This window comes from Schistocerca gregaria, chromosome 3, assembly GCF_023897955.1.
Source record: "Schistocerca gregaria isolate iqSchGreg1 chromosome 3, iqSchGreg1.2, whole genome shotgun sequence".
Classification (NCBI taxonomy): domain Eukaryota; kingdom Metazoa; phylum Arthropoda; class Insecta; order Orthoptera; family Acrididae; genus Schistocerca; species Schistocerca gregaria.
Genome location: NC_064922.1, coordinates 450701163 through 450989520, shown reverse-complemented (window position 1 = coordinate 450989520; position 288358 = coordinate 450701163). Strand labels below are relative to the sequence as shown.

The window sequence follows — 288358 nt, the reverse complement described above, 5'->3', positions numbered from 1 at the left end:
CCTGAGCGACGCATGTCATCGACAGTTCCTGTCTCTGTATCTCCTCCATGTCCGAACAACATCGCTTTGGTTCAATCCGAGACGCCTGGACGCTTCCCTTGTTGAGAGCCCTTCTTGGCACAAAGTAACAATGCGGATGCGATCGAACCATGGTATTGACCAACTAGGCATGGCTGAACTACAGACAACACGAGCCGTGTACCTCCTTCCTGGTGGAATGACTGGAAATGATCGGCTGACGGACTCCCTCTGTCTCATAGGCGCTGCTCTTGCATGGTTATTTACATCTTTGGGCGGGTTTAGTGACATCACTGAACTGTCAATGGGACATACAATATCCACAGTCAGCGTCTATCTTCAGGATTTCTGGGAAATGGAGTGATGCAAAACTTTTTTGATGTGTGTATCTTATCTTACGTTGCGGCAGTCGTTTGGGGCGCTCTGAAGGCTATATTATTCTTGAAGAATTAAGTTTTCCAAGGTTGCTAATAATTGTTCTTAATACTATTACCGGTTTCGACAGATATATGCTGTCATCATCGAATAATGTAATTAAGTATCAAAAATTGATTTATGTAGTGTAACACGTCTGCCTGCCATTATGTATTTACTGTTCGGTCTGTCTGACCTAAACGTCAAGCACCACCTCGTTTATGTATAGAAATTTCACTCCTGTATTAAGATGTTATTAAGTAAAAGATATCGGCATCTCGTTTCTGGCTGTACTTTGTGCCTATTTACACCAAAAACTAGAACACATAAACCATGATCACTTCAGCATACGTAAGCTTTGAATTCCACAATAGACGTGAACTTTTTCGTGATGGGTGCATGTTCTCTCATTCAGATCTCGGGAACAGTACCACCAGTTTCACAATATTTTGCAATGGCCTGAAATGAGGTTACACAGGCAATTTAACCCATAATTCTTTAACGAACGCGCTGTACGTAGCCCATTTGCGCATATGACTCACAAGGAGACGGCACGAGCGTGGGGTCGGGGATTTGTCTGAAATTTTGTGTGGTGAAAGAGGACCCCTAACATCTCACGTGGTTAAAATATTAGGATGCACTACCCTGAAATTCTCGGGAAAAATCGATCCTACGTTTCTTAGGTGCTTTATGAGTATAATATATTAGTTCATTGCCGAGCCGCTGTCTGGCCTAGATATTTAGGGCTCGGACTCTTACGCCAGAGGCCGGCCTCGTTGGTCTCGCGGTTCTAGGCGCGCAGTCCGGAACCGTGCGACTGCTACGGTCGCAGGTTCGAATCCTGCCTCGGGCACGGATGTGTGTGATGTCCTTAGGTTAGTTAGGTTTAAGTAGTTCTAAGTTCTAGGGGACTAATGACCACAGCAGTTTAGTCTCATAGTGCTCAGAGCCATCTTACGCCAGAGGTCTCTGCTTCTATTCCTTCTCTGGCATTTTTTTTTCCTTCTGTTTTATTTCCTTTTGTTATTCCACCAATTATTCAGAAAGTTTCCCAAAGCTACATTATCTTTGACAAATTATTACATTATTGAATAAAAATTATTTTCTTTTTGTCCAACAACACAATTCATGGCAGTGGGTTTTCCATTTCTCATTGTACAGTATATAAGGAGAATCATTGTGTTTTTAATTAGAATAACAAATTCGATTGGGAAACATTCAATTCTTATACATATAATAATTATAAACAAGAACCGCAGTGGTAATTATCGTATAAACAAACAAAGCAATAATTTTTGCGACATCGTGCGCAACATATAAAAGTGGATGTTTTACAATCTGTTCAAAAATTTGCCCCATTATCATTTACGGAAATGTTTTGACTTTCTGATAATTTTGAGGCAAACCAGACATATTGAATCATGTCTCGGAATATTGGTGACGATAACTGGTGGTGAATTATAGAATGAATTTTTATACAGTCTTCACGGGAATTAATTTCACGATTCTCCTGTAACAGTGCGCTGCAATTTTGCAAGCAACAGAGGAGGAATCGAACCCGAGACGTCTGGCGTAAGGGTCCGACCGCTAACCATGTAGGCTAGACGGCGGCTCGGCAATGGACTAACATTTTACACTCATAAGGCACCTAAGAAAATTTGGATCGATTTTTCTCGGGATTTTCCGAGTAGTGCGTCCTAATATTTTAACCACGTGAGGTGTTAGGGGTCCTCTTTCACCACACAAAATTTCGGACAAGACCCAGACCCCACGGTCGCGCCATCTCCTTGTCAGTGCAATTCACTTCATGCGGTCTGAAGAATACAATTATGTTAACCTAATAGGACTTCCTGAAGTATTTTATATGGTCCACATTTGTCTTACATATAATTACCGAGATGGTTTCTTTCTGTCAAGACTTTTGATATGGCTCTGTGTTCATGAATAATCTGTGTAACGTTTATTGCAAACTAATTTTTAAAAAAGACATTGAATTTTAGTTATTATCAGTTTACGTGTGAACGAAGACAAAATATGTTTCATGGTAAATGTTCCGTCTTTTAAAAGATGCCAATATGTATTTTAAAGACATAATGTTATTTTAAATCCACGAGTTATAATGTTATGTAAATTGCCTTAAAAATAATTTTAATGCAGTTAGAAAGAAGACATAACAGTGTGGCACATGTATAGAAATTTATCGATCATCGGACACTACTACGCAGACAATTGTATACATACTTACCCGTGAAGATATTACACTACGTAAGTCGCCATTGTGGTGTCAAGTGAATAGTGTGTGCTGGGACATCAGCACAACAAATTATATGTTTTAATTATTTGTATTTTATTTGTCTCCTGCTGGTGGTCGCTGCCACTTTTTGTTACAATTTGACTCAACATCTCTGTATGACATTTAGTGTTGTAAAACGCATATACATATAATAATGTTAGAAGGTATGTTCTAATATTTCAGTGGTGTACACATTGGGTATAAGAAACCGTATAGGCCTACGTTTGAGCCACCTTCATTTTGGATGATTGTTTTAGTGACTTTCAGATCCGATGATGACAGTACAGTTCTGTCAAAATCGGTAACAGCAACAATCAGAATTACTAGCGAACGTGGCAAACTTCATTCTTCAGTAACAATAGCCAACATCTGACATAAGCTATATTTTCTAAAGTTGCTTGTCTCAAGTGTAGACTTAGACGGGAGTGAAACGAGGGCGACAACAATACATACGACAAGAGAGTAGATGATTTTTTAATGCAGTGCTACAGACGTATGCTGAAATTATGTGAGCTGATCGATCAGGTACTAAATGAATCGGAGAGGAAATATACACATCATACAAGTCGCGTAATAGTGAGGGGGCAGTTGATAGGATATGCTCTGTGGCATCAAAGAATAATTAATTTGGCAATGGAGAGAAGTGTGGAGGTTGAGCAGTGTAGAGGGCTTACGTAGCGCTCTACACGTTCCAACTGCCACACTTCTTAAGCGCAACAGACAGTATTTGTGCAGACATGAAGAGGCTTGCACAAGATAGTTGCATCAAAGGTGTCTTTGGACTGAAGACCTCCACCATCACCATCACCACCGCCACCGCCACCACCACCACCACCACAACAACAATAACAACAGTACCAAGGTTGTACGTGCGCAAAAATGGCCTCTATTTCTTACTACTTGACAATGCGAACTGTAGACCCGGTCGTAATGGAAACTAACTTTGTGACGTGAGTGGATATAAACACGTCTCAGTTGTTACCTCGCAGTGCACACACGAAAAGTCATCACAGAAAATGCTTTACCGGGTTGCCGCGGCTGCATACCGTTAAAGTCACTGAATTTATGGTGGTAGGAAGAAAAAAGTAGTGACACTGCTGACGGATGTGACGAAACGCGCAGGTACAATGTTACAGTTTAGTAATACAGTAGTGTGCAAATTATATCTGGAGGAACACGACACCGAAAGGAGAGATCTCCAAGTATATTCTCTCACAAGAAGAAGAAGGAGGAGGAGGAGGAGAAGGAGAAGAGAGGGGCATGCAATCAACATCTCAGTGACGATATAAATAAATGTTTTCAGATGGAAAATTCCGCGATATTATGAATAATACAACGCAATAGCAACTCTGCGGGAATTTAACGAACTATCGCACAGAATAACGCTATCAAAGAAACTGAAAATTGTTCTAAAGAATTATGTTTAAAAATGTCCCAGAATCAATGAGTCACGTAATATGACAACACAGTTTCAAAAAAGGCATATTACGTTCCATTGTTAGAGAATGAGGCCACATATGTGGGAGATTAGTTGTCTATTCAGAAGATACATCGAGCACATTGTAGTGATTTTGTTACACGCAGGATCGATACGTAGTTAGAGTAACAGTATTTTTTTTTTTTTGTGCTGATGAAATGTCTTCATGGAAGAACGCAGAACCACAATGAGTTCTTGAATAGTGTGATATGTCATCGCCTCTCAAAACAGTGGTCGTTGGAATTAACAGACTGCATTTTGGATTGTATGATGCTTCGACAACCTTCTATCGTGGGAATATTACGAAATACTAAGTCCTTGAAAAGTTGGATTTCCGAGTTGGTTCCTTCACAGTAAGTGCCATGTTGAGTTCAGATCCACACAGACTAAAGCACGCAGACAACATAATCAAGACATTAATGAAGAAAGCAAGGCAAGTGCAAAGGGATGCTAAAAGAAGGCTTTTTTGACGATTATGAAGTCTGTGAAGAGGGTATTAACTCTGAATAAACAATTCTTTAATCTTCTTTCCCTCCTTCCCGTAAGTTTCCTTTTTGCTTCTTCTAATAACATTAGCCCAGCTACTGTTGAACGCATAAATCTGAAATTTTTGTGATGTAGTCACTTGGGTTTCTTGTAAATACTGAAACAACAATTTTTGAATTACTTGACTCAAAAAAGATTTGTAGGTGATAAGGCAGAGAAAAGTAATGGGATAAAATACTATAAGGTAATTATAAAGTGCGTTTGTATTTAATTTCTTTGATAAAAACTACTTTTTCGTTATTGTTGCAACATGTCAATGCACATAAAGTAAGACCTTTATCTCTGTAGCTCCAGAAAATGTTTCCTACAGTAGGCATGGTTTAACACTACGGGGGTAGGCGATTCCGTATCCCGTTAAAAAGCAAGTCTGGTATACATTATTCTATGCAATTGGATTTTATCTTTGCTTATAATGTTTAGTTACCTAAGAACTAGGGTCCCTTGCAGAAGCTAGTCAGTTGTTTCGTCAAGATGGCTCAATAGACCAGAAACTAGTTAGACATGAACAAAGATTAGTAGAATAAAATAGCGTACTTGTTATTCAATCTTAAATAATGAAAAAATTTAGAAACTAACGAAAAAAACACGGATTAAAGCTACGTTGTGTACTACGTTGTATAGTTCACTGAAGCTTCACACTGCAACAGAAGCAATTTCATCTGCTATATTGCACTAAAATGAGCTATAGAAATAGAAAATCATATTCAAAGAACGTGTAATCATTACTGTGGCCGGCATGATTACAGTCGGCGTTACATTGTGACGCTCTTCGTACAGATAGTGATCGCCAGTTGAGGAAATCTAGATAGCAGACGCTGTTTAGAGCATGCCATTTACACTGAATTAGCTGTTTTGGACGCCGGGACGTTGAATTCCGCTGCGTGCTGATGACGACAGATCCGCACCCCTTGTTGCGCTCCGTCTGCGGCAAGTTGGCGGGCGCGGGCCAAGTTGGCCGTGCCCCTGCAGGTGCGCTGCCCCGCATAACAAGCCGCCCTCGACACGGACAGACGCTGTCGATAGCTAATTACCCCAACCGCCACCCCCGAACCACCCCTGGCCTTTCGTACCGACCGCTGCCGGCGCTCCACCGACCGGGTCGGCAGCGCCGCGAAAGTGAGCCGGAAAAGGCTGATGCGCTGCATCGACGACAGAAAATGCGTCATCGCAATTACCGAGTTTCCAAATCACAAACCTCGAAACCATTCTCATCATGCTTAATAACATTAATTTCCTGTATTAACCAACGACGACGTCCTTCATTATCTCTCACCTTAACGACGGACTGATTCTATCGCGTCAAAAAAATTGAAGCTGTATTTCCGCTCTTCTAACGAGGGACCGATAATTCCATCTTCCTGCCGTGTATCGAGAATAAATTCAGCCAGTAATGTGCGCTGTCAGGTGGAGAGTTTAATCGGAGTTAGAAAACTGTGTATTATGAAATACAAGGCGCGTCTGAAAGTTCGTTGAATATTCTCAGAAAATAAAGGAAACAAGAGTTATGATCGAAATACCTGTCAGCAAGCATTTACTGTGGAATGGCTCGTAGGACCGTGGTCATTCCTTCTAGGATATTCGAATCACTAAAGGAAATGAGACCTGATCCTTCCTACGTGATCCGGAGATCAAGCTGCAGTCAGTGCTGTGGTTTTCATCGTCTGCGCCCATATCCCTCGGCTGTCCAAAGGGACAATCAACATCGTCTTTCCGGCCGATGTGACCGAGCGGTTCTAGGCCCTTCACTCTGGAACTTCGGAACCACTACGGTCGCAGGTTCGAATCCTGCCTCGGGCATGGATGTGTGTGACGTCCTTAGCTTGGTTAGGTTTAAGTAGTTCTAAGTTCTAGGGGGCTGATGACCTCAGAAATTAAGTCCCATAGTGCACAGAGCCATTTTGAACAACGTCTTACTCTTAGATTTCGGCAGCCAATTTTTTTTTTTTTTTTTAATATGGAAGAGACGAACAGACAGCGTAATTGACAGTAACCATGCGGATATCCTAGAATGCGTGACATGGTGTTTCGAGCTATTCCACCAGAATTTCTGATTAACTTTTCCCCTTTATTAAATGTAATATATCGTAGAGCCTGGAACAGAAACTTTTTCCAGTAGTTGCTGAAAAGTACAGATCACACATACCTACAAGAAAGACAGCAGAAGTAATCAAGAAATGTGCAGCCCAATATTACTGACGTCCGCTTTTTATACAACATAGAATATATTCTGATGTCAAACAAATATCTCGAACATAATTAACTCCTCCATTCCAGCCAGTGTGAATTCCGCGCGATGTTTTATCATGAGACATCATGGAATTAATGCATGAAGTCAGGTAGATTTAATACATCTCCACTGCCGGAAAAGATTTCAGTCAGTACCAAACTAATGCTCATCAACGAAAATATGACGATACGTGACAACAAACGAAACTTGTGACGGGACTGAGAATCTTTGATGCAGCGGGTCAGGGTTTTGTGAACTAGATATTGAGCGTGAGTGACAGATGAGAGCAAAGGCCGTTCTGTCAGAGGTGGCGGCAGGGATAGCTACACTTTGTGGATGGTGGAATGTTTTCTTTCTTCGGATTAGTGGGTAGGTGTGCGTGAAACATTGGTGGTTCCACTATCAGTCATTTATTGACACATTAGACCCTTTAAACAAACAGAGTAATACACTGTGTTTTAACTCGCTCAATTCCTCGCGACAGCGGTGAGGCGTGGAGTCGTGGCGTAAGATTCCAGTGACCACTGATGCGGCGACGGCTCGTGTTGCAGCGGAGCGTCAGGCTGCGTGTTCTTCCATTCAGTGCCGTACCCTTGGCTCACTGCGGCCGCGGAGCGGTCTTGTTTTTGTAAATTCGCTCGTTTCATTATTAAAAAGCGGCTACAGCGAAGCGCAGAGTGCTCGACCCCGGAATCGAACGAGCGACCCTCAGGTTTGGCGCTTCTGGCGGAGATCATCAACCTCTACGTTCACAGCTGACCCATATGGTGAGTCTGCAATTCCTTCGTCCTTACCAGCCACTTGGATGAGTACCACACGAACTTCTTCCTGGTAACATCTGGGATGGCATCTTCTGTATTGACATATTGCCGCGGCACTGACATCTTCTGTCGAGCAGCATAGCGGCTAAGTCGTTGCAGCGAATTATGAGGTTCGGCGGTCTTCCATTTCCTCAATCCAGCACACTTCAGAACATTATTTGCTACCGTTGGTGGCATTACAGCTGTTACTCCCTTAAAATTTTTCAACCAGCTAGCGTGAACAGTAGTTGTTTTTGTGGGTAACTGTAGCTTGACGTTAACTGGTGATGCGATTTCGACAGCTTGGTCTTAAGGACCCTGCTAATTTGTCACAAATTTTTTCGTCTTTGCTTGACCAACACAGGGAGTGGATGAAAACTCCATTGTCTAATTTTGAAATCAGGATAGGAAGAACGCGTCAAGTTATCTTGAATAGATAGACATCTGCAGATCAAGAAGTAACTACGGGTGTATCCCTTGTTCATGACCTGATAAATATTTTAATGGTAAACTCAGACTTGTGGCAGATGTATAGTGGAGTACAACCTGAAGAAACCTACACAAACATTCTTTAGATGCTCAGAAAATAAAAAAAATTATGCACTTCACAAAAGTATAAAAAGTAGTATCCCATACTGCAGTATTAATTATTCACAGTTGGATAATTGGCAGGAGAGCAGGAAAACGCTATCAATCTACAAGGTGATTACAAAACACTCATGTGACATACCCTTGAAAAGAGACTTACCAAGTAAGACAAACAACACATGTTGAACACGTGTAGAGGTGTTCAACATAACTGGTCACATCTTTGTTTGATTCATGGAAGAGTGTTACGGAGACACTGAAAAATCGTACCAGCAGACACTTAGACGCCAACTATCCCGTGGAAGCCTACTAAAAAGTTTGGAAAACCTGTGTTAGTAAGGAAGCTGCCACAACCGCTATCGCTTTACGCAGCCTGCAACGTTGTACGTGGCCTTCCAAAACCACAGGCGAGATATTCATACCCTCTCGTTCTCTACCCGCAGACTATTACTTTTACAAAAAAGAAAACAGGACCGTTTTTATACGAAACGTAATGTAGTTAGCGTTTGTACCGGTATACGTTTTCACTGTAGACTACAGTTCTCGAGTTATTCAAGAAAGACGTTCAAAATTTATCTTAAAACGCACCTTCTCCACCACCAGTCAGAATTTCTAGTATGTTGTTGGCGGCGTACCTCCTACCGCTGAACAAAAATTTCCGCCTGCGTGAACTAGTCACCAGTTAGGTTTTCTAGTGCGTTGTTCGTGGCACTCAGTCCTACCAATGTACAGAAGTTTCCGACTTCAAGGGCTATCCGACATATTCGACTTTTTTCGTCTTCTGACGTTTGTGTAAAACTTAGCTTGCAGTCCTGTGAATTTTAACAGCATAAAATAAACAATTACATTTTTGTATTCGTCGAGCCTTCTGACCACAAAACTGCGGTGCTTCTAAGAGTTAAGTCTGGATCGAATTGTCCATTTAATTAGTTTTAGCGTAACATTTATAAAAGTCGCTTTTCTTTCATTACCTTCTTGGGAACGTTTAAATTAATAATGTTAACGAAGTAGCCAGCTGTGCTGGTGGCGTCATAGTCCAATAAACTTAGAACGAAAAAGGATCGAATACTACTTTAAATTTCCTACCAGAAAAGGCCCCGTTCAGTTTTTCTGTAGGACTAACAGTAAGCGCGTAGCGAGCGAAAGGACATGAAAATCCCGCCCGTAGTTATTGAAAGCGCGATTTAACATTGCAATTGGGACAGTTGAATCAACCTGTATAAAAGGGTAGCTGGAAAGTCTTAAGTTTCAACTGACAAAAATCGAGTTACATAATTAATTTTTTGTTTGTCATCGGTACATATCTGTACATCTAGTAAACACTGAAAGGTATACGTCTCATAGCCATAGCACGTGGCTAGAGAACTCCTCAACCAAAAGTTAACGGTGCAGTGGAGTATCGTGTGGTAATTCGTCTTCTGCATTTGAAGACGAAAAACGCTGCAGCAGTCTGTGTTGCGTTGGTGGCAGAGTAAAACAACAATGCAGCATCGTATAACACAATGGTTAGGTGGCGTAGAAACTCCAAGTGTGGTCAGCCAAATCTGAATGATGATGAACAGAGTCCCAGCCCATCTCACTGTGTAGAACAGGAAATCTCATGAGATATGCGGCCTCTGGTGCTGGAAGACCGGCGTGTTGCAATAGAGCCCATTGCGGAAAAAGCGAATATCAGTAATGGATCTTTTTTCAAACTCACGCACGACATATTGAACGTGACATTTGTTGCTTCACGCTGGGTTCCGCAACTAGTCACGGCCACCTAAAAATTTCCCCGCTTCCACGGAAAAAGTCTGTGCGAAGCCATCAAAAGTTGCAAAAACGTTGGGGGATGTTGGCTCATATCGATTGCGATCTTGGATTGTATCTCTGGTTCGTTTTCCCTCTGGTTACGTGGTGGCACTCTTACGCCGCGTCTTCCGGTTTGAAATATTCGTGAGGCGGACGAGTGATGGAATGGACAGTCATCGGGGATCGAGGAGGACAGAAGTCGATTGGAGGAAACGTGTTTTTCTTGCGCCGACGGTCAGTGTCTTGACCGATTCGCTCTGACAGAACCATTGCAACGACAACGACTTTGATTATCATTAGCTGCTTCCGGTGCTCTGAAAGAGCACCTCTTTTTGTTGTTGTCGGGCTGTGTTGTGTGATCTAGCTTGGTGATGTTAGCGAGCTCTGTTGTTACTGCCATGCCCTATGTGATTCTTCCCTGAGTTGTGAATTTTTGCTTTCCAGAAGGTTTGGATTCGCCGTAGTGTGCTCTGTATCGATTACACAAACTATTTGAGCCCGCCCATCTCTGTATTGGTTGAGCGCTCTGTGTTGCATTCCTGAAAAGTAACTTAGTTGTGATTCCTGGATGCGGGGACAGTATTTTATTGTCTGGTTTTGATAAAGTCTCCCCTTGCCGAATAATGCCTAACATTATTGTGTCACCGTCTTTGCAAGCGGTTGGAATGCGACAGCGGTCGCAGTTGTTACTGGTGCTGTCATGAGCATTTATGATTAATGTAGTCTTTTAATACTATTATGTTTTAGATTCTGACCTGCCCAGATCTATTAGCATACCGGGTGCACCGCAGGAAAGCTGTAAGATTTTCTGTGTTGGTTCAACGACATGCCTTACCTGACTCTTGGAGTCTGATTGTGCTGTGTCCTGTCTTGTACTCGTATCTGACCTTGTATTATTAATAGATCCAGTATTTCGACCCAGGAGGGAAGTTCAGGTAGTTTTTTAAAATCTACTTAAACTATGTTTGTAGGTTGGTTAAGTTGATAGGCTTATTCTTGGTTCTTGTCAGTATTTAAATTGTACTATTCTTGAAATTCTTAGTTTACTCTGTTAATCGGCGTTTGTTGGGGCTGTTGTACGTTATTCTGGATTGCTGCCTTAGCCATCTATTTGCTGAAAATGTGTTATCGTAGTAATCGATCTGTTGGTGTTCCTAGGCATCATCTCGTCACATAACGCTTATATTACGAGCGCCCTGTTGTTGCCTGATTGGTCAGTTAGTGTTTCTGCAATCTATGCGGGCAATTGGTCTGACGAGGGTGTGCGCACCGGTTGCACGGTATTACTGGACGGCATTTGGGTTCGCCGTTGTCGTTACCCTGAGTGAAGCATCTCTTCGGTACGATGACTGCTGTTTAATTTTTTTCTTCTGTGGTTCGCGTGGTGCTCAAATCTTTTCAGACTTCTTTTGGCTTGGATCCCTTTGGTCTCATGACCTTTCGGTATGAAATTTATTTCAGTCGACCTGGTCGTTTGCTGGCCCTTGTGTCGCTTAAATTTGTCAGCCCTCTCAAAATACTGTGATAAATTTTTGTTTGCAATTTAAAACTATTCTGTCAACTTAGACTCGTAAATTTGTTTGATGTTTTTAGCTGTACTAGTGCTTGCTACATTTGACCTTGAAAAATTGTGTTTTGAATTTGTCAGGGCCGCTTTAAATCTTGGGTCTGTATCTTAAAACCATTATTTCAGCCTGGCATCATTTTGCTATTTCTAAAAGATATTTTAATAGTGTTTTACTATTACTGCTCTTTTAAAAGAAAATTATTTAATAAATGTGAACCACTTGTCAAATAATGAATGACGTCATAAACTGGGGCCTAGCCTTTCCCTGAATTCCTGTTAACTGGCTCGCTGGAGCAGAAACTTGTCACATGGGAGGGTCAACAGCTATAGCAGAACTACATACGTGCACTCAACCCGATGCAATCGCGGTGACGAACTGTAACTCCACCCTTCCGGGATTCTTCTTTTTACGGATACGTTACGGATGTGATGTAATAATAGGTATGTTTAATATTCGTTTACCAAATTTCATGTCATAGTCGAAGATTTGAAACACGTCTGTGGCTTTGGAATAGTTAATCAATTAATAAAATTCTATACTCAGCCTTTCACAACTCCTATTACAGGCTTCCAGTTGTTGTAGAGTTGACGTGGAGGAAGCTTTAATACGAAACCAATATTCGGAAATGTACGACTTGGATGCAAAGTAAGAACCGCGAAACGGAGGGTTTCAAAGTGATGCCACCTTCACACTTATTTCATATTCTCCCTTCTCAAAACTGTAATTCCCGTCTAAGACCCCTGTAATAGAAATACATAGACAGCAAGCTACCTAAGTTCAGGGTGGGGCAAAAAAAGAATTTTTCTACTGTGGTTTAATTATATGCCGTAAGTGATTCTCTTTGAGGTATTATTTTATTGTAGTTCTGAAAATCCTACAGCTCACTCATCAGTGTATCAGCTTATATTAATTTTGTGAATGGAAGCACTTATATCGGAAGAGCGTTTGTTGATCCTAAACACATTTTACGTAAATTCTGGGCGTATCGTTCTGGTGAGACAGACATTCAACAGTGCATTCGGTTCACGAACAGTACGATCTAGAATGACCCTTTCTCGGTGAGATTACAGTATAGTAAAATTTGGATGAAAGAATTTGAGCATCCACTGACACAATCTTGTGTACTGTTTTCCATGTTTTTTTTCTTTCTTTTAACAGATTGATTAAGTGTTTTGAAATGACCGGCTCCCTATATGATTCCAGGGAGGGCCAGCCAGGACGGCCAGGGTCAGTCTTAGCCCTGGAGAATATGAAACGATTTGCGAACCTTATTCAGTGGTGAGCCCACTACATCAACAAGACATGCAGCACAGCAACTCATGGACTCACGATGGTCTCTCCAGATAACAAAGAAAGAGAAACTTAATCGATTCCTCTCAAAAAATTCAGCGGTGCCTACCCCTGAAGGAGCTGATCTTGGAGAGGCGGTATTCTTTTGGAAATAAGATTGTTAAAGCCTCTGAAAATGGAACAGTCGATACGGACTAGATATGGTTTAGTAATGAATGAAACTCTGCATCAATGTGTCAACAAACAGAAATGGCACCACTGAGCTACTGAGAATCCGCTCTCTGAAGCTGCTGCTCTATCTCACCAAAAAGAGGTCACTGTTTGGAATGTAATCGGTACACAGTGCGCTATTGGGACCATTCTTTTTGACAAACCAGTCATAGCAAACAAGTGCAGACAGGTACTGGGTTCATTAATTTGTAACGGTTGCACTCCGCGGCCGAATGTTCCAAAGCTACTGTTTTAATTAGAGTGGATCTAGTCCACTCCATACCACGGATGTCTTTGATTTCATTCAGGAGACGTCCAGAGATCATATCGTCGCCCTGGACACTTCATCATTCACTGGACATGGCCCCCTTGTAATCCCGATCTCAACCCATGTGATTATTCCCATTGGAGTTATTTGAAGGACACACTCAAAGATGCAACAGTAACACTCCAGGGTGTAGGTACTGCAGTTTACAAAGCGATTCGTGCAGTCTAATATGATGTTCTCGAGAAAGCCGTCACGGAATTCAGTCCAAGTCTCTACAAAGTCGTCATCGTTGCAGAGGGAAACCACTTGGAAAACATACTGTACTAAATTTTAGGTAGCCTGCTACAGCACAAAAACGATAACAAGAATCAGACACCCCTTGTTACGATGTAGTAGAAAAAAGCTTTCTAACACCTACATTGCGCCACCCTGTACAAGGCTTTTGCAGTCAAAATGCGTCAAAGGATAAGTGTTTGCAGTGTTTAGCTCTACCAACAATGTCATTACACTTAAAATGGGCAGAAATCAGTTTTTACTTCGAGCTTATATAGTGTCTAAATTACACAGTTCCCGAATGCCTGGAAATAAGGCACTAAAGGTGTAACAGTAAAATTCAGGTAATATCATGAAAAGGATAGTAGTTGCTACTCACGATACAGCGGAGATGCTAAGTCGCAGAAGGGCACGGCGAAAAGACTGCCAAACAAAACTTGCGGCCGAACAAGACTTCAACAGATCTAGACTACACACTCAGACATGCGTTGTTTATCACAGAGTGGTATTTCTGCCGCGTAAGTACTCTCCATACTGTATTTTTTGAAGTGTGCCCTCTACTTGCAAGTTTACGCTTGCTTGTTGATGAATCTTCTCCAATATGATCCAACACCATGGTGCTCCAATTACATTGTGGCAAAAATTCTTGAATTTCTCTCAAGTACGTTTCCTCGGGGGTAAATTCATTCATGTTTGGAAGAAACCCGCTGGGAAAGGTTTTCTAGTTATTCGGCGTTCCCTGCATTAGATCCTACTCTGCCATACTATAATTGACTGTCTGCAAATTTTTATAAATTATAATTCCCCAGGTTTGACAACATAGCATGGACTGCAAACTGTTGTTGTGTATAGCGTTGTGAATCTTGTTTCTTAACGAAGTGTCTCCAGCGCCAATTCGGCAGGCAGATTTTGTCGTGAAAAACAATCTTTTTACAAAAACTGATCTCACATACAATTTGCACTCATGATCTCGATCAACCTGAAATACGATACACCCTCAAGCCAGAACTCAGCATGATCTTGCTAATTTTGAAACTGAAGGTATGCGATACCCTTAGTCAGAAATTACTTCTGTTTAGAAATTTGTCAATCGAGTAGATAATGCCAATACTATTAATGTACAGGGGTGGAGTGAGGCTGGTCACGATAGTCAAAGTGTAGACAGAGTGTGTTACGTAATAAGATGTATATTGTCGTGAACACATGGGTCGGTTGGTTGGTTTCCTCGATACTAGCGGCAGGACTGCGAAACGGAGAAATGATACTTTAGAAAATAAAGTTTTTGATTTTGGGATTGGAGAGCACTACGGAGCAAGGAATCAAGCTCTGGCTATCCAGTAGCCGATGCCAGAGAGAGAGAGAGAGAGAGAGAGAGAGAGAGAGAGAGAGAGATAGAGAGAGAGACGGAGAGACAGAGAGAGAGGAGGGGAGGGAAGGGGGGGGGGGGGGTGAGACTGCGGCTTGGAGGACGCTCGTCGGCGGCGGCCACCAGTCAACACGTGATTCCTCTCTCACGATCCCTAATGGCTGCACACCGTGGCTGCTCTGTGGGCGGTTTGCCAGCAGTTCATCTTCCACAGGAGCAGGCAGTCTATGCTGAGGCGACGTACGTACTTGACACGTAAGGCGCAATGAACACCGATTGAAAGTTATAAGAAAATATATTAAAGAAAAAATACAAAATATATATCGGACTGGCTAGACAACCTGTATAATAAATCCTTCACATCTTTTGTCAAATTGTGCGGTACTGTTGGTCAACTTTCCACGGTTGTTGGCATGTTGTTTAGAAGGTGTTACCCTCGAATAAGAGTAAGTTGCTTAAGTCTACATGCTGATTGTTATTGTTCCTAGTACTCAGGAGAGAAGGGGTACAATTCCCGTCATGGAGTACAGATTTAAGGTATCCGCGGTTTCCTCTGATCGACAAGGCCAGTCCCTGTAGGATTCCATTGAAAAGGAAGCAGCCACTAATCCTTAATTTCCCTTCCTTCCTGTAACTGATTTTGTAACTGAGCTTTTGGGATTAAAGAATTTTATGGAAACTACTGGATCAATGCCGTGGAGCGTGCGCTGGTTTGACACTATTAGCAGCTTAAAAGTGTGGGCCGGAATGGGACTCGATCTCGGATTCTTCGCCATTCGCCAGTAAATAATCTACTGAGCTAACCACACAGGACACGCGCATTGCTGTCGCAGCAGTACAGGTGTACTGGCGGAAATAGATCTTTGGAGGTGGGGCACGAGTCGTGCCGGCACAACTCACTAATTACAGTATTTCCCCGCAGAAGTTCGTGCCCCAGTCCGGCACACAGTTTTAATCTAACAAGTAATTGGGATACTTGATTCGCAGATTGTTTAGTACGTTTTTAAAATAACATTACGAGTAATTCGTATTATATCGTTTCAGTATTTTAAAAGGTTAAGTACGTTCGATGACACACAAGAAAGGAAGGAAGATTAGTCCCAATCGATGCTCAGATTATTAGAAGCGGAGAACATACTCTACACTGTCCTACAAAACTTAGGAACGAGACTGGTAAAGTGCCACAAAATATTAATTACTCGTTGTAAATTAATTAAAATGTTAGCTCTCCCAGTCGTGCACAGAAAGATGGACATCACATGGCGTGAGGCTAGCGCGAGTATCGTGGTAAATGAGGCTGGTCCCGCAACGCGATTAAGTTGAACCAACGGGAGAAGACAGTGCGTTTCAGTCAGTTATGCTGCACTGCAGTGGGGCTTTTCATTACGACATGACCACAACACAACATACGGGGCACTTTACACGGAGACGAATCATTGTGAAACGGCAAGAAGGACGAAGTGAGACGAGTGTAGCCCAGGAGTTCGTTATTGCTCGCAGCAATGTTTCACATGCCGGAGGAGCGTTCTGAAGCATAGGCTCTTCGGCCCGGAAGAGAGGAGATGGTTGACCACGGTCAACGACAGGTGACCGCTAAATTGAGCAACAGACAAGAAGGGATTCATGTCAAACAGCAAGTGCAACTGCAGCCACATTCAACACTACTGCGAAAGCACTCAATTTCACGCTGGTCGTTGTCAGGGTGACCCCATGTGCGTCGTCTCTTTTCCAGACGACAAGTACGTTATGTTCCACTGACACCAGCACACTGGCGCCACAGTTTGCAATGGGGCCAAGAGCATAGGGACTGGACCAAGGAGAAGTGGTGTCGTGTGCAATTCTCGGATGAAAGCAGCTTGTCTGAGTTGTGGTTTCTGGTTCAAAAATGGTTCAAATGGCTCTGAGCACTATGGGACTTAACTTCTGAGGTCATCAGTCGCCTAGAAATTAGAACTACTTAAACTTAACTAACCTAAGGTAATCACACACTTCCATTCCCAACGCAGGATTCGAACCTGCGACGTAGCGGTCGCGCGGTTCCAGACTGTAGCGCCTAGAACCGCTCGTCCACTCCGGCCGGCAGTGGTTCTGGACGTACCCTCATATGGTGAGGGATGAGAACACGTAATGCACCCAGAAACATTGTCGATCATGATTCAGGTGTTATGGTATAGGGAAGAATGTTAATGCGTGGGCGTACTGACCTTCAAATCTTTGGACACGATACATTCACCGCCAGACGTTCTGTGACTCTGTACTTTTTTTCCCATGACTGTCTTTTCAAGGCTGCATTCGGACCGGATCTCATTTTTATGGATGGCATTGCGTGATCGCAACGAAAAGCGCTAGCGCAGGAGCTCTTGGAGCGATAGGACATTTAGTGAATGGGCTGCCCTGCCCTTTCCCCAGGCTTAAAAACCGTCTAGTTGGTGTGGGAAGCTCTGGGGAAACATATTGTAGTACGTCCAAATGCACTAACAATCATCCAGTAGCTATCAATCTCGTTATTAGAGGAATGTATCGCACTAAAACACAAACTCCTAACCAACCTTGTGGCCAGCATGGGAACACGTTGCAGTACACGCATTTCCATCCAAGGAGGTCACACACCTAACTAAGAACTGTGGCCCGGCTTTTTGTAACGGCCAAGGGAACATCATAAATAGCGGTGATTCCCTTTAATTACTGTCTTTGAATAAAAGTCTCATTTTTGTTCGTCTATCGCATATTTCTTTAGGTTACCTTCTGTGCTATACTGTAGAGGTTCGTTCTAAGTATAGTTCAATTTTTATCGAGTTACTTTACTTGGGAGTGCACATCATACAGACATGATTTTAATCCTTAAATTTTGCACATGATCAGACTATACTTCAGCTAGTAACAGCGCATACTCTGTTCAAGAACCACAAGACGAAGTTGTATGCTTGGGAAAGGCCTGGAGATACAGGACGATTTCTCCGCGTGGAGTGGCCGCGTGGTTCGGGGCGCCATGTCACGGCCTGCACGTCCCCTCCCGCCGGAGGTTCGATTCCTCCCTCGGGCATGGGTGTGTGTGTTGTTCTCAGCATTAGTTTGTTTGAGTTAATTTAAGTATTGTGTGAGTCTAGGGACCGATGACCTCAGCAGTTTGGTCCCTCAGGAATTCACGCACATTTGAACTGGAAGATTTCAGTTAGATTATGTCATTGTCAGCAGAGTCCTCCTGCTTAGCTTTATTGTAACGTGCTTGCTTCCAATGCAAGCGGACCCGGGTCCGATTCCCGGCCGGGTTGGGGATTTTCTCCGCTCGTGGACTGGTTGTTGTGTAGTCCTCATCATCATTTCATCCTCATCACCGGCGCCCAAGTCGCCCAAAGTGGTGTCAAATGAAATAAGACTTGCACTTGGCTGCCGAACTTCCCCGCTGGGGTCTCCCGGCCAACGATGCCATAAGCTCATTTCCATTGTTAGCAGAGGTTTCGAAATCAGATATTTGATTGTAAGGCATTCCCAGGGGAATATACAGACTCGTATCACAATTTGGTAATGATGAAGACTAACCTGAGACCAGTCACGGAGAATCAATGAGCAAAGAAGTGGGATATGGAAGTACTAAGGAATGAAAAGATATACTAGAAGTTCTCTGAGGCTATTGATACTGTGATAATGAATAGCTCAGCAGGCATTTCATTTCAAGAGTAATAGCAATCACAGAACTTCGAAAAAACCATAGGTACAAAGATGAAAACTGCGAAGAAATTATGGTAACACAAGTAATACTGCAGCTGATCGATGAAAGAAGGATGTACAAAAATTTTCTGGGATATTCAGGAATATATAAATACAATTCCTTAGAAATTAAATAAACAGGAAGTGCAGGGGAGATCGAGTGAAATGGCTACATGAAAAATGTGAAGAAATCTAAAAGTAAACGATAGTCGGAAGGACTAACACAGCATATAGGAAAGTCAAAACAACCTTATCAATTAAAAGCTAGGGCAGTAAGATTCAGAGTGCAATTGGAATCCCTCTGTTAAATGCAGAAGAGGGAGCGGAGAGGTGCAAGGAGTTCACTGAGGACTTTTTTGAGGTGGAGGAAGTTCCTGATGACGTGATAGAAGAAGAAAAATGAGTCTATACGGAAGAGATAGGGGATCTGGTATTAGACGTTAAACAAGCAAGGTACCACAGACGCAGTTCTCACGTTGCAGTTGATAATGGAAACAAGACTAAAGAAAAATCTAGACACTTTGTCAGGTTTTGCAAATCTGTAAAAAGCGTTCTACAATGTAAAATGGTGCATGATGTTCGAAATTCCGAGAAAAATAGGGGTAAGTGTAGAGAATGATGAGTAATATACACTCCTGGAAATGGAAAAAAGAACATATTGACACCGGTGTGTCAGACCCACCATACTTGCTCCGGACACTGCGAGAGGGCTGTACAAGCAATGATCACACGCACGGCAAAGCGGACACACCAGGAACCGCGGTGTTGGCCGTCGAATAGCGCTAGCTGCGCAGCATTTGTACACCGCCGCCGTCAGTGTCAGCCAGTTTGCCATGGCATACGGAGCTCCATCGCAGTCTTTAACACTGGCAGCATGCCGCGACAGTGTGGACGTGAACCGTATGTGCAGTTGACGGACTTTGAGCGAGGCCTATAGTGGGCATGCGGGAGGCCGGGTGGACGTACCGCCCAATTGCTCAACACGTGGGGCGTGAGGTCTCCACAGTACATCGATGTTGTCGCCAGTGGTCGGCGGAAGGTGCACGTGCCCGTCGACCTGGGACCGGACCGCAGCGACGCACGGATGCACGCCAAGACCGTAGGATCCGACTCAGTGCCGTAGGGGACCGCACCGCCACTTCCCAGCAAATTAGGGACACTGTTGCTCCTGGGGTATCGGCGAGGACCATTCGCAACCGTCTCCATGAAGCTGGGCTACGGTCCCGCACACCGTTAGGCCGTCTTCCGCTCACGCCCCAACATCGTGCAGCCCGCCTCCAGTGGTGTCGCGACAGGCGTGAATAGAGGGACGAATGGAGACGTGTCGTCTTCAGCGATGAGAGTCGCTTCTGCCTTGGTGCCAGTGATGGTCGTATGCGTGTTTGGCGCCGTGCAGGTGAGCGCCACAATCAGGACTGCATACGACCGATGCACACAGGGCCAACACCAGGCATCATGGTGTGGGGAGCGATCTCCTACACTGGCCGTACACCTCTGGTGATCGTCGAGGGGACACTGAATAGTGCACGGTACATCCAAACCGTCATCGAACCCATCGTTCTACCATTCCTAGACCGGCAAGGGAACTTGCTGTTCCAACAGGACAATGCACGTTCGCATGTATCCCGTGCCACCCAACGTGCTCTAGAAGGTGTAAGTCAACTACCCTGGCCAGCAAGATCTCCGGATCTGTCCCCCATTGAGCATGTTTGGGACTGGATGAAGCGTCGTCTCACGCGGTCTGCACGTCCAGCACGAACGCTGGTCCATCTGAGGCCCAGGTGGAAATGGCATGGCAAGCCGTTCCACAGGACTACATCCAGCATCTCTACGATCGTCTCCATGGGAGAATAGCAGCCTGCATTGCTGCGAAAGGTGGACATACACTGTGCTAGTGCCGACATTGTGCATGCTCTGTTGCCTGTGTCTATGTGCCTGTGGTTCTGTCAGTGTGATCATGTGATGTACCTGACCCCAGGAATGTGTCAATAAAGTTTCCCCTTCCTGGGACAATGAATTCACGGTGTTCTTATTTCAATTTCCAGGAGTGTACAATATACACAAGAGCGAAGAAGAAGCAATACGACTGGAAGACAAAGATCCAAGTGCTCGGATTAAAACGGATGTAAGGCAGTGACGTAACCTTTCGCCCTAACTGTTCAAACTCTACATCGAAGAAGCTATGATAGGAATGAAAGAATGTTTCAACGGTGGTATTACGATTCAAGGTCAATGCTATCCTCGGGGAAAGTGAAGAAGAATTACAGGATGTGTTGAATGGAATGAACAGTCTAACGAGAACAGGCTATGGATTCACAGCAAGCGGATGAAATGAGAAAGTAATGAGGAAACGTAGAAACGGGAATAGCCAGAAACTTAAGATCGTAATTTAGGATCACGTCGTAGACGAAGTTAAGGAATTTTGCTACTTAGGCAGCAAAATAACACGTCATGGACGGAGCAATGGGAACATGAAAAATAGACTAGAACTGGCAAAAAGGGTATTTCTGGCCAGTAAAAGACTACAAGTCTTAATTTGAGGAAGAAATTTCCGAGAATGTACGTTTGGAGCACAACAATGTATGCCAGTGAGACATGGACTGTGGGAAAACTGGAACAGAAGAGAGCAGAAGCATTGAGATGTGGTGCTACAGAATAATGCTGAAAATTAGATGGACTGATGAGGAATGAGTAGGCTCTTCTCCACACAATCGGTAGGAAAGGTATACATAGAAAACACTGAAAATAAGAAGGGATAGGATTATACGACATGTGTTAAGACATCAGGGAATGACTTCCATGGTACTAGAGGGAGCTGTAGATGATAAAAACTGTAAAGGAAAAAAGAGTTTGGAATACATCCAGCAATTAACTGTGGACATGAGTTACAAGTGTTATTCTCAGATGAAAATGTTGGCACAGGAGAGAGATTCGTAGCCGATCGAACTACGTGTTGAGTTGTATCTGCAAGGAAGTCTCGAATCCAGTCGCAAATCTGCTCCGATACTCGGTAAGCTCGTATTTTCTTCACTGAACGGCAGTGCGGGACGGTGTCAAATGTCTTCCTTAAGCCAAGGAACACAGCGACAACCTGAGCGCTTCGTCTACAGCGTTGTTAATCTAATGGAGGAACAGAGCGTGGTGATTTTGGGTCTTCAAAAAGTCGATGTTCTTGAGGATAAAATATGTTCCTTAATTCCATAAATATATTGATCACTCTCAAGATAGGTATGTTCGCGTGTGCCTATTAGTCCACAGTAGCACAACGGTGTCCTAACGTGTTAACTGCACATAAAATTTTTATAATTCCTTAACCGTTCCTTTGCGAGTCCGCTTCATTCTATCCTTATTCGGCTTCTTACATGTTATAATAAAACGCGATGGTAGTGTTGTAGATTCATATAGAGTGTTAAAAAGAAACTCATATTTTTGTTAAGGAGGTTTGTTCCACACAGCAGATTTAGGGCCATCTCTACGTTCGTAATAAGAGGTGAGAAGCTTTATACGTGGAGGTCGTAGCGGCCGGTCTTAAACTACGAAATATTGGACAGGGTGGGTGGCCCCTGGGGACGGTAACTGCTGTCGTAGCTTCTCCTGCAGAGTTTCTAAACCGCTGCCGGTCGATGCCGCGCTACGGCCTGCCCGGAGTCACCAGCCCGGTTGCTACGAGGTGGGAACTGATGTCTGCCGCGGTGTGCGTGCCGGAGAGGCGTTATTGCACAGATTAGCTTCTCAGAACGGTCGATAACGTGTGATGTTAGTTCCTAACTGGGCATCGTTTGCTGACAACTTACTTCAACGTGGTTGGCAAAGGCTTACCGCTCGTACTAGGTCGAATCTTTACTGAAGGTTCCCAGACTCAGAATCGCGTAATTACTGTTGGCAGGCAAACGACAACGGTGTTACTCCAACTGTGGATTCTCTGTAGTTTTTTCTTACATTTATTCCACAGAGTGGTGTTTCAAAAACATAGTCCAAATTACACAGAACGTGGTTTCATAATTATCTTACTCCTTCTCAGAATTTCATTTCTTATGCTTTCTTCTCACTTGCAATGCCTTTCGCTCCTCTGATACTTAAGGCTGTTAAATGATTGCTACATGTGTCTAAGACGCTGCAACTTTATTTTGCAATACATTGAACATATATTTATTTTATCTGATGTAGATTGATAATCTTAACAAATGACTTCATAACCTGTATTTCTGACATCCTCCATTCTGAGTCTGGTTCTAACTAGGTTTATTATGCTTCATAAAAGTATACGACTTCTTCAGATTCTTAAGATGTAAAAAAATTAACAAAGTGAAGAGGTATACTTCATAAGAGTGTGCGAGAGACTCAACAAAACGCTAGTAGCCTCATCATAGAATAAACTGTATTAAACCTATTCATTAATTTTATAGACGCTGATAGAATTTAAAATGTAAAGTTTTATAAGAAAAACAGTATTGAAATCAACAAAGGAGAGGTGAAATAGTCACTATGAGGTGACAACGATCCGTTGTATGATATTTTGTAAATACCATAATGCTACATCAGTGAATAATTTTTTGTCATTTTAGAATTATGTAATTTACTGGCGTTTTTGTGGTTTGAGGAGTTGTCCAGATCACCTGCATTCCTTTACTAGTTCTTCGTTGCTCACGTAATATATGTGCAGTAATTTTGGGTTTTCTTGTGGGAGAAGTAGGGTTCCTTCGTACACTTAGCAGTGTGTTCAACCATACGTCACTCAAAGTATATCTGAATTTAATTATTTGCTAATCATTGGATAGATCTAAATTCTCAGAATAGAATGCAAATCTACATGGACAGAATTTTTTTTATTTATTATACATTGTAGAATTTAACGTATATTTTGTGGTTTGGTACTTGTTCAGGATTGAGTTAGGCATTTTCTGTAGAGTATGTAGGAGGTTTTTCAGTTGGAATCGGTAGTGGTAAGCTATTTTCATCATTATTTCCTGCTGCAGGAAAGTGTGTGAGATTACGAGGTTTCTGTCCAAAATTATCTGTAATTTCACGAACATACCTCAACTATCCCTTATTACTATTCAGCTTTGGTATGGCCATGAAGTATAGGCCATACCGATGTACGTAACACATTGATGATTGTGTTTTCGTTTTGTATATTTGGTCCGTATCTAACTTGATTGATCAATAAATCATGTAAATCACTCCTACTAAATATTTTCAACGGAACTCCAGGTTATAAATTATAAACCTTGATGTATACATAAAGTATTAGGGTAAAATTTCTGCAAGTAAAATTGGGTGTGGTACTCTGACCCTTTAATTCAATGACTTAAATGAAACTGCCCATTGTCTTTATAAGTGAGTTACGTTGAAGAGCAGAAGAAACTGGTTCACCTGCCTAATATCGTGTAGGCCCACGCGAGGACGCTGAAATGCCCTAGCAAGACGTACCATGGCCTCCACTAATGTCTGAACTAGTGGTGCAGGGAACTGACATCATGAATCCTTCAGGGCTATCTATAACTCCGTAAGAGTACGAGGGGATGGAGATCTCTTCTGCACAGCACATTGCAAGGCATCCGAGATATGCTCTTCCCTGCCTCGTGATGACTGGGTGTTGTGTGATGTCCTTAGGTTAGTTAGCTTTAAGTAGTTGTAAGTTCTAGGGGACTGATGACCATATATGTTAAGTCCCATAGTGCTCAGAGCCATTTGAACTTTTGAACCAGATATGCTCAATAATGTTCATGCCTGGGGACTTTGGTGGCCAGCGGAAGCGTTTAAACTAATGAGAGTGCTCCTGAAGCCACTCTGTAGCAATTCTGGACGTTTGAGGTGTCTCTTTGCCCTGCTGGAATTGCTTAAGTGTGTTGGTATGCACAATGGACATAAACGAATGCAGGTGACCAGACAGGATGCTTACGTACGTGTCACCTGTCAGCGTCGTATCTAGACATATCAAGTGTCCCATATCACTCCAACGGCACACGTCCCACACCATTACAGAGCCTCCACCGTCTTGAACAGTCCCCTGCTAACATGCAGGGTTCGTGGATTCATGAGGTTGTCTCCATACCCGTAGACGTCTATCCGCTCGATACAATTTGAAACGACACTCATCCGACCAGTCAACATGTTTCTAGTCTGTCAAATGTTGGTGCTGATGGTCCCAGGCGAGGCCTAAAGCTTTGTGTCTTGCAGTCATCAAGGGTACACGAATGGGCCTTCGTCTCCGAAAGCCAGTATCGACGATGTTTCGTTGAATGGTTCGCACGCCGACACTTGTTGATGGCCCAGCATTGAAATCTGCAGAATTTGCGTACGGGTTGCACTTCTGTCACGCTGAACGATTCTCTTCAGTCGTCATTGGTCCCTTTCTCGCAGGATCTTCTTCCGGGCGCAGCGATGTGGGACATTTGATGTTTTACCCGATTCCTTATATTCACGGTACACTCGTAAAATGGTCGTATGGGAAAATCCCCATTTCATCGCTCCATCGGAGATGCTGTTTCCCATCGCTCGTTCGCCGACTATAACACTACGTTAAGACTCACTTAAATCTTGATGACCTGCCATTACAGGAGTAATAACAGATCTAACAACTACGCCAGCCACTTGTGTTATAGAGGCGTTGCCGGCCGCAGCGCCGCCTTCTGCCCATTTACATATCTCTGTGTTTCAACACGCATGCCTATACCAATTATTTTCGCGATCCAGCGTCTGAGCTTCAGATCTGATATGGGCCAGTGAATCAAATAAGTAATTAAAAAAAGAGTTAATGAAATTAAAATGATCATTTGTTATTTGACGAGGTTGCAAAGCAGTCGTGTATCGTACCGCAACTCCGGAATCTATTGACTATATACGTTCAAAAGTGCACAATTATACATTTCTGAACAGTTTAAGCGAGTTTCCAGTCCGTTGGGAATATTACCAAGAGTTGACTGAACATATATGCAGTCTGAAAAAGACAATAATTCGTACAGATAACTGTATCATCTTCAAAGCGTCTGCGCCGGCTGTTGTGACCGAGCAGTTCTAGGCGCTTCAGTCCGGAACCGTGCTGCTGCTATGGTTGCTGGTTCGAATCCTGCTTCGGGCATGGATGTGTGTGATGTCCTTAGGTTAGTTAGGTCTAAGTAGTTCTAAGTCTAGGGGACTCATGACCTCAGATGTTAAGTCCTTTAGTGCTTAGAGCCACTCAAAGCATCTGCTCTGTCGTTACTATACGACATGAACGATAATATCTCCACAAAAGTTACCCGAGGCACGTCTGAAGTTATTTATAGTACTATTAATGACTCTCTGACAAATATAACGTGTTCCACCTTCCTTACCGATAAATGGTTCAAATGGCTCTGACCACTATGGGACTTAACATCTGAGGTCATCAGTCCCCTAGAACTTAGAACTACTTAAACCTAACTAACCTGAGGACATCACACACATCCATGCCCGAAGCAGGATTCGAACCTGCGACCGTAGCGGTCGCGCGGTTCCAGACTGTAGCGCCTAGAACCGCTCGGCCACTTCGGCCGGCTACCGATAAATCCTCAGTCCAGTGATAAATTACGTTTCATAAGCGATATGATAGTACTATTACGAAAAAGTGTTCGTGTGCCGATAGCTGAGTAAAATACTTTTCGGAAGATCAGTAATCCGGCACCCACGCCATGTCCTCGATCTATGGCTTTCAGAAATTTGAGGAAAGTGTTTTTGGTTTTTAATGACCCATGTTTTTGGAATCCACAGCACAGAACTAAATTAAACAATCCTTTCTGTTGATAGTGCGAAAAAGGAGACATGCTGCAGAAAGAACTTACGCTGCGTAATAATCCATACATCCTATATGTCTGGCTGATGATTAAGAACTCAAGCTCCCAACACAGAACTATCAGTCACGACGCCTTTCTCTGTGGTCTGTGTGGGCTCGGAGCTTGATAACGCTGTAGGATTTCGGCCCAGACGGCGGCGTCAGTTACCGGTAACATGCTCAGTGCTTAGGGTGACATCAACAAGAGCCCCCATCCGTGTTTATTCCGGCAAGCTGCTGCCCCAGACCCACCACCTGCTTCGCAGACTAGTAGGACATGCTGAATACACTGCTGAAAAAATGCTTTTTATGTCGAATGCTTATATAACATCTACTCCACACCTTCCATACACAACACTGTAAATTTTATAGGACGACTCCAAAAGATTAAACAAATGTCTTTGAGTTTTCTATGACTGACCATAGAAACGTGAGGAGAATTTTAATGAATTATTTGTATTTCCTGGTACAGTCACTTTTATTTGTTTTTATAGTGAATTTAACACACAACACCGAGTTTAGAGCATGTTATGCTCATCTTCAGGTATTTATACATACGGAAAATTATTATTTGAAAATTAAAAAAACTTAATTAACATAGGACTTTTTGCACATTGTTCACTGCTGGTGTGGTTGTTTGGGACCTCGGGATGCCTAGTGATGCCTTCTGCTGGTGTGGATCTGTGTCCCGTTGTTTATTATGAGTGACACGACAACCTGTGTAAGATGCACACAGTTTCATGTCAATGTCATTTGCAATGGTACGAAAATCATATGACACACTTTTTTTATTTTATAATTGTTCAGTTACAGTTTTGGCGTCCCAAAGCTTCGTTCGCATCATCGGTACACTGGCGGTGGTATTGCGAGACAATGCATTATTGCGCCACTTATTGTGGCACTGTTTTCCGTACATCACCGCATAAATTTTTCTGAATACTTATTGCAATATGGCGGCATTGCATCTTGTGAATGAATATAGACTATTGCATTTTACATCCATATTCGCGATACTGCCAGTGTGGTATTTTTTGTTTCACATTGGTACATCTTAAATCTGTTGCTGCAAAACTGACAGCATGACATCTTATTGAACCATTAGGTAACAGAATATTTGTTGTAAAGTTTAGTGCATAGCAGCTACTTTTGCTCATTATTTAATTATCAGAAAGCACGTTGGTGCAAGGCTACTGGCCGTGACATTCAAAGTTACAAGGGAAACTGAACTGGTTTTATGTAAAAGAATTTAATGTTTATTATGTAATTGATATTATTGCTACTTTATTTAGAACGTGAAAGTGGTCAAGCTTGGTTATTTAAATACGTTAAAAGGTAAAATAATGTAGAACATGCTGTAGCCAGTCAGATGCTTCAGGAAAGGGAACTGCCCTAGTCAGTTCAGCGATATTGGGCGCGCGAGAAACGCGGCCGGGTACGGGCATAGGGAGTGCTGGTGCAGACGAGAAAAGTGGACAGTTCGGCTGGAGACAGCAAAGAGCACACTACGGGTGGAGACGCGAAAGCGGACGATCGGTGTTCAGGCAGCTAGGAAATGAAACGACTAAGAAAATTTCGCGTCGTGTGGTATCGCGGGACTTAGTCTCTGAGCGGTCAGCAGCGGCCCGCCTTCCCATCTTCGGGGTCACAACACCACCACACAAAGGGCTGGTTTTGTAGTGTCCCGTCATCAGAAAGCATGGCTGTGCTGATAAACACCGTCGAATTGATCTCAACGATGAATCACCATTCTGCGCTACCTCGGATGACCATCGTCTCTGAGTATGGCAGCAACCTTGGGTGAGGTCCCATTGTTCCAATGTCCTGCAGAGGCATTGGTATGACTTCAGGGCTGACAGTGATCGAGGGAACTATGATGACACAACAGTACCTCATGGTCATCTTGTGTCCTCACGTATTACCTCTCATGCGAACCTACCGAGGTATCTTTCCTCTACAGAACAAAGATCCACCATAAATGGCACGTGTCTCTAAGAACAGTGATGCTGAAGTACTCCCATGGCCAACAAGAACACCAGATGCATTGTCGACAGAACATGTGTGGGAGCACCTCATCCTTGTGCTAGTGTCCAGGATATCAAGGAGCTGTCCATCCAATCCTGAGGGAATTTGTCTCAGGAGACGGTATGACACTTTTCCTAGCCGAATCAGCGCAAACCTCAAGACCAGAGCGGGTGCAACGTCGTGCTGACAAGTACATTCATATTGTCAATTTATTTGTGAATCTGACTTGGTTTTGTTGCCACAGAAATAAAATCACGTACATTCTCAACCAGTGATGTTCCATTTCACATCCTCTTCCCCTTCTGGGTGCTTCACAGCTTTTTCCAGGCAATGTGTATTAAATATGCTACACACTGCCGGCCGCGATGGTCTCGCGGTTCTAGGCGCGCAGCCCGGAACCGTGCCACTGCTACGGTCGCAGGTTCGAATCCTGCCTCGGGCATGGATGTGTGTGATGTCCTTAGGTTAGTTAGGTTTAAGTAGTTCTAAGTTCTAGGGGACTAATGACCACAGCAGTTGAGTCCCATAGTGCTCAGAGCCATTTGAACCATTTTGTTACACACAACGCCGATGCAACTGCATTTGAAAATTTCCTCTTGTCTCAACTGCACTACAAGGTAATGTAATACTTGATGCAAGAAAGGTTATCTGGCTTAAAGAATTTCACAACCTGCGACGAATATTTAAAATTGTATTATCAACCAGATATTACTTCGAGTTAATATACGATAGCGTTCAGTGATGTGACTACGTTACTCATGCTCAGAGCATTCTGACCGACACAACATCATAAAATTTGTCCGATTGCACAAGAGTACAGCTTCTACGTGACTGAAGAAAGGAATTTACGCATATGACTATCGACCTTTTATTTTCGAAACAACTATCCAATTTCATAAGAGTATATCGTTTACACGAATACATCGAATGCATACATAACCTTGGTGCACTTTTCACAATCACCTTTGGGATCGCAACAAACAGGACTAATTCCGTTATACGACAGTCCATGAAAATAGTGCCTTAACGTTTCACGCGTTTTGCAACGTTTCCAGACAAAAACAAAAAGAGATACTGAAATTACGTCCCTGGATATTTTGGAGACCTGTTTTTTCTACAACTGTTAGAATACGCTGAAAATTTCTTTCGGGCTGAGCTCCACCATACCTGCTTGCGAGAACAGCTTTAACAATGAGCTACCTCCTGGATAGATCGGCCGTAAGCGATGTATTTATCTGTTCCCTCGTTGGTCTCTAGTGATTTCAGACTCACGGTATTGTTTTTTGTTTCTGTGGGGTTGGATGAACTGGAACTCCGCATAATACCGGCAATGAATACTTACTCGCAAAAATAATGGGACCAGTTTGGCTTTTCGCGCGTCCAATCGAAAGCACATTGATCATTTGTTAAACGTAAATCAAAATTGCGATCCCAAAGGTGATTGTGAAAAGTGCACCAAGGTTATGTATGCATTCGATGCATTCGTGTAAACGATATACTCTTATGAAATTGGATAGTTGTTTCGAAAATAAAAGGTCGATAGTCTAATGAGTAAATTCCTTTCTTCAGTCACGTAGAAGCTGTACTCTTGTGAAATCGGACAAATTTTTTGAAACGCACCGTATAACATCAACATTAGTTGGAGAGCGCCGGTACTTTTTCTGCGATAGAATAAAGGGAATAGAGAGCTGTCAGTCGTGAGTCCTTCAGTGTAATAACTTAGTACGGCCTGGTTCATTTAGTCTAGTTTCATAAATCTCTTGATGCATCATGTTACTTAGTTTTTTCATTAACTAACATCGACAGAAGTGTGCTGCATGGGAAGCATTACCACTACTTGTAAGGAACAAACTGAGTTATAACTTACACATCACCCGGCAAACACAATGTCAGCTTTTCATCATTGTTCAACGCATTGAGGGTGGGACTATACCCTAAAACTCCCTTTTTTCAAACAATTTTAGTAGCTGTTTCACACTTTGGTTTTTTCACTCTTAGACACGAGAACGATTTGGCTGTATTCGAATTACACGTACTAGGTGAAGTACTATGACCTCACAGAGATATTATTTACTCTCGTCTTAGTACGGATGTTGTGCTCAAGGTAGTATCTATCAGTGACTCGCACCTGCTACACTACTGGCAAGATGCAATGCTGGCAAGAGACAAAATTCAAATAAAACTTTTCGCAATGTCGTTTGCTCCACGTGACCGTCAGAATTTTTTGTGTCTAAAGAGAGCAAACTTTTGCGTCTTTCTCAGTTCAGAATGGGATTATTGAAGACAGATGAGAGGGTGAGTCCCAGCATTCCTTTATCATCCTCCCAGAAGAAGATGTGCTTATCTAGAGATCAGTGAAGCAGTCCACAAGATAAGGAAAAATTCAACGAAGTTACAAGATGAAGCCTTACAAGAACAGGAAGTGAGAACCTATGATGCTAGTGAATTTTAATGCGTGTGTGTATTGAACAAACATCCATTTCTTTGTAAAAATTTTAAATCAGTTTTCCTGTAAGTTTGTTTTTCTAACTTCAGTGGCAGCTTTTTTAACCTAATCATCAACCAATCTCAATGAAATTTTTGCAGGTAGTAGTCTTGATGTATTTTCATACTGCTTTGTATTAATATTATCGAAAATGTAGTTCGTCTATTTTTAATCACATTTATGTGCCGATAATTATAGAAAATTAAGGTTTAAATTTAGAAACATTCTGAAAGTAAATTAATAATATTTATCATAAAATGAATGCACAGAACTATTGAACTATGTCATGAATGCATCTAAAAATCTGGAATGAGGAAACAGAGGTGATGCCAATAGCTGGTTTTCAAGAATACAATTACAAATCATATTAACAATCTAAACTCAAAAGCTAATGGACTTCTGGACTTCAAAACCTGGGTGCTGCTACATTTTTACATAACAGATACTATTTTATAATTTGTTTCAAATCGGCAAGGTAGTAGAAAAGTCAGGATTTTGGGTGGAGTGTCCCCTTTATTTATCAGATCACATTGGTGCACCCTGTTCTCCATTCATCATCCTGACAATTTAGTTATTGAATGCAACAAATTAACGTACACTAAAACAGAAACTGTGTGCCGATCGGGATTCGTCACTTGTTGAACCACAGGTGTGGGCCAGAATACCGATCCGGTCACTCTTTCAACCTCCCATGATTTTTCGTGATAGCGCACAACCAGTTGCAGAGTGAATGATAATTCATCTGGCAAGGTTGGCTGGGAGTCCCTCAAGAGGGATGTTGAGTCGACTGTTTGACAAGTTCCTTCAACTAGACTCCTCTTGGACGACAGTTAACCTATGCCATTAATCCCACCGGGGAAAGGGACCTGCAGTTCAACGTGAAATCCGAACCACGTGATGATCCGGGCACCTCTTCACATCACTGTGAAGTGAAGGCTTGCGCAAAGACAGACTGAAAAATTCCGGTGTCTGACCGACATTCGATTCCACAATAGAGTGATTCGCACTGATGACGGATATTGATGTCGTTGTTATCGAACAAGATTATATTAATTAATAGATAGATACTAAAGCTTCAGCTACGAACACAGATTATTTCAGAAAGGATTCCTTTAACCTCTTCATTCCCTTAATTCGCTGACGTGGAACTTCGTTAATTACTTTTCTCCTTGTAAATAGGCGTACATTTCCGCTTGTAGACCGATGATCCGCGATTGTGGACGTTCTACACCTTTATCACACTCCGCATGCTACCTAATGGTGTGTGGCGGAGGGTACTTTCGGTACCACTATCAGATCCCTCTAACCCTGCGTGGTAAGAATGATTTTGAGTATGCCTCTCTATTGGCATTAATTTCTCGAATTTTCTCCCTTTGGTCAATACGCAAGATGTATGTGGGAGGAAGTAATATGTTGTCTGACTACCCCTGAAAAGTGCTGAAATTTCAATATTAAATCTTTCCGTGATGCATAAAGCCTCTCTTGTAACTTGTGCCAGTGGAGTTTGTTTAGCATCTCCATAATGCTCTCTCGCCAGCTAAACGATCTCGTGACTAAACGCACCGCTCTTCATCGGATTTTTCTATCTCCTCTATCGGTCCTACCTGACAGGTATATCAGGCAGATGAACAACAATCAAGAATAGGGCGAACAAGCGCCTTATAAGCCACTTCTTTCGTGGATGACTTCCATTTCCTTAAGATTCTTCCGATGGAGCTGAGTCTGATGCGTTATGTGGTCATTCCACGTAAGGTCGCTCTGGATAGTTAGCCCTAATATTTTACGCCAGACACTGTCTCCAGCTGTTTGTCATCAACAGTGCAGCTATACAGCAGTGCATTTCTTACACTATGTACGCGCAATATGTTACATTGCTTTATGTTCAGTGTCAATTGCCAGAGTCTGCACAATTCATGAATTCTCTGCAGGTTGTTCTGCTACTTTGGTATAGACGACTGCCCCATCTGCGAGTAGCTTCAAAGAGAGTCCGACGCTTTCTACTAGATCATTTAAAAATATTGTAAGCAGAAACGGTCCTACCACACATCCCTGTGGTAATCCGGATATTACCTTTACATCTGCCGGTAGTTCCGTTAAGAGCGACGTGTTGAGTTCTTTCTGGTAGAAAGTCTTGAATCCAGTCGCAGATCTGCTCCGATACTCATTAAGCTCGTACTTTTTTCAGTAAACGGCAGTGCGAGACGGTGTCAAATGCCTTACGAACACGGCTTCAACCTGCGCGCCGTTGCCCACTAGTTCTTAGTTTCAAAACCAGGCTGCGGCCCCTTACAACCTTGATTTACAGTTGGTCGTATAATAGAAACGGTTACTTCTACAAATCGAAATAGTATACAAATAATTGTTGTTGTTGTTGTTGTTGTTGTCTTCAGTCCTGAGACTGGTTTGATGCAGCTCTCCATCCTACTCTATCCTGTGCAAGCTTCTTCATCTCCCAGTACCTACTGCAACCAATATCTTTCTGAATCTGCTTAGTGTATTCATCTCTTGGTCTCCCTCTACAATTTTTACCCTCCACGCTGCCCTCCAATGCTAAATTTGTGATCCCTTGATGCCTCAAAACATGTCCTACTAACCGATCCCTTCTTCTAGTCAAGTTGTGCCACAAACTTCTCTTCTCCCAAATCCTATTGAATACCTCCTGATTAGTTACGTGATCTATCCACCTTATCTTCAGCATTCTTCTGTAGCACCACGTTTCGAAAGCTTCTATTCTCTTCTTGTCCAAACTAGTTATCGTCCATTCTTCACTTCCATACATGGCTACACTCCAAACAAATACTTTCAGAAACGACTTCCTGATACATAAATCTATATTCGATGTTAACAAATTTCTCTTCTTCAGAAACGCTTTCCTTCCCATTGCCAGTCTACATTTTATATCCTTTCTACTTCGACCATCATCAGTTATTTTACTTCCTAAATAGCAAAACTCCTTTACTACTTTAAGTGTCTCATTTCCTAATCTAATTCCCTCAGCATCACCCGATTTAATTTGACTACATTCCATTATCCTCGTTTTGCTTTTGTTGATGTTCATCTCATATCCTCCTTTCAAGACAGTATCCATTCCGTTTAACTGCTCTTCCAAGTCCTTTGCCGTCTGTGACAGAATTACAATGTCATCGGCGAACCTCAAAGTGTTTACTTCTTCTCCATGAATTTTAATACTTACTCCTAATTTTTCTTTTGTTTCCTTTACTGCTTGCTCAATATACAGATTGAATAACATCGAGGGGAGACTACAATCCTGTCTCACTCCTTTCCCAACCACTGCTTCTCTTTCATGCCCCTCGACTCTTATTACTGCCATCTGGTTTCTGTGCAAATTGTAAATAGCCTTTCGCTCCCTATATTTTACCCCTGCCACTTTCAGAATTTGAAAGAGAGTATTCCAGTCAACATTGTCAAAAGCTTTCTCCAAGTCTACAAATGCTAGAAACGTAGGTTTCCCTTTTCTTAATCTTTCTTCTAAGTTAAGTCGTAAGGTCGGTATTGCCTCACATGTTCCAACATTTCTACGGAATCCAAACTGATCCTCCCCGAGGTCCGCATCTACCAGTTTTCCATTCGTCTGTAAATAATTTGCGTTAGTATTTTGCAGCTGTGACTTATTAAACTGATAGTTCGGTAATTTTCACATCTGTAAGCACCTGCTTTCTTTGGGATTGGAATTATTATATTGAAGTCTGAGGATATTTCGACTGTTTCATACATCTTGCTCACCAGCTGGTAGAGTTTTGTCATGACTGGCTCTCCCAAGGCCGTCAGTAGTTCTAATGGAATGTTGTCTACTCCGGGCGCCTTGTTCCGACTCAGGTCTTTCAGTGCTCTGTCAAACTCTTCATGCAGTATTTTATCTCCCATTTCGTCTTCATCTACATCCTCTTCTATTTCCATAATATTGTCCTCAAGTACATCTACATCTACATCTACATCTACATGACTACTCTGCAATTCACATTTAAGTGCTTGGCAGAGGGTTCATCGAACCACAATCATACTATCTCTCTACTATTCCACTCCCGAACAGCGAGCGGGAAAAACGAACACCTAAACCTTTCTGTTCGAGCTCTGATTTCTCTTATTTTATTTTGATGATCATTCCTACCTATGTAGGTTGGGCTCAACAAAATATTTTCGCATTCGGAAGAGAAAGTTGGTGACTGAAATTTCGTAAAAAGGTCTCGCCGCGACGAAAAACGTCTATGCTGTAATGACTTCCATCCCAACTCGTGTATCATATCTGCCACACTCTCTCCCCTATAACGCGATAATACAAAACGAGCTGCCCTTCTTTGCACCCTCTCGATGTCCTCCGTCAATCCCACCTGGTAAGGATCCCACACCGCGCAGCAATATTCTAACAGAGGACGAACGAGTGTAGTGTAAGCTGTCTCTTTAGTGGACTTTTTGCATCTTCTAAGTGTCCTGCCAATGAAACGCAACCTTTGGCTCGCCTTCCCGACAATATTATCTATGTGGTCCTTCCAACTGAAGTTGTTTGTAATTTTAACACCCAGGTACTTAGTTGAATTGACAGCCTTGAGAATTGTACTATTTATCGAGTAATCGAATTCCAACGGATTTCTTTTGGAACTCATGTGGATCATCTCACACTTTTCGTTATTTAGCGTCAACTGCCACCTGACACACCATACAGCAATCTTTTCTAAATCGCTTTGCAGCTGATACTGGTCTTCGGATGACCTTACTAGACGGTAAATTACAGCATCATCTGCGAACAACCTAAGAGAACTGCTCAGATTGTCACCCAGGTCATTTATATAGATCAGGAACAGTAGAGGTCCCAGGACGCTTCCCTGGGGAACACCTGATATCACTTCAGTTTTACTCGATGATTTGCCGTCTATTACTACGAACTGCGACCTTCCTGACAGGAAATCACGAATCCAGTCGCACAACTGAGACGATACCCCATAGCTCCGCAGCTTGATTAGAAGTCGCTTGTGAGGAACGGTGTCAAAAGCTTTCCGGAAATCTAGAAATACGGAATCAACTTGAGATCCCCTGTCGATAGCGGCCATTACTTCGTGCGAATAAAGAGCTAGCTGCGTTGCACAAGAGCTATGTTTTCTGAAGCCATGCTGATTACGTGTCAATAGATCGTACAAACCTTCTATATACTCCTTACACCTTTCTGCTTTCCCTTCTTTGCTTAAAACTGGGTTGCCATCTGAGCTCTTGATATTCATACGCGTGGTTCTCCTTTCTCCAAAGGTCTCTTTAATTTTCCTGTAGGCAGTATCTATTTTACCCCTAGTGAGATAAGCTTCTACATCCTTACATTTGTCCTCTAGCCATCCCTGCTTAGCCATTTTGCACTTCCTGTCGATCTCATTTTTGAGACTTTTGTATTCCTTTTTGCCTGCTTCATTTACTGCATTTTTATATTTTCTCCTTTCATCAATTAAATTCAATATTTCTTCTGTTACCCAAGGATTTCTAGAAGCCCTCGTTTTTTTTACCTACTTTATCCTCTGCTGCCTTCACTACTTCATCCCTCAGAGCTACCCATTCTTCTTCTACTGTGTTTCTTTCCCCCATTCCTGTCAATTGTTCCCTTATGCTCTCCTTGAAACTCTGTACAACCTCTGGTTCTTTCAGCTTATCCAGATATCATGTCCTTAAATTCCCACCTTTTTGCAGTTTCTTCAGTTTTAACCTACAGGTCATAACCAATAGATTGTGGTCAGAGTCCACATCTGCCCCTGGAAATGTCCTACAATTTAAAACCTGATGCCTAAATCTCTGTCTTACCATTATATATCTATCTGATACCTTTTAGTATCTCCAGGATTCTTCCATGTATACAACCTTCTTTTATGATTCTTGAACCAAGTGTTAGCTATGATTAAGTTATGCTCTGTGCAAAATTCTACCAGACGGCTTCCTCTTTCATTTCTTAGAGCCAATCCATAATCACCTACTATGTTTGCTTCTCTCCCTTTTCCTACTGACGAATTCCAGTCACCCATTACTATTAAATTTTCGTCTCCCTTTACTACCTGAATAATTTCTTTTATCTCATCATACATTTCATCAATTTCTTCATCATCTGCAGAGCTAGTTGTCATAAAAACTTGTACTACTGTAGTAGGCATGGGCTTTGTGTCTGTCTTGGCCACAATAATGGGTTCACTATGCTGTTTGTAGTAGCTTACCCGCACTCCTATTTTTTTATTCTTTATTAAACCTACTCCTGCATTACCCCTATTTGATTTTGTATTTATAACCCTGTATTCACCTGACCAAAAGTCTTGTTCCTCCTGCCATCGAACTTCACTAATTCCCACTATATCTAACTTTAACCTATCCATTTCCCTTTTTAAATTTTCTAACCTACCTGCCGGATTAAGGGATCTGACATTCCACGCTGCGATCCGTAGAACGCCAGTTTTCTATCTCCTGATAACGACGTCCTCCTGAGTAGTCCCCGCCCGGAGATCCGAATGGGGGACTATTTTACCTCCGGAATATATTACCCAAGAGAACGCCATCATCATTTAATCATACAGTAAAGCTTCATGTCCTCGGGAAAAATTACGGCTGTAGTTTCCCCTTGCTTTCAGCCGTTCGCAGTACCAGCACAGCAAGACCGTTTTGGTTAATGTTGCAAGGCCAGATCAGTCAATCGACTGTTGCCCCTGCAACTACTGAAAAGGCTGCTGCCCCTCTTCAGGAACCACATGTTTGTCTGGCCTCTCAACAGATACCCCTCCGTTGTGGTTGCACCTACGTTACGGCCATCTGTATCGCTGAGGCACGCAAGCCTCCCCACCAACGGCAAGGTCCATGGTTCATGGGGGGTACAAATAATTACTACGCCTAAATATTAGACTGAGAATCTATGTTTTTTTTCTTAAAGTTTGCTAACTATTCTAGATTTGTATAAATTTTCTGATGGTCCTCGTACGTAGACTTCCAGTATTTGGTAGTTTAAACTTGGTCTTCCATAATGGAATACTGAAACAAATGTTTATCTATACTTCACAACAGTGCATGAAATATTAACTGATGAGCATCTAAAAGCTATTTTTAACGACTGCGATACGTAATTATTTGATTGGGAAGGTGACGGATTCTCGTTTCTTACTGGAGATGTCCTGCCGAACTTGATGAAACTGACTGGCAAACAATAAGAACGTTAAGCTGTTGCGCCAGGAGATAGGAGAAGAGGACATCCATGCACAGTGAATTCCTCTGACAGCGAAGACCTGCATGATGCAGAAAACGTGAGCGAAAGTCCAGAAAGAGCTGTGTTGCAACAAATTATGGAAGTTATATTTTACAGTGTTGACCAACTGCCGAAATTTGTTGATGCAAGGAATGCCTCAGAATACAGGAAATCTGGCTGAAATTCCAAGTGTGGATTGTATTTATGTATTAAAGAAAATAACTCTTTTGAAGTTTGTTATTAAACATAACGTAAAGATTTCTATATGGCGCTAGCAAATTATAACTCACCAGATATTATTATATAATTATCAAATTCGTCCATTTATGAATTTTAGAGCGTCAACAAAGACCTATATTCGGAATAATACATTTCAAAAAGATTAACATTAAGACTCCTGTTTTCTGTGTGCATTATCTTATATCGTTTACTGTTCCATATATTTCTGATTAACACGTTTTTCCTTCAACAAAGGGGAAAGCAAATGCAATGAAAAGCCTAATAAGTTTTGACGGTAAGTCAGACTTGAGATCCACTGATGTGGAACTCCCTTTATGCCTTATTGAATCACCCAAAAAATATTACATATGCATTTGTGTCAACCTTGTTTATTAGTTAGCTGTAAAATACGGAAAAAAATCTCCTGAGACTTTCTTTGTCATCAGTGAAGAGGTTAAGAATAACGTTCGTGTGAATGTGAATATTTTTACGGAAAAACTATATCTGTCTTTATACAGTGGCGGTTTTAGTGCAGTGAGAATGTTTACGAAAATCGACTCTTGAAATATGTAATAAATACTCGGAGCAACGCCAGCGAAAACTATTACATTAGAGATAAGATTAAGGGTGATAAATAAGGAGCAGCTATCTCAAATGACGGGTGGCCGCGAAGCATTCTCAGAGGCAATAAACATGTGATTTCGTCGGTCTTCCCAACAGTATTGCAAAAGAAAACTGAATACCGCGACTGAAAATGCATTCCTGTTAGTTCCTTCAGGGGTGAGAATATCAGTGGTCTGCAACTAACTGCAAGAAAGATTTTGAAAATTTTCAGAGTTGATGTTTCAACTGCAAGAACTTCACTTGTGATACAACCTCCTCATAACCCATGAAATTTGGTGTGACAGTCTAATAGTACTGTAGCAGTCACCCACTCTCCGTCTGGAAATCTCTACTCTTTGACAGGATGAAGGCCAAGGATCCAGGATTAAACATAACTTGATTTATTTCTCTGAATACGTTTTGTCGCTATGTCTTTGGAGGTGGCTGGTGGCTTAGGAAGCCTTCGCGTGATTCGCTGAAAGTGGATGGCTAAGGGTGGCGTATCTCGCTGCATCAACCCTGTGCTCAAGTTGGTAACTTCTAGTAACAAGGTTGCCCCCATGGTATGGAATTCGTGTCCTATCTGAAGCTCTGCTCACAGATGGGAATGACTACAGTATGTGTGTCTGTGTGTGTGTGTGTGTGTGTGTGTGTGTGTGTGTGTGTGTGTGTGTGTGCGTGCGTTTGTGTTGTGACACACGCGCTTTACTGAGAGTATTGTCCCTCTTAGGTCAGATGAAGCACAATGTAGGATGCCATGAGGTCGTGTTGAAAGTTGATCCTTGCTTGCCGATTCGATAGCCCATCTAACACATGTAATACTGTAGTTTAAAGGAGTTTTTCCCCAGGCTACAACGATGTTGACAGTCCTCTGCTTTTTGACGTTATTCGTCATAACAGGCCGGCGGTCTTCCGTTCCGCCAGGTTTGGTTAAACAATTTGCTTCACTGTTTTAACTGCTTTTTCAAACCCTTAATGAGTGTTGTCGCGTCTTCCTAACTACTTCTCATGTAACGTTAGGGGAGTAACGCAGGCAGGTTGGTCTGCACTCGTCTAGCCCTTTTACACTGAGGTCTCTCGCACCCACACACATAATTGTTGATGTCGCAATATTGCTGACTGACTAACCTTGCTGTAATGTTTACTCTCGTGATGATACTTCCGTACAGTATAGCGATGCTGTTCTGTCAGATTTGAAGAAAATTTCACACTCCCGTTCCCTTACTTCCTTAATGCGTAACAGTACATAGTCGAATCCTGGTGCTGGATCGTTGTCCGCACTCTTAACTACCTCGAGCCCACAGGTACATATCGCTTTGAAGACACGTCGCTGGGACACGGCAAGATGAACTGGGGAGCGTACTCCTACGCCACGCTCGATAAATGCCCTGCCTGCAGCCTGGCGGCTGGCGCCCGCTGCAGTTGCTCTAATTAGCAGCGAACGCGGCTCTCGGCGCCCAGGTGTGAATGCGTTGCGGTTGGCGTGCTACGTTCACGGCCCAGCAGTTTCCCGCATCTGACTGCGTTGCTTTACGCTATCCACGGATGAGCAGGCGCATCACACGGTATAAGAGATATTTTAGTAACCCCGCTTACCACTGTTGCATAAGAACTGCTAACTTTTCGTACTGAATGGATCAAAACACAGTATAACTTTTCTTTTTTTTTTTTTCAAATAAAAAGTTACGGCATATTGTACTCTCCAGTGAGCTCCATGTGTTTATTCAGTGAGACCTTTTCTTTATTTTCCCAAGAAAGAAAATTGTTTAGCTATGTACTCGTTTACAAAACACATAAATTTTCTGTTCCTTAAAAACATGGTTCAAATGGCTCTGAGCACTATGGGACTTAACATCTATGGTCATCAGTCCCCTAGAACTTAGAACCACTTAAACCTAACTATCCTAAGCACATCACACAACACCCAGCAACCACGAGGCAGAGAAAATCCCTGACGCCGCCGGGAATCGAACCCGGGAACCCGGGCGTGGGAAGCGAGAACGCTACCGCACGACCACAACATGCGGGCTCTGTGCCTTAAATTCGTAGCTACATTTCATTTTATTTTAACAGATATCTGGTTCCGGCTTTACAGCTATCATCAGGAATCTAAATAGGAAAACAATTTGTGAAAGACGAACATCAAAATATTATTGATAACTGGAAGAATAACTAAGTTTTTAAGTGTATAAGACGACGACACAGAGGACGCACAGTCTTTAACTTTACATAATACTAAAAGAATGGATAACAGTGACAGATGTTGATACAAGGGGCGCTATTAGTAGTGACAGTTTTTAAAAAAGCATTTAATCAGAAAGCGTCGTCAAAAATGCCGTTCCTAAAAATCTCCTTTATAAATTTTTCAGTAAAACTGTATAAGAAAATATAGCGTAAGGATTAACTTCCGAACATATAACGAGAATTATACTATGCATTTATAAAAATCATTGTATGTACTGATGAACGTATGAAAGCATCTACGTTCACCAGTTACTCTTAAGCTACTCGATCGATGTCAATTACTTACTATCTGCAAGGAATCACCTACCTCCTGTAATGGCGGGGGTGGATTGAAAAAAAGGGTGATATAGAAGCACAACCCACGAAGATCTGAAGCAAATTCATCCAAAATTTATATATATATGATTCATTATTTTTAATATTTCTATAATGATTCACATAAAAATCTTGGTGGTGGTGGTGGTGGTGGCGGCGGTGGTGGCGGTGGGGGTGGTGGTGGCGGTCTCCGTCGTAGTGACACATAAAAATGTTGGATTATGACCAATATCAGTATCGACTGTACAAGGTGGTCAGAAACAGACTGAAACGCTTGTAAGGATGTAGCAGACCAGCTTGTGCTGACAAAAAACTGTTAGGAACAAAATTCAATTCATTGTCCCGTTTCCGAGTTACAGACACCCAGTCAGGCCGTTGCACGCGCAAACTCATGCGCCCTGTCGGATATCGTACATGATAGCAGACGTGACTGCTCAGTTCTGGGCTCAGGTTCGGTCCTTACTACCATCCCATCCATCATTTTTGTATCGCTCGCTTGTTTGGGTTTAGCAAATCAAACGAAGCACACGTTTTGCGGCACGTTTTCAATTGGTGAGATATTTGGAGAATGTGCTCGCCAGGGCAGCAGTCGAACATTTTCTGTAGCCAGAAAGGCCCGTACTGGATCTGAAACAAGAAATCGTGCATTATCCTGCTGAAATGTAGGGTTTCGCAGGGATCGAATGAAGGATAGCGCCACGTGTCGTAACAAGTCTTAAATGCAACGTCCACTGTTCAAAGTGCCGTCAATGCAATCAAGAAGTGACCGAGGCGTGTAACCAATGGCACCCCATACCATGATGCCGACTGATACACCAGTATGGCGATGACGAATACACGCTTCCAATGTGCTTTCACCGCGGTGTCTCCAAACACGCATCGGACCATCATGTTGCTGTAAACAGAATCTGGATTCTTCCGAAAAAATGACGTTTTGCCATTCGTGCATCAAGGTTCGTCGTTGACTACACCATCGCAGGCGCTCCTGTCTGTTCAAAATGGCTCTGAGCACTATGGGATTTAACATCTCAGGTCATCAGTCTCCTAGAACTTAGAACTACTTAAACCTAACTAACCTAAGGACATCACAAACATGCATGCCCGAAGCAGGATTCGAACCTGCGACCGTAGCGGTCGCGAGGTTCCAGACTGTAGCGCCCAGAACCACTCCTGTCTGTGATGCAGCGTCAAGGGTAACCGCAGCCATGGTCTCCGAGCTGATAGTCTATGCTGCAGCAAACATCGTCTAATTGTTCGTGCAGATGTTTGTTGTCTTGCAAACGTGTCCATCTGTTGACTCAGGGATCGAGACGTGGCTGCACGATCCGTTGTAGCCATGCGGATAAGATGCCTGTCATCTCTACTGCTAGTGATAAGAGGCCGTTGGGATCCAGCACGGTGTTCCGTATTACCCTCCTGAACCCACGGATTCCATATATTGCTAACACTCATTGGATCTCGACCAACACGAGCAGCAATGTCGCGATACGGTAAACCGCAATCGTGATAGGCTACAATCCGACGTTTATCAAAGTTGGAAACGTCATGAAACGCATTTCTCCTCCTTACACGAGGCATCACAACAACGTTTCACCAGGCAACGCCGGTCAACTGCTGTCTGTTAAATTTCGCGTCTGTAGAACGTCATCTTCGTGGTGTAGCAATTTTTATGACCAGTAGTGTACTTACTGTATCACTATTTTTAATACTGTTTGTTCCACCTTCATACCTAAAAAATTGAATTATTCTACACGACTTTTTGCATATTTCTTACAGCCAATCGGTGTGGCCGAGTGGTTCTAGGCACTACAGTCTTGAATCGCGCGACCGCTACGGTCGCAGATTCGTATCCTGCATTGGACATGGATGTGTGTGATGTCCTTAGGTTAGTTAGGTTTAAGTAGTTCTAAGTTCTATGGGACAGATGACCTCAGATGTTAAGTCCCATAGTACTCAGAGCCATTTGAACTATCCTACAGCCAGACTTAAAGTTTTCTCTGATTCAGTTGAAATTGCAGAGTGAATTCCGCTATAGATGTAGATGAAATATGTGCTCAAACACTCTGAAATAAAATACTATCCATAGTTTTCCTTCACTGTACTGACGCATACGCATTAACAGGAATATCTGTTTATTACGCTAAATAAACCTAATGGGGTACTGTACAAGCTCAATGATGCGACTTAAAGAAATTAATAATTGTTGGTACGCTGTCTCCTTGTTCTCCCTCACTACCCGAAAAGTTAAGTCTCGAGACATACCGTCAGACTTCAAAAATTGTAATCCACATAAACCTGAAGGTAACAAGAGCAGATAACTGCGGAAACTAGCACACAATCAGCATCCAAGTTGCCAGCAATATATGCAGAAGAATGGAAGAAAGTTGAGAGTCTGCTAAAAATATTCCGGAAAATACAGAGGTGTCCAGAAAAATGTAGACACTTGAGTGTTAGTGGAACAAAACGAAATAAAGCTACTACTCTTGCACGGGGGAAGGTTATTTTATGTGTTGAAAGTGAGCCCCATTAGAAGCCAAACAACGTTGATGCCGGTAACTGTTAACTGAACTACGGCTGACAGTGTTGTCGATGTGATAACTGCACAGGACCCTTAGATGGTTTTTCATACCTCGTTCAGTGTAATGGCTCTGTTGATAAAATTCATTTTCCACATTTTCCACGGTCCCCCATAGGTAGAAGTCAAGAGGCGTAAATTCCGGAGACCGTCCAGGTAGATTTTGATCCAAGTAGGCTGTGATACATTTGTGACAGTGAAGTGTATCGCTATCCTGTTGTAGGTAAAGTCGTTCATTTCCAAATACCTCTCGAATGGCAGGTAAAATCGATGTTTGCAGTATATGAAGATACACTTCACCAGTAGGTGTAACTTCAAAGAAGAATGAACCAACAATACCGCACAATCACAGACTACACCGCACATTAACACCTGATGGATTAACACATTTGTCCACGTGAACGTGAGGATTTTCAGGAGCCCAGTGCACGCAATTGTGGCTGCTAACAGAATCGTTCAGTTTTAATTGCACGTCATGAGACCAGATAACCATCCTTGTAAACCGTTCATCCTCCCAAAGCATGCCTTCAAATCACTCCCATTACTCCATCCTTCGATCCAGGTCGTCCTTGTTCAGAGCGCTCAGCGATCTAGGAATGTAACTTTCCACTTCGCAGCCTTCAGAATTCATCGTACGCTTGATTGGCTTACCTTCTTTCAGGTGCACCTTGCTTCACAGATTTTTGAACTGACCAAGTGAAACGTTACAACACAGCAGCGCTGGAAGCTGGACTTGTTTTTGATGGGCCAAAGTTTTCGTCATGCACATCCTGAACAGTATCGTCGGGTTTAAATTTATCGCAAACACGATAAATTTTTAAGCGTTGTTGGTGTCTTAGTTCTGTACACATTACACGATTGCCGATGGACATCAATCATTTTCTCATACTTCCAGTACCATTTCAGTACGACCTTGCGTTGCTGAAACGACAATATATACTTCATTCATCCGCTGGAAAGCGCACGCCTAGATTTGTTGAGAAAACAATGGACTGCGCTCACACGCAAAATTGCAACGCTATGTCATTTTTTCCAAAGACATTAACTATTAAAAAGTGTCCATATTTTTCTGGTACGCTTTGTATCTACGATCTATAGGAAAAGAGGGATGATACTTAATATGAACAAGACCGAAGAGGGAACAATAAGAACGGATGGCCAAGAAAGAAGCGTTCTGCTGAAAAAGGATGTAAGACAGGATCGCAGGATTTCACTCTCAAATTTAAACATCGAAGAGGCGATGACGGAAATAAAAAAAGTTGAAGTACGGAATGAAAATTGAAGATAAAGGGACTCGCTGATGGAGTGGAGAGAACTGGAAAAGAAGAGAATCGAAGCGTTGAAAATTAGGTAGGCTAACCAAAATAAGGAGGTTATTCACAGAATCGGGTAGAAGGATAACACATGAAAAACATTGACAAGAAGACAGAACCGTGTTTGTAATAAATATCAAAAAATACTTCATCTCCAATTGATTTTATATTCTACTGGTGTCTGCGATGCAATGCGCCATCATCAGACCCTCTATTCTAGAAAGCGGCTGAATTTTTCACTGACCAAATCTAGATACCTCAGATACGAAAAATAACCAATCTTCGCACTAACGTACGTACTCACTATTTTAGCACACGACAGCTAGAACGCAACTTACGCGAAGACTAGTTATTTTTCGTCTATGACGTACGTGCATTTGTCATTGAAATATTCAGCCAATATCTATAATACAGGCCCTGATGATTGCATACTACATCGCCGAAACCGGTAGCCTATAAAATAAATCGGAGATACAACTGACGGCTTTTTTCTTATTTATTGCTTACTTATGGGCTGCTGTCCCGATATCCAACATAGCAAGAATGGATGCACCTAAGCTATCTGAAAACTTTTTTGCCAAGCTTCATTCCTCAACTGACGCGCTCATTTATAGATTATTCAGGTGTAATCTCCTTGTTCAGCACGAACATGAACATCAAAAACAGGAAACATTACCGTGTCCGTAATCTAAACTGAGGCTTATATCCGGCATTGTGTGTTCTAAAATTAAGAGAAATGACAGTAAACTAAGACACCAAAGAAAAATTTCCATGGCTCTTAAGTAAGGTCTTGAGCGCGAAAACAGTGGAGCAACTCCAAACTGGAATATATTAAAAAAATATCTGAGGACAGTGGGTGCAGTAAGTATTCAGAGAAAAACAGATCGCCCAAGAGAGAAATTCGTGATGGGCCGAATCAGATCAGCCTGAATACCGATGGCCCAATTAAAGAAAAAAAAATGGAAAGCTTTACTGTAGATGGTAGGTATTTGACCCCTTCATCTGTACCCAATTGCCACTTCTTCCACCAACAGGAGGGCAGGCTTTCTTGATCGATGTGACGCCAACACCGCTTGATTGACCACGTTCGAAAGTGAGCCGTCCGTTCCCGGATGGTTACTTGATTATCACTTTCAGCCACTTGGCTCTACTGTGGCCAGTTGGCCTAAAAAGCGTCCGTTTCGGTGGGATTTCTTCGGCAGCTCCTCGAGCAGATGTGCTGAGATAGGGAAGTGGTCACTCGACAGAAATTGTCGATCACGACCACCGCGCAGTGTCAGCGAGAACAGTGAAGTTAGCCGAGATCGATAGTGGTGAACCACCTCGTAGCAGCGCTCTCCTTCATGATATGTCACAAACTGAGAAAAGATAGATCGTCTGATAACAACAGCCAATTGTCAGCCCGACACCTAAGGTAGAAGGTAACAGAGCTTCCTAAGACTTGACGTACTTTAAGACCCCGCGAAGAAGCAATAAGCAGCGGAGCTATACGTTGAGACTTGAAATGCCTCATGGTCTTGAGTGTCATTAGTAGGTAGGAAAAGGCTGCTCGTCCTCACCTTACACTTCATGTATTGTTTAGTGGAAGTTACTAAATAGTTGGTAGTGAGAGGCAGGGGTGAGGAAGGTTACACATTTTTCATGACGAGGGTCACTCCACTTTTATCCCTCACTCCAGCGATGCTGTCCTTCATCCGGAGCTGTAAGCGCTTAGCACAAGGACGTCATTCTCATTAAAATGAGTTTTTTTGCAGATACTGGAGTCTGCAAACAGTGTAAAAATAGTCTCATTTCGTGAACAAACGTTTTTTAGTTTTCTTCTCGCCTAAGATTTAGTTGTATCCTCAAGCTTTCAGCAACTTCCTCTGCCATCATAATCAGGAATTCTCTGTCGTACTAATTGTCCGTGAGGTTCTTTCGTAAGTACGTAACTGAATGGCATCATGGAAACATCACAAAGTCCAGAACTCGCATACGCTACCATGACTGCGTCGGTGGTTGAACATTAGTAGCGATGCCGATTATAAATAAAGCTTATTTCCCTGTAGCATTTCAGCGTGGCGCGCCCGTTTCCAAACACCAATAACAGTTTAGCCCTCTCCCTGTTTAGTCGCTGCAGATTCTGATCGCAATTGCTTCTTTGTTAGATGCTTCAGATAAGATGTTCGTTTCATCGAACATAATCGTATATTTGTGTATAGGGCTGTGACCTACCACAGCAGATTCGTCTAATCTGGGTATTTAATGAGATGTCACTGCTCTGTACAGTGAACTGAAATTTCAAGAATACTGATACTAAGGCTGGCTGTTGCTGGACACCGCATATGTAACAACTTTAATTAGGGTAGCTTCTATATCATCAGTGATACATGGAAACGGGTCACGATGCTGAAAAATAAGTTACCTACCGGGAGCGCAGTCCACTGTTTTCTCAAAAAATCTAGGCGTTCGCTTTCCAGCAGATGACAGTGTAGCAATGAATGAAGTAATATTGCCGTTTGAGCAGTGCAAAGCCGCAATGAAGTGTTACTGGAAGTATGAGAACATGAATGAGCACAAAAGCAAGCACTCCATCTTCAGGCCACAAGTGGCCCATCGAGAGCTTCCGATCGCCGTGTCATCCTCCGCTGAGGATACGAATAGAAGGGGCGTGCGATAATCACACCGCTCTCCCGGTCGTTATGATGGTTTTCTTTTTTTCTTTGACCGGAGCCCCTACTATTCAGTCGAGTAGCTCCTCAATTGGCATCAAGAGGCTGAGTGTGCCATGAAAAAGGGCAACAGTGCAAAGCAGCCCGGATGGTCACCCATCCAAGTGCCGGTCACGCCCGACAACGCTTAACTTCAGTGATCTGATGGCAACCGGTGTATCCACTGCGGCAAGGCCGTTGCCTAACATGAATGAGCGTCACCACAAAAATTTCACCACCATACCCATCATCATATTCTCCGGTGTCATACGAAAGTTCCATAATCTCGTGACATCTCCCTACCTTAATCCGACCACCGAAATGCAAAATATCACATGCCTATTAGTAAGACAGCTGGTTCCTGATGATGACTGTAGAGCAATTCGTTAAAACCGTGAGTATAAAAACAGAACGAGTGATCTTTTAAACATACGTATTTCTGTAGTTATACGGCCTAGGTCTCGTAAACAATGATACAGTAGATGAATAATGACTTTTCGAGCACAAAGTATTCATGACGCATTTCTGAATCACTTCCTTCTTGAGAAATACAAGCGCAAAGGTAGCAGAAGGACAAGAGCATGAGTTCACAAACTATGTGACTTTATTTCATACCTTTACCAGGAAACGTTTTTCCTAAAATGTCACCGCGTAAAACTACGTTCTCAGTCTCCTTTCCTCTAAGACCTTGGTGCGCCTGTAACAAACGCCCTGTATTATGGGAGCAAATTTGTCGTTGCTGCTGTTGTATTTCTACCACTTTACTCCACCCCATAATCCCCAAATTTATCTCACTTAATTTGAGACCATATGACAGTTAGGTGCGAACTAAACGATTTACTCGTGCATTCATATAATTCCCAATTCCATGACATCCGTAGATGTATCATCGTTACAACCGTCTAGGGGGTCTATTATTTTATGTCTATCCTCGATCACTCCGATGTTAGATTTGACGTTCCTCTCGGTGGTTACGTCGGCAAAGTGCTTTGTGTACCACTTGTTGTCTTCCTTAAAGATTCGTCGCTGTATTGGTAATTGTCTATTTCATTGTAATGCTTTGAGAGGTGCAACCTTGCAAATCTACGTACAAGTATACAGCACGCGACGGCATTACTTATCTTTGTCGCAGTGGAATTTTCTTCAGATGTTCGAATAAATTTCGGGCTTGTAGATGGTCGTCGTTTAATTCATGCCTCGATATCTCGACTGATCTCCTCCCAGCCATCTTCAGGTGCTACACTATTGACCCGAGTGATGTCATGTGTGCAGATGGATGTAGAACTTTGTACGCTTTCTTCTTCTGACCCTAGTGATACGTTTGGTTACCTTCAGCTATTGTATTTTTTTATCCAGTAAACCTTATAGAATGTCTACGAATGCACACGGCGAGGTTGTCCTACAGATTAACCAAACACAGCGGTAATTTCCAATCCCCGATCCATGATCGGCCCGCCAACGTCTTCCACATGTTGCCAGGCCTTTGCTCGAGAGCGCATTGAGACCAACACGTTGCCACTTACAGCACCGCATAGTATATGGAAAACATAGTCGAACTTTTAAGGCGAAATGGAGTCGTGTTCAGACATGTCCTGGGATTACAAGAAATCGAATGCTGTTATAAAGCTTGCCAATTTATTCACCTCATCATTCACCTTCGGTCTTATGTAATATATTTCCTGGACTGGATTTCATTGACTTGATATACACCAGAACATTATATTCTTGTTAGTGACTGACGTAACCGCTCCCTCCCCGCCCCCCCCCCCCCAACCCCCCCGCCCACCGACGAACGCGCCACACGAGGTCACAAAACAGGGCGAAATATTCATAATCGGAATTTGTTCAAACTCCGTCGTATGGTTCTAGATGATCCCTAGTGGTTCCAACCTGTACACCAAAGCAAAAATTGGGGTCTCGTCGCAGTCCAAAGAGGACCTTCCTGTCGTGCGATGCGTCCAGTGCAGCGCTGGGAAGAGTTCTGGGGAAGTTTGGTGCCAGTGTGACATTATTAATTCACTTTACACGACACACCGATTTCTGAGGTCTGGCTCTTTTTTTCGCACCTTGCTGTTCGAAGAGTCGGCGATCTCGAGCTGACGTCGCATGTTGCCTCACTTTTGCAGTTACAGAGAAAGGTTTTAGGCACCTCGGGCCAAATCTCAAACTTCTCCGTTGCAATGGGGACAGTTAAGAGGTTTCGAAAAAGTGGCCCTTTAACTGTGCTGCGCAGCGTACAAGAGGTGCAGAGACGAATGCGGAATCAGTGTAGCATTGGTGCGGGCCGCGGCAGTTGAAGAACCGTGAAACGATGAGTAGGCGGAAAGGTGTGCACTTCCACATCTCTTCGCAGATTGTGGAGGACGGACGGTTAGCTGCTCTGAAAAGCAGTATAGGAAGCGTTCGGAGGCCGATCTGACAACTAGCATTTAATTGTACTGCACAGTGTGTAAGCGGTGCAGAGACGAATGAAGTGGTCCTTCAGCTACCACGCCCCTTACCAATGCTACACTGATTTCTCACTGTTGCTAGTTATAACACGCTACTTGTATAACGACTACCCATTGCTTTGATATCTGAAAGAACTTTTGCCATTCTTCTGAAGAAATTGTCACTACAAGGCACGTTCTCTTTACTAAAAATAGAAATATTTACGTATCTGATTGTTCCATGATGACAAAGACCACTTCACCTGTATGATTCATGTTTATTTATGATCTAACTAGTTTCTCAGTTGAAAATTTTTGTCACAATTAGGCAGAGACCGTTCTGTCCTCTATTGGTCAACGTTTTAGGTAAATTATGAAATAAATGTGAATACATAATTCTGCTATGTAGTTTTGTGTGTAGTTTACTTACATGTTAACCGAAAAATTGTTTTCATACATTTCTCTCTTGTTGCTACATAGATGAAAGAATGAATGTGGAATACTATAAGTATTTACCATACAGCTAAAGCAATCTTTTTCATCGTAGTACATTTCTGCAGCTGTGGATACCGACAATACAAAATTTTCTATTAGCCCTGATTGTCTTGAAGTTGGTCTTATTGCCTTCCTGTCCCAGGATACTATGCACACGGTTTCTGATAGTGCGAAGAATATCTGCTCATTCCAGTATTATGATTGTTCATTGTTCGAATGAATCACTTTCTCCTAAATGAAATAAGATATCCGTACGGCTAAATTTTGCATTTTACATTCTACAAAATTCAGATTGACAATTTTTAATATTTCTTCACTCCATTGAGCCACTTGTTCCGACTAAATATGCCTGTTTTCTACAGCACGACAAACAGGACTTGACTCCACTAAACAGCAACTTCCTGCCAACCGCTAACAAGAACAAATACAAAGATTACTTTTGAAGCAAAGAGGTTTCAAGAACTTACATCGTTGTCATAGATATTGTTTCGATCTGCTACTAAATAATTTAATAAGACGTCTTCTTCTTCTTAACTGTCGCTTGGGCCTTGGAACCATACGCGTTCGCTACATTCCTCTTCCAATGTTCTCTGTTCCTGGCTTGTGTAGACCATTCTCTTTTACTCAGGCCGATTGCCACCGTGCCGTCGTTGATGTCAGCCTTCCATCTGGTTCGTAGCCTTCCTCGGTTCCTTCTGTCCCTATGGATTCAGAGAATGCTACTTTAGGTAGCCGTTCGTTCTTTCTTCTAATTAGATGTCCGGCTCACGTCAGTCTCCTCCTCTTCAGCCTTTGATGAAGCCTGTTGATATAGCTCCTTCAGTTCATGGTTTTTAAGTATTCTCCACTCCTGTGTTTCTGGGTCGCTCTTGGGTCCAAAAATTTTTCTTAATATCTTCCTTTCAAAAACTAATAATTTTTGATAATCTGCTTTTCTAAATGTGAAGCTTTCTGATCCATATAGAGCTACTGGCAGAATTACACTCTGATATAGTGTAAGTTTGAAGCTTCTGGAAACAGCTCTACTGGTTAACACATCTCGTAGGCCAAAATAACCTTTATTCGCTGCTGTTACCCTCGCTTTAATTTCAATGTCCATTTTATTCTGTTCATTGATGATGCTTCCCAAATATTTGAAGGTTCCGACTCTTTTAAAAGTGAGATCATCAGCTGTCAGTGGACTACCACCATTGGGTGCCTGTTTTCTTCTCATTAATTTCTAATCCTGATTTCCTTGCATTATTTCTGTAGGAATTTGTCATGAGTGTTGTAGTTCTTCTTTGTTATTAAGACAATATCTTCCGCATAATCAAGATGTATTTTATTCCTACTCTTCTTTACTCGAACTGGGTTTACTTTTTAGTGCTCTGTATCTATATTTTTTAAAACCAGATTGAAAAGTATTGAATATAAAGCATCTCTTTGTCTTAGGCCTGTTCTGACTTCGAACTCCTTTGACATTCCTGTGTTGGTCTTCACTTTGCAATAGGTTCTCTCCAAGCACATCTGTACTAGGGATATTAACTTCCCAGGAAATTGAAACTCTTTAAGAACCCTGGTTATTGTGCTCCTGTGTATCCTGTGGTAAACTTTCTTGAAGTCAACAAATACCATGTGGATATCAACGTTATGTTCCCATGCTTTCTCGGTTATCTGTCGCAGTGTAAAGAGGTTATCACTAGTTGACTTGTCCCTCCTACAACCACACTGATAGTCTCCTATCGTTTCTTTAGGTAGTGGTATCACTCTCTTGAGTAGACACTGTGATAGGATTTTGTCGGTTATATTAAGGATTGAAATTCCTCTATTATTATCACAATCCTTTTTAAAATGGGGCAGATTTTGGCCGTTTTCCAGTCGTCAAGCATTTTCTCATATTCCCACAATTTCCGTATCAATTTCGCAATTCTTTTTACCAATTCTGGCCCTCCATTCTTTATTAGTTCATCCACAATTTTATCTTCACCTGACCCTCTATTTTTTTTAAAATTTTTTAATTATTCCCTGTATTTCTTCTTCACCCGGTTGCTCTACTTTAATGTCTGCTGTATCTGGCGCGTCACGTACAACAGGTTCAGTGGTGCTTCGCAGTTTAGTAAATTAGCGAAGTAGTCTGCCCAACGCTGTTCTACTTCAGCATCACTTGTGAGGATTTTTCCTTGGGTGTCTTTAATAAATGTTTCTCTGTTTTTATATTTTTTGTTGCTTTTTTTACTTTATGGTACATCTGTCTTGTCCTGTGATGAATACAATCCTCTTCTGCCTCTTTTATTAGTTCCTTGTAATACTTGTTTCTCCTGCCTTAGTATACCATAGTTAAGTAAAACGTAGCAACAATAATTCATAGATTTTCATCTTAATGCTTCAAAAATATTATAATTACATAAAATATAAATAGTTACGAATGGTATAACGCATTGTAGTTAAATATAATTTTGTACTAACCTATTTACTTATAAATGAAATTATCAGTATCCACTGGTTTCGATGCCTTCAGAACTTGTCAGGCTGAATTATGTAACATAGAGACACAAGTTTTTCAGAGTTCACCGTTCAACACACACTGTTGGACAAGGGGCTCAGCAACAGCCGACCCATGTAGACCCGACGACATCGTCAATTACGACTGCAGTGAGAACGTTATCGTAAATATTGATTCGTGGATTAATGGAAGTGTGTCGCCTCGTCGGATTAATCACATTTGTTGTTACACCAGGCCAGTGGTCGTGTCCGGATACGACACCCTCCAGGTGCTCAAAATAAGCACAGCGTCACGGACACAGGCGGGTGGATGCAATATTATACTATCGAAGATGTTCACCTGAGAGTTCGTTTTTCTTAAATCATCAGTCTTCCGACCGGTTTGATGCGGTCGGCCACGAATTCGTCTTCTGTGCCAACCCCTTCATCTCAGAGTAGCACTTGGAACCTACGTCCTCAATTACTTGCTGGACGTATTCCAATATCTGTCTTCCTCTACAGTTTTTACCACCTAGAGCTCCCTCTAGTACCATGGAAGTCATTAGATGATGTCTTAACACATATCCTGTCATCCTGTCCTTCTTCTTCTCAGTGGGTTCCATACATTCCTTTCCTTCCCGATTCTACGGACAACCTCCACATTCCTTACCTTATCTGTTCACTTAATTTTCAACATTCTTCTGTAGCACCACAATTGACATGCTTCGATTTTCTTCTTTTCCGGTTTTCCCACAGTCCATGTTTCACTACCTTATAACACTGTGCTCCAAATGGATATTAACAGAAATTTCTTCCTCGAATTAAAGCTCATCTTAGATACTACTAGACTTCAATTGGCCAGGAATGCCCCTTTTTCCAGTGCTAGTCTATGTACTTCTCGTTCAGTCCGTCATGTGCTATTTTGCTGTATAGGTAGCATAATTCCTTAATTTTGCCCACTTCCTGATCACCAACCGTAATGTTAAGTTTCTCGCTGTTCTAATTTCTGCAACTAATCTCTACTTTCATCTTTCTTATATATTCAACACATCCTGCAGTCCTTCTTCATTTTCACTGAGGGTAGCAATATCATCAGCGAATCGTATCATTAATATCCTTTCACTTTGAGTTTTAATTCCACTGCCGAGTGGAATTCTCAATGAGCTGTTAATGTCACCACCCTTTCTTTTAATTTCAACGAAGTCTGTTTTGACTTTTTTATGTGCTGACTCAGTCAATCCGACCATCATATTTTTTCAATTTCATTCACATTTCTCATGCAGCCATTTCGTCTTAACTTCCCTGCTCGTTCTATTTATTTCATTCCTCAGCAACTTGTATTTCAGTATTCCTAAATTTCACCTGAACATTTTTGCACTTCTTACTTTTATCGATCAGCTGAAGTATTTCTTCTGTATTTCTCGGCACTTACCTTCTTTGTACCTATATTTTTCTTTCCAACTTCTGTGACTGCCCTTTTTAGACATGTCCATTCCTCTTCAACTGAACAGGCTACTGAGCAAATTCCTTATCGTAGTAACTATAGCCTTAGAGAATTTCAAGCCTGTCTCTTTCCGTATCCCACTTCTTTAAGCATGGATTCGTCCTTACTAGACTCTTAGAATTCACCCTACCCTTCATCACTACTAAATTGTGATCTGAATCCATATCTGCTCCTGGGAACGCTTTACAGTCCAGTATCTGACTTTGAATCTCTGTCTGACCATGATGTAATCTAACAGAAATCCTCCCTTACCTTCCGGCCTTTTCCAAGTATACTTCCTCTTTTTGTGAGTCTTGAACAGTGTATGCACTATTAATAGCTCAAATTTATTTCAGAACTCAGTTAATGTTTCCCCTCTCTCAGTTTTACTACCAAGCCTATATTCTGCTACGGTCGCAGGTTCGAATACTGCCTCGGGCATGGATGTGCGTGACGACCTTAGGTTAGTTAGGTTTTATTAGTTGTAAGTTCTAGGCGACTGATGACCTCAGAAGTTAAGTCGCTTAGTGCTCAGAGCCATTTGAGCCTATATTCTGCAATAATCCTGTCTTCTATTTCTTTTTCTGCAGCCGCATACCAACCCCTACTACCATACATTCATCTCCCATTAATAAATGAAAAACAGCGGAATACTTTTTCCTTTATTATAATGTTGTTCTACCAAGAACTGACAAAAGATTCTGTTAACATCTCTCTTTACATACTGAATTATCGTTTCAGTGTCCTCATGTGCTTTCTCGATCTCCTCGACTTCGGGTTGTGACATCGGGATGCATAACTGGAATGGACTACGTGGACATCAGCCTCATGTCTTTCACGAAGATTATGGTATCTTCCTACAGGATTACTGTCCTTGCCTCCGGGCCAGAATCGTGAAAGATTATTGTGAGGTACATGATAGTGAACAGTCGTTGACAACTCAGACACCAAATCCTTACGGTCTGAATCTGACGGAAGACATCCGATACGCTATCGGGCGTCAAATCCGCGCCCACAAAAAAAAGGGCTCGTAATTTACTTTCACTGTATAAACTATGGGTGGACATCTGGTGCCATGTATCACCGAAAAACTACAAAGGAGTCGTCGAGTTCATTGCACACAGAATGGCTGCTGTACTGCGTTCCACAAGTGGCCCAACATGCTATTAAGCAAGTGGCCATTATGTTTCCGCTCATCGGTGTAAGAAATCTCAACTCCGCTGTTAGTTTCATCATGACGCAAACGTACTACTTTTCTTTACGATACCCATAACGCTGCATGATCCGAAGAAGAAATTTTCACACATTTCTCGTAATTCAAACTGAATAGCACGATGCTGCTGTTCTTGCATTCTGTTGAGTGATTACTTCTTTACACTTGGAGAAAACTAGCAAAAATTGATTTTCTTATTATCACATAGTCACAGCGTTTGAACTCTACTTACAGCCAACGAGGTAAGAAAGAAACTAACTATCGTCGAGTTACCTTCCATTCAGAAAGCCGTTGCACTCAGCGACTGTTATATTGACTTGTAAATTATAGATTGCTGCGATCAGTCGCCATTTCTAAATTTTATTTTGTAGATCTAGATTTCGGCTAGAAGCAAGGCATTCTCAATGCACTATTATTTTGGCTCAATGCATGTAATGCGTGTCGGTCGGACTTCATCCGCAGTTCATTGAATTCAATGAACTGTGAATGAAGCCCGACAAACGGGCATTACATGCACTGAGCGAAAATAATAGTGGATTATTATGTGATGGAAACCAAGGAGAAGTTTAGAAGGAGTATTGAACTTCAGGGAGAAGATATAATTTTTGAAGTTTACTGCTGACACTAGAATTCCAGAATAGATGGCAAACGACTTGGAAGAGGAGCTGAATGGATTGGATACTGTCTTCAAAAGAGATTATAAAATGAACGTCAAAAAAATTGAAACAAGCGTGATGGAGTGCAATGAAATTAATTCAGGCGATGCCGAGGGAATTTGATTAGGAAATGACAAACTAAAAGTAGTAGATTTTTTTTTTCTACTTGTACAGTAAAATAACTGACTATGGGCAATGTACAATGGCTATTGTGGTGTTTGCGGGTCTGTGCCCTTGTATATTCTTCTAGCGCACTCACGGATATCCCAGGTACGATCCCTGTCTCACGTTGGAGATTGTTTGTCGACAGAAGTGTGGCTGAGCTGTTTACTGCCAAGCTGCCTGCAGGCACCTCAGCGTCTGGGTGACGCAGGCCGCGCCGGTAAATGTCGCGCACGTCGTGATACACACAGCTGCAGTTGCAGACGTCTACGTGTGTTGGCCGTCACGTGTGCACGTGACACTAGTCCTTAGTCTCCAGCGGAGCCCCTCGAGGTCCAGTCACGCTCTGTCTCCACAGCGACCACAAGAGATGGAAAAAACCGACCGGTACTATTCGGTATCTGTTTCGTCGCACTTATAACAGATGTTTATTTTTTACTAATAACCGAGTAAATAAATGCAAATATCAGCTATAGCAGCAGTGTTAAAACCTTCAGTTCTTAAATTTTTTTTAAAAAAAAAGGAGTAATTTTTATTCGTAAACTTTTCGTCGCTTTGAAGTATTGCGTTGTTATAGAATCAGTGCTGTATTAATAACATTGCAACAGAGAAAAAACAACAAACACACAGCATAAGAATTGGTACAGCATGGCTGTGACAATAATGTCCCCGATGCTGTGTGTCGTGGCTTCAGGGACACGTGTACATGCACTGTGCAAGACTCATCACCGCCTGGTCTATACGATAGTTTTTCGCTGTCGTCGCGGGACATCCGTTGTATTACAGGAAGGCACGAATGCTAGTCTAGAAATATTTTATGAAGTGATGTAACAATGAAAGACTACAGACATGTGTGCCACTGCTATGAAGTAACAAGCGAAAGTAAATTATGGTAATAACGATACATTATAAAATTAACCACAATTCACTAGTAATATACAATAAAAGTAGAAGTAGCTGATCTCCTGCCTGTGTCTACATAATATGCGTTTATCTTCTTGTAGCCCTTGAAAACTGACAAATTAACACGAAAAATACTGACTGTTCGTAATGCCCAAATAGTAGTATGATACCCGATTACAACAAGATTTTTGAGCAGTGCTTCAGAAAATTAGAATCAACAGGAAAATACTGGTGACTTTTGGTAGTCAAAAATTTATCACTTTTCGAGAAAAGCAGCGAACGGTGAACAGTCTAAGTTTTCTTTTATTTGTGTATTCATATTTCGATTCTTTGCATCTTGCAACTACGAGAGTCAAATTTTTTTTTCATTTTTCGTTCAATTTCTACGTTTATTACAGGAAATAATAAGAAAAAAGCTAAAACCAGTTATTTCATACACCGATTAATTTGAGTTGTCTTAACAGTTACGTTAAACTGGAACAGAAAAAAACGGATGGAATCGAACCGGTTGTTTCAGAGACAACCACCATCCCTACCATGCTGACCACCGCCCGCTCTCGAGTGTACAACGCCTGCCGCTACAGCAGCCCGCTGGACAGTGGCGTCTAGCCTTCCCTGTGAGCCGTTCTCAGAGGCCCCCCTCTTAGCTGGACCTAGGGGCCCTCCCACTTAGCTGCAGCTACTTCTCCAACAATACAGTACCAATAGCCGTTATTTTTAGGCTACCATTATCTACTTTGCATTAAGTCATCTTCAGGCATGCTTAAATCGAGTAACTTTCGGATTAGAAAACACAGCAGCACTGTAACTGGTTTCGTGAAGATTACTTTGCAAAGGCATGCGTGCTTCTTGGACAGCTGTCCTGAGTTGCTGGCAGCTGTCCAAGGAGGACGCATGCCCGTGCGAAATAGCCTTCACGTGACTAGTTACAGTGCTGCTGTGTTTTGTAACCCGAAAGTTACTCGATTTAAGTAGGACTGAAGATGACTTAATGTAAAGTCGAAACTGGTGGCCTAAAAATAAAACATAAATAACGGCTACTGGTATTGTATTATTGAAAATTGACCAGCCTTAGTCCCACACTCCAGACAGAGAATGGAGTTAAATTTATTGGACCTACTTCTCCTGCACAAAACGTCCTGCCACGTGGGTCCTTATCTTACTAAGGCACCTGGCTGTTCGATGGTTGATTAGCCACGAGCCCACAGTGACATTCACGGACATTTTCATACTGAACACCACTTAGAAATCGTCAAGGACTGACATTTCAGGTTTGAGAACGAAAATACGGTCCACATAGGCTGGATTATTTTATTACTCAGTTTGAACTGTGGTTTATTTTCAGGCATATATCTTAAGCTTCCAGCTTCGTTTCACATTCTAATGCATCCCTGGTACATGTGAATAGGTATGCATCGTATTTCTGTGCGTACGTGGCACAAAAACAGTGCAATAGTGTACACGAGTAGCTAGCACAAACATAATTTTTTTCGTGTCATTGAAAATTATTCAATGTTGAAATTGGCCAACTGCCGGAGAACAGCCTACTTTGACCATGTTTTCATTCTCGAAACACGTTGAGGCTGTGGACCACTACAAAAGTGAAATTTTAAAATTTCTGTTTCATGGAAGTTGTGTGGACATTCCTCCTTGAAACCTGTACTGAGTTAGTTCTTGGTTAATAAGCAAACAGTTGCCATTGCATAATGCATATTTCAATATTTTAAACATCTTGACAAAGGATAGAACAGATATGAAATGCAGACGCAATAGCAGGAAAAATATGCTTGATATTTATGCGGATTGAAGCCTTGAAAGGCAGTGAAACTTGTACAATAAGCAGTTCAGACAAGAAGCGAATAGAAGGTGTTTAAACGTAGTGCTATAGAACGACAATAAAGATCAAGCGAGTAGATCGAGTAACAAATGAGGTGGTAGAGAACCGATTTGTGTTGAAAAAGATATTTATGTCACAGCTTGCTAAGAGAGTTGATATATTGGTAGGACACATCCTGAGGCATCATAGAATCGATTTGGTAATAGATGCAAGTGTTTGGTGGTAGATTTGTGAGGGAGACAATGGCTTGTTGTAATGGTAGTAAGTTCCTTTGGGACCAAACTGCTGAGGTCATCGGTCGCTAGGCTTACACATTACTTAATCTAACTTAAACTGACTTACGCTAAGGACAAAACACAAACACACATGCGTGCTCGAGGGAGTATTCGAACTCAGACGTGCGAGGGGGGAGGGGGGGTGGTAGGGGGCGACAAAGGCTTGAATACTAGAATTTATTTATCAGGTTCACATGGATGTAGGTTCCGGTAGTTCTCCAGACATAGGGATTGCACAGGATAGACTATCGTGGGATAGACTGCACGAAACCAATCTTCAGACTAAAGGCCACAACAACAAACACGTTTTATTAAGAGGAATAGTTATCACTCGAGATTAACATTGATGGTAGTCAGCAGTTCTCTCACACACCACAGGCAACGCCCACTTCTCGAAGAAAGTGGACGACTGTCAGGACATGGAGGAGGTAGGGGAGAGGGAGAGACCGGGGGGAGAAGCGCAACAGGGACGGGGCGTGTCGAGCGCGACCTCCACCCTGTGGCTGCCACCATTACCACTTAATGGTCCTTCCCGGCCACCAGCGCGATTCATCTCACTTGGGAACAGTACCCGGACACAAACGAGGAGCATCCTCGCTGTTGCCTGCAACCTTTCACTTGACTATCTTTCTTTTCCGCAATTGTTATCACAACTACCTGCTAGAAAACGTTGCAGAAAAATAATGGTTCAAATGGCTCTGAGCACTATGGGACTTAACATCTGTGGTCATCAGTACCCTAAAACTTAGAACTACTTAAACCTAACTAACCTAAGGACATCACACACATCCATGCCCGAGGCAGGATTCGAACCTGCGACCGTAGCAGTCGCGCGGTTCCGGACTGAGAGCATAGAACAGCTAGACCACTTTGCAGAAACATCAGTTGATTGTGCCAAGGGCCAATACTAATTCTTGCTGAACAGTGCGAAAATGATGTCATGATATCTGTGGACACCATGACTCAATATATTGAAGAAGGAAATGGTTTGGATCACTTTTTACATTTATTCGGATTATTGGTTTCGACGTTTGTTAAAGGCCATCTTCAGGTCCATATCTAATTACTGTGAATCGCAACTCGTAATCACTGAAACTGCTGTGTCCTAACACAGGATAGAGTAAAGACAGAAGGTGTAGGTACTTTGCATTTTCCGATCGGCTAGGAGCAAATGGAGAAAGACAAACTTCCACTGAAGGCGGCTTGATTGTATGGATAAGCGCCAAACACTGTCACAAGGCACCTACGAGAGACATGAATTTTAAGAATCAAAGGGATGCACACAGCAGGAGACTCAACGATAGTCAGAGGTCTGATAGACTAATTATAACACTATAAAAAGCAATGGAGGCAACTGGCTGCAAACCAGAAGTCAGTGTTGGAATCCCTGGAGGTGACTGCTAACACAAGTAGCGAACACTAGCAGCATTTTAAGTAAAAACTTCGAAAACTGCACTCAAGTGAGAAAAAAAGAACTGTCTGAGTTTACCGAGGACGGCAACGAGGGATACAGAGTTTGAGCCTCAACAATCTCACTGAGAACTCTGTCTGAAATAATAAAAAAAAGTTAAGGGATTGTTGTGTCGCTCTTTTTCCTCTCTTCCTACAGTCGTCCCACCAATCCATCGGCGCTTTACGGGATGCGGCTAATCAGACAAGTTGCTCTGCACCTTCAGGGCGCCTCTGACAAACCACATTCGGATTCCTCCCCTTCTCCTGCCCGGTACACATGGACGTTTGTGAGCTTTACAGTAACAGACAAGTTTGGTAGCAGCAACGTTCAGATGAAAACTGAACTTCACTCCCCTTCCTCTTATAGCCATCAACAACAGTGTTTTACGTCACTTGACCCCGTTCAGAGGCCTCTCGTGGCTGAGACCACTGTTGTAGCCCTCTAGCCTCTGTAAACCCACTGACGTTGCGGTTCTCAGGAGCACTTATTCAGCTTCCTGCCCTGCTATGACTTGACGTTTTGTGGCCATCTTCTACTGCGATGCCCTACAACAGCGCCCAGATGGTGGATGGAACCACCAGTTAAATTCAACAAAGTCTAACTTCTCCCCTGGTGCAACTGCCCAGATTGTTTGCAATTCAAAACGTTCTAGTGTTACTGTTGACCTCCAGTAACTTAAATGCTACCACTCTGCCCCGTGTCTTTGATTTTCTCTCTTGGAGTACCCTTGAAGGCTTCTAACAGCCTTAAGCTTAACAATTTACAAGTCACTACATCGCCATATTATGACGAAATTGAATAGAGTCTTTGCCCTGCTGCAATTACATAAGGCTCTGGAGATGATCAGTAATAAAGATGGAAACAGAAAAGTTATTTTGTATTGTAAGTCTCAGTTGCAATTAATCATACTTTTTAACGAGTTGCGAACATACTTAATGATCATCGCCAGCAGCAAAAACAATGCACTTGTCAATTTTCATAAGATGTCTCACGTGTCAATATTAGGTGCGTTATTCAAATTGGTTCTTAATTTTGAATTAATTGCGTTACATCTTTTATACAATATCTGTGTTACATTTTAATATCGCATATTATTAGTGCATTTCATCTTCTCCTCCCATCTTCTTCCCTCCCCTACCCATCATCCATGACGCATGGTTTGGATAATGCAAAGTGTTTTTAGCAAACTGCTGGATAGCACTTAATATGGTCACAAATGTACTTCAAAGCTGTTCCTATTAATTTACAGCTTATGACTGTTATTTTGTAAGAAATTTGACTTCTCACATGATTAATCAGGTATAATTTCAGGAATTATAAGTTTTAAGTATTGACACTCTATGTTATCAAGCTATTTAAACACAATTTTCATAAGTAAAATTTAAAATTTTTCCAATCTGTGTTATCTACTTAACTTGTAACTTACTATTCTTTTCATTTATTTATTTTACTTCTAGATCTTAATATGAATATTAAATGTAATTGAGAGTATAACAATAAGTATTTTGAATAATTTATATAGTTGAGTCGTCTCTCATAACAAAATTTCATGCATTATTCACAAATAAAAATGTCCCAGATAGTTTCTGTTCTTATGTACTGGGATGCAATGATCGGGAAAAGGCAGCTTCTGGGATGGCTTCGATGCCAGGGAAATGGAAGAACATAAGAAGGCGTTGTGACCTTGAAACTTGCCATAGGTGACATCCTGAAGAAAATTAAACATTTATACGATTTGTAGAGTTTGGAAACGTTTTCAAAATGTTGACCGCAATGCACCCTTCGAAATTCTGTATGTAGTACAAATGAAAAACAGGTAGCCAATGGTTACCTACAACTATTACGGAAACCAGAGTGCAAGCCGACAGACATGAAAACGAAGTTAGGTTGGGTTGGGTTGGGTCGGATTAGGTTGGGATAGGTTCCTGAGAAGGGAATTAGATGGGGTTGTAGCCTCTCCAATGTATCAGACCTAGAAGAAATTAGAAAACAAGTTATATTTCAGGGAACACAAATAAAATCACGAGGTTTCCCATGAGGAGCTCTGTAACAGATACGAAAGACTTGGAAGATTAAATCTCTTCAAAATACGATGGCCTTCTGTAAGTCAATGCCTCCAAATAGCTTATGTGAATATTCTTAAGACTTTTTAAATGAAACAAACGTTATTTACAGTCTACATGGCCGGTCGATGTGGCCATGGGGTTCTAGGCGCTACAGTCTGGAACAGCGCAACCGCAACGGTCGCAGGTTCGAATCCTGCCTCGGGCATGTATGTGTGTGATGTCCCTAGGTTAGTTAGGTTTAAGTAGTTCTAAGTTCTAGGGCACTGATAATCTCAGATGTTAAGTCCCATAGTGCTAAGAGAGATTTGAAACATTTTTGAACAGTTTACATCTTTATTCTTCATGCCTACAAATTTATTTCTCGACATAGTCGGCGAAGAACACATTTCTCCCAACGAGAGGCAAGTATGTTGATACCGTTGCTGTAGAATAACTTTGTTGAAGAAACCAAAACCTCACCTCTACTTACATCGCGTCATCACGACCAAAGCGAAGCCCTCGAACTTGTTCTTTCACTTGTGGGAACAGATGAAAATTGTGTAGGAGCAAGTTGAAATTGTATGAAGGATAATCGATGACAGGGACCTGAAAATGGCTGATTGTTCCTGATGTCGCAGCGCTCGTGTGTGGTCTAGCATTGTCGTGTAGATGGAGAGGGTGCTCTATGTGTAGACGAACTCCTCGAATTTTAAACTCGATTAGAGCACCCTGCTTCTCGCACACAGACATAATTACGTTGCACATTGCCATGTTACACGCTACAATTATTACTGTTAGAAAGCTGCGAATATGCAGAAATGAAGCGTTTTTTTTATTTAAAAGGCTTTGTCATCCATAAAAAATGCATGACATCCACGAATGGCTGAAAGTGGTCTCCAAGTAGCCGAACATCCAGAGTGCCCAGTCCGTGCCATGTAAGCAGCTAGCTAGCACTAGCGCGCACAGTACTTGTTGACAACATCGGCCCATGGCTTCGTGGGATATACGCCACATTCGCAGCCTACCATCAGCTCTTACCAACTGAAATCGGGACTTATCTGACCAGGCTACGGTTTTCCAGTCGTCTTCGATCCAACCGATATGATCACGAGCCCAGTACAGGCGCTGCAGGCGATGTCGTGCTGTTAGCATAGGCACTAGCGTCGGCCGTCTGCTGCTAAAGACCATTAACGCCAAATTTCCTCCCACTATCCTCACGGATGTGTTCGTCGTACATCCCACATTCACTACTGTCATCATTTGACGCATCGTTGCCTGTCTGTTAGCACTGACAAATCTATGCAACCGCTGCCATTCTCGGTCGATTATTGAAGGCCGTCGGCCACCGCGTTGTCCGTGGTGAGAGGTGATGCCTGAATTGTGGAATTCTCGTCACACTCTTGGCACTGTAGATCTCGGAATATTGAATTCCCTAACGATTTCCCACGCGTCTAGCTTCAACTACCATTCCGCATTCGATATCTGTTAATGCCCTTCGTGAAGCCGTAATCAGTCTGAAATCTTTTCACATGAATCACCTGAGTAGAAATGACAGCTCCGACAATGCACTGACCTTTAATACCTTGTGTACGCGATACTCCTGCTATGTGCATATGCTAGCACTACTTCCAGTAGCCCTAGTACTGTAAGGTTCGCAGGAGAACTTCTGTGAGGTTTGGAAGGTAGGAGATGAGGTACTGTAGGAACTAAAATTGTGAGGACTGGTCGTGAGTTGTGCGTGGGTAGGTCAGTTAGTAGAGCACTGGCCCGCGAAAGGCAAAGGTCAAGAGTTCGAGTCTCGGTCCGGCATACACTTTTAATCGGCCAGGAAGTTTCAAAACAGCGCACACTCCACTGCAGTGCAAAAATTTCATTCTGGAATTTTAAACATCGCTATTCCTCAGCATCTGTATAAAAGTTTCAACTTACGAACCACACAGCTGTCCGGTTGCAGACAACTGTTTGGTACAGTGACCAACGTTTCGACACCTCTAAGGACTGCTTCATCAGAATGAAATGTTGAGAAACCGTAAAACTACATTGCAAGAAGACAGCGGTCAGAAGTTGGAGCAGATATGTCCAAGCCAAGAAGTAAAATAAAACGCGTTTGACATGAGCATATCTGCTCTAATTTCTGACCATTGCCTTCTCGCAATGTAGTTTTAAGCTTTCTCGACATGTCATTCTGACGAAGGAATCCTTAGAGGTGTCGAAACCTTGGTCAATGTGCCAAACAGTTGTTTGAAACAGGTTGGCTGTGTCATTCCTATGTTGTTATTTATGAGAATTTATTGAAATTTTTCTGTGTGGTTTCTCAAAACAACCAAGTTGTAAATGTGAATGTATGCTTTCCCGACTTATACAGCTGGCGAAGAGCTCTCCGTCCTCCAGCCGGGTGGCGGTGTCTTCCAACTGCGACGTTTCGACGAGTGGCATACTCATCTTCTGGCCAGAAGATGACTAGTATGTCACTCGTCGAAACGTCGCAGTTGTAAGACACCGCCGTCAGGCTGGAAGCCCGAGAACTGTTCGCCAACCACGTTGTACCTTTGCATTGTTTACAGCCAGTGGTCTTCAATTGCACCATGAATCACAATTCCCATTCAACAAATTTTCTTGATTTTTGTGTAGAGGTTTTATCGGCGTTACCCATCGACCATCGTAAAGACTACAGCTATAAAAGAGGGTGCGGCTTTACACTGAAAGGAGACAGAGGATATGACCTCTCCTTGTCGTTCCCTGCACGCGTTCCCTCTCGAGCCACGAGGACAGTCTGAACTTGTCCCGGCTCCTGTCAATCTCTCGTAGCTAATGCAACGTCAGGCCAAACAAACAGCGTCTCGAGCAAGAACTTGTGTCGGGCCGACATCAGGGTGGGCGCCGTGCCCCGTGTTTGTTGGGGGATTTGTCGTCGGGGCCAAGTTGGTAAGCCGGTGCCGCCGCCGCGCACCTAATAGCCGCAGCCGCTGCCGGTCCGGGCAGCGGAGGCGCAGCAGGAGCGGAGCGGCGTGGCTCTGCTCTGGCCGGCTTATATCGATTGAGCGGCGGCTTACTGGCCGGGGGGCGGCGGCGGCGCCGGAGGCGGAGGTCCGTGCCTGCCGGCCGCGCCGACGAATTATTCAGCCGCGAGCCGCCGGACCGGGCGCGCGGCACGGACGCGCCACGGGCCAACTTGCGTGGCCGGACGGCGCGGGCCCTGACCTTCCGGGGAGGTCGCTTCCGACCTTCCGTCTGAGCAAACTCCCGTCCAACTCAACAGCTGCACGCATTCCAACAAGATTTCAAGCTATACCCTGAGCATGATAAGAGTACTCCAGATACAAAAGCCGCTAAATAGATTATTTGTCGAATTTGAGCTGAGTACCCTGCCGTATAGATTTTTTCAGTGCCTACACGATAACGAGGATTAAGGAATGTAGTCGAATTAAGTCGGGTGATGCTGAGGGAATTACATTAGGAAATGAGACACGTAAAGTAGTAAAAGAGTTTTGCTATTTGGGGAGCAAAATAACTGATGATGGTCGAAGTAGAGAGGATATAAAATGTAGACTGGCAGTGGCAAGGAAAGCGTTTCTGCAGAAGAGAAATTTGTTAACATCGAATATAGGTTTAAGTGTCAGGAAGTCATTTCTGAAAGTATTTGTATGGAGTGTGGCCATGTATGGGAATGAAACATGGACGATAAATAGTTTGGACAAGAAGAGAATAGAAGCTTTCGAAATGTGGTGGTACAGAAGAATGCTGAAGATTAGATGAGTAGATCACATAACTAATGAGGAGGTACTGAATAGGATTGGAGAGAAGAGAAGTTTGTGGCACAACTTGATTAGAAGATGGGATCGGTTGGTAGGACATGATCTGAGGCATATAGGATCACCAATTTAGTATTGGAGGGCAGCGTGGAGGGTAAAAATCGTAGAGGGAGACCAAAAGATGAATACACTAAGCAGATTTAGAAGGTTGTAGGTTGCAATAGGTACTGGGAGATGAAGAATCTTACACAGGATAGAGTAGCATGGAGAGCTGCATCAAACCAGTCTCAGGACTGAAGACCACAACAACAACAGGATGGACTAGGTTTCGGGATGCAAGACCCGCTATAAACTGTTGAAATCGCCTGTACGAAGTCCTGTGTGGATGCAAAAGGCGCTAACTGCACTTGGTTTCGGCAACAAAGCCTGCTAAACGTCCAGTGCTTAAATTGAAGTCTCCCAGCTACGCAAAACACCGTTTTTCTCAGTACCCAAACATGTTTCGGCACCACTGTGTCATCATGAGTAGGTTTCCGTTTTTATTTATACTCTATATTTGGTGAGCATGATTTTTCTGGACTACTTTTGTGTTAGTTATTACACGTAGCTTGTCATGATTTCGTGTGGAAACCACTTCCATTCTCCACATCATGCTCAGATGGTGTAATGCATACGTAGCTATAACAAGTATTTTCCACAAATAACATAATAAAACGCTTTTCATTACACCATCTCAGCATGATGGCACAGTGGTGCCGAAACAAGTTTGGGTACTGAGAAAAACGGTATTTTGCGTAACTGGGAGGTCTCAAATCCCAAAAATTTTAACTGCAAACACGGCCAATACAAGGAGCTGCAAATCTAATGATGGATAGTCCAATGTTTGCAAAACCAACCAACTTCAACAGGCATGGCGGTCGCATGATACGAAGCACGCCAATTGACATCAGACTTACCAATCAAAACATCTAAACTTAAATTTCAGTTTGTTAAGATTGGAAGGGCCAATGGCCTTGCCGGAGTGCCAACACTGGTTCACGTCAGATCACCAAAGTTCAGCGCTATCGAGCTGGGCTAGCACTTGGGTGGTCTGCTTAGCACCGTTGGCCAGCGGGGTGCACTTAGCCCTTGTGAGGCAAACTGAGGAGCTACTTGACAGAGAAGTAGCAGCTCCGGTTTCCTAAATTGACATACAGCCGGAAGAGGGGGGTGCTGACCACATGAACCTCCATATCCCCATCCTGTAACGAATATGGGCTGAGGATGACACGGCGGCCGGTCGGTACCTTTGGGCCTTCATGCCCTGTTCGGGAGGCGTTTAGTTTAGGATTGGAAGGGGTATTTTTATTATTCAGAATTAGGTAGCATACACTTAGGTAACAGTGAAGCTCTCGCTGCCGATGTATTATGAAAATATCGCAGCTCTGCTGATCAGCAGGGTGTGTGTTGACATATTTGTTTGAATTTTTTTGAAGTAAATGAGTGATTTTGTGGACAGTTAAAATGCAGAAGAAATGAAGTGGGAGTAATTCAAATAGTAAGAATTCTGCGATAATACGAACCCGTAGTAGTTGAAAACGACCAGAAAGGGACCAAGGGCAACTGTCCCTCCAGGAAAAGGAAGCGACATCCTGGTCAGGGGAAAAGAAATGTTTCCAAACCAGAAAGATATTAACACGAAAAGCAATGTTAAGCAATGAAATCTGTGTTGACACTAATTGTAATGACATATACGGAAGGCTTAGTGAAAGTAACTGGTAAGTGGAATTTCCGGATATAAAAAACCAAAAGCATCGTTTCCACGAAAAGTAAAATCGAGAATATTTGCCTAGTTCGTGGAGAGCTCTTCTGCAGTTTTGAAGCTCGATAGTGGATAGCATCCTGAAGAGCGGGAAAAGATTTCAGTGAAGGAAACGGTCCAATACCGAACACTGCGTTGTAGAACTTTCAGGAGCTAAACTGTGACACGTCAAAGAGTTTTTGGAGCTCCACTCTCGTGAAGACCGGGTGACGAGCGACAAACTCAAATTGTATACCGAAGTGTCACACGAGCAGGAAGGCATCCCTTGAGTAGCTCCTGCCGCAGCCAAGCCTCAGAGCGAGGAAGAAGAAAGTGATTTTGAGTTGATGGACAGTGTTGAGGTCCATGTCACTTAAAAGCAGTTTTCAGCCAGTTTCATTTTTATAATTCTGTCGCTGTTTCAACTAAAATGCAATCATCTATCAATTTTATCATTTTCTAAAATTTTATCCATGTTTTACTAAGATGCAATTTGGAACTTATTTCGTATCCTACAGAACCTTGTGATATTGAAAACACGATGGTGTATTTTTTTAAAAAGAAACTAATGTTCAGCATTCATTTCTGTTCTCTTTTTGACTTTAAGTAAGTCAATTTTTCCTGGTAAAATAATGTCACCTTCGTATTTTCATATGCCAGTTTCGTAGAATTTTCAGATTTCTGTTTGAAATAAAACGTATCCTATTAATATTCGCAATAATTAAATTCCATCCTTCTGTCATTCCTAACATATCACCGAATAGCGGGATTTGCAAACGAATGTTTCTTTCGTAATTGGATCTATACGTTAGCAACACCTGCTAACTGCGTAAACCGGGTGCAAAAACCGCTAGTCAATATTCCACTTACGATTTCAACGTATAAAACTTACTCGTTGATTTTAGCCATTAACACCGAGCAATTAATAATTTTTCACTTATTTTTAAAAAAGAAATGCGGTCTTGAACTTTAATAGTTTGTTTGAGACGAGTTTTTTGCTATTACTGTATTTCAGTTTAGCTTGTCATGCAGTTGGCGGCTTTTGCATCGAGGCTACTCACAAGAATAAACCTGATGTAAACATTACACCACACATTCTTCCGCGTTTGCTTGAATCTCATTGGATTTCGTTTCACGTGGAAGCCAAGCAGTGTCCAGTACAGTCAAGTACCATCCTAAGGATACATTTTACGCTGAGTGACACGCACATAATGCGGGACAACAGTTATGGAGGCGCATTTAACTTGGACGACCCTGGCCAACCAGTTGATCCAACTAACCTGCAATGATGTGAGCAGTTGCAGTTCAGACGTAAGAAGAGACGAGCAAAGAAACAATATAGGTTCGATTGTCATTTAGTTTTCAAAAATAATGAAATAATATTCGGCAAAACTTTAGCACTACAATAATTTTCTTAGGTGACAAGACGGAAAGCATGCAACGCTCTCATTCTCACCTAAAATAGTATTCTAATTACAAACAAGAAGGATGAAAACTCCTAACTTAAAAACAGGGTAATTTTTCTGAGCGAGCTATGTGTGACGCGAAAGCATACTGCAGGGACTTCACCGTATTGTTGAATACAGAAGCCACTAAAGGTATTAATTACAGTCAGTAGTTTGGTAATCTCATATCTTCTTCCTTATCCGAATCGGAGGAATACATTTCAGTTCTGGGACTGTGATCTATTACGTTGATAACGAGTCAATCAACAACAGGACCTAAGAAACCATCCATATGCCACCTTTCCTCCTCTTCTTTTCTGACGTGCCTTCCTAAATCCCACCAGTGCTCGACAGCGCCATGTGAAAAAGCTCCGTGCATTGAGTCCAGTACTTCAGGTACCTTAACAGTCTCGTTATTTCTCGCCACAAGTCCCTTAACTTGGCTCCATATCAGTTCTGTTGGGTTCTTATTTAACGGCACAGTGGCAAATATAAAAATGCAGGATTTGATGCTGCGCTAGATGCTGTGAAAATGATTGTTTTCCATGTGTTTACGACATTTACCACTCCGGTTCGTATGAGGCTACATCTGTGGTATAAAACAATGGACATAGTTCAAATAAAGAGTATCTAATTTTTTTTTCATTTACGTCGTAAAAAATTAAATTATTATGTTTTCTTAATTTAAACAATCTTTAGTAACAATCTTTCATAAAATTTATACTTGAAATAAAAACAGTTCAGTATGTAATTAGAAACAAGAAGGCGTGCGTCATTCATAAAAAACCACTGATTTTCCCTCTTTGTCAGCAGAGGTTGATGCCAAAACAGTTCGTTTCACATATGCACTTAGCACTGGCTGGCATTCTGAACTTTTTCTTACGGTGCATTTGCGTTGTTTGAACTTCACCTCACTTTTGGATATAGAACTGAAGTGTGTTCTCACTTAGCACAGTATTAGACTGTTAATGTCTCTTCGTTCCTTTCTACGTAATTTTTAAGCATGGAGAATAAGAAAAAGTGTAGCAAGGCAAAAACTGCCAAGTGAATATTTGAAACAAAGTTTGTCGATATCAGGCACTGACAACAAAGAGGAAAGAAGCAGTAGTTTGCAAAATACGTAACCAAGAGGAAGAAACACCGTAAGTATAGTGCACGCGTCATGTATAAACAAACATGCTGTTCTTTATCTAAAACAACAGGCAAACATACGTATCCTATTTGCAGAAACAGATAAGAGTCTTTACAAATAAAATCTGAACGTGGCTGATGTGACACTTTCTTCAATTAAACTGCGGGACGCTTAAGACGGAAAAACGGGTAAGAAACAATTTCAGATACATGTAATACGGTTTTGTCTTGGGAAGAGCGACAGTTCAATCGCGTTGAAGACGTACAGTGCCGACCGGTGTGGCCGAGCGGTTCTAGGCCGCTACGTTCGCAGGTCCGAACCCTGCCTCGGGCATTGATGTGTGTAATGTCCTTAGGTTGGTGAGGTTTAAGTAGTTCTAAGTTCTAGGGGACTGATGATCTCAGATGTTAAGCCCCATAGTGCTCAGAGCCATTTGAACCATTTGAATATACGGTGATCGGTTGTTTTCAAAATAATTTATTGTCCCGCACATTCTTTCTAATCTGAGACAAAATGGTAGCTTTCGGCCGGCATTGGCCATCTTCAGTTGTTCGACCGCGGGAACGCGGAACACACATTGTCACCGTGTGGTTTCCGCAGCGACAGGACTAATCCGCGGCATGGTCTCTTCTTATAATTTAAGGATGACTGACGCCGGTCGATACCACCCATTTCTTTCTTGCTGGACAATACATTATTTTCACCAGCTCGTCAGTTTACACGATATTGCAGTGCCTGTGTTGTTCAGAAGTACGACGAAAAGTTCTGGAACAGTCACTGCGGCCACTGAAGCCAGTATAAAATTTATAAAATGTACTCGCAGTTTCGAATCTGGACAACCATCAGCTGCATAATGGAACGGCGATAACAAAAATTTGTGCCAGCCAGACCTGTATCTGGGTTTCCAGTTTACTGCGAGAGGTCGCCCTAGTGTTATGCTATCCGAGCATGCTACGCGGTCAGACACAAACATCCATATGTCGTCAGTCATGTGTGTGCAACATGCTCTCGTATATTTATTAGCATATTCCCGTACAGGAGAGACATTGTAATTGAAAGTCACTTGGCCGGTGTCGGCGGAAAAATACAGCATCCCACTGTCAGTGTTGTTCAGAAATACGATGCAGTGCTCCTCTGGAAATGCTTGAAGCGTGCTTGGTTATCCTCATGGTAAGGCGACTCCTCGCGATAAGCGGTAAATCTGAGTTCGACTCCCATTCCGGCACAAATATTCATCGTTCCACCATACTGCTGACTGTTGTCCATATTCGCAACTGCGAACACATTTCTCATATTCATCTATTTATACTGCAAGGGCTTATGAAAATAATGTCTCCGAATTTTTTACATGTGAAGTTCTTTACGCTTTCTGAATAAAACAAACATTAACATTCTACATCTTTATTCATCATGTCTACATACAATGTGTGTGGGGTATAAGTGCACATACTTTTATATGTGGTATCTTAACATGTACATACATTAGTTTGTTGGTTGTTTTTTGTCTAGGTCAAACAGCCTTGCTACAAACATGTAACATAATTTCGTATCTGATTTTTTCTGCACGGTCATAACTGCACCACGAAGTGAACTGTGCGTGTCACTACAGACTGTACGTGGAAGTATCAACCAGCTTAAAAATATATATTATTAGTATGCAAATGACCTAAAAGCATTTTTCAGTACACCGCCCTCAGTCACCAATACTAATATCCGTACTTATACCCAATACATCCTGTATCGGCAGCCATCTGCCATTAGAGAGCTCCGAATTGTAGCGTGTAATATGGTTGAGAGTAACGTAACTACACTACTGGTAATTAAAATTGCTACACAAAGAAGAAATGCAGATCATAAACGGGTATTCATTGGACAAATATATTATACTAGAACTGACATGTGATTACATTTTCACGTAGTTTGGGTGCATAGATCCTGAGAAATCAGTACCCGAAATACCACCGCTGGCCGTAATAACGGCCTTGATACACCTGGTCACCTGGTCATTGAGTCAAACAGAGCTTGGATGGCGTGTACAGCTACAGCTGTCCATGCAGCTTCAACACGATACCACAGTTCATCAAGAGTAGTGACTGACGTCTTGTGACGAACCAGTTGCTCGGCCACCATTGACCAGATGTTTTCAATTGGTGAGAGATCTGGAGAATGTTCTGGCCAGGGCAGCAGTCGAACCTTTTCTGTATCCAGAAAAGTCCGTACAGGACCTGCAAAAGGCGGTTGTGCATTATCCAACTGAAATGTAGGGTTTCACAGGGATCGAATGAAGGGTAGAGCCACAGGTCGTAACACATCTGAAATGTAACGTCCACTGTTCAAAGTGCCGTCAATGCGAAGAAGAGGTGACGGAGACGTGCAACCAATGGCACCCCATACCATCACGCCAGCTGATACGTCAGTATGGCTATGACGAATACCCGCTTCCAATGTGCGTTCACCGCGATGTCGCCAAACACGGATGCGACCATCATGATGCTGTAAATAGAACCTGGATTCATCCGAAAAAATGACATTTTGCCATTCGTGCGCCCAGGTTCGTCGTTGAGTACTCCATCGCAGGCGCTCCTGTCTGTGATGCAGCGTCAAGGGTAACCGCACCCATGGTCTCTGAGCTGATAGTCCATACTGCTGCAAACGTCATCGAACTGTTCGTGCAGATGGTCGTTGTCTTGCAAACGTCCCCATCTGTTGACTCAGGGATAGAGACGTGGCTGCACGATCCGTTACAGCCATGCGGATAATATGCCTGTCATCTCGCCAGTTAGTTATACTAGCCCGTTTGTATACTGCAGGGCGTTCCGTATTACCCTCCTGAACCCACCGATTCCATATTCGGCTAACAGTCATTGGATCTCGACCAAGGAGAGCAGCAATGTCCGATACGATAAACTGCAATCGCGATAGGTTACAATCCGACCTTTATCAAAGTCGGAAACGTGATGGTACGCATTTATCCTCCTTACAAGAGGCATCACAACAACGTTTCACCAGGCAACGCCGGGCAACTGCTGTTTGTGTGTGAGAAATCGGTTGGGATCTTTCCTCATGTCAGCACGTTGTAGGTGCTAATCATTTGCATATCACAGCATCTTCTTCCTATCGGTTAAACTTAGCGTCTGTAGCACGTCATCTTCATGGGGTAGCAGTTTTAATGGTCAGTAGTGTACAACTAGGTCCTTACTCACACGAACGTTTGAGTGTTATCGACAAAAGATTTGAAATTGATTCCTATCTTATGAATTTACAGAATCCTTTTGATGCCTTACCCCACAAGCGGTTTGTAATCAAATTACATGGTTATGGAATACCGTCTCAGTTATGTACTGGATTCATGATTTCCTCTCAGATCACAGTTCGTAGTAATTGACGGAAAGTCATCGAATAAAACAGAAGTGATTTATGGCGTTACCCAAGGTAGTGTTGTGCACCATTTGCTGTTACTTACCTATATATGCCTTACAGAAGATATCGTCGCCGTTCTAAACAAACAGTTTACAAGACCATGGAGAACATCGAATTCGCTACAACAGCTGGTGATAAGAAGAACCGTATTCCAGTTAAGTCCGTCGCTGCGCAAGCCCTGCTGGATGGTCCTGCTGTTTTCGTCAGTTGCAGACTTAATTTTAGTTTAGATATTGATGATTCATTTGGTCATGGTAACGGATGGTTTACCGTAGCCATTGTTCGTGGTGGTACAGGAGACAGATACATTATTGCCTTTAGCACTTATCATATTTCTGAATTGGCTAATAAGGATTTTGGGAAATCAGCATATGTTTCTCCTTCTTCTTTGTCATTAATTTTATTGTAAACGTCCTTCGTTAATTTATAAGCTTTTCCTATTTGCTGTGTTCTGCTTTTGTTTGCTTCTTCGTATAGATCGTGTGGCCGTATTATTTCCCCTGCGAGGGTTGGAACTTAAATAGTGGCAACTATTTATTCACAACCGATACAAAAGAGTTACATATTTGCTCCTGTAACTGTCCTGCAAAGTAGTCACAAGCGTCGTGTAGAACCCATTGCCAGTGATGTGGAAGGCGTAGTATACCGTTAGCAGAGCCTCATCTGTTGCTGGTGAAAATATAGCGGCCTAAAATTATGGTGAATCTCGCGTACGACTGTGATGGTGTTATTCTATGACGCATTGCGTTCCTCCACGGCAGACCGTCAATGCACAGTATTACTGTTCGTTTTGGGAGCATACCCTGGGACCAGCTTTGCGAAAGACGCGGCGACACTTTCTGCGCAACCCACTCATCGTTTTGCACGACAATGCGCGGGCGAATACAGTGCAAGCTGTGGCCGCTCTGTTCGGTCTATTGTACTTAAGTTCTTGTGACTTTGATTTAATTCCGAAGATGAAGCAACCACTTCGTGGCATTCGCTTCCGAACTGTTCCAGAGATTCGACAGGCAGTTGACCGCTCCATTCGTACCATCAACAGAACAGGTTCTGCTAATGGTATACTACGCCCACCACATCGCAGGCAATGGGTTCTACACAATGCTGGTGACTTCTTTGAAGGGAATTAACAGGTACAAACATGTACCTCTTTTTTATCGGTTGTGAATAAGTAATTGCCACTATTTAAGTTCCAACCCTCGCACATAATTAAATTTATTTACTCTGTTAATTCTGTTGTGGCTTGTGCTTAGGAATTGAGGAGCATTTTTTAATGTTCCCAATGAATTTTGTCATCTCTAAAAAAATTTGTAATCCAGCTTTGTCTTTCAACAGGCTGTTTGCTCATTTGCTGTATCGACGTTTTCGGAGGATGTTGCTAAATCGTCTTCAAAGCCTAAACATTTGGGTTAGCCTTTCGACTTTTTTGCATCCCAATCTAATTTTTTCGATTTCTTTTTCTTGAAGTCTAAGAATCCATTCACTTACTAGTTTTTCTAACAGCTTTCGGGAGAGGATATAACCTTGCCTTACACCAATTTTGATTTCAAATGGTTCCGAAATTTCTCCACAGAATCTTGTATTAGACTTTGTTTCTTTAACTATTGGCAAAGTGTTTTCGTTTATGCCGAATTCCTTTGGTATTCTGAAGAGAGTTACTCTGTCCAGGAAGTCGTAGGCTTTCTTGAAGTGCACAAAGGATACGACAAGATTTTTGATTCTTAAACAATAATTCCTGAAGATAACTTTGACATTCATAATCTATTCCACGAAGGCCACCCCTTTCTAAAATCTCATTTGATGTTCACTAAACTGATGATCTAATCACTCTTCCGAAAAAGTGATTATTTATACTTGTCAATATCTGCCTCACTTTCTCCTTTGTGTAAAGGCTGCGCGAGAACATATTACCGGAGAAAAGGTTTTACTGACTCTCTTCTTGGACGATAAAGCCCGTCCACTTCTTGCTTCTCTGATGAATGAATTTCTCGTAGATGAAGGTACCCCCTGTGCGGCATGGACAGCGACACCTCCATATCCGAGTACTACAGGGTACACGTGAAATGCGTTGGGAAGCATAAAAGAAGACTATCTCCAGACACCAGGTACTCTTACATATCTACACATTGCCTTTGCACGCGAAGGGATTCGGATATTTTCGTCGATGAGGAGGATGTCAGGTCCAAATGGATTTTTGAAAACCATGTCATGCAGTAATACAGCTCTAACATTGCAAGATCAAATAGCTCACAAAGTACAGAGACAAAAAAACTTTCTGAGCATTTTCAAAATGAGATAAAATGTTTGAAACTTGGCGGAGTAAATTTTAAATTTAGCCTAAAAATATTTCTCCCGCTGTTCTCAGTAACTCGACACATTTCACTCCATCTATCCAACTTACGTTTTCCGTCACCCGTCTCGTTAATTCTCCGAAAGCCTCCAGCTTTCTTCCATGTTGACCACGTTTCAGTACCATACCTGAGGACAATATACAGTGTTTTAATGAAATCTTTGTCTATAATGCTGTAAAAACGTATCCTTGTCTTACACAATTTCTCTTTCACCGTTGCTTTCCTGTTTTTCTGTGCAGCACTTCCGGTCGCTTTTTAGTCTGCTTCCTTGTTATTTAAACCTTTGGATACATCCTAATGTTATTCCATAGCATCTTTAAGTTTTAATTGCATCCTAAAGCCATTAGATTTGTTTTATTTGTTCTGATGTTCATAGAATAGCTGATTCCTTTACCTTCAATAAAATCCACTATTTCCTACAATTCATTTTTCATCCGTTGCTAGAAGGAGAATGTTATCAGTAGACCTAAACCAATGTTTCTTCTTCTTCCAGTTTCACTCCCGTTACATGTAGTAGGCAGTGCTCAATCATATTCTCTAAGTACAAATTGAAAAGAGCAGAAAACAGATGGCGGCCATGTCTCATTACTTTTACCAGTTCAGTCCAGTTGATCCCTCCTCACTTTCATTGCCTCTTTTTCACTTAAATATAATGATATGCAGAACATAAAACTAAATATCACATTACTGCGCTTCTGCATGCAAACTATTTTCTTATGACCGTAAACGAAGGTACTATGTGCCGTCTGGAGCTGCGTCCGTTTGATTAATACAGCTGTTTCAGTTGGTAAAGGGCTCAACGATAGAGATTGTGGTATAGAATACAAAACTTCGAACCGTACTTTTAAGTATCAATGAAAATCGTGTTGTTACAATTTAAATACATAGTTAGCAAGTCTTCAATACCATGCACTAACCAAACGTTCAGTTTCAAAGACTACTTTCTTTGCGTTTCTGCTAATTGAAAATAAAAGATTGTGGCAAAATGTTTGAGTGATCAGAAACAGTAAGTATCAGTGTTTCTTCATAAGATGACCAGTAATTTGACGGATTTGAAGAACCATCTGCTACTGCTCCCAACCGAGGATATAATGCTGTGATTAAAGTACACGGAGAAAGGAAGCAGTCATCTAGACTGTATCCGGGTAAAGTCAGTTATTTAGAAGACAAAGATTATGTTTTTGTTTTGTTTTGAAAAAACAAGGCAGATGAAATACATTTATTTTAAGATCTGAGAGCCATTTTTAGCCAAAGACACATTAATCGAAGTCTCTTCGTTATTTCTGGATGTACGAGTTGTAGATTCAAAGACATTATTTTTAAATATGATGCAGTGACTCAATGTATTAACAAACAAACCAAATTCATCAGTTTAATATCACAATAAAGTAATAAGAGATATGACAACTTTTATTTGGAAATCACAATAGATAATCACTATTCGTGCAATATGTTTAGTTTTTAGTGTGAATAAAACTGTTCTGAACCAGATAACTATTTTTCATTTTTCTCTCAGTTCAAAAAAAACTTTTTGACATGCACCTATTCATCCCAAAATCCAATAAAGAAATAAATAGTATTAACACTGCTATTTCTGCTCACGCCTCTCTGCGGAGTAAATGGAAGAACCAAGTTTTGTTTTCTGAAGTTATAACAACATGAGTCGGGCCATTAAAATTGCTACACCATGAAGATGACGTGCTACAGACGCGAAATTTAACCGACAGGAAGAGGATGCTGCGATATGCAAATGATTAGGATTGCAGAGCATTCACGCAATGTTGGTGCCGCTGGCGACACTTACAACGTGCTGACATGAGCAAAGATTCCAACCGATTTCTCATACACAAACAGCAATTGACCGGCGTTGTCTGGTGAAACGTTGTTGTAATCCCTCGTTTAAGGAGGAGAAATGCGTACCATCACATTTCCGACTTTGACAAAAGTCGGATTGTAACCTATCACGATTGCGGTTTATCGTACCGCGACATTGCTGCTCGCGTTGGTTGAGATCCGATGACTGTTAGCAGAATATGGAATCGGTGGGTTCAGGAGGGTAACACGCAACGCCGTGCTGGATCGCAACGGCCTTGTATCACTAGCGGTCGAGATGACAGGCATCTTATCCGCATGGCAGCAACGGATCGCCGGCCGAAGTGGCCGAGCGATTCTAGACGCTACAGTCTGGAACCGCGCGACCGCTACGGTCGCAGGTTCGAATCCTACCTCGGGCATGGATGTGTGTGATGTCCTTAGTTTAGTTAGGTTTAAGTAGTTCTAAGGGACTGATGACCTCAGAAGTTAAGTCCCATAGTGCTCAGAGCCATTTTGTAACGGATCGTGCAGCCGCGTCTCGATCCCTGAGTCAAAAGATGGGGACGTATGCAAGACAACAACCACCTGCACAAACAGTTCGACGACGTTTGCAGCAGCATGGACTATCAGCTGAGAGACCATGGCCGCGGTTACCCTTGACGCTGGATCACAGACAGGAGCGCCTGCGATGGTGTACTCAACGACGAACCTGGGTGCACGAATGGCCAAACGTCATTTTTCCGGTGAATCCAGGTTTTGTTTACACCATCATGATGGTCGCATCCGTGTTTGGCGACATCGCGGTGAACGCACATTGGAAGCGTGTATTCGTCGTCTCCATACTGGCGTATCACCCGGCGTGATGGTATGGGGTGCCACTGGTTACACGTCTCCGTCACCTCTTGTTCGCATTGACGGCACTTTGAACAGTGGACGTTACATTTCAGATGTATTACGACCCGTGGTTCTACCCTTCATTCGATCCCTGCGAAGCCCTATATTTCAGCAGGATAATGCACGACCGTAAGTTTCAGGTCCTGTACGGGCCCTTTTGGATACAGAAAATGTTCGATTTCAGCCCTGGCCAGCACATTCTCCACATCTCTCATCAATTGAAAACGTCTGGTCAATGGTGGCCGAGCATCTGGCTCGTCACAATACGCCAGACACTACTCTTGATGAACTGTGGTATCGTGTTGAAGCTGCATGGACAGCTGTAGCTGTTCACGCCATCCAAGCTCTGTTTGACTCAATGCCCAGGAGTATCAAGGCCGTTATTACGGCCAGAGGTTGTTGTTCTGGGTACTGATTTCTTAGGATCTATGCACCCAATTACGTGAAAATGTAATCACATAGTTCTAGTATAATATAATTGTCCAATGAATACCCGTTTATCTTCTGCACTTCTTGGTGTAGCAATTTTAATGGCCAGTAGTGTAGTCCTATTTTCATTCCTCTTTTCAAAATTATTATTTTTCTGCTTTCGAAGTCGAAAATTGTCTGGTTTCATTTCACTTTATGGTAAATCTTCCACTAACGAGAGTCTTTTTCTACCTGGAACTCTCGGAGCGAAATAAGAATATACCACCAGCCCGTTCTTGTCTGTCTCAGTGCTATGTCCTGCGATTCGGTTTGGTGTAACAGTTCCCGCGTTTCGCTGTTAAACAGTGGTCGGACACAAGCCGTCGCCTGTTTCCGGCTGCAGCGTAAAGGACCCACTTGGCGGGTCGCGTATCTAATTATTTTGAAAAGCGTATGCACGGCGCCCGCGGAGGGGCGGAGGAAGTGGAAAGAGAACGAAATAAACAGAACGAATGTCGGGGCACAAGCAGCGGCGCACGTTAATAAAACGGAGCGGATACCGGTCCCTCGGTCTGGCCGTCTGCTTTTCCGGCTGCCGGCGGCCACCAGATGAAAGGCAGTCGCTGACCTGGGGAGAGGGGAGCGGGTTGGTGAGTGGAGGTAGGGGTGGGGGTAAGAGTAGGGGTGGGGGACGTCTGCCAGCGCCGGCCAGCGCACAGTGTTTGCCGACCGCGGGTGCGGCCTCATTACTGCACGGACAGCCGCGGAGGCTTAATTAAGTTTGCCTGCTGCATCACACCCACCGAAAAACGCCACAAGAGGCTAATAAATACGTAATTGAAAAGTTTCTAATCGCCAGGTTGCGAAAGCCTCTTTGCTAAAGCCGCAGCACAGCAAGGAAATTTGCATCCTTGATGTGGGCCTGGTGGGATCTAAAACCGGGTTAGTTTTCAAGGACCTCAGACTAGATAACGCACACAATATCATCACGTCTTACCCGCCAATTCACTAATTTCTGAAGGCATTTTGGCCCCAGGTAATTGATGTACTCTCTGTTGTGGCCTTCAGAAGACACTGAACACGATTATATGGTTCAAATGGCTCTGAGCACTATGGGACTTAACATCTCAGGTCATCAGTCCCCTAGAACTTAGAACTACTTAAACCAAACTAACCTAAGGACATCACACACATCCATGCCCGAGGCAGGATTTGAACCTGCGGCCGTAGCAGTAACACAGTGCCGGACTGAAGAGCCTAGAACCGCTCTGCCACCACTGCCGGCAACACAGTTATAGTCTGATGAGCCAAAACATTACGACCACTTGCGTAATACACTCCTGGAAATGGAAAAAAGAACACATTGACACCGGTGTGTCAGACCCACCATACTTGCTCCGGACACTGCGAGAGGGCTGTACAAGCAATGATCACACGCACGGCACAGCCGACACACCAGGAACCGCGGTGTTGGCCGTCGAATGGCGCTAGCTGCGCAGCATTTGTGCACCGCCGCGTCAGTGTCAGCCAGTTTGCCGTGGCATACGGAGCTCCATCGCAGTCTTTAACACTGGTAGCATGCCGCGACAGCGTGGACGTGAACCGTATGTGCAGTTGACGGACTTTGAGCGAGGGCGTATAGTGGGCATGCGGGAGGCCGGGTGGACGTACCGCCGAATTGCTCAACACGTGGGGCGTGAGGTCTCCACAGTACATCGATGTTGTCGCCAGTGGTCGGCGGAAGGTGCACGTGCACGTCGACCTGGGACCGGACCACAGCGACGCACGGATGCACGCCAAGACCGTACGATCCTACGCAGTGCCGTAGGGGACCGCACCGTCACTTCCCAGCAAATTAGGGACACTGTTGCTCCTGGGGTATCGGCGAGGACCATTCGCAACCGTCTCCATGAAGCTGGGCTACGGTCCCGCACACCGTTAGGCCGTCTTCCGCTCACGCGACAACATCGTGCAGCCCGCCTCCAGTGGTGTCACGACAGGCGTGAATGGAGGGACGAATGGAGACGTGTCGTCTTCAGCGATGTGAGTCGCTTCTGCCTTGGTGCCAATGATGGTCGTGTGCGTGTTTGGCGCCGTGCAGGTGAGCGCCACAATCAGGACTGCAGATGACCGAGGCACACAGGGCCAACACCCGGCATCATGGTGTGGGGAGCGATCTCCTACACTGGCCGTCCACCTCTGGTGATCGTCGAGGGGACACTGAATAGTGCACCGTACATCCAAACCGTCATCGAACCCATCGTTCTACCATTCCTAGACCGGCAAGGGAACTTGTTGTTCCAACAGGACAATGCTCGTCCGCATGTATCCCTTGCCACCCAACGTGCTCTAGAAGGTGTAAGTCAACTACCCTGGCCAGCAAGATCTCCGGATCTGTCCCCCATTGAGCATGTTTGTGACTGGATGAAGCGTCGTCTCACGCGGTCTGCACGTCCAGCACGAACGCTGGTCCAACTGAGGCGCCAGGTGGATATGGCATGGCAAGCCGTTCCACAGGACTACATCCAGCATCTGTACGATCGTCTCCATGGGAGAATAGCAGCCTGCATTGCTGCGAAAGGTGGATATACACTGTACTAGTGCCGACATTGTGCATGCTCTGTTGCCTGTGTCTATGTGCCTGTGGTTCTGTCAGTGTGATCATGTGATGTATCTGACCCCAGGAATGTGTCAATAAAGTTTCCCCTTCCTGGGACAATGAATGCACGGTGTTCTTATTTCAATTTCCAGGAGTGTAGATTAAGAAATACATTGCTGATTCTGTGTACCAGGGACCCGAAAGTTTGTTGGTAGGTTGTGGAGGTATGTCGCGCTGTATGTCTACACACAGGTCATGTAACTCGAGTAAATAGCCACGCGTAGTGGCCGCGTGGTTAGAGGCGCCATGCCACGGATTGCGCGGCCCCTCCCACCGGATGTTCGAATCGTCCCCCGGGCATGGGGCCTTGTGTGTTATTCTTAGCATAAGTTAGTTTGAGTAGTGTGTAAGCCTAGGGACCGATGACCTCAGCAGTTTGGCCCCTTAGCAATTCTCGCATTTGAACATTTTCAACTCGTGTTAACAACTGGCTGCTGATTTGCGTCCGCCGTGATGGCAGCCGATAACGACCCAGATGGGTTGCATAGGCCTTATATTAGGTGAATTTGACGCCCGAGAGAGAAATGTGAGTTCACTATAATGCTACTCAAACAACTGCAGTACGGTTCTGGCCCAAAGACACGGACAATTGTAATGCTGAAAGATAACCTCGCCGTTGGGGAAGATATCAAGCAAGAAGGGATGCAGGTGATTCGCATCTGTCAGTTAATCTTCTATTACTACCACAGGTCCCATGCAAGATAAGGGAATGTCTCTCGTAGGACAATAGTGAACCACCAGCCTATGTCCGTGGCGCGCTGCACGTTTCTAGCCGCCGTTCACCTCGATGACGATGGAGACGACCAACAACCAAGTGTAGCAGAAATGTTATTCACTCTAAGGAGCGACACATTACCATTGATCTGCGGCCCACAGCAGTTATAATTGACATGTGAACACGTAGACGTGGTCTGCTGCAGAGCTCCAAGTTCAACAACGTATGATCAACGGTGTGCTCCGAAAGACGTGTGCGTGCACCATCATTCTGCCCTTTCGGCGGAGGTGACACAAATCACCATCTGTTCTCCTTTAGAGAGTAGACAAGCCTCTGAACCCCACGTACTTTGAGGAATCGTGGACTTGCAACCATTTATCATCTAGTGGTAGCATGTGAACATGAGACCAGCTTTGCCGTTTCGAGATTCTCGTTCACACGTTTTGCATAATAATAATGATAATTATTATTATTATTATTATTATTATCGCTTATCTCAGTGGATTTCCCCATTTTCAGCCCAACCTTCGTTAATATGATCCCCCATTCGTATCTGCGCCGCCTACATACTTTTGTTACCACGTCACCTACCCACAACATGGCGATCGACAGTAGTCATAATGTTTTTGGCTGATCAGTGACATTGAACAGCGTCGAGCTGCCTAGTGCTCCGGTGAAACTGACGAGGAGAACACGGCAAGTGCAATAACCTGACTTCCTAGAAATATCTCTCAATGAGCGAGGAGTCAAAATAAATCTCATCTTATCCGTAGATACTCGACAGTTTCTGATAAAACAAAAGTCAACATTTTCGAGGTACTTTGTATGCCATTTAGCGGTAAATAGTTCAACCGAAGCGCCGGTACAGTGTCTAGCAAAATGGTTCAAATGGCTCTGAGCACTATGGGACTTAACATCTGAGGTCATCAGTCCCCTAGAACTTAGAACTACTTAAACCTAACTAACCTAACCTTATCACACACATCCATGCCCGAGGCAGGATTCGAACCTGAGACCGTAGCGGTCGCGCGGTTCCAGACTGAAGCGCCTAGAACCGCTCGGCCACCCCGGCCGGCTGTGCCTAGCATCGCGGCTTCGCACTTTTGCCCCCCGTGTTCGAAACCCGATTATTATTTCTGTTTTAGTTTTTCGTTTAACTACTCACGTCCGTAGATTAGTACACGATTGTTTTCCGATGTGTAACAGAACGACTATACTCTTCTTCGTCAGCTAATTGTATATCATTTTAAAAAAATTAAATGAACGAGAAAGTCATTCGAAATTGTTTTCAGTGAAATCCCTGTAGTGTACCTTGATTCCTAATCAGTTACGGGCGCCAGTTTTCGTTAAGTGATCCGTTATGTGTGATACGCCGCGATATTAATGCCATCAGTAACGTTAACAACGTTTGTTTCCCAAGTGTGATTCACACGAAGACATGTCAGTGTGGGAAACCTGCCTTCGCACGATACTCTTAGTTTTTGGAATTTCCATATTTCGGAAGCTTCTAAGATCGGTGTGCTCCAGGGGAATGCATCAAACATTCCTGAAGAATGAACATAAGAACAGATATAAGAATGAAATGTAAGGATATGAGAATTTAAAAACATGGCACCCCCTGCAAATACCATACACACATATATTATAAATAAATGTATGACACTTAGTAGGAAGGCCAGTTGTAATTTTACAGTGAATATAACATCCTTTTATTTCCTAACTTGATAATATTCATTCATGACTTAATCTTCTGCGGATATGGGTAGATAAATGGAAATAAAAAATAAAAATAATAACCAGGTTTCGGAAACAGGGCGCAAAAGTGAGATGGCTATCTGCTGTGCTATTTTTTCGGTTGCGCTTAAGGGTATATAAAATACGTCGAAAAACTGAAGCGTCGTTTTCTGATAAACAGACGAGTACCTACAGGTAAACAGACACACTTTCGCCTGTTTTGACCCCTCTTCCATTACGCGAAATTTCTGGGAAATCGGGTAATGGCACTTGCCGTTTTCTGCTCGTAAGCTACGTTCAGCCTCTAGGAGCTGGCGCAGCATGGTGATTGCTTACTTTTTGCATCCGCCATAAGACATTCGAATTGTAAATTTTTATATTCTGCGTTGCTACTATTCTGCTGCAGGTGTTGCCTAACCATACCTGGTTCCGTGATAAGGCTGTTTAGTTGCTGCATGAAGGCTAGCACTCTCGTAACATCAAATACTGTCGCTTTAAAGGGCTTCTCTTCCTGTCATCTCATTGTCTTTAACGCCAGGCGTTACTGGTAAAGGCAACACTTAACAAAAGTTGCCTTGCAACATCAAGAAACTGACACTTATTGCCCCCGAAAAAGCGTTCGGCATTGTAAAGTTGTTTAATATATTTAAACGTCTGCGAAAATTAGAAATAAGTTGTAGCCAAAAACGGGCAATATACAGTGGATACAAGAACTAAGAAGGAACACTAAGAATGTAATACCTAGAGATAGCTGCTCGGATTAATAAGCGTGTAAGACAAGGATGCAGTCTCTCCCCTGTTGCTCAACCTGTAATCCTAGTCAGATGATTTTTGAACCGCCTACTACAGTGGTGACTATAATGAACTCAAATTACCAAAAATGTGTACTGCAGACTAAGTGCAATATCACTTTTATGCAATATTAAAGACAGGACGTAGAAAATAAGCAAATGCTGTTAATCAAGATTCGGGCAACATTGTCTAGGGGCTACAATGGTGCAAAATAGCTTTTAACAATCAGTTATGGAATGTACAGTACTGACTGAAACTCCATTTCCTTATTACCCTTTAAATTTTATTTCTACGATATGCCTTCGTAACCACATTAACAAATCCCATTTTACAGTCACAGGGCAAAAATTCATACACTGTTGTAAATGTGATCATAAAAAGTTACATAAACGTAGCTCCTAATAGCCTAAATGTAAATGGCAGTAAATACAATAAATAAAAACAAATAATTAGTTTTATGTCTTATTTGGAAACAAACTCGTTCGATCCACTTACTACACTTGATGTTAACAACAGCAATGCCCACTATACTCCCAGCCCGAAGCTTGCATTCAGTACTGCAAGGTTCTGTACCGGCCAGGGTGGCCATGCGGTTCTAGGCGCTACAGTCTGGAACCGCACGACTGCTACGGTCTGAGGTTCGAATCCTGCATTGGGCATGGAAGTGTGTTATATCCTTAGTTTAGTTAGGTTTAAGTAGTTGTAAGTCCCATAGTGCTCAGAGCGATTTGAACCATTTTGCAAGGTTCTGTTTCACGTTTGTTTTTCCGTTTGTGTTACTTGTAATTTAACAATGGCGTACGATATTATGGGTACGATTATTAATGACAAATCCGTCGACGTGCACCTCATGTTCACTGAACGCAATGGAATACTACCACAAAGACGGTATTGAGAGCAGTTTCCACAGCGACAGCAACCACTTGACAGCGGTTTTGCCTCTCTACATAGGCCCCATTATGCTGTCACAAGTGTTACACGTTTCGGTGATTGCATAGTATAGGTTTTTCACAGTTGTGAAGGTATTTTGACAGAAACAAAGGTACTTGGGGTAATAATGTGAATAAAGCATGAGTACATTATTTGTAATGAGCCATCCCAGATTATAAATACCTTGCCCCAAAATAACTTGTAAAATATCCCTGAAAAACATCCAGAATTTTTTCGGTGAAGGCCGGAGTGTACCTCTGTTCACAGTACATCACAGGACACAGAGATATACAAAGGTGTTAGAACATCGACATTGAAAGCTCGAAGCACGAAAACATATCACTTACAACAGCCCTCTATTCTACACTTGTGTCTGTCTATATCTGTGCTCTGCAAGCCATATCCTGTGTGGCGGTGAGCAGTTACGGTAGCGCGTTCTCACACCCCTTCTTTTCCCTGTTCTGTTCCTCTCAGGAATGGCTTATCTACAAACTCCCGGGTTCGATTTTCGGCCGGATTGGGGATTTTCTCCGCTAGGAGACTAGGTGTTTGTGTTGTCCTCAGCATTCCATCATCATTCATGCAAGTGGCGACTATATTCAGCTTGGGAACGTGTACGGGCGCTGATGAACGCGCAGTTAAGCGCCCCACAAACCAAACATCATCATCATCTTCTTCTTCAAACGTCCATATGAGATCCAGTGTCTCAAACTTTGTCGTTTTTGTTATTTCATATATGTAGCAGGAAGCAAATGAGCCAAAACATCATGACCACCGCCTACGATGAGAAAATGCCGACTGGTGCAATTGCAGACACATGACACGATAAGGAAACAACATAAGCGGAGCAAAAACGAATGGGAAATCTTTACATCAGGATCGGGAGCTGCCTACTAAACCTCACGCGAGCACGATGTGCAGGGCGCCTTTGGGCTGAGGCTCGCTCTCTTTCGGCTTTGCTCGGAGCACCTCGGCAATACTCGGTACAGCTCGACATTTCATTTACTATTGTGGTGTGATTCTCTTCGTTACAAGCCTTTAAAACTGAGTGGGAATGATAGAACAGGGGAATGATAAGTCTCACCATCCATTACGCAGTCACATAATCGACAGATCCTACAAATTTGCTGTGAAACATTACAATACCAAGGAGAAAGAATTTAAAGATTTAGTTAACAGTGAAAGAGCAAAAAATTACAAGGGATAGGTTTCATTGTTTTGTATATCAAGACGTGCTTTGCGTTAAACTCGCAGCATGGATCACGTGAAGAAATTGGTGGTGCGAACAGCAAAATTTCTGAAGTGTCTGGAACGACTTTTCGATTTAAAATCCCTAATTTGGAACTAATGAAGGAATAAGGAGTGCATGAACGAAACTTTAGAACATCCGGAATGGACTGAAAACATTACATTTTAAGTGGACTTGACTGTACACAGCCAACATTAAGATATTGCAAGGATGGAAACAACTTATTTCTCATTTGATAGTGATGCAATTAAAAAGAAAATCGCATTGTAGAAGTAAATTCTCGCAAAAGGCGCGCTCCACTTCCCTAAGCTCACTGCGTTAAAGAAAAAACAAGGTTTGAAGAATTTATTATGCCGTTAAACGTTTTGAGGACCCTGCCAGTCTTACAACTGTTTTCGTGCTGTTTTCGAAATCTTTTCAGTTGAACGTGCCCGTCCACCTGTACAGACGTATCTCAGTCCGTTTACATTAAAACTGTCCAGGACAACTGCATTGTTTTCCTCAGGCAGAGTTTCCACGTTTTCATAATGAGGTTGCAGAAGAGCCTATGTAAGTAATTCCACCAACATACGTGTATGAAATATCTTTTCTCGATTATGAAACTAAATAAGTCAGAATTAAGTGGCAACCTGAGTGCAAAAATCCGTGATATTGTTTATATCTGTCCGTATACCGACGTGGTAGGTAAGAATTATGTATTCAGAGCGCCAAAAATAATTAAATATGATTGAAAACGTGTTCTTTTTTGTGTTTGTTCAGGAATTTGAAGTATAAAACCAAGTCTCATTCACTATTCAGTCCGACTCCATTGCCATTTAAATGCACCGCACTCCCTTTCTTCCTTGTCCTCACACTGTGGCAGATTGGCGCCTGGGGGGGGGGGGGGGGGCGGGGGGGAGAATGTGGAATGGTGAAATACTGCAGCCAGGATGTGAGCTGTGACATTCATGCCGGGGCACGGCTCATGAGCTGCATTCCTGGTCGCTCCTGCTTTATGCCTACGACGTAGACTGCGCATGAGGAAATCCGTTCCCATAAGCGACTCTGAGGAAGAACGGACTGAGATGTAGCTTCACCTGCAATGATCTTCTCAGAAACGGCGAGGCAGGACAGCTGCTTGCCTGCTGTTATTATATGCGAGTGTGGAAAGCAGTTCGAGAATAGTGAAGCCGGCTGGTCCCGGTGGAGGTTCGAGTCCTCCCTCGGGCATGGGTGTGTATGTTTGTCCTTAGGATAATTTAGGTTAAGTAGTGTGTAAGCTTAGGGACTGATGACCTTAGCAGTTAAGTCCCATAAGATTTCACACACATTTGAACATTTGAATAGTGAAGCCACAAGTAGGCGAAAACCTGAAGAGGTCCACGAATCATCAAGGAACATGATAGGTAACGATCCATGGCAGATCTGGCGACGGAATACAATGTTTCACAGCACACCATGAGCGTTTTTTGTTGAGCATATCGCTCCACACCAGACGACCCTTCAGTGTTCCTGTGCTGTCCCGACGGTATCGTCAATTAGACTGCAATTGGCGCAGGATCATCAACATTGGACAGTGTGTCAATGGAGACATGTCGCGTGGTCGGATGAATCATGAATATAGTTGAACTAGGTCGATGGTTGTTTCCAGATACGTCATCGACCAGGTTAACAGCTGCTCAAAACATGCGCCACGCCACGGACGCAGAGCTTTGGAGGCAGTCGTGAGACATGCAGAGGCTTTCACCTGGGCTTCTGTGGGATGTGTGGTAGTAGTCAAATGTACTATGACAATTGAGCACTTACTGTGTACCTACATGTATAATTTGACTTTGATACTTACATCAGAATATTTTATGAAGCGAAGATGGTAGAATCCGAAACCGCTATTTTATTTAATTTTTTTCTCATCAGCCTTCTGACTCGTTTGATGTGGCGCACCACGATTTCCTCTCCTGTGCCACCCTCCTCATCTCAGGGCAGCCACTTGCAACCTACGTCCTCAACTGTTTGCTGGATGTATTCCAATCTCTGTCTCCCTCCACAGCTTTTGCCCTCTACAGTTCCATCTAATGCCCTGGAGTCACCCTTGATTTCTTAACAGATGTCATATCGTCCTATACCTTCTTCTTGTTAGTGTTTTCCACACATTCCTTTCCTCTCAGATTCTGCGGAGAACCTCCTCATTCCTTACCTTATCCACCTAATTTTCAACGTTTGTCTGTAGCACCACATCTCAAATGGTTCGATTCTCTTCCGTTCTGGTTTTCCCACAGTCCATGTTTCACTAGAACACGATGCTGTACTCCAGAAGTACATTCTCAGAAATTTCTTATTCAAATTAAAGTCTGTGTTTGATATTAGTAGACTTCTCTTGCTGGAATTCCCTTTTTGCCAGTGTTAGTCTGCTTTTGATATCCTTTTTGCTCCATCCGTCATTGGTTATTTTGTTGCCTAGGTAGCAGAATTCCTTAACTCTATCTACTTTGTGATCATCAATCCTGATGTTAAGTTCTCATTTCTGCCACTTCCGATTACTTTCGTCTTTCTTTCTTTCTTTCTACAATTTATTCTCAATCCATGTTCTGTTTTTCCGAAAGTGAGATGGTGCGTCGCCAGACTCATATATTTTACACACCAATGTGAATAGTCGTTTTGTTGCCACTTCCCACAATGATTTTAGAAATTCTTATGGAATAGTATCTATCCCTTCTGCCTTATTTGATCTTAAGTCCTCCAAAGCTCTCTCAAATTCTTATTGTAATACTTAGTCCTCTATCTCTTAGACTCCTGTCAATAGTGAAGCGTAAAAGTTAGTGCGATCAAGTGGCACAATATGCTCAGACTCGTTTTCAGACTTTGTCTTCAATTGATAAAGTATGACAGTTGTAGACTGCATGAACACTATTGTGAATCATGTGCATCCCTTCAAGCTGATATCTACGCCTGGTGTGATACTATCTTCGTAGCAAGGACTTGTCGAAAGTATGGCACATAGAATTACTGCCCTATTGCGATTTTAAAGATCAACACGCTCTTACAATGCCTTGTTGTGTCTTGAATCAAATCAAAAATGTGATACGTTACTTGGTAAACTCGTAATTTTTCAGTGAAGGAGAATGTGGAATTGTATCGATTGCACTCTTTCACTCAAGAACGTCTTGGTTCAAATGGCTCTGAGCACTATGGGACTTAACATCTATGGTCATCAGTCCCCTATAACTTAGAACTACTTAAACCTAACTGACCTAAGGACATCACACAACACCCAGTCACCACGAGGCAGAGAAAATCCCTAACCCCGCCGGGAACCGAACCCGGGAACCCGGGCGCAGGAAGCGAGAACGCTACCGCACGACCACGAGATGCGGATAAGAACGTCTTGAGCGCACCTGGTAGATGTGTTACAGTTCACCGTTTTCGACTACAATATTGTACTTCATAAACGTAATTTAAAACATAGAAAACAAGGTAAAATTTCTGTTAAATGCAAACAGATATAAGAAATATAAATTAAAAGCTGGAAAAAAGTAAAAATATACTTACTATTTTGTTATTACCGAAGAAAAATGGCAGGACAAGCTGAACACGCATTGTGGTCATTTAAAAATAACTGCCAGAATGAAGCTGCATCCACACAATCCGCTCACACATTTGATAACACGCAAACTGGCTTGTAGTAACATACAATGAAAAGGAAAAATAACTGTCAGTGAACATAGCCACCGCTGATGTCCCACGTATCATCTCTTCGTATTAGCTACAGATGAAACTCGATAATTATAGGTTACAGTCCCGAAAAAGATATATGACATGAGTGCGCAAAACGTGCCCAATCAAAGATGATTCAAAACCTCAATGCGTATATAGTCTGTACATAGGAACAGCATTGTAAATGAAGTCCAAATGCAGACCGGTAACGTGCAGGGGCAACGATCCAAACCTCGTAAAATGTAATACATGGAGACTATGACAAGACAAGGCTCATATAACATGTAGTAGACACCAATTGGCGAAAAGAAAATGAAAGATTAAAAAGTATTGAGCAGAAAACATAGGTGTGTTGTGAAATACAAGAACCATACAGCAAACAGTTAAAACTAAATTAAGAGAACTGCAGCCGGCAAGTCATGTAAAACTCACTTTATAAATGCCTCATGACCGCTAGCTGGGGAGAATATGACATTGGCAAGTAATAATATTCTACTTCCAAGATTCCAGCTGTCTACTTACTGGTCGTTCCTAATCCTGGAACATAGTCCATTAATACTGGAAAAAGGGTAGGATATTCAGCAATTGTTACAGTTCAGCTGTAGTTCTTGTCGTTTCGGTTCTTGTCGTCTTCTTTACTACATCACGGGGCGTGAGTTAATGGCACTCTGCTGGTGCTGTACTGACTGGAGGGGAGGTGTGAGCACCAGAGGGGCGATTAGCAGCAACCCCCTCCCTCCCCTCCCCCTAGGACGCCGGAAGCGCTCCGTCTGCCGACACCTGAAAGCACTCGGGGCCCGTCACGCTTGCCACCTAGCCGTACACTGCCATCAGCGCTTTACTTGCGCTGCGTCTTAAAACTTGGCGAGCACTTCGTGCGAGATAGCCGGCAGTAAGCATAAGTGACGAAACCTAACTCCAGATGCTCTTTCCACCACAGCTGGTGCGTATAACTTCTGCACAGTTCTTCAGCTCTATACGTATACCCCGCAAATGGCGGTGGATGCAAACGAAACCAGCTGTGTATCTTCCCTTTGTATTTCCTATACGGTCAAAAGTATCCGTACACTTACTAGTGTAAGGTATGCTCTCCCTTTGCCTTTATGGTGGCTTCAGCTCTACTGAAGACCCTTTCAATAAGGTACCTCAATGGTGTGGAGGAATGGCAGCTCATTCATTGCCATTAATCTTCAGAGACAGAACCAGAGATCATAGTGATGTTCAACGCTAGGGTCTGGAACGAAGCCGTCGTTGTAACTTATCACAAAGTTGTTGATGTGTCGTCCGAACAGGACACAGTCAGGGCAAAAACAATACAGCCGCAAAGTGCGAACTGGTGCCAGTGCCATATAGACTCGCCACTTGCGTGAGTTCCACCAGAGCCACGGGTGGCGCTGAGGATGAAGATATCGACTTCCCCTCGGCCAACTGCCGGCCGAATACTATCCACCAATGACCAGACGAAAACGGACAGAAGCCTACTCGGAAGATATAAGAGCAGATTTCCTACAACTGGTCAAAGACCGTCGCCCAGGGCTGACTTAGACAGAGAACGTTATTTAGTGAACTGTTAGAGGTGAACAGACGGCTGTAAATTGAAATTGCTTGTACAATGAAGTTTACCTACGGCTATTTTCACTTAGCCATTGAGGATCTTTTATGTGTTATATTACAAGCAGTCATACAGACTTCAGGGACCGATGACCATAGCAGTCTGGTCCCTTTAATACCTCAAACCAACCAACCAATCTTACAGACTTCATTAATCAACTAGTCACAAAGATAAATAAACCTGTTTAGTTCATTTGTGTGACTTTGTTACTAATTTGTTGGAGTATGGTAGAACCTTCGTTCTACTATCTTGTTACCTGACAGTGGGGCATAGCTGTGTAATGGAAGCAGGGAAGAATTGTCTTAGCGATGTACTACATCAGAAGCCGTTTCACGAACTCAGAAACAGCAGTGGCAACTCTGACTTCACAGCAGTAGCAACGAAACCGTTACCAACTATCGACGAGGGTTTACAAAATACGTTCCACTGGATTCAGTTCGGTACTATGGGAAGAACAGTCAATTTGAGAAATATTATTGTTCACAAACATCAGACACAGCAGTGGCAACTCGGACTCCTCAGCAGTAGCAACAAAACCTTTACAAACTGGCAACGAGGGAAGATGTTCCATTTGATTCAGTTCGGGACTATGGGAAGAACAGTCAATTTGGGAAATATTGTTGCTCACAAACCTCAAAGATGCTGCTTTATGACAGAGTGATGCAATCATCGGCTCTGAAATGATCCTCTAGTTCCTGCATTTAGCGTTTTCTTAATCATGACGAGGGGAGCACACCATAAACACCCCCCCCCCCCCCCGCCTACCATAGCACCATTTCCTCCGTATTTCACTATTGACGCTATTGATGGCAGGTAACGTCTTGTAGGAATTCACCAAACTCAAACCCTTCCACCGGATTGTCGCAGGGTACAGCACAAGTCTGCTCAAGATTTGATCACCAGCTCTACTCAGCGCTCCAGCTTCTTCCACCACTGCGCCATTCCGAGCAGCTGTGTGAATGAGACGGCTATATGCCAAAGGCTGCACATGTGTGTAACTTAGGCAGTTGCGTTTGCAACACAGTGCAACTACTTCTGAGGGGCGACAATCGCAAAATATTGTTATAAGCAGGATTTTATCACGTGTGTTTATTTTTAACAATTTTTTAACAAAGCAATACTTCTATTATTTCAGTAAAAGAGCCCATTAGCTAGTACAAAACCTTAAGGCTTTTGTGTCAATTTGTTGACAAACTGATTGTTGACTTCTGTCTCAGGTATTTCGGCCGACGTTTGTTTGATGGTTTTTATGACGGTTCGCCAGCGCGAGTGGCTGGCTTTGTCAAAGCTTCATGCTGGATTGCTGGTGGTGGACTGGAGTCGAACTTGCGGCCACAGGTTATGTGTACCTGCCGCCGCATGTCCAAGGAGTTTTCCGTGGTCTTTTTCGGTGTGGTTCTCCCCTTGCTACTTGTAACGATCGTTCGCTGTAGCACGGGAATCCAGGATATGTTCACCTTGAGGCTTTCTTCTTTTTTGTTGAAGCTGTTCCCATGATTACGTATTTCTACAGCTTCTCTGCACAAGCGAGTGTTATAGTTCTTCTCTACAACCAGAACTTCTGTGTCGGCGAATTTTAAAGCGTGGTCGGTATCGCACGGCGCGTGCTCTGTCACTGCCGATTTCTCCACCTGCCCCAACCTTCAATGCTGCTTATGTTCTGTGATCCTGATGTTGATTCATCGTCCAGTCATTCCAATATAAACTTTTTCGCATGTACATGGTATGCGGTATATTGCCGACATTGTAAGTGGGCCCCTTTTCTTCTTTGCAGACCTCAGATCAGATCTGCGGCAGTAAGTTTCATTCCAATTCATCACCAGCAATCAAGGGTGAAGCATTGACAACACCAGCCACTCGTTCTGGCGAAACGTCACAAAAATCATCAAACAAATGTCGGCCGAAGAGTCCGAGATAGATGCCAACAGGCATTTGGACGTTAGATAGTCCTAATACGGGGAGCAGAGCTACAAAAAAAAATTACTTACAGGCATTTAACATGAATTTGTGATGTTTTTACATTTATACACATTTCTATTTTAGAATGTGTTAAACTCGAAAGTTGCTGTGATTTCTACATCTACATCTACATTTCTACTCCGCAAGCCACCCAACGGTGTGTGGCGGAGGGCACTTTACGTGCCACTGTCATTACCTCCCTTTTCTGTTCCAGTCGCGTATGGTTCGCGGGAAGAACGACTGTCTGAAAGCCTCCGTGCGCGCTCTAATCTCTCTAATTTTACATTCGTGATCTCTTCGGGAGGTATAAGTAGGGGGAAGCAATATATTCTATACCTTTGTCAGTTCCACAACAGTAAAAATTACTGAATAACTTTACTGGCTTGTGTACCTAGTCGAGAATATTGCTCTTGCAGAGCGAGTGGAGTAGGAGTCAGGCTTCGAGCATGTGCGGGTATGGACTCAATTTTAGTAACAATTTTCTAACATTCAGTACACCAACATACAAAATTGATATCACTGTGGAAAACACTAAACTTGTTTGTAGCCTGAATAAACATCAATATGACTCGAATAATAATACAATAATCCTCTTTACAACAACAATATTGACTATTGGATACAGCAGTCAGGCCCTACAACGATCAACCAATTATAGAATAACATGTAACAGCATGTGGCACTCGTACCTCAGCAGCAAGTCCTTAGGCTACCAAATAACTTAATTAGGACAGAAGCTAAGTGATATGGACACTAACTACTCTTTGCTCTTTGTCCTTTTAGCGCTAACTGCGCCCATCAACAAGACATCAATTATTACCCAACGTACATCGGGAAAACGGATTAGAGGCACCAGGAGGGGGACTGTTCATTGCAGTTGACAAAAATATTTTCTCTAGTGAGGTCGAGGCTGAGTGTGACAGAGAAGTTATCTGGTCGCAACAGGTCTAGGAGAAACCAAGTAAACCGTTGGATACATTCACCTGCCTTCCGATTCTGCAATGACATTTCTAGAGTCTTTCAAAGATAGTTCAGGATCAATTGCGCTTGAATACTCAGATCATGCATTACTAGTTGGAGGCGACTTTGACCTACCGAGTATACAGGTTGGTCCATTGATAATGACCGGGCCAAATATCTCACGAAATAAGCATCAAACGAAAAAACTACAAAGTTGTAGTTTTTTCGTTTGACGCTTATTTCGTGAGATATTTGGCCCGGTCACGATCAATGGACCACAACGTAAACTAGGAAGTCTATGGATTTACATCAGGGGGTACAGGCAGACAGTCGTTAGAAGTCTTTTTGAACACATTTTCTGAAAACTGTCTTGAGCAGCTAGTTCAGCATCCCACACGCAATGGAAATAGACCTTGTAGCTACAAATACGCCGAACATTACGGACAACGTCAGTATAGAAAAGGCTATTAGAGATCATGATTTCATTATAGCAATTATGGCTAAAAAGTTAACAAATCGTCAAGAAGGCTAGGAGAATATTCCTGCTAGAAAGTGGTCATAAGCGTTGTTAGCATCTCACGTAGACAGTGAACTGACATCACTTAGATCCAGTAAGATAGACATGGAGGAATTACCGGAAAAGTTTAAAGTGATTGTAATGTCCGCAGTAAGTCTATTAAGGACGGGAAAGACCCAAAACGATTTAATTACGAGATTCGGAAACTGCTGAGGAGGCTGAGGCTGCTGCACTCTTGGTTCCAACGAGAACGCACAAATGACGACAACCAGAAGTTAGTGCGTCTGTGAAAAGATCTATGCCCGAAGCATACAACTGCTATCACCATTACACTTAGCAAATGATCTGGCAGATAACGTGAGAAAATTCGGGTCCTTTGTAAAATCGCTAACGAGGTCTAAGGCTTCCATTGAGTCACGTTTTAACTGAGTTCGAGTCTCGGTCCGGCACCCGGTTTTAATCTGCCAGGAAGTTTCATATCAGCACACACTCCGCTGCAGAGTGAAAATGTCATTCTGGAAACATCCCCCAGGCTGTGGCTAAGCCATGCCTCTGCAGTGCAGTGCAGTGCCAGTTCTGCAAGGTTCGCAGGAGAGTTTCTGTGAAGTTTGGAAAGTAGGAGACGAGGTATTGGCGGAAGTAAAGCTGTGAGGACGCGGCGACAGTCGTGCTTGGATAGTTCAGTTGGTAGAGAACTTTCCCACGAAAGGCATAGGTACCGACTTCGAGTCTCGGTCCGGCACACAGTTTTAATCTGCCAGGAAGTTTCATATCAGCACACACTCCGCTGCAGAGTGAAAATCTCACTCATTCACACTTTTTAATCCTTCTGGTGTGGTAGTAGAAAATAGCAAAACGAAAGCTGAAGTTTTGATTTTCACGTTCAAGAAATCTTTAGGAGAATCGTGTAAACATAACGTCGTTTGACCATTGAACAGACTTCCGTATGAACGATACAGTGATAAGCATCCATGGCGTAGAGAAACCACTGAAGGAGATGAAAGTAAATAAGTCACCAGGTCCAAATGGAATTCCAGTGAGGTTTTTCAAAGAGAACTCTGAGGCCCCTTACTTAGCTTCCATTTATAGTAAATTCTCGAACAGTGCAAAGTCCCAAGCGACTGGAAAAAAGCGCAGGTGACTCCCTTGTGTAAGAAGGGCAAAAGAACGTACGCTCAAAATTACGGACAAATATACATAACATAGGTTTGCTGCAGAATCGTTGAACATATTCTCAGTTCAAATGTAATAAATTTTCTTGAGACCGAAAAGCTTATGTCCACGAATCAGCTTGGTTTTAGAAAGCGTAGCTCGTGCGAAACTCAGCTTGCCGTTTTCTCAAACTACACTCCTGGAAATGGAAAAAAGAGGACATTGACACCGGTGTGTCAGACCCACCATACTTGCTCCGGACACTGCGAGAGGGCTGTACAAGCAATGATCACACGCACGGCACAGCGGACACACCAGGAACCGCGGTGTTGGCCGTCGAATGGCGCTAGCTGCGCAGCATTTGTGCACCGCCGCCGTCAGTGTCAGCCGGTTTGCCGTGGCATACGAAGCTCCATCGCAGTATTTAACACTCGTAGCATGCCGCGACAGCGTGGACGTGAACCGTATGTGCAGTTGACGGACTTTGAGCGAGGGCGTATAGTGGACACGCGGGAGGCCGGGTGGACGTACCGCCGAATTGCTCAACACGTGGGGCGTGAGGTCTCCACAGTACATCGATGTTGTCGCCAGTGGTCGGCGGAAGGTGCACGTGCCCGTCGACCTGGGACCGGACCGCAGAGACGCACGGATGCACGCCAAGACCGTAGGATCCTACGCAGTGCCGTAGGGGACCGCACCGCCACTTCCCAGCAAATTAGGGACACTGTTGCTCCTGGGGTATCGGCGAGGACCATTCGTAACCGTGTCCATGAAGCTGGGCTACGGTCCCGCACACCGTTAGGCCGTCTTCCGCTCACGCCCCAACATCGTGCAGCCCGACTCCAGTGGTGTCGCGACAGGCGTGAATGGAGGGACGAATGGAGACGTGTCGTCTTCAGCGATGAGAGTCGGTTCTGCCTTGGTGCCAATGATGGTTGCATGCGTGTTTGGCGCCGTGCAGGTGAGCGCCACAATCAGGACTGCATAAGACCGAGGCACACAGGGCCAACACCCGGCATCATGGTGTGGGGAGCGATCTCCTACACTGGCCGTACACCTGTGGTGATCGTCGAGGGGACACTGAATAGTGCACGGTACATCCAAACCGTCATCGACCCCATCGTTCTACCATTCCTAGACCGGCAAGGGAACTTGCTGTTCTAACAGGACAATGCACGTCCGCATGTATCCCGTGCCACCCAGCGTGCTCTAGAAGGTGTACGTCAACTACCCTGGCCAGCAAGATCTCCGGATCTGTCCCCCATTGAGCATGTTTGGGACTGGATGAAGCGTCGTCTCACGAGGTCTGCACGTCCAGCACGAACGCTGGTCCAACTGAGGCGCCAGGTGGAAATGGCATGGCAAGCCGTTCCACAGGACTACATCCAGCATCTCTACGATCGTCTCCATGGGAGAATAGCAGCCTGCATTGCTGCGAAAGGTGGATATACACTGTACTAGTGCCGACATTGTGCATGCTCTGTCGCCTGTGTCTATGTGCCTGTGGTTCTGTCAGTGTGATCATGTGATGAATCTGACCCCAGGAATGTGTCAATAAAGTTTCCCCTTCCTGGGACAATGAATTCACGGTGTTCTTATTTCAATTTCCAGGAGTGTATAAACGGCGAACTATGGATGAAGCGAAACAGGTGGATTCCATACTTCTAAATATCAGGAAAGTGGTTAACACGGTGCCTATAGTAGGCTGTTAAAGAAGGTACAAGCATACAGAATAGGTTCAGAGATATGTGAGTGGCTCGAAGACTCCTTAAGTTATAGGATTCAGTATGTTGTACTTGACAGGGAATATTCATCAGAGACAAGAGTATCGTCAGGAGTGTCCCAGGGAATTGTGACAGGACCTCTCTTATTCTCTAAACACAAAAATTATCTCGTGGGCAGAGTGGTTAGCAATCTGCAGTTGTTTGCTCATGATGTTGTGGTTGACGGTAAGGTGTCGTTGTTGAATAACTGTAGGAGGATGTAAGATGACTTAGACAAAATTACTAGCTCGTGTGATGAATGGCAGCTATCTATAAACGTAGAGGAGTCTAAGTTAACGCGGAAAAACAAACCTGTAATGTTTCGATACAGCGTTAGTAGCGTCCTGTTGACATGGTTAGGTCGTTTAAATCTCTTTCCAAGCATTTATCCCAACTGGCGGGGTCTGCTGTTATGGGTATCCGGATGTGGCGCGTTAATTTTAAGGGGTGACTGGATGCCCTTCCTGTCACCACCCCCTGGACGGTGTGTGTATCCCAACTGTCTGCATCAGTGTAATCCATAGAATAGTGTGAACGTGTTTCAAATGTCTGCGAGTCGTGTAACTGAGGTGGAACGTGGGGACCATCCCAGTATTCACCTAGCGGGATGTGGAAAACCACCTAAAAACCACATCCAGGCTGGCCAGCAGACCTGCCCCCATCGTTAGTCCGGTGGAGCGGATTCGATTCGGGGCCGGCGTGCCTACCCGAGTCCAGGAAGCAGCGCGTTAGCACCCTCGGCTACCCTGGTGGGTACTGCCAGGTTGTTTAAATATCTGGACATAACGGTGCAGAGCAATACATAGTGGAACGAGCATGTGCGGATTGTGCGAATGGTTAATGGTCAACTTCTGTTTACTGAGAGAATTCTAGGAAAGTTTTGTTCATCTTCAAAGGAGACTGCATATAGGACGCTAGTGCTATCTGTTCTTGAGTACTGTTTAAGTGTTTATGATCCGTACTAGATCGGATTAAAGGAATGCATAGAAGTAATTTAGAGGTGGGCTGCAAGATTTTGTAATTGGCAGGTTCGAACAAGTCGTAAGTGTTGCGGAGATGCTTCGGGAACTCAGATGGGAATCCCTGGGAGGAAGGCGACATTGTTTTCGAGGAACACTACTGAGAAAATTTAGAGAACTGGCATTTGAAACTGACTGCAGAACGATCCTAATGGCACCAACATACAATTCGCGTAGGGAATATGGTTCATACGGAGGCATATGTGCCAGTGGAACAGGAAAGGAACAACTATTTGTGATACAGGATACCCACGCATCGTACGGTGGCTTGTGGGGTATGTTTGTAGATGTAGAACAGTCCACATTCGAACTCACTCTGCCCTCCTGAGAGACCTATTCCTCTGGTACTGCTCCTGCACTCACAACGCAGTGCTCCACGCCACCTTTATACTGGCAGGTCCGCCTCTTATGGCATCTGTTGGGCAATTCATCGATACATAGGGCTGTCCGGGTACTTTTCATCTGTTAGGATGTGTGGGTGGGAAATTCTACCTGTCACTCATTTCCACCTTCTTTCACTCGCTAATTGTGAGTGAGGCAAACGAATTTCGTTATTCGTCTTTATAAGCTCTAATGTCCCATATTTTCTCTCCATTTTCACTTTGCAAGATTTATACGAGAGAAGGATGTAATACTCGATGATATTTCACATCGTGTCATCGATTTCTGCCACTCGGGGTATTACATTCGGGCACGAACCACACATCTTCAGACAAGCCATTGAAGACTGACATCGTCGTCAATTCATAAGAGCTCTGTAACTGCAAGACTGGCCAACTAACAGCATTCAGCGCCATAAAGAGCGGAAATGCGAAACAGATATCCATCGGGTCGCCGATAGCCGTGGAACTCGACGAACTCGTGGAGACAATTGGATTCCACGTGTTACCCAATTGAAACCCGCTGTTCTAGTTAATGGGGTTTTCTACCGTGCGTATCTCTACGGACTCTTAAATAATGTAACCCCTAAACGAATTAACAGTAGCCATTATTGTCATTTTGTAGTACTGCAGGGTACGCCCGGTGAAAACACGATGTTCCTCAGACGTAAAAAGGAATACGGTGAACTCTTGGATCTACATCTACATCTACATCTACATCCATACTCCGCGAGCCACCCGACGGTGTGTGGCGGAGGGTACCCTGAGTACCTCTATCGGTTCTCCCTTCTATTCCAGTCTCGTATTGTACGTGGAAAGAAGGACTGTCGGTATGCTTCTGTGTGGGCTCTAATCTCTCTGATTTTATCCTCATGGTCTCTTCGCGAGATATACGTAGGAGGGAGCAATATACTGCTTGACTCTTCGGTGAAGGTATGTTCTCGAAACTTTAACAAAAGCCCGTACCGAGCTACTGAGCGTCTCTCCTGCAGAGTCTTCCACTGGAGTTTATCTATCATCTCCGTAACGCTTTCGCAATTACTAAATGATCCTGTAACGAAGCGCGCTGCTCTCCGTTGGATCTTCTCTATCTCTTCTATCAACCCTACCTGGTGCGGATCCCACACTGCTGAGCAGTATTCAAGCATTGGGCGAACAAGCGTACTGTAACCTACTTCCTTTGTTGTCGGATTGCATTTCCTTAAGATTCTTCCAATGAATCTCAGTCTGGCATCTGCTTTACCGACGATCAACTTTATATGATCATTCCATTTTAAATCACTCCTCATGAGTACTCCCAGATAATTTATGGAATTAACTACTTCCAGTTGCTGACCTGCTATTTTGTAGCTAAATGATAAGGGACCTATCTTTCTATGTATTCGCATCACATTACACTTGTCTACATTGAGATTCAATTGCCATTCCGTGCACCATGCGTCAATTCGCTGCAGATCCTCCTGCATTTCAGTACAATTTTCCATTGTTGCAACCTCTCGATACACCACAGCATCATCTGCAAAAAGCCTCAGTGAACTTCCGATGTCATCCACCAGGTCATTTATGTATATTGTGAATAGCAACGGTCCTATGACACTCCCCTGCGGCACACCTGAAATCACTCTTACTTCGGAAGACTTCTCTCCATTGAGAATGACATGCTGCGTTCTGTTATCTAGGAACTCCTCAATCCAATCACACAATTGATCTGATAGTCCGTATGCTCTTACTTTGTTCATTAAACGACTGTGGGGAACTGTGTCAAACGCCTTGCGGAAGTCAAGAAACACGGCATCTACCTGTGAACCCGTGTCTAAGGCCCTCTGAGTCTCGTGGACGAATAGCGAGAGCTGGGTTTCACACGACCGTCTTTTTCGAAACCCATGCTGATTCCTACAGAGTAGATTTCTAGTCTCCAGAAAAGACATTATACTCGAACATAATACGTGTTCCAAAATTCTACAACTGATCGACGTTAGAGATATAGGTCTATAGTTCTGCACATCTGTTTGACGTCCCTTCTTGAAAACGGGGATGACCTGTGCCCTTTTCCAATCCTTTGGAACGCTTCGCTCTTCTAGAGACCTACGGTACACCGCTGCAAGAAGGGGGGCAAGTTCCTTCGCGTACTCTGTGTAAAATCGAACTGGTATTCCATCAGGACCAGCGGCCTTTCCTCTTTTGAGCGATTTTAATTGTTTCTCTATCCCTCTGTCGTCTATTTCGATATCTACCATTTTGTCAACTGTGCGACAATCTAGAGAAGGAACTACAGTGCAGTCTTCCTCTGTGAAACAGCTTTGGAAGAAGACATTTAGTAATTCGGCCTTTAGTCTGTCATCCTCTGTTTCAGTACCATTTTGGTCACAGAGTGTCTGGACATTTTGTTTTGATCCACCTACCGCTTTGACATAGGACCAAAATTTCTTAGGATTTTCTGCCAAGTCAGTACATAGAACTTTACTTTCGAATTCACTGAAAGCCTCTCGCATAGCCCTCCTCACACTACATTTCGCTTCGCGTAATTTTTGTTTGTCTGCAAGGCTTTGGCTACGTTTATGTTTGCTGTGAAGTTCCCTTTGCTTCCGCAGCAGTTTTCTAACTCGGTTGTTGTACCACGGTGGCTCTTTCCCATCTCTTACGATCCTGCTTGGCACATACTCATCTAACGCATATTGTACCATGGTTTTGAACTTTGTCCACTGATCCTCAACACTGTCTGTACTTGAGACAAAACTTTTGTGTTGAGCCACCAAGTACTCTGAAATCTGCTTTTTGTCACTTTTGCTAAACAGAAAAATCTTCCTACCTTTTTTAATATTTCTATTTACGGCTGAAATCATCGATGCAGTAACCGCTTTATGATCGCTGATTCCCTGTTCTGCATTAACTGATTCAAATAGTTCGGGTCTGTTTGTCACCAGAAGGTCTAATATGTTATCGCCACGAGTCGGTTTTCTGTTTAACTGCTCAAGGTAGTTTTCAGATAAAGCACTTAAAAATATTTCACTAGATTCTTTGTCCCTGCCACCCGTTATGAACGTCTGAGTCTCCCAGTCTATATCCGGCAAATTAAAATCTCCACCCAGAACTATAACATGGTGGGGAAATCTACTCGAAATATTATCGTCTCTACCTGCTGTATTAATCCTATCAAATGAGAGCCCGATACTGATAAGCAGTACTCAATGATCGTTTGGACGTATGTTTTGTACGCCACTTCTTTCGTGGACGAATCAGTTTCGTTTAATATTGTTAATACGCTTTTTCTATTATAAGGTATACTAGTACACCTGCCACGTGACTTGAAGTGGCTCCAAACGGTTACTCTCAGGTAATTTAAAAGTGCTACATGTTTCCAGAAAGTGATTGTCAACAGTGTAATCGACCAGTAGTGGTTTACACCAATTATATTTAATCGCAGCGTTACCAATCGTCGATGTTCTGCAGGGCCCCCTGCATTTTGTTACAGTCTTCTGCCTTTGCAATGTGGAGCGGAAATCTGTCCTAATTGGCAAAAGAAGTGCACTGCAAACCCCAAACTCACTAAAAATTTCCGGTGATTAAATTTAAAAAAGAAAATGTTGTTTACCCAGTGCCTCTAACTAACCTAGTACGCAATGCCTATTTACTCATGTTTCATATCACACGATGTTTCAAGATGAAATCGTTTTTTTAATTCTCAGAGTAACCAGAAATGCTGCACACAGTAAATCCACACATACAACACATGCAAAATCTATGACAGATGCTGGATTGGACCCGGTGAATCACACTTTATAACAACCCTGTACTGATTCCACTCAGGCCATGGAACCCTGCAGGTTCTGCCCTATGCGCATCGGTACATCTCATATACTACTTGCGATTAAAATTGGTACACTAAGAAGAAATGCAGATGATAGACGGGTATTCATTGTACAAATATATTATACTAGAACTGGCATGTGATTACATTTACACGCAATTTGGGTGCATAGATCCTGAGAAATCAGTTTCGCAGTGCCATTTCTCAACACGACAGTGCTCGTCCACGTGTGGCACGTATCTCTATGAACTGTGTGCATGACGCTGAGGTACTCCAGTGACTGGAAAGGTCCCCAAATCATTCTCCGATAGAAAGTTTGAGGATCAGTTCGGACATGAACTACATCCAAGTGCCAGTTTGTCAGTTTATAGGATATCAGGGGCTAGCTACAATAGTTGTGGGCCACCTTTCGTCAAGAGCGGACTCAATGTCTTTAAGGCATACTTCCCAAGCGAATCAGCACATGTATCGAGGCTACAGGGAGAATAACATCGTAGTGATAAGTGGGCTCAAGTTCTTAATAAATTTGATTCGAACTTGTAGTCACTATCATAAAATCACGTACCCTACCAATCTGTGAATTCTCATTTCGTTTCTTCCTCCACTTCTGCGTGCTTCACTTTTTTTTGTTAAACAGTATATACACTAATGACCATTAAAATTTCAACACCAAGAAGAAATGCAGATGATAAACGGGTATTCATTGGACAAATATATTACTGACATGTGATTATATTTTCACGCAGTTTGAATGCATAGATCCTGAGAAATCAGTACCCAGAACAACCACCTCTGGCCGTAATAACGGCCTCGATCGCCTGGGCATTGAGTCAAACAGAGCTTGGATGGCGTGTACAGGTACAGCTGCCCATGCAGCTTCAACACGATACCACACTTCATTAAAACTAGTGACTGGTGTATTGTGACGAGCCAGTTGCTCGGCCACCATTGACCAGACGTTTCCAATTGGTGAGAGATCTGGAGAATGTGGTGGCCAGGGCAGCAGTCGAAAATTTCCTGTATCTATAAAGGCCCGTACAGGTCCTGCAATATGCGGTCGTGCATTATCCTGCTGAAATGTAGGGTTTCGCAGCGATCAAATGAAGGGTAGAGCCACGGGTCGTAACACATCTGAAATGTAACGTCCACTGTTCAAAGTGCCGTCAATGCGAACAAGAAGTGACGGAGACGTGTAACCAATGGCACCCCATAGCATCACGCCGGGTGATACGCCAGTATGGCGATGACGAATACACGCTTCCAATGTGCGTTCACCGCGATGTCGCCAAACACGGATGCGATCATCACGATGCTGTAAACAGAACCTGGATTCATCCGAAAAATTGACATTTTGCCATTCGTGCACCCAGGTTCGTCGTTGAGTACACCATCGTAGGCGCTCCTGTCTGTGATGCAGCTACAAGGGTAACCGCAGCCATGGTCTCCGAGCTGATAGTCCATGCTGCTACATACGTCGTCGAACTGTTCACGCAGATGTTTGTTGTCTTGCGAACGTCCCCATCTGTTGACTGAGGGATCGAGACGTGGCTGCACTATCCGTTACAGCCATGCGGATAAGATGCCTGTCATCTGGACTGCTAGTGATACGAGGCCGTTGGGATCCAGAAAGGCGTTCCCGTATTACCCCCCTAAACCCTCCGATTCCATATTCTCCTAACAGTCATTGTATCTCGACCATTGCGAGCAGCAATGTCGCGATACGCTACAATCCGACCTTTATCAAAGTCGGAAACGTGATGGTACGCATTTCTCCTCCTTACACGAGGCAACACAACAACGTTTCACCAGGCAACGCCGGTCAACTGCTGTTTGTGTATGAGAAATCGTTTGGAAACTTTCTTCATGTCAGCACGTTGTGGGTGTCGATACCGGCGCCAACCTTGTGTGAATGCTCTGGAAACCTAATCATTTGCATATCATTGCATCTTCTTCCTGTAGGTTAAATTTCGTGTCTGTAGCACGTCATCGTCGTGGTGTAGCAATTTTAATGCCCCGTAGTGTATTAGCATCGTAGTCTGATCTTGCAACGCTTTAAATTAAAGAAAGAAATAAAATTAACCTTCATTTGTATTTGTTCCACATCACTTTTTTCTTCAAGTACTGTAAATTTCCAACTATGAAGCCCCCGTTTGGAATTGATTTCGTGTCACTTCAAATAATGGAGCTTTTCCCGGAGTCCATGTTCCCCGAAAAACGTAAGAACCCACACAGTAGCAGTTAAAAAAGCAGTGCACTAGGGTATGCTTTTTGCTACAGTCCAACCAATGGGAGAGACGCAAACCTGAACAGAGTGAGAATGTCTACAGCTATTATGGGTACTTAATACGTGAAACACTGCATTGTTTATTTCATAATCATTCTTCAGCAATATGGTCTGCCTCCATAGCTGAGTGACAGTCTACCTTCGGCAGGGCAACAGAGCGGACGCATACGTGTTGACTTTGTGCGGCGCGCGAGCTCGCCTTGTTTACATTCTGACCGCCGTTGCTTAAGTGCCCGCTTACCTTGTACGATCCGTGGCGAACCGTTACCGTAAATCAACACTCCGATTTTCTTTCTGCAACGATTATACTCGACCCAAAGCACTCAAGGGGGAACATTTTCTGCGAGAGGCTGTGAAGATCCCGGCGACCGATATTATCGGCATACATTTGTCCATCGTGAGCAGCACGGTCTATGTGAAAATGATTAACGACGCGGCATGCGAATGTATACTACGTGAGACCAAACAGGGGCTCCGCTTCTGTCACGCTGATGGCAATGTGGAGGAGGTAACCGTCGACACGCATGCTTAGGTATGCGAACGATACGCATTTTCGAATTGCCATTCGAATCTTCCTGCTGAGGAAGTCGTCACGGCACTCCGCCCATACGGCACAGTCCATGGCCACAGTGCGGAGAAGTGGACACAGTTTCGGACGTATCCTGTCCTAAACGGGGTCCGGCAGGTCACCATTGATCTTCAAAGCCACGTCCCGTTCTACTTTCAGATCGGCGGATGCCGTGCAATAATTATATACGACGGCCAGCCTCGGACCTGTTCCGGGTGCGGCAAAGAAGGCCACCTTAGATCCGAGTACCTACAACGGCGTATTTCCAGCTGCCGAGGAACCACCCACGTCGCAACCTACGGTGCTACCGGTGATCTATGCCGCTGCTCTAGCTTCTCCTACCGCTTTGCAACGTCGCCCGGTCACCACAAACGACGCCACCAACGAGCCCGACCGGACACCGACGGAGAGCGCCTCGGACGACCCGCCACCTCAGCCGGCCATCGACGCCGCTCCGAAGATGCCGGCGCAACCAGACGCTGCCCCTGACCTCGGAAACACGGTGGAGGTCGACTCGCTCATCGTTCCTACAGCGGCCTTTCCACCAGAACGACGCGACTACCTTCCGTCGTCGGACACGGAGGGTCGCACAAGGAAACAACGTTCTCCGAAACGTCGCAAGCGAAGACGTCGCACCGTTTCCGGCCAAGAGGAGACGTTACAAGTCGAGGAGGACGTAACCGTCGACCAGCACGAGGCCTCAGAACCCGCCACTGCTGACGGAGACGTTACGAGCGCGGAGACATCTGTCGGTGTGCCTACGCCCCGTGCTGACGCAGAACTAATCATGACCGTATCACAGGCGACACTACACCGCGCACGATTACAACATCTTCTGCAGACAAAATGGACGATACACCAGTGGCCGCTTCCGCGGCGTGGCACGAGGAGGAGGTCGAGGAGCAGGACCCGTTACGGGGCGCTGCGCCGTCACGGCCGCACCACTAATCATGCTCTCCCCAGACTCCCCTGCGGACCAGCGGGATAACGTTCCGCTGCGACGCCCACACCCTTGCGCAGACGGCGGAGTGGACCAGCCTCCAGCAATCCGACACCAGGCCTACCGGATAGCAACCATCAACACCAACAACATCCGTTCCAGGGTGAAAATCCGCCTTATGCAGGAGATGTTCTGGGCTTCTGATATTGATTTCACCCTTCTGCAGGAAGTTCACTTGGCTAGTCTCCTGGATATCAATGGCTATACCTCCCACGCCTCCGCGAGTGATCCTGTGGGCTGCGGAGTGGCCATCCACGTCCGCCACGGGATTTCTGTGACCGATGTCGCCTTCCTTCCATCAGCTCAGGGCATGGCACTCACTGCCATGGGGACACGCATCATTAATGTCTACGCTCCCTCAGGCACCGACCGACGACATGAAAGAGCCCAGTTTCATTCCGAGGAAATCGCTCCCCTGCTTTTAGGGAGTTATGACCATTGCCTACTAGGAGGTGATTGTAACTGCGTTCTGCATCCTAAAGATCAGATTCCCCACTATACTACATGCCAGGAGCTACGTATAGTGGTGCGAGACCTCCTGCGTCACGATACCTGGCAAGTTCAACGCGGCGACCTTTCTGGCCATACCTTTCTTACAAGTCATTCCGCAAGCCGACTAGACAGGGTATATGTCTCACAAACTCTTAGATCTGCGATACGGGGCGCCGAACGCTGGCCGCTGGCCTTTTCCGACCACTGCGCTTACATCTGTACGGTCCTCCTTCCGCCGCAATCAGTACGGCGCAGCCGTGCGCCATGGAAACTCAATACCTCACACTTGCATGACCTGGCGTGTCGCCAACAAGTCACTGAAACGTGGACAGCCTGCGAACGACGCCTTCCCAGCTACCACTCGACATTGGCATGGTGGTTGGACTGCGCCAAGCCGGCGATCCGGAGGACACTGATGAGATACGGGAAGGACATGGCCGACTGGCATCGCACCACTGTTGACTTCTATTATGCGATTCTCCGAGATCTGGATGCTCACCCGCCAACCCCGGACAACCAGTTGGAACGGCAAAGAACTAAGGCGAAGATAACTGCGCTGGCTCGCCGGAAACTGCAAGGGGTCCTGATACGGACGCGGCGCCATGATCACGCGGATTTAGAAATTCCATCCAAGCATGATATAATGTCCGACAAACGAAGGCGTCATCGGCAGATCATCAGCACTCTGGTCACGCCTCATGGAACGCAGATGACCACTCAGAATGACATCGTCCACGCATTCGTCGAGCACTACCGTCGTACTTATAGTGATGAAGACGCTGAAACTGCAGGGAACGACTCCTTTTTGTATTGCGTCACGCGCACCCTCCCCCAGACGGAGGCGGATGCTTTGACATTGGCGGTCACGCTAGACAAAGTCAACAACACAATCGTCAAGGGTGCAGTCAACAGATCGCCCGGCATTGACGGCTTACCGATTGAGTTTTACCGTACCTTTCGGTACCTCATGGCACCACGGTGGACGACTATGTCTCAAGAACTGATGACATCTGACCAAGCTATCCCGCCCGCCTTTGCTGAGGACATCATTATACCAGTCCACAAACCAGCCCGTGGTTCAATGGTCACGATTTACAGACCGCTCACCCTACTCAATGCCGATTACAAGATTTTCGCGCGCTTACTGGCAATGCGGTTCCGAACTACACTCCCTCATATCCTCTCGTCAGAGCAAAAGACGCCTGGCGGACAGGTTAACATACAGACTGCCACAGGGGAATGCCGCGACTTAATTGCGATAGCGGCGGCCTGCAGACTCCGGGCAGCGGTCGTCGCTATAGACTTCGACAGCGCCTTCGATAAAGTGCGTCATCGTTTCCTGTTTTCGGTGGCAGCCCGAATGGGTATCCCCCCTCCGTTTATCGACGTCATCCGGCATCTTTACGACAGTGCCAGTTCACGTGTCCAAGTCAATGGACGACTAGCAGGGCCGGTACCTATCTGCCGTTCGATACGGCAGGGGTGCCCCCTCTCTACCCTCCTGTATGCCATAGCCCTTGAGCCCCTTATTGGTGGCTTGACTACCAAGCTCTCTGACCTCAGCCTACGCCAACACACTTTTCGCTGTCGGGCATATGCTGATCACCTCCTCCTCCTCATTCGCTCCGGCTCTGAGATTCGGGAAGTCCTCGAATTTACTACCCGTTATGGGACTGCCGCTAGCAGTGCCGTGAATGTCGCCAAATCTTCTGCAATGCACATTGGACGAGGCCTCCAGGAGGGTGAAGTGGCACCCCTGCCGCTTGTGCGGACTTTCCGGTACCTGGGCCCACCAGCTCTTCCTCCCTACGAATGTGCGGGCACTGTGGAATCACATAGTCTACAGGAAATTAGCCACGAAGCAGCGCCTGCACAACATTGGCTTGTCAGAATCCCCTCTTTGTTTCCTTTGCCAGCAACTGGACACTAATGAACACCGTCTGACATGCGCCTCATCGCACGATGAATGGCGCTTCGTGCAGCAAATCATTGCCTGCTATCTCCGGGTGCCGCCAGACACAATCGAACCTCGATTGTTTCTATACCCGGAGGACCGACATTTTCCCGCCGCCAAATGTCATGCTATTACGTGGGTCAAAGAGTGGGCGGTCGCTTATCTCTTTCATGAGGGACCTAAATCCCGCCTCGACTTCTGGACCTATTTACGAACAGCCCATGCAGCTCTCGAAAACACGCCACGTTACTGAACATTATTTGCTATCTTCGAGCGGTCTTAGACCTCCACTGAGTTGGGGGGTGCCTGGCTCAATGGGCACCCACCCCTCCTCCCCCGGCGGTGTCTGAGTTTCAACCGCCTACGATCTATTCTACTTCTTACCTCCGCGGATGGGAGAGTGCGTCGCACATTGCGCGGATTTTATTTCTTTTTGCTTTTCCTTTTTCCCTTCTTTTTCTTTAACCAGAATTTATATTTCTTTTCTCTTTCGCCAATGTGTTCCTATAATTTCATGATATTAGTGAATCTTACAAAACACATGCAAATAAATAAATTACAACGCCTTCCACTACTGTTGATTCCTGTGTCTCCCATTTCCCTAAGCACCACAGGCTCGGTGGTGGTGAGGAGGACACTGTGGCCAGGCCTCGGGTTTCGACCCCTGCCCACCTCGCCCCCCGAGCCCCCACCGGTGCACTACATTAAAAAAAAAGGGCTCGGACTCTTACACCAGAGGTCTCGGGTTCAATTCCTCCTCTGGCCCTATTTTTTCTACTGTTTCATTTTCTTTAAAAAAATGTGATCAGCATGGTGGACTGCCATGCGGAGGACCGGGGTTCGATTCCCGGTACTACTAAGGATTTTTTTTTTTTTTTTGGATGAGATTTGCACTCATCCTCGAGAGGCCAACTGGGGAACAGCATAACTAAGTGACACCGGGTCCACATCACAAAAATTGACAACGGTCGGGAGAGCGGTGTGCTGACACCACGTTCCTCCATACCGCATCCAATGACGGCATTGGCACAGGTGACATGGCTACTGTCTCGAAAATATTGCTTAAAATAAGGCAGACGAATATAATGGCTGCAGATTTACACCAAAAAGTGGTAAAGTATTGGCTGGGTGATCACCATTTAACGATTTTAACAACTTACATCGAATTTTGATGAGTGCCAAACGATATTACAGAATATAAACTGTGCACCCGTTGAATCAAATTCAAATTGATAAAATTAATTTGGGCTGGACTTGGCTCTAGGCATATAATATTCTCACTTTGAACAAATTACGGAAATGACAGCATCTTATTTCTTATTCACATTGATAGATGATTCATTATTAGTACTGAAATATTTTGTGATTCAGCTAAGGCTTTTCGTTACATGAACTGCAATATACTCCTAAAAAGGCGTATCGTTTTGGAACATTCGTAGAGAAATTTAATTGTTTTTATTTCCTTGTGCATATAAATCATCCTCGAGCTATACTGACACAAGAAGAAAACTAATTCTTTTTGCAAATTTTACGGCTGAAGAAATAAGTAAACTCAGTTCTTGTTCTCTTACTGCAAACCACATAGAGTGACGCAAATGAGAACATCAGCAGATGGTTGATGGTGAATATATAGTCGTTACACACTCTGCTTATGCCAATTTCGTTTGCTATGCCATGTGACTATATTTCTGAAATTAAGGGTTTGTGTGGTACTGAGGCTCTATTAATGACATTATCGGGAACCTTTTCACAACAGTTTTAATCCCCAACATTAGTTTATGCACAGCTTGGATTGCTACACAACAAATGGTTGAAATGGCTCTGAGCACTATGGGACTTAACTTCTCACGTCATCAATCCCCGAGAACTTAGAACTACTTAAACCTAACTAACCTAAGGACATCACACACATTCATGCCCGAGGCAGGATTCGAACCTGCGACCGTAACGGTCGCGCGGTTCCAGACTGTAGCGCCTAGAACCGCTAGGCCACCCCGGCAATTACCATACATTTCAGCCCATTAGGTATATTATGACTGATTTACAGAATTAGAATAGGATGATACGACTTCACTATGTGATCAAAAGTATCCGGACTCCTGGCTGAAAATGACGTACAAGTTCGTGGCGCCCTCTAGCGGTAATGCTGGCTTTCGATATGGTGTTCGCAGGTGTTCTATAGGATTCAGGTCAGGACTCTGTGCAGGCCAGTTCATAAGAGGCTTCTTATTGTCGGTAACCACTCCGCCACAGACCGCGCGCTATGAACAGGCGCTCGAACATGTTAAAAAGATACAATCCCCGAATTGCTCTTCAACAGTGGAAAGCATGGAGATGCTTAAAACATTAATTTAGGCCTGTGCTGAGATAGTGCCACGCAAAACAACAAGGGGTGCAAGCCCCCTCCATGAAAAATACACGAACACAGCATAACATCACCGCCTCCGAATTTTACTGTTGGCATTACGCACGCTGGCAGATGACGTTCACTGGGCATTCGCGATACCCACACCCTGCCATCGGATCGGCACATTCTGAACCGTGATTCGTCACTCCACGCAGCGTTTTCCCACTGTTCAGTCGTTCAATGTTTACGCTCCTTAAACCAAACGAGGCGTCGTTTGGCATTTACCGGCGTGATGTGTGGCTTATGAGCAGCCGCTAGACCATGAAATCCAAGTTTTCTCTCCTCCCGCCTAACTGCCATAGTACTTGAAGTGGAATCTGATGCAGTTTGGAATTATAGATGCTATTACACATTAGGACCCTCTTCAACTGTCAGTGGTCTCTGTCAATCAACAGACGAGGTCGGCATGTACGCTTTTGTGCTGTACGTGTCCCTTAACGTTTCCACTACACTAACACACCGGAAATAGTGGACCTAGGGATGTTAAGGAGTGTGGAAATCTCAGGTACAGACGTATGACACAAGTGTCACCCAATCACCTGACCACGTTCGAAGTCCATGAATTCCGCGGAGTGTGCCATGCTGCTCTCTCACGATGTGTAATGGCTACTGAGGTTTCTGATATGGAATAGCCGGCCGCTGTGGCCGAGCGGTTCTAATTGCTTCAGTCTGGAACCGTACTGCTGCTACGGTCGCAGGTTCGAATCCTGCTTCGGGCATGGATGTGTGTAATGTCCTTAGGTTACATAGGTTTAAGTAATTCTAAGTCTAGGGGACTGATGACCTCAAATATTAAGTCCCATAGTGCTTAGAGCCATTGTGATATGCAATACCTGGTAGTAGGTGGCAGCACAGTACACCTAGTATGAAGAACGTATGTTTTTTTTGGGGTGTCCGTATACTTTTGATCACGTAGTGTACTTTTAAGACCAAAGCTTTGGTATTTAAATTTGTTTTTCGTTTTGTGTGTGTTGTTATATGTGACGGTACGTCTCACTGCTTTTGAAAGCCCATAATGAAAGAAAACAGATCATAGTTCTTTCCAATCTGCAGCTGTAGACCATCGAGGCAATTGTGTCAAGCAAAATTCTGCATGTGCTTTCGTAATTCCGTATATCTCCATTTCACATTAGAACAAACAATCTGGCAAAGACCCTTCTTTCAGAGGAACAATTCTAACTGTTTATAGCGGTTATCAGTTACGCATTCAATTATTTACAGAAACTGATTGCGACGGTGGTGATACTTTTAAGACGGCAGCTTCAGTATCTTAATTTGTTTCTTAGTTTTGTCTGTGTTGCTACGTGTAACATAATGACGAAGAACAATTTCGTTTTTCGTAGCTCAGAAAGAAAGAGCACATATCATACGGAGACAGTTAACAATGTGTTGGCCATGCGCCCGGCAGTTGGTAGTTGACTCCGAAGTATTACGCACGTGCAGCGCACGTATTTCAAGCGCAGCTGCAACTTCTCCGTGAAGAGGAAGACGTATAACGAGCGAAACACACACGTGCAGCAGCTGGCCGTCAGCGTGCATCCCAGGCAGCGCTCGCGAAGAGCGTCGCAGGGCGAGAAATACGGATCCCAGCCTTCTTCGGCCTGCCCCCAGCCGAGCCCGAGTGGTGTGTAAGTGCGCCTGACGCGCAGGCAACCCTCACAGCGCGCCAGCTCCGCGCTACGTGCGGCTCGCGCAGACCTTTTAGCGGAATGGGCCCTGCATAAAACAGCATACCGCACCAGGCACCAGCGTCACCGATGTGAAAGAGACACACCATCTCCCTCTAGCCATTCACAGCACCCCAAGTTGCGGAGTGACGCGTACCACTTGCTTTCTCCAGCAGCTGATCCGTCGCAACCCACAAATTTCAAAAAGGAAGGAACGGCTTTTCAGTCATGCTGGGGACTACAGTGACGGATTCTTTTGAAAATATTTTATCGTCCGACATTTCAAGAAAAATAACCGGTGACTGTTTTTAAATGTGTTTTAAATATGTATTCTTATTTTAATGATTACCTTTAAGTTTTCTGATTTTCATTTAGAGAACAAAGCAAACAGTTCAATGTTTTTTACATAGTATAGGAAACTAATTTTAGGTATTTTATATACATTTGTAACTCTCTGAACCTGTAATCGTATTTGTTTCGCCTTGATAGCTATTGACTGAAGTGCACAATGTTGTACTGCTGGCAGTGCACTCTCCGCCCATATAGAACCGGAGAATGAAATGAAAGTAAAGAAAAGACAGTTCGGTATCACCCCTGTTACCTTGTTTCCTGGCTATGGTATATGATTTTGGAATTCTAATTGTTATTGTTCTCGATGATTCTGGTTTTTCTCGTCGGTACAGATCAAAGCTCAAGTTACTTGTAGTCGCAAAGTTCACATTCGACAGTGTTTTCAGCCATCGGCTTAGTGTCGACCTTAGACCCCAAACGGTGCCATTTGGTTAACAGTTGAGTTATTAGTTATGAAATGTAGCATAGTCGAAAAGAAAACTGGGATATTTGAACTTCAGAAATGCCCGAGGACAAGGGTCGACTTAATTGTTATGCCGCTTTCTTGTAGTAAATCTTCAACAAGTTCAGCATTTCTACGGAAAATACAGTTTACCATCCACGAGACCAGAACCGCGGTCACTAGCATACGCAATATGATTACGAAGTGTGCGCGCAGTAGCAGGCTCCGATGCTGACGTCACAACCAATACCATTGCTCGATAGCAGCCACAACAAATGGTCTTGTCATTGCGGTTATGAGTGAATAGAAGGATTCTTTACTTGAGTGTGTGCCAGCCGTTGTGTTCTCCGCAAAGCCCAAAATCATTATAAGTAATCTTGAATGAACTGTCTCAGGAGCCCGAACAACAGGGAACTGACGTTCTAAGACACGTATTAAAACTCTGAAATACTGCATTGACAATGGCAAGTTTCTAGCCCAAATCTAGATTTGTTTTAATAAAGCCTGAAAGGAAAGGACGATTGATTGCTGTGCTCCATTATCTGAAAGTCATATCACAGTCGTTGAGTGCGTTCCACATTCCTAATGGATGGTATCTTGATCGAACAATTTAGTTGTAACTGGGTCCACAGCCGTGACAAATATCTTGAAAGAAATTCGTTTAGGACCGTCATTTATATCCATTTTATTTTTTCGCATATAAGACATTTCAGCTGTCTGGCCGTTCTCAAAAAAATGTTGGCCCTTAACTGCGTATGTTTTGGATTACAGTCACTTTCATTAGCAATCTGTGGTTGGCCGGGCCTGAAATGGATTAACTGCCTGCTTCTGGTTGTACTGTACAGGATATCATGTCTAAACCTTTCAATCCCGGTCAACCATCTGAAAGTTTAGTGTAAAACTTCTAAAATCGTATTTGTATGTGTTGAAATTCGTGTTTGTAAGCTTCTGGTTGGTATCTGAGAAATGTTTAAAACTTATTTTGGTATCAAAATGTGTAAATTGCAGTGCAAGGCAATGGAACTATGTTAAAATTAAATTTTGAACGTAAGCATGTGAAGCTCACGCTACACTCTGCGAAATCCAGACTATCCAGTACATAAAACAATTCGCCTGCGAGAAAGCAATCTGTTTTTTAATTAAATTAACATATGAGATCTACTGGTATTAAGCCTCTGAACTGATTCGATAATTTCTAGGATACATTCCGACACTCACTGTACCTTACAGTGGACTTGAACGTCGATGATAACTAAATTTGTTGGGCTACCCGTGTGCACGGAACGCTCGTCAGTTCAGAAATCTGTTGAAATTCAGAAAAAGATGAAACTGTCAAAAATAAAATTTCTATTACTGTACTTGGGATGAGCAATGAAAGGTGGTAGCTTATCACTTTTCATAAAATGCTTCTGCAGCACACAACTCGAGATGTGCACTGCGAGTATACTAACACAATCATAAAGGTGAAGAGTGAAAAATGTGGAACTAAATTTACTACTAACAAATGAGAAAAGACTCCACGTGTAACCATGTTTTCATTAAGCCACAACAACAGCACATCCTTTCACAGAGTTCTAACAACTAGACAACTTAGCGAAATATTTCTTAATACCTTACCTGTGTACAATTACTTTACTTGACACTTGCTTCAATTACAAGACAAATACATGTGCTTCACTACAAAATTTCTATAAGAAACCTCAACCATACAGTGTTCTAACAATAATAAACTACACAATTACGATCATAAAATGACTGGATTACCTTTAAAAAAAATCCATTTTGTCATTCTTGCATTTATATCTTCTCATTTCCACAAAAATTTCCCTCACAATATATTATTACAAAATTATGTTTAAATAAAGGCTGCCTCCACTACACGGCAGGTCAGCTTCCATCCATTTCAAACCAAGTACACAGAAAGACTGTGTAACACACACTGCCTGCCACTCTCTTCAAAACAAGCAATCTCTCTGACCAACACCTGTGGTCTCAAGAAGAGACTTACACAGAATATGGTTATATCGATACTGCGGAGTAGAAGTACATTTATCAAATTCATAACTTAATTCGCATTTGTGACCAAACCTTCGTGAAAATCTAAATGGCTAACAGGACAGTCCTCTTTCACATGGACTACTGATAGAAATGACTGTAACGCAAAATATTTGTAGTTAAGTAATTAGGTATTTTACTTGAGACTGATTACAGAGTCTAAATGGCGTGGTATGCAAAATAATAAAATGTAAATAGAAAACAGCCGCTGCATACGTGCATACATGCATCCTTCAGCATGATCATGCTTCCGTAAAATTAACATAAGCTGCTGCCAACTGTTATGTATATCAAATGATAGTTTTCATTTAGAATTAGTTTACTTTGATACCTTTGTAAGATAATCACCTTTTATAGTTGGAATTTATTTCGTTATGTAATTTAATTTTTTCTTTTGTTCTGATTTACACTGGATGCCTCAGGAGGAATTGTCAGCATTTAGGGATATGACAAGAACCCTCGTCTGAAAAAAAGAAACTTCATAGGGAAATGTGCTCTATTCCTAATGGATACGGAGATACAACACGTTCAATTTACATATGCTTATTGGCTAGTGGCGCTCACTGCTATCATTAGGGATAGTGCAGGGACACTCAGACAAGCAACACACTCTTGAGGAAGCAGACCTTCACGGCCTATATCAGCGATACTGATGATAGTTGGTTCAAATGGTTCTGAGCACTATGGGACTCAACTGCTGTGGTCATTAGTCCCCTAGAATTTAGACCTACTTAAACCTAACTAACCTAAGGACATCACACACATCTATGCCCGAGACAGGATTCGAACCTGCGACCGTAGCAGTCGCACGGTTCCGGACTGCCCGCCTAGAACCGCGAGACCACCACGGCCGGCGATGATAGTTGATTTACGTGTACAGGGTCGTGTTCCAAGGCATTATTCCCTGCCTAACCTTTCATCTTCCACTGGTAAGAGCTTCATCAGTGGCTTTAACTACTCAAACAAGCTCAGCAAGCCGATTTGTTTATATGTATCGACTCAACTGTCGGTTCGTGACGTCACAAGAGCAATGCCAAAGATCGGAAGTCAGGCCACGTATGTGTAGTGGGGAGGAGTTGGGGCTCTGTTTTATTTAGCATTATGGCCCATAATCTGCCTAATTTCCGATCTTCTTCCTTTCTGTTGAAATTGTTTTTGCTTTTGAATTTCTATGGCCTGTCTGAATATCCCAGCGTAGTAATTATTAGAGCTTAATAAAACCACAGTGTCAGAGAAACGAATTGGGTGGTCCTCTGACCACAGTGCGTGATTTGCTACCTCTGATTTGCCAGTCTTGCACAGAGGACAACTGCTCTTGTGTCGTTCGAAGCGGGATTTAATGGTTCTTTTTGTAATTCGTATGCACACTTGCCCGTAAGTGGATGGGATTTTATAACTCCTGCTGAGGCAAGAGGCGGGCGTAGGACTAGGAATCCACAAATTTGTTGCTCTGATACTGTGGTCTTAGCTAGGGCGTACAGAGAGGCCATACAAATTCAAAAACACAAATACAATTTCAACAGAAAAGAGAAAGACTGGAATGAGTCAGATGTGGGCGTTGGCGTTAAATCAACAGCGCCAACCCTTCCGCACGACAAGCTTCTTAAAGCATACGTCTGTACGACTCTGCGATTTTCGGCAGCGTTGCGCTCATAAAGAAAGAGACTTATCAGCTTGCTGAATTTTATTGGGTCTGTAACAGCATTCTGAATCATTAAAGCCTCTAATGATCTCTCCAGAAGTGGAATACGAAACTTTAGGCAGATAATTATACTTTGGATCTCGGCCGAATACCCGTTAATCAGATAGCAGCAATATCACAACATGTTCTCCCAAGAGTTCAGCCGGCCGCTGTGGTCGAGTGATTCTAGGCGCTTCAGTCTGGAACCGCGCGAGCGCTACGGTCGCAGCTTCGAATCTTGCCTCGGGCACGGATGTGTATGATGTCCTTAGGCTAGTTAGGTTTAAGTAGTTGTAAGTTCTAGGGGACTGATGACCTCAGATGTTAAGTCCCATACCGCTCAGAGCCAAGAGTTCACAATTACATTGACGTCGACCGTGGGATATTTATATATTTATTGTGAACTCTACAACAGCAGTAATGGACATGGATAATAATGCTTAGAGGTGAATGTGTTGTTAAAAACGCGTTTTTCAACAGACACTTTGTAAAAAAAAACCTATTGTAATTTTTAGTAACTGTTGTACATGTGTAAACATGACACTTTATTAAATAATTTTAAAAAATAGTAGTGCTTTCTTTCTCGAAATCCATTCGGATAAGGCCTTATGTCCGTAGGTAATTTTTCGGTTCAAATAATAGTTCCTGAAATATCTTTAAATACTGACTCTTTCTCCTACGACACCCTATATTATACGGTGCTCAAAATAAATTTTGCATATTCCTTAGTGTTGACGCTGCGCATAGCACAAAACAATACTGATTTTGTCCTGTCAAGTGCAGTCATAAGCAAACAAAAATAAAGAAGATAAACACATTTCCATTTGCCGGCCGCTGTGGCTGTATGGTTCTAGGCGCTACGGTCGCAGGTTCGAATCCTGCCTCGGGCATGGATGGGTGTGATGTCCTTAGGTTAGTTAGTTTTAATTAGTTCTAAGTTCTAGGCGACTGATGACCTCAGAAGTTAAGTCGCATAGTGCTCAGAACCATTTGAACCATTTCCATTTGATAAACACAAACAAAAAGAGAACGTTACAAAAGATTCAACTGAAAACACTGCCGTTCCTTCTCTGTCACCTTGCATAACAAATTACTTACCAACGAAAAGGCACTTTCCTGTGCGGTTAATCATACTCCTTAGCAGACTGTTCATAGAAGCTTGGGCAATATTACCCATTCCTGCACAGTGGCGGGTATACTACCCTGTAATGTCTCTGGTGGAACAGGGTGACTGCAAACCGCTCGTATTAACATGGCCCATAGATTCTCAGTACACTTGATAACCGAAGAATGTGGAAGCCATTCCATTCGACTAAATCTGGCTCGCAGGATTGTGTCGACGGCGGCGTGCATTGTCGTCCATGAGTGAGAATCCCAATCCAGTATGCTCACTAAATGGAGCCACAGTGCGTGAAAGATGTTGATTCTTCACTCGAGCCATCCTCCCATATGATGTCGCAAGAGGTGTCCTGCAAACGTACATGATTCCATCTCAAAGCGTGACCGACTCGTCTTGGTAAGGATGGCGATCTACGGCACATCTAAGATGTAAAGGTTGTCCTCGTTGCCTCCACAACCGAAAATCAGTATCGTCGGGATGTAGACTGATAACGAGTCGCTTCAGGAAAGGCAGTTGTGTCGCACTGCTGCTTAGCCCATAAAAAGTGTATTCGCAACCTCTCCGTACATGATTTAGAGCAGGATCCTTGAGACGTCTCCGAGCTCATGGAGCCTATTTCGTATCGTTTGTGTTAAAACCCGCACTCCCGTAGCTTTTCGGGACAACTACCATAGACGTGCAGCAGTCTGCTGACTGCTTCTGTCTGCTGTTATACCCAGATATGCACTTTTTTTTGTTTTCTTTCGCGGCTATTTTATTCACATCCTCACCTGCTCCTGTCTCTAGAAACCTTTTCCAAATACTAAAGACATCACTCATGGTGAAATTGGCTGCGACGTTCACCTGTCTTTTCCCCTGCTCCGTTTGTAGCGCTGATACGATCGTACGTTATTGTTGTCCGAACGATCCAGTAGCAACACAACTCTGTTAATGACAGACGGCACCCGTAGTACAATGTTTACAGGTGACACAGTTGTCATAGACTGCACCCCTCACGCTATAAAAATGGACTGTTTCCGCTAGAATTACCTTAAAAACAAAGCAACGTACTGATATCGTAACGTACTTCTGAACCATAACGTCCAATGTTAAAGTTTCGGTGATAAGCAACTTTAATTTTGACCACTGTAGTAGTAGCAGTAGTGTAGTTTGCTTTCGTTTCTAGGCAGCAAACTAGAGAACTGACAACAAATGAATAAATAATGCCTGACTGAGATTTTGACTCTGCAGCGGAGTGTGCGCTGATATGAAACTTCCTGGCAGATTAAAACTCTGTGCCGGACCGAGACTCGAACTCGGGACCTTTGCGTTTTCGAGTTCCAGTCTCGGTCCGGCACACGGTTTTAATCTATCAGGGAGTTTCATATCAGCGCACACTCCGCTGCAGAGTGAAAATCTCATTCTGGAAACATCCCCCAGGCTGTGGCTAAGCCACGTCTCCGCAATATCCTTTCTTTCAGGAGTGCTAGTTCTGCATGGTTCGCAGGAGAGCTTCTGTAAAGTTTGGAAGGTAGGAGACGAGGTACTAGCAGAAGTAATGCTGTGAGGACGGGGCGTGAGTCGTGCTTGGGTAGCTCAGTTGGTAGAGCACTTGCCCGCGGAAGGCAAAGGTCCCGAGTTCGAGTCTCGGTCCGGCACACAGTTTTAATCTGCCGGGAAGTTTCAAATAAATGATGGATCTGCTCAATAGCGTGGTGTGCGCTGACCGCGAGCGCTCGCGCGTGTGCCCGCAGGCAACGTGTTCGTGATCGCGGCGATCCTGCTGGAGCGGCACCTGCAGAACGTGGCCAACTACCTGATCCTGTCGCTGGCCGTGGCCGACCTGCTGGTGGCCTGCCTCGTGATGCCGCTGGGCGCCGTCTACGAGGTGAGCAGCCAGTGGACGCTGGGCCCCGAGCTCTGCGACATGTGGACCGCCTCCGACGTGCTCTGCTGCACCGCCTCCATCCTGCACCTGGTCGCCATCGCGCTCGACAGGTACGTCACAGCCGCGCCGACACCACTGGGCAGCAGTGCAGGCTCCCGGCAGTCTATCCAGACAGGGGCAGGGTCCTTAACTGAGCATTTTTTTGTGCTGCATGTTTGAAAGAGTGTCTGCTATATTTTTGCAGGAAACGGTAGTGTTCAAAACAAGAAAAATAAAACTCCTATAAACATAGGTTTGGAAAAAACACTTGAGATACAGGCCGTTTCACTTGTGCAGAAAACAGCCAGTACTCAATAGTGCAGGGTGATTTCCTGTCCGTGTTTATTGCTCATTTCTTAATCTTTTCATTTTTTCTTTTTGTTTCTATGCCCATATTGGGATATTACGAATTCTGTAACTTTTCTGTGTTTAAACTTGTGAACTGAAACTAGAGTAATTTGGACTGCTATTCTTAGAACTCGTGTATATGTGTTGTCGTCCTGAACAACGCCAGTCGTGTGAATACAAAATTAAACGCCCAGAATTGCGCTGTCTTTGTTTGCTGTTGGGGTCTTCAGTCCGAAGACTGGTTTGATACAATCTCCCACGCTGCCCTATCCTGTGCAAGCCCCTTCATCTCCGAGCAACAGCTACATCCTACATACTCCTGAATGTGCTGAGTGTATTCATCTCTTGGTCTCCCTCTACGATTTTTACTCCCACACTTCCCTCCAGTACTAAACTGGCGATCCCTTGATGTCTCAGAACGTGTCCTATCAACTGATCCCTTCTTCCAGTAAGGCTGTGCCACAAATTTCTGTTCTCCCCAAACTTGCTCAGTACCTCCTCATTAGTTATGTAATCTACTCAGCTAACCAACACATTTCAAAATCTCTTACTCTCTCTCCTGGTCTTAACTGTTTATTGTCCATGTTTCAATTCTATACATGGACAAGCCGCTCATTGTGGCCGATCAGCTCTCGGCGCTTCAGTCCGGAACCGCACTCGTGCTACGATCACAGGTTCGAATCTTGCCTCGGGCATGAATGTATGTACTATCCTTAGGTTAGTTAGGTTTAAGTAGTTCTAAGTCTAGGGGACTGATGACCTCAGATGTTAAGTCCCATAGTACTCAGAGCCATTTGGATCCACAGACACACTCCATATAAATACTTTCAGAAAAGATTTCCTGGTAGATCTATATTAAATGTTAACAAATTTCTTTTCTTCAGAAACGCTTTTCTTATCATTGCCAGTCTACATTTTGTATCTTGTCTTCTTCGGCCATCATCAGTCGTTTTGCTGCCCAAATAGCAAACGTTTTCTGCTACTTTAGTATTCTAATCTGATTCCCTCAGAATCACCTGATTTAATTCGACTACACTCCACTATCCTTGTTTTGCTTTTGTTGATATTCATCTTATAGCCGCCTTTCAAGACACTACCCATTCCGTTCACTGCCCTTCCAAGTGATCGAATTACAACGTTATCGGCGGACTTTAAAGTTTTAATTTCTTCTATCTGGACGTTAATTGCTACTCCAAAATTTTCCTCGATTTCTTTTACTGCTTGTTCACTGTACAGATTCAGTAATATTGTGGACAGTCGACGACTCTGTCTCAGCCCCTTCTCAACCACTTCTTCCCTTTCATGTCCCCAACTCTTATAACTGCCTTCTGGTTTCTGTACGAACTGTAAATAGCCTATCACTCACTGTATTTTACCCCTCCTACTTTCAGAATTCCAACGACAGTGATCCTCTCAACATTGTCAAAAGCTTTCTCTGAGTCTACAAATCCAATAAACGGAGGTTTGCCTCTCCTTCACTTATCGTCTAAGAGACGTCGCAGGATTATTATTGTCTCGCGTGTTCCTACATTTCTCCAAAATTAAAACTGATCGTCCTCGAGGTCAGCTTCTACCAGTTTTTCCATTCTTCTGTAAAGATTTCTTGCTAGTATTTTGCAGCCATGACTTATCAAACTGATCGTTAGGTAATATTCACACCTGTTCGCACCTGCTTTCTTTGGAATTGGAATTATTAAATTGTGGGACTATATTGTTAATTAACTTTGCCAAAATGATAATAAAACAGAATTTCACATGAATTAAGCTGTTATGTGAAATTCTACTGTGCAATACACTGGAGTGCTACAAAGTGTGACGTCACAATACGTGACTTGCAATTCCAGTTGACAAAGTTAACAGAATAAAAATGCTAGATAAAATTAATAATCAAATTTTGAATGAATAAATCACCAAGATGATTCTGTAAGAGTCCCATGTGAATTTACGTACACAGTCTGACTGAATAAAACTACAAACACACAATGATACACACAGAGGAGTATGAGAATACAGGTTTTCTCGGCGAATCTTGATAATAAAATCTTGTCGGGTTGACAGCCTACTCAATTATTTTAACATCAACTTCAGGAATGTTAGACAGATAGGTTGAGTCGATGATCAAACTAAACGGGAATTAATACAGGCTATTCTGCTTATCAAGAAGTTAGTTGGTGGCAACTGATCGAGACTTATTTTTTAATTTTAAGATAGACCATAACAAGAGCACAAGAGGAACATTACGGTTTGATTTAAAGTAATGATTACGAAAGTCATAATTCAGACTGGCCCACTTTTAAAAGACGTATAAAAATCCTTTCCAAAATCAGCGTAAAATTTCTCTCACTCGTCTTTATAGGATGGATTAAAACAGAAAAAAATTTATCTTGAAGTACCTCTAAAAGTTAATTTAAAAACAATTTCTCAGTCTTATGTAACTTTCTGGGGATTCTTACGACCTTAAATAAATGTATACAATTCAAAATAGTGCGCCTGTCAAAGCAGTCCTTAAAGGGAGATAACAGTTTTTCAGACCTTAAAAAAATAGTAAGCTGACCCACGCTAAACAGTGAGCAATTTATTATGTAGACCCCCACCCCTCAGTTCGGGGACAGTAGTTACAGAATTACAATACCAACAACCAATTAACAAGTTGGAAGTTTCGTAGAACGTGAGGTGCTGGAGGAGACTAAGAAGGAGGACACAACAAAGTCAAATCAAATAACAACTACGTCGGCGTGGTGTATTAACACAGTCCACTCCGGGTAGCGAGGTTTAACAGTAACCACTAATGGTGAAACTCGCATAACAGCTTCCGAACAGTAACATTCGAATAAAGCGGCTCACCGAGAAGGGTAGTGGCCGGCAGGGTGCCTCGCACAGACTCAATGCTGCAAGCAATTCCGTAAGACGACACACTTTGCCCCGTCGAAACCCAGTTCCGCCCTACGGCGCGCTGCTCCCGTGAAGCGCTGCAATAGCCGCTAGCCGCTCCGAAGTCACCACTGCCGTCCGGCCACACCCTTACCCGGGACGCTCCCCCTAATGGTACTTCACACACGCGGCCGCTCCACCGGCGGCCCGCGCTACCCTTTCTGTGCCGCTCGCGAACAATCTGTCCACAAGTTCCACCCGCAGATTCTCTTCACGACTCCCCGATGGCTTCCACTTAAGACGCTGTCCAAAGCGAAAAGGCCGCTGCCAGATATATATCTTGCGAAGTAAACCTCCAGGAGAACAATACGGGCTTTACGAACTCGGAACGCAAGTATCACTACATGGTTTTAAAGCTATTTATGTAAAGTGTGGAAATTAATTCTATATCGTCGGTCGTGCACCATACTGCACCTCGAAACGGAAGAATGTCTTCTCATGAGACATTTGATATTTGTAAAAGAACTGAGTTTTTTAATGTCTTACAAATTTTACCTGTCTTTAAAATGGTGATTTCCATTAGTTTTCAATAGCCACTTTTTCAAATTGTATTTAATTTATATTTGTGTCTTTTACAATACTTCTGCTTGATTTAAATTCAAATACTGTTAATTGTTATGTAGTAGAATAATAACAACACAGATAGACTATTAAATATAGTAGTGACCATAATTTTCTCATTTGCAACAGTTTTAAATTTCAATTGGAGATCTGTGTCCAGGTTCATGACCATTTTGAACATTTGAGCTTTTTTTCGCGTTTGGGGAAACCTGAATTTTCCGTATTAATTTTTGTAGCTTCAGTAAGGAAACTGCAGTACACACAAACTGAGTGCTATTACCTAAAAATCCGGTTGAGTGCAAGTAGGCCTGGTGCACTGAAGGTTCTGTACACACTTAGTTATTTATATAGATAGTTCATCCACACCAGTAATCAAGCATATAGAAGATTTTGCCTGTTATCGATGTAGATAGCGGAAAGATATCAAAATATGTGACCTAAATGACTGTAGCTTTTGATAGCATTGACACAGAAGTTTAAATTTTTGTATGGTCAAGAAAAGTAGACTTTAGTACGTGACATAGATTTCAATTTGATGTGTCTAACCATTTCTCAGAAAAAGGGGTCATAACAGACTGAGAGACAGGCAGGCTGTGACAAAATAAATTTTTTCCTGTGATATAATTACAAATTAACTGTTTTCAGATTTATTTCTGTACTTGTACCGTGTAACCTTGTTTCTGACAAAATTTAATTGTTCTATTTCAACGGTAAGTACCCTATAGCTTTTGACGATTGAGTTTGGGAGTATCAAAATATGTGACATAAATGGCAGTATATTTCAATTTCAGTTACTTAGACGCTTCAATTTTTTACCCCGCTAAGGGAAATAGATCTGACTACTTGAAATAACTTTCAATTTAACACTTTTAACCATTTCTGAGAAAAAAAGGTTTTTAACAGTCAGACAGACAGACGGATGGAAAACAAAGTGATATTATAAGAGTTCTGTTTTTGCCGATTCAAGTGCTGAACCCTGAAAGTGGGTAGCAAAGTATATCGCATTTGTATCACAAACCAACTTACAGGCGAAAGTAGGAAAAGCAGATTCTGCCTTCACGGAAGTGATGGTCGCGTGTGCGTGCGACGTAGACCTGGTGAGTGGTTGCCTTATGGTGTCGGGTACGATAAGCTACTACTCCCGTTCACCTTTGCTGTTTCTGGAAGAGATGTTAACTAGCTTTCGGTACGTGCAGAATATTGTTACATCTGTTCTTTTGCCGTTCTTAAACAGTAAGGTGACGCGTTGTTCCAGCAGGCTAATGCTCGTCCATACACTGGCCGTGAAACTCAATGTGCTCTACAAAATTGTTAGAAACTTCCTTAACCAACACGATCTCCAGACTTGTATCCAATTGAGTACGTGTGCGGTATGGTGGAGATGGGAATTGAATCGTGCGACTCGCCAACCAACAACTCCTACTGCACTACGTTAACAAGCAGAACAGGCTTGGCATAAGGTACCCTGCAGGACAACTTTCGACAACTGTACGATCGACTGAATGCCTGGGTCAGCAACTGAATAGCCGTTCGTGGAGGGTACACTACCCACTATTATGGGTGCTTCAGCTTGGGTCGATACCTGTACCTCAGAACCGCATGCGCTATTGAGCTGTAAATGTAATCATTTCATGTACTCCACATGCGATGTTGTAATAATAAATCTTGACTGAACTGGAAACCTCCAAAGGGGTGTACTAATTTTCTTTTTTTTTTTCTGGCAGCGTATGTTTCGCAGTTCACAATCGTGTGTGGTGTCATTCTGAGGACTAACGAGTAAGAGTAAAGTCATCTCTTCTCAGAAATAGTATCATGGAATGTATGGGCTACTGATTTGAACAGTGCTATTTCATAAAATTGAAATTCAACCCACCTCTCCTACTGAAATTAGGAAAATAATAAATTCACTCAAAAGTAAAAGCTCACATGGAATTGACAGCATTTCCAACAGACTACTAAAAGCTTGTTCCAAAAAATAAGTGGGGTTCTCAGCCACATATGTAGTAGCTCACTGAAACAGGGCATTTTTCCAGATAGCCTGAATTACGCTATTATTAAACCATTGCACAAAAAAGGGGATAGATCTGACGCTAACAATTACAGCCCAATCTCACTTCTGATAGCTAATCCAAGATTCTTGAAAAAGTAATGTATTCAAGAGTAGCATCACATATTTGTAAAAATGAAGTACTAATAAAACGTCAGTTTGGTTTTCAAAAGGGTTTTCAGCAGAAAATGCTACATATGCTTTCACTGATCAAATATCAAATGCATTGAATAACCGAACATCGCTCATTGGAATATTCTGTGATTTCTCAAAGGCTTTTGATTGTGTGAATCATGAAATTCTTCTACATAAGCTTAAGTACTGTGTGAGTGGGACAATGCACAAATGGTTGAAATTAACAGTACACATAGTCTGGAAAAACCAGCAGGGTCCTCTAACTGGGGAGGTGTTAAGAATGGAGTGTCACAGGGGATCAGTCTTGGGTTCACTATTGTTTTCAATATATATTAACGACTTGCCACTCTATATTCATGAAGATGCAAAGCTAGTGCTTTTTGCTGACGATACAAGTTAAGTAATCACACCCAACAAACAAGAATCAGCTGAGCAAATTGCAAATAATCTCTTTCAGAAAATTATTAATTGGTTCTCTGCAAATGGAGTCTCACTAAATTTCTAGAAAACACAGTTTACACAATTCCGCACAGTAATGGCGTAACACCATTGATAAATATAGACTATGAACAGAAATCTATTGCTAAGGCAGAATACTCAAAATTTTCCGGTGTGTGCATTGATGAGAAATTGAATTGGAAGAAACACATCGATTATCTGCTGAAACCTTCAGGTTTACTTATGCTGTTAGGGCTATTGCTAATTTTGGTGATAAACATATCAGTAAATTAGCTTACTATGCCAATTTTCATTCACTGCTTTCATATGGCATAATAACTTGGGACAATTCGTCATTAAGAGAGAAAGTATTCATTGTACAAAAGCGTGTAATCAGAATAATACCTGCAGCCCATCCAAGATCACCTTGTAGGCAATTACTTAAGCAACTCTGAATATTGGAATACATATATTCACTTATGAAATTTGTCATTAATAACCCACTCCAATTAAAAAATAACAGCGAAGTGCATAGCAACAACACTAGAAGAAAGGAGGATCTTCACTATTATTGATTAAATCTCATTTTGGCACAGAAAGGAATGAATTATGCAATCACAAAAATCTTTGGTCATTTGCCAAATAGTATTAAAAGTCTGACAGATAGCCAACCAACATTTAACAGGAAATTAAAATAATTTCTGAATGACAACTCCTACTCAATAGATGAATTCTTAGATGTGAAGTAGTAACTAAAAAAATTAATTATATTCTGTAAAGAAAACTTATTTTAAAGTGACACATTCCACATCATTACGAAATGTCTTACTCATGATCTATGGAACAAGGATAATGTATGTATGTACAGTGACATTGTGTATCAACTGTTTGAGGGATTCACCAAGTCATCAGAAGTAACAAACCTTCGAAAGTTGCAATGAATGTGTAATGGTAATATCGAATAATGCTGCATTTTCTTGATGTAGCAGCAGTCAGTGACAACAATAGCAAATGACGTGGGTATATGAAATGAACCTGCTTGTATGTCTTATAAATAAACATGCAGATCTGCAGTGGACAGCACAGTGAGACATCCCCATCAAACCACATGGGCATGCTAGATATGTGTCGTTTGGAACCTGCAAGATTAATAATAGAAACTGTTTTGCAAGAAGAAAGGTGAACATTCCCGGGTTCACGAGTGGTTTCGCTGTGAAACCACATATAATAAAAACATTATGAAACACTTTCTCGTAATGTATTTGTACGTATCTTAATTTGACATATTCTTTATTTTTCCTATGTTGAGGTCTTCAGTCCTAATAAAATCATGTATAAGAATCAGTGGTAATCACCCTTGTGGTGTTCCCACACATACAGGGACTCCTGACCTCGCTATTTTGTCCCCTCCCCCAAACTAACCAATGACAGATATAGCTATCTTAGCACATAACGATCCATATTTCGCTTTTTCCAGACATATTTATAGGACTCGTATCGTATTACTAATTAGTATTTTTCTCTGTATAAACGATAGACTGAAGTTTTGTGCAGAAATAACAAAATTTTCCAGAAAATACCTTCAACTTACAACATCCAAAATATTTGGTGTTATATTCTTTATAGACACATAACACCTAAGATATATATAAACAGAATGAGATTTTCACTCTGCAGCGGAGTGTGCGCTGATATGAAACTTCCTGGCAGATTAAAACTGTGTGCCCGACCGAGACTTGAACTCGGGACCTTTGCCTTTCGCGGGCAAGTGCTCTACCATCTGAGCTACCGAAGCACGACTAACGCCCCGTACTCACAGCTTTACTTCTGCCAGTATCCGTCTCCTACCTTCCAAACTTTACAGAAGCTCTCCTGCGAAACATGCAGAACTAGCACTCCTGAAAGAAAGGATATTGCGGAGACATGGCTTAGCCACAGCCTTGCCCGCGAAAGGCAAAGGTCCCGAGTTCGAGTCTCGGTCGGGCACACAGTTTTAATCTGCCAGGAAGTTTTATATATAAACAGTTTGCACTATGCACATCTTTCATTAATTAAATGATTATCTTAATGATCTGAAATTTTGTTGTCATATAACTGTATCCACCAAAAATATCTATGAGGTTACCAACGAGACAAAAATATCAGAACAGTTAAACTAAACCTGATACATATAAATAAAAATATCGCAATGTGCCACTCAAGAGTGGAGAACCAGGAAGTAAACTAGAACATTTTGACGCCTTACAAAGTGTTTTAGAAACTTCTGGGGCATATCCCTCACAAAAAATCAAGAGAAGCGCTTTTGACAAACAAACATCAATAAAGTAATTTATTTTAGAGCTGTAATGGAGGTTTAAAATCATTGTTTTCTAGGTAAAATTTAACAACTTCTGATAAGCGGAAACATAAGACCCTCTAAAACACCCATAAAGGACTAAATGGAAGGAATAGATCTTTGGGGAGGGATAACATCCTTAATTAATTTTAGAGCTGTAATGGAGGTTTAAAATCATTGTTTTCTAGGTAAAATTCAACAACTTCTGATAAGCGCATACATAAGAGCCTTCTAAAACACCCATAAAGGATTAAATGGAAGGAATAGATCTTTGGGGAGGGAGAACATCCTTCACATTTCATTGCACACAAACTTTTATTTATGTAAACATTGATTCAAATAACATTTATAATGAAAAATTTTGCTAAATGGGTGGTTACCAGGTATCTAAACAGGCACGAGTTTGCCCTTGAGACAAAAGTCCTGATGCAGACACAAACAATAAAAGCAACAAACTAGGATTAAATAATTCTCTGAACAACTTGTTATAGTAATTACTAGTTACACGACAGCAGCCGATTTACACTAATGCAAAGGTCATGTTATTATAGAACCATATTTAAGAGTAGAATGACAGGAATCAATTGTTAAAGACCAAACGAAAGCAGCCAATTTACGTTAATGCAAATTTCATGGGATTATAGTAATGTGGTTACATTAAAATGCTTTCAGTGTTAAGTATCTCGAGGACTAGACTGTAGACAAACTGAACAGTGACAAAATTGACTGACAGATAGTAAATGACCTGGTTGGCAAATGCATTCGTAACTGAATAAATAGACCAAGAAATTTTAAACATGTAAGTCATTCATCTAAAACACAACTTAGCTAACGCCTGAAAAGGACAAGTAATAATTACATACACAGAAATTCATTTTAAGTTTGTGTATCAAGACCAGTAAAAGACACGGCCAGTGTCGGTTGGTCACAGTCAGTGTGCTCCCTGCCGCCGTTGGATAAGCAGCTGCAGCAGCAAGTCGTATAACCCTAGCTTACTTATTTGTTACATAGTTTAATTAATTTCTTTGCGTGTTTTTGGGTACTTGCATTGTTTAATTCATATATTTCGGGCGTATTATAGTATTTGACAGTTGTAGCATCGCGCTTTAGTGTTTACTTCGTAGATTCTTATTCAAATTGCGTGTGAGTTTCGTATAGGAGGTGCAATTTCGAGTTTTAGTTACTGTAATCGTAAATTCAGCAGATTGTAGCGCAGTCGTTAGGCATTTGTACAGGTTAGTTGATACATTCTTTGCGTGTTCCGCTTGCGTTATCTAGGCACCGACTCGTGTTTCAGTAACTGTTGTTAAACATCGATTAGAATGGACAGGGACTGCGATTGCTGTGTTCGGATGAGGGCTGACTTGGCATCCCTTCGCTCACAGCTGCAATCGGCGCTGACTTCGGTCGCGCAGCTTGAGGCTGTTGCCAATGGGCACCACTGTGGGGAGCCGGACTCGGGTATCACGGGGATGTCAACCTCATCCCGTCTGTCCCCAGATCGGTCTGCCGCTGTGGTTGCCCCGGTTGCTGCCCGCAGTGGGGCTGAGCCCTCGCCTGTGGTTGATTGGGAGGTCGTTCCAAGGCGTGGCAGGCAGCGAAAGGCGTCCCCGGAAGCTGACCAGAAAGCCTCCCCGGTGCGTCTGACAAACCGGTTTCAGGCACTGTCTCTGGCTGAGCCAGATGCAGCTGCCTGCCCTGTTTCACAGGATCATTCTCAGCCTTCAAGGTCCGGGCAATCGCAGAGGTTGGGCTTACTGGTAGTTGGGAGCTCCAATGTTAGGCGCGTAATGGGGCCCCTTAGGGATATGGCGGCTAAGGAGGGGAAGAAATCCAGTGTGCACTCCGTGTGCATTCCGGGAGGAGTCATTCCTGATGTCGAAAGGGTCCTTCCGGATGCCATGAAGAGCACAGGGTGCAGCCAGCTGCAGGTGGTGGCACATGTCGGCACTAATGACGTGTGTCGCTTTGGATCTGAGGAAATTCTCTCTGGATTCCAGCGGCTATCTGATTTGGTGAAGGCTGCCGGTCTTGCTTACGAGATGAAGGCAGAGCTCACCATCTGCAGCATCGTTGACAGAACCGACTGCGGACCTTTGGTGCAGAGCCGGGTGGAGGGTCTGAATCAGAGGCTCAGACGGTTTTGCGACCGTATTGGCTGCAGATTCCTTGACTTGCGCCATAGGGTGGTGGGGTTTCGGGTTCCGCTGAATAGGTCAGGAGTTCACTACACTCAGCTGGCGGCTACACGGGTAGCGGAGGCTGTGTGGCGTGGACTGGGCGGTTTTTTAGGTTAGAAGGCCTCGGGAAAGTGCGGGATGGGCTGCAATGTCAAAGGGTGCTTGGCAATTACAGGACGTGCTTGGATCAAGGAACAGTCGGAATTATAGTTGTAAATTGTTGTAGTTGCGCTGGAAAAGTCCCTGAGCTTCAAGCGCTAATAGAAAGCACAGAAGCTGATATCGTTATAGGTACAGAAAGCTGGCTAAAGCCTGAAATAAGTTCTGCAGAAATTTTTACGAAGTCTCAGACGGTGTTCAGGAAAGATAGATTAGGCAGAATCGGTGGTGGAGTGTTGGTGTCTGTCAGTAGTGGTTTATCTTGTAGTGAAGTCGAAGTAGATACTCTGTGCGAATTGGTGTGGGTGGAGGTTATACTTAACAGCCGAATTAAGTTAATAATTGGCTCCTTCTACCGACCCCCAGACTCCGATGATACAGTTGCGGAACAGTTCAGAGAAAGTTTGAGTCTCGTAACAAATAAATACCCCACTCATACGGTTATAGTTGGTGGGGACTTCAACCTACCCTCGGTATGTTGGCAAAAATACTTGTTCAAAACCGGTGGTAGGCACAAAACGTCTTCAGAGATTGTCCTAAATGCATTCTCCGAAAATTATTTAGAGCAGTTAGTCCACGAACCCACGCGAATTGTAAATGGTTGCGAAAACACACTTGACCTCTTGGCCACAAACAATCCAGAGCTGATAGAGAGCATCATGACTGATACAGGGATTAGTGATCACAAGGTCATTGTAGCTAGGCTCAATACCATTTCTTCCAAATCCATCAGAAACAAACGCAAAATAATTTTATTTAAAAAAGCGGATAAAGTACCACTAGAAGCCTTCCTAAAAGACAATTTCCATTCCTTCCGAACTGACTATGCGAATGTAGACGAGATGTGGCTCAAATTCAAAGATATAGTAGCAACAGCAATTGAGATATTCATACCTCATAAATTGGTAAGAGATGGAACGGATCCCCCGTGGTACACAAAAAAGGTCCGAACGCTGTTGCAGAGGCAACGGAAAAAGCATGCGAAGTTCAGAAGAACGCGAAATCCTGAAGATGGGCTAAAATTTACAGACGCGCGAAATTTGGCACGTACTTCGATGCGAGATGCCTTTAATAGGTTCCACAACGAAACATTGTCTCGAAATTTGGTAGAAAATCCGAAGAAATTCTGGTCGTATGTAAAGTACACAAGCGGCAAGACGCAGTCAATACCTTCGCTGCGCAGTGCCGATGGTACTGTTATCGACGACTGCGCCGCTAAAGCGGAGTTATTGAACGCAGTTTTCCGAAATTCCTTCACCAGGGAAGACGAATGGAATATTCCAGAATTTGAAACACGAACATCGGCTAGCATGAGTTTCTTGGAAGTAGATACCTTAGGGGTTGCGAAGCAACTCAAATCGCTTGATACGGGCAAGTCTTCAGGTCCAGATTGTATACCGATTAGGTTCCTTTCAGATTACGCTGATACTATAGCTCCCTACTTAGCACTCATATACAACCGCTCGCTCACCGATAGATCTGTACCTACAGATTGGAAAATTGCGCAGGTCGCACCAGTGTTCAAGAAGGGTAGTAGGAGTAATCCATTTAACTACAGACCTATATCATTGACATCGGTTTGCAGTAGGGTTTTGGAGCATATACTGTATTCAAACATTATGAATCACCTCGAAGGGAACGATCTGTTGACACATAATCAGCATGGCTTCAGAAAACATCGCTCTTGTGCAACGCAGCTAGCTCTTTATTCGCACGAAGTAATGGCTGCTATCGACAGGGGATCTCAAGTTGATTCCGTATTTCTAGATTTCCGGAAAGCTTTTGACACCGTTCCTCACAAGCGACTTCTAATCAAGCTGCGGAGCTATGGGGTATCGTCTCAGTTGTGCGACTGGATTCGTGATTTCCTGTCAGGAAGGTCGCAGTTCGTAGTAATAGACGGCAAATCATCGAGTAAAACTGAAGTGATATCAGGTGTTCCCCAGGGAAGCGTCCTGGGACCTCTACTGTTCCTGATCTATATAAATGACCTGGGTGACAATCTGAGCAGTTCTCTTAGGTTGTTCGCAGATGATGCTGTAATTTACCGTCTAGTAAGGTCATCCGAAGACCAGTATCAGCTGCAAAGCGATTTAGAAAAGATTGCTGTATGGTGTGTCAGGTGGCAGTTGACGCTAAATAACGAAAAGTGTGAGATGATCCACATGAGTTCCAAAAGAAATCCGTTGGAATTCGATTACTCGATAAATAGTACAATTCTCAAGGCTGTCAATTCAACTAAGTACCTGGGTGTTAAAATTACAAACAACTTCAGTTGGAAGGACCACATAGATAATATTGTCGGGAAGGCGAGCCAAAGGTTGCGTTTCATTGGCAGGACACTTAGAAGATGCAACAAGTCCACTAAAGAGACAGCTTACACTACACTCGTTCGTCCTCTGTTAGAATATTGCTGCGCGGTGTGGGATCCTTACCAGGTGGGATTGACGGAGGACATCGAGAGGGTGCAAAGAAGGGCAGCTCGTTTTGTATTTTCGCGTTATAGGGGAGAGAGTGTGGCAGATATGATACACGAGTTGGGATGGAAGTCATTACAGCATAGACGTTTTTCGTCGCGGCGAGACCTTTTTACGAAATTTCAGTCACCAACTTTCTCTTCCGAATGCGAAAATATTTTGTTGAGCCCAACCTACATAGGTAGGAATGATCATCAAAATAAAATAAGAGAAATCAGAGCTCGAACAGAAAGGTTTAGGTGTTCGTTTTTCCCGCTCGCTGTTCGGGAGTGGAATAGTAGAGAGATAGTATGATTGTGGTTCGATGAACCCTCTGCCAAGCACTTAAATGTGAATTGCAGAGTAGTCATGTAGATGTAGATGTAGATGCATACATGAGCTCCAGGCGCCAATCACTTACAGACAGCGTGGACGACGGCCGGTTGTCACGCTCGGCCACCAATTGTCATCCTGAAAAACAGCCCGAGAAGTCTCATACCGACATTCTTCAAAATATACTCGCTCAAACAGTATTAACTTCAAAACAGGGCACTGTTATTGGGTGTGCCTGGAGGATAAACGGAATGTTAGGATCTACTAAATAAGAATGGCACGAAAGGGACTGAAGGTGTAGGTCAGAGTCACAACTCGGATTCAGGGATACAACAAATATTAAATTAGGATCCTATAAATCGCGAGCCCCAATGCGATAACCAATCGCGCTACAACTTAAGCTACTTTAATAAATAATCGTATCCTAATAAACACAAGACAGTGCACTTAGAACAATATTAGATAAAACAACTTCAAATTAATATCAAAACACGTTAAACAAATTGTCACTGCTTCCAAGCAGTAACGAAATCACACTCAAACCCCAGATATTTTAAACACGCAATTCAAATCACATTAACATAAGATCACCTCAAGAAAAGGTACAAATGAGAAATTAGTCTTACAATAACTACACGTCCTTGGTGAATCCAAACATTCAAGACTTCGCAGAAGGTTCTAGTGAAGCTACCATACATAGGTGGATCGGTCTGTTCAATGATACACAGTGCTTTCTGAAACAGACTAAACACTATAATTAAAAAATAATACAGAGTAAGCACCAAGGTTTAAATAGTAAACCAGAATATCGATGCAGACAGACGCCAACACAAATTACTAAAGTCCGAATGGCACAACAAATTTCGTAGCGGCGAACTACAAAGTAAATTGTGCACAGAGTTTCGTGGTTGATAATCAACCAGTAATCTGTCTCAGGTTGATCACGCTTGCAACACGGAGGGCAGAAAATGTGTCTCCAATGAATGACGTAAATACAGTGGTATTACTTTATTACACCAGCTGAAGTGAATATACCTACAAGTTACAAGGTTAAAACTCCTTAAAATTACTTGAAAATTAACAAGGTGAGATATCAGCACCTGCAAATCCAATTACTTGGGAGTACTCATCTACCGAAAGTGCCTTGCCTTCAACATAGCCTATGTTGCACTTTCAATTTCATCAATTCAGTTTACAACAGATAATGCTCGTCCACTTTTACGGGATACGGCCTGGTACAATAAATTATTATCATTTACACTGTTGACCACCCACACAATTACTCGGAGGTGCATTTATATAAAGATCTAATTCCACATTAACACAGACGTGACCTTAAGATAACAAAAACCAACACTTAACTCCACTCAGGTGTGAAGGAGCCGTGACTACCAGGATTCCAAACAGGGCTGTTATTGCCTCCATTCCATACAGGTGATCTTCCACGTGCCGTAAAATTAAAGCTTCCTCAGTTAGTACGGAACTTGCTGGCAAGATTGCACGCGGCATCAGCTGCTCTTCCTGCAATTCACCACTATCAATTCTTAATGCAGCTAGCAAAGCTCTCCTCCGACCGATTTAACCACTCAAGGTTTCTCAAGGCCCGTAACAGACGGCAGGAATCCCCCAAAACCAGCAACCTGTTAGCCATGTGCCCACCATATAATTGTCAATACCAGGGCGCACCAAAAACCAACATCACACCCCTTGACCTAAGACCCTAGGCCGCGACATGTAATCGGGATCTATATGGGCAACCCAAGTAGTTAGTGTCGCCAGCCGAGTGTCATGCCCACCAAAATTAAAGCCGCTACGGCTCAGAGGCTGCTGATCCTAAAGGGAAAAATCAAGATTAAATAAAACACAAGGCCCAAAGACCACTTCTTGTAGGGATTGGTCTGAGTAGAAAATGATAAAGATAACACATGAAACTGGTACAATACCGTATCTACTTAATCGGATCTATTCTAACGTAAGATATACTCAACTAAACTTACATATTTCAACATTAACGGACTTTACATAGGAGTCGAATTTTTTGGGTTTTGTTAAAAATAATTGAAGGTAATATTCTCCTGGCCATTTAAGAGCTCATGGATTGACATCTTCGCAGCCAAAGATGTTTCAAAGAACATCTTGTGAGCTTCTTCCCTGTTATCCTGTGGCTGAGTATTATTCCGATCCTGGTCCTGAAGTGTGAATTCACGAACTTTAATGTCAGGGTCCTGTGCGGCAAGGTGGAGGGAAGGTCTGTAATGGCCGTAGGTTAACACTAACACAGAAGATACTTTTATTAACGTTTCCACAAAACATTCATAAAGACAGATTAAAACTGTGTGTCCGACCGAGACTCGAACTCGGGACCTTTGCCTTTCGCGGGCAAGTGCTCTATCAACTGAGCTACCGAAGCACGACTCACGACCGGTACTCACAGCTTTACTTCTGGCAGTATCCGTCTCCTACCTTCCAAACATTACAGAAGCTCTTCTGCGAAACATGCAGAACTAGCATGAGACTCGAACTCAGGACCTTTGCCTTTCGCGGGCAAAGGTCCCGAGTTCGAGTCTCGGTCGGGCACACAGTTTTAATCTGCCAGGAAGTTTCATATCAGCCCACACTCCGCTGCAGAGTGAAAATCTCATTCTGGAAACATCCCCCAGGCTGTGGCTAAGCCATGTCTCCGCAATATCCTTTCTTTCAGGAGTGCTAGTTCTGCATGTTTCGCAGAAGAGCTTCTGTAAAGTTTGGAAGGTAGGAGACGGATACTGCCAGAAGTAAAGCTGTGAGTACCGGTCGTGAGTCGTGCTTCGGTAGCTTAGTTGGTAGAGCACTTGCCCGCGAAAGGCAAAGGTCCCGAGTTCGAGTCTCGGTCGGGCATACAGTTTTAATCTCCCAGGAAGTTTCATATCAGCGCTCACTCCGCTGCAGAGTGAAAATCTCATTCTTGATTCATAAAGACAGTTATTAATTTCTTTAATAGCCACGTATTTTTGCCGTACGTAGAGACGTACCGTTTTTTTTTTTTTTTAGGAAACCGTACTACAGCAAGCTGTATTTTAAGTTGTACACCACTGAACTAAACTTACGCCACTAAGCCCTCATAAAAAGAGTGACGTGGTAGGTATAACCAAAGTAAAGGCAGACCTACTTGCATCTAGACAGAAAGAAAAGAATTTACTGGCTCAAGGCACATCTGTTAGTTTTTATAGAGAGCTGCAGTTTACACCTTACTTTGAACAAGAAGGTGACTTGATATTTTCCGACGTACTTGTGTTAATGCATGAATTTGGAACAGAGTATGAAAACGAAGCTTGGAGGCTACTGTTTGCTCTGAAATAAGCTTAAAAGATTTTCCTTTACGTTATGGGGACAATATGCACTAGTGCCAATTGATTATTCAGTGCACTTAAAAGAAACGTATGAAAGCATACAACTGATCCTTACCCAAGTAAAATACTCAGCTCATAAGTGAAGACTTCAAGGATACATGCATGGTACTTGGCCAGCAGGCAGTATTTAAGAAGCACCCATGTCCTCTATGTGAGTGGGACAGCAGAGACATAGATCAACACACTATCAGAGACAAATGGGCAGTTCACCACAATCTCGTTCCTGGAAATAAAAATGTTCTGCGATTGAGGCTTGTTGATCGGAAAAAAATATTGCTCTCCCTTCTCCACATTAAGCTAAGTATGATAAAGTAATTTTTGAAAGCACTCCCTAGAACTGGGAGATGTTTCAAATATTGGTGAGAATGGTTTCCTAATTTGTCAGAGGCCAGACCCAAAGACGGTGTTTTTGTTGGACGTCCGCAAATTGATGTGTGATCGCGTATGACGAAAAGGAGGTGTCGATTGTACTCAGAGATTGTACTCAGAGATTTTTGTGGAATGCAAAGTATGCAAATTACGTGAACATTGTCCAAAACATGCTTCAGTCGTTTGAAAAACTTCGGTTATCTGATGAGTTTAAAACTTCACTTTCTCAACTCACATTTGGATTTCTTTCCCGAAATCAGTGACCAGCAGGGGGAACGATTTGATCAGGAGATTAGTGTGATAGAGAGATCGGGGACGTTGGGATCTTTCTATGGTTGGTGACTATTTCTGCTTACTGCACCGAGAAAACACATAGTCAAAAGAGGAAGGGCAACGTACAAAGTTTTACAAGGAAGAGAAGGAGAACTCATCAATATGGGAATGATGATGATGCTAAATAAATTATAGAGAGCTTGTGTGTAACTTACATTAGACAAGGTGATTCAGCTGCCCTACCATGGGTATTACGCAACCTGACACATCTTTAAATACCGCCATCAAGGTTTTTGTATTTTGTTCCTCACTATTTGAAAATTATTAGTCCTACAGAAAAAAGAAAGTTATCTATATGTAGGATACTTAATGTAGTTAAATTTTGTTGTGCCTTACGTTCCCGATAGTGGCTGTATAATTTTCGACCTATTAGAGATAAATGTTCAAAAGTAACCTTGAAATGCGTTTTTCTTGAGTAACTGAAAAACGATGGCCTCCAGCTAAAATATATTTCAGTACAAAATTTAATTACATTCAATATCCTGCAGATGTTTCCTGTTCATTTTTTTCTGTAGAACTAATAGTTTAGACATGGCGAGCGAGACAATATGAAAATTACACACAAAGGTTTTGAAGGCGTTGCAGGTTGCGTAAAAGCTACCGATAGGGGCCGCTGAAACACTCACGTATATAAAATTATAATTATAGCAGGAAAATTTACGTAAAGAGTCTTTTTCTAAGTATTTAGTAAGAGATTACAAAGTAATTGTATGATAGAGAATAAAGTTGGAGGCCACCAAAACAAAAACGTACACGATAGAGAAAAATGCAGAACATCTTTGGATTCAGAGCACTCAATAATATAAAGAGAAGCTAAATTCCCAAAAACGTTTTTCGAAACTGAAATTTGGTGGGCCTCTGATAATTGCCATTGTGCTAGGAGGAGCTTTATAGTGCCAAAACTGTAGTGGAAGACAGAGATTGGAGTGTATCCAACCAACAATTTAGGCCATGTGGTGCAAAACTACTCTGAGATGAAGAGGTTGACAAATGAGAGGAAGTAGTGACAAGTTGAATCAAGATGTCAAAAAAGTCTGACGACAAAAAAGAGAGGACTTGTCATCTGCTGCCACGGCATTCTACGTTTATTTGCCCTGTCTCTGGCGCACCGCAGCCGAATGAAGAGCCCACGCTTGGGCCATACCTTTGCAGGCCCCTTTAAGACGCAGAATCTCCTTTAAAGGCGGAGCGCTTCCTGCCGGTAGCACCGCGGTCGAGTCCGGCTTCAGATGCTAGGAAAACAGCACGGGCCACGAGAAGAATAGCGAGAGCAGATTCTTGAGAGGAGGGGCGAGAGGCCAGGGGGCGGCGGCGTCTTGTATCGACTCACCGGCAGCGGCGCTGCGTGTCTGCTATCGGCAGGGTAGAGCCGGGCCCCGCCGCCGCCGCCTCTGCCGGATGGAGTGGAAATGAAACGCCGGGCATCTCGCCGGCTGTATCGCCGTCCCCCGTGACGAACGCCGACGAGGCCCCAGGCCGCCGCGTAATTGGCTGGCTTATCTGCCGCTCCTCGCAGACTGCAAGTGGCGCGCTGTTCTTCCGCCAGCCAGCTATCGAGTTATCCACGAATTTTCCCTTCTCCGACCGTCTCCGGGTCTCTACACCTCTAGTAAAACAGCCACAAGCCACAGATCTCTTGCCTCTACATACACTCTAAGAGAAAATAAACGACGCACCACGAAGGAATTATCCGAAAGGGACAGAAATGGGCTAGTGTGATATACACGATTACAATTTGAGTAAAAGTGGGTGATTTATTGAAGAGAACGAGCTGTACGAATTGAGCAAGTCAATAATGTATTGATCCCACTCCTTACCCATGCAATTATTGAGCCCGGCGTTGATTGTTGGTTGTCTTCCTGACGGATATCGTGCCAAATTCTGTCCAACTAGCATATTAGATCGTCCTCGGCGTGGTTGGAGGCCCTGCTTATAACGCTCCAAACGTTCTCATTTGAGGGAGGTCAGGCGTTCCGGCTGGCCAAGTTAGGGTTTGGCAAGCCATTTGCGGGCAGGGGTTATCTTACTTAAACGTAAGCTCGCGGTGGCTTGCTATGAAACACAACAAAGCGGGGCATAGAATATCGTCGACTTACCGCTGTGCTGTACGGGTGAATATGAAAAGGTTCCTGCAATAAAATGAAATGCCACCCCACACCACCAGTACTGACTGTCAGCCGTATGGCTGGCGACAGTCAGGTTGGTATCCCACTGCTGTCCAAAGTGTCTCCAAACAAGTGTGCGGTCTGGAATCTCATTGCCTGCAGTCAAAATGTCTTCAGTGATGAGTCGCACTTTGAATTGAGCTCATATGACCAGTGATGACGTGTCTGGAGACGGCCCCGACTGCCATGAAATATCAAACTGACTGTGACTACCCATGTTGTGTAAGTAGGCTGTTTAGGTTTTTATGTTGGTAACGCCACGTAGAGCTCTGTATCAAAATCAACGACTGTGCTGAGTGCAGTCTGTGGCTGGTTTGCATTGCTAATTATAGTGTTATAGTGTTGGGCAGATGGAGGTGAGCCGCCAGCAGTGGTGGATGTGGAGAGAGAGATGGCGGAGTTTTGAGAGCGGATGATCTGGACGTATGTCCATCAGAAAGAGTAAATTTGTAAGACTGGATGTCATGAACTGATATATACATTATGACTTTTGAATACTATTAAGGTAAATACATTGTTTGTTCTCTATCAAAATGTTTCATTTGCTAAGTACGCCTATCACTAGTTAGTGCCCTCAGTAGTTAGAATCTTTTATTTAGCTGCCAGTGTTGGCGCTCACTGTATTGCAGTAGTTCGAGTAACGAAGATTTTCGTGAGGTAAGTGATTCAGGATTGGTATAGATTATTGTTAGTCAGGGCCATTCTTTTGTACGGATTATTGAAAGTCCGACTGCGTTGCGCTAAAAATATTGTGTGTCAGTTTAGTGATGATCAAAACAAGTAAAGAGATAAGTGTCTGAGTACGTTCAGTTTTGCTCAGCTGTTTGAAAATCAAATAACGTAAGAGGTTTACCAGCACAGTAATTCATAATTTTCCAAAGGGGACTTTTCACCTGTACTTATTGTACTTACATTCGTCTATCTACCTTCTGCTAAAGTTTTCAAGTTGGAATGCATGCGACCCTTAGATCCTTTTAGGTACTTAAATTGAAGTCTTCACTGCAATTTACACTACCATTCCCTTATGCCATTCACAAATTAAGCGCTCCTGAGAAAAATTAGTGAGACCGTCACGCTAATACCGTAAACACTGCTGCTAGCGGCGATAATGTCCACAATTCGGCGAAGCGGGAAGTGCGCAAGTTTCGTCAGGTAATCCATACCCAGCCAATCATTGATGCTTAGATTCTCTGGAGCAGGGATGCAAGGACCACGGCCTGTGGGTTACCATTAAAGTGATAGCTGGCTGCCCCTCCCCATTCATTCATGTAAAATTATTTTGCTCATCTTTTACTTCCTCACGGAAAACACAGAGCGGATTCTAGTAGAACTGTTTTTTCTTTTTAAACACACCAGTCTAGCTGGGGTTTTGGCAAGAGGGTCCCAATACCCTCATGCGACAATAAGAGCTGCACGTGGCCCTACAGGGAACGATGTCTTTGGGTCGTCAGTGGTTCGTGAATTACACTGTAGATACCTTGCATCAGTGAGTTTCATCTGCCTACTCATTAGTAAGATTAATTTTTGGGGCAAAGATAATGAACAGTTTTATGCGTTTAGTGAACCTGTAAGCAATTACTTCCCGATCATCGGCCAATATAGGTATAACTAAGTAACTATATGTAGAGCTTGTCCCAGAAATGTAGCGATAAACTTCGAGCGGCTGAAGAACTGATGGAGGACAGGAACCCATGTTTGGAAACGTCATCGAACGATGCTACAGAGAGTCGAAACCTGGCGAATCCTAGGTGGAACGTCTCACAATTCTGCCTGTTACTCAGTGATCGCGGCTGATTGCCATGATCGCCATTGGCGAATATAGAGCTAGCTCCAACGTGAAAAGGCCTTGCTTCCTTGAATGTGATACACTGTTGCCTCGGTTGATGACGGTTTTGGACATGGATTTCTATCCACAATTCGTTTTTCTTCTGGAACCTTCTAAAATCTCCAATATTTTTCGGTATGCAGGAGAAAAATAAATGGCAGATGGAAATCCCGGTCTGAAACCATCATCCGCTACAGAGCACCACATTCATAGGAAACAAGACCTGTCTGCGCAGCAGCTACGCTCCAACTTCTCCACTAGCGATCGTGTTGTCCTATGATCTATCAGCATACATAGTGACATTTGCTTCCAAATGGGTGGCGTCCATAACTTCGACACTGTGTAGTGTCGTTGAACGATACGTCCAGACACGATTTCCCATCCTCAGGGGACACCATATATAGGATATAAGTGCAGATATTTCTCTTGGTGACTGAGGACGGTGTATTGAAAAACTTTACACAAGTATTTACTTCATTTGCGGATTAGAAATTTTTGCTATCATGCGTTGTATGTTTTAAAGATGGTTAGTACCTCCCATTACACGTAGCAATAGCAAGCTATTAATGCTAATTTTCCCCTGGGAAGTAGGTCAGATTCTGAAGTGAGCATACATGGGCACAAAGCGATTGTTCTATATTGACAGGCATAGTCCAATTACTTGTGCAGCTACTACTGTGCAGAAAACATCAGATAGTAAATTATGAGACACATCTGTGCAAAGACTGTTCGATGCAGAGTAAAGACAATCTGCAGACTGATATACGTACACATTAAGGTACCACAAACAAAAGCATCTTTATGCACCCTGTATGATTAGAAGAATAGTTAGGGTAATGAAGGAAACAGTTATGGGTTAATCACGTCATATGTTGGTATCATACATGCTTTTTAAGTTTTAATAAGGTCCAAACTGTGTTTTATAATGTGTTACTCCTTTCCGCTACGTACAAAAAAAATTTTCAGATGTGTGTAAATTTCTAAGGAACCAAACAGCTGAGGTTATCGTTCCCTAGACTTACACACAAATTAAACTAACTAACGCTAAGAAGACACTCACCCATGCCCTAAGGAGGACTCTAACCTCCGGCGGGAGTGACCGCGCAGTCCGTGACATGCCGCCTCAAACCGCGCGGTCCACTACGTTGAGAAAAAAAAAAAAAAAAAGAATACCTGAAGCCTACTAAAGAGGTCAATAAGGGTGTCAAACTGGGAGTGGGAAGTCTATCTAATATAAACATTGATTCGCATCATAAACACGACTTGCGACAATAACTGCTGTTGTTAGCTGACAAAAACGTCAGCGTAATTGGCTTACTACAATGGAGAGCCAAAGAAACTTCTAGACATGCCTAATATTGTGTAGGGCCCCCGTGATTACGCAGAAGTGCCGCAATACGATGTGCCATGGACTCGACTAATGTCTGAACTAGTGGTGGAAGGAATGGACATCATGAATCCTTCAGGGATATCTATAACTCCCTAAGACTACGAGGGGATGGAGATCTCTTCTGAACAGTACGTTGCAAGGGATCCCAGGTATGCTCAATAATGTTCATGTCTGGGGAGTTTGGTGGCCAGCGGAAGTGTTTAAACTCAAAAGAGTGTTCCTCGAACCAACTGCACACGCCGCATACCATTACAGAGAATTCACTGGCTTGAAAAATCCTCTGCTGCCATGCAAGGCCCATGGGTTCTTGAGGCTATCTTCATCCCGTACCCGTCCATCCGCTCGATACAATTTAAAACGAGACTCGTCCGAGCAGGCAACAGGTTTCCGTGTCATCAACAGTCCAATGTCGGTGTTGACGGGCCAGGCCAGGCATAAAGCTTTGTCTCATGCAGTCATCAAGGATACGGGAGTGCTCCTTTGGCTCCGAAAGCCCATAGCGATGATGTTTTGTTGAATGGTTCTCACGCTGACGCTTATTGATGGCCCAGCACTGAAATCTGCAGCAATATGGATGGAGATCACTTCTAAACAGTACGTTGCAAGGGATCCCAGATATGCTCAATAATGTTCATGTCTGGGGAGTTTGGTGGCCAGCGTAAGTGTTTAAACTCAAAAGAGTGTTCCTCGAACCAACTGCACACGCCGCATACCATTACAGAGAATTCACTGGCTTGAAAAATCCTCTGCTGCCATGCAAGGCCCATGGGTTCTTGAGGCTATCTTCATCCCGTACCCGTCCATCCGCTCGATACAATTTAAAACGAGACTCGTCCGAGCAGGCAACAGGTTTCCGTGTCATCAACAGTCCAATGTCGGTGTTGACGGGCCAGGCCAGGCATAAAGCTTTGTCTCATGCAGTCATCAAGGATACGGGAGTGCTCCTTTGGCTCCGAAAGCCCATAGCGATGATGTTTTGTTGAATGGTTCTCACGCTGACGCTTATTGATGGCCCAGCACTGAAATCTGCAGCAATATGGATGGAGATCACTTCTAAACAGTACGTTGCAAGGGATCCCAGATATGCTCAATAATGTTCATGTCTGGGGAGTTTGGTGGCCAGCGTAAGTGTTTAAACTCAAAAGTGTTTCAGCCGTAAATAAAAATATTAAAAAAGGTAGGAGGATTTTTCTGTTTAGCAAAAGTGACAAAAAGCAGATTACAGAGTACCTGACGGCTCAACACAAAAGTTTTGTCTCAAGTGCAGATAGTGTTGAGGATCAGTGGACAAAGTTCAAAACCATGGTACAATAGGCGTTAGATGAGTATGTGCCAAGCAAGATCGTAAGAGATGGGAAAGAGCCACCGTGGTACAACAACCGAGTTAGAAAACTGCTGCGGAAGCAAAGGGGACTTCACAGCAAACATAAACATAGCCAAAGCCTTGCAGACAAACAAAAATTACGCGAAGCGAAATGTAGTGTGAGGAGGGCTATGCGAGAGGCTTTCAATGAATTCGAAAGAAAAGTTCTATGTACTGACTTGGCAGAAAATCCTAAGAAATTTTGGTCCTATGTCAAAGCGGTAGGTGGATCAAAACAAAATGTCCAGACACTCTGAGACCAAAATGGTACTGAAACAGAGGATGACAGACTAAAGGCCGAAATACTAAATGTCTTCTTCCAAAGCTGTTTCACAGAGGAAGACTACACTGTGCTTCCTTCTCTAGATTGTCGCACAGTTGACAAAATGGTAGATATCGAAGTAGACGACAGAGGGATAGAGAAACAATTAAAATCGCTCAAAAGAGGAAAGGCCGCTGGTCCTGATGGGATACCAGTTCGATTTTACACAGAGTACGCGAAGGAACTTGCCCCCCTTCTTGCAGCGGTGTACCGTAGGTCTCTAGAAGAGCGAAGCGTTCCAAAGGATTGGAAAAGGGCACAGGTCATCCCCGTTTTCAAGAAGGGACGTCGAGCAGATGTGCATAACTATAGACCTATATCTCTAACGTCGATCAGTTGTAGAATTTTGGAACACGTATTATGTTCGAGTATAATGTATTTTCTGGAGACTAGAAATATACTCTGTAGGAATCAGCATGGGTTTCGAAAAAGACGGTCTCGTGAAACCCAGCTCGCGCTATTCGTCCACGAGACTCAGAGGGCCTTAGACACGGGTTCACAGGTAGATGCCGTGCTTCTTGACTTCCGCAAGGCGTATGACACAGTTCCCCACAGTCGTTTAATGAGCAAAGTAAGAGCATACGGACTATCAGATCAATTGTGTGATTGGATTGAGGAGTTCCTAGATAACAGAACGCAGCATGTCATTCTCAATGGAGAGAAGTCTTCCGAAGTAAGAGTGATTTCAGGTGTGCCGCAGGGGAATGTCATAGGACCGTTGCTATTCACAATATACATAAATGACCTGGTGGATGACATCGGAAGTTCACTGAGGCTTTTTGCAGATGATGCTGTGGTGTATCGAGAGGTTGCAACAATGGAAAATTGTACTGAAATGCAGGAGGATCTACAGCGAATTGACGCATGGTGCACGGAATGGCAATTGAATCTCAATGTAGAGAAGTGTAATGTGATGCGAATACATAGAAAGATACGTCCCTTATCATTCAGCTACAAAATAGCAGGTCAGCAACTGGAAGCAGTTAATTCCATAAATTATCTGGGAGTACGCATTAGGAGTGATTTAAAATGGAATGATCATATAAAGTTGATCGTCGATAAAGCAGATGCCAGACTGAGATTCATTGGAAGAATCCTAAGGAAATGCAATCCGACAACAAAGGAAGTAGGTTACAGTACGCTTGTTCGCCCAATGCTTGAATACTGCTCAGCAGTGTGGGATCCGCACCAGGTAGGGTTGATAGAAGAGATAGAGAAGATCCAACGGAGAGCAGCGCGCTTCGTTACAGGATCATTTAGTAATTGCGAAAGCGTTACGGAGATGATAGATAAACTCCAGTGGAAGACTCTGCAGGAGAGACGCTCAGTAGCTCGGTACGGGCTTTTGTTAAAGTTTCGAGAACATACCTTCACCGAAGAGTCAAGCAGTATATTGCTCCCTCCTACGTATATCTCGCGAAGAGACCATGAGGATAAAATCAGAGAGATTAGAGCCCACACAGAAGCATACCGACAATCCTTCTTTCCACGTACAATACGAGACTGGAATAGAAGGGAGAACCGATAGAGGTACTCAGGGTACCCTCCGCCACACAGCGTCAGGTGGCTTGCGGAGTATGGATGTAGATGTTGATGTAGATGTAGAATATCGGGAAGGGTTGCATTTCTGTCACGTTAAACGATTTCTTCAGTCGTCGTTGGTCCCTTTCTTGCAGGATATTTTTCTGGACGCAGCGATGTCGAAGATTTGATGTTCTAGCGGTTTCTTGATATTCACGGTACACTCGTGAAATGGTCGTATGGAAAGATCTCCAACGCTACCTCGGAGATGCTGTGTCTCATCGCTCGTGCACCGATTATAACACCACGAACAAACTCACTTAAATTTCGATATGGGCTTTCCGAGCCGAATGCTCACTCGTCTACTTTTTATGACTGCACGACGTAAAGCTTTACGACTCAGTTTTTCTGGCTCCTCAGTGTGTAACTTAGCTATTGTGGATAAAATATGAGCAGCTGTTTGGAGTATATTTTCCAAGGAAGTCATTATCCGAGACGTGTGGCAATTGTCGAAATAGACAAATAGTTGTATGAGGCATATTTGCGTAGTAACAGTGATCATTTAAACTGACTGGAAAGCAGAAAATTGTTGTACCCAATATTACACCAACTTATTGGGTAAATATAACTCATCACAGCTGTGTCAATGCGTTGTGAGTGTACCTTTTCCAAAGCAAGGCAATTTTGCCCCAATAAAAGAATCCGACGTATTTCGAGTAAAATAGGTCACATTTTATGCGTACATAGTAATATTGATTAAGTTTTTCTTTTTTGGTACATACATTGTCGTACTGATTGTAGACGACTGTAATACTTAATTGAATTACAATTATGTTACAGTTCTTATAATGCACTTAGTTTCCAAAATAACTATAAAAACATTACATGAATCTGTCTTCATTTTAAAATTTTCCCGCTTGATAAGAGATATTTAGGATTTTGTTGCAATATTCTCAATTTTTCCTGAATACTATATGTAAAACTTTAAATCTAAAAACTACTAGCCAAGTAATACAAACATGTTACTCCCATTTCTTCGTTGTTTTAAAATAGAATAGAATCAGTTAAAATGCATGTATAGTGATCCTAATAATAAAGCAAAGGTGCGTTCCTTTTATTTATTTCGTGAGTGAATGGGGAATGGTGAGTGACGAAAAAGCGCTAACTCATTCAAGTGCGTGAGTATTTCTGATCCGATCTCTGCGACAGTGTTACGCAGCTGTAGCTTTCAGTCAGGGTTACGTCAGCCGTTTGCACTTTACAGATTGAAGCTGATAACTGCGCTGCTGTCAAGGACCAACAGCTACAGTAGGCAGCTGAGAAGATTGCGTGCGCACGGACCGGGAATAACAGCATTCCCCGCCTTACGTCCCGCATCTACCAATGGTCTGTGTTATTGGCAGTTCGAAAACGTTTCCCTAATGGAAGACTTTATTGTCAGTCTTTTTATCTTCCACTGTTCGTATATTATTGTCTCCAAGTTTTATTTTTTATTTATTTATTTTGTGTACAGCACAAGAGAGAAAGTCGAAAATACTACTGAAACGTATCCATATTACAAGCAAGAAACGGAAGAGGTATTTTACCTGAATGATACAGAACGTATTTCTTGATGGGAAAACGCATTTCAGCAGGTGCATAAGCTGTAGAGGTCTTAACAAATCATCGATAAAGCAGGTACAGACGGATACCAAATGCACATGAATGAAGAATCTCATTGATGTTATTTTGGATATAACATGGTAGTGGAGAGACGGTTTAATATTCGTTGCCCGACAAACGAATGAAGCATCCAGAAAACATGGTCAAATATCAAGGTAACATCGTGTACATACACACCATAGGCGGGTCCTTGATGGTCAGAGTTCGAATTCTCTGCGACAGACAGAACTGTCACTAGAGTTCATTGTTATTGTTATCGTTCACTGTAGTTGCCACGTCTGGTATGTTGCACTACGTGATCAAAAGTATCCGGATATCTGGCTGAAAATGACTTACAAGTTCGTGGCGCTCTCCATCGGTAATGCTGGAATTCAGTATAGTGTTGGCCCAGAATTACCCTTGATGACAGCTTTCACTCTCGCATGAATACGTTTAATCAGGTGCTGGAAGATTTCTTGGGGAGTGGCAGCCCATTCTGCACGGAGTGCTGCGCTGACGAGAGGTATCCATGTCGGTCGGTGAGGCCTGGCAAGAAGTCGGCGTTCCAAAACATCCGAGAGGTGTTCTATAGGATTCAGGTCAGGACTCTGTGAGGGTCAGTCCATTACAGAGATGTTATTGTCGTGTAACCACTCCGCCACAGGCCGTGCATTATGAACAGGTGCTCGACCGTGTTGAAAAATGCAGTCGCCATCCCCGAATTTTTCTTTTATTCAATATTTTCGTGTTTCCGTTTTGCCCACAGTTGCCGTGACAAGAAGTCTGAGAATATGTTATACGGAGGCTTGATGCTGTAAGACGGTTACGCGGAAACTTCCCGTGTCACGCTGATGCAGCGTAGAGGGTGGGGTCACAAGAGTTTACGGGCGTGGCACATCACGCACTAATTGCATCGGCATCGACCGCAACTCCAGGTGACGTTGGAAAGCTCCCGAATCTTAACACGCTTTTGTCTCCTCAAAAGCGTGCGTTTAAGTCGCTACCTATATGTAACAGTCCGCTCTAAACAAAAAATAAAATTTCTAACAGTATGACACACAGAAAAATTGCCAAGAATTTCTATATAACGCACAGCGGGTGGGCAAAAATACGGAATCATCGAGAGAACTGTATGCTTGAACATAAATGCAGATGCCAGTAAAGCCTACAGGTTGCATTCTAGTATTTGACCACGAAAAATACCTAAGTAATGTCCTCAATCCGTTGAAAATGTCAGTCGAGGTCGGAACAGTATCCTGTGTCGTTGTGAGTTTACTATGTCGGAGCTCAGTGCATTCGAACATGGACAAATTGTTGGTGCTCGTGTGGTAGTCCTTCCGAAACCAAGGCAGACGATGTATTTGGTGTTTCAAGAGGTGTTGTATCGGAGATTTATACCGCTCACAGGGAAAGTGGAAAAACGTCATCCACCAAGTCACGAAGCAAACGGAAAAAGTGTTGAGTGATGATAACGGACGGTTACTGATAGCATTGTGACGAAAACTAAGACGATGACAGCTGAAAAAGTGACTGCAGAACTGAATGTCGCAGTGGTGAACCCAGTCAAATGCAAAACAACATGAAGAGAATTCCACAAGCAGGAAATTGCAGGGATAACTGGTATTCCAAAACCACTTCTCAGTGTTACAATTGTCCGCAACACGGAAACGTATTGCCAAAAGCCATAGCAGGAGAACAAGGTGGCGAAGCCGTGGAACCTGGATTGTGGGTTTATGGAAGAATGTCATTTGGTCGGATAAGTCTTTTAGCACATTGTTTCCAGCTCTTGGTCGAGTTTACGTCCAAAGAGTGAAACATAAGGGTTATGTGACCATTTTGGGTGATTAGGTGCATCCAATGCTACAACGTTTGTTCCTCAGTGATGAGATTGTGTTCCAAGACGAGAGGGCCCCTTGCCACTCCGCACGTATCATCCAGCATTGGTTTTGTGAGCACGAGAATGAATTGTCGCAATTGTCTCATATACCCTCGCCACACATTCACCAGATCCACATACTATTTAGTCTTCGTGGTCTACATTCGAGTGAAGGGTGTGTGATCGACATCCACCCCCAACATCGTTACCTCAACTTGGAAGTATCTTGCTGAAGAATGTTATAAGATTCTCTTGAAAATCATACAAGGTCTATTGAGTTCGTGCTTAAATTCGTAGTGTTTTTCCATAAGTTTAATAAAAACTGCAGATATACATAAAAGTGTAGTCTTCGATAATATACTCTCGTTCACTATTCACAACAGTTTGCCAACGCTGGGGTAGCTTTTGGATTCCGCGCCTGTACAAATCACGTGGTTTGAAGCGAAGAAATCGTCGAGGCGTGTTCGGGCTGCATTGTCCTCCGAAACTGAAGTTCCTTCAACATTGTTCGATAGAGAACGGAAAAGGTGAAAATCTGAGGGCGTGAAATCAGGTGAATAAGGTGGGTGCAGAATGAATTGCCAACCCAAATCTTGTATTGTGTTTTTTGTCAGTCTAGAAGAATGTAGGCGGAGAGTTACTGTGAAGTAGCATCGCTTCACGCTGTCTTCATGGTTGTTGCTCTTGCATTGCGGCTGCAAGACGTCTCAGTTGTTGACAACGTACGTCAACAGTGTCATCGCTGTTCCACCAGATGCACAACATTTTCTTCTTCGGATGCAGGCAGGCCTTTGATGAGCACTTGCTGCTTTGTCACTCCTTTACTGTCGCTAGCAACGATAAAGGAGAGGAATGGTCGGTGTTGTTCAAGAGCCAAATGATGGCGATCAAGCAGAAATACCCGCTGATTTTTGTGATCTTAGGTTAGAGCATGCGGTATCTGCACACTCGATTTTGAACCTTCCCCAGTTGCAAATGTCGCAAGATGGTGGAATGATGACAGTTCATTACATTTGCCACTTACCGAGTAAAGTGATTTGAATCATTGTGGACTGAAGCGTTTTAACGATCTACCTCAAACTCCGAAGGTCATCTTGAACGTGGAGAGTCGCTAATGTCAAAACGGTACTCCCTAAAACGAGAAAACAATTTTCTGACTTAAGCCGTTCAGAGTCATTATCCCCATGCACGGCTTAAATGTCCCAGGCTGCCTCAGCAGTGCCAACATACAAACCAAAAACGCAAAGAATTTATGCACCAATTTTATATTTCTCCATACCAGGAGGACTGGAAGCTGTTTCGAATGCCAACAGTTATCCTACGTCATGTTAGACATTTTAATGCGTTGTGTTTTTGCTGTTTCCATATTTTTGTCCACCCGCTGTATCTGTAAGATGTTAAGGCTGTGCTATACAAATTCATGCTTAGATTTTGTATAGTTGGCCTCATACCATGACACTGTGACTACGTTTCGACTGCGCAATACGCAGGCAACTCGTTTGCGATGCATCCATTGTGTGTGTGTGTGTGTGTGTGTGTGTGTGTGTGTGTGTTTGTGTTTGTGCGTGAGTGTGTTGCAAAAGTTGCAAGTAAAACACTCACACATAAAACACACAGAAAGCAACGGTACATTCAAAATCCATTATCGTGTCGATTTACTGCGACAACATTAATACCGGCCTCCCTGCTTGCTGAGGATAGTAAGCACAAAGCGAAGCAGTCATTCCATTTCGATGATCGGAAGGTGTATCGGGGACTGAAATTCAATATAGTACGTCAACAAATACTGATGGCCATTTAAAGTGCAACACCTGCTTGGATTTTCAAATGATTGGCCTTTCAAGAACGCTATGATATACCCCAAGAGCAGTTGATAAAATTTATTTATTGCATAAGCAGTTTCGATCCACGGACCAACATCAGCTTCATAAAAGCTTATACAATACCATACTAAATCAATGGCATCAAATAAGAAAAATCTACTTCTACATAAATATTCCGGAATCCACCTGACGCTTTGTGGCGGAGGATACTTACGGTACTATTATCTGATTCTCCCTTCTCCATTGCACGAGCGAATGGCGCGTGGGAAGAATGATTGTCGGTAAGCCTCCGTATTAGCCCCAGTTTCTCGAATTATCTCATCGCGGTCATTTCGCGAGAACAATGTGTGAGGAACCAACGTGTTTTCAGAATGAAATTTTCACTTTGTGGCGGAGTATGCGCTGATATGGAAGGCAAAGGCAGAGGCGAAGGTCCCGAGATCGAGTTTCGCTCCGGCACACAGTTTTAATTTGCCAGGAAATCTAAAGCAATTTGTTGTCCCTCTCTTCCCAGAAAGTACATAGTAATATAAATTATACCTTTAGTGTTCATTTTTGATTGATGACATGATTTATATTACTATGTGACGAATGCATGTATTTTACTTTCTGACGCCACTGATTTTAGATCGCCAAGTTTGGGATGCGCTTTTGCGAATCTGATGATGGTCTGCTGGCAGCAAGTGTTCAAAAAAGTAATATTATGGGCAGTTCTTTGGGGTAACCATGGCGTTCTTCAAACATTTAGGAGCTGTGGTGCAACTTCTTCTGGAAACAGGTCAGCTATTGCATTGGAATTCTCGTTCAGATACTGCATCTGAATGTTGTTTGATACTGAGCTGATCGTGCTGTACCTCTGTATCGAGGAGAAACGTCTACCAGCATTCGTCGGTTATTGACAGAAGCTGGATCGTAACCCGTTGCAACTGCATCCTATTATTCCGTATTATTTCTACTCGTGGTAGTCGGGATTGCAGTATTATTATTAGTAGTAGTATCAGTAGTAGTAGCTTTATTCATCCGTAGACCTCTTTGTACAAGAATATAGGACATTTCAAAGTGTTTACAAGTTTGGACCAATTTAAAATAAGCTAATTCGTATACACATACATTTACAAATGGTTCAACTGGCTCTGAGCACTATGGGACTAAACATCTGAGGTCATCAGCCCCACTAGAACTTAGAACTAGTTAAACCCTTCTAACCTAAGGACATTACACACATCCCTGCCCGATGCAGGATTCGAACCTGCCGTAGTGATCGCGCGGTTCCAGACTGAAGCGCCTAGAACTGCTCGGCCACACCGGCCGGCATACATTTACAGACTTCTAGTTAGAGACAATCGTTTACCCCTGGTACACAATACTTTTTCACAAATAACTTATTAAATAATGTAATGCCACACCCTTCACTCATATCTCACTATCAGTCGCTGCACACGATGTACACACAAACATACACACACTGGTGATTTCTGGGCCATTTTCCATACCGCAACTTCCCATTTGCTATCCTGAAAAACTGAGTCAGCATCCCTCTATAATGAGTGAGATGTTGAGCTCATAAAGAGGAAAAGGTGTTAGTACTGTGCAATGAATAGTTTGGGGGTAAGTTTATCTAGAAAAAGAAAAGGAAGGAAAAAAACATGGTGTGAAGGTGTTATGTGGAATGTTGGATTTTTTATAATCATTATTATTATTTATTTGTATACTTTTCTTTACCAAACGCCTACTCTGTTTTATCTAACTAATCCTTCAACGTATAAAATGCATTGCATAACAGGTATTTTTAGCTGCCTTTTTTAAATACGTGTATTTTTGCAATTTCTTTTTTCTCTGTTGGTATTTTATTGTACGATTTTATTCCTTGGTAGAAAATGTTTCGAGTTTTATGTTTATTTTTCCTTGGCATAGGTAAGTTGACTCTAGCTCTTGTTCCATGGTCATGGACAGAAATGATTTGCAGTAATTAACAATGTTATTTTTGATGTGTACAACTGACTGGTAAATGTATTCACATGGAGCAGTTAAAATCCCCGGTGTTTTAAATAGATCTTTACAATGAGCTCGACTAGTATTTTTGGTTATTATTCTTATCGCTCTTTTCTGCAGTTTGAAAATTATGTTCATATTTAGTTCCCCAATAAAGAATGTCATGGCTAAGAACTGAGTCTACATATGAATAGCATGTAACTAAAAGACACTGCATGTTACACACTGATGATAGAATTCTAAGGGTACAACAAGCTGATGCCATTCAGTTTGCAAGTACATTTGTGTGTTCACACCTCTTCAACTGAGAATCAATATTCATTCCTAGAAATTTTGCATTTATAACGCGGCCTGTAGAGGTGCCATCTACTTTAATTTAACGTTGTCATTTTCCCTGTTCTAACTGAAATTCATGGCATTAGTATTCTTTACGTTCAGTGACACTTCATTGCTTATAGGCCAATCGTAAACTTCCTTGAGAACTTCATTCGCTTTTTCTGCAAGGAGTTCTCTTGCTTTCTCCGTGACTATAACATTGCTGTCATCAGTGAAGAGAATTTTTTCATCATGAGTACCACTACTGGGAGGTCATTGATTTATATCAGGAATAGTATTGGTCCTAATATGCTACCTTGTGGAACCCAAATAAATTGTATTTTGGTTCTGATAAGTGTTTTACTAAATGTTTAGATGCTTTTGAAGTACATGTTATATCGACTTTTTGTACCCTATCTGCTAGGTATGATCGAAGCCAGTCATTAGCTACCCCTCATATTCCCAATGCTTCTAATTTGTTTAATAGAATCTTGTGGTCAACTGTATTAACTAGAACAGACATGTGATTAGTTTCACGCAATTTGGGTGCATAGATCCTGAGAAATCAGTATCCGAACTACCACCGCTGGCCGTAATAACGGCCTTGATACACCTGGTCACCTGGTCATTTAGTCAAACAGAACTTAGATGGCGTGTCCAGGTACAGCTGCCCATGCAGCTTCAACACAATACCACTGTTCATCAAGAGTAGTGACTGGCGTATTGTGACGAGCCAGTTGCGCGGCCACCATTGAGCAGACGTTTTCAATTGGTGAGAGATCTGGAGAATGTGCTGGCCAGGGCAGCAGTCTAACATTTTCTGTATCCAGAAAGGCCCGTACAGGACCTGCAACTTGCGGCCGTGCACTATCCTGCTGAAATGTAAGGTTTCGCAGCGATCGAATGAAGGGTAGAGCCACGGGTCGTAACACATCTCAAATGTAAAGTCCACTGTCCAAAGTGCCGTCAATCCGAACAAGAGGTGACCGAGACGTGTAACCAATGGCACCCTATACCATCACGCCGGGTGATACGCCAGTATGGCGATGACGAATACACGCTTCCAATGTGCGTTCACCGCGATGTCGCCAACCACGGATTCGACCATAATGGTGCTGTAAACAGAACCTGGATTCATCCGAAAAAAAAGTTTTGCCATTTGTGCACCCAGGTTCGTCGTTGAGTGCACCATCGCAGGCGCTCTGTGATGCAGCGTCAAGGGTAACTGCAGCCATGGTCCCCAAGCTGATAGTCCATGCTGCTACATACGTCGTCGAACTGTTCGTGCAGATGGTTGTTGCCTTGCAAACATCCCCATCTGTTGACTCAGGGATAGAGACGTGGCTGCACGATCCATTACAGCCATGCGGATAATATGCCTGTCATCTCGACTGCTAGTGATACGAGGCTGTTGGGATCCAGCACGGCGTTCCGTATTACCCTCCTGAACCCACCGATTCCATATTCCGCTGACAGTCATTGAATTTCGACTAGCGCGAGCAGCAAAGTCGCGATACGATAAACCGCAATCGCGATAGGCTACAATCCGACCTTTATCAAAGTTGTAAACGTCAGGGTACGCATTTCTCCTCCTTACACGAGGCATCACAACAACGTTTCACCAGGAAACGCCGGTCAACTGCTGTTTGTGTATGAGGAATCGGTCCTCATGTCAGCACGTTGTAGGTGTCGCCACCGGCGGTAACTATGTGTGAATGCTCTGAAAAGCTAATCATTTGCATATCACAGCATCTTCTTCCTGTCAGTTAAATTTCGCGTTTGTAGCACATCATCTTCGTGGTGTAGCAATTTTAATGGCCAGTAGTGTATTTTCGGTCTTTCGTTTACTGTCAGTGTCACAACTGATGATGGGTAGTCAGAAATCGGTCGTGGATTAAGCAGTGAAAAATAAAAAATTCTTAAGACTGCATCGGTACTTTCAACCTCAACTGGAATTTTTACAGATGGCAGTTCACCTTGTCACCGGACCACAATTGCTCGCGATAGGCTGGAAGAACGTTCTGGACACCCAGATCGCCGGAAATGGTTCCTAACGAACATTTATGCGACGCAATCTAGAGGCTAGTTAGTGCACAAAATCCTGCACCGGTAACACTTTCGCAATTATGGACGGTTATAAAGGCAGCAGGGCCCAATATTTCTGCAGGGTTTCCAACGACTTGTTGAGTCCATGCCACGTCGAGTTGGTGCATTAAGGAGGGCCGACTCGCTATTAGGAGGTATCCTATGAATTTTGTTACCTTCACCTCGGTGTATTTCGCTCTTTCCTTTTCTTCATGATACTGTTTTCCTTTCTCTCCTATTCCTCGTTAGGTTATCGAGCACCGCCGTCTTTAATTTTCTTCATAGTCGTTTTCCTGTAGGAGTGAGAGTATTTCTCCTCCATACAAGGCGCAGGTCTCGCGTAACTTGTCCAGCTCATCTGGTGGGACTGCGGCAGCCTGAGCCGTAGACAATGGCGAGGCCACTCGACGAATGGAGGCTGTTTTTGCGAGTGCGAACGTTCGGCCGCGTCGGACGAGAGTGGGAGTGGAAATAGGACATTATGAAGTGGAGGGGAAGGGGGGGTTGGCGGAAAGGGTTTGGCGAGAGAATGTAGGGGGTGAGGAGCGGCAGCTGGCGCCCCTGCCTTTGTGACCTTAAATAGAAAGCGTCCGGGTCGGGGGGACGTGCTGTGACGTCCAGACCGATCACATCGCGAATGTTTTCGTTTCGCGGCGCCTACTGCGCTCCAGTGGCGATTGCACCTCTCTCTACCTTTCCAACTCGTGTGTGGGCTCCGCGCACGGCACAGCGGCAGGCGGGTCCGAACGCTTTTTTAAAATTGACTTCTGTTGAATGGGACTTTCATCTGTCACGTTTCCAGCAGCCTCTCCTGCCTCTTTCAACTCTTCTTCGAATTTTCGCGTCGGCTTTCGTCCATTCCGCTGACTGCCTTCGAAAGACGAACGAATTCCGAAACTGCCCGTGAGGCAAACTCATCAAAAGCGACCACTGCGGCGATATTGACATTTAACGCTGCGGGCCGTCGGTGATTGTCACTTTCAGGCTACACACACACGCACACACACACACACACACACACCTGACATGGCGTCGACAGCTGAAGGTGATCTGAATTGTTATATTATTCTGAAATATTACGTTGCTACCTTTTATTATAAAATTACGCTACATTACTATGTGATTTGCAAGTTTGGAAAGATAAACTTCTGGTAATGTATTATAAGCTCCGATGGTAACACCATAGATCTGTCGACACCGGTAATCAGTAAAAAGATTTACAAGCGATCTTGGCCTACCTGACATTTCAGAATAATGTAACATTATAGGGTACTTCAAAAATGTTCATTCGGTTTCACGAGACTGTGTTCTCCGTGAATTTCAGGTAAATTTTAAGTTACACATAGGACTGCAAAGTTTTTAGTTTCAAAAGAACCGTCCAAGTGGTATATATTTTACATGCATTTACATTCAACTTCGAAATAGGTCTTAGAATTATGTTTAAGATGTACAGTTCCCAAATGTTCAGACTGCCTTCCACCGGCCACATGACAATTATTTATAGCGCACTTTAACTCGAACCATACTGTTTGCGAAAATGTCCAGAATTACTGTATTCCTGTTGTTACTGTGCAGCGTCAACCAAACTTTTTGGAAGGGAAGGCACGTCAACGAAGTCTTTCACAAACCCATGTAAAAAATCTCGTAGAGATAGACAAAGCGAAAGGTCAGAATAGTAGCAGTGGTAACAGCAAGGATCTGACTGTTGTACCTATTTATATGTGCTTTCTGTATCTCTTCTATATCCATATAAATACTAACAATAAATCATTAAAACCATTGTGTGAGAATACGCTTATCATAAAAACTACTAAAAGAATTTTCATTGTGTTTTCACAAGTAACTTGAGTGTAGCTTGAGGAAACGGATACGATTTATCTCATCAAAATCCAATAACTAAAAACATAGTATATTGCAATTTAAAGTGTGATGTAAAACTCTCGTGTTTGCCCGTTTGCCTGTTTGAATACACTAATAACCAAAACTACTAGATGAATTTTCATTGTGTTTTCACAAGTAACTTAAGCGTATCTCGAGGCAAAGTATAGGCTCCATTTCATCAAATCCTACTACAGGAAGAAGTAACATTACGTTTAAAACAGTCGTGTCTGTGTTTTTCTATTGTACACATAAATCTCCAAAACTACTAGACGAATTTTCATGGTCTTTTCAAAGGTAATTACAGCTTATTTCAGGTCATCGTACAGGTTTTATTTCATTAAAATCGTAAAAGGGACAAAAACTCGTAATTTAAAGTTTTGTGTAAAATCATCTGCTCAGCCTAACCAAAAAATGGTTCAAATGGCTCTGAGCACTATGGGACTTAACATCTGTGGTCATCAGTCCCCTAGAACTTAGGACTACTTAAACCTAACTAACCTAAAGACATCACACACATCCATGCCCGAGGCAGGATTCGAACCTGCGACCGTAGCGGTCCCGCGGTTCCGGACTGAGCGCCTAGAACCGCTAGACCACCGAGGCTGGCCTCAGCCTAACAGTTCGAATGTTTAATAATCGCATAGTACACCAAAGAACCAATTGCTGGCCTGTTAATTTTGTAGTACACCAGCCAACCAATGTATGGCTCTGTTAGTTTTGTAGTGCACAAAGCAAGCAATTTGTGGCGCTGTTAGGTTTCTTCTTAACTCAGATGAATTGTCGAAGGTCTGCGTCAGTGACACCATTAACCACCGCAATTTTATCTTTGCGATTACATGTTAACAGGAAATTTACCTGGCTAGGATATACAGACTTCATGATTTCGCTTTTTGTATTAAACACTAAAGGATTTTATTTTGTTTCTTTCTGTTCTTTTGTTTATTTCTATTCTTTGCTAGGAAAAAGGAATTAAGAAGCTTGCTTTATGAATTGTATGCCTACTCACAACATTTTTATCTCGTTTTGTTTACGATGAAACTGCCTATAAAATCCTCGAGTCTTTTTTAATACAACAGAATAGCTAAACGTCTGAGGACTGTGAGATCTCAAGAATCCATGGTTATCGTAAGGAGATACTTCTTGCTGCTCGAGAACATCAGCTTTTTCACTCACCCTTTGGAAACTCCTTCCGATGTAACTCTGATCTAGAGCAGCACACATTATCTCGCTCCTAGAAACCTTTCACTCACGTTACTACCGTCCAACATAACATCATAAAAGCGGAAATTTTGCCGGAACGTGATGCATGCAAGCGAATTTTTATACGCCTAGTACCACTTATTTCTTAAAAGTTCCCTTTCGGTGTAAACATGAAGAATTCCCTTCAAGCTTGTGTTATGCCACGTCCATAAACAAAGAACAAAGCCAGACGCTACGTCTTGTAGGCATGGACCTTAGTGTCAGTTGCTTTTCACTCGACCGGCTCAACGTGGCTCTCTTCCGTGTTTGTGAAGTAAACCAGCTCTTCCTTCATGTCCCCAACCATATTACTTCAAACGTATACAATGAAGGTTTAGAAGTAAAAAATAAATTTCGTGCACATGAAGTCTCAGACACGGATATAAATAAATACGCAAAATGTCAGACTTCTCAGTTAAGTTACTCATGGAGTGTAGATGATGCTGTGCAATATCAGAAGTCAGAAATATCTAAACAAGAAAAACATCATTTAACTTCTTTAATCTGTTCCGAAAATTCAAAATACACTGCTGGAAATGAAAATAAGAACACATTGACACCGCTGTGTCAGACCCACCATACTTGCTCCGGACTCTGCGAGAGGGCTGTACAAGCAATGATCACACACACGGCACAGCGGACACACCAGGAACCACGGTGTTGGCCGTCGAATGGCGCTAGCTGCGCAGCATTTGTGCACCGCCGCCGTCAGTGTCAGCCAGTTTGCCGTGCTCCATCGCAGTCTTTAACACTGGTATCATGCCGCGACAGCGTGGACGTGAACCGTATGTGCAGTTGACGGACTTTGAGCGAGGGCGTATAGTGGGCATGCGGGAGGCCGGGTGGACGTACCGCCGAATTGCTCAACACGTGGGGCGTGAGGTCTCCACAGTACATCGATGTTGTCGCCAGTGGTCGGCGGAAGGTGCACGTGCCCGTCGACCTGGGACCGGACAGCAGCGATGCACGGATGCACGCCAAGACCGTAGGATCCTACGCAGTGCCGTAGGGGACCGCACCGCCACTTCCCAGCAAATTAGGGACACTGTTGCTCCTGGGGTATCGGCGAGGACCATTCGCAACCGTCTCCATGAAGCTGGGCTACGGTCCCGCACACCGTTAGGCCGTCTTCCGCTCACGCCCCAACATCGTGCAGCCCGCCTCCAGTGGTGTCGCGACAGGCGTGAATGGAGGGACGTATGGAGACGTGTCGTCTTCAGCGATGAGAGTCGCTTCTGCCTTGGTGCCAATGATGGTCGTATGCGTGTTTGGAGCCGTGCAGGTGAGCGCCACAATCAGGACTGCATACGACCGAGGCACACAGGGCCAACACCCGGCATCATGGTGTGGGGAGCGATCTCCTACACTAGCCGTACACCTCTGGTGATCGTCGAGGGGACACTGAATAGTGCACGGTACATCCAAACCGTCATCGAACCCATCGTTCTACCATTCCTAGACCGGCAATGGAACTTGCTGTTCCAACAGGACAATGCACGTCCGCATGTATCCCGTGCCACCCAACGTGCTCTAAAAGGTGTAAGTCAACTACCCTGGCCAGCAAGATCTCCGGATCTGTCCCCCATTGAGCATGTTTGGGACTGGATGAAGCGTCGTCTCACGCGGTCTGCACGTCCAGCACGAACGCTGGTTCAACTGAGGCGCCAGGTGGAAATGGCATGGCAAGCCGTTCCACAGGACTACATCCAGTATCTCTACGATCGTCTCCATGGGAGAATAGCAGCCTGCATTGCTGCGAAAGGTGGATATACACTGTACTAGTGCCGACATTGTGCATGCTCTGTTGCCTGTGTCTATGTGCTTGTGGTTCTGTCAGTATGATCATGTGATGTATCTGACCCCAGGAATGTGTCAATAAAGTTTCCCCTTCCTGGGACAATGAATTCACGGTGTTCTTATTTCAATTTCCAGGAGTGTAGATTACGTCTGCGAAACTGTAGGTAAACAGGCAATGTTGTTTTATAAATAATTCATTTCGTAAAGAAATTATTTAGACATCAAAGCCTGAATTCTCTTATTGTATCATTATGTTTTTAGTAGCAACAAATTACACATCGAAGCTACAACAAAATTTTACTGTTAACATTGTCAACAGTAAAGCTGCTGTAGTAACTGCGGGATGGTTGTGAAGGAGATAAACTAAGAAAATTTATATTCCAGTCACAGACACGGTTAGAACTAACATACTTGTTTTTAATTCTTAAATAATATTCTTGTGCATGAAATTAACACGAAAAATTTCTTTTCAGCTACCTAAATTACTATCATACATTACTCAAAATCTGTTTACAGCCTTTAACTAAGAGCTTCTTTGTATTATCAAGAGTCGTGGCATCTCTGGAGGGAACTAAATTCTTCCGTAAGTCTTCAGAGGTATTACTTGGCATTATCAATTGGCTGCAAAATATTAATTTCTTAGGAGCCATCGTTAATGACATGAAAAGGCTAGAAGCTTCGAAATTGCTTTACCTTCTGAATTTAATAATGAAAGCATTTTATTTTACGCCAGCATCAGTGGAGGACAGCTAGTGCTAATGAACGTGCAGCCACTTGTTCATTCTCCTCCTCATCCTCTCACTCGTTCTCCTTCTGCCTATGATTTTAATTAAATATGAACGTAAATACCTTTGTTTACTACCAGCAAACAGAGGTATTTCATAATACGTAATTAAAATCAGAACGCTGCTAGGGATACCTTCTCTATTTGCTTCAAAGGCATTTTAAAGTTTTTGTTAGAAACTAAAAAATTAGGAAGGGCAATCAAGAACTCTCTCTGTGTGTGTGTGTGTGTGTGTGTGTGTGTGTGTGTGTGTGAGTGAGTGTGTGTGTGTGTGTGTGTGTGTGTGAGAGAGAGAGAGAGAGAGAGAGAGTGCGGGCTCGCGCAAAGCACTCGCAGGATAACGGCTCTTGAAAGTCAGAAATTGCTAATAATGATCCCACTCCTTACCAGCTTATCTCATATTCAACCACACATTCGGATTGCAACGTTCAAGTTTTCCAATAAACTTTCATACGTGTGCTATCGCAAAGAAACAAAAGGAGTACATATGTGCCTACTCTTATGTCGATAAAAGCGCTTTTCTGGTAGTTGCAAATCCATTCTGTTTCCAGAATTGTCGGATTTGTTACTAGATTACCTTTTCGTTTCATTTTAATGGAAGTATATACAAGCTAATTCACGATATGTGACTTTGGGTGCATGTGGTTCTACTAACGATTGCTAGTAACCCTCCGTACTAATCCCCCTTTCTGTGACTGCCCCATTTTTGTCAACAATTAACGTATGTGAGACAACGTCAACTGTCACCTGACTCATCTTCGAACGTAAGACCGGGGAATTTTAAGTGCCAACCATTGTGTAGCGCACATCGACTCTGTTGTAACGTCTGTACTGGAGTTGGCTGATCATATCCCTGACACCCTTGCGCTTACTAGTGTCCCGTGACAAAACTACCTGCTCTTCTTTGGAAGTTCTGTGTCTCTTCTATTAATCCTAGCTGTTAAAAGTCAAAAATGATCAACAGTGCTACAGTTTTGTAAGTTAACTATTTCGTGGATAAAATACACTGCTGTCGAAAATTAAAGCAACAAACAAAAATTTTACAAGGTTGCTTTTATTTTGGCACAAAGACTCAGAAAGTAAACAACTGTAATGTGCAGAACGGTAGACAAAAATGTTCTTCGTTTTTTTCCAACTTAACGGATTTTTACACACATTCCAACAACTGATTATGCCTGACAACAACGGGATATTCTATGAATAATATCATCAATCTCTTGGTGAAGCTGTAACGCCAATTCTTCCTGCAGAGCTGCTCGCAAGTCTTGGAGAGTGGTTGGTGGATGCTGATGAGATGCAGTCCGCCTTCCTAGGGCATCCCAGGCATGCTGCAGGCCACGCTAGGCGTTCATTTTCCATTTACAAGAAAACATCAGCCACCCGTACTCTATGAGATGGACCCTTGTCGTCTAGCAATACGAAGTCCTTGCCCATAGCAACTCGCAGAAAGTGCACATGGCGTTCCAAGATCTCATCATGACGCCCTGACAACAGTTAAACCTTGCCAATTCATCAGTACAATTTCGTGAAGAGGCGTTAGTGGTCAACATTATCCCTGCCCATACTATTAGGGGTCCTCCTCTATGTCGGTCTCTTTCCACAATGTTACACGTTCTGAGCAAATGCTAATACCTCAAGAATTACGCTACAGACCAAATCGGGACTCGTCTCCGAGAAGAAGACTGGTCTACTGTTCGACCGTCTAGGTGACATGTTGACGACTCCAGGTTCTGCTTACAGCATCTTGATGGTGACATTAGTCTTTGGTGACATCGCGGTAACCGCACATTTGAAGCGTGTATTCGTCATCGCCATACTGGCGTATCACCAAGCGTGATGGTATGGGGTGCCATTGATTACACGTCTCGGTCGCCTCTTGTTCGCATTGACGGCAGTTTGAATAGTGGACGTTACATTTCAGATGTGTTACGACCCGTGGCTCTAGCCTTCATTCGATCCATGCGAAACCCTACATTTCAGCAGGATAATGCACGGCCGCATGTTGCAGGTCATGTACGGGCCTTTCTGGATACAGAAAATGTTAGACTGCTGCCCTGACCAGCACATTCTCCAGATCTCTCACCAACTGAACCGTCTGGTCAACGGTGGTCGAGCAACTGGCTCGTGGCAATGCGCCAGTCACTACTCTTGATGAACAGTGGTATCGTGTTGAAGCTGCATGGGCAGCTGTACCTGTACACGCCATCCAAGCTCTGTTTGACTCAATGCCCGGGCGTATCAAGGCCTTTATTACGGCCGGAGGTGGTTGTTCTGGGTACGATTTCTCAGGATCTATGCAGCCAAATTGCCTGAAAATGTAATCACATTTCAGTCCTAGGATAATATATTTGTGCAATGAATACCCGTTTATCATCTGCATTTCTTCTTGATGTGGCAATTGTAATGGCCAGTAGTGTGTTATAGGCTATTATTAAACTGACTACTGTACAGAAATGGTTTAAAGACATCATTGAACGGTATGATAGTGTTACACCGGAACATATACTTAAAAGCGCCACAAATTAAAGCGTCACTTAAAAGCTTAGTTTATTTTGGAGCCACTATAATTAAAACATACAATTTAACATCAAAATTATTTAAGTGAAACAATAGCTGAATCAGAAGTCGCTGTTATCCAAATAAATTACAGGCGCCAATAAGCAGAATAATCACTTAACATAGACAGAATTTCAATAACTGAAGTGGAATTCCAATTCAGACTTTAACCAAAACAGACGGCCAGAGAATTACGACAGACATCAAAGCCTCAACCTAAAAACTTTGTTCAGAAGCTGGTATAAACACATTTACATTCAGCACAGTCTCAACCGGACGTCGCAGCAGATTTGAGGGTACAATAGAACAATCAATAAATATAAAACTCGCCAGTGTTACTAAGCTATACAAATGGTTTAGGAGATAATCTGAGCAGCTATGTTAGTACGTAAATACTAAAGGGACTCCATTAAATTTCTGTTACACGATAAACACACAAGTCTTAGGGCTGTCGATTCAACTGAATACCTAGGAATTACAATTACCAGTAACTTAAACAGGAACTTTCACATTCATAATGTTGTGGGGAAGACAAACGAAAGACTGCGTTTTATTCGCAACACTCTTGAAAGATGCAGCAAAGCTACTAAAGAGGCTACTAAAGAAACTGGCTACACTACCCTTGTCCGTCCTCTACTAGCGTATTGCTGTGCCATATGGGATATTTACCAGACAGAATTGACGGAGACATCCAAGAAGTTCAAGGAAGGGCCGCTCGTTTTGTTTTATCGTGAAATATTGGATATGTTGGGGTGGCAATCGTTAAAACAAACGCGTTTTCCGTGGGGTATTTTCACGAAACCTCAAACGTTCTCCTCCGAAAGCGTAAATATTTTTTTGACACTTACCCTACATAGGGAGAAACGATCACTGAATGAACGTAAGACAAAGCCGAGCTAAAGAAGAAAGATTTAAGTGATCCTTTTTCTCGCGCTGTTCTAGAGCGTAATGGTAGAGTAACAGGGTGAAAGTGGTTCGATGAACTCTCTGTAGGGCATTTAAATGAGAATTGCAGAATATTCATGTAGATGGAGATACCACCATAGCATTCCATCTTAAAACAATTACATAAAATTGAAAAGAAATCATCAGTTCTGCACCTCTACCATACTTTGACAACATAAACGCGTTGTTAGTTAACTGCGATGGTTGTCCACAAAGTAAGTTCCGATCTGTTGCGAAATGGACACCACAGTGAAAATCCGATGACACTTTGCAAATATGTGTTGGGTAGTGTCTAGTAAGACCGTAGTTCGTATCAAGACGCTCTTTTCAGTTGTGAGCGCACTGTGAGCGAGTAAACGTGCCTAGAACAACGATGTCGCCTGCCAAGTAGGAGGGCACACTGAGAGGCTTCCCCTTAATGAATGCAGCCCACCTAACACAACTGCCACGCACTTATTTCTACAAGGCAATTCTCAGCCACACTTTGCAGGGGTAGTGAAGATGCTCCTGCAGCCTTTTCGATGGGAAGTGTTGGATCACCCACAAAACAGCCCTAATTGGCTCATCCTGAGTATCATCTCTGTTCACATGAAACGCTGGATACAAAGATAGCACTTGGGCGCAGGCTATGCGCTATATAATAGCGTAGAGAATTATCGAAAAGCACAGGCGGCTGCTTCCTATGACGATGGTGTTGGAAATGTGATATAACGCGCCGACAAATGTCTAAGTCGGAACGGCGAATATGTAGAGAAGTATCTGGAAAGTGAAGCTAACTCTTGCATATAAAATGTTTCTCATTTTCACTGTGGTTTCCATTTAGTGACGGATCAGAACTTTTCTGGACAATCCTCGCATATTGGCCTTTGGCCGAGACACACACATTTAAACTGAGTATCAGCTCATGCAGCTGAACAGAAAAGCCGTTTTCGGTAGGATATCCCACAGGCGGTGCAATAGTTACAGATAAATTTAAATCGCCAAAACACGCACAAGATACTGCTGGCAGTCTGTCTGGAATTTAAAGAAAAGATCAGATAAATAAAGGGGCAGACGAAATCCCATGTGCACTGTCAAGATTGGCATACACCAGTACTATGTTCACTCGCTTTTAGGACATCTAAGTGGTATCACAGATTGGAGTTCACCATTAATTTCTGTTGTGTGATGGTGATAACTGCCACAATGCTCCCATAAAAGGTATACCTCAGTCAGGTACTTGCTTGGCGGAATGCCGTATGGAAATGCCTCAGTCCACCAATGGATATGTCACGAGGTAATCGACTACTTTATATGCAGCCACCCATGACACAGCCAGTTACAAACGGGAGTCATCTTCCCAAGTTAGCACTCTCCCCTATCATGGGCAAACTTCGCATCCTCATGGCTGCCAGCAGTCTCCCTCTCTGTCTGATGCTCTGTGTATGCCGCCTTCCCTCATACCGCCCTTGCACACGGTCTTCAAAGGCGGCACATGTGGAAGTCTTGTCCTCTCGCGGCGTGCCAAGGAAACTCCACGTCAAAGCACCGTTGCTAGCTAATCCACAGATGACTATACGAACGTATCAATGAGATCGTTTTCCTACAACTGGATTTATTTTCTCTTACCCATGTTATAGGTGTTCGAATGACTACGTACCTGACGCAGCAAAGTGGATTATTTGCACAATTAGTTTAATGTGGTCGGTCTACTTTAGGTCCTTCCGCCTGCCTACTGCTATATATTTCATATCTGTTAAGATTGTCAATGACTGCCTCAGCAATACATCTACAGCTACATACATACTCCGCAATCAACCATACGGTGCGCGGCGGAGGGTACCTCGTACCACAACTAGCATCTTCTCTCCCTGTACCACTCCAAAACAGAACGAGGGAAAAGTGACCGCCTATATGCCTCTGTATGAGCCCAATCTCTCTTATCTTATCTTTGTAGTCTTTCGGCGAAATATAAGTTGGCGGCAGTAAAATTGTACTGCAGTCAGCCTCAAATGCTGGTTCTCTAAATTTCCTCAGTAGCGATTCACGAAAAGAACGCTTCCTTTCCTCCAGAGACTCCCACCCGAGTTCCTGAAGCATTTCCGTAACATTCGCGTGATGATCAAACCTACCAGTAACAAATCTAGCAGCCCGCCTCTGAATTGCTTCTATGTCCTCCCTCAACCCGACCTATCCCAAACGCTCGAAAAGCACTCAAGAATAGGTCGTATTAGTGCCGGTCTTATTTACAGATAAACCACATCTTTCCAAATTTCTACCAGTGAACCGAAGAGGACTATCCGCCTCCCCCACAACTGCCATTACATGCTTGTCCCACTTCATATCGCTCTGCAATGTTACGCCCAAATATTTAATCGACGTGACTGTGTCAAGCGCTACACTACTAATGGAGTATTCAAACATTACGGAATTATTTTCCCTATTCGACCGCGCGCGTTAGCCGAGCGGTCTGGGGCGCTGCAGTCATGGACTGTGCCGCTGGTCCCGGCGGAGGTTCAATACCTCCGTCGGGCGTGGGTGTGTGTGTTTGTCCTTAGGATAATTCAGGTTAAGTAGTGTGTAAGATTTCACACATATTTTTTCCCTATTCATCTGCATTAATTTACATTTACCTATATTTAGAGTTAGCTGCCATTCTTTACACCAATCACAAATCCTGTCCGAGTCATCTTGTATCCTCCAACAGTCACTCAACGACGACACCTTCCCATACACCACAGCATCATCAGAAAACAGCCGCATATTGCTATCCACCCTATCCAAAAGATCATTTATGTAGATAGAAAACAACAGCGGACCTACCACACTTCCCTGGGGCACTCCAGATGATATCCTCACCTCCGATGAATACTCACCATCGAGGACAACGTACTGGGTTCTATTACTTAAGAAGTCTTCGAGTCACTCACATATTTGGGAACCAATCCCATATGTTTGTACCTTAGTTAGGAGCCAACAGTGGTGCACCGAGTCAAACGCTTTCAGGAAGTCAAGGAATATGGCATCCGTCTGATACCCTTCATCCATGGTTCGCAGGATATCAGGTGAAAAAAGGGCGAGTTGCGTTTCGCAGGAGCGATTCTTTCTAAAGTCGTGCTGATACATGGACAGCAACTTTAATCACACAATAATTTACATGCGCGATAGCGGGCCTTTGTGGCCGAGCGGTTCTAGGCGCTTCAGTCCGAAACGACGCTGCTGCTACGGTCGCAGGTTCGAATCCTCCCTAGGGCATGGATGTGTGTGATGTCCTTAGTTTGGTTAGGTTTAAGTAGTTCTAAGTCTAGGGGACTGATGACCTCAGATGTTAAGTCCCATAGTGCTTAGAACCATTTGAACAATATGCGCAATATGTTATATCTATTTATGTTCAGAGCCAAATGCCAGCCTTTCGCCAAGCAGGTTTTCTTGCCTTTTACTGTAATTTTTTAGGGCTGCAAGTACCCTAGATACAGAGTTTCTGTCGTTAGCCACCAGATGATAATACTATCTAATGAAAATTATACAAACATCTATGCAATGCGTAATTGGCCACTAGATATCACGAGAGGCGCCCTCACAGTACAAATTGAGATGGAGGGCATTATGTTTTGAGTAGAGAAACAGGAACAGCAGAAAGGTTAGAGTTCAGAGACTTCCAACGTGGACTGCTCCATAAAAGTCACCTGAGAAACGCCCCCATCTCGTGGTCGTGCGGTAGCGTTCTCGCTTCCCACGCCCGGGTTCCCGGGTTCGATTCCCAGCCGGGTCAGGGATTTTCTCTGCCTCGTGATGGCTGGGTGTTGTGTGATGTCCTTAGGATAATTAGGTTTAAGTGGTTCTAAGTTCTAGGGGAATGATGACCATAGATGTTAAGTCCCATAGTGCTCAGAGCCATTTGAACCATTTTGAACCTGAGAAACAAACACATCAGGGACATTGCAGTCCTCCTAAAGATGCCCAAGTCGACTGTAGGCGATGAAATTGTGACGTGAAGAAAAGAAGGAGCAGCCACAGCTAATCCAAGACCAGGCACCGCCATGGACCGTGGAGTATTGCGGAAGGAGGATGTAACAAGTGGCAAGAATTCGCCGGGAGGAATCACTCGTGCTACCGACAGTCCTGCTAGCACAATGACTGCCCGTGTAGAATTGAAAGTAAAGGGCGAAACTACCTCTTTCATGATTCTTTTTGTTAAACACTGACCTACAGAATTTTCCCTGACAAAGACAACTCAAACTTAACCTTTTCATTTATTGCTCACAATATACAAGCCCAAAGCAAACTGACTGCTATACATTGACAATGTGACTTCCAATAATTAACACAAAGAATGGCCATGAATTGTAAGAAACCCTAATAATAAAACAAACCCCAAAAAATATGAAATTAAAGAACTATGAAAGTCCCTCCAACTCTGTTAACTGCCTAAACTCACTTCAATCACGACTACCGATAGTGGAAACCTCATTCTTTTTCATAAGTCACTTAGCTCTCAGAAAATCGTCATAACACGAACTACAGCAGTTACTACTAGTATAGACTCTAACTACTACGAGGCATATGGTTAGCAAAAGAAAGATTATGTTGAAGAGCAAACAATTTAGAAATTTTTACCTTGTCGTGGGACATCCGGTTCCAAAAATTATATAGTTGTCAATAATTCCACTGCCCAAACATCATCGACAACATCCATCATCATATATTTCCTTGCGTATTTTCTTATAAACACATCAATTCACCTCACTTTGTGTGTCCTACCAACACAGGGTCTCCACTAAGAAAATCATGCCCATACTCTTACCTATCCACTCGCTAACTGCCAGTCCGTTCAACCACATATTCTCCTGCCGAGGTCGCAGAGCGCTGTCAGCAGTATTAACACAGTCTACAGCGCCGCCAACATACAAAGAGGCTACTTACCCGGGTCACAGTGGCCGAGCATTTCCTCCTAAGCTGCACGTTTCTGTTGTCAGTATTAAGCAGCTCGTGAGGTGGCGGAAATGGCGACGCCACTGGGCAGTGGATGACTGGATCTGAGTGGTTTGGGGTTATGAATCACACTGCACCCTGTGACAATCCGCAGGAAGGGTTTGGATTTGGCGAATGGTTGGAGAACGTTACCTGCCATAATTTGTAGCATCAACAGTGAAGTACGACGAAGGGAGTGTTACGATATGGTGGATGCTTCCCTTGGTTAGGATGTGCTTTCCTTATTGCGTTTAAGAAAACGCTAAATGGTGAAAGATATTAACACACTTTACAGCAGTTTGTTTGGTGTACGCTAGAGGACGAGTTTGGAGACGATGATTGTAACAGCATGACAGTGTACCCTGTCACAAAGCAGTGTTCGTGAGACAATGGTTTGTGGACAATTCCTGAAATGGACTAACCTACCCAGTGGTACACCTTTGGTATGATTTAGGCCGTCGACATCGCTCCATACCCGGCGTCGACTTTGGTTTCCCAGCAGAGTTCAAACTACCAAAAAAAAGACGGAGTACGGACACAGTCCACAGTAGTAATTGGCCCGAAACTTTTGATAAGGTGGTGTATATTTAAGGAACAGTCACCTATCTGGAGACCTCTGTTTCTGAAGGACGAACAGTGAGAGTTCTTTGGCAAGATAAGTGCTTGCAGAAATTAGTTCCTTAAGAAAGAGTACATGCGGACATAATACTTCATACCTCTACAGCAGGTTGTTGCCAGTCGTACTCGCCCATACCTTCGTTGACCTTTCTTGGAAACACCACTTCCCCTTTTTTTCTAATCGCTTGGAACGCTTCGTTGTTCCACAGCTCTATAACAAACTGATGCTAGACGGAGGTGCTAGATCTTGAAAACGTAACCTATGTAGAATCATATCGGGTTACATCAGGTCTTTTCGCCTTCCCATCTCGTGTTCAATTACACTGGCCAACAACGAAAATGTTTCGGGCTCAAAAATAGTTATTTCTTATGTGTTTCCATCTGCTGAATTACAAAATCACCGTAAAAATGACAGCTTAGCTATTACTTTGGATGTAGAGTAACATTTCATTTTTATAGCCAACATTTTCAGGTTGGGAGAAATCCTATTGTCGGAGTTGGCACACCTGTCCAATAATAAAACACAAATCCTCTTACGCTGTTTGTAAGATATAAACATAGATACTCTTGCTGTGACTATGAGTTTCATATATCATCTGCTGCAAGTAAAGCAGAATTTCAGTTTTGATGGTTCTTTTGCTTGCAAAATTCTTAAAAATGCCACGAAAATGTGTAAATAAAGTGAACAATTTTTGTTACATTTGTGGTAAAATAATATTTTCCTTACAGACACGCAATTTGACGCCGTTTGTGAAGACTGCCTATCAGCATTACTACGGTATGAAAATAGGGGACCAGCATAAGTCTTGAGCTCTACATATACGTTGCAACGCAAGTTCAGTTACACTGAGAGAATGGCTGAAAAATAAGAAACGAATTATGGCTTTTCCTTTGCCTATGGTTTGGCGGGAGCCTACAAACCATACGGATGACTGCTATTTCTGCTTGACTCCATCTATAAAGGCAGGATTTTCTATAAAGAAAAGAACAGTTCAGTACCCGAATCTTCGATCTTCTAATCGACCCATTCCACTCGAAAATTGTGTTTGAAGTAGAAAATGAAGACAGTGTGAAACAAGAAGAAGAAGAACCAAACAAGCCTTCCACATCCCATGACCTTGATTTTGAGGGAAAAGATGGTAAGCCACACAGGCTGAGCCAAGGGGAATCGGGTGATCTCATTAGAGACTTTGACCTGTCAAAGGAGAAGGCAGAAAGTTTTGGGTGTCGACTACAACAATGGAATCTTCTCGAAAGCGATTTCACAGTCTCACAGTACAGAAAGCGTCACATGGAACTGCTTCCCCTTCTAGAGAAGGAAAACAATCTTGTTATTTGCTGCGACATTAACGTCTTGATGAAACCTTTGAATCTGAATCATGATCCAACTGAATGGAGGCTATTCATAGACTCCTCCAAGCTTAGTTTGAAAGTTGTTTTACTTCCTCCAAGCTTAGTTTGAAAGCTGTGTTACTTCATAACTGCACCCGTCTTCCTTCTATTCCTGTTGGTCATGCAGTTCAAATGATGGACCCATACGCCAATATTTTAGCACTCTTGGATTCAATCAAATATTATTAGCCCAAATGTAAAATCTGTGGTGATCTAAAAGTCATTGTCATGCGCTTCTTGTGTATACGGTACAGTGAGGATAGAAAATCGCATTGTATTACAGCAGACTGGCCTGTAAGTAATCTTAACCCTAGCCAGATAAATGTTGTTGCCCAGCCTCTCGTGGATCCAAAAGATGTTCTTCTTCCATTCAGCCACATCAAGTTGGTTTTGATGAAAAATTTAACAAAGGTATCAACCAAGAAGGACGGGCCTTTCAGTACATAAGAGAGAGCATTTCGAAATTAAGTGGTGAAAAAGATTCACGAAGGTATTTTTATCGGACTTATAAAGGATCCTGCATTTGACTAGGTTTTGGAGGGGAAAGAAAAAGAAACTTCGGAAGCCTTCAAGGGAGTTGTACGTAGATTTTTAGGCAGCAAAAGACATGATCACTATAATCAGTCGGCGACGGTGCTCCTGCAAGAATACCATAACCCTGAATGCAACTTGTCCCGCTCAAAAACCATTTTCTCCACTCCTACTTAGACTTTTGACCTTATAGTTGTGGAGCAGTCAGTGATTAACATGGAGAAAGATTCCATCTGGACATTTCTGCTATGAAACAAAGATATCAGGGCCTTTCAAATGAAGCAATATGCTAGCTTATTATTGTTGATCTTTCTGCATTGATGCTCCGGAACTCTGTTACAAAAGGCAAACCAAAAGACGTCGATCTCTTACAGCCACCACATGATTCTCTTCAGAACTAACGATCTACGAGGTACTCTTTCAGCTGTTTAGAACTCTTAAAATATAACTACAATTTGAAAATTTCAAGTACACTTCCTATGTTATTATCATGTAAGTAAAATGTATCTTTTTCTCTTAATCTGTTAATATGAAACACTTCCACCTTGTGTACATTACAGAAACTAGATCTCAGAAAAATTTTCATTGTCATATTCATTTTTTCGACCAAAAATTGGTAAGAATTGACTTATACAGTGCAGAAAAGTTCAAAAAATTTTTTTTCTTCGCCAGTTTTCTCTTACTACGTAGTGTAAACAAGTATTGTGAGAAATTGATTTTTTAATGGATAAATATTTTTTTAATGTTTTTCGCCAAAGTTATCATTCAAAGAAACTATTATTACAGTCCACTACAAGCGTGCCTTGTTGTGAGAACAAAAAATTCACGAAAATTAATGCTCTTATCTTGCAGAGTAAAAAGAGAATAACAGTGCTGAGAGAAGAAGCACCTAATGTTTACCCAGAGACATTATGAGCCCGCTGTGGTTTAAGGTGGAAGGAAGAGGCGCATAGCAGCAGAGGTAGTCTTCGCATCACTTCATTTAATTAAATGTGCAAGGAACCGCAGCCCAGAGGTCGCCAACCTCACCGACCGTAGAAATCTGCTGGCCGTTATTCGAGGAAATTAAAATCGCTCTCCCGTGGAGTGCTTCTCGAACTCCGACAAGGAGAACGCAATCAACATTATGGACGTTCCGGGCAGAGATAATCAAGGAGAAGATATTGTGGCCGATGGCGTCATGGAATCGCTAGCGAAACCTTTACAGGTGCTGCTGTCTCAACTTTCGTAGACGGATGCGGAATGCGTGATACTAAGATGCAAAATCCGAGTGTTCCATAAAGTTTTATTCGGTATGAGATTAATTAAAACTATTAAAGTAAACTGTGCATGGTTAATTCTATACAAAATAAAATCTAATGTCATAGTTTCGAAGTGAAATTCATGTGGGAGCTATTATCTTAATGTTGTGTCCAGTAATGTTAAATAAAAGTCTTTTATGTCAAACTATTATTGAACAATAATTGGTAGAGGCTTCTCCACAGCACATAGTGCACAATGCTGTATCTATTATGATGTGTTGAGACGCTCAAGAACTGTCGACCACATGAACAATACGCAACGTAAAGTTATCTCCCGCCGTTGTACATCCGACGCCAGGGGTGTAGCCCGTAGCGGGTGAAGGAGGCGCTGCTACAGACTTTACGATGAATGGCTAACTAGTGTTGAGATTTCACGACAAATGGTTCTGAGTACACTTGCAGCTAGTCAGTATTCACTACATATTGAACTGAAACATCTGTCTGTGTGGCGAGGCAGTATTCGAGTTCGGGTTTTGAAGCTATTTTCTGGGGTGGTAGGGAGAGAGCAACAGACCCCTCCCCGTTAGTGACCAGAAATGAGCTCAGTAAACTCGCGTCTAACTCGCCAGCGGGGCCTATGACGTCATCTCCGACCTCGCCGTCTCCTTACGCTCGAAGACTCGTCTTGCCAGTCTATGCTACTGCCCGTTTTACTGAAAAATTGTCATGTGAGTTTGTTATCTGGTAGAAGAGGACTACACCAACGTATAAACGAGAGCGAGTACACGAGCTCGCGAGTGTAACTGACGATATGTGGCATTGCTGCTACATAAGCAAACATTGGACATGACCATTGCTATGTATCAATACAGTGACTCATCGATTAGCAGTGAACATTGTTCTGTTTATACACACATTTATATACATGCATATGTACAGTACCAACCTGATTGTAACAGATGTTGAAGGTGACCACCATTTATCTCCTGGCACTTTTGAGCCCTAGTTCGGAATGTTTTTGACCTATTTGAAACAGGTCCTCTCTGACGCCATTTTCGGACTAAGCGTTGCATGGCAGTCTTTGCTGGCACTTTGACACCATTAAACTTCTCAGCAAATAACTGACCACTCCGTTTCCATGACTTTGTTGTCCGAGCAGGTCTAGGCGCTTCAGTTCGAAACCGCGCTGCTGCTACGGTCACAGGTTCGGATCCTGCCTCGGGCATGGACATGTGTACTCACTTTAGGTTCGTTAGGGTTTAAGTAATTCTAAATCTAGGGGACTGATGACCTCAGATGTTAAGTCCCATAGTGCTCAGAGCCATTTGAACCATATTTTACTTTGTTGTCACGTAACTTACCAAACGAACACCCGCTGCTCTATTGTATCATGGTTCCCTTTGCACTGCTCCACTCACACTGACACAGCGTGAGTTATGCTCTGGACCGGTGTCGATCATATGCGTGAGTGCGCGTGTATGCACGTGTGTGGGTGTGTTTGTGTGCTTCACTATCAAACTTTTTTTAAGACTGTTGTAAACTTTGTAAATATTAAATCCCTATTCAAAAAATGTCTAATAATTACGTGGACATTCGTACACAAATTTTCGACATGTTGCCGAGTCTGAGCCAACAATACAAGAAAACAATACACAAGGATGAAGTGTATCCTCTTAGATCAGGAGTTCGCAGGTTTTTGTCTCTGCAAACCACTCGAAATTTTTATAAATTCGGGCGTCGACTATAGCTGGCTCACTTTCTAATTGACACTGACATGGCGTGGGGTGGCGAGGCGGGAGGAAGGGGGGGGGGGGGGGGTCGGCTGTCCGAAGGTTGAACGACGAGTGCCGCAGGGGGAGTATCAGTAGGGCCGGTGCCGATGAACTACGGTAGAAATATGACTCACACAAGTAGTAACTTTTCATGGAAGCACTGTTTTACAGAGTCGTTCGTTTTCACATACGGTAATTATTTTTAGCAAATAACATGATTTAAAGTAAACCGATTCTGAAACATTCACTGAGTAAGGGAGGAATGGTATTTGAAATACTTATTAAACTTTTATGTCACAAATATTATAAACCAATTGTGCAAGAAAGTTTTTAGCCTATTGCACAAGTGGTTTATAACATTTGTGATGTGAAAGTTTAATAAATCTTTGCGAGGTAAAAAGAATCAACCTTATTTTGAAAGACGATACTTTGTTATCTCCTAAGAAAACCGTTGTGCCTCGTCCTTGTAGGATCATTTTCAGCATTTGAAGCCTGTCAAAGATTTCAGCTAAGTAAACCAATCTCGATAACAACATACCATCAGCGAACAAATTTTTTACGTCATTGTTTTTGTCACTGAGAAATATTTTCCTTAACATTATACAGATGCTACTTTCATCAGTCAGTTTTCTGACCATCACTTTACTTTAAAAAAATAAAATAACGTCAGAGAAAAATTTTAGTTATATGATTAGGTATTTCATTTATTTGTTTACGTACCACATGAAATGTCCTTGCGTACCAACAGTGGAACGTGTAGCAATGTCTGTGTCCCCCTGCCCTAAATGGTGATATTAAAACAAATTTACAACAGTCTTCGAAAAAGTTACAGAAATGAATGGTAAGTTACACTACTCGCTGTTAACCCACAAACGCAAGTTTACATCACTAAAGGAATACATAAATTGTGCCCTTTCTGGTTGCAGGACATAAGATTGATGTTGCTCTGTGCCGTGTTTTCACATGTCGGATCACAAATGTTTTCTCATGGTTGAAGGTGGGCTCAACAAGGATAAAACCACAGCGTTTGCATTAGACGAAATTTTAAATTTTCCGTCAGAAAAGTGAACTAAAGCACCTAACTTTTTCCAGTCTTATGCTTTTGGAGCACATTTTCAATTGTATACACTACATTACCTAGTTTTCGTATTACTCCCTCCACAATCTCAAAAAAAAAAAAAAAACGAGAACGTCAGAGGCTATCTGATCCCAAAAATCGGTCGTTTCCGCCCTATCATACTACCTTACAACAAAATCAGCGTGCACTCAAGTTCTGTACTAAGTCACAATTAGGTTTACACTCCTGCACGCTTCAGTAAGAGAGAACGAGTCGATGAATAGGAAGCAATCGCAGAGCCGCTACTCTCACACCCGTCATACTGGTGGAACTTAGGACGAAAGGAAGGAAGCTGGCATAACGCTGACGTAAAAGCGAAGCCTTGATTTCCAATGTGCGCAGCCTCCAACGTTTAATTCGTACTTGCTGGGTTTCTGATCTGTACTCCCTGCCACTATCCCCCGTTACATACGGCATGTCGTACACATTGCACATCTGCACTTTTTTTGGTAGTTGTGTCTCTAGTTCTCGAAATCGGTATAACGTACGCAATACAGAAGAACTGTGACAGGTTATCTTTCACATTGTTACTACACTTTATTTTTTGTAATGTATTTACATCATTATTACTTCGTGGTTAGCCGGTTTCCCCAAGCTTTATCAGAATATCCAGGACGTTAACATAAGAACTGCATTTTAGCACTTAGCTTCTCTTAGTTTCCCAAGGAATCACAGAAATATATTACTTGTGGGATAGCTTGCAAAGTCTACTGTTCGTACAAGTAATCCTCTAATCTTCCATACATCTTATATGCAATGGTGTGCATCCTATGTTGTGCATATTAAGAGGAAATATATTCGCCTTTCTCGAGTGTCGTTACAACTGGTTAGAACTAAACTCCATCCTACAACTGGCTAAAAACTAAACTCCGCCCGAACAGACCATGAAGGCCTAACGGTACCGACCAGCTACCGTGTCATCCTCAAACCATAGGCGTCGCTGGATGCGAATATGGAGAGCCATGTGGTCAGCACACCCCTCTCGCGGCCGTATGTCAGTTTACGAGACCGGAGCCGCTAGGCCTACTACACAATCAGGTAGCTCCTCAGTTTGCCTCACAAGGTCTGAGTGCAGCCAGCTTGCCAACAACGCTCGGCAGACCGGATGGTCACTCATCCAAGTGCTAGTCCAGCCCGACAGCGCTTAACTTCGGTGATCTAACGGGAACCGGTGTTACACTGCGGTAAGGCCTTTGGCCACAACTGATTAACCTCGATGAAATTTTTTACACTTACTGGCCTGCGTTGTAAGTGAAGTCTGAGTATCTCGTTTTAAAACTATAGTGAAAGAATCACATTTATAGCGTGGTGAAAATCCGTTGCTTATCTACTTAAAAATACCACTAAATTGAACTCATGTACTTAAAACCCTCGACGAAACTGACGAGTCTGAAACATTGTTTTATGGTGTGATCACTATATGATAATTAGCACAGTCATCGGTCGCTAATGTGTCTAGGATTAAGGTATATATAATAGTTTTCGAATTCCAAGGGAGTTAAAAATCTCTTCATTTGATATAACGTGATCTGTGTTCTGAGAGGGAACAGACTAATCTACTATTTGAATACTATGGGGTGGTCCTCGTCTTCGATTGGGTGATTTCTTAATTAGTACAAGCATTCCTCCCATAAAGTCACAATTAATCAGTAATTCTAATACTTCAGTGATCGTACTGTTTGTATGACGAAAGCAATGTGATAATGACTGAAACGAATTAAATGTAGTGAAATGAAATAAATAGATTGATGGTAATGAAGTCAATGTTTATATAATGACGTCAGAGCAAACTGCTTAGACATTGTACATACTAATGCACTGAATACATAGAAACAATTCAAAATCCCTGAAAGACTGGGATGCAAACCCGAATTTTCTACTTATCCCCAACAATCGCGTTAACCATTAGGATAGCAGAGCAGACTTTCAGTTCTGAGTGACCCGTGGTTATTGGCAGCATTCCATGGATGTACAGGACCGCTGTTGTCCCATCTCTGGGCTGGTCGTCCGGGCAGTCGTTCATTTTTACAAATTTTAACTAGTCTTGTGGAATTTGTCCTTTCCATAGAGTCCTTCCAATTTCTTTTCGTTGTCTTCAGCCATTTATTTGTATCTTGTAATTTCCACTGATCCATTATCGATGCAATTGCCCTCTTGTCCCACGTGGTTACTCCTTGGCTCTATCTTAGTACCTTCATTTCCACTGCCATTATCTTTTGTGCTACCTTTTTCATTTCAGCTCTAATTTCCGTTGCCTATGTCATAATACACGCAGCACTGTATCGTATATTTTTATTTTCCCACCAGTTGTCATAAATTTGTTTCTCCATACAATACTTTGCAGGCATCCGGCTACCGGTGCTGCCTTTGTCACTTCTTTTCGCTTTAGTTTCAATTCTTTACAGCTGGTGAAAGCAGTCCCTAGTTAATTTACGCTCATTGTTTGTTTGAGACTTCTAATTTACATCTTACATGTGTTTCTGATATTGCCATACTCTTTGATGTTTCAGATAAGATTTCAAGGTTATATTGCTTAGTTGTTTTATTGAATTGGTGAAGTAGCCTTTTAGCTGTCTACCTTCACGGAAGGCGCAGTTCTGAGAGCCGTAGTTTAAGCAGCCGCCTATGGGAAGGAGGTTCCGTGGAGTAAAAGTCTGGTCCGCTCGTTTGGAGAATTCCTCGGTGAGATTATCATCCTGCCTGATAGGAAAATGTCTAAGCCTTGGAACAGAATGGATGTTGATCTATGATTTTAGAAAAGTAGTACCACAGATTTTCGCATGGGAGGCGTCGAGATAGCACCGCTGCGTTACATTGAGTCTGAGGCGTATCATAATGTATCCTGCCTTTAGGTATATATGTGTAACGAACTAACTTCACATTTCATTTCAGTTCGTGGGCATGTGCATTTAATTCATTTCATATTATCCATGAGTAGCGTACAAGTTTTCAGAAGACGACTGTGAGAAAACTAATAAACAGATAGAAAAGTGACACGTGTCAGTGTATAGAGCGTCTGTCCTAGTGAGCAGAAGTGTCAGCACGTGTGGAAAAAATTACCCGCTCCCTATTGCCCCATGAAATTCGTTCGCGCTTGCATATAGGCAATCCGATCAACACATTTCCAAACCGGGCTGCTTCCACGCCTTCCAGGCAATTCGACAGTGACTTCAACGAACTGTACTTACGTACTGTCATTTGCCACGCCACAAACGGAGTCCATATTCAACACGTATAATATGAGTTAAGAAACTTGTAGAGATGGTTACTCGAATGATATGTGCCTATTTTCATTATGTCTTGTAGTTTCTGTGCAGTCATTTTCTGATTTTTATGAATATTCGTTTATATTCCTTGTGAAACGGTAAGTCACCTTCCTCCGTTGATTTTGTGGTCCTTGGGGTGATATTCCCACATCCCCTGTGATGGAACTTCCGGTAATAATGTTTGGAAAGCGTACGTGGAAACTCGTTGTTGTGTTCTACAGTCCAACGACTGGTCTGGTGCAGATCTCCGGGCTCGTCTGTCATGAGCGACACTCTTTATCTCTTTATGAATGTAGTAACCTGCATCTATTAGAACCTGCTTACGGTAATCAAGTCTTGGTCTAAAATTTTTACCACCAATATATTCCTCCATTATCAAGGAAACGATTACTTAATGCTCAATGCTTCTGGTTTCCGGATTTTTTTTTAATAGCACTTGCACCCTACCTCATCAACTATTCACTGGATGTATTCCAGTCTCCGTCTACTCCTACAGTTTCTACCTTCTACAACACTACCTATCACCATAGAAATTATTTCCTGATGCGATTTTAACATGTATACTATCAGACAGGGTTTTCTTCTTGTCTGTGTTTTCCACACGTTCCTTTTTTCACCAATCCTGCAGGCCCATTCCTCACCAGTTCACATATTTTTAACATCATTCCATAGCACACCGTCTCATTCGCTTCGATTCTCTTTCTGTTACGGTTTTTCCACAGTCCGTGATCCACTATCTTGCAATGCTGTGCTCCAAGCGTGCATTTTTAGACATTTCTTCAAGAGTTTAAGGCCGATACTTGACACTTACTCTACCCTTGGCCAGAAATCTAATTTTTGCCTGTGCCATTATGCTTTTTATATCCGCCTTGCTTTGTTCGTCATGTGAGATTTGGCTTCAGAGGTAGCAGATTTGCTAAATGTCCATTTCACCTTCTTGTTTGATGTTAAATTTATCGATAACCTCATTTTGGCTGCTCCTCATTACTTTCATCTTTCTTCTGGTTACTCCCGTTCCATTATCCAATCGCATTAGATTGTTCATTCCATTCGGCACGTCCTGTAATTCTGGGGGTATCAGTGTCATCAGCAAATCTTATCAAACAAATCCTTTTTCCTTGAATTTTAATCCCTGTCTTGAAGGTTTCTCTTGTTTCTATCATTGCATCTTCGATCTGCAGACTGAATAATAAAGACGAAAGACCGTATCTCTGTCATGCAAGCCGGAAGCTGTGGCCGAGTGTTTCCAGGTCCTTCAGTCCGGAACCGCGCGACCGCTACAGTCGCAGGCTCGAATCCTGCCTCGGGCATAGATGCGTGTGATGTCCTTAGGTTAGTTATGTTTAAGTAGTTCTAAGTTCTAGGGGACTGATGACCTCAGATGTTAAGTCCCATAGTGCTCAGAGCCATTTCACCGATTTTGAACCTGTCATGCACCCTTCATAATCCTTGCACTTCATTCGTGGTCTTCCATTCTTATTGTTCCCTCTTGATTCTTCTACATATTGTGTATTATCCGTCTTTTTTTACAGCTTACTCGTATTTTTCTCAGAATTTCGAGTAACTCTCACTATTTCAAATTGTCGAACGCTTTTGTCAGGTCGCCAAAACCTATCAAAGTGTCTTGATTTTTCCTACTTCTTGTTTCCTTATCAAGCCCAGCATCAGAATTGTTTCCCTGGTGTTCTTGCTTTTCGAAAGCGCTTCTGATGATCATCTAGAAGATTCTCACTTTTTTCTGTTATATTGCGTATTATTCTTGTCAGTAGCTTTTATGTATGAGCCGTTAAGCTGATTTTGCTACAGTTTTCGCACTTGTCTCCCCTTGCTAGTATCCGAATTGTGCAGATGTCTCATTGTACATCCCTAGTCTCACACAGTCTACACACGAACGTTAACATTCGTTTTGTTGTCACTTCCCCCAATTTGTAAAAAATTCCGATGGAATGTAATCGATACCTCCTGCCTTATTTAATCTCAAGTTTTCTAAAGCTCTTCTAAATTCTAACTCTAATATTGAACCCATTATGTCTTCCATTCCGACTCTAACTTCTCCTTCTATCACGTCATCAGATAATTCCTCTCCCTTGTACAGGCCTTCAGTGTAATCTTTCCACCTATCCTCTCTCTTTTGCGCTTAATAATGAAAATCCCTTTGTAGTTTTAATGCTGACGTCCTGGATTGTAATTTTGAACAAGTTTGATTTTCTTGTATGCTGAATCACTCCTTCCGTCGACCGTTTTGGTATCTAATTCTTCACATTCTTCCTGCAGTAATTTAGGCTTGGTCTCTCTGCACTTCGTATTCATTTCATTGCTGACATAGTTCTGTATTCCTGAACTTCCTTTATCATTTTTGGAATTCCTTCTTTCGTTGATTTTTTGTCCTGTCATCCAAAGCTTCTCCGTAGTAACCTTCCTTGTGTCTATGCCTGTCTATGCAACTTCTGTGATTGCCCTTTTTTATTGATGTCCATCCCTTTTTAACTGAACTACCTTTTGGGAAAATCATTGTTGCATTGGTTATAGCCTCAGTGTAGTCCAAACACATTTTATTAACTGATTGGGTCCTTTATTCTATCAGAGCCATAAATTTCTTTTCTCCACAGTTATATGTAGTGCCTCTTCGTTAATTACCCGCTATTCTTATACAGTCTCCAGCATTCATCTGTAGCAACCAACTGAAAAGCCTCTATTCTCTTTGATGTCTGTTCTGACAGTGGTCCATGTTTGACTTCCGTACCAGGCTACAGTCGAAAAAATATTTCCTCAAAAGAGTTCCTATCATGTAAATTTTTATATTAGATGTTAAATTACTCTGCTTCTCCAGAAACGGTTTTCTTTCTACAGCCAGTCTACATTTTATCACCTCTCACTGCTACTTTCTCTCAAGAAACTATCCACTCCATTCAATTCATTTGCCATTTATGACATACGTAGAATGTCACCAGCAAACCTTAATGTCTGTATTGTTTCTCCCTGAATTTTAATTCCCTTTCCAATTGCCACTGCAAATTCATGATGTCGATCATTCTACACATAAACAACTGCTTCATAAATGTTTTAGTAGGTCACTAAATGCATCACTCTATATACCACTCAGGATATCATCCCAAAGCTGCAAAATGGTCTGACATCGCTATCGGCAGTATACTATTGAGGATTAAGCAAGTTCATCTTTACACAGATGGTTGCAGGACCTCGGCTGTTCAGTATAAAACGTCGAGTCAACACACCTTCAGCCGTCTAAATTTCTAGTTGTTATTTTATTTGAGCAGTCAGTTGTTGACTTGGTGAGTGATGTTCGAAGTGATTGCTGTGTAAAGAAAAAAAAAACTACGGATACTAGTCACTGAATGCTGGCCGCGGTTTTGACTGGACGAGTGGTGGGATTTTCCCTAAACGTTGGTCAGGGGGCCTGAACATGGCGTAATGTAGCGCTGAAACTGGTTGCTAAAATAATACGTAAAATAACAACTGGAAATTTAGAAGTCTGAAGCTGTTTTGATTCGATATTTTATGTTGTGGGTTAGTTCACAGAGTGATGTTAGACAGCAATTTTTATTTTAGTTATTGATGTTGAAGTCATCAGTCTTCTAACTGATTTGATCAGCCCGCCAAGAATTTCTTTCTGCACTAACCTCTTCATGTGAAAGTATCAACTTGCACATTGTGTCTTCAGTTATTTGCTCATTGTATTCCAGCCTCTTATCTTTCGCTACAGTTTTTACCCTCTACAGCTCCCATTAGTATCACAGAGGTTATTCCGTGGCACTAAGGGCAGGAAGCAGCTGGCCACAGCGATAGGGAGTTCGCGCGCACACGCAACAGCAAGTGCGTCAGAGCTTCACACACACATACTGCTCCCTAATACGGGATAAAGGGTTAGGCGCCTCGCGCCGTTTGACGCTAACACGTCTCCCCGTCGGCTGTAATCTTATTACGTACCTACCGGCAACGTTTCCTAGTCGATTGAGCTGTTGCCGTATGAACCGACTAGATATATTGCCTGTCACGTCCAGTTCACACCCAAGTAAAAACGCTTTTGTTGAGTTCCTTAGGCAGCTACGGCCTCTTACGGAAAAAAACTGTTTATCGCTACTTCAAACAAACAAGGAACCGCCTTTATGGGACATTTCGGTGGGACTATTATTTCCGCGAACTACTGTAAATTCAGTAAAGAACAGATTGGATGATTAAAGGTTTCTGAAAGTAGTGCAGCACTTTTAGTTACTGTAGAATATTCATTTTCCCACTGTTTAGATTTCAAGTATTGTAGCGACTCATCAGCGTTCACAATAATGTACGGGTCGTTGTGTGTGTGTGTGTAACGATAGAGAACGATCGAAACAAATAAGCACTGATTGTGGCGAGGTTATGGAGTTATTTGCATCTTAAGATCATAGGGTCGCCTTTATGTCATTACTAGCACTTTATTGAGTCCATAGCATTACTCCAAGTTCACAAATAATATTAGAAGCTATTGTTTATGTATGCTAGTTATGTTAATTGCACAACACTACATACACTTTTGTCACATGTTACAACATCCACTTGCTTTACGGGATACAAACAAACCAGAAAGGGAGACTGATATTCGAAGATTTTGCGTTGGACAAGAGATTTTCTTTGGTCATTGCTCGTGTTTTTAAAAACTGTATATTGATCTCGAATTTTTATTGTTACTGCATTAACCTATGTTGATTAGAAAGTCTATATAACTAGATTTAAGAATAACACTTCCTCTACATTTCTTGGTAGGTAAATTACGTTTAATAGGTTCACTCTTACATATTGATGATGAATATAGATCACATACGTAGCATTTTGATGGCTAAGCTTACTGAGAATTCTGAGTTCTGTGGGTGACTGGGATGGTGTGTGTGTGTGTGTGGCTGTGTGTAAAATAAAGGGCTAGACGAATCGAATATGCTAAGCAGATTAAAGAGGTGTTGGGTTAGAGGTGACGTAGATATAATAATATTAACAAAATAAAGAGAAAGATTCAGGATACTTGTATGTGAATAATAAAACCTATGAGCATTAAAACTGCGATCAGGAAGGATGGAAAACTCGAAATTTTACTTTTGTATGCATGCAGTGTGGTAGCAAGAACACATGGTTCACACATGCGTCGTAAGAGCGCGTATCTGATGAATTTCGGATATTTATGCAACCAGATACGAAGATCGGTGCCTTCTCATATACGTTCGCGAGTGGTACTTGGTGTCATTCATGCAACATACCTGAAGTTGACGTGGTTGGAAAGTTACCTTCCTGGGGAGAAATCTCCATAACTCCCAAGGTCTAACAGTGAATTATACTAAGCATAATCTGTGAAAGAGTTCAAATATCCTGGATCAGTCTTTACTGAAGTAACAACAACCGAAGGAAAGATTAAGATAAGACTACAGCCTGCGAAACTATTACTCTCTAAATCCAGTATTAAAATCTACAAACAAATCTAAAAGAAAAATAAAGCTATCTAATACGTTAATAATTCCAGTGGTACTGTATAGTTGTCGAACTTGGAGCACTCGAAAGCAAGACCTCAACCGACAGCTTACATTTGATAGGTTCTTAGGAATACGGATCAGTCTGTGATCCAACAGCTGGAAATGAAGAAGGCGGCACAGTACAGAAATAGAACAGGTAAACAATGGATATAACGTCATCAGAGTCATGTAAAGCCAGAGTCTTCAATATTCCGGACACATAATAAGAATGGCAGAAACGAGATGGCTCAAAACAGCAATGGACTGGATCTCGCCAGACAGCACACCAGCGGGAACACCTAGGAAGGGATGGATGGATGGAGTAAGACACACCTTGCTGCCACTATGAGTCTTAGACAACTGGAGACAGACAACGGAAGACGTCACGCGGCCCTATGGTCGTTTCTGCGTAAAGTAATAAAGGTGATTTGGTGTGCGAATGTTAGTGTACAGAGCTGTCACCTCTGAGGGCATCAATGGCTCTAACGTGGCTGGGCACCCAGTCGAACTCGTCCTTCTCGACATTCCAATCTGCTTCAACTCTATACCACAGTCATCAACCGCATAGTTTGGTGAGTGGTGTTATGCCAGTCGCCAGTCCCATGTCAACCCTTGACGAGGTGTTTCCAGCGGGTGAGAGATCTGTAGAACGAGGTGGACTGCGTGGATAACACTCGATCTTGCATTATCTTGTTGAAAGACAACGTCACAGACACCTTAACACATCAGAAATGTGTCGCGTGATGTCTGAATTACCAGTTATGCGAACCCTAGGTGATCCGTGTTTTGTACCCAATGATGCCCTTACTATCATGCCAGATGTTTGGCCCCGGTTGACGATGACGCATGAAATCTGACAAAGCTGGTTCTCCTCGGAGCCTCCACATGTGCATACGACCATTGTATGCCGTCCGCAGAAATGGGACTCAGAAAGGATAATGCGGTATCACTCCTAGGCCAGTTTTATCGTTGGGCGAACCATTGACGGCGTGCCTCTATTTGTTGCGCCGCCAAAGGAATCTGCAACAGTGTTCGACGCACTGACACTCCGTGGTGTTCCAGATGACATCGCATTGCCAGTGTTGATAGCTGACCTGGTGCGAACAAGCTCATATTGGGACTATAAAACAAGTCTGTATGATCCTGGTACAGCTGAATAAACATTGAAGCTCGGATGTTACTTATTTGACTATACTCTCCCTGCGGGGGAGACAGGTGAACTTGTTTGTATGACTGGGTAGGAAATACGGCCTTTGCCACGGGTCGCTACGTTTTCTAACAGATTTCACAGGGACTCCGCCTGAACGAATCCTAACACTATACTGTAAGAGTACTTCAACGAAATTGAAGATGAGGGTTGGTTATTAAATAGGGCTCAATTCAGGAAGGTAATTAAATCTTCATAGACACTGAGAAATAATTAATTAATTCTGAAGGATAATCAGTTTCAAAAATGTTTTAAGAACTAATCTCATATGTCATCTAATTCGGCCTCAAAGAGGCTTGACAAGAATTGGATAAGTGCGGGTGAGTTATTAACATCAAGAATACCTTTTTATATGCGTTTATCTTCGGATTAAGATTTTCCAAAAAAGCTCACGAAGTAGCATATTATTAAGAATTTCAATATTCCGCGTACCGCTGCCACTATAGCACTACATAAATAACTGGAATAACACACGGAGTAATGCATGTCTGAAGCAGTTATTTGAGAACTGGTAGAACTGTGGAATACATGGATCACATACGCACACAATCAGACTAACCATTCGTCACACAGAAGGAAGTTATCCACCAATTCAAGAGAGAACCAAAATCTAAAGTGGTTCAGAAAAAAAACTAGGCTCGACGGTTATTTGGATAAAATAAATGACACCGAAATTTGTAGTAAAATATGCGGAATTACAATTAAGAAACAATGAACAGAAACTACATTCTGAGAACAGTTCTTCCCGAGTTGCGAGCCATCGCAAATCACTAGTACCGACGAGGCTATCCACTATGAAGAAACACCGATTAACCACAAAATCACGACAATGGACGAACACAAGTCAAGCTATAAGGCACAACAATTTATTTAAAAGCGAAAACTAGTTGATTAGTGAATGCAGAAGGGCGTAAGCACATTCTCACAAACAAACCATTGGTAACGGTCATGCAAACCACGCATGATCTCACTCAAATCTCCACAAAACACAGTGCGATTTTAATATGGCCTCTAGGTTGTTAAGTACATACGCAGTGGTCATAACCAGTTACACGACTGATTCAGAAAATTAATCACTCTCATACATTCACGTGGCCCCATGCCCCTCTATCACCATGTTATAGTCCAAAAGCACAACAGTATCTGCAAGGTATTCCAAGCTAGTCTAGAATATCTGCCCCACCAGTGTCCCGCTGCAGTCCAGAAACCGACGTAGACAATATGCACGCTGTACCTGTGCCAACTTTAACAAAGCGACGGACCATCGATCGCCGATGTCTCTCTGATGACACGGAACAATTCCCATTAGCTTTACACAAAGGTTGGCTAAGGTGACCCCACATTCAAAGAAACATAGCCCAAGGCTGAAGACACATTTAGATATTCGAACATACGGCAACTACAGATGGTTCAAATGGCTCTGAGCACCATGGGACTTAACATCTGAGGTCATGAGTTCCCTAAAACTTAGAACTACTTAAACGTAACAAACCTAAGGGCAACGCACACATCCATGGCCGAGGCAGGATTCGAACCTGCGACCGTAGCAGTCGCGCGGTTCCGTACTGAAACGCCTAGAACCGCTCGACCACCGCGGCCGGCACGGCAACTACACTTCCAGGCAGACAACAAAGGGATGGTACGTGGGAAAATATACGGCGATGACACAAATACATGATACTCGCTTTATCGTATCGGTTAAAGACTTGAAATATTATTAAGATGTGGTAATATGGTGTTAATATATTACCGTGGTTCCCATCCATTGCACCTAGCTGATCATCATCCACTCAGTTTGAGATGATAGGATCACCAGAACATAAGCGATGCTGAAAAGTAATTTGAAAGTGGAAATCGACACCGAAAGTTAATGAAGCAACTTGTGCAGAGGTGCTTCAACATTCGTAGAGCGGCTGAAATCCTGCGTAGAATACGACTATGGCTATCCTATACCCATCGTTCCAATGACAGGAAAGCTAAAAATTCTGAAAAGGGTAATGCTAAGGCTCAATCTATATATAGTGGGAATCAGTAAAGTTAAATAGAGGGAAGACAAGAATTTCTGTGTAGTGTAGTGTAATATCTACAGCGAAAAATGGTGTAAAGGAAGTAGGATGCGTTATGAATAGGAAGGTGGGAACAGTTCCATGATAAGGTTGTTCCCCTAAGAATCGACATCAAACCAAAATCGACAATAATAGCCGAGCTATACATGTCGACACTGTAAGCAGAAGATGAAGAGTTAGAGAAAGTATGTGAGGTTACTGAATGGGTAATTCAATACGTAAAGAGGGATGAAAACCTAATAGCCATGGGGGATTGAAAGTCGCTTAGGAACGACTAATAGGAAGTGCACGGAAGCTAAGGCGAAATGGTTGCATGAAAAAGTGATGAAATACAAAAAAGAAATGATTGTTGGGAGGACATACAGAAAAGTCAGAAAAACGTTTGATGAAATAAAGAGCAAGGGCGATAACATTACAAGTGCAATGGGAATTCCACTATTAAATGAACAGGAGTGAGCGGATAAGTGGGAAGAGTACGCTGAAGGCCTCTATGAGAGGGAAGACTTGTTGTTTGTAGAAGAAGAAATAGAAATCGAGAAGGAAAAGTTAGGGAACCCAGTATTACAATCAGAATTTAAAATAGCTTTGGACGACTTAACGATCAAATAAAGCAGAAGGGATAGATAAAAATCCATCGAAATTTCTAAAAATGATCGGGAAAGTAGCAACAAAGTGACTGTTCACGTTGGTGCGTAGAATGGATGAGATTGGAGATATACCATCAGACTTTCGGGGAAACACTATCCACACGGCAAGAGCCGACAAGTGCAAGTGTTATCAGCCCATGCATCCAAACTGCTGACAAGAATAACATACAGAAGAATGGCAAAAAACTGCGAATGTGTAAGATGATGATCAGTTTGGCTTTATGAAAGCTGAAGGCACCAGAAAGGCAGTTCTGAGTTTGCAAGCAAGGCTAAAGAAAAATCAAGACACGTTCACAGGATTGTCGACCTGGAAAAAGCGTTAGACAGTGTCAAATATAATACGTTCTACACTCTAAGAGAAATAGGGGTAAGCTACTGGGAAAGAAGGTTAATAGACAATATGTACAAAAACTAAGAGGGAACAATAAGAATAGAAGACCAAGAAGAGAGGTGCCGGATTAAAAAAGGGTGTAAAATGGGATGTATTCTTTCGCCCCTACTGTTCAATCTATACATCGAAAAAGTAACCACAGAAATGAAAGTGAAGTTCAAGAGTGGATTAAAAGTGAAGTTGAAAGGATATCTTTGATAAGATTCGCTGATAACATTGCTATCTTAGTGAATGTGTAGAAGAATTACAAGATCTGTTGAATGGAATGAATAGTCTAATGAATAGAGAGTATGGCTGGAGAGGAAATCGAGCAAATAAGAAAACAATGAGACGTAGCAGAAAAAACGAGCGAGAAACTTAGCATCAGGATTGATGGTCATGAAGTAGACGAAGTTACGGAATTCTGCTACCTAGGTGGCAAAATAACTCATGACAGACGGAGCGAGGATATCAAAAGCAGACTAATACTGGAAAAAACGGTGTTCTTGTCAAGAGAATTCTACTAATATGAATTATAAGCCTTAGTTTGCGGAAGAAATTTCTGAGAATGTACGTTTGGAGCACAGCATTGTATGGTAATGGAACATGGACTGTGGAAAACAGAAACTGGAGAGAATCGAAACATTTGAGATGTGGTGCTACAGAAGAACGTTGAAAATTAGGTGCACTGTCAAGGTAAGGGATGAGGAGATTTTACGCAGAATGATAGAGGAAAGGAATAAATGGAAATGAAATGATCGTATGGCATTGTTGGCTGGGAGGCCCCATGCGGTGAAGTTCGGCCGCTGCATTGCAAGTTCCTTTTAGTTGACGCCACTTCGGCGACTGAGCGCGTCAATGATCATGAAATGATGATGAAGAACACACAACACCCAGTCATCACGAGGCAGAGAAAATCCCTGACCCCTCCGGGAATCGAACCCGAGACCCCGTGTGCGGGAAGCGAGAACGCTACCGCAACACCACGAGCTGAGGAAGGAATGTATGGAAAACACTGACAAGAAAAAGGGACAGAATGATAGGACGTTTGTTAAGACATCAGGGATTAAATTTTCATGCTACTACAGGGAGCTGTAAAAGATAAAAGCTGTAGGAGAAGACAAAGATTGGAATACATTCAGCAGATAATTGACGTAGGTTGCTACTCTGAGACGAAGAAGTCAGAACAAGAGAGCAATTTGTGGCAGGCCGCATCAAACTCGTCAGAAGACTGATGACAAAGAAACCAAATAAAGAATAAAAAATTTATAAAATCATTTTTTTACATTAAAGACTGTAATAATGAACTTCAATGCTGCGTTAGTTATATAATCACTCACATTTACTTTGTTTAGACTTAAAAGCCACAAAATTTTCTCCCCTAGTGTTCGCAGATCGGGTTGAGCTCAAATTCTACATGTGGGCCTGATGGGACACTCGTTTGTGTGAAGTGTACACTTTGTCATTGGCTGTGAAACACCCTAATGCCTTGAGATGTCTTCACAGCCAGATTTCTGGGGGATAAGCATAACGTGCACGGCACGTCATGTGACTGGACCTCCTGTGTTGCTCTTGAAATGGTTGTTTCAAGTACCGGCGTAGAAGGCGTGCTAAATGGAACAGTGTTCTCTCGTACATAAATTACATCCGTTGTCTTTCTGCAAGAATAACAACGCTCTATAATAGCGTTCGCACTTTGCCGCACATAAATTGGTGATAAACAGCACGTGTTAATTTGTCTGTTAAAATTTGTCATCTCATAAAGCCGTCATACCACAATTCCTATCTACAACGTTGATAATGCAGCGAACACCATGCCTCGCTTGCATAACCTTTCGACGATTTTCCTGTGCCAACGCGGGATTAATATGGTGATTTCTTATTCTGCATGAATCCCGCCTAATCTGTAAATGAAATGCTATTTGTGAACCGTGAAAATACAAAACACCATCTTAGAATGGCCTGCCAGAACTGTTAACCAGAGTAATGACCGGAGAGCTGGCACACGATAGAAATGATAACTCATGAGCATGGTTTACGCCTCCAGTGATACCAGTTCGTCATACACTTTTCTGAAGGTGGTCTTCTACTCAATGCAACATTGGTACCTCCGCATCCTATGCGCATCCTATGTGCAAACTATGTGAAGTTTACCGGCGGCGCTTGTCCTTGTGAATGTTCCCGTGCCTGCAAGTCGCTGGAACAATCTGCTTACCTTCTTGCAGATGAAATGCGGCCTCGAGTGTATCATTCTGTAGTATTACACAAATCTGTGGATTAATACAGTTGCCCAAACCGTAGCAACCCACCACGCCTACCATCTCTTCGAAGAATACTAGGACACTTCGTACGTTGCGTACACTCCACGGAATTACTACTCTTGTTTTGACGGCAGAAGAGCCTCAAAAAGTTACGTGCGGAGAGATTTGTCATTGCCGTTGGCAGAGGAGCAAATACAGAGGCAGACAGTAGCGATAACAGATGAGCAACGAACGCTGACACGAAGACTAACTACACCACTGACTGCTGGCCCGTATTACATATCTTTATGGCATTTTTCTTTCTGTTTTTGACCACGAATATCTGCGTAACAATATTAGGTACTCTTCCTAGTCACCCTGTACGTTTAAATGTGTAGAGTAATATTTCAGTGACACACTAAATCAGCTACTATTGCAGAGGGCCCAGGATATCTGGTATGTTCTGAATGCTTGATATAAGTGTGTTCTTCAGATATAGACGAAAGTATTCATGACCTCGTGACAGATGGCCGTCGCGTTCAGGCTCGTGAGTTTAATAAAAAGAAAGTACTTATTCATTTATTTATTCTCGTATCTTTAGGGCAATAAAATCCTGTTTGTATCCAGTTAAGCAGATTTTATCAACCTACTCATGTGTTACAGTACGTAAAAGAAATGAAATGATCGTGTGGCATTAATGGCCGGGAGGCCCCATCCGTCGACTTAGAAGAGTAGAAAGAGGGACAGATGTTGGAAGTTAGGTAAGATAAAAACTAAAAGTGATGAAGTGATAAAATTAACAAAACAATATAAAGTGATAGGCTTAGAAATTAAATTCGAAGAGAAAAGAGAGCGTTTGGTTAACTGTTTGACAGGTATAAGTGTCTACGCCCGTTAATTCGGAGAACTTAGAACGGGATTAAGAAATAACGAAAGTAAGTGTTTCAGTATCTTCTTATATCAGGGCACTGAAGTATGCAGGGTAGCTTGTTCCATAGGTGGACAACGATGATGAAGAGGAGTTTGATATTGTGTGCGTCCAGCTAGGGTACTAGATAAATGATAGGCAAATAATGAATGACGAGTATTTTGAAGATGCATCTTATATTATGTGGGTGCAACTAGGATACTAAACAAATGAGATATAAAAGGAAAAACTAAAAAAACTGCTTTCTTGGTGAGACCCATGAAGATTTTAAAAATACACACAGTATCCACTTAACGTACTTGTAACGCAGGCTGCAAAGTGAGATAATGTGTCCAAGGTAATCAGAGAAAACTATTATCTAACAGCAGGAAAATTCAGCGGCTCATGGGTGACGGCCAAATACTCCCACTGTGGTTTTAAGACGTTCGTCAACTATCGAGGTACCCACATTAGGACCTTTATCATTACTGTAGCTTCCTGACCTCCACACATGGTAAAATGAAAATATATTTTTGTAGGATGAATCAACGTCTGATAGTCAAGCACGGACTGGGGGGAAACCGGCAAAAGCACAAAACCGAAGCGTTCGACATGTGACAATACAGAGGGCTGTTAAAAATTTGGTGGAATGGTAAAATGAGGAATGTGGGTGAGGTGAGGACATTGATTGGAGACAGCATGATAGAAAGTATGTTAAGACATCAAGAAGTTACGTCCATGTACTTGAGGGTGCTGTGTATGTTAAGACATCAAGAAGTTACGTCCATGTACTTGAGGGTGCTGTGGAGGAAACAGAGATTGAAGTATTTTCTATTGAAAATAATCGAGAACGTTTGTTGAAGTGCTGTTGAGGCATTGAGGTACAGGCTGGCACACGAGAGGAATCAGTGGCGGGCCACATCAAACCAATCAGAAGAGCCATGACGTCCACTCCCACACCTTTTAAAGAAGTACGGAGAAGTGGCAAGCGAGTATACCACCCAGAGCTGAGAATAAAAGCTTTATATCTGCTGCTACGAAATATGTTGAAAGAAATATTTATGATGCAAAACTAATTTCTTTAATTATTAAAAAAAATTCAAGCATGTCATCAGACAAAAAATTTAATGCAATATTTCCTACCACTTGAGCCGAATGCCCCGTTGTTTCCATCATAATACCTACGTCGGATTTCCAGTGCATTCCTCGCTCAATTCGAACTTGACCGTCTCTAATGACGTCGACAGATTGTTAAACCGTAATATTTCTTCATCTGAGTGCATCCATATTTTGTGTATCTAAGGAAACAACAGTTCAAAAACACCTTAATCACGAAATCTAGTTCGAATAATCGCTTACAAATTTAAGCTCCGTTAGACACACAGAATGGCATCGACAGTTCTTTAAGTGGCACCTAGATTCGACACGGGTGTGACAAATATTCACTTGCCACTTACTACGTGTAACTTTTCTTTAAAGGTTGCTAATCGTTGATAATCGCACCATCTGTCGACTTCAAGTAATATGACTTTTTACCAGTGCAAATAGCGTTAATGAGTCAAGTCGGAAAGAGTAGCGTGATAGATCATTCGATCTACTAACGGCTTATGGTCCAGCCCATCAACAGTCCAGGATGTGAGATCTAAATTGTCTGTCAAGAAAACTGAAGCAACCAGAGGGGGAGAAGAAAACAAAATAAATCTTCACGGTTGTAGAGTGTATCTGTTGTTACTGCTGTGATTAGAAAATCAAGTCAGGTCTAAGAACAAGTTGGCACTATGAGCCTACTTATCAGTATGACGCTGAACCCTCTCTGGCCTGGACGCATGCAGTGATTCGATTGGGAATGCTGTCGTGAAGAATTTGTAACCTCTCCTGAGGCCAGCTGCCCCACAATTGTTATAACTGGTCCTTAATATTTATCCCGGATACGGCACTGGGATAGAGTTGGTTACCCTTGTTGGTCCCACACATGTAATATTGGGGGTCAGATCGCTCAGACATTCCATAGAATATCATGTAGACAGTTCATAGACATATTTGCCATATGTGAACAAGCATTGTCCTGTTGAAAAAAATGCACCACGATCATTTCGTATTACATGTAACATATGAGGATGCAGTATATCCGTGACGCACTGTTGCGCCGTCAGAGTTCCTTCAAGCGCTATCATACGTGACCTGAAGTCATATCCTATGGCTCCTCACACCATGACACAGGGATAATACTGTGTGCCTTTCCAACACATTAGATGATAGGGACTTGTGCGGATACTCGCTGAAGATGGTATTCTGGGATAATAGAGACCCGTGATTCGTCGCTAAACACAATACAACGCCATTCAACAGTAGCCCATGCTTCCCAGTCATGACGGCACCACTCCAAACGCATCCGTTTGTGCGTTTTGTTGTTTACTCCATTCTGCGCATGGGATGGTGATTCCCTAGTTCGGCTGCTGGTACTCTCCGACCACTGGAAAAGGATAAAACATAATGTTGTAGGCAGTCCATTAATAGTTCTGTAATAGTTGGTGCTGATATGAAAGAGCTATTGATTTATTCCGTCCTTGCTGATGCGTGCTGTAGTAAGTGATGATACCCAGGTTGAAGTAAGGAACACTACGTTCACGGCACAATTTCTGATAACATCTGAAAGCTGGTTAACGTGGGGCCGTATGGAAACGGTAAGGTTTAGAGCGGAGGTTCCAGGCTGGTTTCGGTGTCTGCCCCGGTTGGTGAGTGACAATGTATAGTCGGCTCCTGGCCGTAACTGAGACAGCAATTGAAGCCCCATGCTGTACGCTGGTACTAGCGAGCATTTCCTGGACTTGGTGATGGAACAGGCTAAGCAAGTATGTGCCCTTCCTGCATTTGGCACGAATTCGGTAGTCTGAGTGCTCTTGTCGGGTGAAGCGGCCGTAGGTTACAAGATGACTGGGATGTGCTCCTGGTGCCGCAGCGGAGAAGCAACCTCACAGCAAACCTGGCCAACGGGGGGTACAGCTGGATGACTGGGTTCTGGACATGAGGAGGGCCAGCCCCCGCATCCAGTCATGCAAGAGGCGCACAGTTCTGCTGAGGCGATTAATCACGAAGGATGTGTGGAGCTGTGGCACCAGCCTAGATGGTCGCGGCCTTCTGCTGGAAGGTGCATTTCGCTTTAAGTATGCCGAAAGCGGAAGTAAGTCGACAATCATGCATTGTGCAGACAATGCTTGTTTCCTCGATAGCAGCGACGCCGGTTTCCTGATGCGCAGGCTGCTCGAAAGCGTGGTTGACGTAGCCTGGGGGAGCATGTAATAAAAGGCGTGTCAACAGCCTGTTTGAACTGTTGAGGATGGGGACACCAGACGTGGCGTATTGACACCAAATGTAGTGGGTGGGTGCCAGGAGTTGCCGTATTAAAACTCGGCGAGAACTTTCCAAATGATTTATTTGCTTCCGCTACAGTGCGCCGTTCACCTCGGTCTGCATCACAGGCCCGCAATGCTGTGGAAGCACCGCAGTGACCTGTGCAACGCAACGCTGTGTCTTGCCGGCCTTGTGCGCCAGTGGACTGCGGCGTTGTCAGGATGCCGCGGTTGACTCAGCGGTCTGCGTCCCTGCCGACTCAGCGCTGCTCGGTGTGAGCCGCGGGCGGCCAGCTGCGTCCTTCTCCTCGCCGTCATGGCTGAGATCGCAGCGACCAACAAGCGCCCGCTATTTCCGGCGTCCGTATCCGCGACCATCGCATCGGGAAGTCTCCGGCGTGTGTCTGTAGCTGAGACGACTGCCCGCGGTAGAGAGCTAAGGAGTGGCCCGCCCTGGCTGGCTGCAGACCCCACGCCGTGGACTGGGACGCTGGCGCCCCGTCTATTGCTGCATGTGGACCGGCGGTGTAACATGCTTCCCCGGCCAGGAAAGCTGGCACACTTGAATGACTCTCGCTAGAAAACAACACATATAACACTTAGGTTGGCCAGTGGACCTCTTCTGCCTGTGAATTGTGCCATGGAAACTGCTGGGTTCGTCCTCTCCGGCAGTTCTACACCCCTGTAGCCTCTCTTTGTCTTCGCAATTGCTGGTGTGCATAACTAATTGCAATCCGTCCCGCACCTGGCTGTACCTCATGCTCCGAATATCGCACAAAACTAACTTTCCCTATCCTAAATGGTGGTGCCGCTACAGTACACAATATCGTATCTCTCATATTAGTTGACCGCAGTATTGTTGCATCTCGGAGTGAAGGCGCTTTGGTCGGGGTATTCTGAGTTTTTATCGTGATATTTCGTGAGGACACGCCAGAAATACTTGATAGTATACGCACAACAGTGTTGATGTCATTCACAATGCGATACGTTTTCCTTAGTCACCACGGTACTTGTTTACTGTAGCGTCACGCGTGTTTCCAGCTACAGCCACGAGACGCTAAGTGTAACAGTATCGCAGTCGGGCTACCTGTAAATAGTCTGCTGGGAAGCGACGTCTGCGGGCTTAGCGTAGGCAAACCACAAGGCGAAGAAGACGTGGTGGACCCGTAATGTAGTCGGCCTGCGGCCGATATGCAACAGTTACCACGTGCTTGGTGAACAAAACTGGAACCGTGACAACGAGTATGCTGCCCTCACGTTCCCAAACAATCTGTCATCAGGCCACTGTCACATCCTAACGTCCCACAAATACTGATATTGCGTGGTTCGACCAGCCAACTAAATTGAAACAAACTCTGTCAGGTGCTGATAATGCTGTATTGTATGACCATGTTCTTCAGATTGATCACGTAGTATGACCGTGCACTATCTCCATGTTCTTCAGACTCATCACTCATCATCTTACGCTGTTTGTGCCTGTGTATTCACTGCCACACCTGGTAAAAACACTAAACAGGAACAAGACTAGCACTCTGATGGCCATTCTGTTCAGAGAACCTCAGCTCTAGTATTGTAATTACCTGCCAATAGTTTATATGTGCACGAAGTTACACTGGCATTCGCCCATGTCCCCTGGGTGCTCCATAGTTTTCTGAGGCGGTGTACGTAGGTCTAGCAGCTCGCGAGTTCGCCATGGGTTGTGTGTAAGCGCCTTGCAGCACAGTCTTGAGGAGGACCGCAGACAATGCAACGGAAGGTAACCTGGTTAGCAAGCAGTTGTTCGCTATTTGGTGCAGCGGTCTCGAAGCAATCTCACTTCCGAAGTTGAGTGTAATTTAACTTCACTAAAGTAATCGAGAATTCTCGCGTATCGTGTCGCTTCTCGTGAAATCTTAGAGGGAGATGCACACATTCAAAACAAGGAAACAACGAAGAAGAATATTTCGCAACCAAATCAACTGCACAAGAAGTAACAAACAAAAGTTCACTCGTTCTTAGAGCAACTGGGAAAAGGCACATTTTTCCAAATTGGTCTCTTAGATGTAACGTACGTTAAACGTAAAATGTTGAAATAAAACATTCTTAACCGTAGATTATAAAATTTATAAAGATAGTGCTCGTATTAAGTAACGCAGACAGACAGTTATAAAACACGATGTGCTCCTCAGATGCGAGTTTGTAAATCTCAAGTGTAAAGATGTGATGATCACATCCGGATGTATATAGGCTATAACGTTACAGGTTCATCGAGGCGGGTACCTCATATTACTTCCCTATGATGTCTTTCACATAATACATGTGAAACTGAGTGGATGCCTCACTGAGTACCAATCACTGCAAAACTACTTTCGACAGTCTCGTATTGCATTAATATCATACAGCTGTAACTTTAAACGGAGTTGCTTTTTAGTAGTAACTACATAACGCAGATGAATGTCAGTAACGAAGACACACCTTCTTAAAGTAATTACTGTAAATAATTGTAATTATGAAGAACAATGCACATAGCAACGAGAACAGTTACAAATAATTTCAATAAATACGTTATGGTTAAATAAATAATTCTGAATATTAAGACTGGTAACAAGATAGCTCTCAAAATTCTTAAGTCAATAACAATCTACAGGAAGAGTAATAATACTCTTGTCGAAAAGGGGCTATGTCTCATCTGATAATAACTACATTCTTACATTTTGTTGCCTCAGTATCCCTGACAAATTTTGACAGCTTTAGCTCTCTTACCTGGAGCCAAACGTAGCAAATACGGCTATAAATTTGACCGTAAAATGCTCCGTGTGTTCCCTATCGGGACTAAAGTTTCGAGATTCCCTCCAAATAAGTCTCCAAGCGATTGCTTTTCTAGTTACGTGCTTATACTTCTCCATTTTTCTCTCCTCTACGTAACGTATTTCCGTTGCCACAGAACACAGAGACGTTAAAGTTACATCACTAGTTCGCTGGAGAGACTATTTCGTGGTCTCCGATCTTACTGCAGCTAAAATTAAAAGTCGAGATAGCAGAGTCGCCTTGGCTGCAATAGCATCCAGGTAGGTCAATCGATTTTTCAGTTTTCTGCTAACGGACGACCTAAGTGACATGTGCAAGTCATACAGACAGTTTTACAATAAAGTTTATCTTTATAACTAAAAGAAAGAAAAGTTGATGAAGTCGTCTTCTTACAATGCTCTGTAACCTACAAACCTTGAGAAAGCGTGTTAAGACCACCAAAACATTTTAAAGTGGTAGTAAGAAGACTCTTTCTCTAGTTGAGAAACTTCTGACACGATTTCGTACACTTTTCAGCTTTAATAACGGACAGTACAGTTGTGACTTATATTTAGGCTACTTCAAACACGCATATAGGGATATTACAATGAGCTCTTGTTAACCAACTGCTTTAGGAATGTCGCAAATTGTAACTTCCATGACGAGGAAAAGAAGCAATTTCACAAGAAAAATTTGCAGCACATGCTTTTGACACCATGAAGCAGATAATATATCATGTATTAATTTTGTAAATATGACATTTCTACCACCATCCTATTTAAAGTTCTATTAAAGTTTCTCAACTGGCAATGTTAATACTTAATAATGTCCGCCTCCACAGCTGAGTGGTAAGCGCGACAGAGTACCATGTGAGGGGACTGGGTCGGAAATTTCTTCCCCTTAGGGACTGGGTGTTGTGTTTTCTTCATCATCATTCCATCCTCATCAACACGCAAGTCGCCGAATTGGCGTCAACTAAAAAGACTTGCACAAGGCGACCGGCCTACCCGACGGGAGGCCCTAGCCACACGACATCTCATTTCGGTAATTAATAATTATTAGTTATTGCCATAAGTAGGTGCCGGGTCTCTATTTTCATAGCCGAATTACACGATCCTTTAGACATGCATCTAAAACGAGATTTTTTTTCTATGTCACAGATCTATGTGTCGAACAACATTCATTCTTTCTTGTTCCTAACGAAATTAGTTAGCTTTAAATCGAGTTAAAAACATTTCGTATTTGCACACCACCAGAATAACATTATTTACAACAACCTTGATTGTGTTTGGCTTTTTAATTTCTATGGACGCCATTATAAAAGTTTCTTAGTAAAAGCACAATTGCTTCACATTTCGTAGCCTTTAATTCTTACTCTCTTAAATACATTAATAAATACGTGACCTTTGATTTATGAGTTTTTTCTATGTGGATGGGACCCAAGCAGCAAAAAAAATAAAACCATTTAACATACATAAGGACGGGAATGCCAGTAATTGTTAAAATTCTGTATCCTTGGCATTGCTAAGCCATGCTCCAAAAATTATTTTCAGCACTGCTGAGGAAAGACTAAACTCGAAGATTAGGCAACATTTATGAGCAGACCAATTTGGAAAAGAAAATCAATTATATTTGTCTGATGCCATGGGCAACCACAAACTGAAAATAAACAAATACAAGACTAAAATAATGGTTACAGATAACTCGAATGGGCAAGTAAGGGTAAAAATTTATATAGGAAGTATAATAATGGTACAAGTAAATAAATTTTTTTACTTTGGAGGTATATAGTAACAGGTGACAACAGAAGTATAATAGAGACTAACAGAAAAATTTCGATGCCCAAATAATCCTTCAGAAGAGCAGATAAGTACTTTAACAATGAAACAAGAAAAAAATTAAACAAGGCGTTTATTTAGAGCGCTTTAAACTCAGGCTATGAAGTAAAACAAAAAAAGGAGAATTTGGAGGAATATAAATGTAGTTGTGAAGGAAAACCAGGAAAATACTCTAGAATGAAAAAAATCTAATAAACAAATACTAATAGACAGTAAAGAGAGAAGGACATTGATTAACATGATACAGAAAAGAACAGCTAAATGAATTGGATTCTTAATTCGAGACAACAGCTTCATAAAAAACATCTTAGAAGGAAAAACTCCAAGAAAAAATACAGAGACAGGCCCAGAACATGCATTTACAAATTGTTATTAATGGAATAAACTGCAGCAACTACAAGTAAGTGTAAAGATGTCGCGGTATAAGTTAATGGTATCTGCAACCCGTTCTGCCGTTTTATCTGGTGTATTGTTCCACTCCATTATTTAATTTTATGATTTATTTTTAACCAAATGAACGTTATTTTATATTTAGTATATCATTTCCTTGTGAAAGATACCTCAAATTTCTCTGTTGCTACAAACCCATTTACAGTATATAGACTATTAATGGCAACATTCTTTTACTTCCTTTGTCTGATTGAGTGCCTTTTGAACTCTGCCTCACATTCTCCAACCACTTTTTTGAACTGTGTGGTTAACAATACTTTAGCGACTAGTAGATGCGCTTTCTTTGTACTGGCCCCGTTTACAATAAATGCTCTGCAATAAATTCTTTCCTTGTGCATTTACCATTCCACTGTTTCGGTTGGCATTCTATTTTACAGTCATATTAAGGTCGGCAGAATGTATACATAGTACTATTTATAACAGATGAAAGAATACTCTCTAGGATCCATAGTTTACTTTTCTCTTTTGCTACTCTATATAGCAGACGAAATATCCCCAGAAACTTTATATCCTGCCATGATCAAACTGATTGCGGTGTCTCTCACATCAATTATTTGTATCACTAATGCATATTATGTGTTAAGTGTTACCTTTTTCGTGGTAATATTTGATTATTTACATTATTCATCAGCGGCAGTGGGCGTTATTTGCGGATATTCTGATATATATGACATATATCGTCCAATTTGAAACATCATAGTATCCGCAAATAACGCCCGCTGATGCACATGAATAATGAAGGTAGTCAAGTGTTACCACAAATATACATTTTATGCTTCGAGAGAGAGAGCAGAGTACAGATAGACATCTCTTTCATGATACATAAAATTAAGTAAAGAAAACAATAAAAGTCTAGAAATTATTTCCGACTTAGACTTCACATTTTGTGTTAACAGGGACTGTGTAAACCAGGCCTACAGAAAAATCTAAACTGCGTTAGTCAAAATGAGAGAAGCTTCTCCGTCATCAGGTAATATGAGATGTGTAACTGGTACTACACTCCTGGAAATTGAAATAAGAACACCGTGAATTCATTGTCCCAGGAAGGGGAAACTTTATTGACACATTCCTGGGGTCAGATACATCACATGATCACACTGACAGAACCACAGGCACATAGACACAGGCAACAGAGCATGCACAATGTCGGCACTAGTACAGTGTATATCCACCTTTCGCAGCAATGCAGGCTGCTATTCTCCCATTGAGATGATCGTAGAGATGCTGGATGTAGTCCTGTGGAACGGCTTGCCATGCCATTTCCACCTGGCGCCTCAGTTGGACCAGCGGTCGTGCTGGACGTGCAGACCGCGTGAGACGACGCTTCAACCCGTCCCAAACATGCTCAATGGGGGACAGATCCGGAGATCTTGCTGGCCAGGGTAGTTGACTTACACCTTCTAGAGCACGTTGGGTGGCACGGGATACATGCGGACGTGCATTGTCCTGTTGGAACAGCAAGTTCCCTTGCCGGTCTAGGAATGGTAGAACGATGGGTTCGATGACGGTTTGGATGTACCGTGCCCTATTCAGTGTCCCCTCGACGATCACCAGAGGTGTACAGCCAGTGTAGAAGATCGCTCCCCACACCATGATGCCGGGTGTTGGCCCTGTGTTCCTCAGTCGTATGCAGTCCTGATTGTGGCGCTCACCTGCACGGCGCCAAACACGCATACGACCATCATTGGCACCAAGGCAGAAGCGACTCTCATCGCTGAAGACGACACGTCTCCATTCGTCCCTCCATTCACGCCTGTCGCGACACCACTGGAGGCGGGCTGCACGATGTTGGGGCGTGAGCGGAAGACGGCCTAACGGTGTGCGGGACCGTAGCCCAGCTTCATGGAGACGGTTGCAAATTGTCCTCGCCGATACCCCAGGAGCAACAGTGTCCCTAATTTGCTGGGAAGTGGCGGTGCGGTCCCCTACGGCACTGCGTAGGATCCTACGGTCTTGGCGTGCATCCGTGCGTCGCTGCGGTCCGGTCCCAGGACGACGGGCACGTGCACCTTCCGCCGACCACTGGCGATAACATCGATGTACTGTGGAGACCTCACGCCCCACGTGTTGAGCAATTCGGCGGTACGTCCACCCGGCCTCCCGCATGCCCACTATACGCCCTCGCTCAAAGTCCGTCAACTGCACGTACGGTTCACGTCCACGCTGTCGCGGCATGCTACCAGTGTTAAAGACTGCGATGGAGCTCCGTATGCCAAGGCAAACTGGCTGACACTGACGGCGGCGGTGCACAAATGCTGCGCAGCTAGCGCCATTCGACGGCCAACACCGCGGTTCCTGGTGTGTCCGCTGTGCCGTGTGTGTGATCATTGCTTGTACAGCCCTCTCGCAGTGTCCGGAGCAAGTATGGTGGGTCTGACACACCGGTGTCAATGTGTTCTTTTTTCCATTTCCAGGAGTGTATTTTACAAGTAGACAAGAATGATTTACTTTCACAGCACACTAATCTAGATTCAAATATGCATCTGTACTCTAACAACCAACCATAGTGTGTGGCTTTGAGTATATATTGCATTAGATTCAGTTACATATGTCACATTCAATTTCTAACTGGTACACAGAATTAAAGAATGTCGATATGGAAATTCGTTAATTTTGTGGTCGTAGTCATTATGATATATGTTTACTGGAGGAATTAATATGTTTCTAGATTATTTTGTGAAGTGGACACGTGTAATAATTGTCAATAACACTTGCTTCAATAAGCAATGCACTTCTTGCTGTGTCTCACATTGCATTCTAATGAAGCGTTCTGTGGCACACTCAAGCTGCGTAAACGAAAGCGTGACAAACGTGCAGGTCTGTCGTGCCCAATGATCAATTTATAAATGAAGCAGAGACTAGTCAGGAATCATTCGTGGTTTGAGGCAACGTAGTGCAATGTCAGCCATATTGCCGTGCTTTACGACGCTCAGCTTCTTGTGTCGGATATTAAGGCGCTAATAGGTGAGGTATTTGGATCAGCTAGATATAGCGACGTCAGGTACGAACTTCACATCCATGACTGCCTTCATGGAGGACTAGCCCGCAGCCTGTGATGACAGGACCAGTTTATGCAACATTAGTCACTGAAAGTGGGTCATAAGCGTTCCACTCGCAAACACTCTGCACTAAAGACAACGTACGACTACAAACAATATTTCAAGAAGTACAACAATCCTACACCAATGTATTATAGGAGAATGAGAAAGCAGTAGGACCTATGAAGACACAAATACGAAATAACTAGTTACCGGAATGAAATAGCCGGCGACAATGAAAGCGAGAAGAAAGACGATCCTCCGCAAGGAAGCAACACCGTGACTAGAGTAAAAATAAAGGCGACAAGAATTCGAACCCCTAAGTTTGACAGGTTGGGAGGAAGAAGCAGCGTACAAAGCAGCCCAACACTAAGAGTGGCTCAACTGCCATGTTTCGAGTTAAGGTCCTCTTGCTTTGTATCAGGTCGCAAAGCCAATGAAGATGGCTCAAGGACTCAAAAATGTAATCAGCAGAAGTTTACACGCTATATATCACGGAGACTACATCGCGTACTGTGTTACACCGTGCAATATCATAACAAGCTGTTTAAATATTGCCAAGATGCAAACCACGCATTTCATTCGTAGCACGATAGAAAAAGGTGGTAGAGAGGTCTATCACATTAGTCTGAGTTAAGCAGAATCTACAGGGACAGGCACCGAAGTGCTAGATGTCTCCCATTTCAGAGGAAAAATCCACTTTCAGCACTAAAAATGCCAGCAGTCTTTACTATAATCTTACCAAGTACTACGGCTTGTGGCACAGTTTTGACGTCATACAAGCACTGCTTTACAAAGATAACATAGAAGACTATGTCCCTTGCAACAAACCACTTTAGTGCAAAGAACGTTGGACACACAGCGAAATCTGTTGTTGGTTTCCACCAAGACGCACGAAATATGGAAAGGAACATAACAGCATATCTTGCCCAGTACACGAGAAGCCCCTGAAAAATGAGCAATCCGCTCTCAAAGTCGTCCAGTTTCCTAACGAGGATGCAAACGTTTCCAAAAAGCCTCAAACACTACCAAACCTAAGACTATCGTCAGGCAGAAGACCTTGCCGACATCCAAGGACTTCACCTACAGACTTACTAACAAAAGGATATGTACATCAACATCCCTTCCTCGCCAACAATCTTCACCAGAGAGAGACGAGGCACCTACAGCAACAAGAATTCATCAACAAAGAAGGTCTTACGCAAGTGCAATGACTAACTAGACTGATGAGAGCCTAAGCGCGATTTGACAGATACAAGCGTCAGTGATGCCCTTAACGAATAACGTTACACATCTGCAAGATAAAAGGGGGCAACTTACTGGACACATTAAAAGCTACTCCCAAGAAGATGAAAGAGGTCAAACACCCACTGACAAAATCGTCATATTACCAAACCACTCGTGTTTATGGTACATCAAGATACGATGCCAAACCCACACAGAAGAGACATAAAATCTATTTCCAAAAAAATAGTTCAAGTGGCTCTGAGCACCATGGGACTTAACTTCTGATGTCATCAGTCCCCTAGAACGTAGAACTACTTAAACCTAACTAACCTAAGGACATCACACACATCCACACCCGACGCAGGATTCGAACCCGCGACCGTAGTGGTCGCACGGTTCCAAACTGTAGATCCTAGAACCGCTCGGCCACCGCGGCCGGCACCTATTTGCAATGCGAATAGAGTGCGAAATAAGAAAGAAATCCAACACGTCATCGCACAACAAAAAACTTATATTGTACCACTCACGGAGGCAAAACTCCGACTTACTGAAGAGCCTATCAACGGTTACAGGACTGGCAGGAGGCAACAAATTTGAGGTTCAAATGGTTCAAATGGCTCTGAGCACTATGAGACTTAACATCTGAGGTCATCAGTCCCCTGGACTTAGAACTACTTTAACCTAAATAACCTAAGGACATCACACACATCGATGACCGAGGCAGGATTCGAACCTGCCACCGTAGCGGTCACGCGGTTCCGGACTGAAGTGCCTAGAACTGCTCGGCCACACCGGCCGACCAAATTTGAGGAAAAACTGGTGTCCTTCATACAATTAGGAACAAACTCGAACAGCTCCCTCATGAAAAACAGCTGGAAGGAACAGCCATAACAGTGTCAACCAGTATCGGAAAAATCACTCTTACTGCAACAGGACATTTGTCAAATAATAAATTGCATTGACATCAATAGGCATCAATATCAATGTGAAGAACTGATTATGGAACCCCAAGGGACTACAATCGGCAGCTTGGTACAACAGTTAGACAGAAATATGATATCCTGGAGAACCTACGCACAAAGTAACGTCGATCTGCAATCTCTCGAGGCACCACGGTCCTAAGGTTGTGGACATGCAAGGAAATAAACTGAGATAAGTTTCGACTCTGTCTCACCACACTCGCTGTTAGCACAGCAAGAGAGATAGACTTGACACTTGACATCCTCACCAAACGATCAAAAAATCGAACTGCCGTCCATGACGATCGTTCAAGATACAGTCAATAAAGATCTCTTCCCACCGTTGATCGATGAGCTAAGAAACCAAAAATACAGTTGTGGGAGACTGGTAGGAAACGAAACAAGACCCCCAGATACCGTCGGAAATTCAAGCACCTACACAGGGAGCTACGAAGACGTCCCATGGCACAAACGTATGGAAAAAAGTGTTAACCACTTTTTTTTCGGGCGGTAGATTAAAGGCTTGTAAAAATCCAATACTTACACCTCAACGCATATCCGCAGATCTCTCGTGCACAACACAGCTGCAACAGAAAACGCCAGCGGAAATGAGCATCATTCTTCTCAAGCTGTACTGTGCAAGGGCGACTGATCCCAATGGGATCAAAAGTACACAGATCAACAATCTCTCGAGAATGGTGACGGTATTTCTGACCCAGATAAGCAATATCGCCTTTTAAAAAAATTCCCGGACACCTGAATGAAGGCTACAGTGCTACCAGTTCAAAAGGAAACTGAAACGTCACACGATCTTGTAACTTAAGTCCTATCAGCTTGACAGTTTGGGCAGATTTTAGAACGTTGGATTAAGAAGCGGAGTGGAGAGCCCTGGATGCAACAATACTCCCCGAAGAGTTTGAGTTTCAATCCGAACTTTAGGTGGAACTACAACTTCTGAAGTTTACTGAACATATGACAAACAACTTCAATTACACCCGGTCTACAGCTACTATATTTTTAACCAAAGAACATGCATACGATAAAGTATTAAGGGAGAATATCATCAGAAAGGTCCAAGAAAACACAAGCATCCTGGATTGTTATAATCGTCTTATCTAGACTACTAAATGCACTTAGATGGTCAGCGCTCATAAATCCAGAAAACAACCGGAGGACTGTCGACAGATTAGTGTTGTCGCCTACTCTATCTACGATTTACATCGATGTGGTTCCAAATACTTCACATCCCCAGATAGCTCAATTCGCTGGTATTACAGCGCTCGTTGTGGTAGGGAGAATTCATATAACCAATGTTCGACGACTCCAGCGCCAGTCAGACAGACTATTAAAATAAGGGAAAATGAGGTAACGTATTTTATCAAAAAAAGACCAGCTTTTGTCGAGACACTTCCACTACACGGCAAGACCTACTTTGGAGTTCAACTCTGTAGTCCAAGTTCCAGTATTTAGAAGTGAGTCTCGATAGATAACTGTCGTTTCACAACCTTGTAGAGCACTTACGAATAAAAACCCTTGAAATGGAGAAGAAACGCATCCCATTATTTATTAGTAGGAAACTGAATGTTGTCACGAAACTAACACTGTATACGAGTGCGTTGCTTTAAAAATAATCTTCGGGAAATCTTTTTTGGGTTTACACATCGAAAGGAGCCTACATGAGATACAGTTGACACAAATGTCTAAGGTGGATGTTTCGAAGTAGCAGATCCTTCTGAATAATGGATGTACACCACATTTCAAAGTAGAGGTGTTGTAACAGGCAATTTAGAGACGTTATACAACACTCCATCACAAGATCGAACAGGTCTGTAGGACAGATGCAACTAGCATATCGGCATCTCGACCATGGTGCAGATATCAGGTTTCTAGGATACTGGTAAATGAGTGAGTTTTAGTACGAGCGTCAGTCAAAAAGTAATGCCTCCTATTTTTTTTCTACGTTTAATTGTCAGGAAATTTAAATGCAATTACATAGGTTGAAAACCACAACATTGAGGATCATTTTGCCATTTTTCAATGTAATCTCCGCCCATCTCTACAGTTTTGGTCCATCTTTGAACAAGGGCATGTATCCCAGCACGGTAAAAATCACAGCTCTGCTTCCTAAGCCATTGACGCACGGATGTTTTGACGGCCTCCTCATCTTCAAAATGAATCCCACGATGAGCTTCTTTTAGTGGCCCGAACAGATTGAAGTCTGATGGTGCCAGGTCAGGGCTGTATGGGGGATGAGGCAAAACTTCCCATCCAATTTTGACAATCTCGTCAGAGGTGTGACGACTGGTGTGTGGTCTTGCATTGTCATGCAAAAGAAGAACATCTGCCATTGATTTTGTTGGGCGAACTCGCTGAAGACTTGCTTTAAGTTTTTTGAGGGTTGTGACGTATTGAACAGAATTTATTGTGCATCCCTGCTCCAAAAAATCAACCAGAATCACACCCTCTGTATCCCAGAAAACTGTTGCCATAACTTTCCCTGCCGATCGCACAGTTTTGAATTTTTTCTTCCTCGGCGAGCTTGTGTGACGCCACTCCATTGACTGCCTCTTTGATTCGGGTTCCAAAAAATGCACCCATGTTTCGTCCCCGGTCACAATTTTTTTCAGAAACTCAGCTCCCTCCAAACGGAAGCGCTGCAAGTGTTGGGAGGCTATTGTTTTCCTTGCCTCTTTATTCTGATCGGTTAACATTCTTGGAACCCACCGTGCACAAACTTTTGAGTACCCCAATTGTTTAATAATCGTGATCACACTGCCTTTACTAAGAGAAATAATGCGACACACTTCATCTGCAGTCACCCGACGGTCACCACGAATGATGTCATCAACTTTCTGAATGTTGTGTGGAGTCACTGCACTCACTGGCCTGCCGCTCCGCTTTTCGTCAGTCAACGGTGTTTGCCCTTCAGCTTCCTTACAACGACGAACATATCGTCTAACAGTGCTGACATCCACTGTCACAACACCATACACCTTCTTCAGTCTTTCATGAATGCGTATGGGCGTTTCACCTTCTGCATTCAAGAATTCAATCACACAACGCTGTCTCAAACGAACATCGATGTCGGCCATCTTACAAACTTCTGCTGTGCTGCCACCTGTTGACACAGAAAGTTACTACTGCAGTGGATTGCAGAATAAGGTTTGAGGAATGGCGCCAAATTCAAATTTTTCACTTAACTTAATTTTTTTAAGCAGAAAAAAAATGGGAGGCATTACTTTTTGACCGACCCTCGTATAACAATGCAGGTGATAGCACTAAGGACCATACATAGGCCCTGACACACCAAAATTTCTCACATTCCACAATGAAGTAGCTCACAAGGAAGTTATGTGCCCACACAGAGATCTAATTTCCCTCCGAAAAGGCCTTGGAAGGCCCAACGTTACCGACCGGCCGCCGTGTCATCCCCAAACGACAGGTGTCACTGGATGCGGATTTGGAGGGGCATGTGGTCAGCACACCGCTCTCCCGGCCGTACGTCAGTTTACGAGACCGGAGCCGCTACTTCTCCATCGAGTAGCTCCTCAGTTTGCCTCACAAGGGTTGAGTGCACCCCGCTTGCCAACAGCGCGTGGCAGACCGGATGGTTACCCATCCAAGTGCTAGCCGAGCCCGACAGCGCTTAACTTCGGTTATCTGACGGGAACCGGTGTTACCAATGTGGCAAGGCCCACACAAAGAGAAACAAAGAAAAAATAACGATGACTCATTTATTCCCGATATGAGCCACAAACGGAGAAATCTGCTATCATAAACGAGCTTGATAAAGCTCAGATTATGAAGGTCCGACATCTGAGAAGGATTTTCGAAACCGGCGACTACTACCAGCTGTTCGCATGCTGCTGTCTTGAGCAGCAACGGGAAACGGTTGAACAACGCTGAAACCAAGAGTAGACGACAAGCTGTAGTACCGTCAAGTCTCATCACAAAAAGTGGAAATCGGAGCTCTGTAAAGCAGACCAGGCGGCAGTATGCGGCACATTTGACGGCAGAATACAGTGCTGCTCCAAGTACAAGTGTTCCGGAGCACACCGTTCAGCGCATATTGTTTAACATCTGGGTCTGCACCAGATGACTCCCACATATTCCCACATCGACCCAGCGTCATCATCAGTCACGATTGAAGAGGACACGTGATCATCGACATAGGATCGTGCGTCAGTAGAAACGTGTCGGTTGAATCGCGTTTCATGTTACACCAGCTGTACAATGTAATCGTCTCTGGATACACCGACAACCAGACTAACTGCTACGCTAAGCATGCTGCTATCTTGAGAATCTATGGAAAATGGTTGAATAACGCAGGTCCGTGGGGGCAATATTACGTTAATGGAGAGAATTCACCTCGGCTCCCATGCGATATGTGGTACTAGCCGACGCTACCATGTCTGCTGTGAACTAGGTGAACATTATTGCGAACCACCTGCACCCTCCATGCTTGATGTATTCCCCAACGGCGACAGCAATTTTCTGAAGGATAACTGTCCATGTCACAAAAACAGAATCGTGATACAGTAGTTTAAAGGGCGTGATGGTGCACTCGCATTTCTGTCTTTGTTAAATACCAAATTCACCTTATCTGAAATTATACAAAATGTCTGACCTGGGCGTACATATCTGGTGACATACAACTCCGGAAACTTACCAAGGACTTGTCGAATTCCTGTCACACAGTACCGCTGCTGTTTTCAGTTCCAACTTTGGACCATCATGCTAACAGACAGATGGTCACAATGTTTGGGGTTATCAATGTATTCTGTGGGTTCTCAACGAAATTGTTGTTTCCTCTGCGATTAACAGTGATCAATAAACGTTCCAAATGTTGAATTCTGATGACTGGAATATCCGTCAGTAATGAGACCCGTGTCACATACCAAGAGTATATTATATAAGATAGACGTAAGTCCACCCCGATAGCTGAATGGTCAGCGTGACTGATTGCCCTCTTACGGACCCAGGTTCGATTCCTGGCTGCGTCAGGAATTTTCTCCACTCAGGGACTGGGTGTTGTGTGGTCTTCATCATCATTTCATCTCCATCCGGTTTGTAGATTGCCCAATGTGGCGTCGAATGTAATAAGACCTGCACCAAAGTGGCCGGACATGTTCCGCAAGGGGCCTCCCAGTCAATGATGCCAAACGCTCATTTCATTTCATAGACCTTGTAGACAATCAGTAACGATCTTCTGTACGTTCCTACACAATTCACTGATTACTTGGGAGACGAGCAAAGAAAAAACTTTCCTTAAATAATAGAATCCTATTTAAGTACAGTATTTCCTCAGCTAGCAGTTTTACGCAGGCTGAAAGACGCCATACTTATTACGCCGAGGTTACTAATGTTAGAAGCGATGTTAATTCGTGGTTTACTGAAAATCAGATGGAACTGAGGTCTTGAATGTGTCCTTGTAATTGGCATTTCATTAGTCCACTGATCTCATTTGAGTTATTGTTCCGAGCACGTCACCAACGATAACATTTTACTATTCCAAAACTTCGCTCAGAAACAGGCAAGAAGTTATGATAGGAGAGCAGGACTGCGGTGAAACTTCACAATTTAACTTCCGCAGTTGTTGCAGTTACATCGCACTGAGTTCCAGCGACACTGGAGTACCGAGACGAACGAGCGGTAGAATGGTGTAGCTTAGAGACCTTCGATAAAGAGCTATTCCATCTTTTCTTTTTTTTTTTCAGAAGATGGAGCCTCGCAGCTCCTAAATATTTGAAGAATGTCACGATTCACAGCCAAGAACAGATGATAAAATTTCTGTATAAAACAACCAGTTTCGTTCCATAGACCAACATCATGTTCATAAGAACATTCACAACACCATACTACACAAAAAAATAAATGGCATCAGACAATAATTTCTCTTTTCTTTATTGTATTTCAATTCCCCATCGTGGTGGGATGGCAGCAGCAGATGCTCTGCTCTTCATAGAGAGACATAGAACATACAATAGAAGACATTTAAAAATAACATAATGGAGAAAACATAGTGTACACATTTATAAAATAAGGGGGTAACATTATGGAAGATAATAGACAAAAAGGGGCGACAGAAAAATGGAGATAAAATCCGTAAAAAAGCAGCAGACACAAAAAAACCACACACTGGAACAATTAAAAGAACACATTGCGCAGTATGACTGGAGCATAAAAGTATCAACAGATGGTGTAGCACATAAAAATCACTGACAGTAACACCAAGTACAAGGCCAGCACACAATTAACATCACACCTCTCGATGCACAGGAGAACAACACCAAACACAACACTGATGTGACACACTGATGACGATGATAAAAAAAGAGGATCAGCCAGGAGCAGGGACATGAGGGAGAAGGGAAGAAGAGAGGGAGGGAAAGAGATAGGGGGGAAATGGGCGGTGAGCTCGCCCAAGAGGGCCAGGGAGAGAGGGATGTGGGAGGGAAAGAGGCGAGGATGGGGTGCAAAATCCGCGCTGGGAGAAGGGAGAGAAATAGCTCTGAGCACTATGGGACTTAACATCTGAGGTCATCAGTCCCCTAGAACTTAGAACTACTTAAACCTAACTAACCTAAGGACATCACACACATCCACACCCGAGGCAGGATTCGAATCTGCGACCGTAGCGGTCGCGCGTTTCCGGACTGAAGCGCCTAGAACCGCTCGGCCACACCGGCCGGCAGTGGAGAGAAAAAAGGGCGGCCCTGGAGAGGGGGGTGGGGGAACAAGGCCAGGTTATAGTTGGAAGGAAGGGTATATGTCACGCCGAAGGTCATCATCCGGGAGGGGGCACAGCTGGAAATTGCCCTGATGAAGGAGATGGAGGGTGTGGAGGTGGAGAGAGGGAGAGATACAGTGATAGAGGCTCGACAACAGGCGGTAGGTGGAGAGGAAGGAGGAAACCAGGGGGTGGGAGGATCAAGCCTGCAGACAGTGTAAAGGATGCAGAGGTGTTGGAGGAAAAGGAGGAGGTGGGGGAAGGGGATGAGTTCATACAGGAGCCGTTTGGGTGAAGGAAGGCAGCTACAAAAGGCAAAGCGGAGCACATGGTGTTCGAGGATATGGAGGGCCTTGTAAAATCGGGTGAGTGATGAGATCCAGGCAGTGCTGGCATAACAGAGGATAGGACGGATGACAGACAATACAATGTGCCACACAGTTTTATCAGTCATACTATATGACTTGATATAGTATGATTAAGTGCTTGAATGGCATTTTATCGTTGATGATGTAATTTACGTTATTAGTATGTGACACCAATGACAAATTCATAGATCTTATTATACGACAGCATTGCTTTTACGACAGACCTTCAATAAGTAATGCAATACATTCTTATCCCTGCGAATTTCGGTTGAAAAAATGCGGGATGTCGAGGAATAATCCGCTTCAGCCCCTACAGTTTCACGAAGTTCCGACAGGTGGGGGCGCTATATGCAGCCTTCAAAATGCTGTCCATAACAGAGGTGCGTTCCAAGGAGAGAGTGTTCACTCGGTTTCTTTTGAAAGAACTATGCGCAGGCGCTCGCAGAATGCCTACACAGATTTGGCAGAGAAGAAAAGCATCATGAATCAATGGGCGAGGCGTCCGTCATCATCGCAGCTGGGTCGCCCAAACCTGCCAGATCTCCTACGTGCCAGCCGATCGCACAAGCTGTGACTCCTGTAATGTTGGAGGAAAGTCTTCAGTGTGTTCGTCGCCACAGAAATGCAAATTAACTACTCCTTCTCCATCGCAATGTAAGGCCTCACACAAGTCTCCGCACTCGAGAGGAGCTTGCACTATCACAGCACAGGCGTACATTGATGTTTTACGCACCTTCTTGCTTCCCACTGCTGAAGAGCAATTCGGTAAGGGCGACTGCATCTTTCAAACGATCGTGCACCTGTTCCTAGTGCAAGGCCTGTGGAGGAGAGGTTACACGACAATAACATTCCTGTAATGGACTGCCCTGCACAGAGTCCTGATTGAATCCTATAAAACACCTTTGGGATGTTTTGGAACGCCAACTTCGTGCAAGCCTCACTGACCGACATCGATACCTCTCCTCAGTGCAGCACTCCGAGAAGAATGGGCTGCCATTCCCCAAGAAACCTTCCAGCACCAAGTATGCATGGAAGAGTAGAAGCTGTCATCAAGGCTAAGGGTGGGCCAACACCATACTGAATTCCAGCGCCACGAACTTGTAAGTCATTTTCAGCCAGGTTTCCGGATCATTTTGATCACATAGTGTATATGGTACTTCCCGAAGACCTAAAATCATGAAAATTGGCCAGAAGCAAGATCTAACAGTGTAATTAAAGAAAAAATCCAAAAGTTGTTAAGTTGTAATTGTATCTCATAAAAAATATTTATTTTGCAATTTATTGTCTGTCTGTTAAGACCTCTATTTTCAGCTGAAATTTGTGCCAGGTACTAAGGGATCCCTCGATTCTGTGAGAAATTTAAGCTTTTAAGCTAATCCATTCAAAAGATACTGCAATTTGTTTCACATGTTTTGATATTGGCAAACTCATTCATGAAAACCTGTAGGGTACTTATTGTTGAGCTATAGAAGCAAAATTTGGCAAGAAGCAACTTTTTCATTAAATGTAAAGAAAAAATCGGAAAACTGTTAATTTGTAATTATCTCACATAAAATTTTGTTTTTTGCCATTTATTGTCCGTCTAACAAACACCTTTTTCTCAGTAACGGGCAAAGCTATCAATTTGAAATTTACGTCAAATAAAAGGCTAACGGTCCCTTGGTTGTGTTAATAATTTTAGCTTCTAAGGCAATGCAATCACAAGATGCCGCCATTTATGTCAATATTTTGATAGACGCAAACTAACTGATCAAAATCTATAACTATGTACTCAAACACAAATGTCGTGGTTGCTGGTATAATTTTTTATTTAATAATCTTCTTTCACAGAACAGAAAAACAAGTTAAAGGCACACTTAAAATTACCACATTACGTAATATTTTCTGAACTATAATTTCTCTCTCTGTGTTCCGTTAGAAGAAGGTTGCTGGTGCGGTTCTAGACGCTCCAGTCCGGAGCCGCGCTGCTGCTACGGTCGCAGGTTCGAATACTGCCTCGGGCATGATGTCCTTAGGTTAGTTAGGTTTAAGTAGTTCTAAGTTCTAGGGGACTGATGACCACAGCAGTTGAGTCCCATAGTGCTCAGAGCCATTTGAACCATTTGAAGAAGGATGCTCCTTGTAGAGTTTGAAATTCCCGCCTACAAATTTTAATTTACGCTGTGTCATGTTCTGATCCTCCCTGCGTTTGTTTCGTGATATTAGTGGTACATAGCGCTTCCACCGACAGGCGAAAACCTTCTCTCAGCTTTATGTGCCGACACAGTTACCGACTAATAAACGGGAAAGGAAAATCTAAACTGACTTTTAGTGCCGTCTTTTGCCCTTCAACAAATACACACATCGAAAAAAGTTTTGCATCACATCGGTTCCGAGAGTTCCGGAACCTGTACAGAAAATTGGAATAGAGATCAACATAAACATCATCCCACGCTTTTTATAACTCATGGAAATCACACATTGCATATTGTACCACCATACAGCGAGACATTCACAGGTGGATGGTCCAAATTGCTGTTTACACCGGTACTTCCAATACCCAGAAGCACGTCCTCTTGCACTGATGCATGTATTCGTCGTGGCATACTATTCACAAGTTCATCAAGACACTGTTGATACAGATTGTCCCACTCCTCAACGGCGATTCGACGTAGATCTCTCAGAGTGGTTGGTCGGTCACGTCGTCCATAAACAGCCCTCTCCAGTCTATCTCAGTCACGTTCGATAGGGTTCATGTCTGGAGAATATGATGGCCACTCTAGTCGAGAGATTTCGTTATCCTGAAGGAAGTCATTCACGACATATTCACGTAGGGAGAGCGAATTGTCATCTATGAAAACGAATGCCTCGCCAATATACTGTCGATATAGTTGCACTTTCGTGCGGAGGATGATATTCGCGTATTGTACAGCCGTTGCGGCGCCTTCCATGACCACCAGCGGCGTACGTCGGCCCCAAATAATGCCACCCCGAAACATCAGGGAACCTCTACCTTGCTACACTCGTTGCACAGTGTGTCTAAGGTGTTCAGCCTGACCGGATTGCCTCCGAACTCAGTCTGAGTCGTAACACAACGTCGTGTGGCTGCACGAAAAGCATTACTCAGGATGGTGGCGTTGCTGTCAGGGTTCGTCCGACACATAACCCGTGGGTAGTGGTCATCCATCCCTTGGTCGGCCAGAGCGAGGCATGTCATCGACAGTTCCTGTCTCTCCGTATCTCCTCCATGTCCGAACAACGTCGCTTTGGTTCACTCCGAGACGTCTGGATACTTCCCTTGTTGAGAGAGTTCTTCCTGGTACAAAGTAACAATGCGGACGCGATCGAACCGCGGTACTGACCGTCTAGGCATAGTTGAACTACAGACAACACGAGTCGTGTACCTCCTTCCTGGTGGAATGACTGGAACTGATCGGCTGTCGGACCACAGCGCTGCTCATGCATGATTCTTTCCATCTTTGGGTGGGTTTAGTGGCATCTCTGAACAGTCAAAGGGACTGTGTCTGTGATACAATATCCACAGTCAACGTCTGTCTAGGACTTCTCTAACCGGGTTGATGCAAAACTCTTTTTGATGTGTGTATATTTTGGCTTCCTGTAAGTATCTTATTTATCATATTTCAAGACATCCATTCATCATAAGTGATCCCAATTCATGACGAAGTACACTGCAGGAATAAGATAAAATTATGTCACGTCTACTTATAAATTTCGTTATATCATGTCAAGGCGAAGTATAACCTGACAGATTCTGCAGAAAAAGCTGCTGATAAATTTCACGCTGATGCAGCAGACTGTAACGGTGCTTGGATTTGTTGAAACATTCCTCAAATGCTAAGTTTGCTTTGTGCGAATACCATTACATACGAGAATCGATACTGCAGTCAGATCAGCGAACTGGTGAGTTCTACTGAAGTACTTGAAAACAGCTGTGAAGGTGGCAGCTGTGTATACTAAATTTCGCACTTAGTATACCCCTACGTACCTACAAATGTAATTATGTACTCTTCCTGCTAGACTCTATACATACAATAAGTCTTTCTTGATTTTTTGCCTCTTGTTTTCCATAGTGGCAGATGTACAATTTGTATAGGTTAATTGTCGTTTTTTGGAACTATAATTGAATCCTTCCGTCTCCTCTATATCTCTTTTGTTACGCAACCTTCCCTTCTACAATAACCTATGAAACCTTCCCTTAGGATTTCTATCTCTTGCTTAATAATAACAAATGAAATCTTCGATTTGAAATTAATTCTCTTTTTCAATAATAGTAAGTGCAATCTTTGCATACAAATTTAAATGCTGCTTATTAAAAGTGATTTGCTATTTATATCGACGAAACATAGCAGGTGTCGTCTTCATGGCCCTCAGTCGTTATCTGCTATAACACAAAATTGTTCCTTACCTTTTTTATGTTACTGGATCGCCATCTGACTGCTACATCGAACTGCGACATGAATGTACTTACTCTGTTTTACTATACTGTATTAGCTGCTGGTGGGCAGTCATAATAAGTGGCTGTATTTATAATCAAAGCTGACTTTATTCTTTAATAGCAAAGCTGGCGTTATTCTTTAATTAATTTTACTGAAGTTACAATATTTATAGTTAAACCTTTTCTTGACAACAATAAAATTTTGCAAAGTTTTACGTTGATAGTTTTTGGGGTGGATTATAATCAGTAATGCAATATTGCTGCAAAAATTAATTATATTCTGAAAACGATTCTTCAAATATTTACTGTTGGTAATGAAATGATTTTACAAACTTTCAAATGGGACTGACTTTTTACAATAACCTTACAACTAGCAATGTGCAAACATACCTTCAGTAGTCTTGAGTTTCTCAAAAATTCAATAATATTAGTTCCTCTTATGATAATAGTTAGCTGATGTTTCTGTACATCTGTTTATAATCTCTTGTAAATCATAGCTGGTGGCTGGCAGGCAAACCGCTCCTCTCAACATCTCGCTTGAGACCTGCTACCGACTCGCTTCACATCTCGCCTACTACTGACTTCCTACGAACGCTAAAGTGCGGTCTCTCCCGCCAACAATGCTTTCTGGTGCAGACAATCGCTGCTACTATTACAAAATGTATCAATGCGCTGCCTTTCCCGTTCTTTTCTTAAAATGTATCCATAAACGGTCTCTCCCGCCCATTTTAAAGTTATATCAATGTGCGGTCTCTCCCGCCAACAATACTTCGGTGCAGACATTCCCTACTACCACAATTATTTCAAAAATTACAGATATTAATTATTGCTATTTAATCCTATTAATAAAATACAAACATCTTTCATAAATTTTGGTTTGACAATAGACAATAGAAATATACGCGTCTTACATAATGTATGTCTTATTAAGACCAAACTTGTTTCGCTTCATTCTAAAGCGTCACCAGGGATCACTGTAGCTGTATGGTTCTTTTTTCTGTTACAATGTTGGTTGCTAGAATCATGAACGTTTCGCATGTTACTATTATACACACTGCTATAAAAAGAGTTAATTCTTATCGCTACTCGCCGGTTTTTGTTGTTTTACTTCATTCTTGCTGTTCTCCCATGTTTATATGTTTCATTTTAGCACAGAGCACTTTCATTGCACTAAATATATTCATGTTTCTGTGTTGTGAAGAATAACTGTCGTCTCGCCATTGTCTCTCTCTCTCTCTCTCTCTCTCTCTCTCCCCCCCCCCCCCCTCTCTCTCTCTCTCTCTCTCTCTCTCTCTCTCTCTCTCTCTCTCTCTCTCCCTTCTCTCTCTCTCTCTCCCGCTACCTCCCTCTTTCTCTAGATGGAAAATATGAACACGCTCAGAGCGATAGCAAACGTTCCCACAAGTACCAAAACAAGCAAAAGACGAACGCATACCACGCCAAGACGCCGGTTGCTCTTCACAACACAGTAAGGTGAATATATTTAGTGAAGTGATAGTACTGTGAGTTAAAATCCGTCACGTTCACGAGGGAGAACAATAAGAATGAGGTAAAACAACAAAAATTGTGAGTAACAATAAGAATTAACACTTTTCATAATAGTAAGTGTAACAGTAACATGCAAAATGTTTATAGTAGTAAGTAAATCATGCTAACTGTTCATGATACTAACAAACAAAATTGCAAAAAAAAACATATTTTTAAAGAGACCAATAAAGATACTTTAGAATAAAGCGAAACGCATATGGTCTTAATAAAACTTACATCATGGTTGCAAAGGACGTTATTTAACCTATAGAACTTGCACTGTGAGTGTTCAATTTGAATGACCAGGAGTGTGTTACTTGCTTACTTTCTTGTCGCCGAGTTATCCGACCGAAGGAAACGACCGGCAGATTCCCTGTAGCAGTCCCGGGCCGGCGTGTCGGCAGGTACTGGGCGGTGACGAACATCGACTACATCCACCAGCGGACGGCGCGCCGCATCGGTCTGATGATCCTGGCGGTGTGGGCGGTCGCCTTCCTGGTGTGCATCGCGCCGATGCTGGGCTGGAAGGACCCCGACTGGGAGGCTCGCGTCTCCAGGGACCGCCAGTGCCTGGTGAGCCAGGACCCCGGCTACCAGGTCTTCGCCACCGCCTCCTCCTTCTACGTGCCGCTCGCCGTCATACTCGTGCTCTACTGGCGCATCTTCCAGGTAGGCCGGCAGCCTTCCACTCTGAGGCGCGGCTACAAGCCCGCACATCCACAGCGGTTGGACAAAAATATAGAGACGCCGTGAAAAATGAGAGCTTTAACATAAACGCAGATGCTGGTCAAGTTTGCACGTTGGGCTGCTGTATCTGAATGTAATAATTCCAATTTCTAAGAAAGCAGTTGCTGATAGAAGTGAAAATTACAGAACTATCAGCTTTATAAGTCATAATTGCAAACTAACATTGATTCCTTGCAGGAGAATTGAGAAACTAGGAGAGGCCAATCTTGACGATGATCAGTTCGTATTCCAGAGAAATGAAGGAACACGCGAGGCAGTACTGACCCTATGACTTATCGTAGGAGACAGGTTAATGAAAGGCAACCATACGCTTCTAACATTTACTTTAGTAGCATTTATAGGTGGAGAGAAAGCTTTTGACTATTTAGACTGGAACACTCTTAAAAATTCTGAAGGAGGCAGGGGCAAAATGCAGGGAGCGGAAGGCTATTTGCAACTTGTACAGAAACCAGACGGCATGAACCGCGGGGCATGAATGGGGAACATTGGTAGAGAATGGAATGAGACAAGTTTGTACTCTATCCCCGATGTTATTCAATCTGAACAATGAGCAAGCAGTAAGGGAAACCAAAGACAAATTTGGAAGACGAATTAAAGTTCAGGGAGAAGAAATAAAAACTTAGCGTTTTGCCGATAACATTCTAATTCTTGTCAGAGACAGCAAAGAACAGAGAAGCTGAACAGAACTGATAGCATCTTCAAAATGGGTTGTACGATGAACATCAACAAATGTTAAATTAGGATAATGGACTGTAGTCTAATTAAATCAGATGATGCTGGGGGAATTAGATTAGGAAATGAAACAGTGAAAATAGTATTGCTTTTTGTGCAGCAAGATAAAGGATGATGACTTAAGTAGAGAAGATAACATAGTGGCAACGGCAAAAAAGCGTTTTTGAAACAGAGAAATTTGTTATCAACGATTATAGTCTTAAGTGTTAGGAAGTATTTTGTAAAACTATTTGTCTAGAGTTTAGCCATGTGTGAAAGTGAAACGTGGACGTTAAACAGTTTAGAGAAGAAAACAGAAGTTTTTGAAATGTAGTGCTACAGAAGAATGCTGTAGTTTGAATGGGTAGACAACGTAGCTACTGAGTAAATACTGAATAGAATGGGGGAGACAAGAAATTTGTGGCACGACTTAACTAATAGAAGGAATCGATCTATAAGACACATTCTGAGACATCTAGGGATCTATACTTTAGTATTGGAGGGAAGTGTCTCACAGGGAGACCAAGAGATAAGTACAGTCAGCAGGTTCAGAGGGATGTAGGCTGCAGCAGTTACTTGGAGATGAAGAGCTTTGCACGGCAGAATAGCGTGGAGACCTGCTTCAAACCAGTCTTTGGTCCGAAGACCACAACAACAGGAACATCTGATGATGAACGGCGCGAGGCCCAGGTGTCAGCAGCGGTCAGAGCAGTGTTCTATGTGGTTGCGACTGCATCATGTCGGAGCTCAGTGAATTCGAAAGTGGGCAAATTGTTGGTCCTCGTATGGTGGGTGCTTCCCTAACAAAGGTAACTCAAATGTCTGGTGTTTCAAGAAGAACCGTAACGAAGATATATACCGGATACATAGAAAACGGAGAAACACTATCCGCTAAATCACAACGCGGACGAAAATGTATGTTCAGTGGTAGTGACAGACGGTCATTGAAGAGAATCGTGACTAGAAATAAGAAGATGACTGCTGCAAAATTAACTGGTGAACTGAACTTCGCAATTGGGAACGCTGTCAGCACCAAAACAACACGAAGGTAGCTCCAAAAGCAAAGAATTCCAAAACCACTCATCAGGGATAGAAATGCCTGTAACAAGGAAACATGGTGCAGAAGCCATAAAACCGGGACTACGGCGCAATGGAAGAATGTCATTGGGTCAGATGAGAACAGTTTCACAACGTTTCCAGCCTCTGGCCGAGTCCACGTCCCAAGAGTGCAATGTGGCTGGACTCGATGATGTTTTGGCAGCCATTTCGTGGTATTCCAAGGGCCAAATGGTTACTCTGCAAGGTGGGATTACTGACGAGGGCTACGTGACCATCCCCAATAGAGATGCTGCGTTCCGAGACGACACAGCCTCTGTTTACCCAGCTCGCATCTTCCAGAAGTGATTTTGTGAGCACGTTAGCCACCAGAGCTAAGTAGCATTGAGTCTTTCTGGTCTACTTTGCAGAGACGGCGGTGTAACCGCTGTCCACTACCAATACTCTTACCTGAGTTTACCAATATTTTGCACGAAGACTTATATAAGATTCCTTTGAAAACCACTCAGGACATGCATTTATCCATTGCAAGTCGACTGGAAGTAGTTTTGAATGCCAACAGGTTTCCTGCACTGTGTTAGGCATGGTAATGTGTTGTGTTTTTGATGTATCCATATTTTTGTCCAACCCCTGTATGTCACTGAACAGCTGTGTCAGGGAACGGTCCGTCCCTGATTACACTTTGGCTGTCTAACTAATTGCAGATGCAACAACAATTAAATTTTCAATATTTCATAGATTTATTGACGCAACTCCAAATGTTGTCAGAATCTACTCATTAGCAGCCATAATCTTATTGAAGGTTTAACAAAGTAAGTCAAAAATTCGAATTAGGGACTTGAGTCACAGTACGTCGGAGCGTGGAAATCACCCGTGCTATATTCATTCATTATTTGACAATGACAGCACTTAGTGACTTGCAACAAACATTGGATTTCAAATCTGAACGAAACATTTTCTCGCTGACACATCCGCAAAATGATCAAATGCAAAAAGTTTATTTCTTACTACATCTTCGGTTTTCATGGTGTAAAACGTCTGCGTTAGCCATAACGTTTTCATTTATTACTTCTTCACTTCCGATTCTATTCGTAACATTTGGCAGAGGACATTCATCACTCAATGTACACACAAAATTATGTCATTGTGCGACACATATTTCGGAGGGTAGAGGAGGGGCAGGGGAAGGGCGGGAAGAGGTTATTCGTCACTGCGGAATTGTTCCAGAATTTTTGAGCATATTCTCAGTTCGAATATCTTAAGTTTCCTCCATAGACAGAAGCTTCTATTCTCAAATCAACACGGATATAGAAATCATCTCTCGCGAGAAATTCAGCTTGTTATTTTCTTGCGCGATACCTGCAAACTGTGGATTAAGGACAATATCTAGACTCCATAATTCCTAAGAGTTCCAGAAAGCGTCTGACACAGTGCCACAGCGCAGATTGTTATCGAAGGACTGAGTATACGGAGTATGTCCTCAGGTCAGTGACTGGCTCGAACACCTTTCATCCAACATAACTCACAACGTTGTTCTGAACGGTAAAGGTTCATCGGAGAGAAAGGTATCGTAAGAAGTGCCCCACGGACATGTGATAGGATATCTCTTGTTCTCTACATACATAAACGGCCTGACAAGTTGAGCAGAAATCAGCGGCTGTTTGCTCAAGACGCTGTAATGTAAGGGACAGCGTTGTCGTCGAGTTACTTTCTCATAAAGTAAAAAAAAAAAAAAAAACTTGAGTTAAAGCAGATGAGTAGGAAAAAAGAATCCTGTATGTTCGAATACAGTATTAGTGGTGTTGTGATTCACGCAGCCACATTGACTTACTTCTAGGTGTGACGTTACAAACCGAAATGGAGCGAGCACGGAAGATCGGTTCTAGGATGGTGAATGGTCAACTTCAGTTTAATAGGAGAATTGTAGGAACGTGTACCTCATGCATAAAGAAAACTGCATACAGAAAACTTGCGTGACCCACTTTTGAGTATTTCTTGGGTGTTTCAGATGCCACCAGGCCGAATCAGGGGAAGGCATGGATGCAATTCAGATGCGTGCTGCTAGATTTGTTACCAGTTGGTTCGATCAGCACGCGACTGTTACGGAATTGCTCCTTGAACTCATATGCAAATCCCTGGAAAGAAGAAGACGTTCTTTTCACGAGTAACAACTTTTTTCGGCAGATTTAAGAACGGTATTGTTACCACCAACATTTCTCGGACGGAGTGCGAAACCAAGTTAAGAGAAATCAGACCTCGTACGGAAGTAAATAGACAGTGGTTTTCCTCGCACTCCATTTACGAACAGAACAGAAAAGGGAGTGACTAGCTGTGGTGGTGGGGGTTCTCCGCCGGGCAATAAAGTACGGTGCCTTGCGGATTATGTGTGTGGATATAGATATAGATACAGATCATCCGTAAAGCAGTAGATCTGTACCTCCCGTATGAACAGATACTTAAAACATACAAACTAACGCCGAATCAGTGAAAATAAATGAAATAGGGAACGTGAGAACGGATGCATGCAAACTGAGTGCCTACTCGTAGGTCCTGTTCAACCATTACCTCCTCAGACATGGCCTGTCATCAATTGGCAGAAATTCCGAAAAATTATATTATAAACCTAAGTGATTAAAGGTGCCAAGTTCGCTCACGTACAGACAGAATGTTTTAAATTTCCTGATTATTCAGTCTACGGAAGAAATACGATAGGAACGCAAGTGTTGCTATTTCGTCTTAACTTTTCACAGCCAGAATAAAGCAACTGAGCTGATCGGGAGCTAGGATATTGGAATGGTAAGATGCTGAGCGAAAATAAAGTAACTGCAAAAAACATTTATTTACCACAGGGGCTCGTCTTACAAGCACAAAAACAAGTAGAACTTGCGGGGCAAGCAAACGTTTGACCATTAGTGCTGTCCTCCTCTGTATACGTTCAATATCCCCTGCTGATCCAGTTTGGTATGGATCCCACAAAATTGAGCAACATTCTAGGATGCGTTGAATGAGTGATTCGTAAGCAGTCTCCTGCTTTGTCCAAGACTGGTTTTTTGCCAATCATTACACCACTTTGAAATTTTATCAAGTCCTGCCTGAAGATTTGTAGCACTTTGTTCAGACTGCACCTCGTTGTAGATAAGTGCATCATCTGCGAAAAGACTGGGTTACTCTTGATACTGTCCGCAATCACCAATATACAACATGAACAGCAAGGGACCTAACAAACATCCCTGGTACACACCCGAAGTTATCTGTCGATGACCCCCCATTCAGTGCTATGCTCAAAAAGGACAGTTTCATAAATTTCCCTCTCAAATGAAAGTTCTCATTTGATTCTATCAGATTTCAGTCAACGATGATTGCTGTCTCTGCCGATGGTTGTCTGTTTCTTATACCCTCCTTGTTTCTTCCATCATGTGTTACTTTACTACCAAGCTATCAGAATCCCTTCATGTAGTCCAATACGTGGTTTCCTACTTTCATTTTAAGTTTACCGCTTATCTCATTACTGCTTTCCGTCAGTTTAATCTCAATCAGTATCCTGTGTTCAACACAGTTCGTTCCTTTCTTCCGAACAGGAGTAGCAAAGTTATCAACGAATCTTATGACTAGTAATTAGTGACTTCGCATTTTAATGTCAATTCTGTAATTTTCTTTTCACTTTTTTCGTCACTGTTTCTTCGATATACAAATTCAAAAGTGATGAAGAAAGCCTGTATCGTTACCTCAGGCTCTTTTTAATTTGTGCACTCCTCTCTTGGATTTCTATTTTCATTGTCTCATCTTGGTTCCCTTATATACCGTACGTAATACAATCTTATACCCCTTTTTCTGAGAATTTTAAAAATCTTGTACCACTTTTACGTTGTCGAATCCTTCTTATAGGTCGACAAATCACACGAAGGTGTAATGAATTTTCTTTAGTCTGGTCACCACTATCGAGCACAACAACAAAACTCCCCTACTGAAGCCTTTACTCTTGCTAAAGCTACACAAAGTATCATCAAACAAATCCTCAAATTTCTTTTCCAATCATTCATATATTGTTTGAACAACTCAGATGTCGCAGTGGTCGTCTGCTGCGCATTCCCTTGTTCAACAATGTGCGCTGAACGTTGTGTCCGGAAACTTGAGTCTGTACCAGCAGTCCTCACATCTGCTTTAGAGCTAATAAGCTCCGTTCTCCACGTTCCGTGATACGACGCGGATGTCCAGCGCCTTGTCGCCTGCAAGTGGTTTCGTCACGTAATAGTAATAGCAACATCTAAGCCTTGACGGCGTTTCATATCTTCAGTGTGGACGCACCGTAAGTCCGGAAACATGCGAGATGCTGCACGCAACGAGCAAACCGGAAACGGGTGGCGCTACGGAGGTAGTGTGCTTACTGAAAATATGGGCTGGCCGTGAAACGTGCTCGGATAACTGAAGAGCTTCAGGTGAACTCTCACTTAAAGCACAAAATCCGGATTCGAGTCCGGAACGGCACAAAGTTTCACTTGTCGCCCTTGAATTACTTCAGTTTCTTCATGCGCCTGACATCTCAAAATGGTTGTGTCAAGGGATTTCTCCATTTTTTTTTGGTGATCCATATCATCGCTAGAGTGATTCCTCACTACTCTCTGCACCGCCTACACACTTTCCTTACCTCGTCATGTGCCAACAGGCAGCGTTCTATCTCGCGGTGGACAGAGGTTGTAATGTTTTAGGTCGTCATTCTATATATATATGTACCTGCTTCCAACAATCGTGCATCTATAAAGAAGGAAATGGTTATGCCGCACGTTTCATCGCGAGATACACGCCACCCGGGTAGAACGTGTCAGGTAATTTTAAAGGATAATTACCCTCATGACTTATTCATTAAAAGCTTTCTGTGCAAGCGAACGTTTGGAGGGAGCGTTCAGTGACTTAGATGGCCAGGTTGTCTGTCATTTAGATAGTCATTATCACAATATAAACTAACTTATAACAACATCGGATAGCAATTTTTACACTAAAAAAGGAACAAAAATTTATAAGAGTCAAATAAATAAACCACCTAAACTGTTAAAGAAAGAGAGAGAGAGAGAAGAAAGAAAGAGAGAGAAGAAATCCATCTGGAGATAAAAAATGTTCGTTAGTTCAACGATTTTAATTCAACATAGAGAGGCAAAAGTATTCTTTATATTAACCACTAAATTACAGAATGTCGGAATCCATATAAAATATCATGACACCTTCCACCTACGCACACACTACCTCTTAATACTGATTTTATCCGTACTCGTGTAAACAACTTCGGTTCTCTTGTGACCTATTTAACTGGAGATTGAATACACAAAAACACGTCTCTCAAACGTCAATATTTCCGTAACTCTCTTCCTGATAGCATTCCATTATTGAACAACAAATCTGCATCACATGCAGGGCTGTGGGCACGTACGTACTTGAATACTCAAAGCTTCGTTAGTGTCAACTGTTGACACATCATACAGAGCAGTGCGCTCACGCATCATCCACATATTGTCACGAGATAAACACACAGAGTGATTCAGAGAAACGGGAAATTTCGAAATTCGTGTTGGAGCTCTGGGCGATTGTTAACGCTAACATACAAAAACCAACTCACTCCACTTTGCCATTTAGTTAACATAGATACTTGGAATGCTGCGCAACGTTCTTTTGCCTTCAATGCTTTTTATGAAAATAGCGACAGTTTGGAGGCTGTATGTAGAGAATTTCTACACCACTTCAGTTTATTTAAGACGCCATGATCACGTTCCATCAGCACATGTAGTTAAGACGTCGATATTGAGGAAATAGGTTCAGTAATAAAAAAAAAAAAAAAAAAAACTGACAGGCCGTGTGGGAACCGTTGGTATATCAGGCAATATCAAAACTGTTCGAGTTGCTGTCAAAAGAAGCCCACATCCTTCACTCTGGCGTCATCCACCGCCTTTATGGTTGCTTACATCAATTGTTCGAATAATTTTGGCAGAGGACTTAGATTACCATCCACATAAGTTGCACCTCGTCCAAGAACTGAAACCCAACGATAACTTCATGAGATGACAATTCTGTGGACGAATGCTTGAAAACATAAACGATGACCATGAGTTTATGAACGACCTTACGTTTTAAAAATGGATTTGTTAATAAACAATTTTTTTTTATTTTTGGGCTCTGGAAAATCCTACTCAGATACGGCAACACCCACTGCCGAGCAAGAAATTTACCATGTGGTGTGCTGTTCATCATACGGCATAATAACATTTTTTTGTAGACGAGAATGGCCTTACGACTACACTCACATCGGAACGGTACGTGACCAAGCTCGAAGCTTTTGTTGTGCATAAACTACAGATATTTTCACAAAATACTGGCAAAGGCTGGTTTCAGCAAGACGCATCAGCGTCACATACAGCAGGAATGTCTATGGCTCCCTGTTTGGCAATCATATAATTCCGCGGAACGAACATTCCATGGCGTCCCACATCCAATGATCTACCAGCTTGCGATTTCTTCTTGTAGGGTTACCTTAAAAGCAAGATGTAGCGATGTCGAAATGTTACAACAAAAGAACTGAAAGCTTGAATTCGAGAAGCAGCTGTCGATACTCCTCTTGAAATTCTTCTTGGAACCGTGCATATTTTATCAAAGAGACTGCAGAAATGTTTTCACAAAAATGGAACTCAAGTACAGAATGTCACCTTCATGAAATAAATTTAATTTTAGGATTCTTAAGTTGCAGTTATTGTTATTAAATAACACAATTCAGTTTATTTAAACGCTTTTTTTTCATAACATTATTTAACTGTTTCAGTTTCCCTTTTCTGTGAAGCAGCGTTTACTGCTCCAGTGCACTTGCGCAGAGCGTCATACGTCGCCTCGACCGTATTGCATTCAAATACACTTTCCAAGTTGTCTTCCGCCTTTTGAACGTTTTCTGACTACTGAGATAACCTTATTAATTGCAATAATTAACAGGTTTCTTCAATCAGGGATCAAAAGTAGACGTAATATGGCATACGCAAATCTCGAGTTCACTTCAAGAATTTTGTATACAACCCCAGACGTTTAAACAAGAATCACTGCCAAAAATTTTACACACAATGTGAAAGTTACGAACGACAACTATCCGGTTTTCTTAATGGTAAGAGTGAACACGATCTTTTTCACGACAGACTGTGCATGTAGAGTATTTTCACAGCTCCCTGCATTAATGTCAGCTTGACAATAAACAGTTGATTTTTCCACATAAAAGATTAATTACTAACTTATCTAAATTTTAAATTTCTTAGAAAGTGTTCTTTCCTATGATTTTACTTTTTCTAGTGTTTGAGTGTGAAATCATTTTCTATGTCTTTTTGTCTTTCTCCTTTTAAACGTGAATTGTATTGATCTTTTTTTTTTTCAAATGCATGTGGATCTTCATATTTTTACAAACCCCATGGGCGGCAAGACACAATAAGTAAATAATAAGACTGAGAAAAAATACAAAACACAGAGTCTAAATAACACTAAAACTGTGAGCAAAGAGTAGAAATTGGCACCAAAAGGCATCTAAAATATTACAGTCTTCTAGGAAGATACAGGAGTTTCTTCAAGACACGCCGGAAGAAAATATAAAAGTTGAAAAGCATGAGGTGAAGGATAGCTGGCACAGTACAACTGTATGGTATTTAAATCTGAATGAGACGGAGGTTAAATTCGTTGGAAAATATTTTTAAGTAAGCTATTAAATGAAATTTGTATATTTTGACGCTTTGTATCACTACAATACCTTAAAAATGAAATCAGAAATTTGATTGTTTATCAGAACACAGTATCTCCTTCAAAATCGGCTGAGAAGCTGTCGGACTGAACCTTATCAGTTAGTAGCTCTTCCGCGCTGCTGAAGGGTTAGGACCCCACAAAACAAGGAGAAAGTACAAGTTACCATGCTTATCAAAGAAATAAATTATAAATTTGGGGCGATTTGAAATAAATTTCGTATTACAAAAATAAATGACAATGTGCGGAAAGTTTTGTAGTGGTGATCTATAAAAAAGACTCATGGTTACTCATTAAATTACTCGTAAAATCCGTAATGGACCTAGGTTATATTTGCCGTACTGTAAATAGAGAAGCCACACACATCAGCTTTGTGTGTTTATGGACGACAAATTTTCCTGTCTTGTTGGTATTCCAGTGCATGATGACACTTCAGTTCATATGTGCAATGAATTAGTATAAGAAATTAGTATATATGGAAATCCTGAAACTTCAGTGGAAGAGACAGTTTTGCCTCCCTCAATGGTATTTCAATTGTTACTGACGATTTTATTCATTCACAAATATATATTGCGCTCAGTGCGTCTCATCCTGAGAGTGAACACTCTGGAATAAGAACTAAGTTATATATTTGTTCACAGAAAGCAAAGGAAGCCATTGCCGTATACTTCTCTGATTAAAACTTGTGCTAAACTACTCTCATTTTCTATTCTCATAATTACTACAATCTTACTATCCTTTAGAAAAGTTAAGTAGTCAGGATATCACTTATATCAGTAGAAAACCACATCACTCTATTAGTACTCAGTCATTTTTTAAACTGCAGGTCGTAAATTGTGTTAATATTTGTTTGACGACCGCTACCTAAACGTTGATGGACGGGGAGATTACACGTAACAGAGACCGATACAGAAATTATAGCACCTGCAGGGGTGGCCGAGCAGTTCTAGGCGCTACAGTCTGGATCCGCGCGACCACGACGGCCGCAGGTTCGAATCCTGCCTCGGGCAAGGATGTTTGTGATGTCCTTAGGTTAGTTATGTTTAAGTAGTTATAAGTTCTAGGGGACTGATGACCTCAGAAGTTAAGTCCCATAGTGCTCAGAGCCATTTGGAGCATTTGGAAAATATAGCAAGCAAGGGATACCTTGCGCGCCTGAATAATAGTTTGTCAAAGCACTTACATAATTAAAGGAGATTTTTGAGGCTGCGGATTTTGGAAGACTTGGTAAATGTTTGTGAGTATCTTGCTTCCTTTTTCTTGTTAGTAAACGTAGAAATCTGACAGTTCTCTGCATTTCACGTGCACGTTAGATAATGCTAATGTGTAAACAAAGCAATGAATTATTTGCATGACGTATTCTGACTATAATGTTGCACATAGAAGCAGGTGAAACAAAATCAGTCTATCTGCAAATTTTGAGATTAGTAATCAAACTAAGTTTTCGATTGTCAGGACATTTCTCTAGCGGAGTACACATTAGAGCTTCCCCAGAGACATCAAAATTACTAAAATCATGAACTAGACGACCCAAGATTCAGCGTGAAATGTTTGTTAAAAAAAGCATATTTATGAATACTGGAAGATTTTGAGAGCAAAAATGTTTCGCGAAACTATGAATTACGCAGAACGTTCTAATAATGTGTGTGGAATAAAAGGAGAATTATAGATAGGGATTAATGTTTCAAATCCCCATCTGGCCATCCAAATTCAGGTTTATCTTGATTTCACTAAATCGCTTAAGAAAAATGCTGGGGATGGTTTCTTTGAAAACGGCACAGTCGATTTCCAGTCTCATCCTTCCTCAAGCCGAGGTAGTACTGCGTCTGATGATCTAGTCGTCGATAGGACGATAAACTAATATTCAATTCAACTGAGAACCTACCTGAAGAGTTGAGAGAGCTATGAATGAAACAATTCGTTAGTGAAGAAGTGAAGACAATGTTTACATATCTAACAAATAAACTTTGAGTGCGTTTGTTATAATACGCACTGACTTGCACAAGAAGCGATATTGTTTTGCTTCACATTAGATTTGTGGATGACCTCAGGGAAGTTGGGAAATTCATGGAACAAAAAGAAAGGGATTTCCGTAAAACGAAGTGTCGTTTTGTGATTTTACTTCACTTCAATCTAGCTAATCAAACCAGTTATTCATATAACTATGCTACGAAAATGAATCACAATTTGGATACTGTAAGCTATTTGCTCCCAAAAAACATCTAGGGTGAAAACATTGTATAAACATGAAGTACACACTGTCAGGGTGTACAATACATGTAATTACGATATTGACAGAACATATGTTCGACTTTTTTTAGATTGCACTTCCTTTTAATAGATAGACACAAAGTTGGCTGATACCGATTAGCGGTGAGAAACATAGACGTACACGCTAACTGGAACTTTCAGAATAAAGCTCGGTGGACAAGCAAATGGAACCCAACACATTAACAGAGACTCCCTGTCTGCCGAACCGAAGTGCGCGTATGACCTACTGAAGTACAGACAGCTGTACCGATGTTCTGCTATGCAGCTATGCAGATGATGTGCGTGACAAACCTCTAATTCTGTGAATACGCAGTGGACGCTGTACAGCGTCCGCAAACTCCTAGGGCTGAAGTTATCTTAGTACAAGACACAACGTGAGTCAATATTTCTGTTTGCTCACTAGCCCGGAACAGAAATTTGCCTCAAGTATTTTTCCGTGAACAAGCACTTCAACGTACATCAGACTCCACAGAAAACTAACCAATCGTCGCTCGAGTAAACAGAATAACGACTCTGTTCAGAGAGAATTGACTTCATGAGCACCTTTTGATGAAATCAACACTTCTCTAAATTTAGCCGCCATGTTTTCCGGAGGGAAGTATCTTCGATCAATCCCTTTAGGAAAGAGTCTCCACACCATGTGCCCGCTCCCTCCCGGACACTTAGCGTCCATATCTGAACTCAGGCCACGATTCCCAGCGGTCGTTACAAAACATTACCTCCCACTACATGGGCCATGAAGCTGCCAACCCATCACCTGCAGCTCATACTCCTTTCAGTAGATTTTCTGGACGTTTCCACTTCCACTCCTACATCCTTGGCACTCCGCCATTCAAATATGCGGCTCTGCTTTACAGTGGGTAGCGTGCCACATGCATTCCTTCACACTAAGAAAGCAGTTTTTCGCCTTGTTCCACCCCTGATACTCTGCCACCACGTACGCTATTCTGATTTTTTTCCCCCATCAGATTGCAACCTACCACCACACTGTGCACACTACAGGCATTCCGCTTCCTTCATCCTTGTAAACCGCCGCCTCCTCACTTTTCTCTCTCTCAGAGCAGTAAATCTCCGCCCCTGCAGAACACGACAACTCTCTCCCCGGCCCCACTTTAGCCCGTAGCGGCTTCTGAAGCACATACTGCCCACGTCGCCCTTTCTGTCAGCGCTCAGCTCTACTTAATTTCCGGACAAGCAATACTACAGAAATTCTTAGTATGTGGTGCTAGCCAGTATCAGCCAATGAAATTATCAATAATACAGTCGTGTATCGTAAATGTGATGTAATATAAATCGAAATCAATTTACAGAATATTAAATGTATGGTGGCAAAATATCGCCATCTTACAGAAACACTTATTAAAGATTGAAATCATTGTTCTTCTGGAGCTGTAAAAGTTTATCATCAATGAAATTCGCAAATAATGGTAGCCCAGTTAGTCAAGTGATACCAGTAGCTAGTCGATTACATCAGTTATGATAATCTTAGCAAATATGGACGAAGCATGCTGTGGATAAAACTTGTGGTATGAAAAACCATGACTGATGTATGTTACTAAAATTTTGTCCCCATCTATGGGTGCCATGTTCAAATGAATATTGCCCACTAAAAAAAGAAATTGAAATTTACGATGCGCCTCATGCACTGAACCGACAAAGAAACTGGGATAGGTATGCGTATTCAAATACAGAGATACGTAAACTTACAGAATACGGCGTTGCGGTCGGCAACTCCTACATAAGGAAACAAGCGTCTTAGACAGTTGTTAGATCGTTTTCTGCTGCTACATTGGCAGGTTATCAAGATTTGAGTGAGTCTGAACGTGGTGTTATAGTCGGCACCCAAGCGATGGGGCACAGCACCTCCGAGGTAGCGATGAAGTGAGGATTTTCCCATACGACCATTTCACGCGTTTGCCGTAAATATCAGAAATCCGGTAAAACGTCAAATATCCGACATCGCTACGGCCGAAAAAAAGTCCTGCAAGAACGAGACCAACGACGACTGAAGGCAGTCGTTCATTGTGACTGAAGTGCAACCCTTCCGCAAATTGCTGCAGATTTCAATGCTGGGCCATCAACAAGTATCAGCATGAGGACCATTCAACGAAACATCATCGATATGGGTTTTCGAAGCGGAAGGCACTCTCGTGAATCCTTGATAACTGCACGACACAATGCTTCACGGCTCGCCTGGGCCCGTGAACACTGAAATAGGACTGTAGAAGACCGGAAACATGCTGCCTGGTCGGACGAGTCTCGTTGCAAATTGTATTGATCGAATGGACATGTACGGGTGTGGAGTAAACCTCATGGATCCATGGAACCTGCAAGTCAACAGACGACTGTTCAAGCTGGTGGCGGCCGGCCGCTGTGGCCGAGCGGTTCTAGGCGCTTCAGTCTGGAACCTCGTTGCTGCTACGGTCGCAGGTTCGAATCCTGCCTCGGGCATGGATGTGTGTGATGTCCTTAGATTAGTTAGGTTTAAGAAGTCGTAAGTCTATGGGACTGATGACCTCAGATGTTTAAGTCTCATAGTGCTTAGAGCCATTAGAACCATCTGAAACTAGTGGCGGCTCTTTGATGGTGTGGGGCGTTAGCAGTTGGAGTGTTATGTCACCCCTGATACGTGTAGATACGACTCTGACACGTGCATCCGTTCACGTCCACTGTGCATTCCGACTGACTTGGGTAATTCCAGCAGGAGAATGAGACACCCCATACGTCCACAATTGCTACTCAGTAGCTCCAGATACATTTTGTTGAGTTTAAACACTTCCACTGGCCACCAAATTCTCCAGACATGAACCTTGTTGAGTATGTTTGTGATGGTTTGCAGAATGTTGCAAGGATTTCATTACGTGTTCTGGCAGACACAGATGTAAAGGGGTTATGTTGCTTTTGGTCGACGGCATGGTAATTGTGGTGGTCAAGAATTGTCGATCCGAACCTTGACGACGTATATGTCTGCTATGAAATTCCCATGTCGTCCAACATCGTGCCACTGTCACAACCAAATGCCCCATATATGTGGATATCGCAGAATTGAACCGTAACAACAAAAAGCAGACGTACAGTGAGGTCTTTTTCAAACTGTCAGATGCTGATAATGAAGTCTCCCACGAGTACGCTGTATCTCCCTGTACTTTGCAATGATCAGTGAGTATCTGGCGCTGTTCACATCCCTTATACGGCCTACCCGGTCTGGTAACATTAGTAAACACGTTGAAAATTAATGCACTCTGATGTCCACTCTACATGTTACACAGAACTGCAGCTTTGGTCACAGACGTCATAACCGCCAGCGGAAGTTACATGTAGGAAGTTACATTAACATGCGACATAGAAACAGCTGCTGCTGTATAGTACAGAAGGTGCCTGAAGAAATACGTAATGGGGAGAACAGAAATGACAGTTTTATTTGAAAAAAGGAAATACTCCAAGGTCGTCAAAATTTATTATGGTTCCCTGGAAACTACACTCCTGGAAATGGAAAAAAGAACACATTGACACCGGTGTGTCAGACCCACCATACTTGCTCCGGACACTGCGAGAGGGCTGTACAAGCAATGATCACACGCACGGCACAGCGGACACACCAGGAACCGCGGTGTTGGCCGTCGAATGGCGCTAGCTGCGCAGCATTTGTGCACCGCCGCCGTCAGTGTCAGCCAGTTTGCCGTGGCATACGGAGCTCCATCGCAGTCTTTAACACTGGTAGCATGCCGCGACAGCGTGGACGTGAACCGTATGTGCAGTTGACGGACTTTGAGCGAGGGCGTATAGTGGGCATGCGGGAGGCCGGGTGGACGTACCGCCGAATTGCTCAACACGTGGGGCGTGAGGTCTCCACAGTACATCGATGTTGTCGCCAGTGGTCGGCGGAAGGTGCACGTTCCCGTCGATCTGGGACCGGACAGCTGCGACGCACGGATGCACACCAAGACCGTAGGATCCTACGCAGTGCCGTAGGGGACCGCACCGCCACTTCCCAGCAAATTAGGGACACTGTTGCTCCTGGGGTATCGGCGAGGACCATTTGCAACCGTCTCCATGAAGCTGGGCTACGGTCCCGCACACCGTTAGGCCGTCTTCCGCTCACGCCCCAACATCGTGCAGCCTGCCTCCAGTGGTGTCGTGACAGGCGTGAATGGAGGGACGAATGGAGACGTGTCGTCTTCAGCGATGAGAGTCGCTTCTGCCTTGGTGCCAATGATGGTCGTATGCGTGTTTGGCGCCGTGCAGGTGAGCGCCACAATCAGGACTGCATACGACCGAGGCACACAGGGCCAACACCCGGCAACATGGTGTGGGGAGCGATCTCCTACACTGGCCGTACACCTCTGGTGATCGTCGAGGGGACAATGAATAGTGCACGGTACATCGAAACCATCATCGAACCCATCGTTCTACCATTCCTAGACCGGCAAGGGAACTTGCTGTTCCAACAGGACAATGCACGTCCGCATGTATCCCGTGCCACCCAACGTGCTCTAGAAGGTGTAAGTCAACTACCCTGGCCAGCAAGATCTCCGGATCTGTCCCCCATTGAGCAAGTTTGGGACTGGATGAAGCGTCGTCTCACGCGGTCTGCACGTCCAGCACGAACGCTGGTCCAACTGAGGCGCCAGGTGGAAATGGCATGGCAAGCCGTTCCACAGCACTACATCCAGCATCTCTACGATCGTCTCCATGGGAGAATAGCAGCCTGCATTGCTGCGAAAGGTGGATATACACTGTACTAGTGCCGACATTGTGCATGCTCTGTTGCCTGTGTCTATGTGCCTGTGGTTCTGTCAGTGTGATCATGTGATGTATCTGACCCCAGGAATGTGTCAATAAAGTTTCCCCTTCCTGGGACAATGAATTCACGGTGTTCTTATTTCAATTTCCAAGAGTGTATTAAAGGCAGGACGTGACTCATAACAGGATGTGCGATCACCATGAATGGCAATGCTCTGCAAAATGCTCGCATGCTCTTTGCAAGGTTGGTAGCGATTATCTGTCGTAGGGTGTTTCATTCCTCCGGATGGTCGTCGACGTACGTGGATGCGTGCAACTGTCTTCCCAAAGTATCCCACAGGTGCTCAATGGGATTTAAGAAAGGGAGGAAGCGGTAGGCCAGTCCATCCGTCGAATATGCCCTCGTACCAAGAGCTCCTCCAAGAAATTACGCATATTTTATTCCATATCCAGAAAAAAGAAAAAGATGAAACCTCAAACAAAGCGGGTCCCCTTCAGCCAGTAAATAATAATAAGTAACTTGAGCATTAATGATTATTACTATCGGTCCTTACAATAGAAAAACTGAAAATCCTGATACTGACATTGTCTTTTACCTTTTACCGAAAAATAAAATATTATCTTCAGGTATTCTGAGGTACGCTCGTGGATACCAGTATCTGCGTACCATTTTATCGGTTAAAACAACATTACTGAAGGTATGCGCTGTTACATTCGTCTCCGTAGTCTATCAACAGTCCGTCTTGCGAAAGACGCATGTTCGATTCCCGGTAACGTCAGGGATTTTTCCGTGATGGTAGGGTAGAGCAGGGTGCATGACAACTAACAACCTACCTGACTCAGTAGTTGCGTCTCCAAAGTTGAAATGTCGACAGCAACCACGAGCGCGGTGTGCTGACCCCATTCCCCTCCATGCCGCATTCGATGATAAGTGACTGGAGATGACAGGGCGATCGGTCGACTGACCCGTGGAATTCCGGGCCTGGCAGCCAGTTTTCCTTTTTTACCTTCATCCGCCAATCTGTCTTACCCCCGTCCCCCGTTAACCCGCTCCGCTCCCCCGCTATCGTACCACTGGCCAGGACGATGCTCTAAGTATATGACCAGCCTCATTTCGTACTCCGCCTGCAACCCACGCGGTCAGCGTGACATACCAAATCAGAATTATCCAGACACCTATTAGTGAACATAACCACGGGCTGTATCCAACTTTCACCTTTATGAAGGCTTAAAGTCTGCTGGGAACACTTCCAGTCAGGTACGTGCATATCTGTGAAGGAATAGCAGCCCATTCATCCTCAAGGGCCGAAACCACAGAAGACAATGACATTAAACGCTGGCATCTGGAGTGAAAGTATTCCACTAGGTTCAGGTCGGGACGATGGGAAACCCAGTCCATTTCAGGAATTTCATTGTCCACAAATAATTGCCTCACAGACAGTGCTACACGACAGGGACCACTACCATGCTGTCCATCTCCGAGTTGTTCCCGTACTGGACACAGCACTAAGTGCTGTGAACTGCGTTCGTATCCTTCCGCATTTTTTGTGTCTTATGCGGAACACAGCGAGCATACCCTAGCCACGATCAACACTGTGACACTGCACCACCACCTCGGCCGTAAGTCGCTATTGACCCTAACTTTCTCCAGGCATTCGTCAAATCCAAGCCCTTCCATCACATTTCCCCAGGGTATAACGCGATTTATAACTCCATATCAATCGTTCACAGTCATCCACTACCCAGTGACGTCGCTTTTCGCTTTTTACTTCACCTCAAGCGCAGCTTGGCGTTGACTACAGAATGTTTTTATGAGGTGCTGTTCGATCGTTGTACCCCACTCCGTAAGCACAGTCGTTGTAGCAGCTGGACCACTGACAGTACTTTAGAACTCACAAACGATTCATACGATTTTTTACAACTTCCCTCAGCAAAGCTCGACAGACGTGTCCGTCAGTATGTGAGATTTCTCTGCTCTTGGTTTAGCTACAGTTGTTCCATCACGGTTCCATTTCACGGTCACATCACGTACAGCCGACGTGGGCAGCTTTAGATGGACCGAAATGTCGCTGATGGATGTGTGACTCAGGTGACACACAATGACTAGTTCATGTTCGAAATCACTGATCTCTCCCGACAGAACCATTCTGTCTTATTGCTTCTCTACTGACAGGACCTTGCTTAGGGGTGTCCGGACACTTTTAATCAGATGATGTATTTTGGGATGGACACTGAGTTTCTGTCAGTCACGCTTTACTGTGGTCGCTTGCAGTTACAAGCAAACTGGCGCCTGCCCACTTCTTTAAGCCATCCACTGGAGACCCTAGAAAGAAATGCTCGTATTGAAGAAAAGTGATTGAGAGATACTCCCACAGCATGTTGGAAACGAACACGAAAAAGTAAACTGATAAAAGAAACGAGAGACAGAGATGATCTTGGCCCAACGTCGGGAATTAGTGGACAGAAATTATAAACTCTGCCAAACTTGACAATGCTAAGACCTCTGTCTTTCTTTGAAATGAAAGGATAAACTAAGTTTTTATGTCAACGTGGAATATGGGACTGGAGAACTGAGGGAGACGCCCCTCTGAGCAAGGTCGCGGGCGTCATCTGTTAGAAGTCTCCGGAACACAACGGCCACACGCCAGGGACTCATCTTGCCGAGTGCGGGTATGTGTTTGCTTAATGAGCCTCACCAGGACGAATGCCCCGGGCGGTGGCCGCCGTGGCAACAGCATTCCTCAAGCGTGCCAAGAAACATAATGCACTCCCCTACTTCCGACCTAGTTTATGCGACACTGATAAAATCTTGCCATTCTTATTCATTTGGGTAATTCACCGTTTAGAAAGATGTACGGACTAAATATCACTGCTATTTTGTCGAAAACTCGCATCTGAGACCGTGGCTGTGTGTAAAATACATGTTGATTCTTGCAGAGAAGAAAACAGTAACAAGCTACTGCTAAGAATGCTATTTATTTACACAAATAGCACAGTTACCCATCCCGAAACGCAGTTTCATCATCAGACCGCTGTCCACATTTCGATTACATTCGACGTTTCTTACATTAGTCGTCAGCTGTTAAATCCAACTGCGGCGAAAGCTCCTTGGGGTGGTGTTTCCTATCGCAAAAAACGGTCTGTTTAACTGTGACTGTACCTAATAACGAATGAAAACCTTGTAAACAAATCTCTAAGATAGAACTGAATTCATGAATAGTCGTTTCAGTTCCTCACAGGTACTTTATTGAGTCCAGAGACGCTTTCCAAATGGATATTGCGCCATTAAAGAGCAACGTTGAATAATGAGCTGGATTAGTTGTAGATTGCTTACGCCGAAGTTTCTGCGTCATAACATGCACCGTCGACTGCTTTTGTTCACAGAATAGTAAAAAATACGCGGAACACCATTTTGGTATAAAAGTATACAAGGTGGTTACAATTAAACTTTCCCTGCTTGAGAGCGCCCCATGAAATATAGTGATCGCAGACAATGAAATTTTGTGGAAACATTAGTATGGACACGTGGAAGAGAAATATCGAATAGACCATTAAGAAAAAAAACACATTTTAACTTCCACATGACGGGATAACATTGTTAACTGCGCCTCGTGATTGTGTCCCAGGTCACAAACATTTCTCAATGTGACGGCCATTTGTATCCACGACAGCTGGAACCGCACTAGAGATACCACTTCGCAATTATTCACAGCATTTTTCGAAAGGTGGGCTATGGAATGTTCATCTGTCACGACACGGCTCCTGCACATTGCGTCCAGCACTCGCAGCCACGGCATCAGCAAATTCTTTAACAATTTGTGTCGCAGTTGGCTGTCAGATTCTCTGAGGAGCAGTTCCTAAATCACCAGTTATCCGAACTTGCGAATCATGTACTTCAGCCACGGTGCAGAATAAGGACGTCAGCGTATTCCTTCAGTGCGTCGATACTCGCAAAGAGGAGCAGCTCTGTTGCTGTTGTTTTGATAAAACAGCTGTAAGATTGAAGCCCTGCACACCTTGTCCAGCTATACAGTGTGCAAGCGCAGTGCACAGTGATGCTCCTCTTTCAGCCCTGCGTCGCCATACGAGTACCGGCTCCTAAGGGAAAGTCATGATGCTCACACTTCCAATAACGCAAATCCTGCAGCGCTCAATCTGAACACCATTCCTATAAATTTGGACACCACTACAGTGAATAGTTTTCCGCCTACACTGGCACAAGTACAGAAAGATTAATTATAACAACCGTGTACACGTAAATCACGCCTTTATGCAGATGACAGGGTTATGTTGACGAATACGTCAGACAACATACAAAGAGCCGTATGGTCCTTACAACCAATGCAAAGCAATATAATTTAACCAATTCCATAAAAAACTAAAGTTAAGACCTCGACAAGATAGGTACGATAAAAAGAACGTCCATGAATAAAATCAGAAAAGCGGCAGTAATTAAATTATACAATTCTGTTATTCTACCTTTCCTGTTCTATGGAGCCAAAGTAGGCCTATGCTTTTACTGGAAAAAACTATTAAGAGGAATGTAGCAACAGAAATAGCCTACTCGACATGCTCAGACCCATTTGACTCTCTTTGAAAACTGCGCCTGGGACAGACCGACGGACAGTTGCACACATATTGTTGAAGAAATTACTGATGCCATCGCTGACGATGCTTTACGCAGTGTGAGATTCTGAAGCCATGCACGAGTTGTGCCACGACAGATGAACGTTCCTTGGTCCACCACTGAAAAGTGCTCCGAACATTTGTGAAATGGTATCCGTACAAATTTCTAAGGCCTGTGGCTGTATATAAACTGGAAGATCACTGTAGAAACAATAAGAGAGGAGATCCGTATTGTAGGAACAGTAGAAAAGATGCAACATTATAGAAAGGAACGGCATGTCATTACGAAGTATGGATCAAAGTCGGACACCAAAGAAAGACCTATGAGTACAGGCCAAGGATGGAAGGAGGGCAGGACGACCACGAAGAAAATGATGCGATCAGCTTTAAATTGCTTGTTTCCGGAACAGGGAAATATGTCTTACCCAAAAATCTGAGGACGATGATGATGATATTCATCGTCATCATCATAATCATATCAGTGGATATTAAATCAACGTGTGATAACCAGTTGAAAGTTTAAATTGGTCTAACAATTTTATTAGTAGGGGTGTCCGTAAAATAAGGTTCCCAATTTTTTTCCACACTGTAAAACATGTTTATTTCATGAATGCGTACATTTTTGGAAACTTCAGATTTTAACCTATTTTTTACATAGTCACCACTGAGGTCAATACATTTTGAATGCGTTGTACGAGCTTTTGAATGTTGAAGTATAAAAAAAACTGTTACCTCAGAACCGCTTCTTACAACTCTTGTCTGTCGCCGAAATGCGTTATACCCAGGTGTTTCTTCATGTTAGGCAAAAGACGGTAGTCACTTGGGGCTAAGTCCAGGCTGTATGGTGTGTGTTTTGCAATACCCCATCCAAATTTCGCGATGAGCTCGTTGGTGGCTTTAGCGGTGTGCGGTCCAGCGTTATCCTTGATGCAAACGCACCCCCTTGGACAGCATACCCGTCCTCTTGTTTTGAATTGCACGGCGCAATTTTTGCACCCTCGCAGAACCTGGCAGCGTTGATTGTTGTACCGATGGGCAAGAACTCGCACAACAATACCCCCTTCCTGTCCCGAAACACTGCTCCCGACACTTTGCGTTTGTTTGAATTTTCGTGCTCTTAGTATTTTATTTACTGCTAATTTAAAGATCTGTTACCTGATATTTTAAAACAGGTCGTACGTATTACGAATCAGACACAACATGCCAAAATGCACAGAAAAATTGTACATACGAGTCAAGTAATAATTAAGGATAATGAATACTAGGGTACGTGTGGTGCAAAAAGTTGGGAATCTAGCAAAGAAAGCACCCTTTGTTGTACCTGGATACGTATAGTTTTCGTTTGTAAGCATTTTGGAGTTTTTTTTCTTTTGTTATGCAACATTTGACATAGAATAAGATTACTTTTAAATAATAATTTTGTTGCTTCAAGAATCATGTAGAAGATTATATGATGGAAGAGAGATTTATTGCTGCCATCACCAACTGTGACTGCCGGTGAATATCTCGGAATGGTTTCCTCCACTGTTGACTGCCAGTCGCAATAAAATAATTCATTGTTAGTAACAGAGAAATTGATTGCAAATGCTAAGTATTCACATTAGATATTGATACATGTACAACATTCGGTGCTTTCTTCATAGTTCTGTGTGTGTTATTTAGTATTGTATCTAATCTTGCTCTTTTTCCTATTCTCTTTCAGTGTCAAAAAATGTTCAAATGCGTGTGAAATTTCAAATGCGTGTGAAATCTTATGGGACTTAACTGCAAAGATCATCAGTCCCCAAGCTTACATACAACTTAACCTAAATTATCCTAAGAACAAATACACACACCCATGCCAGAGGGAGGACTCAAATCCTCGCCCCGGCCGCGGTGGTCTCGCGGTTCTAGGCGCGCAGTCCGGAACCGTGCGACTGCTACGGTCGCAGGTTCGAATCCTACCTCGGGCATGGATGTGTGTGATGTCCTTAGGTTAGTTAGGTTTAAGTAGTTCTAAGTTCTAGGGGACTGATGACCACAGCAGTTGAGTCCCATAGTGCTCAGAACCATTTGAGAGCCGAACCTCCGCCGGGACCGTTCAGTGCCAATGTTGTCGCTGACACTGTGGGCGTCGATGTCACCCTGTGGAGATTGTTGTTACGTTGCAAATATTCATGCCTGATGTGTCGCGTCCGCAGGTATTCTTTGTTTGTCGTTTTGGAAATACCGTCTGTTAATGGATTTACTTGTGCCCATTGCTCTGTAAGTGTAATTTATGCCTACTGTTCGCGTAATGCCAGCAGAAGAAGACAGTGTGTTCTGGGGAACCATCTTCCCCGCATGTGCATGTCGGCATGTGGCTCAGACTGAGCAGCGACCGCTCAGGCCGTCCGCCTTGCCGTGCCCGCAGACGGCGCGCAAGCGCATCCGGCGGCGGGTGACGGCGTCTGCGGGCGGCGGCGCGGCGGCGCGCAACCCGGCGGCGGGCGGCGTGGTGGCGGGCGCGGCCGGCACCTCCGGCGGGCTGGCCGCCGCCGTCGTCACCGTCATCGGCCGGCCGCTGCCCACCATCTCCGAGACGACCACCGCCTTCACCACCGTCTCCTCCAACAACAGCAGCCCCGAGAAGGGCTCCGTCGCCAACGGGCTCGAGCCGGACGCGCCCACCGTCACCGACTGCGCGCTGCCGGCCGGTCAGTTGGTCACCTACGGTACTTACTTCCAAATTCTAAGCATCGTCTGTGTCGTATCTCGTCGCACTGTGGATCCTCACCAGAAAGTAATGCAGTGCACTTTCACACAGCACGAATGGCTTTCGTTTACGCTCATTAGGCTCGGAGGGTAGGCTGAAGTTTGAGGAAATCTTCAGAAACGGGCAACATCCATTTGAGTGTGATGGTGAGATGCTAGACAATGACGATGCACATTCGAGGCTCTATGAGGCTGCATACACTACTCGCCATTAAAATTGCTACACCACGAAGATGACGTGCTACAGACGCGAAATTTAGCCGACAGGAAGAAGATACTGTGATATGCAAATGATAAGCTTTTCAGAACATTCACACAAGGTTGACGCCGGTGGCGACACCTACAACGTGCTGACATGAGGAAAGTTTCCAACCGATTTCTCATACACCAACACCAGTTGACCTGCGTTGCCTGGTGAAACGTTTTTGTGATGCCTCGTGTAAGGAGGAGAAATGCGTACCATCACGTTTCCGACTTTGATAAATATCGCATTGTAGCCTATCGCAATTGCGGTTTTTCGTATCGCGACATTCCTGCTCGCGTTGGTCGTGATCCAATGACTGTTAGCAGAACATGGAATCGGTGGGTTCAGGCGGATAATACGGAACGCCGTGCTGGATCCCAACCGCCTCGTATCACTAGCAGTCGAGATGACAGTCATCTTGTCCGCATGGCTGTAACGGATCGTGCAGCCACGTCTCGATCCTTGAGTCAACAGATGGGGACGTTTGCAAGACAACAATCATCTGCACGAACAGTTCGACGACGTCTGCAGCAGCATGGACTGTCAGCTCGGAGACCATGGCTGCGGTTACCGTTGACGCTGCATCACAGACACGAGCGGCTGCGATTGTGTATTCAACGACGAGCCTGGGTGCAGGAATGGCAAATTGACATTTTTTCGGATGAATCCAGGTTCTGTTTACAGCATCGTGATGGTCGCATCCCTGTTTGGCGACATCGCTATGAACGCACATTGAAAGCCTGTAGTCGTCATCGCCATACTGGCGTATCACCCGGAGCGATGGTATGCGGTGCCATTGGTTACACGTCTCGGTCACCTCTTGTTCGCATTGACGGCACTTTGATCAGTGGACGTTACATTTTAGATGTGTTACGACCCGTGGCTCTACCCTCCATTCGACCCCTGCGAATCCCTACATTTCAGCAGGATAATGCTGCATGTTGCAGTCCTGTACGGGCCTTTCTGGATACAGGAAATGTTCTACTTCTGCCCTGGTCAGAGCATTCTCCAGACTTCCCACAATTTGAAAACGTCTGGTCAATGGTGGCCGAGCAACTGGCTCGTCACAATACGCCAGTGGTATCGTGGTATCGTGATATCGTGTTGAAGCTGCATGGGCAGCTGTACCTGTACACGCCATCCAAGCTCTGTTTGACTCAATGTCCAGGCGTGTGGAGGCCGTTATTATGGCCAGAGGTGGTTGTTCTGGGTACTGATTTCTCGGGATCTATTCACTCAAATTGCGTGAAAATATGATCACATGTCAGTTCTAGTATAGCAAATGTGTCCAATGAATACCCGTTTATCATCTGCATTTCTTCTTGGTGTAGCAATTTTATGCCCAGTAGTGTACAATGCAGTAGTCGGTACTATAGAGTAAATATGAAGTAACCAATACTATACAGAGTAAATAAAAAAAGGGTAATATGTGCGCTCTACAATCACAAAACAAACAACAAAAAGGGTAGTAGTACAAGATGGACAGACATCTATGGATATAAGAAATAAGCACACCAGACAAAAATTAGTCACCCCTGGAAGCATCATGGTAATACCGTGTAGTGTGGCATGCGCTGACAAACTTCTCGCTGTGTCGATGTGGTACGCCACGAATTTCTCTCTCTTGCCAACCTCTTCAACTCAGAATACAATTTGCACTTTCGTCGACCATTATTTGTTGGACGTATTCTAATCTGTGGCTCCCCTTACTATTCTCTTTAGTACCGTGGAAGCACTGTAAACATTTTAAGATGTCTGTTGTTGTTGTTGTGGTCTTCAATCCAGAGACTGGTTTGATGCAGCTCTCCATGCTACTCTATCCTGTGTAAGCTTCTTCATCTCCCAGTACCTACTGCAACCTACATCTTTCTGAATCTACTTAGTATATTCATCTCTTAGTCTCCCTCTACGATTTTTACCCTCCGTGCCTCCCTCCAATACTAAATTGGTGATTCCTTGATGCCTCAGAACATGTCCTACCAATCGATCCCTTCTTCTAGTCAGGTTGTGCCACAAATTTCTCTTCTCCCCAATTCTATTCAGTACCTCCTCATTAGTTATGTGATCTACCCATCTAATCTTCAGCATCCTTCTGTAGCACCACATTAAAAAAGTTTCTATACTCTTTTTGTCTAAACTATTTCTTGTCCACGTTGCACTTCCATACATGGCTACACTACTTTATAATTCCAATATGCATTACGCGTTTCGTTTTACGTCATTATCAAAGGCAAATACTTAATCTCATCAATATGAGTCAGCAGATATTTGTCCAAAAGCATACTTGGTTTTTTAGTCAATATTCATTTCCATTTGACAGTTGTTAAGGGATATTGACTACACAATCATGCATCCATTTGGAAATGTTTATACTGGATCATAATAATGAGATTAAGTATTAGCCTTTGATAATGATGAAATTCTAAACACATAGAGCATATTGGAATAATAGAACCAAGATCAGTACATCTCAAACAGTTTAAGTGCATCCAGTGGCGCTTTATCTCACAGTGCCTATATGTAAATTGTACAGATCGTGCGTCTTAACTGGGCCCCTTTCTGATCGATGAAAGTCGGCTGAGTTTGTGCCGCTACACAATGTTTACGCCCATTCCCAGCCTTAGCAACTTAACAATATTTTACGCCATAGCAGTAAACAGGTATTGCGAATCTAGTGTTGATTCGAATTCCGTGTTATTCATAGTGACTGATAACATTATTTACAAAACTGAACGAAGAGGATCCATCTTGCCCTTCTAGCACCTCGCTGACAACTTTCGTGTGAAATCTGCCGTGTATTAACCCATTTTATGTTGATTTCATTTGTAAACCACAACCTGGCTCCCCTGGGACAAAGAGGTGGGGTGTATTCCATGTCTCCCAAGAGCCAATCCTCTACAAGCCGATCATAAGCTTCTGTCCCCAAAGTCTTCCGCTCAGGAGCCCAGTTAAAGTGTGATATTTGTAAATAAGAGTTATTCTCTGATGTCTTAACAAAAGTTTAGTTATTCTGTCCTTTCTTCTTGTTCAGGTTTTCCATATGTCACTTTCGTCGCCGGTTGTCAGGAGAATCGCCTCTTTCCTTATCAGCCTATCTGATTTTCGACATTTTTCTGTAGCAACATATCTCAAATGCTTCGATTCTTTTAAGTTTCGGTTTTCTGACTGTCCACTATTCACTACCATCCAATGCTATGCTCTTAAAGTTCTTTTGCAGAAATTTCTTCCTCAGATTAAAGCCGATGTTTGATACCAACAGAGTTCTCTCGGACAGGAACGCCTTATTTTGCTGTACTAATCCGCTGTTTAAGAACCGCTTGCTTCTTTCGCCATGTGTTACTTTGCTGTCAAGGTGGCACAATTCCTTAACTTCATCTACTTTATGGTCATCAGTTTTCGTATACAGTTTATCGCTACTCTCATTAGTGCTACGCCTCATAACTTCCCTCTTTCTTCGATTTATTTTCAATCCTTGCTCTCTCATTAGGCCCTTCACTACATTCAACACATCCTGTAATTCTTTTTCGCTTTCACTGAGGATAGAAATGTCTCAGCTTACCTTATCATTCATATCTTTTCACCTTGATCCTTTTCACCTTGCATGTTTCTTCAGTTTTGCCGTCTCCAGTTGAAGCCACTCGCTGACGATCAGAACCCGTAGAGCTACTAAACTACGGGATTGTTGACTGCTGCGTTCCACTCGCTATTCCTAATACTCGCACAGCCTTTATAAGTTGTTAACATCTTGTGATAGGCAAGCTGAGTGTCAGTCAAACCAGGAATGTAGGAGTACAGCCTTATGAGAGCGGTTGTTTTCAGTTTGCAAGACACGAGTGTCTGCAACATATCACCAAGTTGTAGATGAAACGGCAACACTTAGTTACCCAGAATGTTCAAATAAACATCTTGGTTGATGTGCAAGGGTAGCTTGAAAGCATGTGACCAAGTCATGGTAGAAAAAACACCCCCAAGCACCATTGAACTACCACTGACCTAAATTACACTTCCCACACGCACGTCTTTAACGGCTCATTGTGTCGTCTGTGCACTCAGTGCTTTGAATCATTTGAAAAAGGCACATGCCTAGACTTTTCCGACCACATCACTCGCCTAGAATCAACAAACAGCCAGTTTGTGTGTTGTTTGGGTCATTCCACCCTTACCTTCCGCTGTGAGCAGTGGCCTTTCGCGAGATACCTGATTCCAAATATGCATTGCATGCAGTTTCCTTCACAATGTTCGCTGGTTGAGAAGGACCTGCATTCACAGACAGCGGCAATTCCTGTGACGTTTGAAATACATTTAAACTCAAATACGTGAAACTCGTCTCCCGTCCCTGTCGGTTGGACTTGTTCTTACCCCACGTTACATGGCTCCTGGTGTTACATAGTTTCTTGACACACCAACAAATACAGCAACTTCATTTGCGGTGTCATCATGATCACGTTTAAATGCGATAGCTCATTTCTGTCATTTTGCACCTTTCCACGTCAACCCTTTTCACCGCACTGATCTCATCGACTAGATCATTAGCCGGCCGCTGTGGCCGAGCGGTTCTAGACGCTTCAGTCCGGAACCGCGTTGCTGCTACGGTCGCAGATTCGAATCCTGCCTCGGGCATGGATGTGTGTGATGTCCTTAGGTTAGTTAGGTTTAAGTAGTTCTAGGTTTTAGGGGTCTGATGACCTCAGATGTTGGGTCCCATAGTGCTTACAGCCCTTTTATTCACACTTCGCTGCTGTGGCTTAAATTGTACGTCAGCGGTGAAGCTCGCTTGATAGTCCGCTACAGGGCGCGACTAATATTTTGTCCGGTGTGCTGACTCTGAATGATGAATTGATGAAGTACGGAAATATTTATCGTAAAAAGAAATATAAGTCTCCTGCGAAAGAAATCGATAGAAGATACAGGGAAGCTAAAGCGAAAAATGTGAATTTGAAAATAGAATAGTGATGGGACTGACAGATAGAGTGTAGAAAAAAGTCAAAAGAACGTTCGAACAATTTAAAAAGCAAAGGTATAACATTTAGAGCGCAAAAGCACTACCACTGTTAAGTGTATAGGAGAGAGAGGAGAGTTCGAATGAAGACGTGGAGATGAATAAACTGTCCTTTAACGTAATCAGAGAAGAAATGTCTGTTGGTTTGGATGACAGAGGAGATCCATTATCAGAGTCAAACAAATTTAGGTTGATGTCGAAGTTTGTAACATTTAAGTTTCACGTGTTGGAGCACCGGTGTGTGATTATCGATCTTTTTTTCTTGTTTCAAAGGCCACTGTTGTGCTTGAGGTTACGTATTGAATTTTTTGATACTAGAAAGAAGTGACGTGCATTGGTGGCGATAATTATAGAGTCTCAGGTTAGAAAATTGAAGAAGTGTGAGGTATTTCTCAGTGAGTTTAATAGTTAGTCAAAGGCTGGCAAGGCGCTTCTAACATACGTGCCATACATGGGGAAAGTATAATTTAAAGTCACTATTTGGATAGATAAACAATATACCCACTAATAATTACAAGGACGAAGCGGAATTTTAATCTAAGCTAATGGGGTACTGGACGCATTAATTATACATGTAACTTCATCGTAGTCTACACTTGACAACCATCACTCTGCACTATTGCCTTAGCGATACTGCAATTCACATGTACTGTGTCTCGATGGCGTCGTAGTAAGCACAGTTAGTCTACACCAATACTTGGACACAAAATTCACAAGAAGTATCACGTGAAAAAATTAGCAATAACAGCAACAATGTTTAGTTTATCATTACAGTTACGTAAGTATGGTACTAGCTGGTAACGTCCATTACAGTTAGATATATATTGACAACGAAATTGTTTTCTGTATTAATCAACTTTGCGAAGTAACTCATTTTAAGTTTAACTTTGCTGATCACAAGTCACATAATTATGTTCTGAATTTGGGATGCTGATCTGCCTATGTATGATATGAAAAAAGAAAGATTATCTTTCATGTGATAATCGCATATGCGACAATTTGAGGACGTATTTGAAGCAGACTGTACCAAAGATTGAGGTACCGTCACTGATTGATGTGATTTAATCCTATTAATTTAGAAGTAATAATATTTGGCGTCCATATCCAGTACACAGTAGCCAAAGCACAGTTCACGTAAATAGTATGACAATTCACTTGTATACAATAGTCACAGCACAATTCATGTGAGCCATATGGCAATGCACTTCGGTACATTAATACTTGAGAGCGTATTCTGATATTCATAGAAGTCTGACATAATGTTCACTCAGTTTAGCAATCACAGCAGTAATTTAGTTGTTGGATTGTAAATAGTAATTAGCAATCGTATGCTTATTGTTGAACGTAGCTCGGGTATCGTCATTTCAGTGAACTGAAATAAGTATCTGGTTCTTTTATTCCACAATCTGATCACAGAAAGTTTTGTCCTTATACTGTCAACTTCAGCCAGTGGTGACCATCTTCAGATCTGTTTAAAACATATCCTAAAACAATAATAAATTATATTACGATATTTTTAATCATATGTGAAGATGATCCGCAGTCCGAGGGAAAAAATGGTGATCATACACTGGAATAGAAGAAAAACAAATTTTAGTCTTCTTGGATGACCGTTTTTATTCACGACCATGACATAGACTGTGAAACAGTAATAAAACAATAACAATAAGAATAAAATGAAGTAGGTTTCATTCTGAATCTTTGCTGTAGCACAGTTATAATTGAAATTAAAAGAGACCGCAATTAATTTTGAGACAAAAAGTTACTTAATTGGCTTCTTTTATAGTTGTCATTGTCATTGAAGTACACATCTAATTATCACGACACTAGTAAAATTTAACTCGCTGTTGAATGTACATGGTACATGATTTTCTTGTGTATACCTACTATGAAGACACATGCAGATTACCTGTGCGCTAGACAATAATCTGATATGAAAACTGAACACCCTGACAGGAAATGGTTATTTGTTTATTTGAAAATCGTCCTCAGTAGCAGATCATTTGAGAACTGCTCTATATGCTTTACATTCCATGGTAATATGGTCTGTCGTTCTCCAATAGCGCTTTTTGGAATTCTTGCGCTCTTAGACACAGCCACAAACACTGTTTAAAAATGGCGTTTTGATGACATATGTAGGCTTCGATTGCGACAATTTTCTTTACACTTTGTACCGATAATACTTGACGCAAGAAAGATGTTGTCAAATACCGGAAATCTGAACATGTATTAATATGGTCTTTACAGTAATTATGGACGTATAGTAGTTTACAGTAATATAACAATTTAATCCGGATTATTCCAGAAGGATTTGTTTCAAATTTACAAACGAAGTTGAACGAACTGTGGTTAGTTCAAAATTATAAGAGTCAGTATATTGCATCTGAAAAACAGCAAAAAAATGTACTACAGTAAGAGTATAGACGCTGACTCGTCACAGACAGCAAGAAAATGTTTTCTCGCCACAATACGAGTCGTTTTGACTTTCGTAAATCTTCCTAGGTGGACATGTGTCCATCATTACCTGCCTCTACACAAAATTGACCATCCTGTCCAATAACAGTGATGGTTATGAGAAATAAACCGTTATTGCCAGTGTCAGGAAGAGAAATAAACGGCTGATCCGTAACAAAAAGCATTTCTCTCTACATTGGTCAGTCCTTAATGAGAAAAAATGATTTTAACCCTCTGCTGGGGCCAAAATGCTGCAAGTTCTGCGCATCCAAATTTCCCAGAACGCTGGTGCTACATTTTACCTGTAAGACGTGTTTCATATTTCACGTTGAGCGCACGTTCATGCCCGCATGCGAGACACACACACACACACCCATACACACACCACGTCTCTGTTGTTTCTGATATTCTAGGATACATGCTACTTCCAGGCTCCGGTTGCTGCACTTACCCGTAACTGAAAAATAAGAATCACTGAAAAGTGCGTTTTCGGTAAGAACTTTAATAATACCTTCTTAAAAAATCTTGTACTTCCTAAATATCGGCGAACGTGTAAGATCTTATTAAGAAGAACATGAAGTTAACAATCCGTAAAATTATATAAGCTACTTTACTGTGAAATAAAAATAAAACAATATTCAAAATAAAGTAGTGCCTTCGATACTCCACATAAATGAACCCAAAATTTTTTCTTGGATGATCTTCAGTACAGTGTTGCTCCACCCCTTGCACTGTAACATGTTTGGCTTCTTCAAGTTATTCTCTCCACATTGCGGTTGAGATAATGGTAAATCCTCCCCCACCGTGCAACCTTGTCCTTATGAACTCATTCAGTTAGTGTGTATGGTTCCTTGACGCTTCGCTCCGAGTTTCATCAGTTTCCAAGAACGGTCAGCCGGATTCAAATGAGCAAATACGGCAGGACATTTCATCCGGCTGATACCTGCCTCCTGAAGGAAAGCGTTCAAGACTTGGATACGGTGTGATACCGCAACGTTGGCCTAAATTTTGGCTCAATGGCTGGATCCTGTCCGAATACTACAGAGCCATCAAAATACTCTCGATAGAGATGACATCCATCTACGTTATTGGTACTTAACATGTCTGGGCTTACTCTCTGCGGAACACAAGGGACTGCATGCTTGAGATGTTCATTGCTTCATGACCGTCTCCACAATTCTCCTATGACGATCATCCGGTGTCAGGTAAATCTTGTTCTCGATGGTGATCGGATTAGTTTTCCCACATTCTTTGCGCACTATGCTGCTGTTCCTAACTGACTCCTAGAGTACAAATGTATTGTGCGGTGACGGTCGCGTATTGTCTGCTTCCACACAAACCTCCCGTTTGTCTCCAAACAGGCAATGTGCAGTTGTACTGCGTTCTCCTTGGGTATCTGTGAGCTGTAATTTGTAGGCGTCGGTCGCCAGCTGACGTTGTTGACTGCAGCCGACTACGATGGACTTTATGAATTCCACGACGTTGGCAGAATGTTCAAATAATGTCGCCTTAGTGCGCGCCAATTCAGTGGACAGGTTCTGATGCTCACAATCATTCCACATTTAACCCTAGGTCCAAGCTGGAAATCACTCTTCGAGCTAATTTGAGAGACTGAATAGTACACGCAATATGCGATTTCAGTCTCTCTCGGCGTATTCCACTGATGAGTTCTTCTCGGGTTATCAGCCGAGTGGTGGCGTCGTCTTGTCGCAACGTTTCAATGAGTTTCGTACACATCATCTTCTGGCGAAGCCAGACGACGCCACCACTCGGCTGATAACCCTAGAAGAATTCATCAGTACACGCAAGGCACACTGTGCAGCTCACGATGGGAGACACTACTATCTGGAATGCACTGAGAATGCAACTTTAATTTCACCTAAACTATACAGGTCTGTTCACGTAAAGATTCTCTTAGTCGAAAGGGCATTTAGAAAAACATATCTCTCTCGTAGTTCCCATTGTCACGAAAACATTGGGTAACAATTTTTAGCCAGTGCTTTACCACAAGTATCACCAAATTTTTTTAAAATTTTTTGTAGTCGTCATGCCATTGTGTCCCATTTGCAAAACACACATAAGAATGTACACTGATCCATCTAAGAAAATCACTTCTTCATTATCTTGGTACTTGTAATCACAAGCATTGATCACACTGCTATGTCTCCGATTTGGGCACTATATTTTTCTAAAAAAATTAGTTTCAGCGATTTCAAAAATATTTGTTCGTATCAGTTAGGTTGATTCATCCTGTATTAGTTTACAAAATTGTGGCGTCTTTCAGCGAAGTTTGTTTGATTTCGAGCAATGTTTACTTCTTATTCACTCTCTTGGTGTGTATGTTTCTCTTTCCTCTTCCCACATTTGACGATTACTTGTCCTGATTACATATTTTAACAACATCTATTTCTTGATTTTCTGCATAAAAATATCAATACAGTTCTAAATGTATCTGTATAATTACCACTTCTGTTTTGCATTAAATGAATTCCCAATTTCCATCAAGGACGACCAATACCTGTAGAATGAAATGACGACAATGAACATTTTTTCCGGATCGGGACTCGATCCCGGATTTCCCGCTTTTCGCGAGAGGTCGTCTTGCCATTTGGGTACCCGTGTACAACGAAATCCAGCCAAATTTAAGAAGTACAGTGATGTACTAACCTACAACACAAGCGGAAAAATAACCTTTATTACCCGTTGTTAAAACTGTCAGTAGCGCAGAGTTCAAAATGCTGTAACAAAATTTTTTGATCTTTTGCGTAGTAACATAAAATACCTGCCAGTTTTAAATCTAATTTAAAATCATTTCTCCTGGACAACTAATTCGATTCCAGTAATGAATTTTTACTTGGAAACTGGTAGCTATTTTAAAAACAATGATAAGTTATTATTGGTATCTGCGTCTCAGGCTTACTGCAATTTAACTGAAGATAATTTTACACCAGATGTGTTTCACTGTTATTTATAATACGTCATCTGTGATTATTTTGCAAACTGGATAGGCATGTCTGTACATTTTTCGTTGTTTTAGGTTAAAAACAGCATTTTGTTTAGAATGATGATGTGCAATTTACTTACGATGTTTCTGCATCTTGTTTACATATTCTCCAAACGACTGCTTCATCCATCTTTGTTAGCCGAGGCTGATGGCAAAAGACTCCGTTTCACATGTACACTAGGCAGTTTTTGCCTTTCCCCACTTTTTCTTGCATTGCATTTGCGTTATTTACACTTCACCTCGTCTTTGGAAAAATGGAATTTTCACACACGTAGAGTATTATAGTCTTTGTCTGTTCGTTTGTTTACGTGTAGTTGAGTCAGAACACACATAACTTCAAGTTCGATATATAAAAGTGAGGTGAAATGTAAATAACGCAAATTCAGCGCAATAAAAAGTGTAGATAGGCAAAAACTACTAAGTGTATATGTGAAATGAAGTCCGCAGACATCAACCTCGGCTAACAAAGAGGAATAAAGCAGAGGTTTCGAGAACATGTAAACAAGTGGCTGATACACTGTAAGCAGATTGTACACGAATTTTATAAACAAAATGCAGTTTCCAATTGGCAGAATAACCACAGAAGATGGTTTGTAAATAAAAGCGAAACACGTCTGGTATAAATTCTCTTTAATTAACTCATACAGTACGATGAGAGAGCCGGCAAGCTCCTCTAATCCCTAGCCTGTGGCGGTGGGCGTATAGGAGCGCTCCCTCTATCCCTTCTCAATGACTGAGGAAAAGGTCTAGAGTTAGAGAGACAGTCGTAGCACTGGGAATAATCGCTCCATGCATGTAATCTTTATCGTTCCATTCAATGATATGTCAATTACATGATCAAGAGTGATTTTTGCCATGTTCTTCAACTAATAATTTGTTAACTGAATATAACAGTTGAGTCCTTGAATTGTTGCGTATCACCGACAAGCTGTCCGTGTGTAGTAAGGCATCAGGTACTTCTGGCAACTATAACATAAAATGTTTAAAGCCTTAAGACTAGCGTTGTGAGGGTAGGTTAAAGGAGCAGAAAGCTTAACAGTGAGCTTAAGTATGAGCAAGAAGAAATGTTAAACAATAATCCACTGTTAGGTATGACAGCACGATAGGTCTCAGACACGAGCATTAGCTGGTAACAGAACTTTGTTATCATAACGATACGACACTTTAATATTTTGTGTGTGAGGTTTTCCAGATGTAGGATATATATTTATTTTGATTTGATTGTGACTCAATTAAATTACAATATTTGAAACATGGACTGATAGTTTTTGTTAAACAAAATCGTAATTTCAGCTTCTGAAAAACATACACGTAAAAACTGCACCAATGGTAATTTTTAACTCAGAAATTTGTACATTTCAACTGAAGTACGTATTTTCGATGAAGAGTGAAACATAAAGTCCTGCCATGCAAGCCCGCAACGCAGATCAAATCGCCCTCAGGGACGGCGAGCTCGCGGGCACGCTCTGTCATTGAGAAGAGGTGAGAGGAGCGTGCCGATACGCCCTCCGTTGCTGGCTAGCGGTTGGAGGAGCGTACCACCGCGCTCCTCGTACTGAATGGGACAAATTGCAGTAAGATTAAGATGGAGAAATCAATAATAATTTTAGCACCTGCTGCGAAAGATATCCATGCCAATAAACATAAAAATAAGTTTAGCTGCATAAGTAGGTCTAAAAATAATGTGTACATTACTGGTAACACTAATCATGTATACATATCCTGTAAACTGATTCGTTTCACATCATTTCGATAAAATAATCGCTTGAATGATTTCTGGAACATGGAAAACTAACTGTGTTAATCATTATTGGTAAACTACGTTAGTAGTAAAAGAGGGATTTTTGATAGTATGAAACTGGATCAGTTGTGTTTTCATGGTGTAAAGCAATAATGTTTTTGTCGTAATTACAAGGGGAGGCCACGACGTCGGGATCACCGATTTACCTCAGTCATTGTACAGCTTTAGTAGGCCATTAAAACAACCTAGCGTGCAAGTAGTAGGTTGCACTAACGTAGTAATTCCGAGAAAATCGTAAGAGTAGTTTTGCGCTTGTCTTATGTAACGGATGTATCTGTGCATCGGTGCTGGACATTTAAGAGTTTATGGTGGTCAAGTGGTGCCAACACAGTAGCTCAGCGTGTTCAGTCGGAGGGCTGGTCCCTCTGTAACTAAAAACAACTCTCAGCTTAAACGGGTATCATGTGACGTCCGTCAGACCAAACGCAACGAAGAATGTCGAACAAAATGTAGAGAAAAAGAAAGAAACAGAAATAGAAAAAGTGGTTAGCGTTTGAGCTTTGTAAGACGAACTTGTATGAAGCGATGGTTCAACTCCGAGTCAAACTTAGTTTTAATCTATACTTCGTTCATCACTCATCATATTATTCAATTTATATGAAATTTGAGAGATAATCTAATTTTTAAAAGGACTTCGTGCATTTGCATAAAGTTTTAGTGAATTTCATGTTGTTTGACGAGTTACTACTTTTAATTAAATATAATTATTAGAACAAGCAGATTTACAACCATCGACAAGTAAATGAAGACACGCATAGAGTTTCCCTGAAAATGAAGCAGTGTGGTAAGGTACCCGGACTACTTTGCACAGCCGTCCTGTGTGGCCGAGCGGTTCTAGGCGCTTCAGTCTGGAACCGCGCGACCGCTACGGTCGCAAGTTCAAATCCTGCCTCGGGCATGGATGTGTGTGTTGTCCTTAGGTTAGTTACTTCTAAGTGGTTCTAAGTTCTAGGGGACTGATGACCTCAGATGTTAAGACCCATAGTGCTCAGAGCCATTTGAACCATTTTGAACTACTTTGTACATCGGCGCTTCAAGCTGCAGACAGAGGCAGACCCCATTTGGAAGTTAACCTGCATAGCGATGAGACCTTGCTAACAAGAACGAATAGTATAGGTTGCAAATTCATTTCTGTTGTTGTCTTCACTCCTGAGACTGGTTTGATGCAGCTCTCCATGCTACTCTATCCTGTGCAAGCTTCTTCATCTCCCAGTACTTACTGCAGCCTACATCCTTCCGAATCTGCTTAGTGTATTCATCTCTTAGTCTCCCTCTACGATTTTTACCCTCCACGCTGCCCTCTAATGCTAAATTGGTGATGCCTTGATGCCTAGGAACATGTCCTACCAACCGGTCCCTTCTTTTTGTCAAGTTGTGCCACAAACTCCCCTTCTCCCCAATTCTATTCAATACCTCCTCATTAGTTATGTGATCAACCCATCTAATCTTCAGCATTCTTCGGTACCACCACATTTCAAAAGCTTCTATTCTCTTCTTGTCCTAACTATTTATCGTCCATGTTTCACTTCCATTCATGGCTACACTCCATACAAATACTTTCAGAAAAGACTTCCTGACACTTAAATCAATACTCGATGTTAACAAATTTCTCAACGCTTTCCTTGCCATTGCCAGTCTACATTTTATATCCTCTCTACTTCGACCATCATCAGTTATTTTGCTTCCCAAATAGCAAAACTCCTTTACTACTTTAAGCGTCTCATTTCCTAATCTAATTCCCTCACCATCACCCGACTTAATTCGACTACATTTCATTATCGTCGTTTTGCTTTCGTTGATGTTCATCTTATATCCTCCCTTCAAGACACTGTCCATTCCGTTCAACTGCTCTTCCAAGTCCTCAGAGTTTTTATTTCTTCTCCATGGACTTTAATACCCACTCCGAATTTTTCTTTTGTTTCCTTTACTGCCTGCTCTATACACAGATTGAATAACATCGGAGACAGGTTACAACCCTGTCTCACTTCCTTCCCAACCATTGGTTCCCTTTCATGCCCCTCGACTCTTATAACTGCCATCTGGTTTCTGTACAAATTGTAAATAGCCTTCCGCTCCCTGTATTTTACCCCTGCCACCTTCAGAATTTGAAAGAGAGTCAAGCTTGCTCTAAGTCTACAAATGAGTATTTTACCCCTGCCACCTTCAGAATTTGAAAGAGAGTCAAGCTTGCTCTAAGTCTACAAATGCTAGAAATGTAGGTTACCTTTCCTTAATCTACTTTCTAAGATAAGTCGTAGGGTCAGTATTGCCTCGCGTGTTCCAACATTTCTGCGAAATCCAAACTGATCTTCACCGAGGGCGGCTTCTACCAGTTTTTCCATTCGTCTATAAAGAATACGCGTTAGTATTTTGCAGCTGTGACTTATTAAACTGATAGTTCGGTAATTTTCACATCTATCAACACTTGCTTTCTTTGGGATTGGAATTATTATATTCTTCTTGAAGTCTGAGGGTATTTCGCCTGTCTCATTTAATGTAATAGAATTTGCACTTGTACTACAAAAATGAAAGTTTGAGCCGGAGTCGAACCGTCACCTCATATACGTTCGTCTTATGACACTTGAACCTTAACCACTTGACCAGCACGATCTCTAACATCTGGTACCTACGCAGAGGTACATCATGATACTAAAATGTAGACATTCACGGCCGGAAATGTCATGTCCATTATGATATCCGGGCTGTGATGCGGTGGTCGATTGATGAATTTTGTCTCAATTCCCAACGTTTCGTCCCCGTCTGCGGGAGACATCTTCAAGGTGGTCTGTAGCTCGATGGAAGGTCCAACACACCCGTTGGCTCGCTACTGAGCCAGCGGGTGTGTTGGACCTTCCAACGAGCTACAGACCACCTTGAAGATGTCTCCGGCAGACGGGGACGAAACGTTGGGAATTGAGACAAAATTCATCAACCGACCGCGGCATAACAGCCCTGATAATCATAATGGAAAAGAGGTACATCAGTTACCTATTCAGACGGTAAAACTTCTCTTGCGATTTTCTAGGAATGCTAGAGTAGTGCATCTTACTGTTGCACGTTATGTTGTTTTAATGGCCTACTAAAGGTGTACAGTGTTTGAAGTAAATCCGTCGTGTCCTCCCGTCGCCAGTGCGCTGTGATAGCTGCCTGCTTCCCTCTCGATGAGAGCGCTCCCCTGTGTGTTTTCCGCAGCGTACCAGGCTCCGCTGGCGGTGGCGGGCGTCACGTCCGTTGTGCGGCGCAAGCCCAAGGACTCGGCTGACTCGAAGCGCGAGCGCAAGGCGGCCAAGACGCTGGCCATCATCACGGGCGCCTTCGTGGCCTGCTGGGCGCCCTTCTTCACGGTGGCGCTGGTGCTGCCGCTGTGCGCCGCCTGCGTCGTCTCGCCGCACCTCATGGCCGTCACCCTCTGGCTGGGCTACTTCAACTCGACGCTGAACCCCGTCATCTACACCGTGTTCAGCCCCGAGTTCCGGCACGCCTTCAAGCGGCTGCTGTGCGGCCGCCGGGCCACGGATCTGCGCCGGCGCAACCGACAGCTGGGCGTTCGCTACCTGCAGTGAGCTGGGCTCGCGCTGGCGCGACTGCTCCGCATTGCCCAACAATGAGCACTTGCTGACCGCCTGCCTCTCGAGGCGCACGGTAGCTGCTACGGTGCACACTACACTTGCAAGGTGACGTGGATCCTCTCCACGTTCTCAAAGTACCTGTGCACATCATCGAGTCGAGGATGACCCACCGTCAGGCACGGCGAGTCCTTCGGGATCGGTGACGTAGCTGGCCAGATTTCCGTGTAGGGTGGTACGACGTCGAACTTGAAATTCCCCCCAGTCATGTAAGACTTGCCACCACAAACTTGACATGTGACTGACGTAGGAGTTCGAACGTTACCCTCGACCGGTGGTACTTGCTACAAACTTGATTCTGGTGCGAAAACATCGTACTTTCTTTGAGAAGCCAACGACCGTCGAGAACGGCTCGAAATCCTCGAAGCTCATTCTAAAGGCGGCATGGCGACTAAGCCCATAAAATCTCTGGCCAACTGTTTCTGTTATACTGTGGCGCATCTCAGAGACAGAAATCACACATCAGGGAACAATACAAGTATACATGTTACAAATCTAGTACTGCGTAGCCTTGACGAAAGAAAATCGCATAAACGGCGCTGGAAACTTCACAGTGCGATTTAATTTCCTGTCCTGTGGTGCCTGGTTTATCTGCCTCAGTTACGACAGGCAGTTTAGTTTTCATTTCTTCGTCTTGCGCGTTCCAAACAGCCTCACGTACGGGTCCACGAGAAAGATTTTCATCGCGAATTACGCTAAATGTAATGTGGGGCTATTTGACTGCTGGCTGCAGTATATTTTCGTCAGCTCATGCGCAATGACCTGCAAGATCGGAAAGGTAATGGGTGCCCCCACAAGCTCTAGTGAGGTTTTACCGCCGATAAACGCAAAACGAGCTACGTTGGTTGAGCGCAGTTTGGTTACAGTTAATTTAAGGTATACGTAAAGCTCCACCTCAGCTGCTGTTAAGCAATATCTTAGCTTCACGATCGTCATCTAGAACCTTGTTCGGACACTTTGCTACAGTGTACCTAAGCAACCGCCAAGGTCCGATACGTTTGTTACATGAAGATGCTCAGTGAATAACGTAACTGGTACTGGAAACTAAGATATTTCTTAACAGAAGCTGAGGTGATCATTACGTATAAGTTAAAAAAATAATAACGCAGAACATACGTAAATTTGTTACAGTTATGCCAACGTGTGAATGCAGTGATCAAACTAGCTCACTAGGAGGAGTCGTGTACTGTTAAAATTCGTCTACGCGTGTTACAACCTGAACTGTCTAGCATTATCGGCTATGGCATTTTGGCCTTCCGACGAACCAGAACTTCAGCCTCTGCATTAGCTGGCACTGCCCTGCGATATTGGCGGTTACGAGGTCATCACTCCACTCTCGCACCCATTAGTGTTGCCTTTCAGAACTGAAGCCTCTAGTTCTCCTTCAGTTAGTTTACTGTCTTCGCAAGACTCAGTGAAGGCTGTTTGCATCAAATAAATAACCCTTTGCTGTGCCATGCTTCCATCCAAAACTCTAAACATGGAATGAAGACAAACAAACAGAGCGCTCAGATACTGGAGGGTGATAACAGTTGGTGAAGTGCAAATCAAGGTAGAGGTCACTGAAGAATTCTCTCAAAGTCACCCACAAAATATTGTTATTTTCAGCTGCCGCTGACCTTTGGTTTTATGCAACCCACAACGCCTTCATATAGCACAGGCAAGATTTTTGTACTCTCTCACTTGCTAGATGCAAACAGTTAGTCCTACAGCAGTTATGAACAAGAGGTAGTAAATTTAATGTAGTTAAATTTTGTGTTGGGATACGTTTTCATAAGAGGTAGTAATTTTCGAATTATTCAAGAAAAATGCACAAAAGTGACCTTCAGTCACGTTTTTGTTGGATAAATCGAAAATTTTGGCCTGCAACAAAATGTATCCTAGTACAAAATTTAACTATATTTATGTTTCTGCAAAACTGTCCTGTTTAGTTTTTCTGGTGGACTCACTGTCTGCGCATAGCGAGCGAAAAAATATGAAAATCTCGCACGTGGTTTTTGAAGGCATTGCGGGTTGCACAAAACCCATCTGTAGATGCTGCTGAATTATCCTGCATACGTGGCGTAGATGGACGTGTGTCAACTTCCAGTTCTAAATTCGTATTTTTGAAAATTTTGCAATTTGTAGAAAGAGGAACTATCGAAAAGAGATTCTGTTGCAGATTATTTGTAACACATTTTTGAAAACAGTTTTAATACGTCGGTCGTATCCTAAAGCCCGCGCCGACAATCTGCGCCGTGTCGTATGGAGGCCCCCTTCTGCACTGTACACACACTGCACCTCTGGGGAAATTAGCTAACAGGCACACCCGGACGTAACGCTGGAATGACGAACGGCTGGTCGCACAGGGCACCACATCTGTTCACGGCTACGCAGCACGCCTAAGGCCGAAAGCGGGACGGCGGGTTTCGAGGCCAGAGTGCAGAATTATTATCTGTACTATACAAACTTCGTTACTGCGTGAACTGCAATCTCATTACGTAGTTCGTAGATCATTGTAATCGCTGAAAACTTCCTGATAATGTATATCAATCACTGTCTCCCGTGTTGTTAGCAAGTTAGCGTAAAATAAATGTGACACACAATCATTGTACATCCCCTTCCTCGCCAAAACGACCGATTTTGATGTCGTGCTTACGGCAACCTGGATTAATTACAGAGAGTAGATCCCTTTCCTGAAGCACTATTTGTTTTTAATGAAACACTGGAAGAAGTAAACTAAAAATCCCCTAACGGAGGTGTTCCTACTTATCAGGAGTGACACTTCAGATACGTTAAAAATGAAGCATTTATTGAGTAATTTATTTTGTAAGTACATACTGTATTCTTGAAAGACCACCTTCACTACGAAGTTGAAGAGTATATTTGCGACTCCACTCTAGGTTAACCGGTGTCATAACAGTCTCGATTTGTCTTCAGTTTATCAACAGGGGATACAATTAATGACAAAACCAACAAATAACCTCACCAAAAAGGAAAACTCGCCTATTTTGGTATTCTTTTCTGTTACTTGTGTTCTCTTGCTACCGTTCAAATGTTTTCCTGTCGCCGCAGAAAAATTTATTTCTTGTCACTGGAGGCTGTTAGCATTCAGCGCACGTCCGCTCTTAAAAATGAGGCCCTATTTCCACTTGCCGCCAGTCGCTCCCGACAAGTCTTATGGGAAAACGGTGAGTGATATTAAAAAACTTCTCTCAGATAAAAGACCGGGCGCCAAACTTCGTTCGTTTCGGCGAGAAATGGCAACGCGCTGCTTGGAAGCGCTCCTTTTGTAATAATACGTGAAGTTCTTTTTTTTGTTCACTTGAAATAGCATTCTTAAATGTATATGAATATATATGTATAAAAGTTTCATTATGATTTTGAATGTGCAAAACAGAATGTAAAAATATTGTTACTATGTATACACTCGTTGATGTTGGCAGAGATACGTTGTGAGACTGATATAGGAATCAATATGTACTGCATCCATATTCTAATTCGATAGTGCTGCAACCATTAAGAGAGTATTTTGTAACTGTTGGCTGATTTTTTGAAATACTGAATTGTTCTTTGTAGGTGTACCCATAAATCCCTTTACTCCTTTATACCGTGGTTATATCGAAGGCAATAATTTATAAATAAATGTACGTATGTTCCTCCACATAGTTCTAACGAAAATATTTACATTATATATGAACGCTCCTGTGCATAGCAAAGTGTATGTGTGTGTGTGGATGTATGTGTAAGAGAGAGAGGCGCATATAACAGCGCCACCGAGTAGAAGGTATGCGTGCTGCAGAGTAAACACTTTTGGGTATAACGTCAGCAACATTTTTCTTTAAGTTTTCTGCCTTTGTGTATCTCGTTACCGTTTCTTATTTCTCTTTTTTACGTCGTTACATGATAGGGCATGGGCTATTCACTGCCTGTTTTTGTTGTCCAGTACCTGAGGCAGTTGTCGTCAGTAAATAGCAAGCCACGCAAACAGATAGCGGAACTGCGCGTCACCTCCCCTTCCCTTACCTTACCCCTTCCCTCCCCTCCCCCGTTAATCGCCACTTACGTAGTGCACCATTCTCGTTGCATATAGGTTGCGTGTTTCCGCCGACAAGATACTGTGGAGACGAACCTCTTATATAACATGCACTTAATTCCAGGACCTGTTTCTGAGTTTCTCACGAGTTCAGTCAACTTCGCAAAGAAGAAGTAATCCAGCAATCTTTTTACTGATAGGCCCCATCGTGAAACCTACCAACTGGAAGCGATGTTAATCCCTCGGTGTGATACCACCGGTCTGTCGTTAACAGATTTTTGGTTTATGTATTTCATTTTGACCGGTTGATACTAGAACTTTCAAAGAATCCTTGTAGTCACGTGTACCGGAATGGCGGAACACAAAAAAGAGCTGGGTGCTTCCTTTGTATTCACCAGCTTCAGCGAGACACTGCAGAAACTTAAGAAATCCATATTTCTAAAACATAATTTATATTTTCCCTATAGTTGTGCAGTCGGCGAGGGCTGCCGCTTTTCATGAGACCGTATATGCGATGTAACAGGATGTTAGTACTCTGCCTTTTACAAAGTGAAATACGTTCTATTTCGTACTGACTATCGAGAATCTTCCTTCAACTTCGTTTCTATACTGCGTTTCTGTTTTATTACCTGGGTTGCAGCATTCTTTCGTTCTCTTCCTTTGTAATTATCTCTCTCTGACTTCGCTTTCCATCCCTTAGATAGTTTTCTAAATTTATTATCTTTCTGTTAAAACAACTTCTGGTTCTCACATATTGTTTAGTTCATAATGCTTGTCCATTCTGTAACCCATGTTTTAGTTAGTATCTTACACCAAAATAGGGGACTATTTGATTGATTAATCTGTAATCAATTGTCTCATCATGGAGGAATGGTCACGATCATTCTAAGCAAGGAAGTCTAGTAAACATGGGCTCTAAAATGCACACCTTAAGAGCCATGAGCAGCTCTTTAGCTTCGATAGATGAAACAAATACCTTATACTGCAAGCTGCGTGTGTTCCATATTTTGAGCGGTGGTAGTATGGATCAAATCAAGACAAATGTGGCAAATAAACATGGACTCTGTAGTTCATATCTTCTCAGCTATGAGCACTTGTTCAGTAGAAAAAAATGTGTTCCAGATTAGAAAAGATGGACAAGTGCTCATAGCTCTTCAAGTATGCACTCTCGAACACATGTTTACCGGACATTTGTTTCTTGTTTTCCTCCACACCACCACCTATAAAAATGTGGAAAGCAAAGAGCTTGCAGTAAAGAAGTATCTAAAATCAAGAAGTGCTCATTGCTCTTAAGGTATGCATTTTAGAGCGTAAATTTTTTCTGAAGTTTTTTCCCTTCGAATCTCGTTCCGTTCATATTCCTAAATATTGAGCAATCCTCCTCGGACACCCTCTACACACATCATTCGTTGTTTCTCTTAATTTCTTCATTCTCTTGTCCCCAATTTACAATTCATTACTAAATGTTCTCATTTATATAAAAGGATCAGCGTACCCAAGTGCATTAATTTCGTATTTCCAAAGACATATTTCTCGTCACAGATGTTCTTACTTAAATATGATGTTCCTTTCGTTTGAATAATTGTTTCTTTTATATCTGTTGGCATGTACATTACTCGTGTTTGTCAATTGAGTTGTTATATTTTCATCTACCCACATTTCTGCACTTACACTTCATTATACGAGTAAATAAATGCTTAGCGATATATGTTGACAAAAATGTAAGACCTTGCGAAGATGCAGCAAAATACCGCTGACATGTCATCCTCTCATGACAGCAGGATGAAATGCACAACATGTATGCATTTTTCGAAAGACAATGAAAGAGAAAGCGAATGAAAACATTTTACTTTCCTTATCAGCAGCTAGTGGTCTTGCGTTTAACTAGGTCCCGAATACGATTATACGCCGGGTCCACGATTTTTTCGGTTCAGGACTGGGTGTTGTGTTGTCCTCATCATTTCATTATCACTGACTAGCTAATCGCCGAAGTGCTGTCAAGTAACAAGACGTGCACCTGGCAGCCGAACTACCTAGAAGGTGTCTCCCGGCCAAAAATGCCACACACACTTTTTAATTTACAAAAAAAAATCTTTTAGTTTCTCAGCATTGCTAGTAATTTCGCTAATGACTCTTGTCGTTTTGGTAACAATTTTTCTTCCCACACTGTCGATAGCATCTTTCTATTCGTAAAGACATGTATCTTGACTATTTTGGCAGCCTACGGGTGCTAACACTAGCACTGTTTTGATTTGCACATCCCACCGTTTACAAAAATTCTGAAAAAAAACTCTGTCTCTGACAGCTACATCCAGTAGTTTTTGTTATTGTTGTACAATAGTTTGCGTCCTGCCGCACAATAGGCGGACCAAGCGATAGGGTGCCTGTAGCAACGATGGCGCGTTTTCGAAATACGCGTTGCCCCACGGCAAGTTGCAATGAACAATAGTGGCAGAGTTTATGGAACAGAAGAAAGCATGAAGGAAAAGTATGAAAGAATTCATTTTAGTGTTTTCTTACACATGTATCACTTGTCAATAAATGATTGAAATACTAGAGCAACCAAAGATGACATACAATGTCCTTTATTGACACGTTTCACTCGACAGGCGCTATCGTCTCAGTAATTGAGAAGCCTTTCTCACGGCCGGTTTCCCCCCTGCATGCGATATATGCGCTCTGTAAATAAATTATTGGTAGAGAACATCTCTCGTGCATCACCCCGCTGTGCTCACCACATCATCCAGCACACACTGCGTTTGCCCATACAATGGTGCTACCAAACAAGGCACCAACCGCAAAGACGGCTTCTAAGTAACGATTTGATCAAGAATAATTCGTTTCCCGGAAACTTTCTCTTACATCACTTACATACATTCACAGTTATTTGACAGATACATGCTGAACCTCTTATTTTTCTTTTTTTTTTTGGCTTCAAGCTTTTCGATAGTGACATTGTTGAACAGTACAATGCTAAAAATCTCCAACGGCCATCTGCTTCTTTGAAAAACTGAATTACTTGCCCTCGATGAGGCTGCACAGAAGTTATGTTAGTACATTTATTCAAGCATTTGGAAGAAAGCTTGTGATCTTCATTCGGCTGCGGCATCTTACGTACAGAGGGCCGAAGTTCACAAGTCCTCGTTCCCTTGTGACTTTATTCCATTTAAAATTCGATACGTCTTTTTCAGACCACCATTTGATTTCGGAAAAACAACCACCTTCATATTTTCAGTTGTTGGACTAGAGGTAGATATTTAAAAACAAACTTCGGTATGAGTTTTCAAGCTATTTCCCTTATCCCATTAATGGAAGAAAGCGTCTTCTCCTCAGGCAGACCTGAAGCGCCTCCAACGGACAGTTTGCCAAACAATAAGCATAGCTGCAAGAAAAGCAAAAGTGCTGTGATTAAGGCGCGGCGTTCTTGAATATGAAACACGGCTCCCCTCAGTGGCTATCTAATTAATGCAGTCCTTCCCTCATGGCGCCGCTGTACATAATTTAGGTCGATAAGGACGGCCCTATTTAGGGGGTGAAAGCACTTGAATTAACTACGGACGCCTTAAGCTAAATTCTCAGACTCTCAACCGCAGAAAGTAGAAGTAGCTAGCCTTCTCCTTGGCATGTAGTCCAGTGCTCAAATTTCGTTCCACTATTCCGGTATTAGTACTTCCGGCTTTAGTACTTCAAAAAAAATCAAAGGCCAAATAACACGGAAACTCGGAGTAACTCGACTATGTAGATTTACGTATACTGACAGACGTAATACACATCTGTTTTTATCGTAGTATCTGCTCACATTTCTGGATTACTTCTCCTCGATTAGAATCGGGTAATGCGTTGTCCGTGTAATACAAATCGTCCCGGCAGGTATTTCACAAGTTAGTAATATAACTGCTTATAGTACGGAGGAATGAACAGTGGTCACTCTTATGGTGCACGCCTCAAAAAGTGAATCATTACAGTACAATCCAGTGTACTGCATGAACGTCTAGTGGTACGTGTAACGTCTAATCTGCATTCAGTCCTCACGTTTACTGTAACACTGCTTCAACTCCAGATGCAGCTATATTGTGGATTCTGGCATTCAGCTCTCAGAGTTCTTCGAAGGAAGGGAAAAGACTAAGAGCAGACGGTTAGGAAATTCAGCCACATCTTTCAGGACCAAACATATAGTTCAGTGCATATATCACTTCAAAGACCATGTTCTATGGTACACCACGTAGCTGGAAAAAGTCTTTAGCGGCCAGATAACTGAAATGCCAGATAAAGCTCCCCTACCTTATGGTAGTCTTTGCCTACAACTGTGTCTAGGAAAAAAGAAAGCTCAAATAATTCGATGCAGCATGAGTCAACACTTCACAATATTTTGCTGTATCACGTAACACATCTTGTGCAACACGTGAATATTTAGACATTATGTTTGACTATCCTTCGAAGATGAAGGGCTGATTGACCGAAAAAATACACCTTCTTTGTAAAATATTCACACTATCCCAATGTGGACGGATATCTTTTGCAAATTACTCGCTTTCTGTTTAACCACGTGTTATAATCGCTTTCGATACAGTTACAGCTGTACAAGTTTGCAGAATACCACTTACAGTATACTATCGTAAGGGGATTGGTAGATCCTGTGATACCCTTCGGACAGATTCTGTTGTTAACACTACAAAGCCTCATAAACGTTGACTATTTTTATCAGCATGATATTTCACTTCCACTCTTCCTGCCTCCATCGAGTTGGTATTATCACTTTTAGATTGACGACTGAGAGGGGAGGTCTTTTCCGTATTACTTTCTGAAGTTTCTTCCACTTTGCACACGTAGTTGTTCTTGTACTGATACCACTGAACTGAACTCCAGATACTTGCAACGAACAAAGGATTTTAATTGGTGCGTTAGATGGACCACAGTTCATTATTCTGTACTTATCGGTATTGGATGTCAAGTTATTAACATGTTCGTCCTAGAAAGACAGATGCTCCCGTTAACCACATCCATTCCCCACAGAAGTTGATCGGTAGATCCTATAAGCCCTTGTCGGTACCTAATAAAATGCCTTTTCAGTGGTTCTCCACAGTCGGCCGGTTCTGTTCGAGGCCACCAGCGCCGTTCCAGAGCCCCCGGCATGCGAAGCCTGACGGACCGACTCACTGTAGACGCCAAAGAAATACAGGACTGCCACCTACCCCCTGCCCCTTCCCCTAGTACCGTACGATCTACTCCAGCTGCTCGTAGGTATTTTCAACACTGTACTCTAAAATCTCTTGTATAAAGTATTTGAGAGAGATATTATATAAACTCTGTAAGACCTGTCTCCGTTTCTGTAAATAATTATTACAACAGTGCTTGAAACTATTAGAAAAATACTGGTGAGGTTTTCGCGAAAGAGGGCTTCTTTTTCGGCTGTAACGATTGCTTTGTCGCCTGTCTCTTAACGAACACTTCTCTTGCAAGCTAATGTGCGATAATGAAGCGTTCCTACCCGTGAACAACCGCCACGTTTAGAAGGGACCTCATCCTTCATCAGTGTATAGTAAAAAACGCATACACAAACATGGTATAGGCACGGAGTCTTCCAAGTGATTTTTCCCCTGACTTACGACCGAAACGAAAATTTGTGGTTTAATGACCTGCCACTGTATCATATATCACCGGATCGATCGTTTCCTTCCTTAAGATTTCGAGGAGTTACAACACTTTTTTTTATTCATTGAACAGCACAGGTGATAAAGTCATTAGAAGTTGTAGGTACATGGCAGGAGTCATGAACAGCTCTTCAAATGAATATGGAACAGAGTATTTTATACATTTTATTGTAAGGGCTTAAAACAAGAATCTAAAACGGCTGATCCGCTCGATTTACAAGGCAGACAAAATGGAACTGAAATTACATGGGTCACGCTGTGTTAGAATTAAATACCATTTTGACATCGTTACCACTGGGTTCAGAAAACTAAGTTAAAGTAATACCCCAGTTAATCCGACTTTAATAATCTTATGTTATCATTCCTTATAAGCTCAATATTAAGCCTCCGAATGACGTACTAAATTTCTCAAGGAGTTCAGATTTGGGGACTTAGTAATCTCCAAGTGTCATGTAATTGGCATATACACTGTATCAAATGGTGAGTTCCATTTGCTACGTATTACATCTATAAAACGAGTGCTCACGGTCTCGAGCCAGTCTGATGCTGATACATTTTTAGCATTCATGTTCTGATTATGTAGATAGTATAGAGATAAAAAAATATATCTATACAGGTTTAGGTAAGATGCAGTTGATTTAAGGCTTTTTAGATCATCACTTTTTACGATCTTTCCTTACAAACTCTTTCCAGACCGTGACAACTCTTAAAATTATTCCTTAGAGGATTCCAGTTTCACGATGACCTGTACAGGAATGAAACTGGATAACCAGTCTCTGAAATTCACAAGGCAAACGTAGTATGCAGGCGCAAGACTGGATCATATACCTTCGCCTACCATGGTGCGTGATTCCTACAATACACAAGATAAAGAATGCAAAATTAGCAACGAACTTGTAATTTCATATCTAATTATAACAGAATATTGCCCCAACACAGGAAGTGATTAAGACACTGTACTAGTATCGAGAAGGCCAAGGTTCAAACACACGCCCGATCTATCACAGTAGAACGAATGCCTGGATGGTTCCTTTGAAAAACGGCTAGTTCTCTTCCCCGTCTACGTCGTATCTGAGAATGTGCTTTGTCTCTAATGACTCGTGATTGAAAGGTCGTACATCCAGATACGTAGCAGGTCCAGTAGCTCACGCTGCATTTAGAGCTTTGTGTGAACTTGTTCTGTTTGAACACACCAAGTTGTCAACATTTCTCGACGTGATACCAAAAATATGTAGTTGAGTTTCAATTTGCTGTTCCGTTTGTATTGCGTGAACAGCAGCATTCTCACCAAACAGCTTGATTCCACTCGAATATCTTCAAGGCGAAAGAGTCACCAAATCGATTGAGCCACTTTTACCGCTATTCATATCAGAAACTAGAATTCTCTTTAACAGAATATTCGAAGTTGTATGTTTTATTGCGACGGCTTCGAACATCGTTACAGAAATAAGACGCATTATCTGGAGAGAACAATATTGTCACAATCACTAGTATCATAACTGACACTGTACTGAAGTCATCTGTCTTTTCGCCATGAAATATTTTTCATAGTATGACTTCCTGAATAGTTTCTTTTCCTAAAATAATTTTAGTGGGTGTACATAATTTTTGTACAACATACAGATGTTGAACAAAAGTAAGTGAAAATACATTCATAGTGAAAACTACCTGTATTCTAACAAGAATTGAGGAATACAAATCGCAGTAGTTGGGCATAATTAAATTCTTATTTACTAAAAAAACTGAAGCTAATAACAGAATTGAAGAGGATATCTTAGAAAATCTGCTTCTTAGAAACGTGCCTTAGATATTATGTTATGTATATACTATGCAGGTTACGGAAAATGCGAAACAGCATCTGTATACTAAGAAGGGAAATCTGGTCAACACCAACTATACCCTTCACTAAGGGATACCCGCCGCCAATCATAATAAATTACCTTTAACACGATCGAGACATAGTAGTTGTTAGTTACATTTATATTAATTGCATTTATATTAATCATTTATGTTAATCACCACACACATAGTTCATCTCTTATGGTAACACGCACAGGACTAGGTGTGTTCCTCAATAACAATAAATTTGTTATCCCTGCCTCTAGATTTACTACCTTCTAATGATTCTTAAGCAAAGCTGGATACCGTGCTGTTAGTTTCACTACCCATCCCTATCCATGGTAAATGCTTTCGACTCACTTCTTCTAGCACATAATCCTTATAATAGATATTCATTTCGAAATCAAACTGTCTTCATGGTTTTAACTTCCTTTTGTACTACCATACATGGAAAATCTCTTATTCTTTTCAGGCACCACACTTCACTTCTACGGAAGGCTGTTCTATACACAAAGAGAGTCATAAACTTATTGCTCTGATAACGAATTCTGTCGTTCTGTTTCTGATGTGTCTCTTATCAATTATTCTACTGTGGCTTCTCCAGTTTTTGTCACTCTTCTTCACTTGCATCAACCTTTGTTAACCCATAATTTAAATTCTGTTCTAATTGGGAAGTACAATCCATTTAATAGTTCTAAACCATCCTCATTTCCTACCACAAGGGCTACGACCTCCATGAATTTGCTTCCATTATTAAACTCAATGTGAGAATTTCTCCTCTCCTTCCATGTCTCTTTTTGAAGCTAACAGCTGTTCGTACACTATTGTTTGAAGTTTTATTTCTTCTTCTCGGTTATTATTTTCTTCAAAAGTTACATCGTGCATCCCATCTACACTTCTATTCGATTTACTTTTATTTAGTCGGTACATCATCGGCAAACTTGTCCTTGGTATCATTCTCTCTTGATTGTCAGAACCACTTTTTTTAAGGCAACTGTGTTCCATCATGCCTCTCGACGTTTTCTGATTTTTCTTAGGGCATCCCCTTCTCTCGTGGCTTTTTAAACAGGTGTTTCATACTATGTTAATTACACTGGAAGTTGTTTACAGAGAGAAGTAATTCTCATTACATACGCTGGCAATGTAATACATGTAACTAACTAGATACTGATGCAACTGAAAAAAAATGTGTTACCTATATTCATTTACACTCCTTGATCTGTACATATTTCTCTCCATATTTTTTTCTTTTGCTACGTTCTCAGTTGTCTGTTGTTCCAGACAGTGAGTCACAGCTATTCAGAGAGCTCCAGAGGGGTAAAAAAAGGTACTACTGTTAGGTTTAATTCCAGAGCAAAGGGTCCCGTAGCAGTAAAATAGCTTTTAAGAAACAAAGGTCAAGACCATCATATGCATAGCATGTCTTCAGTTAATACTAAGAGCCGTGATTGCCAGTGTTCATTGCGTTGAGTCCCTTCACATCGGATTCGTATACTGCAGTAGCAGCAGCTACGTCCAAAATAGCGAATATCCGCATTCACTTCTATCTTACTTTTCCTACTATGGACTCACTAAATATTTCCTACTGCTAAATGGTTTCAGGGATGTTTCTTTTCTCTGTTCAGTAGTGTAACGCATTATAGTTGCTTCTCTTATGGTCTCAGGTCCGAAGACTTGTCTGATGTAGTCTCTTAGGCTAGTCTATCCTGCGCAAACCTCTTTTCTGCATAACTGCTTCAACCGTACACCCTTTTGATCCGGCTTAATGTATTCATTACTTGGTCTTCCTCTAAAAATCCTCCCCCCCCCCCCCCCTACACACTCCGTCCAGCGACCGAACTAAAAACTTGTCCTCTCAAATTATCCCTTCTTTCAGTCAAGATGTGGCGTTAATTTCTCTTCGCCCAGTTCGAATCATCCTCCTTATTAGTCATCCACTCTATCCATCTCATCAACATTATCCTGTAGTACCTTTTTCCATCTTTCTTCTCGTTTGATCTGCTTATCGTCCACGCTTCACTTCCCTTCAGTACCTGGCGACACTTCAGGTAAGTAACTCCAGAAATGATTTCTTAACACAAATTTATGTTAACAAATTAGTCTCTTCCGGAAATTTAATCTATCTATTGTCAGTCTGCACTCGTGACATGGGCCATCAGCACTCATTTTATTGCTCAAATAGTAAAACTCATCTCCAACTCATTTGTTTCTGTAATTCCCTCAGCATCGACTGATACAATTAGACTACTTTTCGGTGTCATGGTTTCACTTTTATTTTCGTTCATCTTATAACCTCTGTCCAATGTGTTTCCAGATCTTTTGACGTCTCTTACAGAACTGCCATGTCATAAGCAAACCTAAACATTTTAATTTCTGCCCCCTGAGCTTTAACGCTGTTTCCAAAGGACAGCTTAATTTTCTTCGCAGTTTGCTAAATGTACAGACTGGATAATACCTGGATAGGCTACAACAACCCTATCTCACTTCCTTCTCAATTTCTGCTCTCTTTCCATGTCCTTCGACTCTTATAACTCCTGTCTGGTTTTAGTATAAATTGTAGATGACCTTCCACTCCCTGTATTTTATCCCTACTACTTTCAGAATTTCAAATAGAACATTCCAGATAAAAAACGTGCTCCTAATTTACAATCACTATTAATGTAGTTTCGCATTTCTTTAACCTATCTTCTAAGACAAGCCGTCGAGTCAGTAGCGTCTCGCGTGTTCGTACATTTATTCGGAATTCAAACTGATCTTCCCCGAGATCGGGTTCTACAAGTTTCCCCATCTGCAAACAAATTGTTACACAACTTTGCAGCCACGACTTACTGAATTGATTGTTCGGTAATCTTCACGTCAGTCAGCACCTGCCTTCTGTGTAATGGTAATTATTACATAAATTCCTTAGCATGTTTTTCATTGACTTAGCCACACAGCCACGTGTCGCATCTAAACTAAATTATTAGTGACACATATTCTGCTCCACGTTCCCTTACACTAGCTCAATCACACAAGGTGTGGGAAGTAAATCTGCTGTGGCTTATTTAAAGGAACCATCTCAACATTCGCCCGACATGATGCAGAAAAATCACAACAAATTGTTGGCCGCATGGAAATTTGAACCAAGGTCTTTCCACATTCAACTGCGTTGGTATCGTTGATCGTTAGACAATAAGCCACTCACTATACCGCACTTAAAACGTGGGCAATAATCGAGCTGCGCTGAAGACTGTGAAGTAGCGGACGGAAGCAACCAGTTTCTGGTGCGCTGCCAGGCGACATGGAGAGTTCGCACTGAATCGCTTTTACCACCACACGTAATTGTCTACCCTCCTTTAAAAAAAGAGGTAAACGTTTTTTACTGCTTCCTTAATTACGAAGTACTTCCCCCGCTTGCCACGTCTTTATTTCGGTGGGCAGAGGTATTCAACTTTGCAGCGTCTGGCGCGCACACCAACTTGGTCCACAAGGCCCGTGGAAGGCTGAAAACGCATGCCCTAGCAAACACAATTGCCGGTTTTGCTGGGAGGTGAATTTATTCCCGTCGGCTTAATAAATCTTCCTGAGTTACGACGCCAGAGTTGTGAATCAGAGTCGGCGTAACAGCTTCCTGCTGAAGAGGCGCGGCAGTCAATGAGCTTCCGGGTCACATTTCATTTGCAGACTTGGAACAACTCTTAATGTTTTCATTAGGTGAAAACAAACCCGTTAAATACTTTAGAAAATGCATTTTAACCGTCAGTTATTTTATTTAAGATGTATATCATCATGACATATTAATGAAATAAAACAGGTGGCGGTTAAAATGCATTTTATAATCAAACAGCTCTCTTGCTCGCATGCGATACGACAGGCCGTATTTATGATACCAAACAGACAAGCTAGAAAATTTGGTATCGCTTAGAGATGCACAAAACTTAACCTGGTTACAGTTGCAACAGGAATCTCCGAATCCACTTGAAACACTTCTTGTCAAACGTGTACGGTTGGACCTCACGGGAAAATAAGTGCACAATATTCTTAATATAAATATTTACACGAAACTTTCCAATACTAGAACCCTCTCTCTCTCTCTCTCTCTCTCTCTCTCTCTCTCTCTCTCTCTCTCTCTCTCTCTGTCTCTGTCTCTCGCAGCGACGAAGCAACAAACTAAGGCTCAAAATGTAGCTCTCTTTCTCGCATTATTCACGAATGAGGATACCGTGCGTCACACTCCTCGAAACTATTTGCGAAATATATTTTCAGCAGTTGTGTCACACACATCGACGTACCTCAACTGTACAAAATATTACATCAACAGCAAATATGAACCACATTCCTTTCCTGTAACACTGAACCATGGACCTTTACTTTTGTGTTCCTGGGTGTAATTCAGAGCGTTAGCGCCCCGCTAACTGCAAAATAAATTGAAAATGACTTATTTTTATTGCCAACATATCCACATTGTTACTAGAATCTCTTGTGTATCTACATAGTTACATGAAGTTATTTTTGTCTAACATTTTGGTACATTCCTGGTAGGCCTAAGATGATAATAGCATGTATAGGCCCACATGCGTAGGGCAAAATGATCTGAAGCTGAATTTGTGTACATATATTTTACCTGTTACTGTCACAAAGCTCTTAAATAAAAAGATATTCCAGAATGGTTTGTGCCTTATATTCCTGGACTCTGTCCTACAGCTAGAGCTATATTTATTTATAGCATTCTCAGTATTAGTAGATCAAAATGTGATCGACTGCACCACCATCTGTTCCACTGTAACACATTGTAGTCTTGAACTATTACATTTTGTTGGTAATTTTACACAGAATACAGAAGTAGTAAAAAACTTAAACAGGCCTACACTCACGCTTCTTAATACACATAAAGTAGGTACAAATTTTTTTAATGTTCAGTTTTGTTTCGATAGTAAATTTTCTTACCAGTTTTCTTCAGTATGAGAGACCTGCTTTATTACACAATCATACAGCGAAAAAAAAAAAAAAAGAAACGTCAAACTCCTGCATTCATCATGTTTGACATCCAGCATCAACATTATGTATGGCGGACTTCCGAGTCCAACCTGGTATAATTGATGCTGAGTGAACATTAGACAAAATGGAATATGATTCGGTATCTTCGAGATCTGTTCAGGAGAACATTTAATACTACCATAAAGACATGAAAACGACGCTTTCTTTTGAAAACTCGATACGAAAGAGCATTTCTTAATTTCTTAGAGGTCACAAAGGAAAACGAGTAACTGAAGTGAAGAAAAAGGAAAATATATCAAAAATCTTTTCTTTGCTTTGAAACAAGGGCCATTATTTCAAGTAATATCAAGTAAGATGTCCCTTTTCCATTACGTATTCAAGCTCCCTAAAAATTACTCTTAAAACAAGGATGTTCAAGTAGTATCGAGACAATGATGCTATAGCTTTGACGCACACGAAAAAGGTCGCAAAATGATAGAGAAACTGTTTTGCTCATTTTTAAAATAGTTTCCAGGACACAGCATGACGATCAAAGCATCTCATGTATGCATAACACTGTGCTCATCGTCTGTTTGCTTGTTTGAAAAGAAGTTCTTGGGATTCCAAATTCGTTTCACAACGGAAAACATCAACAAATTCAAAATCAGCAGGTAAGCTGTCATGCTTTATCTTACTGCAGTTGCTATACTAGTCTACATCCTAGAACACGGTGGCGGGAGGTACAAATTTTCTGTTATATTTTCGTTCTAGTAAGTATATGTTACTCTATGATCTATACAGCTGACGAAGACATTTAAAACTTTAGACTAATACTATGATTTTTGTCTATATTTTCATTCTATATTAAGACAAACACTAATTAAAAGGAAAATAACAGAAAAATAAATGAACAGGCGCTCCACCCTCCGCTACAGAGCTACTACATAAGTGCTAGCAAGACAATAAACACAATTTCTGTCGTTTGCCGTTTCTAATATCCTGTGGTTTCCACAAGTCTATTTCTACTCAAACAGTAAATTTTAATTTAGGAATGAGAGTTTATATCCTGAACGTGATGTATGGAGTTCTACAGAACGAAGCAATGTTTATCCAAGCGACACATAATAGCAACATTGTCGAACACCCGTAATTATTCTGGTTCTGTACCCGAGCATCTCTACCAAACACAAGACATTTAATAAGAATATGGCTTCCTCTAGGTGCCACACGCTCTTGCAACCAATGTGTAGGTTGTTCAAATGACCTGGCTTTCGACCTCATTCCATAAAAACAACTGTGTGGAGACTCTGTCGTTCAATGCTTTCCCAAAGATAAAGATGTGGAGACATCAAAGTCTACTTCTTTGTGTACTATAGCATTCATCATGGACAAACATCATAGTCCATGAAGAGTAATTCAGGAATAAGAGTCTCGAAATGCCACTCTTGTGGCTGGAATCCTTTACCTCTTTAGCAATGAGAGGTAACATTGGAAACATGATTCCTCCATCCATTAACGTCGTTATGAAAAGCATGATGTTCTCTGGCCCGTTAGCCTTCCCATCTATTTAGTCTGTTTTTACAGTCTTCCTGTGGTTTTGTCGGCTGTTACCTTCCCTCACAAACTATACATTCGGTTACAGTAAATGAAACTTCCGACCTTAAACATGTTCCGGGAATGACAAACACTGTGGATTTTTAACAAGTATTTTCTGCGACCGCTTCTCCCAGCAAAACTGGAGGCATCTTGCTTACATCACCTTTTCTTAAGGTTTCCCGTAGCCGTCGTCTTACTAGGTTTGTTCACCGTCGGTCGCGGTAACGCTTGTGCCATAAACACTGCATAGTAATGTGGCAAGTGGGTGAGTACAGATGCAAAGCATAATAAAAATTGTAAAATGTTAGGACGCCAACTAATTTTATTTTATTTTATTAATAGAAAAATTAATGTAACGATTCAAGAGCCATTGTATCGTTAATATTCATAACAAGATACCGGGTCATTAATCAGTAGTTCCCGAGCACCGCAAAAGTCACAAAAATGCTTCACATGAGACAGCATAAATATGTTTTCCGAGGTATCTACAGCAATTGCTTTCGTCTTTAGGTGGAGCAGCACTTCAAACACTATTTCGTGAGGTGCCACCTCGAAAAACTATCGTAGATTGCCTTGGATTAACACAGCATCGCACCAGTACGTTATCAGTGACAATTTTTCTCCAGCTGTTCCGTCTTTACCTTCGATTAGATTTCGTTCACGGTTTCATGTATTACTTCCATGGAAACCGACCAGAGACTAGTATTCAGCTGTCGTGGGAGTTGGCGCCTGCCTTCTCAGGGCGCACATACGACTAGTCCATCCTTGGCATAAATAAGTCTGACAGTAGCTAAAAACATTTCCTGATGAACTGATTGATACTGAAATTGTTGTTAAGGAGTTCTCACGGTTGGAGCTGTATATTATTATTTAAACAGTAAATGTAAATGATAAATGATTCGGTTCTTGACGCCCAGCCTGGTAGGCGAATCCCCACTGTCTCTCTGCTCCAATACGATACGGCTGTTCTTCGCACGGCTGTTCACACGCTATGTGACCGTCTGGCGCGTAGTTCGATGAGTCTTTTTCGCGATTCTACCAACCTGCTAGTCTTCCATAACAACATCTTCCTATACCGTGCATTAAAACTGGCAGGGATGTGGCATAAACGCCACAGAAAGATCTACCAGAGACTCTTATTTTAAATGAAACGTCATTCTTATTTGAAGAGCACTTTCTTCCTGTCACTCATGGTGGGACCTTACGGGTTGCCTACAACACACTGGGCCCTCCTTTTCACTACTGTGCGTGTACCAAACAGTGAACAACTGTGCAACACACATGGAGTAAATCACCTAAAAACAGCTCCTACCGCCGTAATCATATTAGTCCATATGATTTTAAGCATTCTTCTGCAGCACATCTCAAACGCTTCTATTCTCTTTTGTTCCGTTTTTCCCACTGTCCATGTTACACTACAGCACAATCCTGTAATCCAAACGTAATTTAGAAAGAAATTTCTTCGTCACATGAGGCATATGTTTGATGCTAGCAGACTTCTCTTGGCCAGGAATGCGCTTTCTGTCAGCGCTAGTCTGCTTTTTACGTCCTTCTTGCTTCGTCCGTCTATTTTCCTTCCAAGATAGCGGAATTTCTTAAATCCATCTACTTCGTTATCACCAGTTTTGATGTTAAGTATTTCGCCATTCTCATTTTTGTTACTTCTCATTACTTTTGTACTTTTGGGTTATTCAGTACATTTCTGTACTCATTAGACTGTTCATTCCATTCAACAGATCCTGTAATTCTTCTTCACTTTCACTGAAAGTATCGAAGACATCTTATCATTGATATGCTTTCACTCTGAATTTAAATGCCACACTTGACCTTTCTTTCATTTCCGTTGCTACTTCTTCGATGTAATTCGAGCGCATCGCTCTTGCCGTTATAATTTTATTGTATCCTCTTCGTTCTTCTACATATTGCATATTACCCGTATTTCCCTATTTACTCTCATTTTTCTTAGAATTTCGAACGTCTTGCACCACTTTACGTTGTCGAGCACTTTCTGTAGATCGAAAAATCCTATGAACGTGTCTTGATTTTCTTTAGTATTGATTTCTCTTCAGTCGTTCTTTCATTATCAAGCGCAACGTTAGAATTGCTGCTCTGGTGCCTTTATCTTTCCTAAAGCCAAAGTTGTCATCACATAACAGATCTTTAGTTTTCTTTTCCATTCTTCTGTACATTATTCCTGTCAACAGCTTGGATGCATGAGCTGTTTAACTGTGCGATTGTTCTCGCACTTTTCTGCCCTTGCTATCTTCGGAATTGTGTTCATGATATTTTTCTTAAAGTCTGGTGGTACGTTGCCGGTCTCAAAGGGTCTACACACTAAGGTGAATAGTTGGTTGGTTGCCACTTCCTCCAACGATTTTAGACATTCCGATGGAACGTTATCTATTCCTTCTGTCTCATTTGATCGTTGAGTAGGAAAGTATTCATTGCTCAAAAACGTGTAATCTGAATAATTGCTGGAGCCCACCCACGGTCATCCTGCAGACATCTATTTAAGGATCTAGGGATCCTCACAGTAACCTCAGAGTATATATATTCAGTTATGAAATTTGTTGATAATAATCCTACCCAGTTCAAAAGTAATAGCAGTGTGCATAGCTATAACACCAGGAGAAAGGATGAGCTTCACTATGCAGGGTTAAATCTGACTTTGGAACAGAAAGGGGCAAATTATGCTGCCACAAAAGTCTTTGGTCACCTACCAAACAGCATCAAAAGCCTGACAGATAGTCAATCAACATTTAAAAATAAATTAAAAGAATTTCTAGATGACAACTCCTTCTACTCACTGGCTGAATTTTTAGATATAAATTAAGGGAGGGAAAGAACTAGCTTAAGCATTAGTGTCATGCAATATTTTGTGAAATGCAATATCTTGTACAGACATCTTTTATTAACCCGACACGTTCCACATCATTAAGAAGTGTCGTATTCATGATCTATGGAACAAGTATTAATGTAATCTAATCTTATCTAATCTAATCTGAAATCTTCCAAATCTCTTCAAATTCTTTCTCTAATACTCACTCATCTACCTCTTCAATATCGACTTAAATAAATTCTTGTACCACATCAGAGTTGATACCAGAAATTAAACAATATTGCGACCAGACAGAAGTATAATAATTCTTAACTAAAATAGGCAACAGTTATATTTATATATATTAAGTCCATTATTATTTTTACAAGTGAAAATTCTAAATAACTAAGCCAAACAACCAACTCATTGTGGTATCTATAGCCCACCACTATCAACCACCACCATCAGCAAAACAAGCCCCAAAAGACACCTGTACATAACTAACTATTATATGGACCATAACGAAAGCAGCACAGTACACGGTAAGTTATCATTAGCACACAATAATGTAATCACGATCTCGCCATGTATATACACTCCTGGAAATGGAAAAAAGAACACATTGACACCGGTGTGTCAGACCACCATACTTGCTCCGGACACTGCGAGAGAATGATCACACGCACGGCACAGCGGACACACCAGGAACCGTGATGTTGACCGTCGAATGGCGCTAGCTGCGCATCATTTGTGCACCGCCGCCGTCAGTGTCAGCCAGTTTGCCTTGGCATACGGAGCTCCATCGCAGTCTTTAACACTGGTAGCATGCCGCGACAGCGTGGACGTGAATCGTATGTGCAGTTGACGGACTTTGAGCGAGGGCGTATAGTGGGCATGCGGGAGGCCGGGTGGACGTACCGCCCAATTTCTCAACACGTGGGGCGTGAGGTCTCCACAGTACATCGATGTTGTCGCCAGTGGTCGGCGGAAGGTGCACGTGCCCGTCGACCTGGGACCGGACCGCAGCGACGCACGGATGCACGCCAAGACCGTAGGATCCTTAGCAGTGCCGTAGGGGACCGCACCGCCACTTCCCAGCAAATTAGGGACACTGTTGCTCTTGGGGTATCGGCGAGGACCATTCGCAACCGTCTCCATGAAGCTGGGCTACGGTCCCGCACACCGTTAGGCCGTCTTCAGCTCACGCCCCAACATCGTGCAGCCCGCCTCCAGTGGTGTCGCGACAGGCGTGAATGGAGGGACGAATGGAGACATGTCGTCTTCAGCGATGAGAGTCGCTTCTGCCTTGGTGCCAATGATGGTCGTATGCGTGTTTGGCGCCGTGCAGGTGAGCGCCACAATCAGGACTGCATACGACCGAGGCACACAGGGCCAACACCCGGCATCATGGTGTGGGGAGCGATCTCCTACACTGGCCGTACACCTCTGGTGATCGTCGAGGGGACACTGAATAGTGCACGGTACATCCAAACCGTCATCGAACCCATCGTTCTACCATTCCTAGACCGGCAAGGGAACTTGCTGTTCCAACAGGACAATGCACGTCCGCATGTATCCCGTGCCACCCAACGTGCTCTAGAATGTGTAAGTCAACTACCCTGGCCAGCAAGATCTCCGGATCTGTCCCCCATTGAGGAAGTTTGGGACTAGATGAAGCATCGTCTCACGCGGTCTGCACGTCCAGCACGAACGCTGGTCCAACTGAGGGGCCAGGTGGAAATGGCATGGCAAGCCGTTCCACAGGACTACATCCAGCATCCCTACGATCGTCTCCATGGGAGAATAGCAGCCTGCATTGCTGCGAAAGGTGGATATACACTGTACTAGTGCCGACATTGTGCATGCTCTGTTGCCTGTGTCTATGTGCCTGTGGTTCTGTCAGTGTGATCATGTGATGTATCTGACCCCAGGAATGTGTCAATAAAGTTTCCCCTTCCTGGGACAATGAATTCACGGTGTTCTTATTTCAATTTCCAGGAGTGTAGTTTCTCAATGAATGTATTACACTCCCCTTAGACCAAGGCAGCGCCATGCAATTAGGAGTTCACGGGCTTGACGCCCTACTGTACGACCACAACAGACGCAAGCTGACTTCACCAATCTCGGTGCACATGGCCATACTGTAAAATAGTCGGTCAAATGCAGTCGGTGCTTACCACTAACAGAGGTGGCACACAAAACTACGCTCCACTTTGTGCCCTGCACTGTCCTGCCATGGCCCACTTCTCCACCGTTCCTCCTCACTTGCTGTAAGCCGCTTCTCATCTCCACAATGTCCACGTACTACTGGCCAGACTTTCCGCTGACCATTCCAATCTGCTGCTGCATCACACTGCTCGGTTTCACAGCGCTCTCCTCTGAAGTCTCTCTTACTGGGAGGCCGCCTACAGGTTAACTGCTGATGGCTCAGCCACGTCTCCAAAGACAACCAAAGGGGCGCTCGCATCGGTTCCCGGTCACAGCTAGTGCCCCTCTCGCAGAGGAGGCAACCACAAACTAACAGAAAACGTGGCACCGGCCGCGGGAAGTTTAATGTGCCACAATACACGACGTTATCTCCTTCCTTCACTCTCCTCCACCCCCCCTCCCACCCTACGCCATGGAGAACATAACTGTAATACGAAAACAGAAAGGAGCAAATAAGGCAATAAGGCAGTATCTTACAAGCAGCCAGCCGCATGACTGTACATCCTTTTGATCATATACTGACTTGAGATGGAAAATATGTGCTCTCTCTCTCTCTCTCTCTCTCTCACTCTCTCTCTCTCTCTCTCTCTCTTTCTCTCTCTACCTATCTGTCTACCTATCTTTTTCTTTAATCATCAGTCTTTCAATTGTTTCGATACTGCCTGCCAGGTATTCCTATTCAATGCTAACCTTTTCATCTCAGAATAGCACTTGCAACCTACACTCTCAATTATTTGCTGGATATATTCCAATCTCTGTCTTCCTCTACAGCTTTTACCCTCTACAGCTCCCTCCAGTACCACGGAAGTTTTACCATGATGTCTTAAGAGATGTCCTATAAACCTGTCCCTTCTTCTTTTCAGTGTTTCTCAATTATTCCTT

The 288358-nt window shown here is 42.9% G+C and overlaps 1 protein-coding gene and 1 non-coding gene across 2 annotated transcripts; both read left to right on the top strand.

Annotated features, from left to right (window-relative positions):
* Window positions 1-107795: 107795 nt before the first annotated feature.
* LOC126355415 (5-hydroxytryptamine receptor-like) lies at window positions 107796-265397 on the top strand. The gene is made up of 5 exons (XM_050005719.1): window positions 107796-107874; window positions 123413-123656; window positions 224031-224295; window positions 247925-248207; window positions 263960-265397. Exons 1-5 carry the CDS (start codon window positions 107796-107798, stop codon window positions 264328-264330), a joined length of 1242 nt encoding a protein of 413 aa, XP_049861676.1. The 3' UTR covers window positions 264331-265397.
* On the top strand, window positions 123243-123317 carry Trnap-cgg (transfer RNA proline (anticodon CGG)). Its single transcript has one exon. It is a non-coding gene; the product is annotated as a tRNA-Pro (tRNA).
* Window positions 265398-288358: the final 22961 nt, after the last annotated feature.

Coding starts and splice junctions, on each gene's coding strand:
- LOC126355415 (XM_050005719.1), top strand. CDS start 107,796: ATGAAGCCCCCGTTTGGAATTGATTTCGTGTCACTTCAAATAATGGAG. Junction 224,296..247,924: donor TCTACTGGCGCATCTTCCAG/GTAGGCCGGCAG, acceptor CCGTGCCCGCAG/ACGGCGCGCAAGCGCATCCG. Junction 248,208..263,959: donor CGACTGCGCGCTGCCGGCCG/GTCAGTTGGTCA, acceptor TGTTTTCCGCAG/CGTACCAGGCTCCGCTGGCG.